This window comes from Leucoraja erinacea, chromosome 3, assembly GCF_028641065.1.
Source record: "Leucoraja erinacea ecotype New England chromosome 3, Leri_hhj_1, whole genome shotgun sequence".
NCBI lineage: Eukaryota > Metazoa > Chordata > Chondrichthyes > Rajiformes > Rajidae > Leucoraja > Leucoraja erinaceus.
Window position 1 is genome coordinate 96,514,613 of NC_073379.1, and position 288,358 is coordinate 96,802,970.

Below are 288,358 nucleotides of genomic sequence, written 5' to 3' on the forward strand. Positions count from 1 at the left end.
GAGCGCAGTGACCCGTCGAATCGATGCGGGAACCCTTGAGTGTGGCTTCTTTTCGTTTGAAATAGTCCACGCCCTTCCCCGACAGGTCGCTGTGACAAGACTCTGAATGGATCTTCAGTTTGCTGGTCTTCATGTTCTTGTGGCTCAAAACCTTGGCACAGATAACACATTGCGGCTTGACCATGGATTTTTGAACCGTGTTTGTGAAGCCGAACTTGATAAATGCTTCACTATACGTGCACTTCTTAGCAGACATTCAATTCAATTCAATTCAAGGAATGTGTCTTGGTTCGCTCTCAGATGGATACAATACAGTACAATACAACCACCACATACACCACAATAAATAATACAGACAATACCGTACGAGGGACAATATATTCAGGAAGGACAGTACCCAGCAGCGTCATATTAAGCGTAAGTGCAAGTGCAAAAGAAAGTGCAAAGTGATTAGTGCAAATTCAAATATCTGATGGCTTGGAGGTAGGTGCTGTCTCTGAAGCGAGATGCTTTACTTTTAATGCTTCTATATCTCCTTCCTGATGGGAGGAGATTAAAGAGGTAATGTGCCGGGTGAAAGTGATCTGCTATGATTTTTTTGGCCTTTCTGGTGAGTCTTGTTGAGTAAAGTGATGTCACTGAGGGAAGTCTGCTGCAACCGATGATCTTAGAAGCTCGGCGCACTATCCTCTCACAGAGCCATGGCTCACAACATCAATGTAGCACACACTCGTGGCCTCAAAACAACCGTGATTTGTGAGAATTACACAAATTTGTTCTATGTGACCTGAACTAAAGTGCCATTATGAAATTATAGTGAAAATGGGTAAATGTAAGGCCTACTCACAGTTTGACCATGCATGAACGCTAACACACGGCTGATATCAAGCATGAAACTCGATCGCACATGATCCAGGCCACACACAGTTTGTGTGTGTGTATATGTATGCGCATACGCGAACAAAATACTGTGAGTGGTATGTATCTTTGTTAGGTTCCTAAAAATGGGCTCAACATTGATATGTTATTTATGACCCCTTCATGACCCCGGTAAAAACCCCAAAAGACCCTCATGGGGGTCAGGACCCCCAGGTTAAGAACCGTTGGCTTAGATGATAGTGTCACTTATAAAATGCCTGAACCTGATTAATGTTAATTCCTACTTTTCGGCAATATCGTAAAAAGTAGCAATATTGATTCATCCACATATTAAACATTGCTCTCAATTGACATGAACATTGGGAAAGATGTGTAATGGACGTCTGAAGTGATATCACCCATTTTACATTACCCCTTGGAATCAATACATCCTCGCTGTTCTTTAGGTTGAGACTGAGAGTGAACACCAGCTGAACAATGTTAATGAACATGAATCAGAAGAAGGCAGACAACTGCATCACAAATTGTAATTCCACAGAAGCAGCAAGTGATCCATTTACATGAGAAAAAAAGATGGCAACAGATGAAGACACTGCGAAAGAAATCATCACAGGAATTAGTAAAGCTGAACATTTAATAACCAGGCTGATGAACATTTAGATGAAGGAGCAAAACGAAAAAATTCAAAGTTGATGATCAACAGCTGCTTCGCCTTCCCTGGATTGCAAGAACATAACATAACTCAAGCTAAAACCTTCCAAAACAAGAACTTGGGCCAGTGAAATTTTCCAACAATGTGGAAACAGGTCCATACCGGCCATCGATCACCCGTTCACACTAGATCTATATTATTCCACTTGCTACACATTAGTGCCAAGTCACAGCAGCCGGTGTAAATCCACACGTCTTTGCGAAGTGGGCGGAACCCGGAGCACCTGAAGAAAACCCATGTGGTCGCAGGGAAAATGTGCATATTCCACACAAACTGCACCCGAGGTCAGGATCAAATCGGGGTCTCTGGCGCTGAGAGACAGCCGCTTTGCCAGCTGTGCCACAGTGTCCCCCTCTCAAATCAAAAAAGTTAATTGAGATGATAAATACAAAACCTATTATCCTACTGTGAGATGGCTTGAATACATGTGTTAAATGGGATCTGATGCACTGCTCAGTACATCCCTTGTTGACATCAGATGGAAAGCATAAAAAAGCTTCAGAGGGCGTGTCAAAAACAAAATGGAGATGATGGCTTGCAGCACGATGAAGGATACACCTTCATTACACTGGACTGCAAGCAACGGAATTATATCCCTTGTCAGGCTGCAAATAGTGGTGCATTCTCACACATACATTCCAGTTCCTTTCAGACATGATGAGCATGATATCAATAATGGCACAGAGACGCAATCAAGTGGCACAACTTTATTATGCTGTAGTGGAATATTTTTAAAATATAAAATCACTATGCACATTCAATCACTTGATGCTGTGGATCTCTCTTCTGGATTTTGATCCAGCCTCCGTGTATGATGTGTATGCACGCTCAGAGCAACAACTGGGTATGTGCACTGAGCCTCTTGGCACATGTACTGTGACAGCTGGGTATGCACAGAAACACTTAGCCAAGTGCACCGAGTCCTTGGACATTTACATTAAGCTGTACAAAACATTTTTTAGACCACAGCCAGGTACTGCACCAGTCTGGTCCCCAGGCCACAGGAAGGATGTGTTGGCACTGGATAGGGAAGAGAAGAGACTTATAAGGCTATTGCCAGGATTTGAGAATGTTATAAAGATGGACTAATATGGGGCTGTTTTATTCGGAATAAAAGTCAAATGAGTTTTGAAGGTTCATAAAATTGAGAGCCCTCATCAGGATGAACTGGAAGAAATTGTTTCACTTAACAGAGAGAATAATAAAAAAGAGGCATGGATTTAAAATAGTTGGTAAACTGACTATACGGTTTAGATTTTCTTTTAGCGAATGGGTAGTCCGTTCTGCAATCACTACCTGAAAGGATAATGGAAGTGGAAACTCTCACCATGTATATATATATTGTACCTGGACAACAATTTGGAGAGCCAATACCTTTATAGGGCTATAGTCCAAGACCTGGAGTGAGACCAACTTAAAATCCACTTATGGTTGTTGCGACAAAATTAATCAAATAGCTTCCTTTACTGTAATTTTTCATGATTTATGATTTTCATACTGAAATTTAACATTTGGCTTGAAATTCTTGAAAGGTTTCATTTTCTCTAGTACATCGTGAATTCAGGCCAGTAATCTGAAGCTTCTGATATTTTCATGTTGTTGCTAAATATCAGGAATTATTATAAAAAATATTTTTTAGATATATTTTAAATACTTAAAATTCTATCTGTTCCTAAGGCTTATAGCACTAACTCGGGAATACACCTTTACCCACACATGCAACCATCTGAGGAGGGAAAACAATGGTGTATAAAATCACGAGAGGATTAGATCAGGTGAATGCACAGAATCTCTTGCCCAAAGTAGGGGAATCGAGGACCAGAAGGCATAGGTTCAAGGCGAAGGGGAAAATATTTAATAGGAATCTGAAGGGATAGCTTTTTCACACAAAGGGTGGTGGGTGCATGGAACAAGCTGCCAGAGGAGGTAGTTGAGGCTGGGACTATCCCAACGTTTAAGAAATAGTTAGACAGGTGCACGGATAGGACAAGTTGAAGGATATGGACCAAGTGCAGGCAGGTGGGACTCGTGTAGCTGGGACATGTTGGCCGGTGTGGGCAAGTTGGGCCAAAGGGCCTGTTTCCATACTGTATCACTCTATGTCTGTATGACTTTATGACTCTAAACAATTGTGAAGGATATGCCCACCTATACTGCAGTCTTCTTTCCAGCACAGCCCACCAGAGGACCGAGATACATACCCACCGCAAATATGTGCAACACACTCTTACTTCTTTGGGAAGAGCTGAAGCTTAATGCAGAACAGTGATGAGAATGCAACGTATTTATAAATATTTGATATAATAAAAGTTCATAAGTCATAGGAGCTGAATTAGGCCATTTAGCCCATTGAGTCTCATACTCCACCATTCAATCATGGCTGATCTATCTTTCCCTCTCAATTCTCCTACTTTCTCCCCATAACCCTTGACACCGCTATTCATTATTCGGGGATTATTAATTAATAAAATAATTATTCACTAACAACCAAAAGATCATCTATACGAATAAAAAAAAATCAGGAAATGCACACATCACTTATTTTAAGAACCAATCTTAAATGATCTAATTGCTTGAAAGTGAAATATAGTCTGGAAATTTTCCACTGGGGAAATCTTGGCCACTCAATACATCCCTACTTAATGAAACCAGCACTCAATCACTGTAACCCAACAAAGAATTACTGCAAGTGATAAGGTGGGTTCACAATGTCCCATTATTTATCAGGTTGCTGATAAGCTAAAGCAATGATTCAGATTGCTGGATCACAGAGTCCTGCAAGTTCTCATTAATTGTAACTGTGTGCTGTTTGCCAATGCTTAGTGCATGCTCAGAAATTTACAAGTTTTGAGCATGAAAGCAACATAGAGGCAGCAAGGAAGTGCTGGTATTGGGAGGACATGAAGTAATAACCAGTGCAGAAGGCTGTTGAGCACCTCTGGGATGAAATTCCTCCATCTTCCCAGAGCACTGTCTCCACCAGAAAAACTCCTTTGGCTAAACCACATTTCCACATACAACAATGATGTCTGAATAATTGAGACTCTTAATTATTCAAAGTAATTGCAGCAACATTACCAGAGTTGCTGTCTTCCTTCCTGATGACAAAAATAAAGATAGTTGCCTGAAATGATCAATGATATAAAATGTATTTTCAAAAATTAATTAGGAGGAATGATAATTTGATAGGCCATGTGAATAGGAACTTATCAACTTGATGGGTATGTAAACTTAAATGCAATATGATGACATTTTGTGCTCTTGCAGCTGTTGTAGTGTCTAGGGAAGAATAAATTAACTCAATCTTATATAATGAAAGGAGGCTCCTATATCACACGCAAAGGCCTGAGCTCCGAGAACACCTATATACAAGAATTGTAAGGGTGGGGGGGATTGAGTCTTTCTTTTGTTAAAGACACATAGCTGTCCCCTCTGTAGACCTTTCTGGACAAGGAAAGGTTATGGAAATGGTTCCAGACTTTCTGAAGACTTGCATGTAGATTCTGTGACTTTGAGACATGTTTTTAATAATAATAATAATAATAATAATAATAATAATAATAATACATTTTATTGTCACTGCACGTCAGTGCAACGAGATTTAGCATGCAGCTCCAACCGATGTAAAAGAAGAGTAAAATAAATAAATAAGCTGTGTGACGTGACCATCTGAGGGAGACAGTCCAGGGGGGATGGGGGGCACTCAGCAGGGCCGGTTCAGAGCCGCTAAAGCTCTGGGAATAAAGCTGTTTCTGAGTCTGGAGGTTCGGGCGTAGAAGGCCTTGTAACGTCTGCCGGAGGGAAGTAGTTTGAACAGTCCGTTACAAGGGTGTGAGGAGTCTTTATGGATGCTGACAGCCTTCCTGAGGCACCATGTGTGGTAGATGCCCTCCAAGGCTGGTAGCTCTGTGGACGACGCGCTGAAGAGCTCTCCTCTCCGCCTCCGTGCAGCTGAGATACCACACAGAGATGCCATACGTTAATATGCTCTCTGTGGTGCAGTGGTAGAATGTTGTCAGCAGCTGTTGGGGCAGACCAGTCTTTTTTAATGTCCTCACGAAGAACAGTCGTTGCTGTGCCTTCTTGACCAGCGCAGCGGTGTTGGTGGACCATGTGAGGTCCTCAGAAATGTGAGTGCCCAGAAACATAAAGCTGGACACTCTCTCCACACTTTCCCATTAAATGGAGATTGGGGCATATTCTCTATTATGGGACCTCCTGAAGTCAATAATCAGCTCCTTGGTCTTGGAGGTGTTTAGTGACAAGTGTTACGTGTGCACCAGTCCGCCAGGTTCTGCACCTCCACTCTGTATTTTGTTTCATCAATTTAGGTTAATTGGTAAAATATTTAGATGCATTCCAAAGAAAACTTCATTCAGGGTAATGGGGCCTAGAGGCAAGATGGAGGCAGAAATTCTCATCATAGTTATAAAGTATATAGGAGAGGTGATGTGCTGTAATCTCCACAAAGGGGTAATAAGCCAAATCATTCCTTGTTGGTCTGTATGCCCATGATGGACAGAATGGCCTCCTTTCCTCCTTACAGGGAGTAAAATACTGCGATTCCAATTACGCTATCAATTAAAAGATACAGCATAGAAACAGACCATTTTTCCCCATCAAGTCTACGCCAACCATCGATCACCTGTTCACAATAGTTCTATGTTATCCTACTTTTGCATGCACTCCCTGCACACAATGGTAATTTACAATCAACCTACAAACCCACCCATCTTTGGGATGTGGGAAGAAACCGGAGGAATTCCATGTGGTCACAGGGAGGCTGTTCATAATTCCACACAGCGAGCACACAAAGTTAGGATCAAAGCCGGGTCTCTGGCGCTGTGAGGCAGCAGTACTGCCAGCTTCGCTACTGTGCGACACCTCCACACCCTGTGCCATACGCCTCAGAGAAGGCTGCATATGAACATGTGCATTATGATCATGAACCATCGTAAACATGGACTCATCAGCTCTCAGAATGAGATTATCCAGCCCATGGCATTTTTACTGTAGGTTCTAGTATAGGAGTATAGGAGCGGGGAGGTTCTACTGCAGTTGTACAGGGTCTTGGTGAGACCACACCTGGGGTATTGCGTACAGTTTTGGTCTCCTAATCTGAGGAAAGACATTCTTGCCATAGAGGGGGTAAAAAAGTTCACCAGACTGATTCCTGGGATGTCAGGACTTTCATATGACGAAAGATTGGATAGACTCGGCTTGTACTCGCTAGAATTTAGAAGATTGAGGGGGGATCTTATAGAAACTTACAACATTCTTAAGGGGTTGGACGGGCTAGATGCAGGAAGATTGTTCCCAATGTTGGGGAAGTCCAGGACAAGGGGTCACAGTTTAAGGATAAGGGGGAAATCTTTTAGGACCGAGATGAGAAAAACATTTCTTCACACAGAGAGTGGTGAATCTCTGGAATTCTCTGCCACAGAAGGTAGTTGAGGCCAGTTCATTGGCTATATTTAAGAGGGAGTTAGATGTGGCCCTTGTGGTTAAAGGTGTCAGGGGGGTATGGAGAGAAGGCAGGTACAGGATACTGAGTTGGATGATCAGCCATGATCATATTGAATTGCGGTGCAGGCTCGAAGGGCAGAATGGCCTACTCCTGCACCTATTTTCTATGTTTCTATGTTTCTTGAAGAAGGGGAGCATGTGAAACATCGCAGACTGGTTTGTTGGCTACTTGGGCAGCCCATTCAAGCACTTAGTTAAACTGATGTACATTCCAGGTTTTGGAATGTGGATCTGTCCAAGAACATCTGCTGGTGCAGACTAAGGCCTGAAAATTCTTTGCAGCTGTTGCCGTTCTACACAGCAAAGAAAGATTCCCAAAGGACACCATTAACAGAGCTACATAGTCAGATGTGCATTATAGTTCCAGCACATGGGCTGTTAAGGCTACAGCTGCACTGGTATTTGTATGTAGCAGACTTCATTCAGAAGTGCGACATATCTATGTCACAAATCATCCTTGTGGCCTTGCATCAAACAGTCACCAATACATTATAGGTCAGGTCAGTAATTTCTTTAATTTTTCAGTAGGAAAGCAAGATGAAAATTGTCTTCATATACCAGGCAGTCAGCTTTCCATTGTTGCAGATCATAATTGATTCGTTATATGGCCACCACATTCAATGCTGCTACATTCGTGAAAGGAAAGAGTATCCCCTGAATGTGCAGGTGGTCCTCAGCTATTCTAATCAAAGCTCACTTCTCTGACAGGTCTGCTAATCCATTTTTCTTGTGTGCTGGAATTATAGAAGGACCAGGACAACCAGGTTTCCCCTGCAGCCATGAATCATGCCTTCACTTCATCACTCAAGGTCAAGAGCTAAACAGTAGTACAATATGGTCAACAGTTAAAGACACAATCGGAGCCTTGCAGCAGCAGTACAATGGCTTGGAAGGTGGGGTGGGGTGATACAATGCAATCTAGGGAGGTTCCTTACGATTGTGGTTACCCCTCATAGAAACATAGAAACATAGAAAATAGGTGCAGGAGTAGGCCATTCGGCCCTTCGAGCCAGCACTGCCATTCAATATGATCATGGCTGATCATCCAAAATCTGGACCCCTTTTCCTGCTTTCTCCCCCATATCCCTTGATTCCGTTTGTCCCAAGAGCTATATCTAACTCTATAGCATGTCCTTCATCACGGCTTGCAGAGAGAACTAATCGGGATAAAAACCCAGCAAAGACAAGGACACTACAGAGAGAGTAGATGCCAAGGCTGGCCGCAAGACAAAGTAACTAGATTCACAAGAAGCTGTTTACAATCTTATTTTTCAATTCTAATGTCTTTCCTTCTTCCTCGTTAATATTGCATATTTTAAAATTATTACTTTATCACAATATTTGAAGAGAATGCAATATATTCCAATGTCACCATTCTCAGTACAAGCCATGTCATTCCATATGCAGTCTGTCAGCATGGGTATCATTTTTTCTCCACGTACATTCCTTGGGCAAACAGTCGGAGGGATTTACTTTACATGGGCCTGCTTGTTCCCAAGCCCCGAGGAAATTTGAGCCCACTGCAGAATGATGAATCGCTGTTCCTTCAATGTTGCCGGACACTTTCAAATAGTCGAAGATAAATAAGAACAGAGACTAACTTTAGAAATGTTTAAAAGTGGCAGGATCTAAAGCCGAAGCCAAAAGCCCATGTCTTTCAAAATTAATACCGAGTAAGACAATGCAACCACAGTACATTTCTATACAGTAGATATAACAAATTAACAAACATCTGTCATCCTTTTCCACCCTTTGACAATTAAAGTAAGTTTCAGCAGTGTGTGGGAGATTTGCAGCTTAAACTGAAAATGCCATTGATACATGAATCTGTATTAAACATTCAATCCTTCTTAGTTGCCACTAATTCTCCCCATAATTGTTCGGCTTTGGTGTTTGTCCATTTCCTCTGCTGAAGATGGACAAGAGCACAAGATTAAAACAAACGACAAATAGATGTAGCATACGTCTGTTTGACATGGTCACATACAATCAAAAATCCTGTCACTGTCCCTCAAGATCATTTTTATACAATTGGAAAGCATTTCATACATTTTTTGGGCAACCTATGGCATCTGTACTGGTTAATATAATTGTATTTCCATGCGTTACATGTCACAGTTTGACAAGCCCTTTTATTATTTTTGCCTGCATCTTTATTTTCAGTGAAAATCGACCATACAACATCAAAATTATTTTAAATTGATTTTTAAACAGGGATGCTGTAACCTTCTATGGGCCATTGATATTGCAGCTAATCATATCTATATTATGCAAATGACTGTACTCTCTTGATAGCTGTTTCCAAATTTAGCAATGCTGTTCCCAGATGAGAAAGACTTCAATGAAACGTGTCCTGAGAATTAAGTTCATAATCATTGCCACAAAGACTAGTGTGTAGACTAGTGTGTAGACTAGTGTGTAGACTAGTGTGTAGACTAGTGTGTAGTACAAATGACAAACAATTTAGGGACTCCAGTCAAATGGTAACCTATGAGAAATAAAGGTTGACGAGCCAATTAGCGATACCTCGAGGATTGTCAATGGTACAGCATCGCCCCTAAAATCATGAAGAAAAACTCGTGTAGATGCACAGAATCTCTTGCCCAGAATGGGGGAATCGAAGACCAGAGGACATAGGTTCAAAGTGATGGGGAAAATATTTAATTGGTATCTGAGGGGTACCTTTTTCACACAAAGGGTGGTGGGTGTATGGAACAAGCTGCCAGAGGAGGTAGTTGAGGCTGGGACTATCCCAATGTTTAGGAAACTGTTAGACACATACATGGATAGGACAAGTTTGGAGGGAGATGGAACAAACACAGGCAGTGGGACTAGTGTAGCTGGGACATGTTGGCCGGTGTGGGCAAGTTGGGCCGAAGGGCCTGTTTCCACACTCTATCACTTTCTCTATGACTTGTGGAGGTTTTGGGGCACCGAGCCAATTACATGCCCAAGGCAAATTCATTGATGTTAGTTAGTGATGTGAGGAGGATATCCAATCCTAGCTTCTGCCCCACAACTCAAATGCCACCCAGAGACATTTCAGTCCTTTACATATTGGGGTCATATTCTCCATAATATGATCAGGATGAGCAGTGAAGTTTGGCAGTGACTCTATGATAAGAGATTCAGCACATCATTCCTTCATTCTCTACATTAAGAGTCAAGTCCAACATCTCTGCCAAGTATTAGCAGTAACAAGAGATGGTACAAACTTGGATTGTTTTCACTGGAGTGTTGGAGGCTTAGGGTCGACCTGATGGAAAAAATATAAACTAACGTGGGTTTTGGGTGAGACAAGGAAAGATTAAAGGAGAGTCTGCAGCATATGTTTTGTACAGAGAGTGATAGATCCCTTCAATATGCAGGGGAGATGGTAGGAACAAATATGATAGTAACATTGAAGCATTCAGACAAATGAACAGGCAGGGAATAGAGGGGGATGTGGACAATGTGTAAACTGATGGGATTAGACAGACATCATGGTTAGCACGGGCATGGTGGGCTGAAGGACCAGTTCATGTGCTGTACAGTTTTATATGCAGCTATGCAGATGCTGAAGATGTGCTCTCAGTATGGCCTTGATTATGACATAAAGTATAACGCTAAGAAAAGCCGCATAATGGTGGTTAGAAGTGCTGAGGACAGGGAATCAACTTTTCCGACCTTTTATTTGTCAGACAGTCCTCTTGCAGTGTGTGAGGAAATTAAATACTTAGGTCATGTCATATCTGATGACTGGAAGGATGACAAAGACCTCTACCGACAGCGCTGTAAAATTTATCTTCAAGCCACCATGCTTATAAGGAAGTTTTATATGTGCTCTGACCATGTGAAGTGTTCCCTGTTCAGAACCTACATCACACCGTTATATACTGCTCAATTGTGGTCTGTATAAGAAAAAGAGTATGCAGAGGCTTAAGGTAGCATACAATGATGCAATGAGGTTGCTACTTCGTGTCCCTAGGTGGCATAGTGCCAGTCAATTGTTTGTGTCCACTAGAGTGCCAACCTGTGAGGCACTCTTAAGACAGCTGATGTTTAGTTTTATGTGTCGCCTGGACAAGTCAGAGAACCACATAATTGAAGCCTTAGTCAGCCCTCTGAAAAGCTGCTATAGATTCACTTCTAGGCTAAGATGGCATTGGTGCAATAGCTTATATATATTTTAGGCTAATATGCAATTTCTTAATGTATCTTTGTAATTCTTTGTAATGTTTGATGTGTATATGGACCTGTGTCTGAAATAAAGCTTTAATAATAATAATAATAATAATAATAATAATAATAATAATATTTTAATCTTTCTTACAACCACTGAACTCCAACCCAAAACCACACTCATTATAGGGAGTTTTAATCCCCAATTGAATCATCCACCACTATCAAGTTGCACCAAATCTCTCGACTACCAAACACTTCTTTCCTCAACCATCCACCAGCTCTGGACCCCAATCCATCATCCTTACACCTGTCGACCACCATCATACCCCAGCCTCTCTCCCCCTTACTAGAACCATATTCTGATCCTAATCTCCCTCCCCCTTACTATCACCATATGCTGATGTACAGCATCCACCACAGATTTCCTCCTTTGTCGGAACCAGATACATGGCGACTCTTGTGTACTGCCTAGGTGAGGTGTGTTGTATGATTTTACCAGGTTGTATGCAAAACAAAACACGTTGTTATTCTTGGGTACATGTATCAATAAAGCATCATTGAATTAAAGTATCATTATCTTTGTTTGTGCATGAGCACCTCTAAATTACCATCAGAAAATCTGGGAGATCATCAGACATTACTTGCCAGCTAATTTTAATAGATGAAAACTGCATGTTGCTTCTAAATTCTAAGTTACCTGAAAATAATTGCAGGCCCAGTAGACTTCTTGCCCTTGCCAGTCAGCAAGGTGTTACAGGGAGGATGGCGAGCATTGGCAGTTTGCTGCTTGTAGCAAAGTCATGAACATGAACCTGGCAGGATTCCCACTCTTGTCATCGCTGCATGCTTTAACTGTGCAATAGATGAAAGCAAAACTTGCAGACTTTGCAATGAGGGAACATCGAAAAGCACTAAGGCACGGGCATGCTTTGTAAGTTGATCCTCCTTGCAGAGACGCCTTGGAATCTAATTATACTGGCCCACCGGTGTCTTACGAGAGATCTGCTGCATTCAGCAAGGACCTCAGAGCAGACCTTGCAGATTTATGAAGCCAGGTAGAACACGTAAAACAAATCCAGCTCCTTTTCTAAATTTCCACTCGTTCAAAGCATGAACGGTTCATTATTTTCTTGTGCAGCTTATTTATTCACATTAATTTAGACTTCATTGGCATAATCAAAAACTGTTTCCCAAATGAAAACAAATTGTTAAACTGTTCCACTCCAAGTCACACACCGCCATGACTCAGAAAAACATTGCCGTTCCCTCATCACTGGGTCAAAAACGTGGACCTCCTTCCCCAGCAGTACCGTGGGAGTACCTTTAACAGAAGGGTAGCAGCATTTCAAGAATGTAGCTCCCCACCTCCTTCACAATAAATACTGGTTTTACCGACAATGCCGCATGTTGAAAAAGCAAATAAAACATAAAGTTGTGTATATTACAGTGGTTTTCATTATCCAATACTGAATCAATTTGCGCTCAATCATGTTAAGGAGAACATGTAAATATCACCAGGATGGATTATTGCATTGCTTCTGGTTGTTCATTTTCTTCACAGTTGTGTTTTACAAATCATTTCAATTATATTCGCATTTAATCTTGTTCAACTTATTTTTGAAATAATTAGGATGTCATCATATGTGCAGTAAGCTCTACATGTCATGCCTCTTGCTCAATCCATATTAAACGCAGATAATGGATTGCAGCTTTCCAGATCAACAGTTTCTTAACCAACCAGATTTTGGACATGCTATAACTGTAGAAACAAAGAACTGCTGATGTTGTTTATACGAAGGACAGACACAAAGTCTATGGAGTATGGAGTAACTCAGTGGGTCAGGCAGCATCTCTGGAGATAAAGGATAGATGGCATATCTGGTTGGGAACCTTATTCAGACTGGTGTGGGTTTGGGGGGCATGAGGGGGGGGGGGGGGGGGGGGGGGTTCCCAGCCCAATTCAATCTGAAGAGGGTCCTGACCTGAAACGTCACTTATCCTTTTTCTCCAGAGATGCTGCCTGACCAGCTGAGTTACTTCAGAACTTTGTGTCTAGCTCTGGACATGGTATACTTGGCACCGATGGCAGCAAGCAATCGACCAGACATGGCATCTTGCCTATCTTCCAGCTTACTGCCAAACGATCAAAGCCACGACTCCTCATTTTGTAAACCTCCATTGAATCCATCCTGAGAGGAAGCTGTTCTAATGGGACCTAGCTACAGTGTCAGAGCCACACGATGAGGTGTGCATCCCTTGCATGCGGAAGAGAGATGAAATCTGATACACCCCTGGATGAATCACTCAGAAGGAGGTTCAGGGAACACGATTCTCTAACAATGAACATATATTCAAAATGTTTATTCCCCATACTATCTGTTCAATAAATCGGATTCAGCCATTCATTTAAAGTTTCTGTGAAAACTGACACCATGTCAATATACCAAGCAAAAAACAACTTTTTATACCGAGTATGTAGGGACGTATGTACTTACAGTGCATGTTGCACGCATTTTCAATATTTGGTATCTATTTGCAATCGCGTATCAAATACATGTAGCAAATACTTAAATATATAAAATTGCAGTTTTAGTTTTTGAATTTTAATTAATCAAAGAGCATAACTGGAAAATAGCAAGGCAACCTCACTGGCAATGCATAGGTGATGTGGGTCAGCTTTTCCTGGAGGTATTCGGAAGGTCTTGCTGATGCTAAGGCCCCTTTCCCTCCTCCAAAGAGAGACTGGCCTTTAACACTGATGTTATTACCCATTGCGTTCTGATGGGTAAATCAACGAGTTACAGGCAGGGCAGGTGCATGACTGGGTTCATTGGAAGCTGTTCATGTTGCAGCAAGAAAAAGTCAATTTACTCAGAAAATAGTGTCTACTAAGATTGTATTACAGCCAGCAATCCACGGAGTATAGCTGAAAAGGTTCTCAACAGAATCAGGTTACCAAATCTTTCATCTGATGAGAACAGAGTAATTTTGTCACAGAATATGAATGTGAAGGATAGCTATGCACATTATAACTGCATAAATCAATCTCCACTCTTGACTAACGGGAGACTTAGCCCATCGCTATATATTGCATATAACCTGGCCAATATTGAGGTTATATGCAGCTCAAAATCAAAGCCATGAAAGACAGTGGGCAGAAGCTATAACATCTCCATTGAGTGTTTGCATTCTCTTAGTAGTCAGAGGGTCTGTGGTGGAGGCACTCTACCAAGGAAAAGGTTCCCTCAACAGATTACCCACTCATTGGCCTTTTTAATGGGAAGAGCAGCTGTTAGGTTGCAGTGATGCAAGTTTAGATTTGTTTTGTTCAGTGATATAGTGTGGAAACAGGCCCTTCGGCCCACCAAGTCCACACTGACCAGCAATTCCCTCACATTAACACAAGCCTACACACACTAGGGATAATTTACACTTATACCAAATATACAAACCCAAGCCAATTAACCTACAAACCTGTATGTCTTTGTAGTGGTGGAATATAATCCCATGCAAAGATTTAGTTAAAAAAAAAAAAACTTTTTATAATGAGGATGAGAAATAAATGCTGCATGCAGCATAAACTGCAGATCAGGTTTCCCCAAGATCCAAGAAATTGTCTGAATTTGCAGTTAAAAATAGTGACAATGGTTTTAATGCTGAATCATGGATAAAATCTTAATCCGTACATTTCTGGCAGCAGATGTCTCAAAAACCGCTGCTGCCATGTCAGTGGTGTTATGAGTGAGTCAGACTTATTTTTTATGCTCTCTGTGTGGTAGCTGCAGAAAGAACGCCCATGGATGTGAGAGAGCATGTGGGGGAGGATGTGACCATGACTTCAATATGTAGAAAACAACTGCCGATGCTGGTTTATACCAAAGATAGACAAAGTGCTGGAGTAACTCAGTGTGTCAGGCAACAACTCTGGAGAAAAGGACGGGTGACGTCTCAGGTCGGGACCCATCGTCAGACACGTGGGCTACTCCCTCACTTTGTGTCTGACTTCATGCTTTTAATGTGTCTGACTATCCCCCATCTCATGTGTGCTTGATGACTGATATAAAATGGCTGACCCAAAAAAAACATTTCTGTGCAAAGCACAAAATGTCAGAGGAACTCAACGGGTCCGGCAGCATCTGGGGAAGTAAGGGACATGTGACATTTTGGGTTGAGAGCCTTCTTCAGCCTTTTTCACTATCATACGACTCTACAACCTGCCTACCCCAACATGTTCATCCCCACAGATATGCCCCTGTTTAGCATGTGCTGACAAGGTTCACCACACATCACTGTTGTGTATTATGTAGATTGGCTGCAACTTATAATGAAACCCTAGCAATACCATTTGAAATACACTGATGAATAACATCATACCTTGCCAACCTGCTGGGGATAAATTTGCTCCATGTTATATTGTGTACTTTGAATACATTCTTGAGAACTAATTTCTAATGACAACCATGCAAGTAACCATTGTACAGCAGATAGCACAATTAGATGATTGCCTGACACCAAAACAAGCATTATTTCACCCAAGGTAAATCTTACCCTCAAGTGCCTGGGCCAGTTTCATGATGGTCACTAATTTAATCAGAAAATTATCAGTACTTTGATCAGATATGTACGAAAAATACAAATAATATATGTGCAACTTTAATGCTCCCTTTTCCACAAAGCTTCAGAGCAAGAATTTTTGAAAGATTATTATTGAATATAGTGGCAAACTCTGAGTCGGGCAGCACTGTGGTGCAGTGGTAGAGCTGCTGCCACACAGCGAGAGAGACCCAAGTCCAATACTAACTACGGGTACTGTCTGTGTGGAGTTTGAACATTCTCCCTGTGACCGCATGGGTTTTCTCCAGGTCCTCTGGTCTCCTCCCATATTCAGTGGCGGACTGGCCAGGGTGTCAGCTTGCCCGATGGCAAGTGAGCCTCTGATAGCAAGTGATGGCAAGTGGGCCCCTGTTAAATGATAGCATTGGAGTTGTGGGTGGGCCCCCTTTGTCTCCTGGCAACCAATATTTTTAGACCCAGTCCGCCACTGCCCATATTCTAAAGAAGTTGGTTAATTGGCTTCTATAAATTGTCCCTAGTGTGCAGGATACGAAAGTAGTTTAACATAAAACTGGTGTACTGGGTAATCAATATTCGACGTGGACTGGGTAGGGCGAAGTGCCTGTTTCTACGCTGTATCTCTCAACTAAACTAAACTTATAGCACTTACTTATAGCACTTACTTGCACAACAAGACTAGCATGGTTTTCTTTGAAAACCTCAGAGGTAGAGTGAGATTCACCAACCAAGTATAAGTACAGGCTCCTGGCCTACAAACATGCAAAAACTAGATTTTCAGAATATTTTGAGATCAGCTCTAGAGTTCAGGCATCCCTGGAAAAGTCGACTATTAGCAGAACTGGGGGAAAAAGTGGATTGATCTTTCAAAATTGTGAGAATTTATATATTTTTGATAATTCCATCTTCAATCATGGTGAACTTCCCCCTGCAGCTCCCAGGTAGCAATAGGTCAAATTAAAAAAAATACAGAGATGAGAAAAACATTTTCTGCCATGACACTGGAGGAAGAGTATTATCTGAGAGGCTCTTTCTTGCTGTCTCCTGGACCACTGGTTATTCTGATTGCCTTTGTAGAGGCTGCCCACCTAATTAAGTGAACTCTACCATTTGTTTGAGTTACACTTCCCTAATAAGCACTTTTCACAGATGGTCTGCCTCCTTAGATTGATGACTAAGCTCTCCTCTGTTGCTGTACAAAAGTGCAGAATCTGTGGAGGTGCACTTTGCCAGCACCTCCGAGGCCTGTTATTTATGTGTTACAAACAGCCAAAAAGAGCCTCACTGCAATATCCAAAAAACCTGACACAGATCACATGCTCATATTTTCGTTCATTTATTTAAAAAACAGGAAAATCAAAGCAAAAATCTGCAAGACAACTTCAATATCTGCTAAATGCACCGGAGATATCTCCTTCAAAGATTCATCTAATAAAGAAAAATGAATACATTCTCTCCTTTGATAAATATTTAAACATAACCATGGAACACATTGACACTACACGTAATTAGAGGTGAATTTAATCATCAGTGGGAAACAGATCTATACAGGAGACAACCAACCCTGATTCTAATTCCAATCGAGCAGATAGGGAAGATGTCAACCTATTGTCATTTATGTACCCTGCTCCTTTCCCTTCCTTCATACACTTATCTTTCAACCCCAAATATCTCCTCTTCTATCCCCTTCCACCTCCCCCCCTCGGGCATTTCATTTCACTCCTCTTCATTCCTCATCTAATGTCACTTTGTCTTGTCTTAACCTCCGAGCTTTGTCACTTACTCCATCCATCAGTCGATCACACTGTCCTCACCTGTATCCACCTATATCACTTGCTAGGCTTTGTCCCACCCCACATTTTTTCCAGCTCCCCCTCCCCCGACAACAATCAGTCTGAAGGGTCCTGAACAAAATGCCATCCGTCCATTCATTCCACAGACGCTGCATGGCCCATTGAATTCCTCCAACACTTTTTATTTTGTTTAGTATATGCATGTTGGCCCCAATGACACAATTGTGACATGACCATAAATTTAATTTGCAGACCGAAGTGGGTAACAAACTGGAGATTTACATCTACTAGATCACCTGTAGGCATACAAAAACAGAGAAACTTTACATTTTTTGTGAGGTTAGGAAAAACAGATATATTTCTCTAGGACTCATGAAGGACTAGATCTCTCTGGTCAATGGTTCTTGCCCATACCCTCCTCTCCAGCAGGATCCTCTTCATCCACTCTTGTTCCAAATCTGAGGAAGGATATTATTGCCATAGAGGGAGTGCAGAGAAGGTTCACCAGACTGATTCCTGGGATGTCAGAACTGTCTTATGAAGAAAGACTGGATAGACTTGGTTTATACTCTCTAGAATTTAGGAGATTGAGAGGGGATCTTATAGAAACTTACAAAATTCTTAAGGGGTTGGACAGGCTAGATGCAGGAAGATTGCTCCCGATGTTGGGAAAGTCCAGGACAAGGGGTCACAGCTTAAGGATAAGGGGGAAATCCTTTAAAACCGAGATGAGGAGAACTTTTTTCACACACAGAGTGGGGAATCTCTGGAACTCTCTGCCACAGAGGGTAATTGAGGCCAGTTCATTGGCTATATTTAAGAGGGAGTTAGATGTGGCCCTTGTGGCTAAGGGGATCAGGGGGTATGGAGAGAAGGCAGGTACGGGATACTGAGTTGGATGATCAGCCATGATTATATTGAATGGGGGTGCAGGCTCGAAGGGCCGAATGGCCTACTCCTGCACCTAATTTCTATGTTTTCTATGTTTCTATGTTTCCAACTTTACACCCATAATCTGACAGACAATCCTACTGCTAATGGTTTCAGCAGGTAGGTTCTGCCCTGAAACCTTTAACAAATTTTGCCAGTCGCCAAGAGCAGGTGGCAATGTAACTGGTAGAGACAGAGTGAAGTTCAAATGAACCTCTTGGACCTCCTTTGCACTGTAGCATGTGATTTCCAATTCACACCACAATTCATCAACTGAAAAAGAACTCAAGATTAACATTAGGCTGCCAGTATTGAACTGATCATGTACGGGCTTACAATTGTTCTTTTCTTTTTCAGTGTGCACCAGTGCTTCATTCGATGGGGATGATTGAGTATTTTTACATTCACATGATTTATCCTCTTTATTACCATAGAGACATTGGGTCAAACAGCATGGGAATAGGCTTTTTGGCTCAATACTTCCATATCAACCAAGTTGCCCTAGCAAAGTTCGTCACATTTACCCACATTTAGTCCATGATCGCCCAAGATCTTTCCTATCCATGTACCTGTCCAAATATCTTCAATGTTATTAGTAGTAGGCCCCGCTCGGTCATGACTGACCATGGACATGCATCATGGTCGAATGTAAGCCTGGGCGATGTCATATGGAGGACAGGCTGTTGCCCATGCAGCACGTCCCCCCTCTCCACGTCGCTGATCGATCCAAAGGAACAGCAGGACCGTTACAGTCTGGCACCAACGCCGTCGCCAGAGCAAGGTTGTAGACAACGACCTTAGGGGCTCCGACTCCGGATTTCCTTGAGGTTTACCTCTGGAGCCTTTTCCATGACTGGATATGGCCACAATGCAGTGGAGGTTTTAAATCAGAGTTTTCCCTCTCCTAGATGGACTGCCTTCCCAGGCTGATGAGCCCCATCTGCCCAAGACTCATGGGGGCGGGAGCGTCTACCTTCCCGTGCAGGTCTATATCACCTGCCCATTGCCCAGATGTTATTATGCCTGCTTCAACTACTTCCTCTGGCAGCTCAATCTATATACCCATCACCCTCTGAGTGCCCCCAAGTTCCCTATTATATCTTTTTCTCCCCACTTTAAACCTATGGACTCTAGTTATTGGTTCCCTTTCCCTGGGAAAAAGATGATGTGCTTTTACCTTATCCATGTCCCTTGTCCATGTCCATCTTATGCACCTTTATAAGATCACCCCCTCTGCCTCCTGCATTCCAAAGAATAAAGTCCTAACCTGCCCAACGTCATGAGGCACCTCGTGTCCTGGCAACATCCTCGTAAACCTTCTCTGCACCCTTTCCAGCTTAATGACATCCTTCCTACAGCAGAGCGGCCAAAACTGAACACTGCAAGTGCAGCCTCATCAACATCATGGATAGCTGTAACATAACATTCCAAATGGCGTACTCAATTCTCTGACTGAAGGCGGCCATAGTGCCAAAAGCATTCTTTGCTTTTAACTGTGTATCTACAGTATCTGTGACGCCAATTAATAAAATAAATGCTCAACTACAAGCAACCTTCTTCATTTCAGGTATTAGTCTCAGACATTTCACTTTCCATCATTAGCTCCTGATGAACCCAGTTTCACAATTTACTGCCGGTGGGAATAACAGATGAAGGACACTCACTGTGTGCGTTCAACATGGCCATCTCCCAAAACTATATTATGAAATGTCAAACATTTATATTAGCCCAACCTAGGAAAGTAAACTTTACATCCAAGTAGCTACATCTTCAAATTTAAAATTTTCCTAAGTATTCCTGAAACAAGGGTTTTTTTTTAAATTGTATTACATGCTGAAAAAGAAGTGAGATGAAATGCAACAGTATAATATGACATTTCTTTGAGAAGGCGTTGCATATCTTCAGTCAGCCCATGAAACAAAAGCCTCTGCCACAACAGTGACTACTGTGACAGGCTGCAGCTCTCTGCTCTCTGCCATTACTGCCTGAGAATGTCTGTGAAGATTCTGAACAGCCAGTGAGGTAATTCTGTTTGAACAATGTTCGGGTCAGGGATTGGTCTGCAACACAATGGTCCTAATTCCCCAGGCCATGCTCCCGGTGAGTATTGTTCCCTTCTGATGGAAGGAGATCAAAGAATTAATCTTGTTAACTATATTTTCAGCTCGAGGGCTTGTAGGCCTCACACGTTGGTCCAATGGACTGGAAAATGTGTAGCTGTACAGTGATCAATGTGAATTACAAAGAAACACACTAATTGGCCTGCTGGGTGCAAGACATTTGGCCTTCCAAAAGAGGATCAATGAAAGAATAAAAGTAGAGCAGAGGGGCTTGTGCATCATTAGCTTCATAGGCAACCAAGAGGGTAACAGTAACACCAGCCCACTATAGGGTTTGAGATTCGAGCCACATTGCCTCCAACAACCTCAACAGTTCAGAAAATATTTTTGTCCCAATATGAAAGTGGCTGCATTACTGCATAGTATTTGACTCAGATGTGAGGGAACTGTGGAAGTACAAGCTTATTTTTAAATTAATGTTGTTTTTCTGGCAGCTTGATACCAGCTGAATCAGGGGGACTGGCACAGGTTTAGATATTGAAAAGATGAGAGAAATTCCTAGTCTGAAGAAAGGTCCCGACTCAAAACTCAAAACGTCACCCAACCATGTTCTCCAGTGATGCTGCTTGACCCACAGAGTCCTTACAGCACTGTGCTTTTCTTTACATTTAGGTATGGTGTCAGCAGAGGCCGCCAGGGGAATGCTTTCTGGTATTTACGCAGGGATGTTTAGTTTCTACCTCACTCCACAGAGTTACACTTGTTTTCTTTATAGATCTATATTCAGATTAGTTTTGAAGTGGTAGTTACAATAATGTTATCTGTAGAAACAAGGAATTGCTGATGCTAGTTTACCAAAAAAGACAAACTGCTGGAGTAACTCAGTGGGTCAGGCAGCATCTCGTAAGAACCATGGATAGATGATGTTTCGGGTCGGGTCTCTTCTTCAGACTGAATGTTATTTGTTTATTGCCCATTGAATTAAATATATAAATGAGGAGCAAAAGAAAAAGTGCTGGAGGAACTCAGCAGATCAACCAGCATCTGTAGAGGGAATAGGCGGATGACGTTTTGGGTCAGGACCCTCCTTCAGACTGATGGGGTAGTGCGGAGAAAACTGAAAAGGAGGTTTGAGTGGGCAAAAGCCTGGTGAGTGATAGGTGGGTACAGGAAAGGGGTGGGGGGGGGGAGGGGTGTGATTAGCAGATGCATGGAATATGTGACAAAGGCTAGAGGTGAAAATGAAACAAAAGGATGTTGGATAAGGAAGGGAGTGAAATGTAAAGCTAGAGGGATATGGATGGGGAGGAGGGGAAAGAAGGGAGAATAAAAGGGAAATGAGACTCTAGGATGGGAGATAAGCAAGTGGAAGAGGTAAAAGGAGAAGGGTGACTCGGGTGGTAGGAAACAGTTGGAAAAATGTAACCATGCTTATTTCTCCTCTGCATGCTCCTCTCCGAATATCTGCAGTTTCTTTTGATAGACACTAAAAGCTGGAGTAACTCAGCGTGTCAGTCTGCATCTCTGGGGAATAGGGCAAAGGACAAAGGACATTTATTGTCGCATACACCAATTGGTGCGGTGAAATTTGAGTTACCATGCAGCACACAAATAAGATAAACACAACACTATAGAATTTAACATTAAACATAAAAACAAAAAACATCCCATCACAGAGGAATCAATGTTTCCCACTGTGAGGGAAGGCAACACAGTTCAATCCTCTTCCTCTATGTTCACCCATGGTCAGGGCCTGTTGAGGCCTCCGCAGTCGCTGCAACGGCCTGATGTTTCAGGCCCTCTCGCCGGATGATGGAACTCTGGCGTCGGAAGAACACTCTCAGCGGCTTGGAGTTCCGAATCAGCCGCTTCCTACGGAGACCGTGACTCACGAAGTCCACAGGCCGAGCTGGACGGAGCTCCAACACTGGTGACCTCAGCGAAAGATCCCAGGGCTCCGCGATGTTAGAGTCAGCGCCGCCCGCAGCTGGAAGCTCCGCAGACCACAGCTCCACACAATAGGTGATGTTTTGGGTTGAGAACCTTCTTCCTTTTCTCCAGGGATGCTGCCTGACCCACTGAGTTACTCCTGCTTTTTGTATCTGTAGTGTATTTTCGGTACTTGGAGCTGACTTAAAAGAACTCTCAGATACAGGAGTAAACTAACAAGCTTCTTTATTGCAGGACGCCACCATGAGTCTCATCTAGCACATGCGTCCCCTCGACAAGACATAACATATGCTAATTATATTATATACATTACACTGCTCCCCCTTTAGTTTGGAAACGAATAACACCATTTACATTATATACATTACACTGTTCCCCCTTCAGTTTGGAGGCGAATAACACCATTTCTAGTACGTTAAATATAATTGATTAACACACTGTTGCCCAATTATATTATTACAGTCATCTTACATTACATCATAACTGTAATAATTGTACTAAAACATAGCACTTATAATGGTTCATTCCACTCATCGTTCTAATCACTCTAGCTCTACCTGTATCTCTGCCTCTTCCCTTTTTAAATATCCTAATCTAATTTGCAGATTTCTTCCTGTTCTTAATATTCTGCTAAAGTTACCATTTCCTCTGTTTCTGTTCCTTATTTGTAGCTGGGATCTGACACATGACTGCAGGTTTTCGTTTTTCAGTCGCTCTCTGTCACTCAATTTCCTGGCGCTATGTATTTATCTGCTCTTGTTGTATAATGACATTCTGCAATGCATAAACATTTGTCCATTACTCAGTGAAGTGAGCTCAATGCTGGACTATACTGAAGTGTCCTAATCACAATCGGTCCTGCATACTTTTGTCTCGACCGACAAGCCTCTCTTCTTTAGACTTTTCTGTTAACAGCTTTTTGCTCATCGTCACACATTTATTTAACCATTCTTTGCAACGTTTAAGCCTTTTTTGCTGTTCGTCTATTTGTCTTCTTAAATCACGTTTCTGGTTATTCATCAAGAAGTAGGATCTATATTGTCCTTGCAATACAGCAGTGGCTTTGATTTGCGCTCTGTATATTGCTCTTACTACATAAGCATAGTAGTGATACTGCACTACAACTGCTGTATAAATCGGTTTGAGGAAGTCTTTCCTATATCGTTTAAGCCTTTTGTATCGTTTCAGCCTTTTCTGTCGTGCAACTGTTTGTCTCCTTAGGTCTTTCCTATACCAACTCATATGGAGTGCTGACTGCACTTTTACAGTAACTCTCTTTTGCTTAACTACCATACTCTTGTAGGCAGTTTGAATGGTAATAGTTGCATCCCTCATTGACTGATATTGCACAAACTGGGAATGCCCTATTTTGCATGCTTTGTACCATCTCTGAATCGAAATGACTGCTTGTCGCATTGCTCTGTACCGTACCCTTAATCAGTAACCACGGTATGCAGCTTGCAGTGACTACAGCCACCTTTTGCATCAAGAAATGCTTTCTAGTAATGCTCATTCTTATGAATGATTTAATACGGCGTGCTGCCTTGATTTTCTCTACCAATACTCTGGCTTTGATCCCGCGGTATGAGGCCTGAATACAAACCACTGCTTCTCTCAAACTCTTATACTGTCTCACTTGGACATCTCTTATCTGGCATGCTCTGTATCGTTGCTGTACCGCAATGGCAGACCAGCGTAGATTCTTAAAATACTGACGCTGTTTATACATCTGATAATAAGTCAGTATGACCTTGACAGATTTATGCATGCCCCGCAGTTGCCTTCGAACAAGCACTCCACGGTAGGCTGCCTGAAGCAGTACAACGCTTCTGCGTACCTTCATGTAAGTTTTGCGATCACTTTCCATTTGAAGGTGTGCCCTATAATGGGTTTGTACTATTATAGCTGCCAATCTCATTGCCTTGTATTGACGGTATACTCTGTGCCTTCTAAATGCTGCTTGTATTACCATTGCTGCCTTCTGTTTGTTCCGGATCTCTCTCGGTAAATTCATACCCCTGACTGCAGCTTGAATAGCTAGGGTTGCCCTTTGGATGGCAATTTCCCTTTGCCTTTGACTTCTGCCACTTTGCATTTGCCCTTTGTCCCTTAGCACTTGACCGTTGTCCTTTTGCACTTGACTTGTGTCCTTTTGCACTTGACTTGTGTCCCTTTGCACTTGACCTTTGTCCTTTTGCACTTGACCTTTGTCCTTTTGCATTTGACCTTTGTCCTTTTGCACTTGACCTTAGTCCTTTTGCATTTGACTTTGGTCCTTTAAGAGACTCTCTGCCCTCTTTAGTTCAGGCTCCTTGCCTCTGGATACCCTTGGAGGTTTTGGCGATAAATGAGCCATTAAAGCCTCCTTACACTCCTCATACATTTTATCTGTGGGCTTTGCTGGCAGCAGTAACATACGTATGGTTTGATAACCCTCTCTTCCTAAGCCTAATATGAACCATGCCCTCTTCTTCCCCTCTGCAGCAATATCATTGGAAATGAAACAAGCCTCCAAGACTTTGGTCCATTTCTCAAAATTACACCCAGAATCTAACTGGGGCACGTTTCTTATAATTTGAAAAGCCATGCTACCTGTTGCTATTCAGGTGCACTATCTTCTTTTCTCTCACTGTGTATTCTGCACTAAGACTTAATCCTTCTACACACTAAGAAGTGATCCAGCCCACTGACTATTACTAATTCTTATAATAATAGATTAATACTATTAACCAACATTTCATGTTAATAGACATTTAGAACATTTTAACCATATTACTGCTATGCACACAGATTTACTATTAATAACAGTGACCAATGCATTACATTCTACAGTCCTGCTTTTACTTTGAAGGAAAAGTGACCAACGCATTACATTGAACAGTCCTGCTTTTACTTTGAAGAATTTCACCGGCCTAGCTTGTCGGCCTATGGACACCGGTGCCCTCTCGACCTCTCGAGCTGTCCCCACCGGTACTTTTGCTGCTGGCCTCGCCAGACCTCCACTTTTGCTGCTTTTGCTGGCTCCTCCGGGCTTCACCGTTACGTTTGCTGCCGCTGGCTCGCTGCCAAGTCGACTACTGCTGCTCTGCTGACTTGCCTGCCCGCTGGTTCCACAGCCCTCATGACCGGGCTGACTCTACTGCCGACCGGGCTGAAGTGCTTGAGTGCTGTCCTGCTTCTCTCGTGCGGACCCACTCTTTGCTCGGGGCTGGACTTCCTCTCACATCCGGGCTTTCCCCCTCGGCCAGACGCTTCTCTTGCACGGCCAGACCCTCTCTTCTGCTCACGGTCGGGCTGACTCTACTCCCGACCAGGCTTTCTTTCACGACCGGTCCGCTTCGCTTCTCTCGCGGCCTTCTCACGCGTGGCCGGTTTTCTTTTACTCTTGCTGGTCCGCTTCTCACGCGGCCGACTTTCTCCCTCGACCGGGCTGACTCTTCTCCCAGCCGGGCTGACTCAGTTTTGTTGTTGGCTTCACCAGACCTGTCCGTGACCTACCCGGTACTAGGCCCTCACTCGATGTCGTTGGCGGCTCCTTGGCCTGTCTGTGGGCTACACAGCCCTGGAAAACGTCCAAAGTCGGTGGCAGCTGCTGGGTCTCTTCTGCCCCTTTGCCTTGGCTGCACTGCCCTGGAAAATGTTCCAGGTAAGTTGACACCGTCACTGTCCTGCTGGTTAGGCTTCCAGCTTTCAGCTGAATTCTTCGGTGACATTTACTTACTGCCCCACTTGTGCTCCTTGCTTCCTGTTCCGACCTTTCTTTTCTTTGGCGCCAATTCAAAACCATTTGGCGCCAAATCTTTTGGCTTGGTGCCGTTCCACTTTGTTTCCAAACACAACCTTATTTTTTTTCTGATAGTCCTTCTTCTTTCCTTTTCTGTTCTTTTATCCTCTTCGTGCTGTTGTTGTGTGTTTTGGTGTAACAATTCACCTAAAACTTATACAAAGACTATTCAGCTTGAGGAATTTGACAAAAGGAAAACTCAGTTTAAAATGAGTAACAATCCGAAGGACGACATCTTGCCACGTAGACACAACATAGAGATAGCCTGACAAAACTCGCCGACTTGTACAGCTGATGTTTTAAATGCAGTCCCCGGCATAGAGGGATCTGCAGGCCTCTCTTGTCCAGCTCACAAACAACTGCGACACAACTCCGTATCTACAGTTTAAACTGTAAACAATCCTGCGTGTTGCAAAACAGTCCTGTGGGTGAGTTCACAGACTCTATCCCATCCTCTTCGCCAATTGTAGTGTATTTTGGGTACTTGGAACTGACTTAAAGGAACTCTCAGATACAGGAGTAAACTAGCAAGCTTCTTTATTGCAGGACGCCACCATGAGTCTCCTCCAGTGAATGTGTCCCCTCACACAAGACATAACATATGCTAATTATATTATATGCATTGCAGTATCTATCTTTGATTTAAACCAGCATCTGCAGTTCCTTCAGTCACATGCAGTATTTTTGTCTCCATAGAAGTTGGCAGGTTATTCTTCAGTTATATATGGCATTTGTGAGACTACATCTAGAATTCAAATTACAATACCCGTCTCCTTATGCCCCTGTCCCACTTAGGAAACCTGAACGGAAACCTCTGGAGACTTTGCACCCCACCCAAGGTTTCCGTGCGGTTCCCGGAGGTTGCAGGCGGTTGCCGGAGGTTGCAGGTAGTGGAAGAAGCAGGTAGGGAGACTGACAAAAAGCTCCGGGAATCGCACGGAAACCTTGGGTGGGGCGCAAAGTCTCCAGAGGTTTCCGTTCAGGTTTCCTAAGTGGGACGGGGGATTACTTCCTTATTTAAGGAAGGATGTCAGTGCTTTTGAAGCAGTTCAAAGAAGATTTACTCGGCTAATAAAATAATGTGTAGGGTGCCTAATGGAATGGTTAGAGGATCACGCTGGAGTTTAGAAGAATTCAATGTGTCATGATTAAAACAAGACTGAGGGGGAAGGTGAATGAGAAGGGAACATTTCCATTCTAATTTTAGGAGTCACTGTTTAATAATAAGACAGATATGGGTTTTTACTCAATCTGAGGATTGAATGTCTTTGAAACTCTTCCACATTGGATAGTGAAGATAGAGTTTCTTAAATGTATTTTAGGGCAGTGATGGATAAGCAAGGGGATGAAAGGTTACTATGGGTGGACAGAAATGTAGAGTTGAAGTGACAAACAGATCAGTCTTAACTTTATTACATGGTGAGCAGGCTTGAGGGACTGATTGACCTTCTCTGCATATGTACATATGTGCCAGTCTGGTGTTCATGTCCAAATTATTTCATCAGCACTGAGACAGCGTAGTTATTGCAGAATCAGAAAATCAGGAAAGTGAATTTGTGGCTGATCTTGGTGGATTTCCCCAAATAACATGGAGATTAGCTGAAAAAATATCACATGAACGTTGTATTTTATTATTGAAGTTTACTTTTTTGGGACTGATGAAACAGTTATCGCTCAGAACTTTCAGCTAATATAATTCTATGGGACATTTAAACTACAGTCTCTTGCACCATCTCATTGAACATACCTTGCATCTGCACACCCACAACTTTTTTTTTGTCGTGACAGCTGTAAATAGGCTGATCTTCCACTGCTTCTATAGTGCATGCAACATCTCTTTAACACTGTTTCATTGAGAACCACCTTGGTTCCTATGTGCTTCTCTGGCTGTCACTCCTCTATTTTTCTCATGGTCTCTCAAGCCAAAATGTTACAAGAATGATTTCCTTTTTCAAGTCACGGACTGCTCTAAATTTCTGGAAAAGTACAAGACCTTAGTGTTACTTGATTGAATAATAGTTTATCCGCTGGTGCGGAAGCACTTCCAGGTTGACTGACCCACATGTGGTAATTGTTTGCATATTCCAAACAAAGTCTTCCTGGATTAATTAACACTATAATACTGTAAACCACAGAGAAAAGGCATTTCCTGGAAGGCAGACATGCTGAAACCACATGACTATTTCAGAGCTTTCTAAGGCTTGGCTTCATGTTCCCTCAGTACAAAACCATACCTGCAGAGTTTGCATGGAGAATCAATGGATAATGTCAACACAGGTTACAATTTCACCAGTGGAGTTAACGACAGAATGGTGTCTTCTCCCAAAATATAACATTCAGCTAATCTCCACAATAGGAAGGAAAGAGCCACCATCTATCAAAGTCACCAATGCCCGAACATTTTTTGTTGCTGTCTCAATTCAAAGCAAAGCAATAACAATGTCAGTTAGAGTCACCTATCCATCCAGCGAGGAGCTGATGCCACAAAAAGCAATTTCACAATTTTTCCCCATGGGCAGCTGAGGTCAGAGCAACAGCATTGCAATTGTATTTGCATGACTGAATTCCCCAAAGTATAGGGTGCTGAGGATGGCATCCATTTAGTCCTGCAGAGCCCTATATGTTATTTTGCCCTTCACAATTCAGTGTCAAGTTCACACCATTAGTCTGTGGTTTTAAGGTATGCAGCCTCGGCAAGGAGGTTAAGTTAGAAATAAGCATGATGTGAACATATAACATACGATAGCAACATTTAAGAGACTCGTGGATAGCCAAATGGATATGTCGGGGATGGAGGGATATGGATTGTGTGAAGGAGGATACGCGTTGGTCTAAGGATCATGTTCGGCACAGTTATTTTGGACATAACGTCTGTGCTGTCCTGTTCTAACTTCTATCTTCATGCAAACTCAGGATCAGGGTTGAACACTGCAGATGACACTTGGAAGCAAGCTTACTTCCCCCATTACTTATTACAGTGAAAAGCCAGTTAGCTTTCATGCGGCAATATTCCTGATTTATCCCTCTGGCTGTTTCTCACCACCATGATTTTAATAGCTGCCCTTTGTGCGCAAATGTTGGGAATTTTTTTTAATTATTTCCTCCATCTTTTCATGCTTGTTAAAAAGCTAAAGGGTGATGCCTCATTGTCCATTGTGGTCTCTTCACCCAGCCACAAGACGCAGGCTATTTAAATAACAGCTGCAGCCATTATTTCACTTCCCAGATTGACAGCAAGCTCCCAGAGCCAGGCCAAAGGCAGCCGTAAGGTTGCTATAAATAGTTAATGCGGCTGACCTTGGAAAATTCCACAAGATTGTCCAGTGAGCTACCAGTGAGAGCTAATTAGCCACCAACTTGAAAGTTTATTGAAAAGTTTACCTTTCATTTCATTCGCATCTGTGATTTCATTGTATGCACTTAATTAATGTATTCAGTATTTGTTAAACCACAAGCAGTGGAACTGGTCAGAAATCTTTGAATATTCACAATAAAAATTTCCACTTACAGTTTTTCAGATGGGTCCATTCAGTTAAATTCCTTATTACAAAAAAATCCTCTATTTATTTTAATGCAATCTTCAGGTTTTGTTCGAAATGGTATAGTCCAGAAAATATTCATGTAACTGATGATGTTAGCTGTTGTTACCATTTAAGCTTCACAAGTTATTACTTAGCATTCTTAAAACTCTGCACAGTTCCACTTATTTACTTTTTTTTCTTTTTAATGTTAATTAACTGTATCACTCACTTGTGTTTTTATAAGAATATAAAAACAAGAACTATTTATTTTCGTTAGCTTTCTTCACGCTGCTTGCAGTCACAAACCTTGCTGCAGACAGGAACAAAGCAATGGCCTTTTTAACTTTCCAAAAAAAATGACACTCAATCAACTGACGACAGAAATCATACATTCAATCCTCATGATCCTTTCTTCCCTGAAACTACTTATGTCTCATCATCCTGCTCTTCCAATTGCTTTAGTCCCCCATCTTGTTTTGCCAATATTTCCTCTACCAGATCCTGACTCTTCCTTTGTTCCTGTTCATTTTGGCAACTCCTTCCCACAGGTTTATTTGACAATCCACATTCGATTCTTTCTCGTTCCCGATGTGGTTCAAAAATTATATTCCTTCAAGTGATATTACACCATATTCTTCTGAATTCTGCCATTTTCCATTACTGAGATTTTATCTTGAATCTTCCTCTCATCTGCCAACTCACCCACCAGCTTCCATCTCCTGTAACACATGCCCTGCCCTTCCTCCATGCATGCCACCTTGTATTTTACTAGTTTTGTCCTTTTCCCTCCTTAATAGTAAAACAAAAATCAAAAAGTGCCAGAAACCTTCATCAAATAAAAGCACGGAGCAGACAAGCCAATATTTCAGAATATTTCTGGTTTTGATTCGTTATCACAACCAGATTAAGGATAACATCGGATACACCAACTCATCTGTAGATCCCAGGTTCCACAAGCTCCTTCCTCCGCTTGTACGGAGTCATTACTACATGGCAGGCTATAAATTATCTGTTTGAATACGAATAAAAATCACCAACCAACCAAAGCAAAATAGATTACATGGCAGATTGTTCAGTAATTCATTCCTAGGTTGAAAGTATATGGAATATGTTACTGTCAAGTGTATTGAGCAACTGAAAAACTTTGGTTTGCCTGCTATCCAGGTAAAATAAAAGCATCCATGTTTGATTATAATTTAAAAAACCATACGCAAGTTTAACATGTAGTGCAAAGAGAAAATAAAGAGAGTGCAGAATATAGTATTACAACTAAATACATATAAATTCTAAATCCACTAGAGTAACAATATGAATAGGGATATATTTGGATGAATTTCTAGATCATGAATATAGAGCCTATTACAAGAAACTGTTCTTTACACTTTATGAAGCTGGATTTTCAAGCCACAATAATAGGTCTTTGCTGCCCCCCTTAGACCAACATGTAAATGCAGTGACAAGGGTTTAATCGCAACCTTGCAAATGAAACCAGATTCCTGTAAGAATTTTCAGGACTACCTTAATGTTTAAACAATGACCTGTTCACTTATTGTATTTATTAGCGAGTTGCGGAAATTTAAACTGTTTAAAATCTTGGGTTTCCGAGTTCCAGGCAGTGATGTGATTTAAGTCAGAGCTGAGAAATCGATGCAGTACTATGACAAGTAGTTGATGCGTAGAAGGATAATCTGATATTTCTTTCAGAACGTAGAATTGGGAGAAGAGAGGGAAAAGTTGCTGGTGTTACAAGTTTCTGTTCAACTGTTGCTTTCTGCATATGATGGTAAATTTTCTTTTACAAAATTTAATTTATTCAGCTTTTTACTTAAGTATTTTCTCAAACTATAACACACCCACCACCATAATTAAATAGGGATGGATAGGGATAAGAATATAATCCCTTCTTGTGTCTGGCCATTTTTTAAATATTACGGTACAGTGGCATAACAGTAGAGGTTGCTGCCTTACATTGCCAGAGACCCAGATTCAATCCTGCATAGGGGTGCTGTCTGTACAGAGTTTGCACGTTCTCCCTGTGATTGCGTGGGTTTTCTCTAGGTGCTCTGGCTTCCTCCCACACTCCAAAGATGTACAGGATTGTAGGTTAATTGGCTTTGTTCAAACTATAACTTTTCCCCAGTGTCTAGGATAGTGTTAATGTATGCAGTGCTCATTGATCAGCACAGAATCAGGAGTTCGAAGCGCCTTATTCCACATGTATCTCAAGTCTAAATTCATAACACCAGACTGCCAAATAATCCTCATAATTCAATAGCAAATGACTATATTATAATCACAGTCCAGGATCCAGTCAATTCCCCACAGCACCCAGTGGACCCAGAAACCCCCCTGTGAATAACAAAATCAAGTATATTTGTCTATATACAAAAATATTTGCAAATTGAAAAAAACAATTTTTTTTAATCACCCACCACCATTACACCAGCCTGTCAAATATCTTAATTAAAACATCAAACTACTAAATTACCATCCTGATCCAGGATACAGTCAATTCCCCATGGCACCTAGTGGCCTTGGAACTCCTCAATGGCACCAGTGGACACAGTGTGTTCTTTTTCCAAGGGTCACCTAGGTACAAACACAACACGGAAAAAGGAGCAGGCAGTCAGCTCAGGCAGAGCCATTATCCACCTGGCGTCATGACCTGTAAACGGCCAACAAACCCACCGATCTAGCACTCCCTTCTGCACTGGGTACCCAAAGATTAGGATGGTGGATCTGTAGTGGCTGCGACTCTCACACTGCATGTATATGTGGAACACAGACTCTTGAAGCATGCAGCGGAGGTGGCTAGCCAGTCTGTGATAGTCTGTGAATTGGCTCAGGAATTTGTCACAGGATCCACACGGTGTAACATCCTCCATTCCCCTGGCAGCACAGAGGCATAGCAGTAGAGTTGCTGCCTTACAGCGCCCGAGACCCGGGATCAATCCTCACTATGGATGCTGTCTGTACAGTGTGTGTACGTTCTCCCTGTGACCACGTGGGATTTCTCCGGTTTCCTCCCACATCAAAGACGTACAGGTTAATAGGTTTATCAGCTTTGGTAAAACATTGGATATTTTCCCCTGTGTGTAAGATGGTGTTGGTGTACTGGGGTTTGCTGGTCAGCACGGATGCAGTGAAGGGCCTGTTTCTGTGCCTCATCACGAATGCCTAAATGAAAATGCCTAATCCCAGACCCCAACATAGAGGGACCTCCACTTCAGACTCCACTCACCACTGGATGTTAAAAATGGAGCTCTATGGCACAGCAGTCGGCAGACAAGGGTGAGGTAGTGTAGGGTGTGAAGGAGAAGTCTGTGCAAAGAACACAGCCCAGCATGATGGCAATGTTCGACAGCGCTGAACAGCCTCTCCTCTGCAAGATTGGAGCAACTTTTGGTCCCTTTGATCAATAATGTTTAACATAAATGTTTAAGATATTTGTATCCAGGCCAGATAAGCACATTATCTATCGAATCCAATCATTTTTGTAGTCGATCTCTGTGGTTATCCATCCACGTAATCTTCCAATTTGTTTCTTGTGAACTATTTCAATATAAAAATGTCTACTTTATTTATACAATAGCACAAACATATCATTACAAAAATCAAAATCAAAACCTCATATCAGATAATAAGCTCAGTCCCTGTGCTTGAAGCCAGAGAGCAAGGCGTTCTACCTTGGCAGAACCTCATATACAAGAGACGACTCATTGGGATACTCCAGGTATTTTGACTGCAATTATTTATTTTAATTTTTTCATTACTCTTATTTGTTTTCTTTCAGGACAAGAGTTTTAGAGATTATGGTGATAACTTGCGTGGATGGGGTATGATCAGTTGAGAAAAGATGTGCCAATTACCAATCATACGGTAATTACAATAATTATAGGCAGCATGAAGTAAATGAGGTGCTTGAGGAGTATAAGGAATGTAAAAGGAATCTTAAGAAAGAAATTAGAAAAGCTAAAAGAAGATATGAGGTTGCTTTGGCAAGTAAGGTGAAAGTCAATCCAAAGGGCTTCTACAGCTATATTAATAGCAAAAGGATAACGAGGGATAAAATTGGTCCATTGGAGAGACAGAGTGGACAGCTATCTGCAGAGCCAAAAGAGATGGGGGAGATATTGAACAATTTTTTTTCTTCGGTATTCACCAAGGAGAAGGATATTGAATTATGTGAGGTAAGGGAAACTAGTAGAGTAGCTATGGATACTATGAGGTTCAAAGTAAAAGAAGTACTGACACTTTTGAAAAATATAAAAGTGGATAAGTCTCCAGGTCCTGACAGGATATTCCCTAGGACATTGAGGGAAGTTAGTGTAGAAATAGCCGGGGCTATGACAGAAATATTTCAAATGTCATTAGAAACGGGAATAGTCCCCGAGGATTGGCGTACTGCGCATGTTGTTCCATTGTTTAAAAGGGTTCTAAGAGTAAACCTAGCAATTATAGACCTGTTAGTTTGACTTCAGTGGTGGGCAAATTAATGGAAAAGATACTTAGAGACAATATATATAAGCATCTAGATAAACAGGGTCTGATTAGGAACAGTCAACATGGATTTGTGCCTGGAAGGTCATGTTTGACTAATCTTCTTGAATTTTTTGAAGAGGTTACTAAGGAAATTGACGAGGGTAAAGCAGTGGATGTTGTCTATATGGACTTTAGTAAGGCCTTTGACAAGGTTCCTCATGGAAGGTTGGTTAAGAAGGTTCAACTGTTGGGTATAAATGCAGGAATAGCAAGATGGATTCAACAGTGGCTGAATGGGAGAAGCCAGAGGGTAATGGTGGATGGCTGTTTATCGGGTTGGAGGCAGGTGACTAGTGGGGGTGCCTCAGGGATCTGTGTTGGGTCCTTTGTTGTTTGTCATGTACATCAATGATCTGGATGAAGGTGTGGTAAATTGGATTAGTAAGTATGCAGATGATACTAAGATAGGGGGTGTTGTGGATAATGAAGAGGATTTCCAAAGTCTACAGAGTGATTTAGGCCATTTGGAAAAATGGGCTGAAAGATGGCAGATGGAGTTTAATGCTGATAAATGTGAGGTGCTACACCTTGGCAGGACAAATCAAAATAGGACGTACATGGTAAATGGTAGGGAATTGAAGAATACAGTTGAACAGAGGGATCTGGGTATAACCGTGCATAGTTCCTTGAAGGTGGAATCTCATATAGATAGGGTGGTAAAGAAAGCTTTTGGTATGCTAGCCTTTATAAATCAGAGCATTGAGTATAGAAGCTGGGATGTAATGTTAAAATTGTACAAGGCATTGGTGAGACCAAATCTGGAGTATGGGTACAATTTTGGTCGCCAAATTATAGGAAGGATGTCAACAAAATAGAGAGAGTACAGAGGAGATTTACTAAAATGTTGCCTGGGTTTCAACAACTAAGTTACAGAGATAGGTTGAATAAGTTAGGTCTTTATTCTCTGGAGCGCAGAAGGTTAAGGGGGGACCTGATAGAGGTCTTTAAAATGATGAGAGGGATAGACAGAGTTGATGTGGACAAGCTTTTCCCTTTGAGAATAGGGAAGATTCAAACAAGGGGAGATGACTTCAGAATTAAGGGACAGAAGTTTAGGGGTAATATGAGGGGGAACTTCTTTACGCAGAGAGTGGTGGCGGTGTGGAATGAGCTCCCAGTGGAAGTGGTGGAGGCAGGTTCATTGGTATCATTTAAAAATAAATTGGATAGGCATATGGATGAGAAGGGAATGGAGGGTTATGGTACGAGTGCAGGCAGGTGGGACTAATGGGGAAAAAAATTGTTCGGCATGGACTTGTAGGGCCGAGATGGCCTGTTTCCGTGCTGTAATTGTTATATGGTTATATGGTTATACCTTTTCCATTTCCCAAAACCGTTGACAAAAATCATCAGTGTTCACTTCCTGTGAGGGGGCACATGGTTAAAAAGTTGGAGAGGTGCCACTGAACCATTGAACGGGGGGTTTTTTAGGGAAACATATTTGTGCACAATCCAAGATAGAGAAATTACAAGGCTTCATTTCTTTCTTTTTTTTAGTAACAGTAACAGTTTATGCATTTTGAAAATGTAGGAAGTACTAGCAATACTTTCAAACAGAGAGCAATGTCAAGAACATAGTTAGAAGCCAGTGTCACTTATTAAAATTCTATGCACCCTTGATCACTTTTTTTATTTTCCCTGATGTAGATTTCTTTCCATCAGTGTGATAAGATTACAAATACCACAGATATAATAGAGTGCTTTACTGTGCAATCAGAGATAATTATCTCAATGGCACCTCAATAACGTATTGCATATGCACACTGCAAAGACCCTGGATACAAAGCCAAATATGAGGCAACTGATATTATGTATTGCATGTGGCATAAATTCAAATAGGGGAGCAATTACAGATTGTATTCAAATCTGATTTCATGCGTAAAACTAGTGGAAAATGCAGCACCATATGCTGCAATGAAAATATTAGGAACTCTGCATTCATTGGACTTCCTGCTAAATTCCTGTTGAAGTGCTGCAATGATCGCAGTACAAAAATGTTAACTCCATATGGTTATTGTAAAAATACATGGCAAGGCTAGGTAAGAGAAGGTCATTGGAGGATCTTTTGTTTTTATCCAAACTACCTATAAATTGCCTGACCATGATTCCAAAATTAGTAGTCTGTCAACCTATCCCCAAACAGGAGCTGATAGAAAGTTATAGTCCAAACCTGCTGTTTTGAATAGAACCAAGGAAAGACTAGACTAAGTGGGACCCCATTCTCACACTGGAGGCCTGGTCCCTCAACGCAATATTCCACTACTCACGCAGGCTGAAGGGTTCCCGTTGTGATGGCCCTGATCCTCCCTACTCCGCTCACCCCCCCCAACTCCGCCCCTTCCCCATCCACTCTTTGCGGCTCTCCGGCACAGCCATTCCCGCCCATTGGGTTCCCATTGTGACGTGGAACACGCAAGTATTACTGCGCAGGGGTAGCTGACAGGTACAACAAGTGGTAATGCTTAAAATATGAATAACTCTTAAAATATGGCCTACCCCTACCCCTGCCACTGCCTACCCCTGCCTGCCACTGTCCGCCGCTGTCTGCTTCAGCCGCTGCCTACCGCTTCAGCTGGCATAGCCTATCAATGTGTGGCGGGGTGGGTTTGTGGCAGGGGGGTGTGGGGGACGGGGGGTGGTACGGGGACAGGGGGGTGTGGATGGAGGGAGGTGGAGGGGGAGGAGGGGGAGGGGGGTGGAGGGTGTGGGGGAGGGGGGTGTGTGGTAGGGGGGTGTGTGGTGGGGGAGGGGGAGTGTGTGGGAGTGTGGGGATGGAGGTGTGGGGGGAGGGGGGGGGGTTGGGTGTGTGGGGGGAGGGGGGATTGTAGGGGTAGGTGGGGTGTATGTGGGAGGGGACAGGGTGTGTGTGTGGGACAGGGGGGGGAGGGTGGTAAGGGGGAGGGGAGGTGTGGGATGGGGGAGGTGAGTGTGTGGGCTCAGCGGCTCCCAGCTCTGACCGCACTCACCAGCGCCAGGACCTGGCTCCGGACTCACTCAGCGGCTCCCATCCCCGGCTCCTGTCGCTCTCAGCAGCTCCCGGCCCCGTGCTGTTGCCTCCAGCCTAGCTCCCGGCCCCACCCACTGGTGGTTGCCTCCACCGCCAACATAGCCACAGCCCCACCCACCGGGAACACAACCCCCTGCCCGCCAACACAGCCCCCGCCCGCCCGCACACAACCCCACTGCCCGCAAACACACCCCCCACCCGCCCACAAACACATGTCCCGCCCGCCCGTGAACACAGCCCCTGCTCGCACTCTGCTCACTCCGCTCCTTCAACTTTATTCTCGCGTGATTGACCGCGGGTGTCGGAAGGGGCGTCGCTGTCTCAGCGAATGACAGGAGAGAAGACCAATAACTTTTGTAATATTTCATCTATCGGAACAAAACGATGCACTTGCAGCACAGGAGAATGGCGGGTAAGGTGGCAAAAAGTCGTAGCGCCATCGGATACCGTTTTTGTGCAAATTTACAAACAACACAAACCGGAAGAGGGCAAGATGTAAGTTTTATAAGTATATAGATGTTACGTCAGTGGAAATCATTAGGAATATTTGTCTATGTCTTGCACACCTCTGGGATCCCTAACCTGAAAATAGATTTAACATTAGCAAAAGGTAAGAGAAGACCTGATATTTTTTTTCTTTTCTTAAGGTTATTACAAATGAACTCAGGATTTATCAGTATTGCAAGCTGACAAATTAAACAAAGGTTTTATACGAGGTCATATCCGACTTTTATGAAAAGGAGGATTTTGTTGTTTATCGTAGCAGTAAAAGAACAAATAACATAAAGGGGAATTTTATGTCTGCAATATTGGCTGGTACATACCTATAGAACAGAAAAGAGATGGAGTGTTTCTCCAGGAGATTTAAATGCATACGGGAGGCACAATAGCACTGAGGGACAATGCAGAAGAATTTAAAAAAGCCATGGAGCCTTTGACTGTGGCATGATACGATCATCTGCCACACGTTGCCAGTGGTAGTAAAATTCACCAATGGGCAATTTGTTTATGATTTGGCCAGTGTTCAATATCTTCCTAATCCCTTCCAATTTTTACAACACTGCAACATTTATATTTCTCAGAAAATTAAAATATTTCAATTGTTAGAATTCTGAAATACAAGTAGAAATTGCAGAAAATAACAAGCAGGTCATGTAGAATCTGTGGAGACTGAAAAAAAAGATATTCTTAATGAAAGCACATTGATCTAAACCATTAATTCTGTGTCTCTCTTGACAGCTGCTGCTTAACCAGCTGAGTACTTCCAATATTTTGTGTTGATATTTCAGATATCAGATATTCAAATATCAGAGAAGGCAATTTACGTAACACCCTCCCTTTGCCCCATTTTGAGAACTGTGCATTTAACTTGCTGAGGCCCACACTCTTCAATTTAAATGCAGAATCCCACTCTGCAATGTAACACCATGCTCTCTCTAGATCTTGGTCTTCCATTGAGACTTGATTAAACCCTATGTCCTTTGATCAAATGTTTGTCCACCACTCTCCAGCTATTTCTTTCTTTGACTTGGCTTTAAACCCAGGAACATTTCTCAGGCATGTCATGTCAACTACCTTAGAATGTTTTCCTATTGAGCAGTGGAAGGGGGGATGAAGAACAAACCACAGATCAATTATTAAAAAGTCAATTTCCTTAGGAAGCTTTCTTAAGCGTATGGTGCGCATATTGGTTCTGTTTTGATGTCACGGCGGTTTCTGTACCATGAATCATTTTTATTGCCATCGAGAAGCAGCGCTAAGCCACTTTCTTTAACCACTGCAATCCTTCTGGACTGAACTTCCCTCCCCATACTGTTATTGGGGAGGGAAATTCAGGATTTAGACACAGTAATGATGAAGGAAAGGCAGTATATTTCCAAATTAGGTTTGGGTGTAACTTGGAAAAGAACGTGAAACTCAAGTACTCTCCTATTCTGTGGCAGAGTTTGGGGGTTTTGAGAAGTGCTGCCAAAATATGCTAACCTAGTACCCAACTGGCCAATACGGGTACATTTATTTGGAGAGCGACGCCCTTTGCTCGTCTCCTGTCCTGCCATTGATGGAACTTGGACTTGGATCTGGGCAAACTGCAATAAATGGCATTTTGTGGTAGTGAGAGAGGACATAGGATGTGCATGTTGGGCAAGCATCCTATGTCTAGAATGATGGATTAGACAAGCAAGCTGCTTTCTTCTGCACGATACTGAACTGATCTGATGTCAAGCTTGTCAAGTGTTATTGGAGCTGCACTTATCCAGGCATGTGGATGATATTACATTGCAATTATGACATGAGCTTTGTAGGTGGAAAAGCTGCGGGTTGAAAAGATATGAATCATTCACCAGTGGACTCTTGGGCTCGGACCTGCTCTTGCAGCCACAGTATTTATGTAGCTGATCTCAGTTGGGTTTCCAGTCAATGTTACAGAGATAGGTTGAATAAGTTAGGTCTTTATTCTCTGGAGCGCAGAAGGTTAAGGGGGGACCTGATAGAGGTTTTTAAAATGATGAGAGGGATAGACAGAGTTGATGTGGATCAGCTTTTCCCTTTGAGAATAGGGAAGATTCAAACAAGAGGACATGACTTCAGAATTAAGGGACAGAAGTTTAGGGGTAACATGAGGGGGAACTTCTTTACTCAGAGTGTGGTAGCGGTGTGGAATGAGATTCCAGTGGAAGCGGTGGAGGCAGGTTCATTGGTATCATTTAAAAATAAATTGGATAGGCATGTGGATGAGAAGGGAATGGAGGGTTATGGTATGAGTGCAGGCAGGTGGGACTAAGGGGAAAAAAAAATTGTTCAGCACGGACTTGTAGGGCCGAGATGGCCTGTTTCCGTGCTGTAATTGTTATATGGTTATATGGTTATAATGTTAATCCCCAGGATGTAGATCGTTGAGGACTGTGAAAGTAATCTCAGTGACATCAAGGGTAGATGCTTTGACTATTTTATTACATTGGAGATGATCATTGTATGGAATTAAGTACACAGAAGTTATTTGTAGGAAAGATCTGTTCCATTTTTGGAGTTTCGTTTTCACTTTCATACCCACTGACTTCAGATTTACCAGGGCTGCTAATGATCCCATAGAAACAAGGAACTGGAGATGCTGGTTTACAAAAGTAGACACAAAGTAATGGAGTAACTTGGCAGGTCAGGCAGCATCTTTGGAATACATGAACAGGTGACGTTTTGGGACAATTCGGGTCTGATGAAGGGTCCCAACCCAAAACCCGACCCTGGGATGGCAGGACTTTCATATGAAGAAAGACTGGATAGACTCGGCTTGTACACGCGTGAATTTAGAAGATTGAGGGGGGATCTTATAGAAACGTACAAAATTCTTAAGGGGTTGGACGGGCTAGATGCAGGAAGATTATTCCCGATGTTGGGGAAGTCCAGAACAAGGGGTCACAGTTTAAGGATAAGAGGGAAGTCTTTTAGGACCGAGATGAAAAAATCATTTTTTACACAGAGAGTGGTGAATCTGTGGAATTCTCTGCCACAGAAGGTAGTTGAGGCCAGTTCATTGGCTATATTTAAGAGTTAGATGTGGCCCTTGTGGCTAAAGGGATCAGGGGGTACGGAGAGAAGGCAGGGATGGGATACTGAGTTGGATGATCAGCCATGATCATATCGAATGGCAGTGCAGACTTGAAGGGCCGAATGGCCTACTCCTGCACTTATTTTCTATGTTTCTATGTTTCTATGAACATAGAATTACCTATCCATGCTCTCCAGAGATGTTGCCTGACCTGATGAGTTACTCCAGCACTTTGTCTTTTTCTGCTTAATATCACACTAAGTTAAATGTTTCTTTGGCGTTGCAGGAAGTCATTCTAACGTCTCTGGTCTTCAGGTCTCCGGTGCACATTTGGACATCTCTGGAGAAAGTGTCCATTAAATTAATGAATCGTTACGACATAATGCCAGAAGCACATGCATCACGAATACTAATTCAATAATTCCATGGATGGCAATTTCTCAATATACACAATAAAATTCAAAGACAAAACTATGCATATTTATTGATCCTTTAAATACTTTTGTCATGATTGTCTGTAATTCTTATGAACTTAAAATAATGTTATCATCTGACAGATGATAGATGCACCGGACTTGTAGGGCCGAGATGGCCTGTTTCCGTGCTGTAATTGTTATATGGTTATATGGTTATATGTTGCACAAGGGTGCTGTTATCTTAACAGAATTTAAGCTCATGCATATCTTGGGGCCTATTGTCTAAAGTCTCATTTCACCAAATAGAGCATATTGAAAATCTCTATTGTATATATAAAAATAATAGATTAAAAATATTTTCTTTGCACATTTTACAGGTGTAAACACTGGTCAATTAATCCTCATTGCATAAAACTGTTGCCATCATTAAATGAAAAATGATAACATTATTTTGTTCGCTTCCAAGGCCATTCTTCAACACATAATATGCCATATGCAACATGGTGTTGTGATCCAAAAGGACACAGAGGAATTAGCTCACTAAGAAATCTATTCCCCAAGGGTCTACATCTTTATAAGTAAAGCTTTAAATTTTGTGCTCATTCACCATATATCGCTGAACCCACCAACCTATATTCTCAAACTACTTACATCTGCCTCATTGAATTTAAGTAGATTGTGCTCTGATAATGGAGAATCTAGGTTTTTGATTCTTCATACTTTCTGTGTTGCTGTGGAAGAAGCTTTCTCCAGGGGCTCTCAATCCCCTGAATTAAATTCAGTGTAAAATTAACACAAAACCAACATAATGCATCCAATGCATTTGTTGCTGTTTGCCCAGATCCAGGTCCAAGTTCCATCAATGGCAGGACAGGAGATGAACAAAGGACATCACTCCCCAAAGAAATGTACCCGTATTGTCAAATTACCCACCGTAAATTGAAAGTTCACACTTGTTTTTGTCCATACAATTTAAAAGCAGAGCTGTTAATGCAGAATGCATCATTAATATTGTAATTCTGTGAACTTGTTGAAACTATACAGCTCCAATGTCTTCTGTTCTTCTGAATGAGACATTAACCAAGATACTGAGTTGGATGATCAGCCATGATCATATTAAATGTCAGTGCAGGCTCGAAGGGCCGAATGGCCCACTCCTGCACCTATTTTCGATGTTTCTATGTTTCTATGTTACCCCCTACCAGCTGAGATAGATGGAAAATGTGAGCAAGGATGGTGGCTTCCAGTCCAATATTTATCTCTCAACTGCATATCACCAAAACGGATTAGCTAACTAAATAATCACACAATTGTGCATTCAAGAGGCTTTTAGGTAGGCACATGCACATGGAATGGAGAGATATGGATCACATGCAGGCTGAGATGATTTGTTTAACTTGGCATCATGTCAGGCTTGGACATTGTGGGCCACAGGTCCTGTACCTTCACTATATTGGCCCATGTTCTATTTATTTCTTTGTTTGTTGACGTTTTGTGTGCAGAAATAGCTGCCATGTTCTCTGACCTTGCAATGGTTGTTTTATCTTTAAAAGTACTTCATTGCCTGCAGGGTGTGTAGTGATGTTGTGAGCTTATGAAATATGCCTCATGTGCACAAATAATTTGTTTTTGCGATATTAAGAATGTGAGTAGCAGTGGTTGTAACCAAATACAATTGGTGAATCCTTTATTACAAATGCCCTAGCAAGATATCCCTATGAGATATGCAAGATATACAGTCTCAGCCCATAATTTGCTAGCTACTAAACCTAATGGCCTGAAACTCATGTGGGGAATGTACAATTTCCTGATATTGAGCTGCCAGTGGGCACTGTTCAGCACCAGAAGACTTGAAGCCTGAATAATAGTGTATTACATAAATAATAATTAAAACTGTATTCATCCTCAGGAAGTAGATGTCACTTGCAAAGGCAGCTTTTATTGCCCATTCCAAATTACCACTGAAATGAGGAGACAGTTATGAGTCAGCTAAAAAGGTGGGCCTGGACTTGCATTTAAGTCAAAAGCAGAAGGATATCATTCCACTCAATCAGCGAGTCTATTAAAAAATTAAATATATCCCAATTCATTTCATGCATTCTAATGTTGGAAGAAAATCTAAACATGAATTATGGGATACGTGACCAGAGTTGTACTCGGTAACATTTCATATATCACAGTTTAAAAGCAAAGAATTGTTGGTTTCCAGGAAATACAACTTTTTTTAAAAATCATTAAAGGCTCTCACTCAAAGAATCTCTGCAAGAGCATCTTAATAAAGCTTTGGATTTTTCTGTATAAAAATTAATGTAATAGGATGGTGAATGTAGTTCCAGTTCTAGTGAAATCACTGTTTGCAATACTCATATTATTCAAATCCATCTTATGAGATCATATGGGATCCAGAAAGAGCTAGCTAACTGGATACAGAATAGACTCCATGCAAGAAAACAGAGGATGGTGGTGGAAGGGTGCCTTGTGGACTGGAGACCTGTGACGAGTGATGTGCCTCAGGGATCAGAGCTGGGCCCCATTGTTGTTTGTGGCTTATATCAATAAAGTGCACGAGAAAGTATACTGTCTGATGACTAAGTTTGCAGATGTTACTAAAGTAGGACATTGAAGATGGTTATCAAAAATTAAAGCAAACTCTTGATCAGCTGAATAAGTGGGCTGATTAATGTTGATAAGGGCGAGTGTTGCATTTTGGAAAGTCCAACCAGGGTAGGGACCTTCACAGTGAATGGAATGGTCTGGAGAGCAAGTGATCCAAGAGCACTGGGATATCATTTTCTGAAAGTGACATCACAGGTAGATAGGATGATAAAAGAGACTTTTGGTACTTTGGCCATCCGTCAGGGTATTGAATATAGAAGTCGGGTCATTATTTTACAGTTGTAAAAGATGTTGATAAGGCCAGTTTTGGTCACACTCCTATATGAAGGATATTATTAGATTGGAAAGAGTGTCGAGAAGCTTTAGGAAGATGAGACCATGACTTGAAAGCCTGAGCTTTATAGAGAGATTGGGCAGGCTAGGACTTGGATTGCAGGAGGCTGAGGGGTGATCTTATAGACATGTATAAAATCATGCGGGGAATAGATAGGGTGAATGCACAGTATTTTACCCAGACTAGGACATAGGTTTAAGGTGAGAGGGGAAAGATTTAATAGGAACCTGAAGGGCAATGTCTTCAGAAGGTAGTTGAGGCCAGTTCATTGGTTATATTTAAGAGGGAGTTAGATGTGGCCCTTGTGGCTAAAGGGATCAGGGGGTATGGAGAGAAGGCAGGTACAGGATACTGAATTGGATGATCAGCCATGATCATATTGAATGGCGGTGCAGGCTCGAAGGGCCGAATGGCCTACTCCTGCACCTATTTTCTATGTTTCTATATTGAGTATGTGGAATGTGCTGCTAGAAGAGATAGTTGAGTCAGGTGTTATATCACTAGTTAAAAGACACCTAGATAGTTACACGGATAGAAAGGGTGTAGAAGCAAATGGAACTGGCTTAGATGGCGCAACTTGGTCAGTGTAGATAAGTTGGGCAGAAGAGGCTGTTTTCAAACTATGTCTATCTTTGGCATGTGGTGTTCAAGCCAAAATAGAGGAATCCTAGAAAGGAGGGTTAATACTGCACGGAAAAGTTAATCAAATTGGATAGGCATATGGATGAGAAGGGAATGGAGGGTTATGGTACGAGTGCAGGCAGGTGGGACTAAGGGGAAAAAAATTTGTTCGGCATGGACTTGTAGGGCCGAGATGGCCTGTTTCCGTGCTGTAATTGTTATATGGTTATATGGTTATAAGGTTGTGGCACAAGACTTAGATGTATGTCATTTCAATTGCCCTTCCCATTCCCACTACATCTGTCTGGCCTTAGCTTTGTCCGGAGCCACAGTGAGGCCACATGCAAACTACAAGAACACCACCTCATATTCCACCAGAGTCACTAACAACCCAATAGTAGGAATATTGCTTTTTCCAATTTAAGGTAATCTACACCATGTCCTCCTTTCCCACTTCCACCAGTGTTCTCTTGTTCATCCTCTCCATTCCACATAAAAGATCCATCTGTCCATCACCCCACCCCCTTTCATATGGTTCCACCAATTGCCTACCGGATCCTATCCAATCCCTCTCCCGCGCTTTCATATACTGTCGTCATTCCTCTCTGGCTCAGGGGTTATGGGGAGAAGGTACGAGAATGGGGTTAGCAGGTAGAGATAGATGAGGATGATTGAATGGCGGAGGAGACTTGATGGGCCGAATGGCCTAATTCTACTCCCACTTATGATCTCTCTTTCTCCCCTCCCCAACAGGTCCTGATGCAGAGACTCGATCTAATACATCCCTTTTACCTCCACAGATGTTGCTCAACATGCCAACTCCTTCCAGCAGTTTATTTCTTTAATCAATCAAATAAGTTTGATTGTTCCTCAAATTGATTCCACCTCTGATGCAAATATAGAGCTGGATATGAAAAAAAACGTGAAGTGGCCGTTTGGCGAAAAATTGATTGACAATTAGAACTGTGTTTTATGCCTCGATACAAGTGGTAATAACAAGTGAAAAATCTAATTGTTAAACTGTGATACAAAAATTAGGGTTATAATGACAGTTAGGGTGCACGTGAAAAAAAATATTACTTTCATCATCCGACCTTTCAAAGTTATTATATTTGTAATGTTGTATCATTATATATAATTATATTTGTAAAGTTGTATCATTATATATTGTTATATTTGTAACGTTGCCAATTAAACCATTTGCAGTGAGTGTGTCAGCCACTTTCTTACCGGAATGACCCTGGCTTCTTTACAGCTCTTCCCACTAGATAATGCGAGGCCAGGAACCTTCTTGTGCATTTATCGCTCAAGGAGAGATGAAGAGAGGTATCTTTGGCTGGCAACAATATAATGGCACATGCTGCAAGTTCAAGTGTCAAGGCAGGTTCAGAAGAAGCCTCTGCCAACCCAATCTTCATCTCTGCTACCAGTCCACATCACACTGCGAACACACATGTGCCCTAGGTCTGTATGTGACATATTGCAGTTAATTAATTTGTAACAGATACAATATCTTGTGTGCAAATAAAACAATGGCAAATAAAGATACATGCTTTAAACGGCCACAAGCTAACAGCAGACTCAGCTGCGTTACGAAAGAGTTGCTCAAAGACTCCAGCTGCCTCACAGTATTAGGTGTCAGTGTCTTTAATGAACTAGAACATATAATTCAACTTGGCATAACAGAAGGATGTACAGATGCTGTAGTTGAAGAAGTGTGTATATTTTTCTCAAAAACAGTAGTCTTCTGTTTTATGTGTGAGCAGTGATGCAAGGATTGTGCATTTGTTTTGTACCAATTCATGAAATTATTTGTGACCGTTGTGGAGTGCACTCTAAGATGAAAGATTCATTTAATTTAGGAAATTAAATTGATAAAAGAAACATGGAAGAAACAGTGTCTGCACAACATTATTTCAGTGTTTCTTAAAACTTGGAGTAAAATAGATTATGCATATTTTGGTGACTGTTTGAAGAAAAATTCTCACTTTCCAATAAACACAGAAAATTCATCGAGCCTTTAGTAATTTAATGTAAGAGCCGACAGAACTAATAAGTAAAAGCTCCAAAACTCCAAAACTGAAATAAGCAAAAATGCACAAAACGCAGCTTCCAGATACAAAAAAGATTAATTTAACGTTTCAGTCACACAATCTTCATCAGAACTTTGAAACTATTTTTTATTAAATACGAGGTGCAGATAACCATATGGTAGGGGAGCATTCACATTCTCAGCTTATTCTATGATTGAAGATCCTCTGAAAGGTTCCAATGGTATCAACAGCATTTGGTCCTAAGCAGATGGAGACAATAAATATCACCTTAAACCTATCCCTCTAGTTTTCGACATCTCCATTTTAGGGAAATATTTCTCACAGTCCATCTCATCTATAGTATGAGCACAGATAGAGTTAGATCAAAATCAACCCAGTTATACCTTGAGATGATACTCCACATTTACCCCAGAGTCAAACCAACCTTTAGTGGCTAATGCCCTTGTCCCACTTAGGAAACCTGAACGGAAACCTCTGGAGACTTTGCGCCCCACCCAAGGTTTCCGTGCGGTTCCAGGAGGTTCCCAGAGGTTTTTGTCAGTCTCCCTACCTGCTTCCACTACCTGCAACCTCCGGCAACCACCTGCAACCTCCGGGAACCGCACGGAAACGCAAAGCCTCCAGAGGTTTCTGTTCAGGTTTCCTAAGTGGGACAGGGGCATTAGCATTTCCTCAGGTCCTGCCAGTCTCACAGCTTCATTTGTTCCATGAAATGGAGCAGGCCATGAGAAATAACTGGACCACAGAAATAACGGGCCTGTTCCAGACCATGGACCAGAGATATTGAAGAGAATTAAATTAAAAACAACAAAAATATGAGTACAACATTTTAAAATAATCCATTGATTTAAAAAATACACAAGGAAATGTCAATTAATTAAAATATGAATATGCAACAAAAAGTATAAACACCAACATTTCCTCAACCTCCCTTTTAAATGACAGGTGATGATCCTAGTTAGATGACTGCAACTGAGATAGATGTGTCAGCACATATTAAGCCCAGGGGCTAGACGTAAAGCATTGCAATGCACAGGCTGGGAAATCCATAATACACTCGTTCTCTATGGAATATTATGCACATTCCACTTCAGTGTTTTTGTATGTGTTGCACACCATCATATTGCTAGCATTGCTTCCTACATAATAGCTGACATGCTGAAATCAATGCCAATGAAATGCATCTATTATGCAGTTGTTGTGTAGGAAGGAATTGAGTTTGTACGTTTGCATCGTGACGTGCGTGGGTTTTCTCTGGGTGCTCTGGTTTCCTCCCACACTCCCAAGACACACAGGTTTGCAGGCTAATTGGCTTGATAACATTGTAAATTGTTCCTTGTGTGTGTAGGACAGTGTTACTGTGCGGGGATCGCTGGTCGGTGCGGTCTCTGTGGGCCAAAAGGCCTGTCTGTATCTCCAAACTAAAACAAACTACTTCTTAAAGGAATCCTTGAGCGCATCCTTAAATCTTTTCCTCTATCTAATGATAACCTCTTTCCATGGCGGAGTTAAGAATAAGCCCCCTATTTCAGAAATCTGGTGCTGGGTGAACCTCATGGTCTGGTCAATGTAGGCACTGGAGCCTCACCAATGGGGCAGTAAGTCATTGTAATTTCCCCACACAGAATGGAATTCAAATTACATATAGGTACTTCCATCTGACACCCAATTGCCATTGATATCAAAACACCATTGGAAATCTAACTATCAGCAGAAACCAAAGGAACATCACATACCACTGTCCAACCTCCTCCTACCATAAAAGACAGCCAACCATCGATTTGGAACTGTGTATATGCAAGAAGCATTAATAAGATTAATGAACAGAAAGAAACAATTATCTATGTGATTATGATGCGGTGGTATGCATAGACATCTTGTTAAAATAAAAAGGCCAGGAATGTGTTCTCAACATTCCAGGAAAAATATGTTCAAAAATGATTAAAAGGCTAAGAAAGGGAGTGCGTTATTGATTGAGGAGAACATTGCAAAGTTGAAGAGAGAGGATGTCCTAGACTGATACTAACAAACAATCTATATGATTAGAATTAAGAAGCATGATTTGCAATTACACCACTGAGAATATTCTACACGTTGTTGACCAGGGGAAAGAATATTGCAGAAAAAAAACAGGGAGTTTTGCAGAAGAGGAGAGAAGGAGTGCGAAAGTTTCCCAGCCAACAAGGAAGGTGGCATTGCTGAACTTGGGTTTTGGCATATGAGCCTGACCAAGCAGAGGGAAATATCAGCAGGGAAACATCCAGAAAATTGCAATCATAATATCATAAGGTTAGAATCGCTGTGGGAAAGGATGTAAAGCACACTAAGATAAAAATGGCTTGCGGGAGAAGAGCCAATTTTAATGGGATGAGAGCAAATCTGGCTCGAATAAATTGGAATCAAAGCTCAGAGGCTAAAAATGTGATCGAGTAATACAAATTTGATAGTGGAGATGGTTTAACTACCGTCTTGGTATATTTCAAGACCATGCAGGTACAGGCTGTAAGAACAGAATGAAAGTGCAAGATGGAAAGGGTGCACAATGGAGAGAAAGATTTGCCAATTTAACCATGCTATTCATTCTCTGACCTCTGCTCTTTCTGGCTTCCATATTCATAATGCTATCATAAAGTGGAATTTTGTCTCAGAATCTGCAGAAATGCAAATCGTCAAAAATGACGGAGCCAGTTATAAACCCTTCATATGTTTGCTGAAGGGCTTGTTTAAAACATGACATTTCTTGTCAATATGTGGTGTGCAAGTTTCATTGATCAGACAGCTGGTATTGGGAAGTTTTAATTTGTATTGCTTCCCACCTGGCATGCAACCCCATTGTGAAAGTGCAATTCCTTTGAAACTCTTTTCCAGCTTGTGACCCTCTTGATGTGAAGTGACCTCATGTAACTGCTGAAATTGTGTTGGACCACCTGAATGGAATTACATTGTGGCTTGAAACTTTGCTATGATTGAATCCAATAGCTGACACAGATGCCTGGCGGGAGAAGGGAAATAAAGCTAGGCATTGTCTGCTTGGGTAAACCAGGTTGGGGTAGAGTGAATCAGTATTAAATCAAGGTGTAGTCACAATTACTTTCCTTTCTAGACAACAGAGTTTTACCTTAAAAATAGGATCGCTTAGCCACAAAGATGGAACAGTCATGGGAATGAGAGGTCTACTGCTGATGGAACTTTATCAACTCAGTGAAAAACCTTTTGTCTTGCAGTCTAAAGAGTCGTTCACAAGCAAACTTACAGCGCCAGAGACCCAGGTTCATTTCTGACTATGGTGCTGTCTGTACGGAGTTTCTATGTTCTCCCCGTGGCCTGTGTGGGTTTTCTCCAGGAGCTCCAGTTTCATCCCGCATTCCAAAGACGTATAGGTTTTGTAGGTTAATTGGCTATGGTAAAATTGGCCCCAGCGTGTAAGATAGTCCCAGTGTATTAGGATTGCTGAATGGCATGGACTCGATGGGCCAAAGGGACTATTTCTACACTGTATCTGTAAACAAATGCTGCCAAAGGGCACACAAAGTGCAGCAGAAGTACATGCTGAGGAGTGCACAGTAGATTGGTGTAGCTACAGTATAGTGTTCATGTGGAAGGACTGTAGTGTAGGGAACAGCTGCCACCTCTGCACACTGAATGATTGAGCTCTGTTTAACATCCTTCAAATGTTTCTCAGGTACATCGTTTAATGAGAAACCACAAGAGGCTCCGAAACATTGTAAGGGAATGTGGTGAATTGATGTTACAATGTGTGTAGAGAAAGATGTATATTGATTTTATTCACTGCTTACATTATGAATAAAGTATAGTTTTAAAATAAAAATAATACAATTATATCTGATTGAACCATGAGCAAATTGACTTTCAGGACAATTACAAGTAAATACAGAGTTCAGCTTGTAGCACTGAAGGGTTGAGAGAAAGGAAATGTTAACCTAACATCTTATAGTTTGTATTGACTCATTGAAACATATAGCCTTCTTGCATACTGTGATTATTCTGAGATTCCCTGACAGTCAAGAGCCATTTCACTTACAGGGCCTGGCCCACGTGCATGCGATTGCGTGCGTTTGGCGCGACCGACCGGAAGCGGAGTTCACGCGTAGTTCGCGCTAAGTTCGCGCTAAGTTTGCGTTAAGTTTGCGTTAAGTTCGTGTGTGATGTCATTTACGTCATGCTTACCAATCAGCTGGGCAGGAGGCGGGCAGACTGAATTTGGGCATCGGGCGGTGACATCAACACACAACGTCACGCCGGGCGGTGACGTCATCATGCAACATCACGCGCTAGGCATATGCCATCAAGACGCTGCGTAAGACGTCAAGACGCTGCGTACGACCGCATTGTGCCTGCGTGCTGACAGGCCATTGGCGCGCGAAGATTTTGGTCACTGTCAGAATTTTGGAACCCCGCGCGATGTCGGGACCAGCCCCGCACAACTCCGTGCTTCTAAGGGGGACCGGCCCCGCGCGGCCATATGGTGCCCATACGCCTCAAGCGACCACGAGTTTGCGTAATTTGCGAGCCAAGGTCGCGTAAGTGGGACAGGCCCTTACCTTACTACCATTGAACATTCAACCATGGATGCCTAGAACCCACAAGATGCCACATTAGCATTTGAAATTGTTGCACACCAAACCACCGATAGATGTCCAACAAGTTTTGGATCACTGATGATCACTCGAGCTTAAACACAATGTCCAACTATCATTAGACATCTAATCACTAACAACTCTTCACTTGCCAACAGATGACCAATTCACTGATTAAATATGAACATATATCCAAACCCCACATGAACCATAAGAAAGGTACCAGCACCTGCGGCACTTAATACTGGGACCCCACTTACCACAACATGCCCAAGCATTATTTAAAGATCATCGGTCACTTATTCGTCATTAAAGACCTTTGAACTATCTTCAATCAGACTTTATCTTGCACTAAATGATATACCCTTTACCCTGTATCTGTACCCTGGGGATAGCTTGATTGTAATCATATATAATCTTTTCATTGACTGGTTAGCAGGAAACAAAAAAATATTTTCACTATATCTTGGTACACGTGACAATAATAAACTACAAAAGGTTAAATGCCCAACCACTGTTAGACTTGATGCCTCATCTCCAGATTCAGATTCAGATTCAGATTCAAGTTTAATTGTCATTGTCAGTGTACAGTACAGAGACAACGAAATGCATTTAGCATCTCATTAGATGCAAAACCACAATTGCATGCCTAACCCCTACTTGATAGCAAATTACCATTGGATGCTGAACAGCATCAGATGTCCAATCATGATTGACAGCCTGACCACCAGTGGACGATCATTCATCATCGGTAGCTGAACCAACATCTGTCATCCATTGGATACCTTAGCACCACCAGAAATGTAACAACCACGAGATCCAAACCTTCATTCAATACCTGACCATCATCAGACATCCAACCATCAGCTGGTTCCCTCACACCCAACTGGGTGGCACGGTGGCACAGCGGTAGAGTTGCTGCCTTACAGCGAATGCGGCGCCGGAGACCCAGGTTCGATCCTGACTACGGGTGCTGTCTGTACAGAGTTTGTACGTTCTCCCCGAGACCTGCGTGGGTTTTCTCCGAGATCTTCAGTTTCCTCCCACACCCCAAAGACTTGGTAAATGTAAAAATTGTCCCTAATAGGTATAGGATAGTGTTAATGTGTGGGGGTCGCTGGTCGGCGCGGATCCGGTGGGCCGAAAGGGCCTTTTTCCGCCATGTATCTCTAAACTAAAACTAAAACTAAACTACCATTTCACATCCCAAACATAATCTACGTTTAAATCCTCAAGTGTCCAGAATAATTGGGCCTCCTGGATGCAATGCACTGAAGATGTGAGTGCAAATAGAACATTGAAAATGACATTGGAGAGGAAACTGTAATGTCTTAAGACAATGGAAATAAACTGTCATAGAGTCATAAAGTCGTACATCATTGAAACAGGCCCTTTGGCCCAACTTGCCCACACCGGCCAACATGACCCAGCTACACACGTCCCACCTGCCTGCGTTTGGCTCATATCCCTCCAAACCTGTCCTATCCAAGCACCTGTCTGACAGTTTATAAACATTGGGATAGTCCGAGCCTCAATCACCTCCGCTCGCAGCTCGTTCCATACACCCACCAACCTTTGTGTGAAAAAGTTACCCCCTCAGATTCCAATTAAATCTTTTCCCCTTTACCTTAAACCCATGTCCTCTGGTCCTCAATTCCCCAACTCTGGGCAAGAGACTATGCACTTACCCGATCTATTCTTCTCATGATGTTATACACCTCTAAAAGGTCACCCCTCATCCTCCTGCACTCCCAGCCTTCTCAACCACTCCCTATAGCTCAGACCCTCAAGTCCTGGCAACATCTTCGTAAAGAAGGAAGAGATGGCAAAAAAGCAACAGCAGAATTAATGGGCTATAAAAAAAGTAGGAGAGGCAAAGAAAGAGCAGCAATCCATACTTACAATTATACATTACTATCCTTGTTTGTACAAAAGAAAAATCGTGCAGCTCTGCATGCTGGAATGCCATTAATATAGCACAAGTGACATGCAAAGCAGAATGGATTCAGGAGACGAGTGGATTCAATTATTTTACATATGAATGCAATGCGATTTATAGTTTGTAGAGTGTGACTGCTATTGATCACGCAAATCACAAAGGTCCTGTGCATGTGATGGCACTGTTAAATAGAAAGGAGAAAGGAAGCAGAGAGCAGAATAGCAGAGGCAAAGGTACAGCGACAGCCAGCATGCAACACAGAATAATATGGAGAAACTAGTCGATGTAAAGCTGCACAATCATGTCACTTGTCAGCCTTTGTCAATTATCTACCACCTCTCGACTCTGATGAGATATTGTTTTACAATCTCAGTGCATACAATTTTCCTATTTATGAGTTTCAATATTTTTGATGAATTATTTAAAGCAGGCACACCCATGTTGTGACTTTGATTTTCTACATGGAAGATGCAACACTTTGTGAAATAGTGGATTAAAATCCTCCTTCATATGACTGCTAGAAAAATCTACATTACAAGGTTTCCTTTATCCTGAGTGGACCAGACTGATGCTTTACCTGATGGAGGTCCACAACTATAAGGTCCATTTAGCTGGACTATACTCTTCTTGTTAGCTGGTTACTGAAATGAATGGAGTTTAGGAGGGCCCAGCAGCGAAGTTGCTGCGTTTGAGCACTAGAGACCCGGGTTTGATCCCGACTATGGGTACTGTCTGTAAGGAGTTTGTACGTTCTCCATGTGACCGCGTGGGTTTTCCCCAGGTGTGCCCATTGCCTCACATTCCAAAGACACGCAGGTTAGTAGATTAATTGGCTTCTGTAAATTGTCCCTAGTTTGTACGATAGAACTGGTCAAGTCAAGTCAAGTCAAGTCAAGTCAAGTTTATTTGTCACACACACATACGAGATGTGCAGTGAAATGAAAGTGGCAATGCTCGTGGACTTTTGTGCAAAAAGACAAACAACAAAACAACCAAACAAATTATAAACACAATCATAACACACATATTCTTTTACATAATAAATAAAGGAAGGAAAAACGTTCAGTAGAGTTAGTCCCTGGTGAGATAGGCGTTTACAGTCCGAATTGCCTCTGGGAAGAAACTCCTTCTCAACCTCTCCGTTCTCACCGCATGGCAACGGAGGCGTTTGCCTGACCGTAGCAGCTGGAACAGTCCGTTGCAGGGGTGGAAGGGGTCTCCCATGATTTTATTTGCTCTGGAGTTGCACCTCCTATTGTATAGTTCCTGCAGGGGGGCGAGTGAAGTTCCCATAGTGCGTTCGGCCGAACGCACTACTCTCTGCAGAGCCTTCTTGTCCTTGGCAGAGCAATTCCCAAACCAGATGGTAATGTTCCCGGACAAGATGCTTTCCACCGCCGCTGCGTAGAAGCACTGGAGGATCCTCGGAGACACTCTGAATTTCCTCAATTGCCTGCGGTGGTAAAGGCGCTGCCTTGCCTTACTCACGAGTGCTGAGGCGTGTGATGCCCATGTCATATCCTCGGAGATGTGGACTCCCAGATATTTAAAACAGTTCACCCTATCAACAGGATCCCCATTTATCCTCAATGGAGTGTACGTCCTCGGATGATGTGCTCTCCTAAAGTCCACTGGTGTACAGGGATTTGCTGGTCAGCATGGTATTGGTGGGCCGAAGGGACTGTATCCAAGCTGTGGTGATATTTTAGAGGTGTATAACATCATGAGAAGAATAGATCTCAAAATACTAAATCAAACCTGCACTGAACTGGAAGTGATCTCAATCGTAGTCTGGCCTCCCCTCAAAAATATAAGCATAACTGTGCTATGTTGTTGATTAGAGCCAAACATCAGGGCAGCACAGGACAACCCCTATTACAACATTAATAGAACATCTCTCCATGGAAATAATATCATTTATTTCCATAATGAAATGACCAGTCAAAATTTGTATTTTTCAAACTGCTGGAAAACATCAGTGAATAATTCATGTAGAAAAAATGAGCTGCAGGTGCCGGTTTACAAAAAATAAAATGAATGCTGGAATAACTCAGTGGGTCAGGCAGCATCTCCAGAGAATATCGATAGGTGACTTCTTGGTCAGGACTCTACTTCAAACATGAAGTCTCAAGAAGAGTCCTAACCCAAAACATCACCTATCCATAGTATCCAGAGATGCTTCCTGACCAGTTGAGTTACACCAGAACTTGGTGAATAATTTATAACTAGTATGTAATATTGAGATTAACAATGACTTGCTTCCATTCTAAGGGAGCTAATGAATGAACTATAGAGACTTCTACGGAAAAGGTGAGGGTGCTTCACAGAGTAGGCAGTTAAGAAACAGTTAGGCAGGTAGATGGATAGGGTAGTTTGTGCATTCTTTCTTTCTTTTAACATCTTTGTATTGGTTTTATTTCCAAAAAAAGCAAAAATAAAACTTAAAAAACAGAACAAAAAGAATAATGATAAACATAACAATGGTATTGATACATAGGGATCAGGATTACATTAATAATAGGTATAACCTAATATGAGACAAGTGTCAAAATACACAATGAATATAGACCTCTGTGTAAATATAGTTAAATCTTTAAAAGGAAACTTATAAATGTAAAAAAAACCCACAAAGATAAAAAGACAAAAAGAAAAAGAAAAAAGTTTGTGCATTCTTTCTGCTGATTATGCAGAACTTTTATGTTAGCCTTATGGATGATCTCAAAGTTTTCAATATCATCCCAAATGATCCTGCTCCACTTTGAACAGTCTTGGATTTGGAGATACCCAGTGACTGGGTGGCACAGTGGCAAAGTCCCTACCTTACAGCACCATAGGCACTGGTTCGATCCTGACTATGAGTGATCTCGCTTAATAATGTATTGTCTGAATAGCACGCAACAAAAGCTTTACACTGTAGCTCGGTACACATGATGATAAAATAAACTGAAACTGTCCAAATGGAGTTTGTACATTCTCCCTATGACCGGCGTGGGTTATTGTTGGGTTCTCTGGTTTCCTCCCACATTCCAAAGACATACAGGTTTGTAGGCTAATTGGCTTGGTAAAATTGTAAAGTGTCCCTTGTGCATGTAGGATAGTGTTAATGTGCAGAGATCGTTGGTCGGTGTGGACTCTGTGGGCGGAGGGGCCTGTTTTTGTGCTGTATCTCTAAACTAAATTAAACTAAATTCAAGGAAAATAAACTCTTCAAGGAACCTTTCAAGTTTAAGTTCAAGTTCGTGTTTATTGTCACATGCACCAATTAAGGTACAGTGAAAATTTGAGTTACCATACAGAAAAGAAACAATAAACACAGCCACATAAAATAAAATGTAACATAAACATCCACCACAGCGGAATCCACATCCTCACTATGATGGAAGGCAATAAATTTCAGTCATCTCCCTCCTTTGTACACCCGTGATCGGGGCTGAAACCTCCGCAGTTCGCTGCTGCCGACAGTCTGATATTCAAGCCCTCGCATCGGGATGATCGAAACTCTGGCATCGGGCCGGATTGGAACACTCGGAACATGGAGCTCACGAGTAGACCTCATCTTACCAGAGACCCCGGCTTCATGGTGATAAAGTCCACAGGTTGGAGCCCTCTCGCTGGCGTTTCTCGGCAAAGGATCGCAGGCTCCGCGATGGTAAGTCCGCGCCTTGCCCGCGGCTTGAAGCTCCAGCCCGGTCTTCAGGAAAGGCCACACCACTGCACATTGTTAGGGCGCACATGGAGAAAAATCGCATCTCCGTCGAGGTAAGTGACTGAAAAAGTTTCCCCCCCCCCAATTCCCCCCCCCCCCCCATATAAAACAAGCCAAGAAACACTAAATCATACTTTTAAAACATACTCAAACTAATAACAGAGAGGGGTCTGACACAGCGAGGCAGCCATCGCGGCTGTGATGTGATCTTTGAACACATCATTGAATCTTTTCCTCTATCAAATGATAACCACTATCATTGCCGAGTTAAGTATAAGCTGCCTATTTCAGGAATCTGGTGCTTGGAGTACCTCATGGCCTGGCCAACATTCACACTGGAGCCTCAACAATGGGGATAAAGTCCTAGTCATTTCCCCACACAGAACAGAGTTAATATTACACACAAGTACTAATGATGCCATCAGTTATTGATATGCATTTACCAATACATTGCATATATATCATATGCCAATAGCAGTTTAAAATGATGGATAGTAGACAGCTGATGAAAGGTAGACCAAATCACCCTGATAAATCAGCCCACAAGATGCTATACACAAGTAAAGATACTGCTAGTTTTTTTCCTATTGTCTAGAACCACTGAAGTTTATCAACCAAGATGCAACTAATGGAGTTTGTACATTTGTCAGCAGATCTATATCGGTGAGACCAAGCGGAGGTTGGGCGATCGTTTCGCCGAACACCTCCGCTCGGTCCGCAATAACCAAGCTGACCTCCCGGTGGCTCAGTACTTCAACTCCCCCTCCCACTCCGTCTCCGACCTCTCTGTCCTGGGTCTCCTCCATGGCCACAGCGAGCAGCACCGGAAATTGGAGGAACAGCACCTCATATTCCGTTTGGGGAGTATGCATCCTGGGGGCATGAACATCAAATTCTCCCAATTTTGTTAGTCTTTGCTGTCTCCTCCCCTTCCTCAGTTCCCCTGCTGTTTCCTCCCATCCGCCAGCCTTTGGGCTCCTCTTCCTTTTTCCTTTTTTGTCCCCGCCCACCCGCCCCTGATCAGTCTGAAGAAGGGTTTCGGCCCGAAACGTTGCCTATTTCCTTCACTCCATAGATGCTGCTGCACCCGCTGAGTTTCTCCAGCTTTTTTGTGTACCTGCAACTAATTATGGTTCCACAGCACATAATCAATGAAACACTCAAAATTAAAACAGGAATTGATTGTAGTAATCACAGAGATTTTGCTGATCGATAACTATATTCATATATTATTTAAAAATGTCTTTTCATCATAAAACCACTTCCAAAAATGATGTGCCTTGATTATACTCTCCAACTCCTTTGATAATCTGATACAGAGATGCCTGGTCTGGGGATCGAGCATAGAGATTCATCTCAGTCATAGATTCATCTCAATCAGGTCTGAACAAGGGCAACTACAACTGCTCCCAATGCCCCACAGGCATGCAGAGCGTGGAATAATGTAGAGACATTTATTGATGTATAGCAACCTCTTGTTTTTGGATTTGGACAACTCACTGAGCGATTTTCTGAATCAATTTCCTGTAGTTGTCAGTAAAAGGTTAGCATAATTATTAACAATGGAGGATTCAGCCTGTGGTGTAGATCACCCTCAAAGCTCCAGGTTATTCTTAGTCAGCTTTCAATATTTGAAAAGTTTTTGTAAATAAAAATTCACTGCTGAAATAAAACAAGAAAAATTATGCTGCTTTTTAAAAAATATGTTACATAGAAACATAGAAAATAGGTGCAGGAGTAGGCCATTCGGCCCTTCGAGCCTGCACCACCATTCAATATGATCATGGCTGATCATCCAACTCAGTATCCTGTTCCTGCCTTCTCTCCATACCCCCTGATCCCTTTAGCCACAAGGGCCATATCTAACTCCCTCTTAAATATAGCCAATGAACTGGCCTCAACTACCTTCTGTGGCAGATAATTCCAGAGATTCACCACTCTCTGTGTGAAAAAGGTTTTCCTCATCTCGGTCCTAAAAGATTTCCCCTTTATCCTTAAACTGTGACCCCTCGTTCTGGACTTCCCCAACATCGGGAACAATCTTCCTGCATCTAGCCTGTCCAACCTCTTAAGAATTTTGTAAGTTTCTATAAGATCCCCCCTCAACCTTCTAAAATCTAGCGAGTACAAACCGAGTCTATCCAGTCTTTCTTCATATGAAAGTCCTGACATCCCAGGAATCAGTCTGGTTCTTTTGTACTCGCCTCCATTTGGAAAATAAAACTTCTCTTTTCAGATTTTCAGTTTTGCTTCAATAGTAGAGTTAATGAGGAAATGGCTGCAACTGCAAAAGAACAGAAAAATATCAAGTGCCTGTTTTAAAACTTACTTCAGTTATGGCATTAGATAAACGATGACAAAGATTAGATAATGGAGGAATGTCTGGTGCCTTGGTGTTAATTGTGCCCACTAATATGTTACAGGAGAAAGGTTTGGCTAATGTGGTCCAATAGTTGTTATTGGGGAGTATGTTTCCCATTGCTATCACCCATAGAAGTTTGCATAAAGAAAAAACAAATCTGGAAATGGAATAAATACTCAGAATGGTAGCATAAACTTTGTAACAATAAGGTAACAAATAGACTCATTAGAACTTGGCTCACATTCAGTGTATTGAGTGCATGTCTGGTTGCCCCAATCACAGGAAGGACATGGAAGTTGTCGGGGTTTGCAGAAGAGGTTTGCCAGAATTATGCCTGGATTCCAAGGAATTAGCTATGAGGAGAAGTTGGATAAATTTGGATCATTTTTCCCGGAACATCAGGGGTTAAGGAGAGGTCGTAAAAGTATTTAAAATTAAGAGAATCATAGAAAGGGTAGATAATCACAATCTTCTTCCTTAGGGTTGTAAATGTCAAAAACAAGAGGGCATAACTTTACAGTTAAAGGAGCAAAGTTTAAAGGAGATATGTGGGTTAACTACTTTTTACAGAGTGGTAGGTGCCTGGAGTACACTTCCAGGGATGGTGATGGATGCAGTTAAAAAGCTGGCATTCAAGAGGCTTTTTTGGATAGGTCCTATCAGGAATCTGAGAGGTAACCTTTTCACACCAAGGGTGGCTGGCATATGGAACAAGCTGCCAGAGGAGATAGTTGAGACAGGAACTATCCCAATCTTTAAGAAACAGTTAGTCAGGTACATGGATAGGACAGGTTTGAAGGGATATGGACCAAAAGCGGGCAGGTGGGACTAGTGTAGCTGGGACATGTTGGCCGGTGTGAGCAAGTTGGGCCAAAGGGCCTATTCCACACTGTATGACTATGACACTGAGATATGTAGGGAATTAAGGACTGTAAATAATGTGCAGGTTGAGGAGATTAGATTAACTTGGCATCATTTTTGGCACGGAAATTATGAGCTGAAGGTACTGTTGTGATACTGTATTATTCTATCTTCTAACTAACATTCTGCCAAAATTTGAATACCAAGTGTAAAATGTTCAATATTAGTGCAGTTAATGATTCTTCATGTTGGGTGCTGCTATTTTTCAGTGCACTGTAATAAATCTTACATTATACCTCTTGCCGAACTTGGATTTATTATACTTTCTGGATCAGTAAGTTTGCAGTAAGAAAAAGATTAAGAGGCAACTCCGCACAGAACATTCATAACCATGTGCACTGACTACTTTGTCTACAAGTGGGTGCTCAACCCAATAGAAAGCTATCAGCTGCTAATGGAGACCAGTAGAGAATAAGGTTGAGGCTATCCATCTATATGTTCATTGATCGGATGAACTAACTCCATCAATTAACTGGCTCAAGAAGGAATTAATTGTTTCTGCTTGGGTGGTATACTCCAAAAGTTAGATGTTTATACATAAAACTATTTTTAAGCTTTTAGTGTCCAGGTGGCATCCCTTCAGTTTAGGAACATGCCTCTCAATGCCTGGTCCACTGAGAGTAGCCAAGGTTCATAACCCTACACCAACCTATCATTGCCTAGACCGTCAATCTCAGAGTGATGTTGATATCTGTGCACAAACTGTAAACCAAAACTTAACTGGAATACAATGAGGCACATGCTTGAACCATTATGATTAAGCAAGTTTGGCGCATTTGAAAAAGAGGCTGGTGCATATATTATGAACTTGTGGTATTGGAGGAAGTATGTTACCATGGAGAAGGAAGAGTTAGAGTAAGTAGGTATTTTTCTGGTTAGACGGATATAACTCATGGAGCACCCCACAGATGAGTTCTTGACTGTCAGCTATTTATAGTGGTCAATGGTGCTTTATTGTCACATGTGCAAAGTGCAAACGCACAGTTAAATTATTTTGCAACAAACACTCCAATAGAGTATTGCCATGCCATCCCCAATCAGCAAATTACAGAAATAGTCTACTGAGCCCACACGCAAGAGGTGCCATGTTTTGACCAATTTTGAAGTCCAGTCAACGCTCTGATTGTTTGAAATGGCCTTTCATGTCATTAGTCTCACAGGCAAATGAGACTGATACCATCCAGTGAATCCCATCTGTTCTAGCCTGACCTACCTGGCAGCTGGCCTAATGGACAACTTGGTTGACGTGAGGGTGGGCCAGTTGAAGGGAAATCCCTGATGGGAAAGGAGTGAGGTTGAAGGTGAAGCCCAGTGTCTTCCCAGGCAAGCCCGCCTGAACCTACCTGATCTCCCGGTTGCTGGACACTTTAATTCTCCTTCCCATTCCCACAGAGGCCTTTCTGTCCTAGGTCTCCTCCATCATCAGAGTGAGGCTAAACACAAATTCGAGGAACAGCATCTCATATTTTGCTTGGGCAGCTTGTGGTATGGGTTTTGACATCTCACTTCAGGTAGCCCCGGCATTCCCTCTCTCTCTATTCCTACCCCACCCAAGTCACACTAGCTTCTCGTTTTCACGCTATAAACCACTAACAGCCTGTTTCCTTTATCGTCATTACTTTTTTGCACCATTGTATAATTTTAGATGCCGAATGTTTTATCCTGGTACAATTGCTTCTAATAAAAATAATTAAAAATAAAAACTTTTTTGCATATCTTTCATTCATTGTTCTTTATCTCTCCACATCTCCGTCTATATCTCTTGTTTCCCTTATCCCTAACCAGTCTGAAGAAGGGTCTCAACCCAAAACATCTCCCATTCCTTATCTCCAGAGATGCTGCCTGTCCCGCTGAGTTACTACAGCTTATTGTGTCTATCTTCGGTTTAAATCAGCATCTACAGCTCCTTCTTACACATGACTATTTGGCAGCAGGTCAAAAGACAGTACACAAACCTTCGGCTCCCAATAGAGAAAGGCCCACTGTAGCACAGGAGTGGCAAGAAGGTCCAGAGGCTCATTATCCCTGAAGTATTGCCTGGAGATATTTAGGAACACATTTCTTCTTCTTCTTGCGTATGGCGTGCACAGACTAAAGTTGTAGGACAGCTTGTTCTATTTGATCTTATTTGATTGTGCATGCCAGGTTGATTGCATTCATTGAACAAGGGCGGACCACGTGAAGATTGCAATCTCCAACCACAGGAATACATTTGATTACGTTATACAAGAAAAAAAACATTCCCACATCTATTAAAGAAATATAACATTCACTCTTGCCACAAAAAAATAATTAAAAATTCTCAAAATAAAAATAGATCTGCACAGGAAAAACAGTGATCTTCACATCTTCTTTATAATTGTATAACTTCATAATAAATTGAGTGAAAATCAAAGCAAAGATTCAAAAATTAGAGACCCCTAATTATATCACTAATATTTTCAATGTGTGACATTTTATATGGATTTGGTTCCCGAACACTTAATATCCCGTCTTTTAGATTAACTTTCAGCACAGCTGATTCATGGAAGAAATTAATCCCCGGATGGGACATTCTTATCAAGATTGATTGTGAGCAAAACGGTTCAGCAACAAGGATGATAATCACCTGCAGTGTGCTCCTTATCTAAATCATGCTAGATTAGGATTGAGTAAAAGAAAGCACATCAGAATTAAATATTAAAAAAATGCATTGAGACTATTGATTGATTAGTTGGTATTGGCAAGTAATGCGCGATCCCTTGTCAACTAAACCGGCTGGTGAAGGCTCCAAAACAAATTTATAAAATCTAACAAGTTCTATCATTCAGGATTTGTGGGTGACAGAGGTTTTCTATCAGGTCTACTAGGCCTCTGTGTCACTTTTATTAAACTGTCATTTTACAAACTGGCTTCACTTCTGTGCCTTTTCTGCTTTGTTAGGTTTAATGCTTTTCTCCATCTCTTTGATGACAACACTGGCACTTTTTTTTAATGGATGAGGTACTTGCATTGACAAGTGATTACCATGGCCATTTTACACCGAATAACTGTATTTTCCCACACAAAAAATTGATCTGACTTACCACCAAAATGTTACAATAAATAACCAAGCTAAAAGAAAAACGGTGTATGGAAGAAGTTTAACAAGGCACTCTGCAATCCATTCCACTTAACAACCGATTATTTCAGTGAATCTAATGTATAATATTATTTATGTTTAGGGCTCAATATCAATTTATTGCCACATTTAAAGCTCTCACACGTCATTCACAAGTCACGAGAAACGTAACATTCTTAATTGATGAGAGGGGATTTCAGTATGAGAAAGAATCAATCTACTTTTTGATAACATGCAGCACATTAAACCACAAGATTAAGTTATGTGATACCTTGTGTGTTAGATTTAGAGTTTAATTGGAGCTTATTAATATTAATGATAGAATTTTAATGTTAGTTCCATATAAATAGCTTGTAAGCATAAACTATTTGATCTGTAAGAGAAAGCAAATTTGTTATTTATTCGCTGACTAATGATCTGCTAATTTTTGAGCCAGATTTCAGAGTGGATCTAAATTCGAAACTGCAGTGCGTATCCCACCTGCTTTTCCCTTTGATCTGGCCTGTAAGGTAGTAATTTACTATATACACACATCTGTAATTGCCTTACTATTTCACTTCTATGTTTGTCCCTGTAGTAGACCAAAGGAACAGGGAAATAGGCAGGATCAATAATTTTTGACAATGATTCTGTCACTCCCATTTACGGCTTCGTTACTTATTCCATTACCATCATTTTCACTTTATCCAGTCATCCTTTGTCATTTACATCACACTATCTCAGACCTTCCCTGTGTTCTTTCATATTTCCCACCCTGGCCCCATCCTCTGCAGGTTAAGATCATAAGGTGCAGAATTAGGCCATTCGGCCCATCAAGTCTACTCTGCCATTCAATCATGGCTGATCTATCTCTCTCTCCGAACCCCATTCTCCTGCCTTCTCCCCTTAACCCCTGACACCCGTAGTAATCAAGAATCTATCTATTTCTGCCTTAAAAATATTGACTGACGGCCTCCACAGCCTTCTGTGGCAAAGAATTCCACAGATTCACACTCTCTGACTAAAGAAATTCCTCCTCATCTCCTTCCTAAAGAACCAACCGTTTAGGTTAAGAGGTTCCCAGTTGGGAGGTATTTTACCGGTAGTTTTCCCCATTTCCGATGGAAGCTCCTTGACGTGGTGCAACAATCTTCACAAATGCTGCCGCTTCTTCAGACAATTTGTGATGTTATGTTAGGCTTGCAGAAGCTTGGTATTTTGCTATTATATAATTATGCAAACGACTTGTAATTATATCCCATTGACGAAGACACATAAAGCAAGTCACAGGAATAAATATCTAGGTTAAAAAATACGATAAATAACGTTCAAGAGTATGGATTTGTAAAATGAGAGAAATTGGTAGCAAATTCATGTAAAGTACAATATTTAATCAATGGAGGCAAAACATTTCACTCAGGAGATTCCCTTTTCAATCTTCAGAAGCAATTCGATTTTGCTTCCCGAGTTGGTTAATGAGTGATAAGAATGCTTAAGGTACAGGAGACAACAGCCCACTGATTCTGTGTTTGTAGATTTATAAAACCGATGGCTGTGCATCAAAAGCATGTCTCTACACTAGCATTACGTTGCCTGGAGACAAGAGGCCAAGATCAATAGTGCACTCTGCTGTCATTGCCTGCTCATGTAATGATGCTCTTGTTATACACTGAACCTTTGCAATGCTGATATAAAATCTATGTCTATGAAACGAGATATTTTGCACTACTTTCAATCCCGGCTGAAGTGTTTGCAGTACAGACTTGCAGGCATCTTTAAATGGCATGGGTATCACTGGTGGTAAATCCATCTTTTTTTAAATCTCTCTATAACTTACAGATCTATTTGTCTCACACAAAAACTGAAATCATATTTCACAGATTTTCTTTACTTCAATTCAGCCATAGCACCTCCTACTATATATATATATTTGAAATAATTTACTTTTAAAAACAGGAATGGAAGAAACAAAGCTACTGACTCATCTGACTAAGGTACACAAAATTGCTGGAGAAACTCAGCGGGTGCAGCAGCATCCATGGAGCGAAGAAAATAGGCGACGTTTCGGGCCGAAACCCTCCTTCAGAGTCTGAAGAAGGGTTTTGGCCCGAAACATCGCCTATTTTCTTCGCTCCATGGATGCTGCTGCACCCGCTGAGTTTCTCCAGCAATTTTGTGTACCTTCGACCTTCCAGCATCTGCAGTTCCTTCTTGAACACGACTCATCTGACTACTCTGGCTAAAGAAAATAGCTTCAGTATCATGTGCATCAGGTCATTAACTCTTTGGCTAATTAGAGAATACAGCCTATTGTACTTGACACTAATAGGGAACAACCTTCTAAGAAATGATGGATACTGTTTTAATGCAAGTCCAAATTGATGTAAATTCCACATCATAATCACAATTGTGGTGAAAGACTAATTTGGCAGAAGTAATATAAAATCAAACGTAGGAAATGCTGGAAATCGGAAATAAAAATAGAAAATGCTGGACATGCTCAGCAAGACGGGCAGTGGCTGTTGACAACAAAACAGTTTTAACCATTCAGATCAATACCCTGTCATCAACATCAAAGAATCTGCATGAGAAATATGGAACAATATTTGTTTCAATCCACCACAGGCCCCATCCCTCATTTAATTTGCCAGATTATTGAAGATTATTTGTGCTGTTTCCTACTCTTATGCATAAGTTTCATCATCTTTGTCACAAACTCCCTCCCTGCTCTTACTTTAATGGTTCATCTGTGACTCTTCCCTTCCCTTTCTTAACTTCTTCATGTCCATCTCAGTGGATAAATTAATGACTGATATCCAACACAAACTCACAACATCCCACACCAGTCACCTTCATGTCCTCCAACCCTTTTTCTTGCATAGACTATGTTCTGTTCTCTTAGTTTCTTTGGTTCTGTTGATGACACCATCAACAACAATGTTTCCAAAATAGACACAGAATGCAAGAGTAACTCAGCATCTCTGGATAGAAGGAATAGGTGACGTTTCGGGTTGAGAAGGGTCTGATCTGAAACGCCATCCATTCCTTCTCTCCATAAATGCTGCCCGGCCCGCTGATAACTCCAGCGTTTTGTGTCTATCTTCGGTGTAAACCAGCATCTGCAGTCCCTTCCTACACATTCTTCCAAGGTATCTTCCATTTTCCTTAACCATGGCTCAATCATATCATTTCTATTTCCCTCACTTTTGGTATGAACCACTTCCTTCCCTCCCGGAGGAAAACCAATGAATCCCTTTGTGGATATGGACTGCTGTTTCACAGAATGGCCAATATGGCATTAACTGAATTCCTGGTGATTCTTTATGAAAGGGGAGGCTGATGTCATTGATATCCCACCCCCGCTCCCCAATCTTCCAAAGCACATTGGAATTGTGGAAGGTGGCCAATTGGCCATCGTTGGTCAGTAGTAAGTAATATGCAGAACCAGAAATTAAAGCAAGATTATTTTATTATGGAATTAAGTGCATCGCTGTGAGTAAATGAAACCAATCACATCAGCTCAACATACGGAGGCTAAATAATGAGGACAAATACAACCTACAGGGTAAATAGAATTGATCTGAGAGATATCCAACATCAAAGAGAACCTGATGGCAGGAGTCATTCAGAATTCAGTTGAGGAACATATTAGTAAAAAACAAACAAATCCAGACACTCTGCAGGGAAGCAACAGAGATAGAGCAACTTCTGAATATTTAAGGAGCCAGATGCAAATGATCAAATTGCCGTATGAATATGCAGACTTATGGAACAAAAATAACTTTAAAAAGGTATCTTCAGTGCCTTGGAGTCACTCCAGATTGAACACCATTTTCCTAGCAATACTTCAAAATTACAGGAGGCTATAGACTCTTACACTGAAGCATACAAGGGAATTACCATTATACTTAGCATTCATAAGAAAGAGGTCAGTTCCAAAGTTTTCCTGCATTGCCTTTTTTTTCTTAGGCAGTCCCTTGCGATCAAGCTTGACTCACTTCTATTTCAGATTTGTAGGTTCTGAATTGGCTAATAATGTCAATGTGGGACCTGTACAATCAGTCACAGGTGGGAGGCGCTCGGCTAGCTAGTTTGGGAGATAGTGCACTTCATCCTCCATTTATGCTGAGCTTCTTTATTCTTCATGAATATGCTCATGAAAGGCTCTCAAATGCCATGCAAAATACTCTGTTGCTGCTTGAGAAGTTATGGGCATGGATTTCGCTGAGCCACTGGTGATGTTATTGATAGGGGACGATCACAACCATGATCACAATGAATGGCGGTGCAGGCTCGAAGGGCCGAATGGCCTCCTCCTGCACCTATTTTCTATGTTTCTATGTTTCTATGTTTCTATGTATCTATGTTTCTATGTATCTATGTTTCTATGTTTCTATGTATCTATGTTTCTATGTTTCTATGTATCTATGTTTCTATGTATCTATGTTTCTATGTACCTATGTATCTATGTTTCTATGTTTCTATGTATCTATGTTTCTATGTTTCTATGTATCTATGTTTCTATGTTTCTATGTATCTATGTTTCTATGTTTCTATGTATCTATGTTTCTATGTTTCTATGTATCTATGTTTCTATGTATCTATGTTTCTATGTACCTATGTATCTATGTTTCTATGTTTCTATGTATCTATGTTTCTATGTTTCTATGTATCTATGTTTCTATGTTTCTATGTTTCTATGTATCTATGTTTCTATGTTTCTATGTATCTATGTATCTATGTTTCTATGTATCTATTGTCGAGTTATGCTTGTAATAAGGCTCGTACCACGACGTAAACAGAGTATACCTTTAATCTGTACAATAACAACAGCAACTGCAACAGCCTCGTGTAAGCCCAGGCCTCTCTCTCCAACTGCCGACACCCTGAGTTCCAGACATAACCGGTCACTGGAGCCTGGCTTCTGGCAGGGTCCTAGTGCCCCTCTGCTCAGCCTTACTCTATTACTGCATAATACCACATCTCCCTTTCTTTGAGAACAAAGGGTGGACTACCTTTGTCTCTGCAGGTCTTAAGGGGTTTATTCTGCCCTTTTGCTGGAAGACCTGTCCCTGATCTAAGCATGCAAAATAGAAATAAAATAACTTACACGTTACCATACTGTGAACTATTCTTTCAGGTTTCAGGTAAATGTAACAGGTTTACAGAACATTTTCACATCACATTTCACTCTCTCTTTTTCTTTATTGTAGAAAACAGATCAATAAATCACAAATCAAGTCTCTTCGGCTTTCTAACCTCTCTCCCACACCTTGTCCGCACAGTCTCTGTGGTGGGGCCCTCTCCGCTGGGTGATGCTGTCACTGGTGGAGCTGGGTCTGGTGGAGCTGGCTCTGGTGGAGCTGGCTCTTCTCCCACCGGTGGCTCATCAGCGTCGACTACCTCACTGTTGGTCTGCAGCGACACCAAGTGCTGCCGGTTCCTCCTCAGTGTGCCCTGAGGCACCTGGACGATATAAGAGCGAGGTGCATTGTGTGTAGATAGCACTTTGCCCTGGACTCGTGCATCGGTGATCCACACATCCTCCCCAGGTATTAGTGGCTCCAGATTTCTCGCTCCGTGCCTCTTGTCAAAGGATCTTGCGTCGTTCCACCTCTTCTCCCTTTCTTTGGCCCCCAGCGCGTTGTAGTCAGGCAAAACTGGATTCAGCAGGGTTGGAAGGGCAGGAACTGTAGTGCGGAGGCGGCGCCCCATCAACAGCTCGGCCGGGCTATAGCCGTTCTGTAGAGGGGTTGCTCTGTAGGCCAGCAATGCAAGATATGGGTCTGACGCCTTTGTTAGCAGGTTTTTCACGGTTTGTACAGCGCGTTCCGCCTCCCCATTGCTCTGAGGAAACCTGGGGCTGCTCGTGATGTGCATAAAGCCATACTCTGCTGCAAAGGATCTAAAGTGGCTACCTGAGAACTGGGGCCCATTGTCACTTTTAAGAAATTCACAAATTCCATGACGAGCAAATATGGATTTCAGGTGCACCACCACATCTGTGGACCTTGTGGGTGATAGTAGCGCAACTTCCACATATCTTGAGAAATAATCTACGACTAATAGATAAGTCTTGTTTTTCAGCGTGAATAGGTCAGCTCCCAAGGTTTGCCAAGGCCTGTCTGGCATCTCCGTTGGCATCAGCGGCTCTTTGACGTTCCTTCGCTCTTGGATGCAGGTTCTACATTTCAGCACCATGTCATTCAGCTGGCTGCTGAGTCCTGGCCACCATACCGTCTGTTTGGCCCGGCCCCTGCACTTTGTCACCCCCAGGTGTCCTTCGTGTAGTCTCTGCAGCACATCACCTTGTAAGGCTGATGGGATGACGAGCCTCGTGCCCCGCAGCAGCAGCCCATCGTGCACAGTCAGCACTGCTCTATCAGCCCAGTAATGTCTCAGCACTCCCTGCAGTTGGCTTTTGTCGGGCCAGCCGTCTGTGCAGTACTCCATCAGTGCAGAGCATGTGCTGTCTGCCTGTAGGTGCTCCCGTAGGCTGCTCAGATAATCTCCACTGACAGGAATGTTGCTGATGACAGAGTCTACATAGATGTTGGTGTCCTCTAGTAGGCTTGTGTCTGTGTGTGTTCTTGCGGCTCTCAGAGGAGCACGAGATAAGGTGTCGGCTGTCCACAGGCTTTTGCCAGGGACATGATCTACTGTATAGCTGTACCTCATGAGTCTCATCCTAAATCTTTGGATTCTTGGTGGGAGGTCATCCAAAGCTTTCCCTCCCAGCAGACTCACCAACGGCTTGTGGTCAGTTTCCAGCTCGAATGTTCTTCCCAGGATGAAACAGCTGAACCTTTCACATGCCCACGTCGCAGCCAATGCCTCCTTTTCTACTTGAGCATAGCGCTGCTCTGTTGGTGTCATTGCCCTGGACGCATATGCCACAGGTGACCACATGGCATCGCTCTTCTGCAGCAGGACTGCCCCCAGGCCAAAGGAAGAGGCATCAGCAGAGATCTTTAGAGCACTGTTTGGGTTATATAATGTGAGCACTGGTGTGGATGACAGCTCTGTTTTTAACTGATCAAAGGCGGCCTGCTGCTCTGTCCCCCAGTACCAGTGGTTCTTCTTGGACAGCAGGTCTCGTAGCACTTTGTCTTTTTCAGCCAGGTTAGGCAAGAAGCGGCCCAGCTGATTGACCATGCCCAGAAAACTCCTGAGTTCGCTGACATTTTTGGGTGCATCCAACTCTTGTACTGCTCTCGTCTTCTCTGGATCTGGCTTCACTCCATCTGCTGAAATTACATGACCCAGGAATCTGACTGTGTGGCGTGTGAGCTCACATTTGTCCATGTTGAGCGTAATGCCGGCCTTTTGTGCCTTCTCTAGCACCGCATGTAGCCGCACATCATGCTCCTCCTGCGTCTGTCCCCAGACCAGGATGTCATCCATATGACACAGTACCCCCTCCAGGCCACCGGTCACTTCTGTCATCATCATCCTTTGAAAGTGCTCGGGGGCTGATGCTATGCCAAAGGGTAGACGGTTAAAATAGTAGCGCCCAAAAGGCGTGATGAAGGTGGTGTATTTGGCAGACTCTTTTGACAATGGTACTTGCCAAAAGCCCATGTTGGCATCTAATTTGCTGAATACTGTTGCCCCAGCTAGCATGCCCAGAGTGTGCTCTACAGAAGGTAGGATAAACTTTTCTCTGCATACTGATCCATTCATCATTGTGAAGTCCACACAAATGCGAACATCACCTGTTTTTTTCGGCACCACCACCATCCCGGCACACCAATCAGTCGGCTCCTCAATCTTGGTGATTACGCCCATCTTCTCCATACGGTCTATCTCCTCCTTCACTTTTCCCATAAGCGGCAGAGGGACTCGGCGTGGCGTGTGGAGAGAGAAGGGCACAGCCTCTGGCTTCAATTTAATTGAGTATGGCCTCCGAACAAGACCCAAGCCGCTACACAGCTTCGGATATTGTTGTCTCACAGATTCCAAGGTGATGCCGTCAACCCTGCACACAAGCTGAAGCCTTTCTATGGCAGGTCTTCCCAACAGTGCAGTGTGGAGGTCTTTTACTACATAAATGTCCTCTATGGCTGTCTTGTTGCCTCTGCGCAGTGTTTCTCTGGCTACGCCCAGGACAGAGAGTGCATTGCCCCCTGGCCCAAACAATGGGCGTGTCGACACTGCCAGGCACTTCACATCATGCCCCCCTGTAATGTCATGGTACACCTCCGCTGGCATGGCGGTGACATCAGCACCAGTGTCTATTTTAAAGCACACTTTTTTTTGTCTCACTTGTAGCTGCACCGTCCACGGGTCTTTTCCAGCATCCACGGATCCCAGGAAAAAGCTCTCTTCTTCCTCTGTAGTGACAGCATTGAGAGATTTTGCACTGTTTCTGCACACTTTGCCATAATGTCCCTTTTTGCCACAGTTGTGACACGCAGCATCTTTAGCAGGGCATTCCATTTTTCCATGCGAGGGCATTTTTCCACATCTATAGCAGGCCTTTGAACCTGGCTGTGGCTGTGTATTAAATTTATTTTTGCCTGGTGTTTGTGCTTGTGGCTGAGGCTTTGAGGGAAATTTGGGTTTTCTGTAGCTTTTAGCATGCACAGCATCAACATTTGAGCACTTGCTAGCACCGCTATTTTCTCCTCTTAAGTCAAACCGCTGTCGTCTAACTTCTTCAGACTGCCTTGTCTTTGTTAGAGCAGTTTCAAGGGTTAGGTCTCTGTCTAGCTGTAGCTTTTCGGACAATGAGACGTTTCTCAGCCCAACCACTAACCTGTCGCGGATCAGCTCGTTCTGTAACTGTCCATAGTTGCAGTGTTCGGCTAATCCGTATAGAGCAGTGATGAAGGAATCCACCATTTCTCCTGGCAGTTGCACACGCTGATTGAACTTGGCTCTTTCATAGATAACATTCTTTTTAGGCACAAAAAATGCATCAAAGCCCGCCTTGACATCCGTGTACATCCTCCTCTCATCTGCAGTTAGCGTTAGCCCCTTTAGCACATCATCTGCTTCATCGCCCATGCAATACACTAGCGTGTTCACCTGGTTTTCTGCCGACGTCGCGTTTAAATTGCTTGCAAGCCTGAAGCGGTCGAATCTCCTGATCCAACGCTCCCATTCTTGAGGCTTGGTAAAATCGAATGGCTCTGGAGGTTGTATTGTGAACGTAGCAGTTGGTGTAGGTTGCGCCATATCTGCCAGCTCGTCTCCTATTTCCCGCCAAAACGATACACCGTCCTCTTCTTCTTTAATTATTTTCTTGCTTACAAGTCTCCCAGTTCTGGCACCATGTCGAGTTATGCTTGTAATAAGGCTCGTACCACGACGTAAACAGAGTATACCTTTAATCTGTACAATAACAACAGCAACTGCAACAGCCTCGTGTAAGCCAAGGCCTCTCTCTCCAACTGCCGACACCCTGAGTTCCAGACATAACCGGTCACTGGAGCCTGGCTTCTGGCAGGGTCCTAGTGCCCCTCTGCTCAGCCTTACTCTATTACTGCATAATACCACATCTATGTTTCTATGTTTCTATGTTTCTATGTTTCTATGTATCTATGTTTCTATGTATCTATGTTTCTATGTTTCTATGTATCTATGTTTCTATGTATCTATGTTTCTATGTTTCTATGTTTCTATGTATCTATGTTTCTATGTTTCTATGTATCTATGTTTCTATGTATCTATGTTTCTATGTTTCTATGTATCTATGTTTCTATGTATCTATGTTTCTATGTATCTATGTTGACCTTTGCAGGGAAACTTGGAAACCATCCTCAAATATATGCCTCTGTTCACCTGCCATGTTAGAACTCAGGAGTCTGGTATGATGTCATGCATGTGACCATGAACAACATGGTCTACCCAATATGTACACACAAAGTTGGAGTAACTCAACAGGACAGGCAACATCTCTGGAGAGTAGGAATGGGTGAAGTCTCAGGTCGAGTCTCGCTGAGTTACTCCAGCTTTTTGTGTCAATCTTCGGTTTCAACCAGTATCTGCAGTTCCTTCCTACTTACATAGAAACATAGAAATTAGGTGCAGGAGTAGGCCATTCGGCCCTTCGAGCCTGCACCGCCATTCAATATGATCATGGCTGATCATCCAACTCAGTATCCCGTACCTGCCTTCTCTCCATACCCCCTGATCCCCTTAGCCACAAGGGCCACATCTAACTCCCTCTTAAATAGAGCCAATGAACTGACCTCAACTACCCTCTGTGGCAGAGAGTTCCAGAGATTCACCACTCTCTGTGTGAAAAAAGTTCTTCTCATCTCGGTTTTAAAGGATTTCCCCCTTATCCTTAAGCTGTGACCCCTTGTCCTGGACTTCCCTAACATCGGGAACAATCTTCCTGCATCTAGCCTGTTCAACCCCTTAAGAATTTTGTAAGTTTCTATAAAATCCCCTCTCAATCTCCTAAATTCTAGAGAGTATAAACCAAGTCTATCCAGTCTTTCTTCATAAGACAGTACTGACATCCCAGGAATCAGTCTGGTGAACCGTCTCTGCACTCCCTCTATGGCAATAATGTCCTTCCTCAGATTTGGAGACCAAAACTGCACGCAATACTCCAGGTGTGGTCTCATTTTGTCTACCCATTGCTTGGACTGTTGGCTTGGGAGAGGGTACGTACATTGGCTTACTTATCCGCCAGTGGATTAGGAGGATTTTGTGGACATAGCTTCCTTTCTTCTCTCCAGTGTTTTAAGGTGTCTGCCACAGGTAGTCCTTATCCAACAATGAACCAGAGGGTAGAGATCACTACTGCTGCAAGAACACTGGCTTTGTGCCAGGTGTGAGGTCTTGATCTTCAAACACTCTTTCTCAGACAATCATAGGCAATGGATGAATGTTATCATCAACATCTCTGTTGAGGACCGTCTGACAATAATCGTCCACAATGAAGTTTGATAAACATGGGGCAATTACCAAATTACCCTAGCCATATGAAATAAGGTCATGATGCTCAAAGTACAGACAACTCTAAAGGAATTAAAGTGATTTGGAACATCATGAATTTTAAATGTTGCAATTTACAATGATAATGCTGAATAAACTCCAATACCGCACAATAACTCGAATAAATGACCCATCTGTTGCTGTAAAAAAGTGTTTAAACTTACAGTTTGCAAGAGTTTTAATATTTTCTATCAGATCTAACATTCCTACTTTAGACTTTACTTTAGGATTAAGAGATGCAGTGTGGAAACATGTCCTTTGGACCACCGAGTCCACGCTGACTAGCAACCTCCCCGTTCGATCCTGACTACGGCTGGTGCCTGTACAGAGTGTGGGAGGAAACCAGAGTACCTGGAGGAAACCCATGGGGTTATAGGGAGCACATTCAAACTCTGTACAGGCACCACCCATAGTCAGGATCGAACCTGGGTCTCTGGCGCTGTTAGGTAGTAATTACATAGAAACATAGAAATTAGGTGCAGGAGTAGGCCATTCGGCCCTTCGAGCCTGCACAGCCATTCAATATGATCATGGCTGATCATCCAACTCAGTATCCCGTACCTGCCTTATCTCCATACCCCCTGATTCCCTTAACCACAAGGGCCACATCTAACTCCCTCTTAAATATAGCCAATGAACTGGCCTCAACTACCCTCTGTGGCAGAGAGTTCCAGAGATTCACCACACTCTGTGTGAAAAAAGTTCTTCTCATCTCGGTTTTAAAGGATTTCCCCCTTATCCTTAAGCTGTGACCCCTTGGCCTGGACTTCCCTAACATCGGGAACAATCTTCCTGCATCTAGCCTGTCCAACCCCTTAAGAATTTTGTAAGTTTCTATAAGATCCCCTCTCAATCTCCTAAATTCTAGAGAGTATAAACAAAGTCTATCCAGTCTTTCTTCATAAGACAGTCCTGACATCCCAGGAATCAGTCTGGTGAACCGTCTCTGCACTCCCTCTATGGCAATAATGTCCTTCCTCAGATTTGGAGACCAAAACTGTACGCAATACTCCAGGTGTGGTCTCACCAAGACCCTGTACAACTGCAGTAGAACCTCCCTGCTCCTATACTCAAATTCTACTGCTACGCTACTACCCTGCCCCAATTGTGAGCATAAGCATATCGAAATAAAAACATGAGGAGACCAACTTAAACCTGTTCCCCCATTCAATTAGATTATTACCGATCTTTTACCGAGGAGCTACTTTCCTGCAATAACCCATACTACATTATTGGCCAAGGTCTTTAGTGCGGGCAGGGGCATTATCTTGCTGTCATCATTATAAATGTACTGGAATTTTTTGAACCATTTACTCAGTGGTGGATAAATATTATATTTAGAGTTTGTGATCAGGTTTGAAGAAATTCCATTTGTTAATCATTGCTACACAAATTCGAGGATCATGATCATGGCTAATTAACAAACTGAAGATAGTTTATTTCATTTTTTCCTCTCTGGACCTTTTTAGGGAAGCGTCATTAAATGGATAACAACTCATCATCGATTTAATTTGTTTGAAAAGGTGAAGGGTAAACCAGTTCCTGGTTTGTTATGGAGTAACTCAGCGGGTTTGGCAGCATTTCTGGAGGTGACTCTTTGGGTCGGGATATTGACTTTTTGTCTCGACCCGAAACATCACCCATTCCTTCTCTCCAGAGATGCTTCCTGTCCCGCTGAGTTACTCCAGCTTTTTGTGTCTATCTTCTGAATTCGACCCACTGAATTACTCCAACACGTTGTGTGCTCTGCAAGATTCCAGCACCTGCAGTTCCATGTGTCTGCTGGTTTGTTATCTTGCTTTTTGTCTTCCTGCCAACAGCAAATTTCACTATCAGTACCCCACACTGCATTACAATCCCCCTGTCACTGAAACCCTTGATGCATCTTTGAACTATTATTTTCCAGATATAAACGGAGCCTACCAAAGTATTCAATCATAGCAGACACGTCAGCCGAGTACAATCCTGGCTTTTCCAGCCCGAGGCAAAATGACAACATTTCTGTGTATTTCATGTAAAATTTCATGTAATATCTTAAATTAGTTTGGATTAAAGTGTTTAAATTTCAAAACTGAGGCTACTTTCTCAGTGGCACTTATCAGGCGTTCATCTGAATGAGAGCCTCATTCGTGGAGAGCCAGTGTATTATCCTACAATTTACAGGGAGCATGCAGGGATGTGATCAGGAAGCACAGCTTCATATTAAGGGTAGTGGAAATCAGGGATGCTCACCAACGTCGGCAGAAGGCAGCCACTAAACCTACCTGCTGTGATGTAATTAAAAGAGGAATACAGGTCAAGGAGCCACAGCGTCTCTTTTTAAAAGAAATGAGACCAAAAAAAATCAAAATCAATAAAACAAAAAAAATGTTTTAAAGGCACTAACAATATTTAAACAATATTTGAATGGGAACAGGGATAGGAAAGGTTTAGAGGAATAAGGGGTAAACATGGGCAGGTGGACATAGTGTAGGTGGGGTATTTTGTTCGGCGTCGGCATGTGCAAATTGGGCCAAAGGGTCTGTTTCTGTATTACATGATTCTTCCATGCTTCAGCGATTCGTCATCGGCAAGTCATGACATATCTCCTGCCATCTTGTATTATTCCAGCGAAAATTAATTCTGCAAACTAGTTTTAGCTGTGCACAGTATCTTGATGGTGTGGCATTTTAATACATGTCCACAAATGCAGGTACCACACCATGAAGAACACACTTGCTTTGTTTCTTGCATCAGAATAGGAGTAATCATTATCATTATCATTATCAGCCTTGTATTGTCATCTTGCAAAGCAACAGTTGTACAGTGCAAAATGAGAAGACGTTTCCCAGGGAATACCGGAGCATCGCACATAAAAACTTAAACATTTCACGCATAAATAAAAACGATTTAAAAAAAACAATCCAGTTCCTGATAAAAACAGTACGAATAGTTTAAAAAAGTGCAGGTAAAAAAAAGCAACATTAACATACAAGTAAAAAAAAAAAACAGTCCTAAAATGTCCAGGGCAGCTGATTTAAGTGGCCTGAGCCAGTGCCAGAGTTATTACTCAGTACCAGTTATTAAATTGTCAGTGCAAAAGCAGCAGAATCAGGTGGAGTGACTGTTTAGCAGCCTCACAGCCTGTGGAAGGAAGCTGTTTAGCAGTCTGGTTGTCCGGGCTTTGATGCTATGGTATCTCTTTCCTGATGGCATGAGATCCAGATGTGCTGGTAGTGGGTGCAGTCTGTCCTCTGCTATGCTCAGTGCTTTTTTCAGGCAGCGGCTCTGGAACAGTTCTTGTACCGAGGGTAAGCTGTCAGAATGTCATAAGGTCGGCTTGTTTAATGTTCCTCTGATGTTGAGCAACCGCTTAAAATATATCAGTGAGTGGATTGCAAAATTGACAGTCAGTTGAGAGTACTGGAGTTTACAGACCAGATGGGCTTGAAGGAAAATTGAAGTCTTAATTAGAAAGGAAAGGGGTTGCAAAGTTATCTCCAGTCGTGGCATTTGAGAAACTCATAATTGTGAGTGCTCTCTCATTAGCATCTACTTTACACAATGAGGCTGGAGCACTGCCAAGGTTCAGTTGTATTATTGGGAAGACTCTTAATTATTTTGTTTCCCCATCGGCTTAATGAGAACTTAAATACAATTTACGTGCAAGGTCTTGGTGCCCTTTCTGCTACTGTGCCTGACTGAGACTATCAGGCACTTAAGCACATTATAGGACTCAGGCTTCATGCCCAATGATGGGTAAGACAAGCACCTGCTGTGCTTCAGTGGAGTGAATACTCATTACCCATATGATCTCCAGCTGTTGATATAGTGATTACACAGTATTTGTTCATCCCATTCACTGCAAATACAAAGCATAGACATTAGTAGATAGCCTATGTGTTTTTATGCTTGTTTGTTTTTTAACATGAGCAGAGTATTGTGATAAAGCCCAAAGTATAACATCAGCTTCAAATGATCATCAATGGATAGCAAGTGTAAGGCATAACACTAGCATACTCTAGTGTTACTCGATAGTTACCATAACTCGTGTTACTGAGGCCAGCTGTGGAAACTCTGTTTCACCTAAGATGAAATTCATTGGTTTAGTTCAAGATGAAAATGGATATGGGAACCGTTTAGTCTTCATTGTTCAATATCACATTTGTCAAACATTCTGAATCTGCACAGTCAAGTGTTCTGCTCTCTGGTTGTCTCCAGATTGTGCTATATGGAGAAAGTATCCCAGAACATTATAGCACAAATGAAGGATAATTCAGCTCATACTATCTATGCCCTTAAAGAAAGTCACCCACAGCAACCTCACCTTGCAGCAGTAGATCTATAGCCCTGTGAGTCACAGCTCTAATGGATGATTCTTCCTTGCTTCAGCGATTTGGGAAGTCTAATGTAGGCAGAACCTACACAGTGAATGGTAGGGTTGTGGGGAGGGTTATAAAGCAGAGGTATCGAGGCATGCAGGTACATAGTTCTTGAAGGTGGAGTCGCAGGTAGATAGGGTGGTCAAAAAGGCTTTTGCCACATTGGCCAGGTTTGGAGGGATATGGACCAAATGTGACCAGGTGGGACTAGTATAGCTGGGACATGTTGGCCGGTGTGGGTAAGTTGGGCCGAAGGGCCTGTTTTCACACTGTACCACACTAAGACTCTATGCTTCTAAATACTCTTTACATCTAACAAAGAGTCAGCTTCAGACAATGAGTTCCTAAACCTATTGTATCTCCAATAAAGGAATTTTGCTCCTCCTGTTACCAATTACTAAATGTTTTAGCCTCACAGCCAAAGATCCTATAGCGAGCAAGATAGTCCACTCAACGAAAAAGGCATAGTACGGTCATGGGCAGAGTCATGGGTAATCATCGGCCCCATTTCCGTAACCGGCTTCCGTTTCCACACCAAAGATCCCACGGCAGAGCAAAGATACTAGTGCGGAGACGGAAGCCGGTTACAGAAACATCCTCGTAAAAATCAAAGATCATTTGTAAAAATCTTCTCCTCGTTTTCTTTCTGCCTCTCTGCCTCACAATAAAAAGCAAAAAGATGCCTATGTTCCTTCCACAGCGTGTGGGAAGTCTGGCCCGGATCAGTACGGCTGGGACGCCAGGGTAAAGTTGCGGGGAGGTTTGCAATGTATTTTTATGTAATGTTATCCCTAGTCTGGGCCTTGAGTCCGAATTAAAGTTATCATTATATATAAAAATCTGGAGAAATATATATGTGTGTGTTATATGATTATATACATCTATATCACATTCATATATGTGTGTATGTGTGTTCTTTCCCACACAATCTAATCAGTTGTATGGTCGCTGAATAAATCATCCTTAAGTTATACATCATTTGTTAATCTTGCTCAAAACAAATTTTATTTTGTTAAATACTTCATTTAGATAACCCCACCATTACAGACAGATCTCATCCACTCTCTGGCTATTGGGAAGACCAGGCCCATGTTATTTTATTGTTGCATAGCAATTCCATAGACACAAAAAAAACATTAAGGAACATTCCAAGAGCAACTGGAATCTTCACATTGCTATTAATTTACCAAATACCGTAGTTGTGAACAGTGTGATTAAATGAATTACAGAGTGCAAGTTTAATACAAATATCAACTCAAACACAGCACAGCAAATGATTTAAAAAAAAGAAAATTAACAGAATTATAATTTATTAACACAAATTGTTCCCCCGCAACGTTGATTACACTGCGAGAAGATTAACCAAAGTCAGGTCGGGATTACTGAAATGGCCGAAGAAATGACCCACGTTCCGCTTCGTTGCGTACTGCACGTCAGCCCGTTGGATTTAGCAGGAGTGGACTATCTTGCTCGCTATAGGATCTTTGCTCACAGCTAAGGCAACTTGGTCCTTATTCTGTCATCTATACATCTCATTAATCCACTCTCAGCTAGAGTAAACAACACTGGCTTCTCTCTTCACTACAATATCCCAGCACCAGCAACATCCTGAAAAATTTCCTCTCATTGGCTGCTGGCTATCAATTCTTGACTGCCTTAACTGTAATTTTGAAATATCAAAATAATGCATTGGATTTGATGTCAGTAAATATTTTGGGGGACTAAAAGTTGTGAAGGTGAATCTTTGAAGAACTTGTAAAATTGCAAAATTACCATGTCTAATAAAATGTACTTTGAGTATTTTTATTTATATTAGTTTGAGTATATTTATTTTACAACTTCATTGTTGATACTAGCAGTTACTGACAACATAGTCCAGGTTCTATTTGTTGAAGTCAATGGGACTGAATTCTAGAGGCAGTGAATAAATCATTGTTGTGACTGCATAACATGTTTCCAACTGGGCATCAGGGCGATTGTGTTGAGGAGAAAAGGGAATGAAAAATAACTTAAAAAAAAAAAACACCTAGGAATTAAAAAATAAGTTTATTACAGTGTTGCATGTTTTCCACAAATGGAGAGCTTCCAGTGGTATTGTGCTGACTGAATATATTTCTGTCAAGAAGTCATGAGATATTTCCCCACAGGAAACAGGGTGAAAATGAGAAAGTTACACACTTCCCAGTCAACACCTGAGGTGTGACAATGGCAGAGGTCAGGGAGCAGGCTGCCTTCCTGTCCTCTCAGCTGGTAAATAAGGAAAAGCACATTAAACGACTCACAGCAACAAACTGATTAAGTGTTGACAGTAAGTCGTGAACATTTAAGGTCCAAAACTACATATATGTGTGGTTTACTGAATACCAGTTCCCTCATGGGTGTTACAGAGCATTGATCGGTGGCAAGGGTGGCCAAGACGACTCAAAACTAGTCTCTGCTGCACGAGTCTAATGCTCAAACATCACCAGTCAGGGGATTGAGCATAGAATTGAGTATAGGGTTGATTCTTCAGTAAGTGTCTACTTTGGTGCCCTGCTACTTTGATACTGTATATAAGGAAAATCCATAATTCTATCCCATTTCTTCTTTTTCTGTTAATAAACATAATCCTCATAAATAATGATTAAATCCTAAATGAATAAAGTGTTATTTTTTTAACATTTTTCGCGATGTTCGATGCCCCCCCCCAACCCCTGCCCCCGGAAACCGTATTAAGGTTTAATAATACGAAAGGTATTAATAATTAAAATATTTATCACCCTTAAAAATATTCCTGTATTCGTGATAAAATTTAAAATCTTACCGTTTTTTTCAAAAATTCCTTGTCCCGACGATCGGAGTCATTTACCATCACACGCCTTTGTTGAGCAATCCCACATGGCTATAAATAGTATAGACACGAACTTCCGACCTCAAAAGATCGCAGGCTTCGATAGTTACCTACCTTGTGCATTTCTCCTGATTCGCGGCACGAGAAACATGTGAAAACTCTGCTTTTTGTTGCATAACGAGGTAATTACCTCCAATCACCGCCAACTCTGAACGGTGTTGCAGTCATAGAAACAAAATAAAATTGTTTCTTTATTTGATTTGAACTTGAAAATGCGTTCCTGCCATGCCATTCGTCCAAGCAATATGGTCAGGCATGGCCTTCCGGCGAGGCCATGCTGAGCTAAAGGCTTGGGCTATCATTCCCATCACGCCACCTCCGTAGCGTGACCCCCGATCTCCATCTAGCTCTATCCCCAGGTTATCTTTTCTTCCTTAATGCTAACGCTAGCCCTAATGCTGACGCCAATCCTAGCTCCAACGCTAGCCCCAACGCTAGCCCCAATGCTAACTCGAGCCCCCAGGCCCCAGGCCCCCCAGCCCCCCGACCCCCAGCTCCCAGCTCCCAGCCCACAGTTGCCCAGCCCCAGCCCCAGCCCCATATCCCCATATCCCCAGATCCCCAGATCCCCCAGATCCCCAGCCCCAGATCCCCAGATCCCCAGCCCCAGATCCCCAGATCCCCAGCTCCAGCCCCAGTTCTACATTCCCATCCTTCAGCCCGCAGCCTCCAGCCCCCAGCTCCCAGCCCCCAGCCCCCAGCCCCCAGCTCCCAGCTCCCAGCTCCCAGCCCCCAGCTCCCAGCTCCCAGATCCCAGATCCACAGCCCCAGCCCCTGATCCAGATCCCCCCGCCCCAGATCCACATCCTCAGCCCCAGCCCAGATCCACAGATACAGATCCCCACCCCCAGATCCAGCCCCAGATGCTGAGCACCAGCCCCAGATCCAGATCACCAGCCCCAGTAACTGCCTTGTATTTTCACATGAAAAAATTGATACAAATGAATGAAACACCAGTATTAAGGAAACACTAATCCCTGTTCATTACGTTGCTTCCTGTTCTCAACCTTTAGCAAGGTTGGAGCCTTAAGATAGTTTTAGGCATCTCCGTGACACGATGGACATGACTCAGCTCGATGGAGATGCCTTGATTGATCATCGCCATGAGGCTACATCATATCCATCACATGAGCAAAAATGCTCATAATGTGTAAAATAATACAACAATGACCATAATTATCAATTGTAATTGGTGAATGGACAGTATGTTTCTGCCTATTCATCTGAAGTTAATATTATTTTAGAGGAAGTTGGTGAAGAGTTATGTGTCCGTTACCATTCTTGCTAAAAATCACCACTTTTTTCAGCTATAAACTGTTACGAAGGTTTAAAATCAATGCGTTAGATATTTTTTTGATTTTTTTGATGGTTTATTTGAGGAAGATACTCCATAATTTGAATGCGACAAAAATTTGATTTTATATTCTTAAATCAGTTATACTTTACAGTGTTGTTCACCGTAAAAAATGCGACGGATATAACTAAATGCAATGGGCAACCTGGAAAAAGTAGAGGTAAAAAATGAATTAAATTCTCTAAAAGATTGTGCCAAACATATTTTTCCCATAGTAGAGATGTTCATCTATGTGAAACAACATTCAAAGTTGTAGAAATTTAAGTTTCATAATCGGGTTTCCAGAAACTTCAACGTAGACACTTACTGAAGAATCAATCACCCATAGAAGCCGGGACGTTATATTACAAGTGTACAAAGGCACTCTTGGAGTATTGTGTGCCGTTATGGTCACCCCGCTACCAGAAAGATGCCATTCTGCTGAAAAGCGTGCAGAGAATATTTGAGCATTGCTGGAATTCAAGGCCCTGAGCTATGGAAAATGTTGGGCAGGCTAGGGCAATGTTCCTTATAGCACAGCGGGCTGAGGGCTGGTCTTATTGAGATGTATAAAATCATGAGAAGGATAGATAGTGTAAATACACTATTTTTTCCCAGGGGAGGGTAATCAAGAACTATTGGGAATTGTAAGATGAGAGGGGACATATTTAATGGGGGGGCAACCTTTGCACATACAGAGTGGTGGGTGCATGGCATGAACTGAGAGAGGAATTAGTTGAGACAGGTACAATAAGAACTTCAGAAAACATTTGGACAGGTACATGGATAGGAAAGATTTATACATGGGCAAATGGGACAAACTTGGATGGGGCATCATGATCATCATGGATGAGTTAGGCCGAAGGACATTTTTCCATTCTGCATGACTATGACTCTATGATTCTATAATTCTATCTTTCCTGGAACTGGACACAACGCTCCTACTGTTATGATTAACAAGTTTTCATAAATATTCACCATAACTTTCTTGCCTTTGTACTCTCTGCCTCTATTTATAAAACCCAGTATCTCGCCTGCTCTTTTTAACCAGTTCCTCAAACTGTCTTGTCACTTTCAATGATCAATGCACTTAGTTCTCTATCCTAGATAGCAATGTTTTGTTTCATTTTTTTTAAATGTGCTTTCTAGTTTAGATTGCCTCTTTTCAGTTTCCCTACCAATATGTAACATTTCCCATTTCCTACCATTAAATTTCATCTGCCATCTGTGTGACCACTTCACCCATTTATCTATATCTCCTTGAAGTGGTACATAGTCTTCACAGTTAGTTGACTGCTCACAGTTCACCAAAGCTGACTTATTTTGTCATCACAAAATGTAATGCTGATTATAAGAAACACATAAGCTGTGCCTGGCATTTATTTCTCTGGCAAGTCCTATTCGGATGGCTATCCCATCATTTACTTTGCCTCATTAATTTCACATGCATGCTTATTTTTCAGGACAAGGCAACCACTGTTATAACTTCACTGCTCTGTTAAGTAATATTTTGTTGTGTTCAGTTCTAACCGGTTAAAATAAATAACATCAATTCATATTTTTGTAACTTCTGTAAGTGAAGACAAATACTCTGTAGAAGATTGGGATTGAGATTTAGTGGATATCGACGCAAAAGTACATCAATGTCAGTTCTACGAAATGGTTTTGATGAGTCATTCTGCCCTTTCCAACTCGTATGAAAGTATTTGATTTTCAAATAGAAGTGAAAGTTTTATTTAAACATCATCAACTATGATTATAAGAAATTTGGAATGTGCTCTATATAATGATTTATATAGTTGAAAATATGTCAAATCGAAAATTCCATCAGTGGACATTACAAAATTAATTTTCATGACTCTTATTCCACTCTGCCACTGTGACTTTGATGGAAACATAGATTTTGTTGAAGAAAATTCTGTTTCTGTTGAGACAGTTTGATAGGGCAACCGCAGTGGCACAGCGATAGAGTTGCTGCCTTACAGCGCTTGCAGCACCAGAGACCCGGGTTCGATCCTGTCTGTACGGAGTTTGTTCGTTCTCCCCATGACTGCGTGGGTTTTCTCGAGATCTTCGGTTTCGTCCTACACTCCAAACACTTACAGGTGTGTAGGATAGTGTTAATGTGCAGGGATCGCTGGCCGGTACGGACTCGGTGGGCCGAAGGGCCTGTTTCCGCTCTGTATCACTAAAACTAAAAAACTAAAACTAAAGTCATTATCAAAGCAGAGGCTTAGCTCAACTATGAATCCGAAGAAGTGAGAGTGGGTGAGCAAGGGGAGGGGAGTAAGCTGCGGTCGAGGACTGCTGTGACGAAGCCCAGAATTGTGTTCTCACACACCTGTGTGAACAAGTGTACACATGTTAGGTGGTACCTACAAGCTTGCCCATCAATATATGACCATTAATACCCACACAGCAGGTCTTGGGCTCCAATTGTCTTGATCTGTAGCTATACAACGGCACATTACAACGGCACATTAAATAAATTAGCACAGTCAAATTATTTCAATAATAGTTTATTTCTCACATATGGAACTGCGCAGCGAAATTCAATTTGCTTATACTACACATGCGGGCCCCGTCATTATTAGCGCCATTATCTGCACCATAACATAAAGTACAGGACCAACAATATCAACATTTATATGGACATTTCCAACATCCACAAACCTGAATCACCCTCTGTTGCTCTCCTCAGGAAGTTAGATGCTTTGATATTGATATTACTGCTCTTGGCAGGTGTACTAATAGCCACCAAGAAACACAGTTCTTGGTATTATAATTCTGTACTTCAAAGCAATATCAAGTTTGAGCTCACATTTTTTACATCCTCGTATATAGTGTAATGCTACAGTGACTGCATTTACACAGGAAGATAATGATGGACGGGAATGGAATAGACAGTTTGTTGAGCCCATATGTTTGAAAAATGCGAGGGAAAATATTTCCAGGAAACTAAACTCACATAATGTATTAATTTTCTCCTTCGGAAAAGAAATTAAGTAATCAATACCCAAAACATTAATTTTGGTTTTATTTATATCCTTATCTTCTGGGCAATAACCTATTAAAGAAGGGGAGTCAGCTGCTGCAGACACTGGCTTATTCCCATCCTGCTGACATCAATGAAATGGAGATAGGACAGGTTCTATAATGGGTAGATGATCGGCTTCCCCAGCGATGCAGAACAATGAAGATTTACCTCTCTGCCTTTGAATAGTTCAGAGCAATTGGTGTAATGGAGACAGTTTAACAAAATAAATCAATAAATTGAAGTGGAGTTGGAAGGATCATGCTCATCCCGAGCATCTCTTCATTACCTTTAGATGAAGAGTTAATTCTGCATAATGGCCTGACATATTTTACTGTGGGATGTCTCAAGTGACATTTAGGGATTAGTTTATTGTTCTTTCTAACATGCATCAAAGCTGCTTCAGTCTCTTCAATTTGATTTGGAGATATGGTGGGAGGAATTTCCTCAGGCCAATAGAGGTACTCAGATTGTAATTGTACACCTCGAACAAACAGACCAAATCTTCACACACGTCCGCATGACTACACAAAATGGATTGGGATAGAGTCACAGAAATGGACCCTTCGGCCCATCATGTCAATGCTGACCTCAACTAACCCCATTTCCCCACATTAGGCTTATTTTCTTCCAGGCATTGCCTCTTCAAGTGCTCAGTAATATGTCTCTTAACTTCAGTTTAGTTTAAAGATACAGCACGTAAATAGGCCCTTCAGCCCACCAAGTCTGCGCAGACCGCCAATCTCCGTACACTCGCATATCCTACACATTAGGGTCAATTTACAATCTTTACCAAAGCCAATTAAACCACAAACCTGTATGTCTTTGGAGTGTGGGAGGAAACCGGAGCACCTGGGGAAAACCCACATGGTCACGGGGCGAACATACTAACTACGAACAGACAGCACGCGGATTGAACGCGGCGAGTCTCTAGCACTGTAAGGCAGCAGCTCCACCACTGCACCACCGTGCCGAGCCAACTGTAATGATTGCAAATGATTTTACCACTTTCCCTGGCGATGAGTTCCAGATATCAATCAATTTCTCTGCAAAAAAAACTTACCCCTCAAATCCCCTTTAAAACTTCTTTCTGTCATCTCAAACTTCTTGCCCTTTTAATTTTGAAACACTACCATGGGAAAATAATTTTGACTGTCTACACTATCTAGAACATTTATTTAATTTACCGCTATCAGATCATCCCTCAAACCCTTCCGCGATTACGGACTTCATGCTACCTCGGCAAGGCCACCAGAATAATCAATGACGAGTCTCAACCCCAGACACTATCTCTTCTCCCCTCTCCCATCAGGCAAAAAGGTACAGAAGTGTGAAAATGCACACCTCCTGATTCAGGGCCAATTTCATCCCAGTTGTCATCAGGCAACTGAACCATCCTATCACCAACTAGAGGGCTGTCCTGAGCTACCATATACCTCATTGGAGACCCTCGGACTATCTCTAATAGAATTTTACTGAACTTGATCTTGCACTAAATGTTATTCCCTTTGTCCTGTATCTGTATCCTATGGATGTCTTGAATATATTCATGTGTAGGAAGGAACTGCAGATGCTGGTTTAAACCGAAGATAGACACAAAATGCTAGAGTAAATGAGTGGGACAGGCACCATCACTGGAGAAAGGAGTGGGTGATGTTTCAGGTCGAGACACTTCTTCAGACTGAGATTCAGGGGAGGGGGAGATACGGAGATAAGGAAGTGTAAGGTGTGATAACGAGAGATCAAAGGGGTTGGAGATCAAGGAAAATGTAGTATAGATCATTGTTAGCTAGGAGAAGGTAACAACAAAGCAAACAAGAGATAACATGTGATCAGTGACAGTCAGACTGGTCAGAGTACTGGGAAGGGGGAGGGCTGGAGGGAGAGGGAAAGCAAGGGTAACAAAGTTAGAGAAGTCAATATTGTAAACTACCCAAGCGAAATATGAGGTGCTGTTCCTCCAATTTGTGCTGGACCTCACTCTGACAATGGAGGAGGCCCAGGACAGAAAGGTCAGTGTGGGAATGGAAGGGGGAGTTAGTGTTTAGCAACTGGGAGATCAGGTAGGTTTAGGTGGACTGAGCGGAGGTATTCAGCAAAATGATCACCAAGCCTGCACATGGTCTCTTCGATATATAGAAGTTCACACCTGGAACAGTGGATACAGTAGATGAAGTTGGAGGAGATGCAAGTGAACCTCTGCCTCACCTGAAAGGACTGTTGGGATCCCTGGACAGAGTCGAGGGGGGAGATGTAGGGACAGGTGTTGCATCTCCTGTGCATGGGGTGGATTTGGTGGGAAGGGATGAGTTAACCAGGGAGTTGCGGAGGGAACAGTCTCTGCAGGAAGCAGAAAGAGGTAGAGATGGGAAGATGTGGCTAGTGGTGGGATCCCATTGAAGGTGGTGAAAATGGAAGATTATGTGCTGTATATGATGCTGTATATGCATGTATATGATGGAATCTGAATCTGAATGGTTGATGGGGTGAAAGGTGAGGACTAGTGGGAACTCTGTCCCTGTTGCGACTGGATATCAAGGAGACCCTAGTGATGGAAAAGGGCAACCCCAGTTCCATAAAGAATTAAGATATCTCAAATGTCCTGGTATGGAACACCTCATCTTGGGTGCAGATGTGGCATAGACAGAGGAATTGGGAGTAGGGGATAGAATCGTTGCATGAGGCAGGGCAGGAAGAAGTGTAGTTTAGATAGCTGTGGGAGTCAGTAGGTTTATAATAAATGTCAGTCGATAGTCTATCTCCTATGATCAAGAAAAAGTAGTGTGATGTCGAAGATGGAACAAGTGAATTTGAGTGCAGGATGGAAATTAGTAGTAAAGTTAATGAAGTCCGTGAATTGAGAATTCCGGAGATAGAGTTCAGGGATAGGGCCAGTGTAGGCCTGTTCGACGTACCCTACAAAAAGGCAGGCACCCATACAAGTGCCCTTGGCGACGTCTTGGATTTGGAGAAAGTGGGAGCAGTCGACGGAGAAGTTGGTAAGTGTAAGGACCAGCTCTGCTAGGCGGAGGTGGGTTGATAAAGGGAAATTGGGTGGTTCTCAAGTCGAGGAAGGAACAGACGGCTTTAAGACCTTCTTTCTGGGGGATGATGGTGGAGAGTGACTGAATATCCATAGTAAAGATGAGGGAATGGGGGCCTGAAAAAGAGAAGTCATTGAAGATACTAAGGGTGCGTGAGATTGTATTAGTGTCTTTCCGTTGACAGAATAGACAATTAGGCCATTCAGCCCCTCGAGCCAGCATCGCCATACACTGTGATCATGGCTGATCATCCACAATCTGTACCCCGTTCCTGCCTTCTGCCCATATCTCCTGACTCTGCTATCTTTAAGAGATCCATCTAACTCTCTCTTGAAAGCATCCAGAGAATTGGCCTCCACTGCCTTCTAAGGCAGAGAATTCCACAGATTCACATGTGAATTTTTTTTCCTCATATCCGTTCTAAATGACTTACCCCTTAATCTTAAACTGTGGCCCCTGGTTCTGGACTCCCCCAACATCAGGAACATGGTTCCTGCCTCTAGCTTGTCCAAACCCTTAATAATCTTATATGTTTCAATAAGATCCCCTCATCCAATAGCATGCAACCAAAAAGCTTTCCACGGTACCTTAGCACACATGACAATAAACTAAACTAACTAATTAGCGATGTGGTGGCTTTGGAGGACGTGAAGATGATAGTTACCAAAATGATTCCGGGAAGCTCCAAAGTCGCAGGAGGTTCGACCAGCCCCAACCCGGGGTCTGATTGCCCAGCGCGGGGGAACTGACCAAGGCCCCTGACTGCGGGAGAGCAAAGAAAGGACGAGATTGAACTTTTTTTTCACCTTCCATCACAGTGAGGAATGTGGAGGAGTCACTGTGGTGGATGTTTATGTTAAAATGTAGTTTGTGTGTCTTGTTGCTTTTTATTGGTATGACTGTATGGCAAATCAAATTCCTCGTATTTGCAAAACATACTTGGCTAATAAAGTATGATTATGATTATCATTATTATGAGTGGGGGACTTTATTTTAGTAGATACGTTGGTAAATTGTGTTTGTTTTTGGAACAGAGGAGGTTTAAAAAAAAATTATTGATTACAATATTTAAAGTCATATATGGGTTAAATAGAGCCAGTACAGTGAAGCTGCTGCTAATGTTGAAGGATCTAGAACACGGGCACATGGAATGAAAGTAGCTTGCAGAAGATCTGTACAGGAAAAGTATTTTTACACACAACTATTACTAATGTCCAAAGATATACACAAAGGGCTGGAGCAACTTGGCGGGTGGAATGAGCTTCCAGTGGAAGTGGTGGAGGCAGGTTCATTGGTATAATTTAAAAATAAATTGGATAGGCATATGGATGAGAAGGGAATGGAGGGTTATGGTATGAGTGCAGGCAGGTGGGACTAAGGGGAAAAAAAAAATTTGTTCGGCACGGACTTGTAGGGCCGAGATGGCCTGTTTCCGTGCTGTAATTGTTATATGGTTATATGGTGAGGTTGCATTCCCAGAGAAAAATAACAGGCGACGTTTCGGGTTACAACCCTTCTTCAGGCGGTGAATTTGCTTTTTTCTTTGGAAAGTTTTCCTTCCCAAAAAAATCTGTAATTGACATGTTTCCAAATTCTTTCTACTTGACATTTTGAAGACACTAGACCAAAGTCGGACCCGTCGGGTCCCATCCCCTCAGGGGGGGGGGGGGGGGGGGGGGGAGGTGGCCTGCAGAGTCACACAGGCACACTAACCAGCCCCCACACGTGCACACAAACCCCCCATGATATTATTTTAATATTTTTCATTCGCTCCTTTTCCCCCATCCCCCACCCTATCCACTCACGCATAGCCCCCAACTGCGCAGGCACGGCAGGAGAGGGAGAGGGTAGGGGGGTAGGGAGGTAGGTAGAGAGGGAGAAGGTGAGGGGGGGGGTATAGAGGGAGGGTAGAGAGGGGGGAGGGGGTAAAGATGGAGAGGGAGGGGGGGGTACAGATTGAGGGGCATGGGGATCGCGTGGCGTCACTGGGGAGGGCTAGTCACCGAAGGCAATACTCCACCACTCACCCATAGGTCCCAATACTAACCACTCCCTACGGAGGGAGGGGGTTAGAGAGGGAGTGGTGGTAGAGAGGGAGGGGGGTAGAGAGGGTGGGGTGCAGAGAGGAAGGGGCGGAGAAGGAGGGGGGGGGGGCAGAGAGTGATGGTAATAAAGTAATTCAGATGCAATTTCATGAACTTGAAACATTCATCATGGATGCTGCCAGATCAGCTGAATGTTTCCAGCATTTCCTGTCTATATTACGATTGTTGCATTCAAATCCACATTTCCATCCTCTTCAGAATTCTTTCGTCAACATGATTTTGGCTATCATAGCTAATTTCTAGAGAGAAAAAGGGTCCTGACCTGAAATGTCACATCTCCATGTTCTCCAGAGATACCTCCTGATCTGTTAAGTTACTCCAGCACTTTGTGTCTTCATAGCTAATTTCCATTTAGTTTTACCTCCAAGTGTGCAGTTAACCAAACCAAAGAACAAACACTTTGAGGAAGGCAAAAGGCTACAGAGTGGTGGAGTCCTCCATTGAAAACATCTACGTGAGTTGCTGCATCAAGAAGGAGGCATCTATCATCAAGCATTCACGCTATCCTGGCAAGGCAGAAGAGCCCTCGACGCATGCTGCAAAACCGGGAATCTGCCTGGCATGAGAAGTTGCCGAGCCTGGCTCCTACCTCCGCAAGAACCGGGAACCGGAGAGGAGGCTGGAAGGAGATGGCAGTGACGCCGGTTGCTAGTATAAAGGGCCGGGAAGAAGAACTGGGCTCTTGCCTTCCTTGCCCTTAGGGTTGACTGTGGGAGGTGCCCCTGGAGTCTGAAGGTGGCCAGGCGAGGAGAGAGATGCCGGTCCACAGGACTATCCAGATAGAGGTGACAACTGCACAGGGCCATTACAGCCAGCAGCAGCTGGGACCTTGGAAATGGCACCAAAACTGGTGACTCTTGCATATGGCTGATTCTATGCATTCCGTACTTAATCGGGGATTGCACGTACCAACGCCAATAACCTTACTGCTCTGTATGTAAAAATGAATTTCACTGTACCTTGATACATGTGATAATAAAGGTCCATTGAACCATTTTAGGCTTTAACACTGCTATCGTCGGGTAGGAGGTATATATGTCTGAAGTCCCATACCACTAGGTTCAGGAACAGCTACTTTTCTGTAACTATCTGGTTCTTGAATCAATCTGCCCAACCCTAATACGATGGACTTCCATTTGCATTACTGTGAGTTTGGTTTTCTAACTGTGTATTTTTGCACTTATGGTTTTATTTTTTGACAGCTTTTTTTATTTTCAATGTCTTGAAGAATTCACCTGTAATTGACATACAATTTAGGTTTTGTATGTTGTCTGAGTGAATGTGCTTCTGCTGCTGCTACTAGTAAGATTATTATTGTACCTGTATGCCACCGTTATGGTGCATATTACTATATACTCAACTGTGGATAAATGTGAGGTTATCCATTTTGGTGGCAAAAACAAGAAAGCAGACTATTATCTAAATGGTGGCCGACTAGGAAAAGGGGAGATGCAGCGAGACCTGGGTGTCATGGTACACCAGTCATTGAAAGTAGGCATGCAGGTGCAGCAGGCAGTGAAGAAAGCGAATGGTATGTTAGCTTTCATAGCAAAAGGATTTGAGTATAGGAGCAGGAAGGGTCTACTGCAGTTGTACAGGGTCTTGGTGAGACCACACCTGGAGTATTGCGTACAGTTTTGGTCTCCAAATCTGAGGAAGGACATTATTGCCATAGAGGGAGTGCAGAGAAGGTTCACAAGACTGATTCCTGGGATGTCAGGACTGTCTTATGAAGAAAGACGGGATAGACTTGGTTTATACTCTCTAGAATTTAGGAGATTGAGAGGGGATCTTATAGAAACTTACAAAATTCTTAAGGGGTTGGACAGGCTAGATGCAGGAAGATTGTTCCCGATGTTGGGGAAGTCCAGGACAAGGGGTCACAGCTTAAGGATAAGGGGGGAATCCTTTAAAACTGAGATGAGAAGAACTTTTTTCACACAGAGAGTGGTGAATCTCTGGAACTCTCTGCCACAGAGGGTAGTTGAGGCCAGTTCATTGGCTATATTTAAGAGGGAGTTAGATGTGGCCCTTGTGGCTAAAGGGATCAGAGGGTATGGAGAGAAGGCAGGTACGGGATACTGAGTTAGATGATCAGCCATGATCATATTGAATGGCGGTGCAGGCTCGAAGGGCCGAATGGCCTACTCCTGCACCTAATTTCTATGTTTTTATGTTTCTATGATGTGACTTGATTGTGTTTCTGTGCTTGAATCATGGTTACATTGGTGATGATATGGCGAGGAGGGGTTGGTGGTAGATTTCTGTAATTATATGAGAAATCTCTGCTTATGAGAAATCTATTTTTCACAATAATGTCATCCATTGTTGGCCAGGCGTATTTGCAATGTGATTACGGGACATCATGATTAGTTCAAATTGTTTTACCTTCTCTCCAGAGACGTAGGTTGAACAGCTGTTTATTAGGGGTTCAGTCAACTTTTCACTGAGATGACAGCAGAAGTTGAAACAATCTAAGACAAACATTTCAGATAGCCAAGTTTTTCTTGGCTGTGGTTATATACACAATCTGTATGTTGAGTCTAATTCGTTGAAAGCTCCAGTCATTCATTTTAGTGGAGAATATTATGCTTCAAATTTTAAATACATTTTAAATCAGTTTCTATCATGTAACCTCACGTCTCACTATTCTTAAATCACAAATTTTGCACAGGACATTTGATTGAAATTATTAGGGAGACGACATGACATAATCAGCTTTTGTCTTTGGGTTGTAGACATTTGCCATATAAGTAACATCTTAATCACACAGGCTGTATCTATCAACAGCCTGTGTCATACCAATCAGATTCAAGCTCAATCATTCGATTTATATCTCCAGGAAAGAGTGTAATATATGTAAATAATTTCAAGTGAATGCAATAAGAATTTACTGCCAGTATCACACATCATTACATCATATGGTTCCCTTAAATTACAGCTCCAGCTTCTCTTCCACCCTATTTCATTGGCTATATTTAAGAGGGAGTTAGATGTGGCCCTTGTGGCTAAAGGGATCAGGGGGTATGGAGAGAAGGCAGGTACGGGATACTGAGTTGGATGATCAGCCATGATCATATTGAATGGCGGTGCAGGCTCGAAGGGCCGAATGGCCTACTCCTGCACCTATTTTCTATGTCTATGTTTCTATGTTTCTATGTTTCTATTGTCAATGCACTCCCTCTGTTCTTCTGCTCCATGTAGATTGGAAAAACACCTTTACTCTGTAGCAATATGGAACTGCAGGTGCTGGAATGCTGAGCAAAACACAAAGTGCTGGAGTAACTCATGGGGTCAGACAGCGTCAGCAGAGGGAATGGACAGGCGATGATTTGGGTCAAGACCTTTCTTCAGACTATGTTTCAGTTTGGATGCTATTGATAGGTTTATAGATAGGTTTATTAAAGCTTTCTGTACTTCTCAAGGAAAGCTATTATCGTAGGCTTGGCGATCACTTCGCCAAACACCTCCACTCGGTTCACAATAACTAACCTGATCTCCTGGTGGCTCAGCACTTCAACTCCCCCTCCCATTCCGTATCCGACCTTTCTGTCTTGGGCCTGCTCCATGGTCAGAGTGAATACCACTGGAAATTGGAGGAGCAGCACCTCATATTTCTCTTGGACAGTTTGTACCCCAGCGGTATGAACATTGACTTATCTAATTTCAGGTAGTCCTTACTGTCTCCTCCCCTTCTCAGCTCTCCCTCTAGTCCTCTGGCTCCTCCTCCTCCTTTCTTCTTCCTTCCCCCCTCCACCCCCCCTCCACCCCACATCAGTCTGAAGAAGGGTTTCGGCCTGAAACGTTGCCTATTTTCTTCGCTCCATAGATGCTGCCTCACTGGTGAGTTTCTCCAGCATTTTCGTCTACCTTCGATTTTCCAGCATCTGCTGTTCCTTCTTAAACTATTTTCCCTCAGCTTTTTTTTCTTCTGTTACAGTCAGGTTCAATCCTGACTACGAACGCTGTCTGTACGGAGTTTGTACGTTCTCCCCGTGGTCTGCGTGGGTTTTCTCCGAGATTTTCGGTTGCCTCCCACACTCCAAAGACGTACAGGTTTGTTGGTTTGATAAATGTAAAAAAATTGTCCCAAGTGGGTGTAGGATAGTGTTAATGTGCGGGGATCGCTGGTCGGCGCTGACCCGGTGGGCCGAAGGGCCTGTTTCCGCTCTGTATCTCTAAACTAAACTAACCTAAACTTAAAATATCTTGCAACATCTGGATCTACTGCCGTGTAATTTTTTTTTCTGGAAAGATGAAGTACAATCCTCACAAGGAGAAAACAAAACTATAAAAGATAAATTACCATTAGAAGTTTGTCCTTTTATTAAATGCACATTTCAATAGATCTAGGTATGGCTGGGGTTTGGCTTGCTGTATAAAATGCAATTTTACATTCTCAGTATAAACTATTGTCTCTCTAATATAAACATTGTAGAATCAAAGAGTCAAATGTAATTCTGTTGATGTTACACCTCACAATACAGATAGGAGGATTAGTAAAACATCATTAACATTCCAAACACTTGTTTATTGGACTGCAGAATGGAGATTAAGTTCAAGTACAAAAGCTGGTCATTAACGGTTATGGTTGCTTGTGTAAATTGTGTATCTAATTTCATCGTGGGAATTTGATAACAGCAAATGACAGTGCCGGTATTTATCAAAATACGAGGATGTTAAACTCGCAGTAGAAAGCACGAGGACAAAGGGAAAGGAATGCATTTGGCTTGAATACGGAAAACCTTTTGGGAAAACACGAATTATATTTATATTTAGAATTATATTTTATTTATTTACACTCGCATACAATTCATGCAAATTTCTATTAAATCTTTTATCTCTCAGCTCTATCTCCAGATTACCTCATACATTTGCCATCACATCTTCTCTTCAAGCAAGAACTCTAGAGTAATGGAATTTCTTCAGGATTTTCATCAGCATAACTATAATCTCTTGACCTTAAGCAAGCCTGCTTTGTTCCATGGTAAAAAAGGAACAAATCACTCGCAGCATGAAGAGTGCCTTGTTAAAATTCAATTTTATCTCAATCCATTTAATATACTTAGTAATTTTCACTGATATATAATTCCTGATATATTTCCAGTATATTTGCAGACTGGTTAAGTTGTGGGAATGTGAAGTAGTTTTCTTTTCTGCAAAACTTAATCTAAATGTATATTATTTCCAATTAAATGGCCTAAACCCACAAGTATTATAAGTGCAGTCATGGGAGAAAATTCAAGGATGTTGTGACTGACACAAACCATCCATTGTGCCTCCATGTCAGGGGAAATGTAAGGCCTGGATCTTTTTCAGCACACATAATAAAACTAAGTAAAACTTGTACATTCAGACATCTGCTTTCAGTACTGAACTTTGACAGTTTAGTTATGACCTAATGATGGTATAGATCTTGCCTACAGGGAGGCTCACATAGCACACCTTATGCAAAATAAATCTTCCATTATGTCCACCTTTAATCTTATGGGTACCGTGAAACACATAATGTGGTGAACCTCACAGGGGAATAACGTTGCAAATGAATTATAAAAGCTCAAAAAAAATTTGGAAAGAAAGTTGAATATTAAAAAAAAATAGCGGTGTTGTGCTTGGTAGAATGGGTCACTCATTTATGTTCAACATTGATCTGAGGAGCCATACCCCTCCGAAACCAATGAACAGATGTCACTGGAAGGTGAAAGAACCAAGTTAATTTGCAGAAGAACTGTCAACAGTTCAATGCAGGATATTGCTCAGAATGTACAAGAATGAAAAGAAAGGATATGCCAAATTATGATGGATGAAATTACGTGGGAAGGAAATGAAAGCCCAGAAAATGAGTTAGGTTTTCGCAAAGCTTTTGGTAGGAGTGAGAGAATTGATTGATTGCTGGCGTTATCTGATCAGCTGAAAGATGTCCGGGTGTTTTCTCACTCTATCTTAATGATAGAATCTAACAATTTCCCAGCTATTTGCTTTTAAGATAACTGGTCTATAATTTCCTGGTTTCATCTCTATCCCATTCTGAAATGGTGTGGAGACATGAGCTATTTTCCTACCTTTAAAAGTTGTTGTTAGGACTCTTTTTAATTTTGTAATAGACTATCATATCTTATTCTTTATTTAAAATGGCTATGCCTTATTCACACTCTTTGTTACATTGCACAACCCATTCTCGACGTCCTATAAAATGCTAATCAGTTTTTCCATTGATGATTGAGGAGGTTTGACAGAGGAGAACTTCTTCAAAGACTGAAGAAGGGTCTTGACCGGAAACATCACCCATTCCTTCTCTCCAGAGATGCTGCCTGAACCACTGAGTTACTCCAGCATGTTGTATCTATCTTCCACTGACGGTTTGCAGTTTCTGTTTCCTCCCTTGTGTAAATCGTAAAGCTGCATGCCATGATTTGTTGCAAATGTTGTCAACATATACAAGACCTGATCATTAAGTGGGCCTTTCACAATAGCATTGAACCATCCATAAACACTGCGTCTTTCACAGTTGTATTCACAAAGTTTTGAAGAGTTATACCAGTCATATATAGCTCATTAATTGCTTTAGAAACATTAAAGGATCTTTATCACGGGTACCAAGCATGAAAGGATCATTGTTCAATTTTCATTGCTTTAGAACACAAATTTCAAAGGATCTTTATCACGGGTACTTTAAGCATGAAAGGGGGCATCATTGTGAAGTTTAGGGGTCAAGGGGGAACTTTTTACATTGTGGCTAATAAGACCACATTTTCAGGAAGAGCAATTTCAAAAATTCAAGTTCCCATGATACTATTATCCGGTTATAAATTGCTTTAAGAGAGTAAGTATTTGATTTTTTTCAACAAAAGAGGAAAGCTAACACCATTGTTTATCAAAATAGAATTGTGTGTTAATGCTCCATGCTGCAGTGACCTCAGTTAATAATAAAAATAACAATAATAATATATTTTATTGTCATTGCACATATGTGCAACGAGATTTGGTATGCGGCTTCCATCCGATGTCATAACTTAAACAACTAATAAAATTTAGATTTAGATGCCCCGAGAAACATGATTTATAAAAAGAACAGTAAAACAGTCAAAACAGTCTAAAGTGCAAATGTATCCGTGTCGGGTCGATGTGTGACGTGACCATCCGAGGGAGACAGTCCAGGGGGGGATGGGGGCCACTCAGCAGGGCCGGTTCAGAGCAGCTATAGCTCTGGGGATGAAGCTGTTCCTGAGTCTGGAGGTTCGGGCGTAGAAGGCCTTGTAACGTCTGCCGGAAGGTAGTAGTTCGAACAGTCCATTACAGGGGTGTGAGGAGTCTTTGTGGATGCTGACGGCCTTCCTGAGGCACCGTGTGTGGTAGATGCCCTCCAAGGCTGGTAGCTCTGTCCCAATAATCCACTGCGCTCTGTGGATCACGCGCTGAAGAGCTCTCCTCTCCGCCTCCGTGTAGCTGAGATACCACACAGAGATGCCATACGTTAATATGCTCTCTGTGGTGCAGCGGTAGAAGGTTGTCAGCAGCTGTTGGGGCAGACCAGTCTTTTTCAATGGTCTCAGGAAGAACAGTCGTTGCTGTGCCTTCTTGACCAGCGCAGCGGTGTTGGTGGACCATGTGAGGTCCTCAGAAATGTGAGTGCCCAGAAACTTAAAGCTGGACACTCTCTCCACACTGGCCCCGTAAATGGAGATTGGGGCATATTCTCCATTGTGGGACCTCCTGAAGTCAATAATCAGCTCCTTGGTCTTGGAGGTGTTTAGTGACAAGTTGTTACGTGTGCACCAGTCCGCCTGGTTCTGCACCTCCGCTCTGTATTTTGTTTCATCACCGTTGGTGATCAGCCCAATCACCGTTGTGTCGTCTGCAAACTTCACGATGGTGTTGGTGTCGAATGCAGGAACACAGTCACGAGTGAAGAGGGAGTAGAGCATGGGGCTCAGTACACAGCCCTGTGGTGTGCCGGTGCTCAGGGTGATAGTGGAGGACAGGTGCGGTTCCAGTCTCACTGCCTACAGTCGCTCCGTCAGAAAATTCAGGGTCCAGTCACATATCGGCAAACTGAGGCCTAGCTGGTGGAGTATGGTGGTGAGCTTGGTGGGGATGACCGTGTTGAAGGCAGAGCTATAGTCTATGAAGAGCATCCTCACGTACGTGCCCTGTCTGTCCAGGTGAGTCGGGCCAGTGTAAAGAGCCAGAGAGATGGCATCCTCTGTGGATCTATTTGCCCTGTATGCAAATTGATGAGAGTCCAGTGAGGCAGGGATGCTGGATTTGATGTGGGAGTTTTACACTTTATTTCTAAACCAGCAAAAGGTAAGCAAATAAAGACAAATGTTTTTTTACCCATCACATGAAAGTTCTCAGTTTTTTTTGAAAAATAAACTTATTTGAAAGGAAACGCACTTGTCTTGAATCATAACTAAATGCTGCATGTAGTCAAGGATTTTGTTGTCAGTGGCATATTTCTGAGCTGAATGATTTATACGCATACAAGCTCAAAATGTTTCTGTTATATCACTTACAAATCCCAAATGGTTTAGTGTGCTTGTTACTCTAAAGGGCCTGTCCCACCAGCATGCGATAGCATGCGTCCAGCACGACCAAACGTGGTCGCTTGAGGCGTACTGCCTCGCGGGGCCGGTCCCACTCGATCGGAGGAGGCGTATGTAGTTGTGCGGGGCTGGTCCCGACATCGCGCGGGGCTCCAAAAATCTTGCACTGTCTGAAAATCCCGTGCACCAACGGCCTGTCGTCCCGCAGCTGCATTGAGGCCGTACACAGCGTCTCGACGGGCATGTGCAGCGTCTTGACGTCGTACGCAGCATCTTGACATCGTATGCAGTGTCTTGACGGTGTATGCCTAGTGCGTGGAGTTGCGCGATGACGTCACCGCCCGGTGTGCCGTTGCGTGATGACGTCACCGCCTGACGCTGTGCGACGTCCAAATTCATTCGGCCCGCCTCCTGTCCAGCTGATTGGTGAGTATAATGTCGGGACCAGCCCCGCATAATTCCATACGTCTCCGCAGTTCGAATTGGGACCAGCCCCGCGAGGCTGTATGCCTCAAGTGACCACGTTTGGTTGCGCTAGACGCATGCAATCGCATGCTGGTGGGACAGCCCCTTAACTCTGCTATGGCACTTGCAGGCAATCTAAGGAAATTACTGGTGTGCAGCACATAACTTTCAGCTTAGAACTGACAGGACATCATGTGTACATGTACACAATTTCTCAAATGAAACTCGCGCTGGATTTTGCAGTTTCTGGTGAAGACCAGTGCTTTATTTTCAGCCATGGTGACAGATGCCCAAAGATTTTTAGATTCCTTGCATTTCTGAGCAGATTTGCTGGATTGCGCTCTACAACATTTTGTCGACCTAAATCAGTTGCTATTCAGCTAGTCAGGCTGAAGAATACCCATACCCACGCAGATTATTAATTAGGCAGCGTAAACTAGATATTAGAGATTAGTTATGCTAAAGCAAAATAAAGAGATGGAATAAATGATTGAAAGAGGAGGAAAGATAACAGAGACAGACAGAACAAAACTAATTTTATTCTGAAGGAGTAGAACTCCACTATTACATATTTAACATTAGTGCCAGAAACTTGGTCGAAATTATGAATTCATAATTCATTAAAAATTCAGCTACATCAAATACAATTTTTATACTTGCCTGTTGAATAAGCAAAGCAACTCCAGGACTATTCCTTGAATTCCAATGCTCTTACCTTCCTGTCATTCATGAACTTTGAAGAAAACCTGTCAATTGCTCTCTACATAGAACAATCCCTTTAAATTGTCATCCAACATTGTCCTTCACTTGTTTCTCAATGATAGTGTATTTTCTTAGTGTGCGTAAAGTTCAGGCCTGAATACTACATTTAGTAATGTGCAATTTCCAGAAAATGTGGCTTCAAGTTAGTAAACATTAAATCTATATTACTAAAAGTCTGATCTTGACCACTTCCTGTTGTTCTGTATATTGATTTTAGAAAAAACGCTTCCACTGACGGCTGTGATTTTTGGCCATTTTACTCAGAGTCCCCCTTCACTGTGCAGGACAAGAGGATTTTTCCCATCGATGAAAAATAAAAGCTATTAGTGTTTAAAAAATGATGAGATTCACTCTCCTGAAGGCCATGTCCCTTACGGAGGGACTATAAAACCTGGAAGTGTTGAGTGCCTCAATCAGTCTCTGCAAGATGGGGGAAGTGAGAGGGTCACGTCTCTCAGTCTGAGCTGTGAATAACACTGAACACATGTCTACTAAATTGTGAGTGTGGATTTACTGACCTTGAGTACCCTTAATGTGGTTTGAAAATGAAAATGGTGGTTGGTTTGAAATAAAGCACAGCAAAAGGTTGTTAATGGTGGTTGGTTTTAAATCTCCTGTCAATCATGCCATGAAAGCCATGCCCCTTCCAGTGGGAGGGGGGATTATAAAAACCAGAAATGTGGGTGTGGCTCAGTCTCTGCAAGATAGAGGAGGGAGAGGTCATGACTCTGTTTGAGCTGTGAATCAACTAAACACACTGAATGTCTACTGAACTGTGAGTGTGGAGTTTATGTGGTATTCTGTGTGGTTTTATGGTGGTTTCACCCTGCTTGAAATTGTATGAAGCTGCATTTGAATGTGGTGGCCTTGCGCCCAGCATGAAATGGTATGAAACTGCACTTGAATTTGGTGGCCTTGCACCCTGCTTGAAGTGGCATAGAAACATAGAAATTAGGTGCAGGAGTAGGCCATTCGGCCCTTCGAGCCTGCACCGCCATTCAATATGATCATGGCTGATCATCCAACTCAGTATCCCGTACCTGCCTTCTCTCCATACCCCCTGATCCCCTTAGCCACAAGGGCCATATCTAACTCCCTCTTAAATATAGCCAATGAACTGGCTTCAACTACCCTCTGTGGCAGAGAGTTCCAGAGATTCACCACTCTCTGCGTGAAAAAAGTTCTTCTCATCTCGGTTTTAAAGGATTTCCCCCTTATCCTTAAGCTGTGACCCTTGTCCTGGACTTCCCTAACATCGGGAACAATCTTCCTGCATCTAGCCTGTCCAACCCCTTAAGAATTTTGTAAGTTTCTATAAGATCCCCTCTCAATCTTCTAAATTCTAGAGAGTATAAACCAAGTCTATCCAGTCTTTCTTCATAAGACAGTCCTGACATCCCAGGAATCAGTCTGGTGAACCGTCTCTGCACTCCCTCTATGGCAATAATGTCCTTCCTCAGATTTGGAGACCAAAACTGTACGCAATACTCCAGTTGTGGTCTCACCAAGACCCTGTACAACTGCAGTAGAACCTCTCTGCTCCTATACTCAAATCCTTTTGCAATGAAAGCTAACATAACATGAAACTGCACTTGAATTCGGTGGCCTTGCACCCTGCTTGAAGTGGTAGGAAACTGCAGTTGAATTTGGTGGCCTTGCACCCTGCTTGAAGTGGTAAGTAACTGCACTTGATTTTGGTGGCTTTGCACCCTGCTTGAAATTGAATTTCACGGAATAGCCGTGAGTCAACTGCCAGCGCACCAGCCATGAGTGAGCTGCCAACACATCAAGCTTGAATGACTGAGCTGCCACCCCAAGAATCCATTTGACCCACATTGTCCATACTAGCCCTCTGGAAACCAGTCCCTTCAGCCCACAACACCCATACTAGCGCTCCAGAAAGCTCCTCCCCCCCCCACCCCCCCACTGGCCACCAATATTGGAATTGGTGGAGAGGCGGAATATTGCGTTGGAGGACCAGCCCTCCCACGTGAACATGTGACCCAACGTGTCCCACGTAGTTTAGTAACAATTAAAAATCAAATTAAAACATACAGGAGATATAAGGAGCTGCAGTTGCTGGTTTACAAAACAAAAGATTCAAAGTGCTGGAGTAGCTCAGCGGGTCGGGCAGTATCTCTGGAGAATATGGGCAGGTGACGTTTCGAGTCAGGACCCTTCTTCAGACTGATTGTCATGTGGGTGGGATAAAGCTGGAAGAGAAGAGGAATGGGACAAAGTCTGGTGGTTCATAAGTGGATACAGGTGGGGGTGGGGGGGAGTTGGGCAGGAGATGAAAAGACAAAGAGTGTGAGATAAGGATAGACAGTTGAATTATGAAGCCAGAGGAAGGAATATAAGGGGAAGGGGACAAATTAATGCGCGTCCAGGTGGGGCACAGAGAAGACGAGGGAGGAGGGGGGGGGGGGGGGGGGGGGGGGGGGGGGGGGGGAGAATGGTTTGTTTGTAGATTAGTTACCTATAATTGGAGAATTTAACGTTGATAACACACAGCATTGAAATTTCACAATCAGAAAACAAACTGTGATGTTATTTCAATAATATTGTTAACACATTTACTGGAATAAGAAATTTGCATGAACATATTGATCAATAACCCAGTATAGAGCTGAAATTTATGATGCATATTTGCTCAGTTAAATATTGTTTTGGATGTTTGTTTATGAACACAAAATGGTTTAACATTTTTTCTTCATCTACGCTGCTTCATTCAAGATATATTTTTTTAATTTGTTTTTATTGTCTATTGATAATTTATTTAAAAAGTTAATAAATTCAAAAATGCATTATGGTAATTCTGGCAATTATGTATGCACTGTTCAGGTTTAGACACTTTGGACATAATATTCAAAGGACTAATTTGTTTATTAATTCTCGAGAGCTCATTGAGACAATATCCAGGGTTAGTTTATTGAAAACTCCAGACAACTTTCAGAGAAAAGGAATTGGATACAGTTTGAGTCTGTCCTTGAACTCAATTCCCAGAGGAAAGGACAGAACCAGAACAGGGAGATGGTGTTTTCCTACACAATACACTACTCTGTTTCTAAGATCTCCCAGAAAGGCTATAGTCAATGATTTATTAAGTTTTATGTTGGAAAGAACTATTGAGAACCAATTAAAAATTGGGCTGAGTTGAATGCCATTCAACATAAACCATTCTGCATCATTCACTCTGCAGCCGTTCAGAAACTTCCGTTTTTGTCATGTTATGTTGTTTTAGTTAGCATTTTGTGTTGCTTTAAAATTTGACCTAAGCACATTTTTTGTTAAATCTTGCTTATTTAATATATGTCCCTGGGATGTTGCTGTCTGCTCTGTAATGCTGAGGATGTGATTAAGCTGGAAAGGGTGCAGACAAGTGACTATGACATTACTGGGACTGGAGGTCTTGAGTTATAAGGAGAGGCTGGATAGACTTGGACTTTTTTTCTGAAGTGTAGAAAGTTGAGGACTGACATAGAGGTTGATAAAATCATGAGAGGTGTAATTAAGGTGCATGGTTAAACCCCTGTCCCACGGTACGAGTTCATTCCAAGAATTCTCCCGACTTTGACCTGATTCGAACTCGGAGATTTACGGTAATGGCCACTCGTCGGTACTCGGGGCTCTCGTGGACATTTTTCATGAATTTTTGATGGAAAATCTTCACGAGTCTTCCTGTGCTTACCTGCCATTATCGAGTCTTCCCGAGTAACTGCCGTTAGCGCTAAGAGACGTCCCCGAGCTCCGACGTACCCGCTACGTTCATTCTCCGTGCTTACCACAAGTTTGATTTTTTTTAAACGCGGGAGAGCTCTTGGAATGAACTCGTACCGTGGGACAGGGCTTTCACAGAATTTTTCCCATGGTAGGGGAGTTCATGGCCTGAGGCATAGACTTAAAACAAGAGGAATAGATTAAATATGATCCTGAGGGGCAAGTTGTTTTCCACACTGAATGGTGGATATGTGGAAGGAGCTGCCAGTGGAAGATGTAGAGGCAGATACAATTACTAGGTTCAAAAGACATTTGGATCAATACTTGGATAGAAAAGGTTTAGAGAGATATGGGCGAAATGCAGGCAGATGAGACAAGCTCAGATAGACATCTTGGTTGGCATGGATGTATTGCCGAAGGCTGTTCAGATCTATGACTAACATTTACCACTTTCCAAAAGCATGTGACTATGCTTTTTCTTCTTATTCTTTGAAATCCATTGATATTATGTGAGCTGTATGATCTGGAACACAGTTCAATGATCAAAAACCTTGCATTGATCTGAATTGTAATGCTTGTCTCATTCGGCATTTTCAAACTGTCTTGTGTCTTTTATTCTGCAAATGTATGGCAGCTGGAACATTCATTTTTAGATTTGCACAAGTTGCCTGAGGGTAACAAAGAGAGAAAGCAATTCAAATGCACGTCTTTGTTAAATAGCGTGCAAAAATAAATGTATGGCATAAACATTTGAATCGGTATTGGTTTATTATTATTACATGTACTGAAATACAGTGAAAAGCTTTGTTTTGTGTAAAGTCCTGGCAAATCATACCATACAGGCTAGATGCAGGACGATTGTTCCCGATGTTGGGGAAGTCCAGAACAAGGGGTCACAGTTTAAGGATAAAGGGGAAATCTTTTAGGACTGAGGTGAGAAAAACATTTTTCACACAGAGAGCGGTAAATCTCTGGAACTCTCTGCCACGGAAGGTAGTTGAGGCCAGTTCATTGGCTATATTTAAGAGGGAGTTAGATGTGGCCCTTGTAGCTAAAGGTATCAGGGTGTATGGAGAGAAGGCAGGTACAGGATACTGAGTTGGATGATCAGCCATGATCATATTGAATGGCGGTACAGGCTCGAAGGGCCGAATGGCCTACTCCTGCACCTATTTTCTATGTTTTTATGTTTCTATGAATGGAAAGATGACATTTTGGGTTGTGACCTTTCTTCAGTGTGAAGAAGGGTCTTGATGTGAAACGTGTCTCCACAGTGCCTAACCCGCTAAGTTCCTCCAGCAATTTGTGCTTTAATTAAATGTTAGCTCCTGCGCTGGATGAGGATGGCAGATTGCCTTCTCTGAAGAACATTGGTGAGCCAGATGTTTTTTTTATAACAATCTAGTTGTTTCATAGTTTCTACCTGTGTGCAGCAAGATAACGCAAAAGCAAAAAAGATGTAGTGTAGAAACTAGTGATACAGATGCAGAGAAAATGCAATTTTAAAAAATTGCATGGGCCACGATAATGGAGATTGAGAATACTGTTCAATATTGTTCATAGAGTCACAGAGTCATTTCACTTCACAGGACTTGATCCTTTTTCCTACTTATGTCATTAATGCCAGCATGCATAACGACTTTGTGCTGCTCACCCTCTCCCTTGAGAATGTCATGCAGCCGCTCAGTGACATCCTGGACCCTGGCACCAGGGAGTGAACTCACCATCCTGGAGCCTCAATTGCTGCCACAGAATCTACTGTGTGTCCCTCTAACTAACATGTCTTCCACTACTATGGCTCTTTACCCTACCCCATTGTAACTCATTGCCAGGTCTGGTGCCACAGACCTGACCATGGCTGCTGCTCCCTCCCCTGATCGGTCATCCCCCTCAACAATATCCAAACGTGTGTACCAGCTTTGAAGGGGAATGGCCACAGGGGTCTCGCACACTCTCTACTTACTCTCTTTCCTCATGGGCACTCATCTATTTTTCCCCTGTGCCTTAGATGTGAACACCTGACTATAACTACTACCTACTACTAAGCTGTCAATCTCCCACACAATCCTGAAGCTCCACTTCTTAACTGCAGTCTGTAGGAGCTGCACCAGGGACTTTTCCCACAAGTGTAGTCGTCTGGGCTGCCAGCAGATTCCATGACTTTCCACATCCTGCAGGATGGAGCATTCCACCTCTCTACCCGACCCGACCCCGACCTACCGGGCATCGCCGCGGGACCGGGGCTTTCCCAGCATGGCCGCTGCATCGCACCCCGCCCATCTCGTCGCCTTCCCGGGCTGGCCGAGCCGAGCCGCCCCGCCGACCATCCGCCCACCGGGACCTCCCACACATCGCCCGCGGACCCCGACTCAACCGCCCATCGACTCCGAACATCGGGTCCGCTGACCCTTGACCCTCGCCACTCCATCTCCCTCCAGCAACCCACAGCCGTCGCCTCACCTGGAGCCTGGACTCTCCACTGGGCCTGAAGCCTTCACGCTGCTTACTCCCACTCTCCTGGGGTTGACTCCACTGGGTCCTAGTGCCAGTCGACCCAGCCTGGTCTACCTCAGTGGCAGTTCGACTGAGTCTCCTCCCCAACCCCCTCTAACTATGTGGCCCTTCCCCACCCACACCACTGCTCTTCCCCACCCACACCACAGCCCTCTCACCCCCCCACCCCCTGACCACCCACCACCTCCCCACCACACATCGCCTCGTCCCCACCCACCTGCCTTCCTCCGGCCCCAACCCCCATCCCTGCCGGGTGTTCACCATCCCCCCCGACCTCCCCCTCTCCAACACCGAACGGTCTGTCCTCAACAGAGGTCTTACCTTTGTCCCCCTCCGTCCCCACCTCAATGAATTCCGTGCCCACCACAACTTGGAGCGCTTCTACCGTCGCCTCCGCCTCACAGCGTACTTCCATGGGAAGGAGTCCTCGCCCATCACTGATGACCCCTTTTCCCGTCTCCAACGCACCCCCTCCTCGTGGAACCCCCCTCGTGGCCAATTTCCGGCTTTAGAACTTTTTATCAATAACTGCCGTCGCGACATCAACCGCCTCAACTTCTCCACTCCCCTGTCTCACTCCAATCTCTCACCACATGAACGTTCTGCCATCGACTCACTCCGCAACAACCCAGATTTGGTTATCAAACCCGCTGACAAGGGAGGTGCCGTGGTAGTCTGGCGCGCCGATCTCTACAAAGCTGAGGCCACGTGCCAACTATCGGACACCTCCTCCTACTTACCCCTGGACCATGACCCCACTGACGAGCACCAGGCCACCATCTCCAGCACCATCACCTACTTCATCCACTCCAATGCCCAACCCGACCGAGCCTCCAACCTCATCGTTCCCCAGCCCCGCACAGCCCGATTTTACATTCTCCCTAAAATCCACAAACCTGACTGTCCCGGAAGACCCATTGTCTCCGCCTGTTCGTGCCCCACCGAACTCATTTCCAAATACCTTGACTCCATCCTATCACCCTTGGTTAAATCCCTCCCTACCTATGTTCAAGACACCTCAGACACTCTCCGTCGCATCCGCGCATTCAATTCTCTAGGCCCTCACCCCCTCATCTTCACCATGGACGTCCAATCACTCTACACCTCCATCCCCCACCACGATGGTCTCATAGCCCTCCGGTTCTTCCTCGACCAGAGAAGCAACCTATACCCAGCCACTGACACTCTCCTCCGCCTAGCGGAGCTGGTCCTTACCCTCAATAACTTCACGTTCGACTCCTCCCATTTCCTCCAAATACAAGGCGTAGCTATGGGCACACGCATGGGCCCCAGCTATGCCTGCCTATTTGTAGGTTACGTCGAGCAATCCTTGTTCAATACATACCAGGGCCCCATCCCCGACCTCTACCTCCGCTACATCGACGACTGCTTTGGTGCCACCTCCTGCACCCGCACACAACTGACTGACTTCATCCACTTCACCACTAACTTCCATCCAGCACTCAAATACACCTGGACCATTTCCGACACTTCCCTACCATTCCTTGACCTCACTATCTCCATTGCAGGTGATAGACTTCTGACCGACATACACTATAAACCCACTGACTCCCATGGCTATCTGGACTACACTTCTTCCCACCCTGCTTCCTGTAAGGACTCCATCCCCTACTCCCAATTCCTCCGTCTACGCCGCATCTGCTCCACGGATGAGGCGTTCCACACCAGGACATCTGAAATGTCCTCACTATTCAGGGAACGGGGGTTCCCCTCCTCCACCATAAATGAGGCTCGCACCAGGGTCTCTTCCATACCCCGCAACACTGCTCTCTCTCCCCATCCCCGCACTCGCAACAAGGGCCGAGTCCCCCTAGTCCTCACCTTTCACCCCACCAGCCGTCACATACAAAAAGTAATCCTCCGTCAGTTTCGCCACCTCCAACGTGACCCCACCACTCGCCACATCTTCCCATCTCCCCCCATATCTGCCTTCCGCAAAGACCGCTCCCTCCATAACTCCCTTGTCAATTCTTCCCCTCCCTCTCGGTCCACCCCCTCCCTGGGCACTTTCCCTTGCAACCGCAAGAGATGCAACACTTGTCCCTTTACCTCCCCCCTCGACTCCGTTCAAGGACCCATGCAATCGTTCCAGGTGCGACAGAGGTTTACCTGCATCTCTTCCAACCTCTTCCAACCTCATCTATTGCGTCCGCTGCTCTAGTTGTCAGCAGATCTATATCGGTGAGACCAAGCGGAGGTTGGGCGATCGTTTCGCCGAACACCTCCGCTCGGTCCGCAATAACCAAGCTGACCTCACGGTGGCTCAGCACTTCAACTCCCCCTCCCACTCCGTCTCCGACCTCTCTGTCCTGGGTCTCCTCCATGGCCACAGCGAGCAGCACCGGAAATTGGAGGAACAGCACCTCATATTCCGTTTGGGGAGTCTGCATCCCGGAGGCATGAACATCGAATTCTCCCAATTTTGTTAGTCCTTGCTGTCTCCTCCCCTTCCTCAGCCCCCCTGCTGTCTCCTCCCATCCCCTAGCCTTCGGGCTCCTCCTCCTTTTCCCTTTCTTGTCCCCACCCACCCCCGCCCCCGATCAGTCTGAAGAAGGGTTTCGGCCCAAAACGTTGCCTATTTCCTTCGCTCCATAGATGCTGCTGCACCCGCTGAGTTTCTCCAGCTTTTTTGTGTAACCCACCACCTCTCTACCTGCCTGGGTCAGATAACAGTGGTGAAGAAGCGGTTCTTGAAGTGGTGGTATGTACTTTCAGGCTTCTGTATATCCCGCCCAACAGGAGAAGTGAGGAGAGAAAATGTGTGAATGATCCTGGATTATGTTGACTGCTTTCCTGAGGCAGCGTGAAGTGCAAATTGAGTTGTTGGGGGAGGGAGGCTGATTTACATATTGATAGATACAAGTGTACTGGGCCATGTCCACAACTTTTACATTTCTTGCAATCTTGGCCAAACCAGTTGTCAAACCAAGCTGTGACAAATCCAGATGGGATGCCTTCGATAATGCCTGCAGATATCGATAATAGACATTGGAGACAAATTTCCTTCTGAGGAAGTAGAGGTATTGATGTGCGTTATTGGCCAATGCATCTATATGGCTGGTCTAAAATAAACTGTTGGTGATATTTACACTTAGGAACTCGAAGCTCTCGACCATCTTCATTTCAGCATCATTAGAAGATTGAGAGGGAATCTTATAGAAACTTACAAAATTCTTAAGGGGTTGGACAGGCTAGATGCAGGAAGATTGTTCCCGATGTTGGGGAAGTCCAGGACAAGGGGTCACAGTTTAAGGATAAAGGGGAAATCTTTTAGGACCGAGATGAGAAAAAAATTTTTCACACAGAGAGTGGTGAATCTCTGGAACTCTCTGCCACAGAAGGTAGTCGAGGCTAGTTCATTGGCTATATTTAAGAGGGAGTTAGATGTGGCCCTTGTGACTAAAGGGATCGGGGGCTATGGAGAGAAGGCAGGTACAGGATACTGAGTTGGATGATCAGCCATGATCATATTGAATGGTGGTGCAGGCTCGAAGGGCCGAATGGCCTACTCCTGTACCTATTTTCTATGTTTCCATGTTTCTATGGATACAGACTGGGGCATGTACTCCACCTCACTTCCTGAAGTTCACGATCAGCACTTTTATTTTGCTGACATTGAGGGAGAGGTTACCACGTAATGAAGCTCTCTGTCACCTTCTTGTACTCCGTCTCATCTTTGTTTGAGATCCGGGCCATTACTGAAATGTCATCTGCAAACATGTAAATGGAGTTAGAGCAGAATTAGGCTGAACTGCAAGGTTCTAATTTCCATAAAAATAATAACTCGCAGTAAAAAAATCATTTCTGAAATATATTAGGTGCTGCTTCATGAAAGACTAATTAAAAGATCACTGAGGAAAAACAGTATAAAATGAATATATATTTAATAACACAAACCCCTACAGCTAGGAGAGGTACATCAGAAGAAAATGGACTAGAAAGTTATGCTGACATTGTTAGATGAAGCAGAGTTAAAGAAGCCTAATGTGGAACAAATATTGGCAGCCAGTTCCCAAACAATAGCTGAAAACACTATTTAATAGACTATTGCCAATATTGTTAATTTGATTTGATACATGCATTACAAGGGGAATAGAAGAATAAGCAAACTCTTCTCCCTCTATATGAATTCATGTAAACACAACTATAAAAAAATAATTAATCCTCAACCAAACTCTAAATGTTTGTAAATCAGTACATAGTCCAGTGTATAACAAGAGGTGGAGCTGGAGTCAACATCATCAAGGTTTATGAGCCTACTGACAAGACATGATCTGCAAAATCTGGAATGAAAAAAAAATTGCTTTTTAATATGTCACATGGATCATGGTTAACTTTTGCACAGCCAAAATGAAATGATTTGAGTATTGTATCCACTGAAATCTTTTAGACTGCCGATGGCCTAGCCAAAGAAAGAAATCTTCACATCTGGGCTGTGAATTATTGAAGGAAGCCCACACGATGACAAAAGCTTCCCAACTGTAAGTTCCATCAGAATCGCTCAGAACAAAATTGAGGCAGTTTCTATGATGTACTGGTGATTCACCCCATCTATTTAGCACCTGAGCAATGAAGATGGAAACGATCACTCACTCAATCAGTGAGGGCTACATTAATTCAGTCCAATCAGTTCAATCTGTTAGCATCAGTGTTTCCCCTTCGCTTTAAAATACAGAGCATTTACACTGTTAAACCAACAGTTATTAAAATACATGGATGGGTAAAGTATTTATTTTCACATTTATAGCACGCAACAAAAGCTTTTCACTGTACCTCGGTACATATGACAATAAACTAAACTGAACTAGTGGGCAATTTTCTTTTAATTTTCCCTCATCTTAATTGATGTCCTGCCTCCCATCCACTGGAGACCATTCAACTATCTTTAATTGGACTTTACTGGACTTTATCTTGCACTAAACATTACACCCTTTATCCTGCATCTGTACACTGTGGATGGCTTGATTGTTATCATGTATAGTCTGTTTCTCTGATTGGGTAGCACAAAACAAAAAGGTTTTCACTGTAACTTGGTCCGCATGACAATAATAAACAAAACAATTTTTTTAGAAATCCACAGGTCTTGAAATTGTAACCTGCCAGGAATACAGGTCAGACACAGAGCTAGAACATTCTATGGGGAATTAGGTCTTACTCGGAACAATCACACAACATCTTCTATTCACAATCTCCTGCTATTAAGGATAATAGCGATTGTGGACAAAATTTAATGCTGACATGTATTGCGAGTGGAAAGGACTGTCTGACTGTGAGAAAGAGAAACGCAGAGTAGATGAGTGGCTGGGAAGCAGTTTGGAGAGAGGTCTAAGAACAGCAGTAACGTGGGGTGGATCAATCTCAAATAAAGAACACTTAAAGTGATGAGTATCTTGGTTGGCTTTCCTGGTATAATGTGAGGTGAGACTTCTTTTAAAAAACAGCAAAGGAGAATTCAACCCTTCAATTACACCATCTGTGGGACTGGTCTCCACAATTTTATGCATTTTATGCCAAAATAAGCGTGCACACCTTTTAACATCACTTCACAAGCCTAGCACCCTCCACTCTATCTCTGTCATATGCACAGAAGCCCCATGTTAGTGGAACATTATTTTCCTTTTGATATTCAGTAGGCTACAATATCTGCTCTTACTTTTCCTTCTGGTAAGCACAAATTCACTTGTTAAAACATTTCACTGTCAGGAAGGTAACCAGAGACTGCGAGAGAGCTGAAAATTGCCTTCTGAGGTTGATCCAGTTCATTTATCAGTGAGAATGGGAAGGAGGAAGATGAATTCTATTTCTGCCCACTGCACTGCTGATGGTTTTTTATTCACCGAACATGCATGAGTTAGTTCCGACACATTTACTCAAATTACTTTATTGCAAAGTAGTGTGGAATTCTGCAAGTATACTGTTTTATATGAATGACACGTTCGGTCTAGTTGGCTGGAATATAGAAGGGAAGAAGCTGTATATTGCAGATGAATGGAGGCTTGGTCAAACCCGAAGTAAAACACTGCTTTCAGTTCTGGGGACGGCATTAGAAGGGAGAATACTTGAGAGATAGCAGAGTGTTAATTTACCAGGTATTGGCATTTAAAGGATTAAATTATGAGGATGTGTGGAATCAAGTGAAATTTGTTAATTCACCTAAATGCAATACACACTATCACCTGCATATTTCCGTCTGCTTCTCTTCACAATTCTATTTATTAAAAGCGAAAGAACACCACTTAGGAGTTAAGGTGAAGTCAGGGCTGGTTACAGAGCAAAGCCCTTGTCTTCCAGAGCCTTTGAGTTCATGTGTAGTTGAAAGATAGAGAGAGGCACAGCTAACTGTCACAACATAATTAAACTCAACTGCTCCCTAAGCAGATAGCATTGACCATCATAACTATCCATCAATAGTTGTAGACTGGCTAGATATTTTTGAAATTAAATATTTTGTCACCCTGAAAATTCTTAATGGAAATAGTTATGCTGCTAATGCCCCTGTCCCACTTAGGAAACCTGAACGGAAACCTCTGGAGACTTTGCGTCCCACCTAAGGTTTCCGTGCAGTTCCCGGAGGTTGCAGGTGGTTGCCGGAGGTTGCAGGTAGTGGAAGCAGGTAGGGAGACTGACAAAGACCTCCGGGAACCTCCGGGAACCGCACGGAAACCTTGGGTGGGGCACAAAGTCTCCAGAAGTTTCCGTTCAGGTTTCCTAAGTGGGACAGGGGGCATTAATGAAGATATAATTAATAAAGCAAAGATGGAATTCAATTATATTTTATGAACTGAATATTTGAATAACTTACCAATGGGACAGCACAATCTGGTCTTTATAATTGGAACATGCCAGGAGAGAGCTGCACAGATACGTTTAATAAATACTGGGACTGGTCACATCATATTGTAAAGAAGTTCTAACTGAGCCTGAAGAAGGAGCAATGGAGAAAAAGAAAAGGACTTAAAGATTGTATAACAAATATATGCATGATGACTTTTGGAACGATTTGATATGTTTTCGCGTGTTTTTTGCGTGTGTTTTTTCCTTGTACGATATATCCCTGTTGAATCAGCTGCATCCTCTCCCCTCCGGCATTCACAAAGTGGCATTGATACGGCCAATGGATCACTGCTGTCAGACAATTGTGCAAACTGGCTGCTGCAATCTTCTGAGGGAGGAGGGCATGAACTAGCCTTTCCTCCAGTATAAAACCTCTGTGCTGTTTTTAACAATGAAGCCATAAAGCGTTCCTAATGGCCCAGCAACAGCCTGGAAAAAAACTGGAGACCATTTACACTGCCACTGGTAACATGATTCCGCCAATGATCTGCCCCAACAGCCATGACTGAAGAAGTCTTTTGACACATTGCTCCTCATTGATGTCTTGCCTTCCTGTTTCCCCTTCTCTTGACAGGCAACCTTGCTTCACTCATCACTCTCTCTGTCATGCTTGTAGGCAGAGAAGAATGAGCAGCATAGATACACATTTGGAAGGAACAGGTTTTGGCTAAAGCAATCTAGGCAGCCATATTATCCAGAAGAATAAAAACGGTTGGCGAGGTGGTGTGGCAGCATAGTTGCTGCTTTACACCACCATGGACCCGGGTTCGATCCGTATGGGTAATTTGTCCCCGTGACCTGCGTGGGTTTTCCTCAGGGGCTCTAGTTTCCTTCCACACTCCAAAGACGTACTGGTTTGTGGGTTAATTGGCTTTGCTAAAGATTGTAAACAGACCCTAGGATGCAGGGTAGTGTATGGGGATCGCTGGTCGGCACAGACTTGGTGGGCTGTAGGGCCTGGTTCTGCGTTCAGAGACTGTTGAGTCTTTCCTGCTGCTAAATGTTGTATTATCTTTGCAGTTCAAAATACATCATGTTGCCTGAATTGTCAAAATCCAGTTTGGTATCACTGCTGACAGATCATTTTGCGTTAGGATTGATATTACAATATGTCTGCTCTGCATGCTTTCAGTAGTAGATCATTGATGCTGGTTGGGGCACGTACTCCTCCACACTCCCCGAAGTCTATAACTAGTTCCTTCATCTTGTTGATATCACGGAAGAGGTTGTTGTCCTTGCATTGTGTTGCTAAGTTGTCTATCTCTTTCCTGTACTCTGTCTCATCGGAGCTCACCACGGAAGTTCCATCTGCAAACCTGTGGATAGAATTGGAGCCAAATTTGGCTGCCCAATCATCAGTGTTTAGGGAGTATAGTAGGAGACTGAGAATGCATCCTTGCAGGGCTTCAGAGTTGCGATTTAATGTGGAAGTGGTGGTGCCACTTATCCACACTGTTTGTACTCAGTGGGTCTGAAAGTTGAGGAACCAGTGGCAGAGGAGACTGCAGATTCCTAGGTCCAGGAGTTTGTAGATGAGTTTGAATGGATGTGGACTTGTTACGATGGTAAACAAATTGCATTGGATAAGGGTTGGTTGGTAGACCGGTGTTAATCTGCACCATCATCAGTCTCTTGAAACACTTCATGATGGTGGACTGTAAACTCCTATCTCACCAGTTTACAATCTTTAGCAAAGCCAATTAACCCACAAACCAGTACGTCTTTGGAGTGTGGAAGAGTGTCACCAGCATACAAACTATATCTCACACCAGGGACTAACTTTACTATACCATTCTATTGTTTTTTAAAAATTGCTGTTTTTTTTCCTTTTTCCTTCCTCCCACAATATGTAATATGTAAAAGAATATGTGATTATGTTCCATTCTGTTTGTAGTTTGTTTGTTTGTTTGTTTGTCTTTTTGCACAAAGTCCGCGAGCATTGCCACTTTTCATTTCACTGCACATCTCGTATGTGTATTGGATGAATAAACTTGACGTGGCTTGACTTGGACGTCAGTGCCACTGCATGGTAGTCATTAAGGCAAGCTACATTACCTTTTCTATAGCTACTGGATGACAGTGGTCTTCTGGAAGCAAGTGGGGATCTCAAAGTGGTTAAAGATGTCTGTGAATACTTCTGCCAGCTGATTTGCATAGTATGCAGCCAGGAATTCAGTCTCAGGAAGGCTGATCGTACGTCTTCCACTGTTATCTTTGGTATGGTCACACCCGAGACTAGGGACAGGTGGCAATCTTTCACCGACTTTTTGTTCAAGGAGGGCTTAGAATGCATTGAGCTCTTTGGGGAGAGACACGTTGCTGCCATCGATATTGCCTGCCTTCACTTTGTAGCCCATTACAGTTAAACGTGTAAGCCTTGCCACAATCTATGGTTTTCCGTGTCATTGCCTTGAGACTCCAGTGGTGTATTCATAAAGATTAGAGTCATAAACATACAGAAATAGGACATTTGGCCCAACTAGTCCATGTGATTTAAGATTTACCATCTAAGCTAGTCCCATGTTTGGTCCATATGGCTTTGGTCCATATCATCTTCGGCATACAGAAGACATTTTGGACTGAAGGATCTGTTCCTATGCTGTACTTATACTATGTAAATGTAATTTTTTGCTCATGCCTCTTTTTATTGATTCGTGATGTTTGGTGTTTATTGCCACAGCTTAGAAAGGACCTGGGTAGTTTTGTAATGTGATGTCAACTTTTATCTTCTCTATCTCAGACCGTTGGAAAAGATTATTGATATTAATCATACATGTTACTTTTCTTTTTTACGTGAAGAATTAACAAAACCTACCAGCTCCGTTAATTCTATTTGCTACTAATTGCTAATTTTCACCTCCATGATGCTCTCGGATATAATTTGCTCAATTGTCAGTAGTGAGATATTTTCTCATTAGTATGAAGTGTTATGAGCTGTACACATTTCACACATAAGCAAATTTGGCTTGAATGCGCATTTGGGGATCAGAGCATGTCCATAACTTTTCAAATTAATATTTAGCATATTTAATACAGAAAACCTTTGCTTCTTCAGACAAATTTAATTTTCAGCTGTTTCCCTTTGAAGAGTAATGCATAGAATTAACAATGGAGAGATCACAAAATACAATGGAGAGATCTAAAAAAAAATGAAGAACTACTCTCTTGTTTAATGCAAAAAATATATTTATTTTATATAAACTATTGATCTACAAAGATAATTTGATATGCACCATGCCATTTTTTTTACTATTACCTAATAATATCATATGGCTTCAAAACAATTTCAAAGGAATAGGTATACTGGGAATAGACAGAAATGTAGACATGAAAAGCAAAACAAAGGTAGATGCTGGAAATCTAAAATAAAAGCAGAAAATACTGGAAATACTCAGTATGTCAGGTCACAACTGTGGTGAGAAAAACAGAATTCACATTTCAGATCGAAGACTCTTTGTCAAAACTGAGAAGGAGACAAAAGAAGATGGTTAAACTGGAGGGTGGGAGAGAGGACGAAGGAGATGCTTCTGACAGGGTAAAACCGGGTTTACTATGGGGATATGATATAAACAAGGCTGTCTGGTCAGTAAGTGAATAGGAACGGTTAGAGAGTGAGAACATAAACATAAGCATAGACAGCACACAACTACAGAGCTGATGTTTTGTATTCCCATTCTTGTTGCTAGACCTGAGTAAAAAAGATTTATGTTGGAAATAAGAAGCTTATAGCATAGGAAGAAACTATAGAGAGCATGAAACTCAGAAGGAACCAAAGAAAAATGTTGGGTGTAGGGTTAAATTAATGAAAGTTAAGGAAAAATAAATCTTTCAGTAGAAATAGACTCAATACTAAATGAAAAAAATTAATAAAAAGGACCAAATTATTCTAGAATTGATATTTGAAAATGTGAGAGACAGAACAACAGGTAGATTTGATATTAGTGGAAAATATTATGAGAGGGCTGCAATGAAAAAATTGATAAATCCAAGGATGTCACAAAATAAGTCAAGGAATTCTAATCAAGCTTGGAGAGCAAAAGCGAAATAGAAAATAAGTTGAAGGTTGCAGGGCAAACCCAGACACAACATGACCTTTTGAATTATTTGTCGAATAATTGTTCCTTGTTTAATCCTCTTTTCATCCACTAATTTCAACATATCTACAGCAAATAAAAATAAGTCAGACTGAGCCAGAAGAGCACTTGGAAACGCAGAGTTTCAAAAAAATAAATGCTGCCATTTGTTTGTGTAGCTCAAATCACGGCTCATGGCAGACTTGGACCAATAAGGAAAATAAATATTCATCGATCTCCCTTCATATATAGACATTGCTTAATGGTATTTATTGCACACCTAAAAAAAGGATTGTATGTATAACACCACCTTTTTTGTTGAGAAAGCAGCTATCAATATATGAATCAACACAGTAAAAAGTCAGTCTGTGGTAGGCCAAAAACAAAAGTGAAAGTAACTCCACCATTTTCCACCAAGAAAGAGCAACGAGGTCTTGAGCACAAATGCAGGAAAGGTCCTCCAGATTATCAGGGAAATAAATTGTTGGGTTGAGATAGAGAAGGATAGCTCCCACTAGTAACGGGTTATGAGCCTGCACTTGGAATCAAATCCTTTCAATTGAAAGACTGTACTTTTTTTGGAATCATTATGTTGGCCAATAGCAAGATTCAAAAACTCAGGTCAGCTTCAGTTGAGTTAACTTTAGTCCGGTGGGCTTGAGAGGAACCAGAGGGCCCCCAATCAGCAAATCCTGGCAGGTAGAGATTACTACCTCAGTTTACGTTAGCTAGCAAAATAAAACAGTGACTAATATTTATCTACCTGGGAGAGTGAGCAAAAGTATAACATGGGATGAAAGTGCAGTGCGTATAATGGCAGCACTATCCATGAGATCAGGTATGGAAACCCTAATATCAACACTAATGGAATTGCCAATAATATATGCAATGGAGATTTAAAAACTCGGACCTTCGTAGTTGGAGGTAAAACATTACAGAGTAATAGGGCTGTTGACCCTATTACCTCCATAAGGTATCAACTGAAGTGTCGAACAAAAGACTCTAAACCAAGGTTTAGTACAACTTAATCTTTATTAACACTTGAGTAACTTAAACATGCATGCAAAACTATTGACTTCTAATAACTTATCATTTACTTTACTATTTAAACTTATCACTTGTTAAACTAAACCACAAAACTCATGACTTGGAGCAGTACGAACGAATTGACCTGATCACTCCGTTGGTAGGGGGTAGTCTTCTCTGAGCTTCGAACTCGTCCCATCTTCTTGTCATCGTTGTTCCCTCATTGTCATCCCCGAAATCTCAGACCGCCCTTCTTTGATACCAATTTTCACTTCAAACTCCTAAAGGACGCCTTTGTTCTAACCCAAGGCTCTCACAATTCTGGTCAATAATTTCAAGTTATCACTCATCCAAGTGCTGAATCAACAAACACATCTTTGTTCCTTATCAGGCTAGAGCAGGGGTCAGCAATATATGGCCCCCGGTCCAAATGCAGCCCGTAACCCAAAATCATCTGGCCCGCAGGCGTATTTTTTTCCCATAATTATCCGGCCCGCAGACTTCCGTTATCTCCGGTACCACCTGGGCCCGAGGCCACGGCACTCGGGCACGGTGATACAAGGACGCAAGGAGGCCTATGCTGGTGGCCACAATGGCAGAGCTGCCGAGCAGTGCCGAGCAGCGCTGAGCAGCGCCAAGCTCCAAGCCCCGAGCTCTGGCTGTACCTCATCCTGGTCACTGTTGGGATCAGGGTTGTCAACAGGCCGGGGCGAGTGAGTATCAGTATTTGAGCCACCACATTCAGGACAGAGCCAAGGCAATGGTCCGTAGGTATGTTCATGAGCGCCAGTAACTAGGGTCCAGTGCTCCGGGTGGTGTCCTCGAAGGGGCGGGATCTATGTGAACACATGATTTGATGCCTGACATCCGGGACGGGATCCATGTGTACACATGAGAGATGTGACCCGCCATCCGCTCATAGACATATGTGTCCTGGCCCCTATGCAGAACAAGGTTGATGACCCCTGGGCTAGAGAGTTCTTAATTATGTTGCCTGCTCATATTTTCATTCTCATCATACAGTTCCATTGCAAAATGGCCATTCCCAGACACCTTATCTTCTCAAGGCCACACTATATAGCCATGAAGTTACCTTTAGCTATACTCTCACCTAATGTCCATCATGTGACCATTTACACAGTGCTTCTTTGTTCTCCTGGTCCCAGTGTTTCTCTAGCTAGTAGCATACTTCCAAAGCTTGACAGGATAATTGACATCAAGTCTCCGGCTACATATCCCCCCTTTGATCGATTGAGCATTTAGCGAATTGGATCACACTGAACCTTGGACATATTTCATCTCATACATGTAAATATCTGGGTCTTTGCCATATTACAATTTTCTACGAAAGATAGTCAAGCAAATAGTATTTAAAACTATTACGCTACTCTTAAAGCATAATTTCCCTCATCTTTTACCTTATCCATACATGTGTCTCTCTGCTTGTTATCCCAATAATTTATCTGTTCTTTGTTGTTCTCTAACATTTGACCTTTTTGATCTTGGATTATGCTTTTGCATGTACAGTTTGATGTGAAGCTTTCTCACCATTCCCACTTTCCAATGTTTCAACACCATTAATACGTACATTTGATATATTAAAATCAAAACCATCACAATGATTGCAATGTGGGAGGCAATCCTTACCCACGGGTGAATTTGTACATTTGTATCCCAGTTCCAAATATCATCCCACCAGCTGGTTTCCTTAATTTCTTTGTTTAAGAAGGAACTGCAGATGCCGGAAAATCGAAGGTACACAAAAATGCTGGAGAAACTCAGCGGGTGCAGCAACATCTATGGAGCGAAGGAAATAGGCAACGTTTCGGGCTGAAGGGTTTCGGCTGAGTTTCTCCAGCATTTTTGTGTACCTTCCTTAATATCTTTAATGTTCATCTTAATCTCTCCAGTGTGCTGGAGGACCTTAATGAATGTACTGGGGCCATTAATTAGCTGTTTTTTTTAATCCATTGTAAATTGTCAGGCAGGAGCCCAACTTTAGTCAATCTGAAGAAGGGTTTCGGCCCGAAACGTCGCCTATTTCCTTCGCTCCATAGATGCTGCTGCACCCGCTGAGTTTCTCCAGCAATTTTGTGTACCTCCCAACTTTAGTAATATACTTTTGGAAATATTTGCTTGAATCTTCCTTTATTCACTCAGTAACTTCCATTGTGATTTCATTCTGTTCATGTATATCAATCCACTCGAATACTGGCGGGTATTTGTGGATAAATACATTAGGTTGTATTGTTAATAGGACATGCCTGAACATCATATTGATATTCATGTAATGAAGTTGTAATACAGTATTTCCAATTTCCTTTGCATGCAACCTTGGTGATTTCGACGTTGAGTACCCTAGCTTCCATTGTACAATGTAATTGTAAATCTCTTTTTGTCTCAAATCCCCACTGAGGTTGTTCATTAGTGTATATAGGGTATGGACAGACAACAATCCCATGAGTATGTTGCCATTTAGTCAGGGGTGTATCTACCAATCCTTTGTCTTTTCTATGGAATAAGGCAGAATGTTTTTCATGTCCTAGCCATATCCCTTCTCTAATAAAGCTTATATTATCTACTTGGTAAATTTCCAGCCCAGGTTTATCCTGTGGGATTATTAGAAGTCCCAGTATAATTCCCAAAGCTTTACTAGTAGCTCCCCACAACCTTCCATGAACCAGACTTTAATTAATCGATGGAATTGACTCCCTGGTAACCTTGGGTATATTTCTTTGTTGGTTAAATTCCCTAATTGTTCATCACTAATACAAGAGGGAGATATTTTCCTTGGCTGACCCACTCAAGATTTTCTCTCAGTTGTTCTCGCATCCAATTCCCATAGATACTACACAGGTAGATAAAAATGCTGGAGAAACTCAGCGGGCGATGCAGCATCTATGGAGTGAATTAATAGGCAACGTTATGGGTGGAAACCCTTCTTCAGACAGAAGAAGGGTTTCGACCCGAAACGTTGCCTATTTCCTTCACTCCATAGATGTTGCATCACCCGCTGAGTTTCTCCAGCATTTTTGTCTACCTTTGATTTTCCAGCATCTGCAGTTCCTTCTTAAGCACGATACTTCACAGGGTCTTGTTTTGTGGGAGCTGGACTTATCTTTGGTCTTTTCTTTTATGATCTGATTTATTGTTTTTACATGGCTTTCCAGAACCTTAACCACTTGTTCTAGCGTATTTTACCACAATATGCTAGAATGGTCCTACCTCTGAGACACAATGCCTCAGTAAGGTTATAAATCAGCCCGACATCTTGAGCTGTTCCAACACTGATCGGTATCACCTCCGTTGTCACAGTAATCAATTACTTCACTTTGCAGAATATCAATTATCTGTAAAGCACAAGTAATATCTGCTCTTATTTACAGTTCTTGGTGCAGGCTAATAAGCCAGTATTTTAATACTTCTTTGCTTTATTTTATTGCTTGCGATAGACAGGAGTTGGAGACAATGTCTCACATACATCCACCAGAATGTGGCAATGGTGGTTATTCTGTTGACTTGATTGACATGATACCATCCCTTTCACATGGAATCGTTCAGTTTTCTGAATCATGGTTTCAGGCTTCTATTTGTTTTATCAATTATACCACTCAACTGCAGCTGGTATGTTATGTGGAGTTTCCAATAAGAACATTACATTCTGCATGACCTGGGCCGTAAAATGGATGCCTTGGTCTGATTCAATGCAGCATGGAAATCCGCATTTGGTAAATACCTGCCATACTTATATATCAGCCGTGTCATTCCTGATAGGAAAAGCTATAACCAATGTGTCAATGATTACCAAGATATACTGTATCCCCCCCTTGCATGGTGGCAGAGGGCCAATGTAATCTATCTGTAAGTTTGTGCAGGGTCTGTTCGCTGGTCTGGTATGCCCAAGTTCTACTTTATTAGCATGATGACTTGATTATTCTGGACACACACCAAACAGTTATCCACACAGTCCTTTAGAAACATAGAAACATAGAAAATATGTGCAGGAGGAGGCCGTTCGGCCCTTCGAGCCCGCACCGCCATTCATTGTGATCATGGCTGATCATCCCCTATCAATAACCCATGCCTGCCTTCTCCCCATATCCCTTGACTCCACTAGCCCCTAGAGCTCCATCCAACTCTCTCTTAAATTATTTATGTCATTATCCATACTTGGGCACCAGCACAAGATTTTAATTCACCCAGTGCTTGCTTCAACCTCCTTGGTGTCTCTGAACATTCTGGCATTATCAAATAATTATTTAATTACCATCTTGGTTGGGTACCACAGACCATTCATTTTTAATGACAAGTCAGTCCTCCACTTGTATCTTAGTTGTCATATGAAACTGGGTAAGTTTCATCTCGGATTTGTTTCAGTTCGTTGTTTGTGGTTTGAGTCTGTATCAGATCTACAATCTTACTTTGTTGATTGTGACTACATCCAACTGTTCACCTATTGGTGGTTGCTATGCCTCTACTTGGGCACCTAACTTTGCCAATTCATCTGCTCGTATGTTCGTTGCTGGGGAAAATTTATGGTGTACTTTTATTTTAATTATACCATATTCTCCTCATAAGCTTCCTGAATTATGTATTTGAAGAAAGAGACGCAAATGGTAAAGGTTTACCGTCCACTGACACAAAACCCCTAGCTTCCCATAGTGGCAAAAAATTAGTTAAGGGCCTGTCCCACCAGCATGTGACTGCATGCGTCTAGCGCGACCAAACGTGGTGGCTTGAGGCGTACGGCCTCGCGCGGCCGGTCCCACTTCCAACCGCGGAGCCGTCTGGAGCTGGTCCCGACATCATACTCACCAATCAGCTGGGCAGGAGGCGGGCCGAATGAATTTGGATGTCGCACGGCGTCAGGCGGTTACGTCATCATGCAACGCCACACGCTAGGCTACCCAGTCCAGATGCTGCTTACGGCGTCAAGACGCTGCGTACGCCCGTCGAGGCGCTGTGTACGGCCTCAATGTGGCTGCGGGCCGGCAGGCCGTTGCCGCACGGGATTTTTGGACGGTGTCAGTTTTTCAGAGCCCCGCGCGATGTCCGGACCAGCCCCGCACAACTCCATACGGCTCCGGCGATCGAAGTGGGACCGGCCCCGCGAGGTCGTACGGCTCAAACGACCACGTTTGGTCGCGCTCGCCGCATGCAGTCAGTCGCATGCTGGTGGGACAGGCCCTTTAGGCTGTTACATACATACATGTACATGTTGTCTGAGTATATGTTGACTGTGGGAGAAACTTGTCAGGGTGGCTGACCACATAGGCCACTGCTGCTAGCTCAGCACTCTGAGTACTCATTCTAGCTGTTAGTTTTAAAGCTATTTCTGCTAGCGGTATGCCTTGGCCGTTTTCTCTGTACATGCCACATGCTGTCTTCCTGATTCCATCGACTTATCTAGAAAATCCATTATCAGAAATATTTAAAGTAATATCTGTGGTTTCATTTGCATCAGCAGTTTGTCTACGTTCCTCACTATTCCCTGTATCACATAATGCTTTGCCCTACAGCCTCCTCCCATTTTGTTTTGGCACAATTGGATCCTTGGGACCATTTACTGTCCACACTTGACAATATTGTTGTTCTCCAGTGTAATTAGTTTAATTTAGTTTATTGTCACGTATACCGAGGTACAGTGAAAAGCTTTTAGAACATCTGCAAACAAAATATGATTATGTCAATACTATTTTCGAAAGAAACACCAAAACTCAATATCAGCATGTCAAAATATTACACAAAATCTTTTAAGCTTCTGGAAAATCAACATTCTTGTTGGTAAAAACAACTTTTAAAATGTTTCTCAAAATACCAATTTCAAATTCCCAATTTAAATGTACTCTAATAACCAATATCCCCAAATGCCAATTTGTTTATGAATTGACGGCATCTCATATCCGGAATAGAGACACTCAACTTTCCAGCACGTTAACCTGGATTCCACATGACCAGTGTGGATTCCTGGTTTCTCTCAAATTAATTTCAAAAGAAAGAAACTACATGAAATAAAAAGGACAAAGCAAAACTCCATGTTTGCATCTCATTTTAGAATCTTCATAATAACTAGAAACTTAGAATAAAGTTCCCGTACTAGACCTCTGTTCAGGCTTTTAATATGATTCATTCTTCCCTCCTTGATAATTTTAAACTTTGCAGCTTCTCTAACCTCCTTTTCCCAAGCCTGTACCAAATGTCTCAATACCCATGGTTCTGCATGCGTTGGGTCACGGCTCAAAGCTTTTGTATGTTTGTCTACTATCGTGTCTGGAGTGTGTTACCAGGGTCCTGGGCCTTCTATTATCATTAGGTGCCTGTAAGTATTGCCGGTCCAGACCTGGTCCATATACTTCATTAAAATGTATCCATTTGGCATGAGCTGGAGGGCGTTCCCCTTCTTCCTGTCTACACTTATTTAAAACCTCCACTGGGTCTGTTCTATGACTTCCCATCACCATCAGTATGGCTTCTTTCATGGCCTGCAGGCTGCCTCCCCTAGTGTTCTGAGGCTCAGGTAATGCTGAATGCATGATGGAGCTGAGACATGCAAGCAGGAACGTTTTCTCTTCCTGAACTGTACGCAATACTCCAGGTGTGGTCTCACCAAGACCCTGTACAACTGCAGTAGAACCTCCCTGCACCTATACGAAAATCCTTTTGCTATGAATGCTAACATACCATTCGCTTTCTTCACTGCCTGCTGCACCTGCATGCCCATTTTCAATGACTGGTGTACCATGACACCCAGGTCTCGTTGCATCTCCCCTTTTCCTAATTGGCCACCATTCAGATAATAATGTATGTGCTGTGCTATATGTTTTTTTCCTGTGACCTGCCTGTCCGACGGGCGGTAAATGGATTCATATGGATGGGTTCAATGGATGGTGGCATGCCCCGACCTTCATCACAGGGGGGATGAGGTCTCAAGTCCCACCCCGGGTCTCCAAATCCCTCTCCATATCTCTGGGCTATCTCATCCAACTCTCCTTTGCAAAATGGCCGTTCCCAGACACGTTATCTTCTCAAGGCCACACTACATAGCCATGAAGTTACCTGCAGCTCTACTCTCACCTGGTGTCAATCACGTGATCATTTTCACAGCGCTTCTTTGTTCTCCTGGTCCCAGCGTTTTTCTAGCTAGTAACATACTCCCTAAGCTTGTTGGGATACTTGACATCAAGTCTCCGGCTACAGGGCACAGGCCCTTCGGCCCAACCTGCCCATACCGATGAAGATGCCCCATCTACCCTATTCTCACCTGCCACCATTTGGCCCACACCCCTCTAAACCTTCCCTATCCATGTATCCATCCAAATGAAAGGTATATGGTTGTAAGTGAGAAAATGATGTCGCCAAATGTGGAACTGTAGTAAGAATGGATAATATTAACAATAGCTATTCCTTCAGAAAAACAAAGAGCACTCAATAAAAATTGACTATGTGTATATTTTGCTGGTAGTCAAGAAATGAAGTTTGGATTGTATCCTGATTAAAGCAAATCAAGGGGCAATAGGTATTAAGAACAAGTGTGCCTGCAATGACTATAGTGAGGTTGAAACTCAGAAATGGAGAGCAAACTTACAAGTTGGTCAGATGATTGAACAACTGTGAGGTGTCCCTGACAAAAAAGATAAACTGAATGCAAGGCCAATAAATGATAGTCCTTAGTGATTTTCCCATATCAAAGGCAAAACTTCAGCAGTACAATACTATACAAGAACAATGAGATCACACTCAAACCATGATGGCAGGTTATTGAGAGAAAGAGTATATAAGCTGTTTGCAAACATGAAATACACTGTTTTCTGCAGGATTAGACAAACAGTTGTGTGAATACAGATGCCCCTAACAAAACAACAGCAACACAAAATATATACGCATTCTGGATACTAGTTTTTGGGGTCTGGGATAAAATCTAATAAATGCTTCTTTCTTCATATAATTTAATAAAGATAAAATAATAATATTATACTTTGACAATAGACAATAGACAGTAGGTGCAGGAGCAGGCCATTTGGCCCTTCAAGCCAGCACCGCCATTCAATGTGATCATGGCTGATCATCCCCAATCAGTAACTTGTTCCTGCCTTCTCCCCATTTCTCCTGACTCCGCTATTTTTAAGAGCCCTATCTAGCTCTCTCTTGAAAGCATCCAGCGAACCTGCCTCCACCGCCCTCTGAGGCAGAGAATTCCACTTTGTTAGATTCTCACCTGGATCCGAATATAATAAACATACTTCGAGGGCATTGAACATAAACGCTTTGTTTTATTCGTCCTCCTTTCCTTTACATCCCAGCAACATGTGGCCTCTGACCTTTCTGCCATAGCAACAGGTAATACATTAAAATATGACGCCAGTTACCATGATTTCATTCCAACACGCCGCTATTCAGATATGGGTGTTGTGAGTCTTTGATGATATTAGCTGCCTTTTTAAGACAATGCATTCAGTAGATTCCTTCAAAGTTGGGAGGCCAGTTCCCATGATGGACCAGGCTACCACTTTTTACATTTGAAGCTAACTGATATTAACTGGATCTTTTGGTGCAGTTAAATTTCATTGTCCCCTCTATTGGAGATGTTCATAAGGTTATAAGGTCATAAGGAATAGGAGTAGAATTAGGCCATTCAGCCCATCAATTCTTCTCCGCCATTCAATCATGGCTGATCTATCTCTCCCTCTTAACCCCATTCTCCTGCCTCCCCATAACCATTGACACCTGTACTAATCAAGAATCCTTCTAATTCTGCCTTAAAAATATCCACTGACAACCTCCACAGCCTTCTGTGGCAAAGAATTCCACAGATTCACCACCCTTGTTATTGATTAAATATGTTTAGGTTAAGAATCCCAGGGGGGCTACAGAAAGTTAGCCTCAACACTCAATGCAGTCATAGTGGTGACCCATTGACTTGTATTGTACCTCTAAGAAAGCCTCACTGAGCACCAGTATCCAAACTGCTTCATTAACAGGGGAGAGGGAGAAAGGTTCAATGGTTCAACATCACTCAGCTGTAAGCCTGAAATTAGAAATAATGTAGCTCCCTCCTGCCAGTTCCACACATTCAAAATAGTCCCATTTTCAGAGCAGAGACAAACAATGAAATAGCTCAGTAAAACCAGTAAAAGGATATCTGGAACTGCTCTAATGAACATATTTGAATCAGTACGATGCTTAATTAATATCAAGTCACTCGAGGGCTTTTGTTCCATTAGGGAAGAACTGTTTGGGAATTTGAAGGATGCACTGTGGAATATCAGATCTCACAACTACATTTAAATATAATTATAAATAATTTCTATTAAAGTGTATGCTGTAAAACTACTGAAGAACGCAGGGTTATCTGGAATGCTGACCTTGTTCATCCTTTGTAAACCAGTACAGATCAAATAAGTTAGACATATGAAACTGAAAACCAGTGAATTTTGTGTTTGGCATAAAGATACGATTTCTGGCATTGTTAGATCAGGCATTGCAGGATTGCACAGTGCCGACTGACAAAATGAACAAAATTTATGCAAAATATTTAATCAGCTTGACATGATGCATGAGGGAGTGTTACCCTCTTATATAGAAAGGATATGCGAGACAGTTTCATTCAGTGCACAATCCTGAGGTACAACTAGTGAATGGTCTTCACATGTTCATTAGTTATAGGAGTAGAAATAGATCATTTGGCCCATCGAGTCTACTCCGCCAATCAATCATAGCTGATCTCTGCCTGATAATTTGGCTGTTACCAGGAAGCCCCCATCCTTCTAGGTTTGTGTCCTCTTTCAATTTCCTTTGTTAGATTCACTCTAACCACTTGACTTCTCCCCATATTACCTACACCTTGCATACACAGCCAACTTCATCCCCAACCCTTGGCCAATTGCCTGCCCCAGTGATGTTACTGACCATCTAGCCGTGTTTAAGAAAGAATTGCAGATGCAGGTAAAATTGAAGGTAGACAAAAATGCTGGAGAAACTCAACGGGTGAGGCAGCATCTATGGAGAGAAGGAATAGGCAATGTTTCGGGTTGAGACCCTTCTTCAGACTGATGGGGGATGGGGGGGGTGGTGAAAGGTAGAGGTGGAGACTGTAGGCTTGTGGGAGAGCTGGGAAGGGGAGGGGAAGGAGGGAGAAAGCAAGGACAACCTGAAATTGTAGAAATCAATGTTCATACCGCTGGGTTGGAAACTACCCAAGCGAAATATGAGGTGTTGTTCCTCCAACATGGGCAGAAAGGTTGGATTCGGAATGGGAAGGGGAGTTGAAGTGCTGAGCCACTGGGACACCGCAGAACCAACCAATCCCCGTCTACTCTCCTCCTCCTGGAGGAGCTAGTGCTTACCCTCAATAACTTTTCCTTTGACTCCTCCCATTTCCTACAAATCCAACATGCAGGTAGACTGGGAAAATCAGGTTGGTACTGGACCCCAAGAAAGGAAGTTTGTGGAGTGCCTCCGTGATGGATTCTTAGATCAGCTTGTACTGGAGCCTACCAGGCAGAAGGCAATTCTGGATTTAGTGTTGTTAACGAACTGGTTTGATAAAGGAACTGGAGTTTAAGGAGCCATTATGGTGACCATAATATGGTAAGTTTTAATCTACAATTTGAGAGGGAGAAAGGTAAATCGGAGGTGTCCATGTTACAGTTGAACAAGAGGGACTATGGAGCCATGAGGGAGGAGCTGGCCAAAATTGACAGGAAAGATAACCCAGCAGGGATGACAATGGAACAACAATGGCAGGTATTTCTAGGAATAATACAGAAGGTGCAGGATCAGTTCATTCCAAAGAGGAAGAAAGATTCCAAGGGGAGTAAAGGGCGACCGTGGCTGACAAGGGAAGTCAGGGATAGTATAAAAATAAGAGAAGAAGTACAACGTAACAAAGATGAGCGGGAATTAAGAGGATTGGGTAATGTTTAAAGAGCACCAGAAGATAACTAAAAAGGCAATACAGGGAAAAAAGATGAGGTACAAAGAATATAAAGGAGGATTGTAAAAGCTTCTTTAGGAATGTGAAGAGGAAAAAATTAGTTGACCAAAGCTGGACCCTTGAAGATATAAAAAGGTGAATTATTATGGGGAACAAGTAAATGACAGATGAGTTGAGCAGGGATTTTGGATCCGTTTTCACTAAGTAGGACACAAGCAATCCTCCTGATGTACTAGTGATGTACTAGTGGCCAGAGGATCTGTGGTGACGGAGAAACTGAAGGAAATCCACATTAGGCAGGAAATGGGTAATGGGAAATGGGTAGACTGATGGGACTGATGATAAATAGACTGATGATAAATCCCTAGGGCCTGATGGTCTATATCCCAGGTACTTAAGGAAGTTGCTCTAGAAATCGTGGACGCATTGGTGATCATTTTCCAATGTTATATAGGTTCAGGATCAGTTCCTGTAGATTGGAGGGTAGCTAATGTTATCCCACTTTTTAAGCAGGGTGGGAGAGAGAAAATAGGGAATTTTACACCAGTTAGCCTGACATCGGTGGTGGGGAAGATGCTGGAGTCAATCATGAAAGATGAAATAGCAGCACATTTGGATAGCAGTAACAGGATCGGTCCGAGTCAGCATGGATTTACAAAGGGGATATTATGTTTGACTAATCTTCTGGAATTTTTTTGAGGATGTAACTAGGAAAATGGACAAGGGAGAACCAGTGGATGTAGTACTAAGACTTTCAGAAAGCATTTGATAAGGTCCCACACTGGAGATTAATGGGCAAAATTAGGGCACATGGTATTGGGGGTAGAGTGCTGACATGGATAGAGAAGTGGTTGGTAGACTGGAAACAAAGAGTCGGGATTAATGGGTCCCTTTCAGAATGGCAGGCAGTGACTAGTGGGGTACCGCAAGGCTCGGTGCTGGGACCACAGCTATTTACATCAATGATTTAGATGAAGGGATTCAAAGTAACATTAGCAAATTTGCAGATAACAAAAAGCTGGGTGGCAGGTTGAACTGTGAAGAGGATGCTATGAGAATGCAGGGTGACTTGGGACTGGTTGGGTGAGTGGGCAGATGCATGGCAGATGCAGTTTAATGTGGATAAATGTGAGGTTATCCACTTAGGTAGCAAAAACAGGAAGGCAGATTATTATCTAAATGGTGTCAAATTGGGAAAAGGGGAAGTACAACGGGATCTGTGGGTCCTTCTTCATCAGTCAATGAAAGTAAGCATGCAGGTACAGCAGGCAGTGAAGAAAGTAAATGGCATGTTGGCCTTCATAACAAAAGGAGTTGAGAAAAGGAGCAAAGAGGTCCTTCTGCAGTTGTACAGGTCTCTAGTGAGACCACACCTGGAGTATTGTGTGCAGCTTTGGTCCCCTAATTTGAGGAAGGACATTCTTACTAATGAGGGAGTACAACATAGGTTTACAAGGTTAATTCCCGGGATGGCGGGACTGTCATATGCTGATAGAATGGAGCAGCTGGGCTTGCGTAATCTGGAATTTAGGATGAGAGGATATCTTATTGAAACATATAAGAGTATTAAGGGTTTGGACATGCTAGAGGCAGGTAACATGTTCCCGATGTTGGGGGAGTCCAGAACCAGGGGCCACAGTTTAAGAATAAGGGATAAGCCATTTAGAACGGAGATGAGGAAACACTTTTTCACACAGAAAGTCTGTGGAATTCACTGCTTCAGAGGGCTTTGATGGCCGGTTCTCTGGATACTTTCAAGAGAGAGCTAGATAGGGCTCTTAAAGACAGTGGAGTCAGGGGATATTGGGAGAAGGCAGGAACGGGGTACTGATTGGTGATAATCAGCCATGATCACATTGAATGGCAGTGCTGGCTCGAAGGGCCGAATGGCCTACTCCCGCATCTATTGTCTATTGTCAATCAATAACCAGCTAATCTCAGTTTTAGAAATATGCAAAGACGGCTTCCACACGGCTAATAATTCGACACATTCATCACCCTCTGTCTAAATAAATTCCACATCATTTTCTTTCTCAAGGTTCATCCTTTTATTTTGTGGCTGTGCCCTCCGACCCTAGGCTCTCCCACTAATGGAAACATCCTCTCCACATTCACACTATACAGGCCTTGCATTATTTGGCAAATTTCAATGAGGCTGCCCTTCATCCTTCTAAACTCCAGCAACTACATGCCCAGTGCCATCAAACACTCATCATACGTTAACCCAAGCATCTCTGTAATTTGGGCATCAAGGGCAAGTATTTATGTCCGCCCTTGGTGCTTCTGGCTGGCCTTCTTGAACCAGACTTTTCTTATGGTGAAAATACTCCCAGAGTGCTGCAAGGTATGGAGTTCTAGGATTTACAATTTGAATCATTAACAAGCCTGTTAATTTATTCTGCTGCTGTCAAAGATTTGTTCCCAAGTGCACTTACATTTTTTTCCTGTTACACCCCTATTAAAATTCTACTGTGAATATCATAGTTCCTGTTTTGTTTCCCTTGCATGTTTGTAAAACAGACTGGCCTGTTCCACTATAGTGCCCAAGGAAAGTTGAATCCAAAACCTCCATAATATCTACTCTTGATTCCTTCAATAATCTAGGGTACATCCCATCTGAACCAAGCCTAGTCTACTTTACGTACTGTCAGCCTTCCCAGTTTATTTTATGTCATTCTGAATCTTGATCGATTCTGTATTTTACTGTAGATTGGCAGTTTAATTCATTGCTTAGAAAATAAATATGATTACAAAATGGTTATCTTTCATATCATGTACAAGAAAATATATCAAATGTTTTAACAAATGTGTACAAACACAGCACCCAATGAGGTAAATATAAAGACAGGGTTAGTAAAGGTAATTAAAGTTCATTACCACTGTTTGGCTTTTAACAAAGGCAAGTGATGATAACCAGCAATAAACTGAGTATAACATTTCAATCCTTTTTCTATTTAATCTATAGTGTTAGTGATTGTCTTTACATTACAGACTGTGACCTGATACTAATAATGCTAATATCTAAATAGTCAGCAGACTCAAACATTGGATCCATGATGCTAATGATGCATTTAGAACTCGATGGAATTCAATGCTAATGTGACTGAAGAATAGCTATAATCATTAATGTAACAGGAATTTCTCATGCAGAAAATCCTCTGCAATATTATTTGCCCAAAACATCAATTTACATGGCATTTTCTAATGTTTGCAAAATAGAATGAATGTTCTTTTAAATACGCATTAGTAAAATCGTATATAAGCTGACGGCTCCAAACACAGCAGTAACATTGATTCATGATTATTGGCCAAATGGTTTTAACTGTATGCCTTTCCTACTTCCGAACATTCTTTATAAAATTCTCCACTGGTTTGTATTTTCTGGATTATGATTTTTCAGTATGTTTTAGGATACTAAATGAAATTAATAGGGTGAAAAGGGAAGCAAAGCAAACTCCTTTCCTAGAGTGGTACGATGCAAAATTAGTTCTTATATGATGCCCAGTGTATTTGTGGTATGATCTGAGCTGGTCATAAGGATATGTGAAAGGAGCAGATTAGGCCATTCGGCCCATCAAGTCTACTCCACCGTCTGATCTATCTCTCCCTCCTAACCCCATTCTCCTGCCTTCTCCCCATAACCTCTGACATTTGTACTAATCAAAAATCTATCTATCTCTGCTGTAAAAATATCCACTGCCTTCTATGGCAAATAATTTCACAGATTCACAACTCTCTGACTAAAGAGATTCCTCTTAATCTCCTTCCAAAAAGAACAGCCTTTTATTCTGAGGTCATGACTGGTCCTAGAGTCTCCCATTAGTGGAAACATCCTCCCCACATCCACTCTATCCAAGCCTTTCACTATTCTACTGGGCACCATGTGGGTGAGGGCATTAACAATTGCACAGTCTCTGACCAGTGGAAATGTATAGCATCGATGGTGCTGATGTAAAGCCAATGCTGCAGCTAATATGCTATCTTAAGCTCACACACTTGATTAAGCAACAGCAGAAAAGACGTCTCACTAACATTACTTAAAGGGATCATGCATTACTCAGTTACTTCCCACTGAAAATTGTGATGCGTTCACTAGCCTAATTTCGTTTTTTAGCTTAGTTTAGAGATGCAGCATGGAAACGTGCCTTTCGGCCCATCAATTCCATGCTGACCATCGATCATCCATTCAAACTAGTTCAATGTAACCCCACTTTCTTATCCACACCCTACACCTTAGGGCAATTTTATAGAGGCCAATTAATCCACAAAGTCGCACATCTTGGGGACGTGGCAGGAAACCGAAGCACCCGAAGGAAACCTATACGGTCACATGGAGAACGTGCAACTCCAAAGAGGTAGCACCCAAGGCCAGGATTGAACCTGGGTCACATGCGCTGTGAGGCAGCAGCTCAACTAGATGTTCTTTGAAGAACATAGATAGGTGATATTTTGGGTCTGCACCCTTCTTCAGACTGATTATGGTGGGGGGGGGGGAAGAGAAAGATGGAAGAGAGGAGGGGCAGGATAAAATCTGACAAGTGATAGGTGGATACCAGGGTTATATACCCAGATGATTTGACAAAGAACAGAAATGTAAAGGACAGAGATGTAAAGATTAAAGGAATGAGATAAGGATAGAAGAGGTGCACATGAAGTCATGGGATGAAATATAGATGTAAAGAGATGGGGGAGAACAAGATGTTCCAGCATCTTATATTCTGCTTGGGGTAGCTCACAACCTAACGGTATGAACAATGAATTCTCCAATTCTCCAATTCTCCCTTTCCTCCTTCTATCCTCTCCTCTTATTTCTCTCCCCCCCCCCCCCCCCCCCCCCCCCCCCCACCCAATCCTTTGGTGCCATTGACTGTGCTTACTTTCCCCATACCTTAAATGCCCTTCTCTCCCTCTCCCTTCTCTGTATTGCATCTGGATTCTCACCCATCCTGTATCCACCATGAAAGAGATAATAAATTAATGCTGTAAAGAGACAGTATTCCTCACCTCAGTGATCCAAGTTATCTTTTGGGGATGGATAGATGAAAAGCACCAAGACCTTTTCAAATTGACATTCAAAGTCTTGATGGTCGCTGTTTAATCTGGCATGACTGAGGTCTTCGTTCCCACTGTGGCATTTAGATGTTATGTGAAGACTCGTGGTAGTGGAGAAGACCACTACTAGAAGCTGCAGCCTGGTTGGGTCAACAAATTGTTTCTAAATTTTCCAAACTAGAAAGCATGAGCTCCAAGCAGTGTGGAAACAGGCAACTAGGTTGGTCTGGACCAGAATACACACCTTGACATAGCACAATGGTTGTCAAACTGACCTGCAATTGCACCCAGTATTTTATGGTGCAGTCCTGTAGCTTTCCACAGCTGGCTGGCCCATCAATGTCCTCTTCTAGTTTCTCTGTGATGGAAGTCGTATATGACCTCACCCTGCTTGGTGTTAGCAGCTGTAATTTCCTTCCCCCTTCCACTGACGGCAGCCCATTTGACCCTAAGGTTTACCACATGCAGATCCTTCCTTCATGCTGACCTTTAAATTATTGTGTGTATATGTGCGTGTGCATCTGTGCCAAAATGTGTGCCTATACATGTATATGTGTGAGTGTGTGCTAATGCATGCATGCATGTGAGCGTGTGTTGCCATCTGACTGATCTCAGTGCTGGAGTTGAAGGCTTCACTCCAAATACTTCCAAAGTTTAGAGCCATCATATTCACAGATCTGGTCACTGGAACTTTTTGCAGCATTGCACCGTAATGCAGGGGTGAATCACGTCTGGAGGATAACTGCCAGCCTCTCTTCATTGTGGCCCTGGGAGCCCTTCTTCCATTTCACTGCAAAAGCCTCCTGCTCTCCACCTCTTCCATTGGCATATGGGGGTTAGGGGCCTGAAGCAATAGTGAAGGTTCATTCCTTTTCTGAGCCCTTCTCTCTACATTTTCTGCAGCAACTTAATGGACTTAACAGTTATACTGGTGCTCAGTTGGGAGAGTTTTGTTTCAGATTCCAGCATCTTTAACTTTATTATTTGTCTTTATTTTCTCCAAGAGAAGAATGCCTGTAAAATGACTTACTGCACACACAAGTCTTTTACTGTAACTATTTATTTAGGTAACTGTTTATCACTATGCTGTAGCTGTCCGTGGTCATCACTGGAGCTATAGAGCGAGCTAGAGGTGGGGACACTACAATTATACTGGAGACAATGGGGAGTGGTTAGTAATACGGGAGGTCACTATGGTTAAAGGAACATGCACTGATCTACATCCTTCCTCTTGGAAACAAAAGCATGGCAGGTACTATACAGAGTGACCACGGCTCATACGCTACGAACACCAACCGCACCGGCAACAGTACAATACTATGCGAGTTCCCCGTAGCGGACAGGCGGCCTGACCAGCCGGCCAGAGCGGGTGCGTAAACCGCCCTCCTCCTCATCGTCGGGAACAGAAGGGATGGCAGCCGGGGGATGGGCAGGGGAGGCGGGCGGAGGAGAATGCGGGGCTGCGGGCGGAGAAACAGGCTTGGCAGGCGAGGTAGGTTTTGCGGGCGATGCTGGCTTGACAGGCGAGGCAGGGGAACGGGCGGACAGTTGTGAGGGTAGGGTGCGCGGCATGCGAGGTGTAGACGGGGCGTGAGGGGCAACAGGAGGTCGAGAAGAAATGGGGGGGTGAGAAGGATCCGCGGGAGGCGGAGCGGGCTCATTCACAAGGAGTAAGTGCTGGCGGGAGCGACGGTAGATAGCCCCCTCGTAGTCGACGAAGTAGGAGCGCGGAGAACCGGCGTCGGCGACTACGACGGCCAGGCGGTAATGGCCAGAGGGGGACCGCATCCGGACAACCTGCCCCGGGAGCAGACGTGGAAGGAGCCGGGCAGATTTGTCGAAGGAGCGCTTCTGGGTGTCCTGTTTTTTGGCAATGCGCTCAGTGACAGTGGCAGGATTTTGTACTGAGGGCTTGAGGGACTGCTGGGAGACCGGCAGGGGAGGTCTGGTGGTGCGAGACATGAGGCGTTGGGCAGGGGAACCGAGCGCAGGGTCGCGGGAAATGTTGTGGAGGTTGAGCAGGGCAAGGTGGAAATCGGCACGGAACAGGCGGCAGTGTTCCAGCAGCTCCTTGGCGCTACGTACGGCCCGCTCAGCAAGTCCGTTGCTTTGAGGAAACTCGGGGCTGCTGGTGATGTGGTGAAAGTTCCAACGGGCAGCAAAGGTCTTGAACTCGTCGCTGGAGAATTGGCTGCCGTTGTCGGACCGGAGGGTCACCGGGGAGCCGAAGGTGGAGAAGTGGCGGCGAAGTTTCCCGATGACGGTGGCAGAGGTGATGGAGGTCAGTTGGTCGACCTCGAACCAGCTGGAATAGGAGTCCACGAGGACCAGGAAGTGCTTTCCGCGCCACTCAAAGAGGTCGGTGGCAACGGCCATCCATGGGAGCTCTGGAGCTGGCGGCTGCAGGAGAGGCTGGCGCTGCTGATGGGGGTGCAGGGTGTTGCAGGCAGCGCAGGCGGAGACCCTGTCACGGATGTCCTGAGCCATGCCAGGCCAGTAGAATTGGCTTTGGGCATGGGATAGAGTAGCTTCCACCCCAGGGTGGCCGCTGTGAGCAGTCTGGAAATAATGATCCCGGAGTGCGGCAGGCACCACGACTTTGTGACCCTTTACCACCACGCCGGCGTGAAGCACCAGTTCGTCGCGAACGAGGAAATATGGTGCAGCGCCAGCAGGCAGTTCGGAGCGACGGTCAGGCCAACCACGGCGGATAACGTCCGCAAGTTGTTGCAGGGCAGGATCATCAGCAGTGTGTTGGACCAGGGACTGCATTTGCTGTGAAGGAACAATGTTGACGTTTAGTACCAGAAGGTCGGAGGATTCGTACGGGTGGCGGACAACGGAAGGCAGCGGAGCACGAGAAAGAGTGTCAGCTACAAACATGTCTTTGCCCTTACGGTAGACGATCTGGAACGTGAAACGTTGGAGCTGCAGCATCATGCGCTGCAACCGGGAAGAAGCAACATGGATAGGTTTATTCAGGATTGTCACCAACGGCTGGTGGTCAGTCTCGATGGTGAAAGAGTTGCCGAGGATGTAGTCTTTAAACTTGGAGCAAGCGAAGACCACGGCAAGCAGCTCTTTTTCAATCTGGGCATAGCGCTGCTCGGCAGGGGTCATGGTGCGAGAAGCGTAGGAGACGGGCAGCTGAAGGTTGTCATAAAGCTGCAGACAAGCGGCACCGAGACCAAACTTGGAGGCATCGCAAGTGAGGATAATGGGTCGGTGCAGGTCGAAAAAGTTTAAAGTCGGGGTAGCGGCAAGCTTTAACTTCAGAGTCACGAAAGCCGACTGGTGGTGCGGGAGCCAGACCCACGCGGAGTCCTTTTTGATTAGTTCCCGCAGGGGGGCACTCAGTTCACTGAGGTCGGGTATGAACTTACCCAGGTAATTGACCATGCCCAGGAAGCGCTGCAGGCCAGGGACGTCGGTAGGAGCGGGCATGTCAGTGACCGCTGACGTTTTCTGGGGGTCGGGCTTGAGACCCCCTGCCGTGAAGACATGGCCAACGTAAGTGACTTCTGGGACCCGGAATCGGCATTTCTTCAGGTTCAGCTTGAGGTTTATCACCCGCGCCCTGTCCAGGACTTTGCGGAGGTTCAGGTCGTGCTTAGCGACGTCCCTCCCGTACACCAGAATGTCATCCACGATGATGGCGCACGGTAAGCCGGCAAACAGTTGCTCCATGGTGCGCTGGAAAACCTCGCTGGCAGAGTTGATTCCAAACGGCATGCGGAGGAAACGGAACCGGCCGAAGGGAGTGCTGAAAGTGGTGAGGAATGAGGAGCGTTCGTCCAGAGGGATTTGCCAGAAGGAGCTCTTGGCGTCTAGGACTGAAAAGACAGTAGCTGGGCCAACCTGTGCAGCAACGTCCTCTAACGTCCGCATGGGGTAGTGGGGGCGCTTGATGGCAAGGTTGAGGTCCTTGGGGTTTAATGCAGAGCCGGATCCCACTTCTGACACCATGTAAAATGACTTACTGCACACACAAGTCTTTTACTGTAACTATTTATTTAGGTAACTGTTTATCACTATGCTGTAGCTGTCCGTGGTCATCACTGGAGCTAGAGAGCGAGCTAGAGGTGGGGACACTACAATTATACTGGAGACAATGGGGAGTGGTTAGTAATACGGGGAGGTCACTATGGTTAAAGGAACATGCACTGATCTACAATGCCCTTTAAATGTTTAACCTCTGATGTATTTTGGTACTGTATTCTAACACTGGGAACTATTGAAACCTAATTCAGTGCCTTTTTGTCAGGATTTGGCTAGCCTTACATACCAGGCAGGAAAATTCACCTGAACATTTACACCAGGATAGTCATCTAGCATTGCATTCAAACGGCATTAGATTAACTTTGTACTGGTGAACCATGAAGAGTGCATTAAACCTGAAATTATTGAATTTTCAGACATATTTTTAATCTAGATTTCAGATATCTCTGATACATCAAGGGTGTCAAAGTTATTCTGTGAAATTGATAGCATAATTTATTGAAAACTTTTTCCAGAATTACATTTTCACATTGATTTAAAAACTCAACTGCAAGAACTTTCTAGAATTGAAATAAAATATTGTAAAAGAGCAAAAAATAACATGGGGATTTCTCAAGGGGAATTCAGTTTTAACCAAATTACCATAAAATTAATAAATGCCCTTTGCTGCTCATCTGATGGACGTTTCATTCTCCTTTCCACAGAATTTATCTTGTGGGTAATAAGTAGATTTACCAGTCTGCTCTTCCGAGTTAAATTGATTTGACAAACTGCAGGAGACTGCTTTTACGTAGCTTTCACACTAAAAAATCCAGGCATAAAAACCTAGACAGATACTTCATTGCAGTATATAAGGAATGCAAACTGTAAGTGATGTCATCATTCAGATGAAATATTAAACCAAAGAACTACCTTCTCTTTCAGATAGATGTAAAAGATACGCTGCCTCAAAGAAAAGCTGGCAAAATCTTGTATTCTTGCCAATATTTATCCCTAAATCAAATATTCTGGACATAATAGCATTGCATTGGGTGTGAGATTACTGTGTTTAAATTGCCTGCTATGTTTCTAAATTACCACGCAAAAGTTCCTTGTTGTTGTGTTGAAACCTTTGGGATGGGCTGTAAATTACCGTACTATATCAATGCAAGATTTCTCAAAATTCCTTTGTGCATGCTTTTAGTACAGTCATTTTTAGTCCATTTAAAACATAAAACTTGCAAATATAACAATGTTATGAAAACAACCAGTACACAGCCGGAAAAAAATGGGATTCCTACTATTCTATTTAGTAAGTATTCATGTATCAATTAAAAAATATATATATATTTTTTATTAGAAGCATTTGTACAAATAATAGTAAGTGACAATTTAATTACAGATTTCTTACATAGCTTCAGTTTAAAAAAAAAATGTTTTAAAGAATAAAGATAAAGAGAGAAAAAGGTGAGAGATAGTAATAGAGAGAAAAAGGAGACCCAAAAGGAATCTGCCAATAACAAGATTGTGGTGATAGATCCAGGAAATGTTGAGTGTAACTATTCATCCAATCCCAAACTCAGGTTTCAACCCTGATCTTGTGTTAAACACTTTTTCAAAAATTCAACAAATGGAGACCATATTCTAACAAATAATTCTGGTTTGCCAATTAAGACAAATCTTATTTATTCCAAATGCAAGGTCTCAGTCATTTCTGTAATCCACATTTTAATTGTGGGGGCTGCTGGTTTTTTCCAAAATGTTAGTATTAATTTTTTCGCAGTTATTAGACTGTAATCAAGAAATTGACAGTCAATTTTTTTTTAAATTGTAAACACATTCTCATTGGATAAATACTGCACACATAATACGTCTTAAATGAGGGAAATCGCTTTCAGCCAGAGAGTTGTGAACTGTGGAATTCTCCGCCACAGAAGACAGTGGAGGCCAATTCACTAGATATATTCAAGAGAAAGTTAGATATAGCTCTTACGGCTAATGGAATCAAGGGATATGGGGAAAAAGCAGGAACAGGGTACAGATTCTGGATGATCAGCCATGATCATATTGAATGGCAGTGTTGTCTCGAAGGGCCTATGTGTCTAAAGTAACCGCTACCGTTCAGATTCTAGGTCAAAAATTAAGTGTTTACCACTTGGTTCCTGCCTGGCAGGATCGACAACCCAAGATAGACACAAAACCTCAGCAGGTCTGGCAACATCTCTGGTTAAAGGAATAGGTGAATAGTCGGGTTGGAATCCTTATTCGGACAACTGCCCTGTTTCGGAGGAAGGACTGCAAATATATATATATGTGTGATTCTGAGTAGAGTTCCCAAGTACCTATCCACTTCCAATTTCAGAATTCTCTCCCCATATAGAAAATAACCTATGCCTTTATTCCTGCATTTATTTACCGTCTCTGATTATAAACTGGTCTATTCAGACTGAAGAAGGCTCCCAACTCAAAAAGTAATCTATCCACACTTCCAAAGATGCGGCCTGACCCGATGAGTTACTCCAGCACTTTGTGGCTTTTTTGTAACCATACATCTGCAGTTTTTGTGTCTACTATCCAGACTGTACAATAGCTGATGGTATTCTGCTATTTTTTTTAACTGATTTAAGGAGTTTTAAAAAGAGGCTAATCTCAAATACAGCTGCCTAAACATAGGATTATGTAGCATCATGTTTTTGTGTACTATAGAATTTAATTGCAATAAAATATAATTCATAAAGGAAATTGGTGGCATACCGTGCATTCACGAGGTCCACAATCAACCATCTTTTTGCATCTGATGGGATTTTCATGTATGCACAGGAGCCATCAGTGCACTAGTGTGATATGCTTTAGTGCTTGCTTAAGGGGACTGACTTGAGCAGATCCAAAACCATGATGCTGGGAACCTGCCTTTGACAGTTCTCCTATTAGAATGTAATTAGCTATGATCAGGTCTTAGGGCACGAACCAACAAAATTATAACTCACCAGATGAACGGCAGCTTTGACAGATGGACCCCCACCCACCCACAGCAATCCTCAGCAGCTAACCTTCAGCATAATCGCCTTCTTGCCACCATTGCCCAAACACTACAAATCTCCAACCACAAACCCCCTCACCAATCCTTAGCCACTGTCTTATCAAGTCGTGATCCTTCCTCTCTTCCCCACCCCCTGCCCCCATCCCCTCCCCTGCCCGCCCGATGACCTGGATTTATGCAATTAATTACTACAAGGACAAAGGACAAAGGACAAGGACAAAGGGCGTTTATTGTCACATACACCAATTGGTGTAGTGAAATTTGAGTTGCGATTGCAGCACACCAATAAAATAAACATAACATTATAGAATCTAACAGTAAACATAAAAACATCCCCCCACAGCGGGATCAACGTTTCCCACTGTTTTGACAATTTGGCAAGACAAATTTCACTACACCAATTGGTGTACGTGACAAATAAATGTCCTTTGTCCTTTGTGAGGGAAGGCAGCAAAGTTCAGTCCACTTCCTCTATGTTCACCTGTGGTCGGGGCCTATTAAGGTCTCTGCAGTCGCAGCTACAGTAACCCGATGTTTCAGGCCCTCTCATCGGAAGAACGCTCTCAGCGGCTTGGAGTTCCGAAACGGCCGCTTGCTACCGGAGACAGCGGCTCCCGAAGTCCACAGGCCACACTGATCGGAGCTTCAACATTGGCGATTTCGGCGAAAGATCCCAGGCACCGCGGTGTTTAAAGTCAACGCCGCTGCGGTTGGAACCTCCGCAGACCACAGTCTTCTCCAGCGAGAAAGGATGTAAAGAAATGACTTTTGTTTACAGGCTGTACAGGCTGTTTAGCAGCACACAACACCTTGGCATTGTATGTCAAGCTATTTTACCATAAAAGTCTCTGGAGCAATGTTGTTAGTGCATCGCTCACTGTCCAATTAATGTGCATTTAACATTGCTATTCAATTTCAAAACCATCTTTAGTTTGCAATGTGATTCAATGTTTTTCTGCAAATTTGATTTTCATTGGATTTCAATTCAAAATGCTTCGCAGTTGCATATTTACAATGGAACCTAAGAAACAGGAAGGGCGAAAAACACTTTGATCAAATATGTGTTCTTTAAGGAGAATTTTTGCAGCAACAGACAACACAAATGAATATGTATAAAGGGAGTGAAATGTGCTTTTAGGAGAAAAAAACAACAGAAAACAAGAACATTTCATTTGTTTCATAATTTTCTTCATTTTGGACACAATTTGCATGATCATGAGGTTCAGGCCAATCTCTTAGGATACAAAACAATCGCAGAAACTTTGAACCTTTCCTTGCCTTCTAAATAAAATACCTTTAAAAGGCCTGTGGTGCTATCCGCATTTCAAATAGAGAGTAGCACATGGCTGCTTTATAGTAAGAATATCTGCCAAGAATCTAAACATTTATTTGAGCAATGTCTTACTAACAGTGGCATGAATTTTTCACAACTATACAATGGTTCATCATTCATAACTGAATTACAGTAAAGAATGTAGTACGTTCTGTGCTGAATCTGCTAGATATTAGCTGCCAAATTCATTATGCAATCTACTTTATATACTGTTGATGGTAATGTGCCTTCATTGGTCATTCAGTTTGCACATGAGATAGTTAAAGTAAGGCTGTATGCCTCTATAATGTCTTACATAATTACTTTAATCTTCTCCAATAAGAAAGCATGTGAAGAAATGGTGTTTGCCTGTAAAAAGACCATTCCTGTACAAAGGTCTTTGACTGTACAAAGTCTTGTACAGAGCTCAGCTTATCAACTGTAATTATGATTTTTGGATATGTTATAACAATCCCAGAGCATTCTTAAATCGCCCAAAGAATGTCAGCTAAACAGTATCCAGGAAATTGACAACAACGTGAAAACCAGCAGGTGTTCGAAATCTGAAATAAAAATGAAAAAGACTGAAAAATCTCGACTGTTCGTTCTGCTGGATATTTTCAGCAGTGCCTCCTTTAAATGGAGAATGACATTTTTCGGATAGTTTAAACGCTGAAAATTGAAATCAAAGCCTGAAAGCAAAAATAATTCAATCTTTTTCTCTCTGTAGATAAACCAGTAACAGTCAAACATCACCACAATGATATTTATCTTCTAATTCAATATATTGAATGCTGATGCAGAGTGTTACTGAAGTATGTTATTTTTATTCAGGAGCGCTTGTTAATTAGAGAATAAAAATGTAGACCTTTGTCCAGCCGAGATGCTTAAAAGCAGACAACATGATGTCTGAAGGGAGAGCAAATCTTGTCATACTGTTAACCTCTTTCCTGAATGCCTTCAGGCCTCCAGCCACATGAACACAACACTTGCCAAAACCTTGAATAATTTCCTATAACAGATTTATTCTGGCAATGATAATGATAATGGAAATATTAGGACTGCACTCTCTCTGAGACCATGTGCAACAAAAGAAAAATAACAGATAAGTGCATACAAGACATACTGCCCGAAAGCTGTTCCTGAAGTTTATCTTTCTTTTTGGGCTCCCATGGGCTCTTTACAATTGTTAGATGGATGGTGTTCATCATTAATACTTGCAGGGTTACTTTGCCATCACCACTGGGCAATGATCAGGAGACATGCAATGATTTCCTTTCCTCTGACATTAATGACAAATGAGTTGACCTACTCATCTGGAAATGTTGCTTACTTAATGGAGTTGAAAATGGCCCCGCTGAGTGATTCATTCATGAGCACGTGACAAAACGATGGTTTAGTTTAAAGTCACAACATAAAAACGGGCTCTTCAGCCCACAGAGTCCATGCGAACATAGATCACCCATTTGCACTAATTCTATGTTAACCCACTTCCTCATCCACTCACCAATACAGTAGGGGTAATTTACCGAGACCAATTAATCTACAAAACCGTACGTCTTTGGAATGCGGGAGGAAATCGGAGCACCCGAGAAAACCAACGTGCAAACTCCACACAGACAGCAACTGAGGTGAGGATCAAATCCAGGTCTCTGGCACTGTGAGGCAACAGTTCTTCCAGCCTGAGCCAAGTTTACCCATGCACTAGCTTATCCTACAAGTGAAAATCAATTGGATAAGGGCAGAAACTATTGGGAAGTTCCGCAGTGTGTGGGCAATCATTCTTCAAGTTGACCACCCAGGTGGTGACACTAAATTTATCTCAGTCTCTTCATATAGATTTTCTTCATGTCAAAAACCCATTTCAAAAAAATCTTCCCTTAGTTTTTGGAGTTATTTTAAAAAGCATGTGAGTAAATAATAATGGACAATGGGAAACATTTCCCAGCCAACTTTTTTGACGTCAGATTTCTTGCTAGATTTGTGTGAAAATGATTTCCTTTGAGTAATCCAGCAATAAACAAGTGCTGGTGCCTCTGGGAAAGGGGAACGTGGAAGCTTCCTTCTCGTGTAACAAGCTGCAACTCATGCCTGTTGCTTCCTCTGCCGACATCACGGCACGCTGTTTATTTTCACATGTGGCGTCTGAGACTTTTATTTCAGGAGTTAAAACACATCTGAGTAATGCAGCTATGCTCATAAGACCCACTGGTGTTGTTTTGCCCCAGTGTGTGTTTCCTTCAAGATCAGTAACATTGCTGCAAAACTAAAAGTGTGCCAATACCCAGGACCAGTGTGACTGAATGTTAGACCATGTGCTTATCTTTCTAAGTAGGCTCCATTTCAATTTAGTTAATCGTGTGAACATTTGGACTAGTTTTTGTGATGTCAATATAATTTAATCTAAAAAGTTACTGTTGCAGTATGTGTGATAAGCATTTTCCCACACAATTCCAAAGTTTATTATAGTCTTTGCTTCAATAACTTTAAACAACCCACCAACAGATTAGTTTAACCCTCTAAATGCTTGGCACAATTGTTAGTGTATTAAAGTAAGACCAAAGAGTTCAATTAAATCCGTTGTAATTCAGAGCCAAACAGCCTGGCAAGGTTCAAGTTTGGTTCATGATCCAGATAAACCTTCAAATCACAGCAAGACAAGAAAGCTGTAAATGATTTCAGTGTTCGCTACTGACATCTTGAGACTAGTACCATAGCATAGTTAGTAACAGCTGTCCCCAGTTTTGAGCTGCGAATCCTACTCGACCTGCCAAGAGATGGTCTGTAGAGACGCAACAGACCTCAGATGCTGGAATCTGGAGCAACAAACAATCTGTTGGAGGAACTCAGGGGGTTGATGAGCATCTGTAGGGGTTGATGTTTCAGGTAGAAACATTGCAACAGGACAGAAATAATCTAGGGTTGCACACCCAGTCCTCGCCTGCAGCCAGATTCTTATTTTAAACTTAGGAGAGAAATAGAAACACAGAGACAAAGAAAACCAGTTGCAGGAGTAGGCCATTCAGCCCCTCGAGCCAGCACCGCCATTCAACATGATCATGGCTGAGCATCTAAAATCAGTACTCCGTTCCTGCTTTTTCCCCATATCCCTTGATTCCGTTAGCCCTAAGAGCCTAATCTATTTCCCTCTGGAAAATATCCAGTGAATTGACCTCCACTGCCTTCTGTGGCAGAGAATTCCACAGATTCACAACTCTCTGGGTGAAAAGGTTTTTCCTCATCTCAGTCCTAAATGGCCTAGTCCTTATTCTTAAACTGTGACCCCCTGCTTCTGGATTCCCCCAACATCAGGAACAATTTTCCTGCATCTAGCCTGTCCAATCATTTAATAATTTTATATGTTTCGATAAAATTCCCTCTCATCCTAAATTCCAGTGAATACAAGCCCAGTCGACCCTTTCTTTCATCATATGTCAGTCCCGCTATCCCGGGAATTAACCTGGTAAACCTACGCTGCACACTCTCCATAGCAATAATGTCCTCTTCAAATTAGGAACCAAAATTGCATACTATACTCCAGGTGTAGTCTCACTAGGGCCCTGTACAACTGCAGTAGGACCTCCTTGCTCCTAAACTCAAATCCTCTCACAATGAAGACCAACAGACCAACATCTTCACTACCTGCTGTACCTGCATGCTTACTTTCAGTGACTGTACAAGCACAGGTCTCATTGCACCTCCCCTTTTCCTAATCCGACACAATTCAGATAATAATCGGCCATCTTGTTCTTGCCACCAAAGTGACTAACCTCACATTTATCCACATTTTATTTCGAAGTCTCGTGACAAGACCACGTGAAGAACCCGCCAGCCCCCATGCGCATCAATACGTCGTCGCATGGCGCGAGATACGGATGCATTCAGAAATGCTCCGTCCGAGCTTTAACGGTGAAGGTAAGGTTTTTCGCAGGAACGCTGCTTCTTGTTTCAACGCGGTTTTGATTTACAAAAATGGACAAACCAAGAAACGGGAAGAAATTGGCCGCTGAAAATTCAGCGGGCAATGATGGCAACGAGCGAGGTTGGTGGCCGTTGCTATTGAGTTCAGAGACGCTAACAGCGAGTTTGGAGATACTGACAGGCGCGACCTGCACAACAACCACCGCTAAAGATCCAAAAGGGAGCAGGTGGCCCACCCCGGTCTCGGAGTAGCTGGCAGACGAGATCCTCACAGCAACCTCCGCTAATGGTCCGTCAGGGTGCAGCTTGTCAAGCCGGGCTCAGAGACATAAACAGGCGTGGTACGCACAGTAACCTCCCCTAAAGCTCCAAAAGTGAGCAGAATGTCTGCACAACAACCTCCACGAAAGCTCCGCAAATGAACAGCTTGTCGACCCCGGGTTCGGGGAAGACCAGATCGGAACTAGCTGTCCAAAAGGATAATACTGACCAAGGAGGCACAGCCTCAACATCTAAGGTTGTGGTTATCAGTCAACTCACAACAGTGGGGATAACTGAGTGAGAGGCCGGTGATGGGAAAGTGCCTTTGCACTGATACAGGCAGTTTATTTCAGATATCTGAGGATATCTCTCACTGAGAGGCTTGGGGATTGAGGATACCTTTACCTTTCAGCTCACGACTAAAAAAGAGTTGCCAGCACTCTGGAACAAAATTTGCCATTCTTTTGGGGACAGGTGAACCGGTAGAGGTAGGACTGGCAAGTAGCATTATATAGTTGACTTAACACCAGCTGAATGAGGAGAACATGCGGGACAATGTTGAAAAGTATGTTAATCCTGATAACTGACAGACTCGTGATGTACCGAAGGTTAACATTACCATCTGGGACATTCTGATTGGCTAAACAAAGTATTTTGATTTAAAACTCCTGCGAGGGCGGTGAGCTCTCACAAGAGGGATTTTGGCGTTTGCGAGATCGGTGGATGGAACGTAACGTTCTGAAATGCAGCACGGCTGTGTAAGGATATCATCCCTACCAAGTTAGTGGATGAAACCACTACACTGAGGCTGTTTGGATCACCAGGCCTACACAACTAAGACCGAGCCAGAGGCCTTTATTAGGTGCAGGTTCACAGCACTCCTGGACACGGAGCGTGCCACACACACATTCAACCCCAGCAGGCCATGATGTCAGAGGGAAGGGACCAAACAAAAATTAGCGTCAGCAGATGCTATAATTCAACCACCTAATCCCGTTGATGTAGGTGAGTATTATTCCTTCAGCTGCATGAAATGTACGGAGGATGTTCAAGTCGGAGGTATGTTGTACCTGTTCAAAAGTAAGTGGGAACTGGCCCTTTCATTTTACTAGCCATCAATGACTAAATCTGACGTTGTGTCTGACCGGTTTCCTCCACGGCAAGAAAAGCCCAAATTCCCGTGCAAACGGTCTAAAGAGGAATATATAGCTATCTGAGTAAAGGTAATGAAATTACACAATAGGATATGATTGAGGAGATTGTCCATGAACAAGATGAATATATTTCCAATATCTTCACAAGGTCTAAGGAAGATGGAGTATACCGAATCATTCTTGATTTGGCTAGTGTGAACAAGTGCTTGGAATATAACCATTTTAGAATGGATTTTCATTCAGCAAAACTTGATTATTGAGGATGGCTTTGTGGCCTCAATCGATCTCAAAGATGCATTCTTTCCGGTACCAATACATGAGAGTCACAGGAAATAGTTGAAACGCTCATCGTAGGAAAGATGATATATGACACAGAGGTAGCTGTTTTAGCAACCTGGACACTCCTAGAAGATCTAGGATTTGTTATTCATCCAGGAAAGTCCAGGCTTGAGCCGACAAAAACTATTGCATATCTAAGCTTTGTCAGGAACTCTTCAGATAAGTCTGTGACCCTACCTAAAGATAAGAAACAGAATTTTGGAGATGCATGCACAAGCTTACTTAAGAATGAGGTCTACTCTATGACAGGTTGCGATGGTGATAGGCAAGCTGGTACCTGCCTTCCAAGCAATGGGGCCATGCATTATAACAACCTGAATCATGAGAAGGTTCTTGCCCTAAAATTGAATATGAGACATTTTGATAGATGTATGAGGCTGATGACAGTCGATATCCGAATTCCAGTGGGGGATTGAGCACACACGAGGGTGCAGGGTTCATTGTACCTAGTAAGCCCGCAATAACACTACAAAGTGATGTTAATGGACAGGGCTGGGGTGTAACTGACACCTAAACTAGTTGGTGGTGGTAGGTGGAATGAGGTTGAGTTGAGACAAGGACATAAAATATGGCATCAACTATTTGGAAATGTTGGCAGCATTCCAGGCATTGAGAACGCATTGTAGGAATGACCATGATATGCAAATTAGGCTACATAGGGACAATACAACAGCAACAGCGTATGTTAACTATATGGCAGCTGTAAGTCTTGGAGTGACAATAGACAATAGGTGCAGGAGTAGGTCATTTGGCCCTTCGAGCCAGCACCGCAATTCAATGTGATCATGGCTGATCATCCCCAATCAGTAACCCGTTCCTGCCTTCTCCCCATATCCCCTGACTATGCTATCTTTTAGAGCCTTATCTAGCTCGCTCTTGAAAGTATCCAGAGAACCCGCCTCCACCGCCCTCTGAGGCAAAGAATTCCACAGACTTTCAACTCTCTGTGAGACAACAAATGAATAACTCTCATCCACTGGTGACAATGTTTATGGAAGGTGGCTTTAATATGAAGCCTCTAAAGCCTAGATACAAAACCGTGTGGAATGTGAAATCAGTATTATATTTTTAAGGCAAATTGGCACCAGCAGCATCCCTAACTTTGGAGCAGCTGCTCATAGAAACATAGAAAATAGGTGCAGGAGGAGTTCATTCGGCCCTTCAAGCCAGCACCGCCATTCGTTGTGATCATGGCTGATCATCCCCTATCAATAACCCGTGCCTGCCTTCTCCCCATATCCCTTGACTCCACTAGCCCCTAGAGCTCTATCTAACTCTCTCTTAAATCCATCCAGTGACTTGGCCTCCACTGCCCTTTGTGGCAGGGAATTCCATAAATTCACAACTCTCTGGGTGAAAACGTTTTTTCTCACCTCAGTCTTAAATGACCTCCCCTTTATCCTAAGACTGTGGCCCCTGGTTCTAGACTCACCCAACATTGGGAACATTTTTCCTGCATCTAGCTTGTCCAGTCCTTTTATAATTTTATACGTTTCTATAAGGTTCCCCCTCATCCTTCCAGTGAATACAAGCCTAGTCTTTTGAATCTTTCCTCATATGACAGTCCCACCATCCCAGGGATCAATCTCGTGAACCTACGCTGCACTGCTTCAATCACAAGGATGTCCTTCCTCAAATTAGGAGACCAAAACTGTACACAATACTCCAGATGTGGTCTCACCAGAGCCCTATACAACTGCAGAAGAACCTCTTTACTCCTATACTGAAATCCTCTTGTTATGAAGGCCAACATTCCATTAGCTTTCTTCACTGCCTGCTGTACCTGCACGCCAACTTTCAGTGACCGGTGTACAAGGACACCCAGGTCTCGCTGCATCTCCCCCTTACCTAACCTAACCCCATTGAGATAATAATCTGCCCCCTTGTTTTTGCCTCCAAAGTGGATAACCTCAGATTTATCTATATTATACTGCATCTGCCACGCATCTGCCCACTCACTCAACCTGTCCAGGTCACCCTGCAACCTCCTGAGATCCTCTTCACAGTTCACACTGCCACCCAGCTTTGTGTCATCCGCAAACCTGCTAGTGTTGCTACTAATTCCCTCTTCAAAATCATTAATATATATGGTAAATAGTTGTGGCCCCAACACCGAGCCTTGCGGCACTCCACTCATCACTGCCTGCCATTCTGAAAAGGACCCGTTCACTCCTACTCTTTGCTTCCGGTCTGCCAACCAATTTGCCAACACCCTACCCCCGATACCATGTGCTCTAATTTTAGTCACCAGTCTCACGTGCGGGACCTTACCAAAGGCTTACTGAAAGACTAGATACACTACATCCACTGGCATCCCTTCATCCATTTTACTTAATATTCAGGGTTATACATTCTTTAGAAAGGACAGGCGGGTGGGCAGAGGAGGGGGATAGCTCCCAGGCCCGATCCTCCTGCAGCCACGTCTCAGTAATCCCCACAATGTCATATCTACCAACCTCTAACTGAGCCTCAAGCTCATCTACTTCACTTCTTATGCTTTGCGCATTCATATACAATATTTTTCATTCGTTACGCATCTCACCTTTCACATCGATGTTAAGATGCAATCCGTCCCTTACTTTCAATAAACAATAGATAATAGACAATAGGTGCAGGAATAGGCCATTCAGCCCTTCGAGCCAGCACCGCCATTCATTGTGATCATGGCTGGTCATCCACAATCAGTACCCCGTTCCTGCCTTCTCCCCATATCCTCTGACCCTGCTATCTTTAAGATCTCTATCTAACTCTCTCTTGAAAGCATCCAGCGAATTGGCCTCCACTGAGGCAGGGAATTCCACAGATTCACATCTCTCTGGGTGAAAAAGATTTTCCTCACCTCCATTCTAAATGGCCTACCCCTTATTCTTAAACTGTGGCCCCTGGTTCTGGACTCCCCCAACATCGGGAACATGTTTTCTGCCTCTAGCCTGTCCAATCCCTTAACATTCTTATATGTTTCAATAAGATGCCCTCTCATCCTTCTCAGTTCCAGTGTATACAAGCCCAGTCACTCCATTCTTTCAACATATGACAGTCCCACCATCCCGGCAATTAACCTTGTGAACCTATGCTGCTCTCCCTCAATAGCAAGAATGTCCTTCCTCAAATTTGGAGACCAAAACTGCACATAATACTCCAGGTGTAGTCTCACTCTGGTCCTGTATAACTGCAGAAGGACCTCTTTGCGTAAGTAAGTAAGTAAGTAAGTAAGTAAGTAAGTAAGTAAGTAAGTAAGTAAGTAAGTAAGTAAGTAAGTAAGTAAGTAAGTAAGTAAGTAAGTAAGTAAGTAAGTAAGTAAGTAAGTAAGTAAGTAAGTAAGTAAGTAAGTAAGTAAGTAAGTAAGTAAGTAAGTAAGTAAGTAAGTAAGTAAGTAAGTAAGTAAGTAAGTAAGTAAGTAAGTAAGTAAGTAAGTAAGTAAGTAAGTAAGTAAGTAAGTAAGTAAGTAGTAAGTAAGTAAGTAAGTAAGTAAGTAAGTAAGTAAGTAAGTAAGTAAGTAAGTAAGTAAGTAAGTAAGTAAGTAAGTAAGTAAGTAAGTAAGTAAGTAAGTAAGTAAGTAAGTAAGTAAGTAAGTAAGTAAGTAAGTAAGTAAGTAAGTAAGTAAGTAAGTAAGTAAGTAAGTGGAATTTGCCTTGGTGCTCCGCCCACAAGTAACAACATGACATACGGTGACAGTTACGAATGACTCAGAAAACACTAAACATTAATAATAATAAAACATTCATGATAAAACGCCATGGATCAAGCATGTGGACCAACAAAATACTAGATCAAAGGGAGGCTACAGATTTTTGGTTGTTGAGTAGAGCAACTACTCGTGGATAAAAACTGTTTTTATGTCTGGCTGTGGCAGCTTTGACAATCCGGAGTCGCCTTCCAGAGAGAAGTGATTCAAAGAGTTTGTGGCCAGGGTGAGAGGGGTCAGAGATGATCTTGCCCGCTCACTTCCTGGCCCTTGCAGTGTACAGTTCATTAATGGAGGGAAGGTTGCAGCCAATAACCTTCTCTGCTGATCGGACGATTCGCTGCAGCCTCCAGGTGTCGTGCTTGGTGGCTGAGCCAAACCAGACCATGATGGAGAAGGTGAGAACAGACTCAACGATGGCCGTGTAGAATTGGACCATCATTTCCTGTGGCAGAATGTGCTTCCTCAGCTGCCGCTGGAAGTACGTCCTCTGTTGTGCCTTTTTGACTGTGGAGTCGATGGTAGCCCCCCACTTAAGGTCCTTGGAGATGATGGTTCCCAGGAACTTAAAAGACTCCACAGGTGTGACTGTGGTGTTGTTGATGGTGAGGGGAGGGAGTGCTCTCCTAAAGTCTACAATCAATTCCACTGTCTTAAGAGCATTGAGCTCTAGGTTGTTGCGAAGGCACCAGGACACCAGCTGTGACACTTCCTGTCTGTAGGCCAATATGCCATTACCAACATGTATAAGGACAGATAAGTCCCAATGGTAAGTCCCAATTAATTTTCCAATTGCCCCTTATCCCACCACCTTTCTTTCCCATACTTCACCATCCCAAAGCATACATATTTCTCCCACCATCTCCCAGCACTCTAGTCACTCTGCTCGTTCCCTCTCTGCTGTTCGCTCATCTCCCAAACCTAAGTCCCATATTTCCCTCCTTTTTTCTCTGCCCTCTGTCTCCTACCGTCCATTCCCCTCCCCCGGCTTTGCGTTGCACCTTTCCCCATCTGACACCCGTTTGTCTTCTTTTCACCTCACACCTTTGTACTTACTCCAACCATTCGATTATTTAAATTTATTTTTCCTGGGCTAAAGAAGGCTGAGGGGTGACCTGATTTTTGGTAAATAATAGCATGAGAGGTTTAGATAGATTGATAGTAACTTGTTTCTCCTAATAGAGACAAGTGGACATAAAACTAACGTGAGAGGTAGGAATTTTAAAGGGGATTTTGGGGGGAAAGCCTTCTACACAGAGAGCGGGTGATATCTGGAGCTGCTGCCAGAGGAGATTCAGTTCAGAATCAACATGTTTATGTTCAGAACTGGCATGTTCCAGTAAGGAGGAGGGGTAAGGATGGCTACAGTTTCCTGCCATCTTCCAAGGACTTGCAGATTTGTGGGTTAATTAGCTTCTGTAAATGGCCCAAGTGTTTCGCCATCTGGTGGCATAGTTTCAGAATAGTACACCCCTTTACATAGAAACATAGAAACATAGAAATTAGGAAGTCTGAGGAGTAGGCCATTCGGCCCTTTCGAGCCTGCACCGCCATTCAATATGATCATGGCTGTTCATCCAACTCAGTATCCCGTACCTGCCTTCTCTCCATACCCTCTGATCCCCTTAGCCACAAGGGCCACATCTAACTCAATCTTAAATATAGCCAATGAACTGGCCTCGACTACCCTCTGCGGCAGAGAGTTCCAGAGATTCACCACTCTCTGTGAAAAAGGTTCTTCTCATCTCGGTTTTAAAGGAATTCCCCCTTATCCTTAAGCTGTGACCCCTTGTCCTGGACTTCCCCAACATCGGGTACAATCTTCCTGCATCTAGCCTGTCCAACCCCTTAAGAATTTTGTAAGTTTCTATAAGATCCCCTCTCAATCTCCTAAATTCTAGAGAGTATAAACCAAGTCTATCCAGTCTTTCTTCATAAGACAGTCCTGACATCCCAGGAATCAGTCTGGTGAACCTTCTCTGCACTCCCTCTATAGCAATAATGTCCTTCCTCAGATTTGGAGACCAAAACTGTACGCAATACTCCAGGTGTGGTCTCACCAAGACCCTGTACAGCTGCAGTAGAACCTCCCTGCTCCTATACTCAAATCCTTTCGCTATAAAAGCTAACATACCATTCGCTTTAAAATGCAAATGAATTCAGTGAGTTGTGTATGTTTGTAATTCCTGACTCTCGAGATCTCTGGAGACTGAAGCTGAATACGTTTAAACCTGAGATAAACTACTTCTATTTCATCTCCTGGGGAGTCAAGAGTTATGCCATGAAAATGGAGAGGAGCCCATGGTGAAAACAAACACAAATTTACTGAATGGAGAAGGCTTAAGCGGCTTTCTGGCCTATTCCTGCTCGTCTTTGAATATTGTTGTACAAATTGTGTCGCCATGAGTAGCGAGAAATTTGTTTAATTAACATACAGCACTTCTAACAGTGCAGCGACCCCTCAGTGCTAGATCATAGAAACATAGATAGATAGAAAATAGGTGCAGGAGTAGGCCATTCGGCCCTTCGAGCCGGAACCGCCATTCAATATGATCATGTCTTATCATCCAACTCAGTATCCTGTACCTGCCTTCTCTCCATACCCCCTGATCCCTTTAGCCACAAGGGCCACATCTAACTCCCTCTTAAATATAGCCAATGAACTGGCCTCAACTACCTTCTGTGGCAGAGAATTCCAGAGATTCACCACTCTCTGTGTGAAAAATGTTTTTCTCATCTCGGTCCTAAAAGATTTCCCCCTTATCCTTAAACTGTGGCCCCTTGTCCTGGACTTCACCAACATCAGGAACAATCTTCCTGCATCTAGCCTGTCCAACCCCTTAAGAATTGTGTACGTTTCTATAAGATCCCCCCTCAATCTTCTAAATTCTAGCGTGTACAAGCCGAGTCTATCCAGTCTTTCTTCATATGAAAGTCCTGACATCCCAGGAATCAGTCTGGTGAACCTTCTCTGTACTCCCTCTATGTCAAGAATGTCTTTCCTCAGATTAGGAGACCAAAACTGTACGCAATACTCCAGGTGTGGTCTCACCAAGACCCTGTACAACTGCAATAGAACCTCCTTGCTCCTATACTCAAATCATTTTGCTATGAAGTGGCAGGCTACATCATCTGTTCACGTCTGTTCAATAGGGCTGGAACCCATGATGTTCAGAGTCAGTACGTTGTTGTTGAATCATGAGTAATACCCAGGATATCACAAGCAGAAGGCATGAAAGGGATTAAATAAAGCAAGAAAATAATGAATGTAATCTCAATAAACAGCTCTAAGAATGGCTTTTAGCATTGAACCTATTCAACTGTAAAGCCAAAATTGTTTTGGAGCTTGGAGGATTCTGAACGCCTTTGTCATGTTTCATTCAAGGGTGCAATAATTATTCAGTTCAAATGATGGAAAGTGAATAACAGAAGTTAATTACAATTCTGCATTTTCGTCAACTAACAAATTGTTACCTTATTTATTTTTCCTCTAAGAAACATGCAGCCAAGCATGACAAAGTTGATATAGTCTTACACACAGCGATGGCAGCCTTTGATAACTTGAAGTTTCTTTATGCAGTGAAAATGAATCAGTACAGATAAAGATAAACAAGATCAGCCTGAAAAGCAAAATGATTGTGAAATATGTAAGATATAGAAATAAGATGGAATATTGATTAGAATTGCTTTTTACAGAGCTCATGTTACAAGGGTTTTTGAGGCACGTCAGCAGGTGTAAATAAGATCCATAGGAATGAAAGCAAAACTGAAGTACATAGAACAATACATCACAGAAGCAGGACCTTTGGCCCACAATGTCAAACATGATGCCAGGTTAAACTAATCTTCTCTCTGCACATGATCCATATCCCTCCATTTCCAATGGGGGACATCAACAACATCGTCTGACTGACCAACCTCTGCAACTCCAACGCAGTGCCTCAGCGACGATAATGGGCCTTTATGGCCAAATTAAGACATGGGAAAAAAACATGGAAATTCTTGTTTACTGCCTCAGTGTAATGTACTATTCTTACACTCTTGCACTTAAGCATGATTGTGTTTATATATCATGTTTACTGAAATGTACGCAAAATAATAATTTCACTGTACCGAGGTACATGTGACAATAAAGCACCATTGAACTTTTGAGGCTAAGGGGTGACCAATTAATTGTCTGTAAAATGATCAAACATTTGAATATTTCTGTCTAAAGAGAAGTAGCAAAAAATGGAAAATGGTATTAAAAAAAAGGACGAGAGATGGAAAGCAGGCAACTGAAAAACCACAGAGTGGTGAATCTCTGGAATTCTCTGCCACAGAAGGTAGTTGAGGCCAGTTCATTGGCTATATTTAAGAGGGAGTTAGATGTGGAAAGGGATCAGGTGGTATGGAGAGAAGGCAGGTACAGGATACTGAGTTAGATGATCATATTGAACGGCGGTGTAGGCTCGAAGGGCCGAATGGCCTACTCCTGCACCTATTTTCTATGTTTCTATAAGATACTGTTAGCATGCTGGAATTGTGCTTCAGTTAAATGGGTAATGGTACACTACAAATCCCTCAAGCTGCAACACTTTACACACACGGAACTTTAGGGAATTGACACCATAAGTTAAATATTATAAATATATGAAAATCTCAAAGAAAGAGAGGAAATAAAACGCAGAAAGTCATTTTACATTCACAAAAACATTCAACTAATTTGGAGGGAACCATGACTTCTATACGCCCAAAACAAAGGAATTGGTGCCCGACAAATAACCCAGTAAGTAAACAGTAAAGTTCTTGCATTTAGCCTGCACTTTCAATATCATAACATTATGTCAAGTTTATCTGTAAAAGAGGATGTATTAAATATCTATTAATTTCTGAATCATAAATGGAGCTCATTAAGTAATCGGGCTACATTTTAATCTGATGCAATTAGAAATGGGTAATTTAACAGAAATTTTGCTAAGCTAAATAAAATGATACTCCAGTAAATTATCATTACATCAAGGATACCGGTAACTACATTTAAGTTAATATCTGGCAGTTATTGAGATGCAGTTGATCTTTCCCTTTTGGCATATCAGAGGCGTTTGTATTTTACTGCTCACCCCATTGCATTCAGAACAGCATTCAATTAATTTGGGCTGTTTGTGGGATGGGAGCTTGGCAAAAATTGTGAAGTTGATTGATTTAAGAAGTCAGCTCAAGTTAATTCTTATTATTTCGTAGTATTGAATGATGTGTGTTTAACATATTACCCTTGAACAATTGCTCGAAACGTTTAAACCAGATGTCATAATGGAGAATAAGGATAATTGTGTCAAAATGCTGTTGTCAAGTTTGGAGACTGCTCTTTTTTTAATTTGCTCTGCATCTTTCATGTTTCATTAAACAAACCCTTCAGAATCATTTTAAACTGATCGCTTGTTGAAGCCATTGTTTAAATAAATTAAGTTCAATAAAGATATATAAATATTCATTTCAATGTGGTATCAATTCCAATTAATCTATTTTGTACTATTTGAACTTTACAAACCCAGATTTATTTTAAGTATTGAAGTGGTTGAACATTACCAAGAACAAAGCAGTTGCTTGCTTTACTCACTCCCTGGAGTTATTTCCAATAAGAGCTGCAGGTGCAGAATGCTGTTTAGACTATCGCCCAAAAGTGCTCTGATGTTGCAACTGAATTATACTGGTGTAAACTATTTCCATTCAAACATTGACTAACAGGTTAGGTTTAGTTTGTCACATGTACTGAGGTACATTGGAAAGATTTGTTTTGCATGCTATACAATCAGATCAGATAATGTTATATATAAATTCAATCAAGTCAAATTCAAGTTTTCTGTAATAGGTAGAGCAAAGGGGAAGATACAGAGTGCAGAATATAGTTGTCAGCATTGTAGCACCTGAGTTCCATAGATAAAGACCAATGCCTGCCAGGGGATGGAGGTGAATCAAACAGTAGTCTAGTTCATGGAAGGACCATTCAGAAGTGTGATAACAGAGGGCAAGAAACTGTTACTGAGTCTGGTGGTGCACGCTTTCACACTTCTGTACTTTTTTCCAGATTGGAGCAGGGAGAAGAGGGAATGACCGGAGTGGGACAAATCTTTGATTATGTTGGTTGTTTTTCCAAGGCAGCATGAAGTGTAGATGGAATCTCTGGTGGGAAGTCTGATATGTGTGAGAGGCTGAGTTACATCTACAACTCTCTGCAATGTCTTGCAGTCTTGGGCAGAGCTGTTCCCAAACCAAGCTGTGATGTAACCCTACAGTATACTTTCTATGATGCATCGGTAGAGGTTTGTAAGAGTCATTTGGGACACACCATATGTCCTCAGTCACCACAGGAAGAAGATGCATAGGTGTGCCTTCTTGACTATTGCAGTGTGGTTGCTTCCAAAATGATTATTGGTAATATTAATACCAGAAACATAAAGCTCTCAACCATTTTCACTTTGGCACCATTAATGCTGATGCTAATAGGGGCACGTACTCCAAGGCTCCATGGCTGCTGTTTCATCCTGCAGTTCTCCAATAACCAGATGCCTCCACCTTGTGAACAAGAAGATTCAAGAAACATTGGAGAGGTTAAAATATTGGAATCAGAAGTGATGCATTTTGCATGATATGTGATTATAATCTCTGCATTTTTGTTTTACTTCTGGAGAAATAGAAGGAAGCACAGGCAGTGAAAAACAAATTACGGGAGAATATATTCGATTTACACTAGCAATGATTTGCTTGCAAAATTGGAAGCAAATAAACAGGCTTGGCTACATCTGGGTGGTATCTGCACAGTATCACCACAAAATACATTTGTATTGTTCATTTATTGGCAATGCTGACATTTAATTAGACTACTTGTTAATTTTGAAAGTTAGTATAATTATCTTCACAGAATATGGGTGCCAACAGACTTTAAATCGTCTGCGTGGCAGCATAAAATCAATGGAAATTGGTTTCATTTGTATATATGGCTTGAGCTCACGGCTGATTGCAGTGTGTTTCTGGAGCTGGACTTAATAGGAAGTGTAGAATGAGTAAACAAGAGTTGATTTATATTTTCCTTCCTGAGAAGTTTTCATCTGAAATTTCAGAGTTTATTGCCTCATATATGAAACTGCTTCAATGCTAGCAAGATTAAAATTGCTACAGTGATCAAAATTCAAAGGCAGGGCAGATTGAATGACTGTTCTTATATAAAGGCTTCATCTTATTCTCCATGCATAATGAAATTGAAAACATTCACAAAACAGGTTAAACGACACAATAGACAGTATTTTCTTTTCCAATTCAAGATTAATACAGGCAAAATAATTTGTCTCAATGTTATTGAAAGTTTATTTGATCAGTGTAAATTAAATTTATCTCATTTTTATCATACACATATTTTCTATGTTAGGTTCTCTATCATTTTTCCATATTGTATGTGTCTCATGCCAGCTTCTGACCAACATCCATGCTCTAGGACTCCATGACATCGCTGACCACCGTTTCTCCATTCTTTGCCAAAATTCAGCACAAAATCAAACTGGATTTTGTAAGAAAAGTCTCAGCCACGTGTTGGTCCTATGCATTAGGTGCAAAAACGGGAAAGCAGACTATTATCTAAATGGTGGCCGATTGGGAAAGGGGGAGATGCAGCGAGACCTAGGTGTCATGGTATACCAGTCATTGAAGGTAGGCATGCAGGTGCAGCAGGCAGTAAAGAAAGCGAATGGTATGTTAGCTTTCATTGCAAAAGGATTTGAGTATAGGAGCAGGGAGGTTTTACTGCAGTTGTACAGGGTCTTGGTGAGACCACACCTGGAGTATTGCGTACAGTTTTGGTCTCCAAATCTGAGGAAGGACATTATTGCCATAGAGGGAGTGCAGAGACGGTTCACCAGACTGATTCCTGGGATGTCAGGACTGTCTTATGAAGAAAGACTGGATAGACTTGGTTTATACTCTCTAGAATTTAGGAGATTGAGAGGGGATCTTATAGAAACTTACAAAATTCTTAAGGGGTTGGACAGGCTAGATGCAGGAAGATTGTTCCCGATGTTAGGGAAGTCCAGGACAAGGGGTCACAGCTTAAGGATAAAGGGGAAATCCTTTAAAACCGAGATGAGAAGAACTTTTTTCACACAGAGAGTGGTGAATCTCTGGAACTCTCTGCCAGAGAGGGTAGTTGAGGCCAGTTCATTGGCTATATTTAAGAGGGAGTTAGATGTGGCCCTTGTGGCTAAGGGGATCAGGGGGTATGGAGAGAAGACAGGTATGGGATACTGAGTTGGATGATCAGCCATGATCATATTGAATGGCGGTGCAGGCTCGAAGGGCCGAATGGCCTACTCCTGCACCTAATTTCTATGTTTCTATGTTTCTATTCTGTTTATTTTCATGTCCTTTGGCCTCTCTTTCACCAAACATTATTTCCTAAATTCTAAACTGTTCCTTGCATTATGTATGATAGTGCAATTTCATGCAGCTACAGGCTCTTTGATTAGTTATTGATTTGACTTTTGTCAAAAGCAATTAGTTGCTACATTGAAGACATACTGCGATGTATATTAAGCAGGGGATGAGAAAAAAAAAAAGCCGATTCCTATTTTTTTTAAGGGAATTATACATATGTGCAATGGACTACAATGGATTGATACCATACGATACGATAGAACTTTATTTATCCCAGGAGGGAAATTGATCTGCCAACAGGCATAAAAAGCACAAAATACATGAAACATGAAATTAAAGACGAGTGGAACAGCTTGGGGGATGTGCAAAGATTGAGGAAGTAGGGGAGGGGAGTCAGTCTCAGTCTCAGTTTACCCCACGACAGAAGGGTGAGGAGTTGTAAAGTTTGATAGCCACAGGGAAGAAGGATCTCCTGTGGCGTTCTGTCGTGCATCTTGATGGAACCAGTCTGTTTCCGAAATGGGTGGAGATCATTCAATATTGTTATCCATTATTTTTCCATAGCTCCCTGTGGTTAAGTAAGAAAGCCCTGTGTAAATTCACCTCCAGAATATCTACTGTGCTCCACAGGCTTGTGTTTCCATTCATTGGCAACCATGACTTGCTGCAGCAGACTGATAAGCACTGTTCAAATGTTACACTCTCCTGCATGCTCCCCACATCCACAGACACAATAATCATTTCATCTGGGGTACACAAAATTGCTGGAGAAACTCAGCGGATGCAGCAGCATCTATGGAGCGAAGGAAATAGGAAAGTTTCGTGCCGAAACCCCTCTTCAGACTGATGGGGGGGGGGGGGGGGAAGGGGGGGAAAAAGGGGAGAAGGAGGAGAAAAAGGGGGGGGGGAGGAGGAGACAGGGCGAGGGGAAGGGGAGGAGGCAGCAGGGGCTATCAAAATTGGGAGAATTTAACATTCATGCCATCAGGATGCAAGCTGTCCAGGCGGAATGTGAGGTGCTGTTCCTCCAATTTCCGGTGTTGCTCACTCTGGCAATGGAGGAGACCCAGGACAGAGAGGTCGGATTGGGAATGCGAGGGGGAGTTGAAGTGCTGAGCCACCGGGAGTTCAGGTAGGTTATTGCGGACTGAGCGGAGGTGTTCGGCGAAATGATCGCCCAACCTACGCTTAGTCTCCCCGATGTAAATCAGCTGACATCTAGAGCAGCGGATGCAGTAGATGAGGTTGGAGGAGGTGCAGGTGAACCTTTGTCGCACCTGGAATGACTGCTTGGATCCTTGAATGGAGTCGAGGGGGGAGGTGAAGGGACAGGTGTTGCATTTCTTGCGGTTGCAACGGAAAGTGCCCGGGGGAGGGGGTGGTGCGGGAGGGAAGGGAAGAATTGACAAGGGAGTTGCGGAGGGAGCGGTCTTTGCGGAAGGAAGACATGGGGGGAGATGGGAAGATGTGGCGAATGGTGGGGTCACGTTGGAGGTGGCGGAAATGGCGGAGGATTATGTGTTGTATTAGCCGGCTGGTGGGGTGAAAGCAGAGGACCAGGGGGACTCATTTCATCTGGCCTGAAAGTATGCATAGCCAATGTATCCTGTTGCTGTAGGAAGGGACTGCAGATGCTTCTGTTGCAGACTCAGTCTCAAGAAGAAGGGTCTCGACCCGAAATATCACCCATTCCTTCACTCCAGAGATACTGCCTGTCCTGCTGAGTTACTCCACCATTTTGTGTGTATCCTGTTGCTGTTCAAGTGTAAGTGATTCAGGTTTGGAGACCCGTAATTAATTCACTTCTCTATCATCCAGCCTGCAAATGTTCAGCACAGCTAAAATATCTTGTTGTCTAATGACTTATAAAACCACCTGGTATAATTGAAGTTACATGAGGTAATTCTGGCCTCTGTGTTAATATAATGTATCATTTGAATAATGGTAATAATATGTACTAATGTGGACTTTAATATAACATAAGGCACTGAGTTTGAAGAAGTGACTTGACCGGAAACATCCCTTATCCATGTTCTCTAAAGATGCCGCCTGACCTGCTGTGTTACTCCAGCACTTTGTGTCCTTTTTTTTGTAAATCAGCGTCTGCTGTTACTTATTTCTTATAATAAGGTAGTCCATGGGTGTGTTATCAGACCACATTTCTCATTCAGTCACATAAGTAGATTAGGTAACTGAGCGCTGAGGGAAAAAGATAAAGAAACAATCCAAAAGAATGAGGAAGAAGGAGACCGTGAGCTTTAGAAGTGACGAGACTAGGTGGGACCAATTGGGTCCCTGTCACACAGGAGGCTTGGTCCCCCAATGCAATATTCCACCACTCAACCATAGCCCCCAATTGCACAGGCGCAGCTCATTTCCCCTCATCACTAGCACTCTCTCCCCCACCTCTTCACCCTCCCTCTTCTTTCTCCTCTCCTCCTCCCCTCCCCAATCCCTCCCTCACATCTCTTTCCCTGTCCTTTCCCCTACCCTCAGTCACTCCCTCCCTCCCTCCATAAATCCTCTCCTCTCCTCTCCATACCTCCTTCCTATCTCTCTATCCCAATCCTCACCTCCCCTATCCTCCCCACTATCCCTCCTCACCCCCACTGACCCCCTCTTCCTCTATTCCCCACTCCCTACCTCCCACACTTCCCCCTCTACTACTCCCCCCTCCTCTCCCTCTACCCCCTCCTCTCCCACTCTCCTTCCTCACCACCTTCCTCATCTTTATCCTCTTCTCCTCCCCTCCCACAATCCCTCCCTCACCTCTCCTTTTCCCAACCCTCAGTCACTCCCTCCCTCCATCTCTCCCTTCCCTCCTCTCCCTCTATCCCACACTCCCTCCTCACCTCCCCAGGATCTCGAGGTTGCTGCTCCTCTCCCATCTTTCAGCAGTTGGCGCCCTTAGAGCCTCAGATTCTTGCCCCGGCCCGGAGAGCTCAGAGAAAAGACGGGGAAAGAGACATGGGAGAGGGGGTATCAAGGGTTAGGGTGGCAGGAGCCAGCGAAGGTGAGCAGAGGGGAAGGGGCTGGAGCTGCGGGGCGTTGCATTGGCTGTGCATTTGGGACTCACAGCGGGCTCAGGATGCTCTCCTCCACCGGGATCAGACTCTCTGCTTTCCGTTTGGCGAAATCTCCAACGCCGGGCTGGGCTGGCCTGCTTCCGGTCCCTCCGAAAATCGTGTCCGGTTGGAGACCTCCGCCGGCCATCCTCATCTCCAGTAAAGACGCGATGGGCGCAGGAAGAGGCAGACCATCCCGGGGAGTGACCGGGGAAGAGACCAATCCACGCAAACTGGAAAAGCACAAGATCAGAGTTGGAGTTATGTATAGATTATCAGTCTACAGGCCTAGGCAACTGAAGGCATGGCCTCAAAAAAAATGCAATGAAGGAAATCAATGGTGCACAAAATGCAAGATTTTGTGGAACATAAAGTTATTGAGATAGTCAGAATTTTTAATGCATCTTCTGACATTAACAATGTGACATTAATGACCATGCTATAATCATTGAGTGGTGGTTAATTACCATGAGTATGAGGATGTGGACAAGTAATTGTAAGAGCAACAAGAAAATGCCACTTTGGTCAATAAACCTGCCTTTATTTTGATTGATGTTAATTCCATGCTTGTACACCAAATCCATCAATCACCTCGTTCTACAGAAACATGCCTAGCTGTCGACAGAGTACATTTATCCTGTTTGTTTGAATAGGCTTCCCTACTAATGCATTCCATATGGCTAATATCCTTTAAGTGAAATAGCTTTTCTCTTAACTCTGCATTTTTTCCTAATTTCTTAATTCTCAAATTACATGTTTAAGTCTCAGAAACGTTCTGGCATGGGTTTTTTTAGGATCAGAGGAATGACTGGACTGGACAAACCTCCACCATATTAGTTATCTCTTTGAGTTGGCATAATCCACCTGTATATCACATTAATCCCACCAAACATAATTTTTTTAAACGAGTGAGCATCAACAGGGTATCATCAGAGCTTTGTTCTTCTCTGTATTAAGATTAGTCTAACCACAGCCATGGCAGAGTTTGTGTTATCTGATCAATTTTATATCCCATATCTCCAACATTCTCTATAGTAAACAAAGGAAAAGGTTAGGTGTTTAAGAGGGAACTGCAGATGCTGGAGAATCGAAGGTTACACAGAAAAGCTGGAGAAACTCAGCGGGTGCAGCAGCATCTATGGAGCGAAGGGAATAGGCAACGTTTCGGGCCGAAACCCTTCTTCAGACTGATCGGGGGTGGGGGTGGGTGGGGACAAGAAAGGGAAAAGGAGGAGTAGCCAGAAGGCTGGAGGGTGGGAGGAGACAGCAGGGGAGCTGAGGAAGGGGAGGAGACAGCAAGGACTAACAAAATTGGGAGAATTCGATGTTCATGCCCCCGGGGTGCAGACTCCCCAAACGGAATATGAGGTGCTGGGGAAAAGGTTAGCCCACCTAAAGGTGTGACTCTGATCACAATGGATCTTCTGAACAAGAGATTACTTCAGATACTGAAAATGTACTCCCTAGTTTCTCGTGGGGAAAAGAGTGGTGGTACAGCCCTTGCCACTAACTCATCCCTGATGTTGAGGTGCCTGGTAGGATGTTCAGTTTAGATTATTTTAGCAATACAACACAGAAACCTGCTCTTTGGCCTACCGAGTCTACGCCGATCAGTAACCCCTGCACACAAACACTATCCTACACACACTAGGGACAATTTTTACAATTTTATCAAGCCAATTATCATACAAACCTGTATGTCTTTGGAATGTGGGAGGAAACTGGAGCTCCCGGAGAAAATCCACGTAGGTCATGGGGAGAACGTACAAAGTCTGTACAGGCAGGACCGGTAGTCAGGATCGAACCTGGGTCTCTGGGGCTGTAAACAGCAAGTCTACCACTGCACCAATGTGCCGCCCACCAGGGCAGTAGTTAGAGTCATAGAGTGATACAGTGTGGAAACAGGCCTTTCGATATAACTAACTCACATCGGCAAACATGTCCCAGCTACACGTCCCGCCTGCCTGCGTTTGGACCATATTCTTCCGAACTTATCCTATCCATGTATCTGTCTAACTGCTTCTTAAAAGTTGGGATAGTCCCAGCATCAACTACCTCCTCTGGCAGCTTGTTCCATCCACCTACCACCCTTTGTGTGAAAATGTTACCCCTCAGATTCATAGAAACATAGAAAATAGGTGCAGGAGTAGACCATTCTGCCCTTCGAGCATGCACCACCATTCAATATGATCATGGCTGATCATCCAACTCAGTATCCTGTACCTGCCTTCTCTCCATATCCCCTGATACCTTTAGCCACAAGGTCCACATCTAACTCCCTCTTAAATATAGCCAATGAACTGGCCTCAACTACCTTCTGTGGCAGAGAATTCCACAGATTCTGTGTAGAAAATTATTTTCTCATCTCGGTCCTAAAAACAATCAACAACAACAATCAGTTTTATTCGTCACATTGCACATAAAGTGCAAGTGAAATGAATTTGTCTAAAAGACTTCCCCCTTATCCTTAAACTGTGTCCCCTTGTTCTGGACTTCCCTAACATCAGGAATAATCTTCCTGCATCTAGCCTGTCCAACCCCTTAAGAATTTTGTAAGTTTCTATAAGATCCCCCCTCAATCTTCTAAATTCTAGTGAGTACAAGCCGAGCCTATCCAGTCTTTCTTCATATGAAAGTCCTGTCATCCAAGGAATCAGTCTGGTGAACCTTCTCTGTACTCCCTCTATGGCAAGAATGTCTTTCCTTAGATTAGGAGACCAAAACTGTACGCAATACTCCAGGTGTGGTCTCACCAAGACCCTGTACAACTGCAGTAGAACCTCCCTGCTCTTATACTCAAATCCTTTTGCTATGAATGCTAACATACCATTTTCTTTCTTCACTCCCTGCTGCACCTGCATGCCTACTGTCAATGACTGGTGTACCATGACACCCAGGTCTTGTTACATCTCCCCTTTTCCTAATCGGCCACCATTCAGATAATAGTCTACTTTCCTGTTTTTGCCACCAAAGTGGATAACCTCACATTTATCCACATTATACTGCATCTGCCATGCATTTGCCCCACTCACCCAACCTATCCGTCACCTAACAGCCTCCTAGCATCCTCCTCACAGCTAACACTGACCCCCAGCTTAGTGTCATCCGCAAACTTGGAGATATTGCCTTCAATTCCCTCATCCAGATTATTAATATATATTGTAAATAGCTGTGGTCCCAGCACTGAGCCTTGTGGTACCCCACTAGTCACTGCCTGCCATTGTGAAAAGGACCCGTTTACTCCTACTCTTTGCTTTTAGCTTTTCTAATAGAAAAGCTAAAAGCAAAGAGTAGGAGTATTCATAGAAACATAGAAAATAGGTGCAGGAGTAGGCCATTCTGCCCTTCGAGCATGCACCGCCAATTCAATATGATCATGGCTGATCATCCAACTCAGTATCCTGTACCTATTAGTTTTTCCCCTTCACCTTGAACCTATGTCATCTGGTCCTCGATTCACCTCTTCTGGGCAAGTGGCTCTATGCATCTACCCGATCTATTCCTCTCATGACTTTATGCACCTCTATAAGATCACCCCTCATCCTCCTGCACTCCTGCAATGTATCAAAAGCATTATTGACCACCTTATCTACCTGCGACTCGACCTTCAAGGAACCATGCACCTGCACTCCTAGATCCCACTGCTCTACAACACTCCCCAGAGCCCCACCGTTCACTGTATAGGTCCTGCCCATGTTACACTTCCCAAAATGCAACACCTCACTTTTCTCTGTATTAAATTCCATCCACCATTCCTCAGCCCACCTGGCCAATCGATCAAGATCCCGCTGCAATTTTTCAAAACCTTCTTCACTATCTGCAAAACCACCCACTTTTGTATCATGATAGGAACCTGGGGAGAATAAAACAGGATTAGTTTAGGAATAGTGTAAATACATGCCTGATGATGAGCACAGACAAAATGGGTCAATGGACCTATTTCCATTCTGTGCAACACAATACATCCATGAGCATAGGGGAGATTTATTGCTGCAAAATTCCAATATATTGACAAGCAATAACATGTTCTCAAGATGAGATTATGTAAACAGTATGACTTACAGTTGGAAACTAGAAATCCACTTGAACTATAGACTCTTGTTAATTGTATCATCAATATTATAATCGCAGTTCCCAAGCTTGATATTTAATGTGATCATCTTTGCTAAGATGTAATTAGCCAATAGGAAGTATATGCAATGTAAAGGCTAAACCATCAGATATAAGTACGATAAGCTGCATGGATCTGTCACTTTGATCATCGCCTGCTTTGATCTGTCGTTTACACACCTTACCCCTCCATATCTCTAGTTTCCCTCTCCTCACTCTCAGTCTGAAGAAGGGTCTCGACTCAAAACATCACCAATTCCTTCTCTCCAGAGATGCTGCCTGTCCCGCTGAGTTACTCCAGCATTTTGTGTTTATCTTTGGTGTAAACCAGCATCTGCAGTTCTTCCTACACTCATGTCAGTCTTTCATTACCTGTATGTGTGATATGGAGAGATATCACATACACAGAAACATAGAAACATAGAAAATAGGTGCAGGAGTAGGCCATTCGGCCCTTCAAGCCTGCACCGCCATTCAATATGATCATGGCTGATCATCCAACTCAGTATCCCGTACCTGCCACCTCTCCATACCCCCTGATCCCTTTAGCCACAAGGGCCACATCTAACTCCCTCTTAAATATAGCCAATGAACTGGCCTCAACTGCCTTCTGTGGCAGAGGGTTCCAGAGATTCACCACTCTCTGTGTGAAAAATGTTTTTCACATCTCGGTCCTAAAGGATTTCCCCTCTATCCTTAAGCTGTGACCCCTTGTCCTGGACTTCCCCAACATCGGGAACAATCTTCCTGCATCTAGCCTGTCCAACCCCTTAAGAATTTTGTAGGTTTCTATAAGATCCCCCCTCAATCTCCTAAATTCTAGCGAGAAAAAGCCGAGTCTATCCAGTTTTTCTTCATATGAAAGTCCTGACATCCCAGGAATCAGTCTGGTGAACCTTCTCTGTACTTCCTCTATGGCAATAATGTCCTTCCTCAGATTTGGAGACCAAAACTGTACGCAATATTCCAGGTGTGGTCTTACCAAGAGCCTGTACAACTGCAGTAGAACCTCCCTGTTCCTATACTCAAATCCTTTTGCTATGAATGCTAACATACCATTCGCTTCTTCACTGCCTGCTGCACCTGCATGCCTACTTTCAATGACTGGTGTACCATGACACCCAGGTCTTGTTGCATCTCCCCTTTTCCTAATCGGTCACCATTTAGATAATACAAATGGCTGTATTAGAGATGGCTGTAAATGTCTGTCTAAAGGTCATGAAAGTGGTCCACCGCTGGGCTCAGAACCTGTCATCAGAGGCCCTGTCGTCATTGGCAAATTTCTCCACTTTACAGGGTTGATACAACAGCAAAGGCAAGCATGGAAATCCCGAGTTTGTTGACTGTTCTTTCATTGCGTTTGCCGACTATACTTCAAAGTTGGATTCAACAAAGAGGTCAAGGGCAGATTTACAATGTGTGCAATTCCCCATCACTGTTGTTGAATAATCCACCTATTGAAACTGTGCTGGATTAGACCTGGTGCAGGTTTTGCAAGTCCAGTCATTTCAATGGAGAGGAGCAGCTGTTGAGGTTAAGTGTGCAGTTAATTTACATATTTTTGAATTAAATCAGCCTCTTTAAATGTTTTAGAAAATAGAACATAGAACTGTACAGCAGAAGATCAGCCCCTTTGGCCCACAACGTCTGTGTCAAACACGCAGATTACCCATAGTCCTCCATTCACTATGTATCCAAATGCCAATACAAAAATCTCTTAAATGCCATTATTGTATCCGCCTCTACCTCAGTCTACCTCACGACAGAAGGAGGAGGAGTTGTGCAGTTTGATAGCCACAGGAAAGAAGGATCTCCAGTGGTGGACCCACCCTCTGTGTGAAAAAACTTGCCCCGCACATCTCATTTAATCTTTGCCCCTTTCACCTTAAAGTGGTCATAGGGTTGCTGTTTAGAATGGGGTAGTTGGAGGTGGCAACTTAACATGCCAAACCCAGGAAAGGTAACTTTGCACCTACTACATCGGACAAAAGTAAACATTAGCAACACTGTCACTACTATCAACATTCATTCAACATGTGCTGTACTCAATCTGCTTGAGTCAGCAGGGCCTGGAATTGCACTTATCTGCTATAAATGCATTTTACTGCAATGTACCCTGTAGCGGAATTAGACAGGACATTTTTGTAACAGATATAAATTGCTAATTAGTATTCTGCTATTTGTAGCTGAACAACTATGTTCTGGTGGTTTTGTAGTATGGATTGTACTAGCCCCCTTCGGTCATGACTGACCATGGGTGATGCATCCTAGTTTGCAGGTGATGTGTGGTCAGATGCAAGCCTAGGCGATGTCATATGGAGGACAGGCTGTTGCCCATGCAGCACGTTCCCCCTCTCCACGTCACTGTTCGATCCAAAGGAACAGCAGGGCCGTTACAGTTTGGCACCAGCGCCATCGCAGGAGCTGCCAGAGCGAGGTTGTAGACAACGACGAACTGCCTTAGGGGCTCCGACTCCGGATTTTCTTGAGGTTTACTCCAGGAGCCTTTTCCATGACTGGATATGGCCACAAGGCAGTGGAGGTTTTAAATCAGAGTTTTCCCCCTCCTAGATGGACTGCCTTCCCAGGCTGACGAGCCCCATCTGCCACATGTATGGATTATTTAATGTAAATTACATGGGGTGTTGAAATACTGAAATAATGAACAACGTTTGAACGTGTCTTTTATATTAATTATTTCCTCTTCTTTACCTTCTTTCTCTGCTGAAATTTTTTTTTTTCCCCCTATTGTCGACATAATACGATACTAAAAGGATGTTCCAGTCTGACCGGAGGGACTACAGGGAAAGGTGAATGTTTGCTGATGTGTTCAACTCATAAAGGTACCATAAAGTTATTGAGAGCTAAAAAATATATACTAGAAGGATTATTACCTGAGTCTAACTGAATCTCCATCAAATTTGTTTATTTCATGTTAATGTCCCATGAAATATGCTGAACGTATTATCATTTACTTTTAATTTCAAAAGTCCAGATATTGTAAACAGCAGGAATTAATCGAAATTGCCAAAGATAGATTCAAAATGCCAGAGTAACTCAACGGGTTAGGCAGCATTCTGGAGAAAAGGATTTTATTTAAGGTCGGAACTCACCTTCAGACCCAGGTATAAACCAGCATCTGCAGTTCTCTCTTACACAATGGAAATTGCCTTCTGACTGGAAATTGGATGAATTCTGACAATCTCGGAGTCATTCACTGAAAGTTAGAGGTGACTGACAAATGTGCTACTGAGCACCAATCAAATGCCTGTGGAAATGCAATGAATCTATACAATCAGGCCAGACTTTTATCCAACCCTGCAGTAATGATAAAGTGGAGGGAATCCAGAAGGTTTTGGGTCATGGAATTTATGACTTCCAAATGATATATTCTATCTGCTGATCAGAGAAATGAATGGCTGAACATTTTTTCAAATAAATATTTCAGACACGACACTGGAGCAAATGGATAATTTTCTTGCACACTATTGATGTTGTGAAAAGGTCACAATGTTTCATGTTAAAGGGGTTTCTGGACACTCCTATCAGTATTCGCAACTGCTTGTGCGTTTGTTGAGAATTGTTAAATGAATGGTGGACACTGCGATTCTTATTGTGAGGAAGCAATTTTATTCTTAACAAAATAGTTCCAAATATGCATTGTAATTCTGAGAATTACATCTCCTCTGTCATTGTTTCATGAAAGAACTGGGAGAAAGTTTAGAAATGGCTGCGGTGCGGAAATTGCCTTTTATTGATTGACTTTTAATTGGAATGACCTTGTACAGTATTTGGAATAAACTATTTAAAAGTGACAGGAAAATAAATAAAATTCGAACAGTGTTCTTTCATTTATCAGCATTCATGGATTATTCATGTGATAATTCACCATATTGAATTAATGGTAAATCATTTACTTAAATATAAACAGAAAGTGCTGTATGCAGCGGATTAAGCAGCATCCAAAGAGAGGAAAGCACAGCCAATGGTCATTGATTGCAGTCACCTCTTATTGAGAGATTGTAAAATAGATGGGAGGCTTGTCGCAATGAGGATATTTGAACTCCACAAAGGGATATAGAGAGGTTTAGGGAAAGCTTAATGTTGGAAAGTTCAACTTGGATTACCTTCAATATGTAAGGTTTAAATTTCTGTACAAAGAATCTAAAGGGCAAATTATGATCAAAATGAAGAAATATTGCAGATGTGCTAAGCAGAGTCCTGCAGCTGGTAGAGCTGCTGCCTAACAATGCTAAAGACCAGAGATCGATCCTGACTTTGGGACCTATCTATGTGGAGTTTGCATGTTCTACATTAGACTCCTATTTATCAACTGTAACTGCAACTGCAACTGATTTTTATTGTATGGCTGTATGGAAATTCATTTCACTGTGCCATCAGGCACACGTGACAATTAAATCTATCTTGAATCTCTTGAATCTTGAATCTTGAATTCAATACCATAACTGCTGGACCTAGGAATCAGCACCACCCCCCACCCCACCCCACACCCCACCACCGGATCATTTACTTTCTGACCCATAGACCACAATCAGTGAGGATTGGTGACAACACCTCCTCCACAATAATTCTCAACATCCCAACAAGGATGCGATCTCAGACCCCTACTATACATTCATATGCAAAGGTGTGTTGCATTTACCTACGGTGATCATTTTACACCAGTCCAAGAAGCACTGAGTTCTACTTGGCAATTATCTACAGAAGATAAACCTAATGAATGGAAAATGTGCTTTGAAGAGAGAGCTAGATAGGGCTCTTAAAGATAGCGGAGCCGGGAGATATGGGGAGAAGGCAGGAACGGGGTACTGATTGGGGATGATCAGCCATTATCACATTGAATGGCGGTGCTGGCTCGAAGGGCCAAATGGCTTGCTCCTGCACCTATTGTCTATTTTCTATTGTCCAAAATTTGAGGAATAGAGTACTTTGGAGTACTGGCACAGAGAGGAGATGAGGATCAGCCATGATCACATTGAAATACAGAGCAAGTCTGAAAGGCGAAGTGGCCTACTCCAGCCCCTATCTCCTTGTGTATTCTTATAGCACATCATCAATCCTCCCCCGCACCGAACCAAAGTGAAGTTCTCACATCACCAGAGTGTTAGTACTGGGCCACAGAGGTTCATTGCATTAATTTATTGAATCTTTCGCTATCCTTAATTAAAATCATGGGTGAATAAGTTGATTTTGTTTTGGTGATAGTCTGTATCGCTTCCTCCCAATTAAAGCATTGACCGTTTCAGGCATATTCCCAATATACGTTGGTGTACTGAGTGTAACTGCGAGTTCAAGTTGACTGCAGCTTGTAGTTATAACGAGTCATTAATGCAGAAGGACATCACAGGGCACCTCACTCAGGCACTATCAAACTAAATTTGATATAGAGCCACATGCGCTATTAGGGCAGAAGTGTGAAAGCTTGGTTCAAGAGATACGTGTTAAGACCTTGATATTCCCTCAGTGGTGTCGTGATTAAACGTCAGGATGCACAAAATGCCAAGATTGGGGAAGCACAAATTTTTCAAAGGATTCAGCGGGAATTTACAGAAATAAGAGTAATGAGGTCATGGAGCCTTTGAAAATAAAGGGGAAGAATTTTCTGTGAGACTTTGTGATGGAAGACGACGGATATTAATCCACACTGTGATGTTTGAAACAAGGAGTGCAGTGGATCTGCAATAAAGTTACTGATGGATAAACATTAAATTGTGATCTCGTAAACCACTGCAGGTGGACAAAGGCAGAAATAAATTGCCTTCACACATACGAGAGCTACAGAAATAAATCAGTCCAAGGGCACAGCCTGTAATCACATAAATAAAAAGTTGCACACTCTGTCCTTTTCCCTCACTGCAGGCACCAGGTGCAAAGCTATAACTTATTTCCAAAGAGTCACATAATGTGGTTCAGGCTCTTGGCACTGAAGATAGATATTAAACAGTAATGATTTTTTTTTTTAATTCACTGCTGCAGAAAATGAAATGAACTAATTGTGAATGACAATCTTAATAATGATCATTTGCAATTGCTGCTAACGTGCCATAGTCATTTACAAATACTAATCTATACATTTACTGTATTGTGTAATTGTTTAGTTAACTTGCACACTGGGTTTTGACATGCATCCTGTGAGATGATAGATGATGCGATATATAAAAGGCAATTGAGAGATCTAGAACATGTTCAGAAAGGTGTGTAATTTAAATTGGCATCATGGTTGCAATAGGTATTGTGGGCTGTAGGGTCTACACCCATGCTGTACCTTGAACCCATAAGAATGTAAGACATTTAGTTATGTAGAGATATCACATACATAAAAACATAGAAACATAGAAAATAGGTGCAGGAGTGGGCCATTCGGCCCACTCCAGACTGCACCGCCATTCAATACAGCTCAGTATCCTGTACCTGCCTTCTCTCCATACCCCCTGATCTCTTTGGCCACAAGGGCCACATCTAACTCCCTCTTAAATATAGCAAATTAACTGGCCTCAACTACATTATATGGCAGAGAGTTCCAGAGATTCACCACTCTCTGCGTAAAAAATGTTTTTTTCCTCATCTCAGTCCTAAAAGATTTCCCCTTTATCCTTAAACTGTGACCCCTTGTTCAGGACTTCCCCAACATCGGGAACAATCTTCCTGCATCTAGTTTAGTTTAGTTTAGTTTAGTTTAGAGATTCAGCGCGATAAAAGGCTCTTCAGTCCACCGAGTCCAAGCCGACCATCGATCCCCGCACACTAACACTATCCTACACACACTGGGGACAATTTACAATTTTACCAAGACAATCAGCCTACAAATCTGTATGTCTTTGGAGTGTGGGAGAAAACTGGAGCACCCGGAGGAAACCCACACAGGTGACGGGGAGAACGAACAAATGCAGTACAGACAGCACCTGTAGTCATGATGAAACCCGGGTTCCTGGCACTGTAAGGCAGCTACGCCACCACGCCGCTGTGCATAGGAGCAAAATAAGCCATCGAGTCTACCCTGCCATTCGATCATGGATGATCTATTTTTCCATCTCAGTCCCATTTTCCTGCCTTCTCCCCATAACTTTTGATGCTCTGACTAATCAAGAATCTATCAATCCACCTAAAATTCCCAATGACTGGGCCCCCACAGCTGTCTGAGACAATGAATTCCATAGATTCACCCCCTTATGTTCTATGTTCTAATATCTGTGAAATTAACAGAAATGGAAAAAATAAACAAAGACACAAATTCAGCTGTCACACATGCTCCTAACTAGAAGACACTTTGGAGGCATAGTTAATAGTTCTTTTAGTTTAGTTTAGTTTAGAGTTACAGCATGGAAACAGGCCCTTCGGCCCAGCGAGTCTGTGCCGACCAATGATTCCCGCACATTAACCATATAACCATATAACAATTACCATATAACCATATAACAATTACAGCACGGAAACAGGCCATCTCGACCCTTCTAGTCCGTGCCGAACACATAATCTCCCCTAGTCCCATATACCTGCGCTCAGACCATAACCCTCCATTCCCTTCCCATCCATATAACTATCCAATTTATTTTTAAATGATAAAAACGAACCTGCCTCCACCACCTTCACTGGAAGCTCATTCCACACAGCTACCACTCTCTGAGTAAAGAAGTTCCCCCTCATGTTACCCCTAAACTTCAGTCCCTTAATTCTCATGTCATGTCCCCTTGTTTGAATCTTCCCTACTCTCAGTGGGAAAAGCTTTTCCACGTCAACTCTGTCTATCCCTCTCATCATTTTAAAAAACCTCTATCAAGTCCCCCCTTAACCTTCTGCGCTCCAAAGAATAAAGCCCTAACTTGTTCAACTTTCTCTGTAACTTAGTTGCTGAAACCCAGGCAACATTCTAGTAATTTTACAATTACAGCACGGAAACATGCCATCTTGGCCCTTCTAGTCCGTGCCGAACACTTATTCTCCCCTAGTCCCATCTACCTGCACCCAGACCATAACCCTCCATTCCTTTCCCGTCCATATAACTATCCAATTTATTTTTAAATGATAAAAACGAACCTGCCTCCACCACCTTCACTGGAAGCTCATTCCACACAGCTACCACTCTGAGTAAAGAAGTCCCCCCTCATGTTACCCCTAAACGTTTGTCCCTTAATTTTCAAATCATGTCCTCTTGTTTGAATCTTCCCTGCTCTCAATGGAAAAAGCTTATCCACGTCAACTCTGTCTATCCTACACACACTAGGGGCAATTTTACATTTATACCAAGCCATTAACCTACACACCTGTACATCTTTGTTGTGTGGGAGGAAACCAAAAATCTCAGAGAAAACCCACCCAGGTCACAGGGAGAACGTACAAACTCTGTACAGGCAGCGCCCATAGTCGGGATCGAGCCAGGGTCTCTGGCGCTTCAAGCACTGTAAGGCAGCAACTCTACTGCTGCTGCTCCACCATGCCTTCATCATCACTTCCTTCCTTCAAGCACATCTTCCCAAAACAATGATGGGATTCTCGAATTAATCTTCAAACATGTTTTCAATTTCCATTATAGTGGGTGTATTAGACACATCAGTGTATGACAATTCCTCCTTGTTTTTGGAAATTGGTCTTTTAGAAATAGTTCACGTAGCTATAAAATACTCTTAAGTTTCTTGTATTAACTTTGTTAATATTCTAAAATATAATTAGAGCTTTGAAATATCAATTTCATTAACATCATCGAGGATCGCTGGTCAGCATGGACTTGGTGGGCCGAAGAGCCTGTTTCCGCGCCGTATCTCTCAACTAAACTAAAACTAAATAACATCCTGTACCATGCTTCAAATTTTATTAAAAGCATGGAAATACAGACAGCAGAAAGAAAACTTCTATTTAAGGCAAAACCTTTCCCTTTAATTTTGGCCCCATCCAAAAATGCCCCAAAATTTTACGAATACATTTTTATGGTAATGTAGGTATCCCTGAAAAATGATTTTGCATAACATATGCTATGATAACAACGGTACATGGTAATTATAATAGCGAATATGACAGTGTTTGCAAAATTAAACATTAAAACAGAACAAAATGTGCAGAGAAATCTCTGGAATTCTCTGCCACAGAAGGTAGTTGAGGCCAGTTCATTGGCTATATTTAAGAGGGAGTTAGATGTGGCCCTTGTGGCTAAAGGGATCAGGGGGTATGGAGAGACGGCAGGTACGGGATACTGAGTTGGATGATCAGCCATGATCATATTGAATGGTGGTGCAAGTTCGAAGGGCCGAATGGCCTACTCCTGCACCTATTTTCTATGTTTCCAAAATATTACCAACAATTGGACAATCAACTTTTAAATAAGTACAGGAAACTGCTGCAAATGTATTCTGCATCCAATTACACAATTTGGACTGTATACGGCATTGTCAGAAACCTATTAGTGAGTAGTTAAATATAATCTGGTATAGAATTGTCTTGGGGGCACCAGCGTGCTGTAGCTCAAAATTGTTAAAGAAAATAAGTTTGTATTTTTGATTTTTATAACAGGTAACAGAATAAAAATGAACAAATGGAGAGAGTAAGAAATAGCTAGGAAGTTCTTCAGTTCGACCTGCATAATGTTATGGAAGAACTTTATGAAAATCCCTTTAAAATGCTGTGAGCTTGTTTCATTTATTTCTCTCAACTAACCATATCTATTCTGTTGAAGTTACAGAAGATGATCCAGAGCACCCCAATCAAAATTCAGTCCCTAATTTTACAACTCAAGGCAAGGGAATATGAAAATGTATTATATTTTTGCTGAATCGTGACATGTTTTATGCATGTTAATATATTTAATGGCTAGTTTATCTTTTGCTCTCTTCCCGTGACTTGTTCTATATCATTTCTGATGTCACTAAGCACTCTTGGCCTTGAATATATGAATGTTGCCTGGTCAAAGTCTTTTTTCAGTTCTATTTTGTGACCAATGACTAAGAGATGTATAAAATAGCTCAAGGTTACAGAGCCTCGGTGTTTTCATCTTCTAAGGAAAGAATTAGGCAGGTTGCACTCAGCCTGACTGATTGCAAAGATCATCAGTTTATCAAGATAAGGTCAGTATGCAACATCTATAGTACACCATTATCTAAAACCATTTTCATTGCATAAGAAATTTCAGTCTCATGGAATTTCCTTTATTTAAATGTTAATGTCCCGGTAAATATTATTACATATAATGATTCTGCATTGAAATATGATGAACAAATCACAGATGCTGCCATTCTTTGCTCTTTTCACATATTTTCCTCACATCTGCGTGTCTCCCAAGATTTAAAAAAATGTTGCCCTTCATACATAAGGTCAACCATGTCCCTCAGCTGGACGCTGACCTAAATACATATGCTTCAAAACACTTTTACACATTTTGCACACATGATAGTCACACGCTCACATTTTATAGCTTGTACACACTTTCAAAATGCCCAGTATTTCTGCAACTCAAGAGATCAGGCAGCATGTGTGGAGTGAAATGGAAAATTAATGCTATAAGGCACTGGTCAGACTGAATTTGGAGTATTGTCAGCAATCTTGGGCCCCATATCACAGGAAGGATGTGCTGGCACTGGAGAGAGTCCAGTGGAGGTTTTCGGGAATGATCCCAAGAACGTTAGGTTAACATAAGATGAGTGTTTGACGGCACTGGGCATGTACTCACTGGAGTTTAGAAAGATAAGATGGTCCTCATTGAAACTTACCGTAAAATGAAAGGCCTGGATAGAGCGGATGTGGAGAGGATGTTTCCTCTAGTGGGAAGGTCTAGGAGCAGCAGTATAGCCTCAGCATAAGAGGATGTACTTTTAGGAAGGAAATGAGGAGGAATTTCTTTCATTAGAGGGTGTTGATTCTGTGGAATTCTTTGCCACAGAAGGCTGTGGAGGCCAATGGATATTTTTCAGGCAGAGATTGATCGATTCTTGATTAGTACAGGTGTCAGAGGTTATGGAGAGAAGGCAGGAGAATGGGGTTGAGAGGGAGAGATAGATCAGCAATGGTTGAATGGGCCGAAAGACTTAATTCTGCTCCTGCAATTTATGAATTTATGATAGATTAAATTTGAATGAATGAATGAATACGTTTATTGGCCAAGTATGTACACATACAAGGAATTTGCCTTGTTGCTCTGCTCGCAAGTAACAACACGACATACAGTAAGCCATTAAGAATAAAATGTTCAAACATTAAGAATAAAACATTATAGTTTAAACATGTGAATGAAATAAAATACCAGAGTAAAAGGAGGCTACAGACTTCTTGGCTGTTGAGTAGAGCTACTACTCGTGGAAAAAAGCTGTTTTCATGAATGGCTCTGGCGGCTTTGACAGTCTGGAGTTGTCTTCCAGTGGGAAATGCTTCAAAGAGTTTGTGGCCAGGGTGAGAGGGGTCAGAGATGATCTTGCCCGCTCGCTTCCTGGCTCTTGCAACGTACAGTTCATCAATGGGGGGAAGGTTGCAGCCAATAACCTTCTTAGCTGATCAAACAATTAGCTGCAGCCTCCAGATGTCGTGCTTGGTGGCTGAGCCAAACCAGACCATGATGGAGAAGGTGAGGACAGACTCTACGATGGCCGTGTAGAATTGGACCATCATTGCCTGTGACAGATTGTGTTTCTTCAGCTGCCGCAGGAAGTACATCCTCCGTTGGGCTTTTTGACAGTGGAGTTGATGATGTCCCCCCCCCCTCCCTTGGAGATGATGGTTCCAAGGAACTTAAAGGACTCAACAGATGTGACTGTGCTGTTGTTGATGGTGAGTGGGGAGAGGGGAGAGGGAGCTCTCCTAAAGTCTACTATCAATTCCACCGTCTTAAGTGTATTGAGCTCTAGGTTGTTACGAAGGCACCAGGATGCCAGCTGTGTCACTTCCTGTCTGTAAGCAGATTCCTCCCAATCCTGGATCAGTCCAATCAGGGTTGTGTCATCCGCAAACTTGAGATGATTGACAGAGGAGTCTGTGGAGTTGCAGTCGTTGGTGTAGAGAGAGTAAAGGAGTGGGGAGAGTAAGCAGCCTTGCGGTGCTCCTATGCTGAGGGTCTGTGGGTCCAAGATGTGCTTTCCCAGCTGCTTCCTGTCTGTCAGGAAGTTGGTGATCCACTGACAAAGAGGTTCAGGCACAGTCAACTTGGAAAGTTTGGAGTGTAGCACCTCTGGCTCAATGGTGCTGAATGCAGAGCTACAATCAACAAACAACATCCTTGCATAGATCACCTGGCAGTCTAGGTGTTGGAAAGATGAAGCGCAGGTCTAGGTTGACTGCGTCATTCACTGATCCATTGGCCCGGTATGCAAACTGCAGAGGGTCCAGTGATATTTTTCAGCTGGGCCAGCACAAATCTTTCAAGGGTCTTCATGACTACAGAGGTCAGTGCGTCATGCCTGTAGTTATTAAGGCCTGTAATCCTTGTCTATTTAGGTACTGGGACAATAGTGGAGACTTTGAAGCAGGCAGGGCAGTACAGGTTTGCAGGGACTGGATGAAAATGTCTGTGTAGACCGGTGCCAAATGTTCGGCCCAGAGCTTGAGGGTAGAGGGGTAAACATTGGTGTGACTCCTGGAGATTTCCAGCATCTCTGTCTTCTGAGTAGCCTCACCACCTCCGCAATTTCTATTGTTGCTCCTCTTGTAGCTGGTGATTTCTTGCAAACCCTTCCAAATTGAAGAAGAGTCATTAGCTGAGAATTTGCTCCTCGACTTCTCAGAGTGCCTTTCCTTGGCAGCTCTGAGTCCTCTTCTCAGCTTGTCCTTGGACTGCCTGTAGAGGTCTGCATCCCCTCTCCTATAGGCCTTATCTTTGGACTGGCGGAGCAGTCTGAGTTCTGTAAACCAGGGTTTGTTGTTGTTGAACCAGATCCGGGTCCTGGTGGGAATGCAACTGTCCTCACAAAAGCTGTCATATGATGATGTCACCGTGTCTGTATACTCATCGAGGCTTGTGGTTGTTATCCTGAACACATTCCAATCAGTGCAGTCAAGGCTTTAGGTTTTCAATGCTCTCGCTTATCCACCTTTTCATTGTTCTGACCACAGGCTTAGCAGCTTTTAGTTTCTGCCTGTAGGTCGGAATGAGGTGAACTAAACAATGATCAGTGAGACCCAGACCCGCCCAGGGAACAGAGCGATATGCGTTCTTGATTGAAATGTCGGTGATCGAGTGTTTTCTCCCCTCTGGTGGGGCAGGTAACACGAAGTCTGTACTTTGGAAGCTCTCGGTTGAGGTTAGTCTTGTTAAAGTCCCCCAAAACAATGACCATGGAGTCCGGGATGTCACTCTCTATCCTCATTACCTGGTCACCGAGTTGCATTTGCGCCTCACGTACACAGGGGGGATGTAAACTCCAGCGAGAGAAAGCCAGCCAGTTGCAACGCATTGCCTAGGGTCGACTCACACAGCCAGGTCTCGGTGAAGCACAGGCCAGTGGCTCGAGTGAAATCCATGTTTGGCTGGCGCAGGAGTTGCAGTTCGTCCACTTTGTTGTTGAGAGAATATAGATTTGCAAGGAATATTTTCGGGAGCGGTGTGCGTAATCCTGGTTGCTGGAGTTCTGTGTGCTCCAGAGTGTGTCCCACGGGTCCTCCTCTGGCTCAAGACCTTGAACACAGCCACAGCCCCGCCGACGAGTATGTACAAATAATCCAGCAAGTGAGTGAAATCTAGATCGATATTTGAAGGTACCGTATGTCTGATGTTAATGAGTACCTCTCTCATGAAAGTGATCCTTGTGGGATTTTCATAGACGACACAAACACACACACAACAAAAACAAATACAAAACAGCAAGGAGCCGTACACCATGGCAGCCATCGTCAGCACCAGCTGGACTGTCATTTTGGGTCGGAACTTATTTTCATTCTAGAATCAAAATGTAATCTATCCATTTTCTTGCACAGATGCTTCTTGGTCCACTGTGATCATCCAGCACATTGTTTATTGCTCCAGCCTCCAGCATCTGCTGTGTCTTACGTCTCCCAACCCAGTATTGAACTGGCATGATGGTTTCACCTTACTCTATGCAGGAGAAAATGACCAGCATCACTGGAACAAGTTTTGCTGAGTCTGTGATGAAGCTGAAACATAGAAACATAGAAAATAGGTGCAGGAGTAGGCCATTCGGCCCTTCGAGCACGCACTGCTATTCAATATGATCATGGCTGATCATCCAACTCAGTATCCCATACCTACCTTCTCTTCATACCCCCTGATCCCTTTAGCCACAAGGGCCACATCTAACTCCCTCTTAAATATAGCCAATGAACTGGCCTCAACTACCTTCTGTGGCAGATAATTCCAGAGATTCACCACTCTCTGTGTGAAAAATGTTTTCCTCATTTTGGTCCTGAAAGATTTCCCCCTTATCCTTAAACTGTGACCCCTTGTTCTGGACTTCCCCAACATCGGGAACAATCTTCCTGCATCTAGCCTGTCCAACCATTTAAGAACAAAGAAGGATAATCCTCTTACCTCATCCCCTTTCATTTGTGCACAAACTAAAGTTGGGCACCGGCTACATATTGATTGGTTCAGTAGTAATACATCGAGCATGCATTGTTCATTGGGCCATGAGTGACATTCTGCACCCTGGTCAAGTCTGAGTTCCTTGAAACAACCCATTGTTTGCTCTGCCTCCGCTCTCAGTCTCCGGCAAGGCAGAATGAAATGTCTTCAGAAGGATACCTTTGGTAAGCAAGTGAGGAATTTCACTGATCCTTGTCACATGTATCAATAAAGTATTCCATTCCATTCCGAGGATAAAGGCAAGATCGAGCTGCAACCTGGTAAGAGAAAGCTGTGAAAGGTGAGGGTAAAACGTCCCACCATTGCCCACCATACACTTCACGCTGCCTCACTAAAACAGATAACATAATCAAAGACTTATCTCATCCCCATTCATTCCATAGTACAGAAGCTTGAACGATTACGCAACAAAACTCAGGAACAGCTTCTTCCCCTCTGGTATCAGGCTTCTGAACGGTCCTTCCATCCACCAGGACTCTATGCGATTCACCTCTGTCCCATTACAGACATTGGATTTTGTCTTTGGAACTGTTGCTCTACGATGCTGAGAGTATATTCTGCACTCTGTATGTTCCCCTTTGCTCTATCTCTTGTACTTGGGTTTGACTTGATTGTATTTATGTATAGTATTATCTGACCTGTTTGGATAGCATGCAAAATAAAGCTTTTCACTGTACCTCATCACACCTGGGATCTACTGATTCGGGTAAAGCCTCTTCAAACCCATAGCATTTCAAGAAGAATGCCAACCTCCCCCTTCAATGGCAACTAATAAAAAGGGTACAATCTTGCCAGCATTAGCTACAGTATTTCCTCCAAGTCAATTAAAAAGATTTATAATTGTTATTCTGTATAGAATAAGATTGGAAAACACATGCTAGGTACAATGTAGACTTGCTTGCTATAGGAAGACGGGGATCCAGCATGCTGGGAAAGTAAAGACCAAGCTAGCAGTAAGAAATTGTGAACAAGTGCTTAATAACAATGAAGCATTCAGACGGGATAGGGATCAACAAAATGTTGTCTCCCTCAATAGCGGGTCACTCTACAACATACTGTAAGTGCCTTGTAGGATATTGCCCATGGTTAACTGGAAATTTGTAAGAGATAAAATAATGCCATGTGCTAACATGGTATAAGAATAGAAGCCCCTACATGTATGATTGACCGAGTGAAAGGTACAGCATAAAAACAGACACTTCGGTGCACTGAGTCCATGCCAGCCATTCACACTAATTCTATATAATTCCCCATTTGTATCCACTCTAGGCAACTCACAGAGGCCAATTAATCTTCAAGCCTGCACTTCTTTGGGATGTGGGATGAAACCAGATCTCGCAGACGGAATACGGCAGTGTGAACGGGCAAACCCCATACCAACCATGTAGGCCATGATACCCCATGGGGTCAGAATCAAACTTGAGTCTCTGGCACTGTGTGGCAGCAACTCTACCAGCTGCACCATGGTGCTGTTCTAAATATATAATGAAATAATATCTTCTGCATTTAATTTTTGCATTTATGCACGACTGGTCTGGTTTTGCCAACATCTTGGGTTTCAATAATTCTGATTAAATATCTTGAAGTACCGGTAACAGGTATTGTTTGTCTTTGGTTGCCCAGTTGAGGACACCACTAATCTTGTCAACCTTACATGCCACCATATTTGGTATTGTCCACTCAAAGCGAGTAAGTTTTATCGAGACTCCATTCATCTATAGCTTGCCCAGCTTTTCTTCTTCCTGAAATTGGGGAACTTGATAGGATTTACAATATAGAAGATAGACACAAAATAGGTGACGTTTCAGGTTGAAACCCTTCTTCAGATGGTCTGAAGAAGGGTTTTGATTGGAAACGTCACCTATACCTTTTCTCTAGAGATACAGCCTGACCCGTTGAGTTACTCTAGCATTTTGTATCTATCTTTAGTATAAACCAGCATCCTCAGTTCCTTGCTACACAAAGATTTACAATGTTGATTTAACATTCGGTTTGAAGTTTGTATGTGCCATAGACAATAAAGCCAGTATAAGTACACTCGTGAGTTTCTTCTGTGCAATAGCATCAAACATAAGCCACTTCAAATTTGCAATGTCTGAATCAATCTTTTAATGCCACAATAAGGCCCTCGACTGTTTTTCATGCTAGACCTGTGGCTCTCTTCTATTTCAAACGGCTGTGAATTGAAATAATCCTCCAATTTCTGCATTACCTCTGTGAATGAAACATTATTGGCTTGCTATGTTAATACCAGATTAGTAAATATGTAATAGATTTCAGAGGCAATTTCCGTTAATAGAATATACCTCTTGTGCTTATAGCAGTATTCAGAGCCTGCACATGATTTATGTGATCCGAGCCTTGAATACTATAAGTAATGAAAACCATTTCCATTCTCTCCCATGTACTGTGTGGAGGACTCACATGTTCAATTGTCGAATCCTAGGCTGATTATATTTCCAATCGGGGTTTGACCCTTCATGTTGTTCCATTTCTGCCTGGAACAGTAAAGCTGCTGCACTCTAGGCTTCCCTACACGCAACTTATTCCTCATAGGGTTTAATTTTCTTACTCAAAATATCTCCTTCAAACTATAATTTATCTTTCTGGATCTTTTTTTTTTTTTTTTTTTTTTTTCTTTATGTACAACTACTACGGACTGACGCAAAACTGCATTCCGTTGTACTCATACTTGTATTTGTGCGATGACATTAAAGTTGAATTGAATTGAATTGAATGGAGCTGTTTGCTATCTGACCATCTATTTATTATTATCTCTAGGAGAGCACACTGCAGCTATGAAATTCTAATAAGTAATATCAGAAAATGCCTGTCTACTTCATTGCTGACTGACTACCACGTGTGCTTATATCATGTTGTCACATGCGGGTGGGGCAAATTCCTTGTATGTGAATACTTGGTCAATAAACGTATTCATTTGTTCATTCATCACACGTATGAGGCTTTCATTGCATCACACACAAACATGACGTATATTTTTTAAATTAATATGCCATATTTCGCCTCCTCCTAACTCACAGCGAATGGTCCAAAAAGGACACAGCCATGGGATATGGCTGCTCCCAATTCCTATTAGTTGCTGAGTTTTTAAAGCATCTGGCACGTTGGAGCATCATTGGAATCATTCCAGGAAAGGAGTTTTTGTATAATATCAGCCTAATTCTCCAGAATAGATTTTTTTTTTTTCTTGTTTTTTTTTTAAATATTTTTATTAGAAGCAGTGTACAATAATATAAAACATGAATAGCAAAATACATTTCATGTACAACTTCTTATTTTAAATTTAGTAGTAAGAAAAAAAGTCACAAAAGCAAGAAAAAGAGAGAAAGAGAAGATTTAATAAAGTAATATTAATAGTTCATGAAAAAATAGAGAGAAAGAGCCCATAGAGCTATAAAGCCCGAGAAAGAAAACAAAAGGGAGAGATGAAACAAAAAGAGAAAAGAGAAAAGAGAAAAAGAAATATACCTGCTTTGTGTATTTACACACCCCTCACCCGGTTCTGAAACAGTTAATTTCTATGGTTGTATTGCACCATATGCTTGTAATAAGTCGAGAAAGGGAGACCAAATCTTTAAGAATTTGTCTGATTTGCCTTATAGGACGAATCTCATATCTTCGAGATGTAACATTTCAGCCATAATTGAAATCCACATTTTGAGCGTTGGTGTGTGCGTGCATTTTTCCAGAATTTAGGAATACGTTTTTTTGTCGTTATTATGCCATAATTAAGGAGGCACTTTTGGAACTAAGTCAGCTTACAGCCGTCTTCCATTGATCCGAAAATAATCAGTTCTGTATTGGGGTTCAATTTTATTTTAAATAATTTTCCAAAAATAAGATTCCAAAAATTTAATTTCAAAATTTATGAAGTTTTATGCAAGAGACAAAGGAGTGTACTATAGTAGCTTCTTGAGATAAGTATTTATCACAGATGGGGGAAACATTTGGAAAAAATTTATTCAGTTTAGTTTTCGAGTAATATAATCTATGTAAAATTTTAAATTGGATTAAGTTATGTCTTATATTAATCGAACATTTATGTACATATAGCAAGTATTTTTCCCATCTGTTTTTCAATTTTTTTTATAGATAATTCGAAGTCAGAACAGATTGGTTGAGTGCCCCAAATGTATCGTTTATCAGGCATATATGCAAAGCAATACTGTAAGAATTGAATGTATATAGTTATGGATTATTGCTCCTCAAATCTGCTCTTACCCATTCTGAAGGTGTTAACATTTCATCCAATATCTTTTACATATAAATAGATGCACAAAAATGGCAGACATCTCATTAAATGCCATTTTTATAGAGCTACAAGACCAAGTGCAGACCCATGGGGGATCTGAGAGGCATGGGGGGCAGAGAGGGAGCGGGAGAGGGGCAGAGAGGGAGCGGGAGGGGCAGAGACGCAACGGGAGGGGCAAAGACGGAACGGGAGGGCGGCAGAGAGGGAACGGGAGGGCGGCAGAGAGGGAACGGGAGGGCGGCAGAGAGGGAACGGGAGGGCGGCAGAGAGGGAGCGGGAGGGGGGCAGAGAGGGAACTTAGCTCGTTATTTGCATTATAACAGATAATGGGTTATTAATGTTCAAAGTTTTGTCCGAGCCAAGTTTAATAACCTGATGGCTGTGGGGAAGTAGCTATTCTTGAATCTGGTCGTTGCAGTCTTCAGGCTCCTGTACCTTCTACCTGAAGGTAGCGGGGAGATGAATGTGTGGCCAGGATGGTGTGGGTCCTTGATGATACTGCCAGCCTTTTTGAGGCAGCGACTGCGGTAGATCCCCTCGATGGAAGGAAGGTCAGAGCCAATGATGGACTGGGCAGTGTTTACTACTTTTTGTAGTCTTTTCCTCTCCAGGGCTCTCAAGTTGCCGAACCAAGCCACGATGCAAACGGTCAGCATGCTCTCTACTGTGCACCTGTAGAAGTTAGAGAGAGTCCTCCTTGACAAACCGACTCTCCGTAATCTCAGGAAGTAGAGGCGCTGATGAGCTTTCTTAATAATAGCATCAGTGTTCTCAGACCAGGAAAGATCTTCAGAGATGTGCACGCCCAGGAATTTGAAGCTCTTGACCCTTTCAACCATCGGCCCGTTGATATAAACGGGACTGTGGGTTCCCATCCTACTCCTTCCAAAGTCCACAATCAGTTCCTTGGTTTTGCTGGGGTTGAGGGCCAGGTTATTGCGCTGGCACCATATGGACAGTAGCTCGATCTCTCTTCTGTACTCTGACTCATCCCTTTCAGTGATACGTCCCACAACAGTGGTGTCGTCAGCGAACTTGATGATGGAGTTCGCACTATGACCGGCTACACAGTCATGAGTATAGAGTGAGTACAGCAGGGGGCTGAGCACGCAGCTTTGAGGTGCTCCCGTGCTGATTGTTATTGAGGCTGACACATTTCCACCAATACGAACAGACTGTGGTCTGTGAATGAGGAAGTCGAGGATCCAATTACAGAGGGATGCGCAGAGACCCAGTTCTGCAAGTTTGGTAACCAACTTCGAGGGGATGATTGTGTTAAATGCCGAGCTGTAATCAATGAACATACGAGTTTTTGGTGTCCAAGTGGTTCAGAGCGGAGTGGCGGGCCAGCAAGATCGCATCCACCGTTGATCTGTTGTGGCGGTAAGCGAACTGCAGTGGGTCCGGGTTTTTGTCGAGGTAGGAGTTGATTTGCGCCATGATCAACATCTTAAAGCACTTCATCACCACAGGCGTTGGTGCCACTGGTCGATAGTCATTGAGGCACGTCACCTTACTCTTCTTGGGCACAGGTATAATTGATGTCCTTTTAAAGCAGGTGGAGACCTCAGACCTCAAAAGTGAGAGGTTGAAAATGTCCATAAAAACTCCAGCCAGTTGGTCCGCACAGCTTTTTAGAACACGACCGTGTTCAATACCATCAGGTCCAGGCGCTTTACGAGGGTTCACCTCTCTGAAAGATTTCCTGACGTCGGCCTCTGTGACTGAGACTGAAATAACATCACAGCGGATGGGGGCTCGGGAAGGCACATCAGTGTTCTCCCTATCAAAGCGTGTGTAAAACGCATTGAGCTCATCAGGGTTTCGTCGACATTCGAGCTGCCTCCTAGTTTCGCCTTGTGATGGCATTCAGGCCCCGCCACAGCTGCCGAGCATCTGTCTCATCCTCCAGTTTGGAGCAGAAGTCCCTTTTGGCCTTTTTGATGGCCTTACCAAGGTTGTATCTGGACTTTTTGTAGACCACTGTATCATCAGACATGAATGCCCAGTGCCTGGTCTTCAGAAGAGTGCGGATCTCAAAGTTCATCCAAGGTTTCTGATTGGGAAACACTCGGAAATATTTTATGTGGGGATGCAGTCCTCCACACATTTCTTTATGAAGTCCTTAACGACTGTAGCGTATTCATTCAAGTCCATTGCCGAGCCCTTGAACATTGCCCAGTCTACAGACTCCAAACAGTCCTGGAGTATTTCCTCTGCCCCACCCCGACCATCTCTGTACTGTCCTCACCTCTGGTAGTGTGCTCTTTAATTGCTGCCTGTAGGCAGGAAGAAGCAGCACCGCGGTATGGTCGGATTTACCGAAGTGAGGGCGAGGGATAGAACGATAGGCATTCATGATGGTGGTGTAGCAGTGGTCGAGGGTGTTTGTTCCTTTGGTGTAGCAGGAGACATGTTGGTAGAAGTTAGGGAGTGATTTCTTTAGGTTTGCCTTATTGAAGTTCCCAGCAATGGTGGTAAATGCCTCGGGGTAAGACGTCTGGTGTTTGTTGACCACGGCGTGCAGCTCCTCCAGTGCCAGACAGACGTCTACCTGGGGTGGTATGTAGACCGTGGTGAATTCCCTTGGGAAGTAGAAGGAATGGCACTTCACTGCCAGATGTTCCAGGTGCAGAGAGCAGGAGTTGCCACACCTGAGCACCACGCAGAGTTGACCACGAGGCAGACGCCCCCTCCTCTCCCTTTCCCAGACGCCAGTGTACGGTCCATACGGTGGATGGAGAACCCTTCAGGCTGGACCGCTGAGTCTGGGGAGCTGGGAGTGAGCCATGTCTCTGTAAAACAGAACACAGAGCATTCCCTCAGCTCCCTTTGATAAAGCAGTCTTGCCCTTAAGTCCTCCACTTTGTTTTCAAGGGACTGTACGTTGGCCAGTAGGATAGTAGGGAGAGGGGGCCGAAGTCCCCTGCGCTTCAGTCTGACCTGAAGTCCTGCCCGACGGCCACGTTTCCGGACACAATGGAGGCTTTCCCCTTTGTTTCCAGGTACTGTGTTTACTGTATCTGCTGTTTCTGCAAACCTGTGCTGGAACGGGGATTCCTTCACAGACGGCAGCTCCAGCTCCGTAACGAACGGGGGTTCCCCCAATGTCGGCAGCTCCAGCTTCATTGTTCCTGGGAGATCCAGCCCGTCGGCTCTGGAGATCATCCCGGGGTTTCCACGTACTGTACCTGCTTTTCTCCGTCGGGTCGGGAGTTTTACAGCCAGCGTGGGAAAATTTAAAGTCCGGGGCTGCAATTAATGGAAAATTCCGGGCATTGCAATTTTTTTTAAAGTATGACGTTGTCCCTCAAGTATTCTCAGTCCTTCTTATGATTACGACTAATGATGGATTCATTTTTGATCCTAAATTAGTTTTAAAATACAACAAAAAACCTTGTCAGTGCCTTATCTAGTAATCAGAATTCAATAAAACCTTAGAAAACTAATGTGTTTGTCCATCTATTAAGAATGTTGTTACAAAAAATGGATGCATAGACTAAACTAGCATTGTCACCCCCATACATTGATGCACAGTTACACTAAACCATGTCTTTGAACCAGGCTCTGCTCTTGTCAGAATTAATTAACGTAACGGATTGCTGCTGACATTCGAATGATGTATTGCAAAGTGTGCCCCTTAAAAATACACAACAGATGTGCAACCAACTCCATGCTGGAGATGCAGAAAATGTGTTAATTTGATGGCAACATTATTCAGTTACCTATGTGGAACCTAATTGTGTATGCAGAAATTAACGTTACAGCCACACCTGTCTGATCGTTCAAATAGCTGACAGATTCTTCTCAGCAAAAACTTGTAAAGATCAACTTAGGTCATATTTACTCATAACAATGCATGTTCAATTGTGTTTGTGACCTGACTAATTCTGCACATTAGCATTGTCAAGCTGCTTAAGATGCCCTTACCAGAAAGCTGGAAATCCCCAATATAATATCTCCCTTTCATAGCTGCAAGGATTAGTTTGATCCAAAATTCATGCAGTTTCAAAATTGAAGGAGTCAAAGTCCTGCCTTCAGGAAGTTCATTGACATTTTCACTACAACATTTGAAATTATGAAAACCCTTCACTGATGGAAGGGGGAAATAATGTGAATTCTCAAAATTAATGCAAGAAAAATCCCAGAGGTCAGCAGGAATTAGTTTGTTCAGCAAGTTATCAGAAAGCTCTATTTAGAGAATGCGAAATTGATAGTTAAATTTCTCTAAAGTACGAATAGTGGAATCCGGAAGTGGCGGCGCTGCCCTGGCAGCAGCGGCTCACCTGCAGTCCGTTTGTTTTTTGCTTTTTTGTGTTGTTTTTTTTGTTTTGGTTAGTCTAGTTTTTGGTTTTTAGTTTGTGTTTTGGGGTGGGGGGGTTGAAACGGAGCTTGCTGTCTCTCCCTGCGGGGGGAATGCGACTTTTTGTCGATTTTCCCCTTCTCTGCCTCCGTCTGCACTGAGGCCTAATGGCGGAGCTGGCGACCTCGCGGCACAGGAGGCAGAGCCCGCCAGGACTCGCCCTGAGCTCGCTGACGTGAGGACGGTCCGGCTCGGGGCTGGAACAGGGCTTCCGTGAGGGGCTGTGACGATCCCGTGACGGCGGCTAGCACGAGGGAGGAACGGTGCTCCCGTCGGAGTGGCCGAGCTCATGGAGGTACGGCGCTCCCAGCCCAAGGGAGAAGCGGCGCCCATGTCGGGGCGGCCCAGCCCGAGGGAGAAACGGCGCCCATGTCAGGCGGCCCAGCCCGAGGGAGGAGCGGCGCCCATGTCGGGGCGGCCCAGCCCGAGGGAGGAGCGGCGCCCATGTCGGGGCGGCCTGGCACGAGGCTGAACGGTACTCACGTGAAGGCGATCCGGCTCGGGGCTGAAACGGTGGTCCGGTGGCTGGGACGGCATTCTGGCGGCGGTGACCTGAGTCCGGGGTTCGGCCGCGGGCCAGCGGCTGCGTCAGCAGGACTGGTGGACGGCAGCTTCGACCACCGCGGGCCGCGATGACTGAGCCGCGGGACTGTTTTAACATCGCCCGGTGGGGTATCGCCTCAGCGCAGAGGGAGAAGAGGAGGGAAGAGACTGCAGACCTAAGACTTTTGCCTCCATCACAGTGAGGAGGTGCTGGGTGGACTCACTGTGGTGGATGTTAATATGTGTTTATTGGTGTTTTTTATTGTATTGTATGTATGTATGACTGCAGGCACGAAATTTCGTTCAGACTTCGGTCTGAATGACAATAAAGGAAACCCTGTACCCTGTAGATGGTTTCATTTATTTTTATTTGTTAAAAGGTGAATTAATGAGCAGAAAAGGTGCTGAATGATACAATGAGTTAAGAGACGAAAATGCAGACGCTAAAATCTTGAGCGAAAACAAGGTTCTGACTGAATCGAGCAGGTCGGGCAGCATCTGTTAGGGAAAATGGACAGACATTTCAGGTCAGAACCCTACTTCACACTAAAATGTCATCTATCCATCTCCCTGCACAGATGCTGTCCAACTTATCCAGTTTCTCTAGCACTTTATTTTACAATACAAAGAGTTAGGTTTAAGGGCCTGTCCCACTGTATGAGGTAATGGAAGAGTTCTCCCGAGTTTCCCCTGATTCGAACTCTGAGAATTACGGTAATAGCCGTTCGTAGGTACTCGGGGCTCTCGTTGACATTTTTCACATTGCTGAAAAAACTTCACGAGTTACCATGTTTCCCGAGCGCCCTGGAGAGGAAAAGACTACAAAAAGTAGTAAACACTGCCCAGTCCATCATCGGCTCTGACCTTTCTTCCATTGAGGGGATTTATCGCAGTCGCTGCCTCAAAAAGGCTGGCAGTATCATCAAAGACCCACACCATCCTGGCCACACACCCATCTCCCTGCTACCTTCAGGTAGAAGGTACAGGAGCCTGAAGACTGCAACAACCAGGTTCAGGAATAGCTACTTCCCCACAGCCATCAGGCTATTAAACCTGGCTCGGACAAAACTCTGATTATTAATAACCACTTTCTGTTATTTTCACTTTACCAGTTTATTTATTCATGTGTGTATATATTTATATCATGATATATGGACACATTTATCTGTTTTGTAATAAATGCCTACTATTTTCTGTGTGCTTAAGCAAAGCAAGAATTTCATTGTCCTATACAGGGACACATGACAATAAACTTACTTGAACTTGAACTTGAACATGAAGAATGGCCACTTGGGCAAGTTATGGAGAATGGCTGGAATCCACAAATAAATAAATCAGCATAGTCAAATAGAAATCTGAATTTAACTAAAAACGCAAGTTAACCAATCTTACTTCCTCTGCTACCTTTACTTCTGCAACTGTTCAAATGATTTGCACTAGTTCAATTAAAATGCCATTTAAATCTATCCTGGCTACACTTACTGTGGGTGGTCAGTCTATTTAATCATCAGCATACTCAGTAATTAATTTAAAGTTTCAGATCCTAATTATAATTGAAGAATGCTGGGTAAATCATTGTCCTCCACGTTTGTTTTTCTGACTCTGCTACACATCGAGTAGACGCTTTAAGTAGATTACATCATACATAGACTTCAAAGTGATAATAAATGACAAAAGGACGCAAAGGGTTGGAGTAACTCAACGGGTCAGCCAGCATCTCTGGAGAACATGGATTGGCGACGTTTCGGTTCAAGACCCTTCTTCAGACCAGCATCTGCGGCATAATGTTTCTACACTGATATTAAATGACAGTGGGGCACTGAAGCACAAAGGCAGTGAATAATTAGGAGTTGTACAAATTAACCTACCAGACACACAACAAATAGCCCTCCTGCTCCCAGCCAGTACCTGAATGCTGAGATGAATAATGGGTATGGTTTTTCTTTTGTAACTCTGCAGTGGTTTCCCCTTTTTAGAAGTCGTGAATCTTAGCCTTGTCAGCAGAAGTGTCTATGCACACTGAGGGCAGGCAAAGATTGTCTTATTTTATCCCATAGCACAATGAAAGATTCATTCTACCACTGAGTTTAAAAATGCAAAGGTTCTTACCAAGAGGGAGAAAATTACAGAATTCTTGATCTTGCTCAATTCTGCTGCTATATTTAGTAAATATAGATAGAATTAAAAGCTGATTTCTGTAAATCAGTGACATCTGCAAGTATTAGTATTAAGAATACGGTTTTCTATTTTTTTTAAAGAACGCCATATGGATTAACATAATAAATAACATTTCCTCTGGACTAGTTCGAGTAAGATAGGGGAATTGTTCCAGTGTTAAAGGCAAAAATTAGTTTCTCAACTGAGTTTTTTTTTAAACAGACAACTTTATTCCAAAGATAGACACAAAAAGCTGGAGTAACACAGCGGGACAGGCAGCATCTCTCCAGTGAAGGAATGGGTGACGCTTTAAGGGTCTTGACCCGAAGCGTCACCCATTCCTTCTCTCCAGAGATGCTGCCTGTCCCGCTGAATTACTCCAGCTTGTTGCGTCTATCTTAGCTTTAAACCAGCATCTGCAGTTCCTTCTTACACAAACGTTATTCCAATACTGATTATCATATTTGTATTTACTTATTTCCTTTTCCCTATTTTTTTTTTTTAATGTTGCTAATCAAACATTTGGAGGAACTTCGAGCACTTTGTGGTACAAATTAACTTTGTAATCTGTTTCACTTTCTCACTAATCCTCTCTGAACTCTGAATGTCCTATTTGGCATATTTTTTGCATCAACTTTGGCTATTTGCTTGAATTCTTATTCCTCCTCTGCTGTGTCAAATTCTTTAAAACAAAAGGAACTGGCATCGTTTACTTAAACAGTAAAACACGATTGATTCGCGGTGAGGGATTTTAATCATTTTAATCTGTGGGTTTATTCGCAAATCCAATAATGAAGCCCTGAGATATGACCAGGGCTTTAGGTATCATGTCTGTCTCTCACAACTTCAGCTGTTTCTGCATTTGTGTAACATTACTAAATACAGGGTTCATCACCATTTCAGCAACTGCATTGTTAAGAAGAAGACGAGTGTTGTAAGAAAAATAATTAATGAAGCTGGCGAAAATAATATACAATTAAAGGGAAAAAAAAGAAAAAGAATTTGCAATATGTGAGGTGTTGTATTTTGGGAAGACACACCAGAGTGGAATGTTTGCAGTGAATGGTACAGAGTGATGCAAAGCAGAGGGACATAGGAGTATAAGTATATCATTCCCTGAATGTGGTACTGCAGGTGGATAGTGTGATAAAAAAAGGCTTTGGTATGTTGGTCTTCATCAGTAAGTGCTTTGAGTGTAGAGGTGGGCTGTTACTACAGTTGTGCAAAGCATTGGTGAATTACTAATGGAATATTGAGGTCAGTTTTGGCCATCCTGTTATAGGAAAGATGACATCATGCTGGAAAGAGTGCAGAAAGGTCTGTTTCCGAGCTGTATCTCTATAGAAATATCCTGTCTGTCCCCCTAACTAGTGAGTTTCCTGTCACTATAGCCCAGCCTGACTTCAACCACCCCACTGTGACGCAGAACCAGACCTGGTGCCAAAAACCCGGCCACTGCGGTTGTCTCTTGCAGTCATCCCAACCAACAGTATACAAATGGATGTGTAGGAAGGAACTGCAGATGCTGGTTTACACCAAAGCTAGACACCAAAATGCTGGAGTAAATAAGCGGGACAAGATAGGATGAATGTGTGTCATTCGGAGACCCTTCTTCAGACTGAGAGTCAGGGGAGAGGGGAGAGACGCTCAGTCTGAAGAAGGGTCTCCATCCGAAACCACACCAATTCCTTCTATCCAGAGATGCTGCCTGTCCCGCTGAGTTACCCCAGCATTTGTGTCTATCTACAAATGGATGGATGTGTTTTCAGGGAAATAGCCACAGGAAATTCCTGGACTCCCTGTCTACTCCCTTTACCCTGCCTGGTGGACACACATCTACTTTCTGCCTGCACCTTATACGTGACCACCTCACTACAACTCCTACCAATCATGGTCATGTAAATATGCTCTTCTAAAGCAAACACCCCCCCCCCCCCCCCCCCCCCCCCCCCCCCAGTCTAGTTCAGTAAAAAACACTGACTCAAGCACTGGAACAACTAAACTTTATTTTTAGATTGAACAGCAAATTCCCCTATACGATACCTAAACCACCGCGGGTTCAATCCTTGTCTCTGCCTGGCCAAGCCCTTCAGCCTCGTGCAAGCGGACACACTCCAGAAGGTTACGCAGTCGCAAGCGTTCCTCCAGAAGATCAACATCGATCTAAAATGAGGCTACCGTTTATAGGTCCACGAACTTTGATGGGCCGAGCTACATAGGGGTGGTCTATTTACAGTCCAATCAAACATATTAATTACATCAACACCTTATTGACTTTTCCCCACACCAATTGCAGAGTCTCACATACATTGTTTCTTGGAGAAGCTTCTGGAAGGAAGCGAACTAATTAATAATGCAACATTTACACTGGAACTCGAAACAATCCTGCCAGGGCTTAATACTTTGATTCAGATTCAGATTCAGATTCAGATTCAATTTTAATTGTCATTGTCAGTGTACAGTACAGAGACAACGAAATGCATTTAGCATCTCCCTTGAAGAGCGACATAGCAAACGATTTGAATAAAAAATAAATAATAAGTGTCCGGGGGGGGTGGGGATTGGCAGTCACCGAGGTACGTTGTTTAGTAGAGTGACAGCCGCCGGAAAGAAGCTGTTCCTCGACCTGCTGGTTCGGCAACGGAGAGACCTGTAGCGCCTCCCGGATGGTAGGAGGGTAAACAGTCCATGGTTGGGGTGAGAGCAGTCCTTGGCGATGCTGAGCGCCCTCCGCAGACAGCGCTTGCTTTGGACAGACTCAATGGAGGGGAGCGTGGAACCGGTGATGCGTTGGGCAATTTTCACCACCCTCTGCAGTGCCTTCCGGTCGGAGACAGAGCAGTTGCCATACCATACTGTGATGCAGTTGGTAAGGATGCTCTCGATGGTGCAGCGGTAGAAGTTCCCCAGGATCTGAGGAGACAGATGGACCTTCTTCAGTCTCCTCAGGAAGAAGAGACGCTGATGAGCCTCTCATCATGTTTGGCCAATCAATAAACAGCAGGGTAACTGTCTTGTAACATTATTTACATTATTTACAATTATTTTTGCAGCAATCCAATCAAACTCATGCATTTACAATACTTTGGAGGTCCTCTGCAAGAATCTCATTCATAGTGACAATTGAAGAGATACTTACACATTTCTTATCTGCAACACTGATATGGGACTTCCTGGCACAAGTCAGCAGCTTGTGGCTTTTTATACACAGAAATAAAGAGTTGACCAAAATGTCCTTGCAATGCATGAATCCTCCGCTAAATTTTGGGTTTGTTGGCTCAATTTTAGCCAGGATTTACAGTCACAGCATCCCAGATGATCCTGAGGTTGGCCAGCTGCAGTTCCAGTACCCTCATGGGGTCAGTCAGTAGCTGCAGCTGAATGTACTTCCCACAGGTGTAGTAGACCTCAGGGACACCAGATGTTTCCCCGACTTCCCACATCGTGCAGAAGGAACATATACAGATGGGAAGTACATTAGCTGCCATTCCAACTGCACTGAAGAATAAAGTGGTTTGCCTGCCATCACTTCAAAGTTAAACTGAGTAGCTCAAATATCACCAATGTATCACTCTTCGACGAGTTCAATGCTCACCTCAAAAGGGAGAACAATGATGTGCCTTCACCAGTCTTCATAACCCTCAATGACCCCATGATTGAAGTCTCTGAAGCTGACATCAGTAGAGCTTTCACGAGGGTGAACCCTTGGAAACTAACTGGTCCCGTTGATGCTTCTGGCCGGGTTCACCAAACCTGCACAGACCATCCGGCTGGAGTTTTCACAGGCATCTTAAAATTCTCACTAGATCACCCCAAGGTCCCCACCTGCTTTAAAGGACATCCACAATACCTGGTGCCCAAGTAATGTAAAGAGACATGGCTCAAAGTCTACAAACCAGTGGCACCAGCATCCATTGTGATAAAGTGCTTTGAAAGGTTTAGTATGCTAACATCACTTTGGGTGGTTGTTCAGTACTCTTCCCGACACGAGCACTGTTAAATTCTTCTACGTCCCAATGGCTCTGCCCTTGGGCCGAACATAAGTACTGACGTGATATTTGGGGTTTCGGGCATCACTAGGAAGGCCCCAATTATTAGCTGCTCCTCCAACCCTGGTTGAAGAGGGGAGTAGATCAGGTAGATGCACAGAATATCTTGCCCAGAGTAGGGGAATCGAGAACAGGAGGACATAGGTTCAAGGTAAAGGGGAAAGAATTTAATAGGAATCTGAGGGGTAACTTTTTCACACAAAGGATGGTGGGTGCTTGGAACAAGCTGCCAGAGGTGGTAGTTGAGGCCGGGACCATCCCAACATTTAAGAAACAGTTAGACAGGTACATGGATAGGCAAGTTTGGGGGGATATGGACCAAGCACAGGCAGGTGGGACCAATGTAGCTAGGACATGTTGGCCGAAATGGACAAGTTGGGCTGAAGGGCCTGTTTTCACATTGTATCAATCAATGACTCTGTGGCCCACCGCCCCCCTGCCCCCATCAGTCTGAAGAAAGGTTTTGGCCCGAAATTTTGCCTATTTCCTTCGCTCCATAGATGCTGAGTTTCTCCAGCATTTTTGTGTACCTTCGATTCTCCAGCATCTGCAGTTCTTTCTTAAACACTCTGTGAACCCTGGTGTGCATATGGATAATTATGGTACATAATCATATATGATCTCCACAGTTTGATTATTGTTTTCTGTGAGATGTGGGGAACACTGGAGGATCTCTGTGAGGATCACTGTGTGTGCATGAGTATAATCAAATTTGTGATTTAATACACGTCCGGAAGTGGCGGCGCTGGTGAGCGGCTGCGGCTCGCCTGCAGTCCGTTTGTTTTTACTTTTTGTGGGTTTTTTTCATTTTGTCTAGTTAAGTTTTTGTTTTTTTAGGTTGTGTTTGTGTGGGGGGGGTTGAAACGGGGCTTGCTGTCTCTCCCTTCGGGGGAATGTGGCTTTTTTGTCGTATCTCCCTTCTCTGCCTCCGTCTGCGCTGAGGCCTAATTGCGGAGCTGGCGACCTCGAAGCTCCGGAGGCAGCCCGTCAGGACTCGCCCTGGGCTCGCTCCCGTGAGGGCGGCCCAGCTCGGGGCTGGAACGGCGCTCCCGTGAGGGGCTGTGACACTCCCGTGAGGGCGGCCTGACGAGGGGCTGAGACGCTCCCGTGTGGGCGGCCCAGCCCGAGGGTTAACGGCGCTCCTGTTTGGGCGGCACAGCTCGAGGGTGGAACGGCGCTCCCGGGTGGGCGGCCCAGCCCGAGGGTAACGGCGCTCCCGTGGGGGCGGCCCAGCCCGAGTGGGGAACGGCGCTCCAGTGTGGGCGGCCCAGCCTGGGGGGAACGGCGCTCCCATGAGGGCGGCCCAGCTTGAGGGTAACAGCGCTCCCGTCCGGGTGGCCCAGCTCAAGGGTAATGGCGCTCCCTTGAGGGCGACCCGGCTCGTGGCTGGAACGGTGCTCTGGTGGCTGAGACGGCGTTCTGGCGGTGGCGGCCTGAGTCCGGGGTTCGGCCGCGGGCCAGTAGACGACTTCGTCAACAGCTGCATCCGCTGGACTGCAGGGCAGCAGCTTCGACCACCCCCGGGCCGCGGTGTTTGAACCGGCCCGTTCGCGGAGCTCGGTGAGCCGCGGGACTGATTTACCATCGCCCGGTGGGGTATCGCCTCAACGCAGAGGAGGGAAGAGACTGCAGTCCAAGATTTTTGCCTCCATCACAGTGAGGAGGTGCTTGGTGGACTCACTGTGGTGGATGTTAATTTGTGTTTACTGTCTGTTCTGTTGTCTATTATTGTATTATTGTATGTATGACTGCAGGCACGAAATTTCGTTCAGACTGAAAGGTCTGAATGACAATAAAGGAAATTCAATTCAATTCAATTCAATTCAATCAAGCATGTGTAACATAAATACTTGCGATATAGAAATAAAGCCACCCTCTGCAGGGATCCAGCATTTATATATTTGTGTTGTTCAATATCACAACAATGAGCTAGAGAAAATGGCTCATGTGCCTCAAACAATCACAGTTCTCTTTTACCATCAACATGAAAGAATTACACAAGGTGAAACCAACATGGTGTGAATCAGAACAAAAACACTCAGATCCCCCCCTCACGTGTGTGCACATAAAAGGAGCACGATGTTTTCCCCAGAAGATCAAAACTTGTCACGTTGTTAGAATTTGCACAGCTTGCAAAACCCACTGTCCAAAGATTTAGAATACCTGGGATCATCTGAGAGGATTTCCTCAAATGCATGCAGCTACTCTGAGCCCTAGTGTGCATATTGATGGAAATGGTACAGGATCACACGATTGCTGTAGTTTGTTTAAAGTTCTCTGTGAGACGTGGGAAGCACAGACCTTATGGGTGAGGGCATTGAAACGTCATTTAATAATGCAAGCATGCTTGGCACAATTATTCGCTATGGAAAAAATCACACAATCTTTCAAAGTAAGCTGTATAAAAGTTTTTTTTTTAAAACAAAAAAAATGAATGTCACGAGCTATTATTTCCTAGTATTACCCAGAGAGTGGTAGCGGTGTGGAATGAGCTTCCAGTGGAAGTGGTGGAGGCAGGTTTGTTGGTATCATTTAAAAATAAGTTGGATAGGCATATGGATGAGAAGGGAATGGAGGGTTATGGTATGAGTGCAGGCTAAGGGTGGGACTAAGGTTGGACTAAGGGATAAAAGTTGTTCGGCACGGACTTGTAGGGCCGAGATGGCCTGTTTCCGTGCTGTAATTGTTATATGGTTATATGGTTATTAATTAGACACCCTATCAGTGGAGGTTTGCACGTGGATCTACATTTTAGATGAGCTCAGCAACTCAGCATTATTGAAACCACAGCACAGACAGTATAACTCTTTCATGAAAAGAGTTACTGTCCATGACTTTACACATTGCAATATCTATCAGTTATTAAGTTAAAAATATGTTCAAAGCAGAACCTCCAATCTAACAGCAGTCAGTACAATTACTGGGATCACTGCATCGCCCTCTCAACATTTCTATTTCTTTCTTCATTGACATCCATAATTATTATTATTATTAAAATCATGAAGGTGTTTTGATAGCCTGATTAATAAGTAATGAAATTACAAAATTACAGAGGAAATAGCTCCTATGTATATTTGTACATGACAATTCCAGTCTAAATTCCAAGATTAAATGTCATTGTTTATTTTAAGTCTATAGAATCCCTAATGGACAAAAGTTGTAATTAATTCTGAATAAACTTATTAAAACCCGTGCCATGACTTTTTCTTCTTTAGATGTAGCAATAATGCATGTAACCGAAAGTGACAGAGAAATAGATAATTATGTAGAGATTAAACAATCTGAATTTGTGGGGAATATGACCGTTGATTATTATTTAGTCCACAAAACCAGGCAGTTAATATAGCACTCACAAGTGCTAATATTTTAATAAAACACAACAGTACTGGTATTTAATAGTTTTTATTCCAACATTACCATTTAAAACAGCATGGAAACATGCACTTTGGCCGACCGATCCACACCGACCATCAATCACCGTTCACTTTAGTTGTATGGGGCGCACCTCGAGGCTGTGTGCTGAGCCCACTCCCTTACTCCTTATACACCTATGACTGCTCACCCGCCCATCTGTCTAACACCATTATTAAATTTGCCGTCGGACTCATCTCGGGGGGGGAAACGAGTCAGCGTACAGGGACGAGCCACAGCGACTGTCAGAGCGGTGTTCAGTAAATAACCTGATACTGAACACAACCAAGACAAAGGAGCTAATACTGGACTTCAGGAGGAAACGGGACGCGGACCCCAGCCCCGATCTGCATAAATGGGGCATGTGTGGAAAGGGTGCAGACATTCAAATTCCTTGATGCCCTCATTCCCGAGGACCTCTCCTGGTTGGCCTACACCACTGCAACCGTCAAGAGAACACAACAGAGACTCCACTTCCTGAGGGTGCTCAGGAGGCACATCACCAAGAAGAAGCTGCTGGTGGCCTTTTACCGGATGACCATTGAGAGTCTACTGACATATTGCATGTCAGTGTGGTATGCAGGCTGCTCTGCTGCAGATAAGAAAGTGGTCCAGAGAGTGGTAAAAACAGCAGAGAGAATCACCGGCTGCCCACTGCCCTCTCTGGAGACTATTGACACCTCAAGCTACCTCAGCAGAGCCACTAAAATCATCAAAGACCACACACCCCGGTCACCACCTTTTTGAACTGTTGCCCTCTGGCAGGCATTACAGGTCAGCCAAAACACGCACCGCCAGACTCAGAGACAGTTTCTTCCCCAAAGCAATCTTCACACTCATCATGAAAAAACACTGAGTATTATTCATGCTGCACTCTTCCATGCTGCTACCCACCTTGAACTGTTACTATCACCATGTACAGTACTGATTACTTACTTACTTATTTAATACCTAGTTTTTAACATTGTTTTTAATTTTGTCCTGTGTTTTTATGTTTGTATATTATGCACCAATGGAGTGGCAACAACAATTTAGTTGTATGCAGTGCTTACAATGACAAAAAATGACATGTTATTGTCCACAATACACATTAGGAGCAATTTACAGAGGCCAATTAATCTACAAACCCCGTGTGTCTTTGGGAAGTGGGATGAAACCAAAGCACCAAGAGGAAACCCAAGCAGTCGTGCAAACTCTACACAGACAGCACCCGAGGTCAGGGTCGAACCTGGGTCCCTAAATTTGTAAGGCAGCAGCTATACCAGCTTCGCCACTGTCCCACCTCAATTTGCCTTTGACAAATTGCTCGCATCAGTAAAGGTAGTTAATATAACTATCTATGTTGGCATGAATACAATATAACACCAACATCAGAATTTTAAAAAAAAATACTCATACCATTCATAAAGCTGCTGCTTTACAGCTCCATGGACACAATCCTGACCTCTGATGTATGTAGGAGATTGCATATGCTCTCCCCTTGACTGTGCAAGTTCTCCTCTGTACTCTGTCTTCCTCCCATATCCCAAAGATGTGCTTGTAGGTTAACTGGCTGTTGTAAAGGCATTCTGTTGGAGGCAGATTGAATATAGTTCCCATAACACAAATGGAACTGAAAATAATGCTCACACCAATACTGAATTTAAATATAATATTGGTAGTGAATGGAATGTGCACAGCAACAATGTCATTGCGCATATTGCTAAACCCAGTACTGGAATTAAGCATGATGGTTTGACAGATGCTTGAGTTTAATGGTAAGTATATTTTCCGTATTTTTTACTTATTGGTATTTAATATAAGATTTACACCTGCATTGGCACTTAATATAACAGTATTAGCAGAGAATTGTATATTAATGCACGTTTTGATAGATATTTTAATGATTACACCTGTACTGGATTAAATACAAAGATCATACCAACAATAATTTATTTTTGTCTTGATAATTTCAGACGGTTATTCATCCTCACTTGTTTACACAGCCTGTGGATTAATTGTTGTCATTTAATGATTGTTTATCACTCAGCATTATCATTCACTTTGACAATTGGCTTTCCTGCCCACCATGTCATGGAAGATTCACCCCTGTGATCCGTGCACTATTTCACCTTTCGCTTAAACTTGTTTTCTCTTTACCTTTTCTGATATAAATCGTCAACCAGAAACATTAACTTGGTATCTGTGCAACGGCTGCCAATCTAAGACTATTTGTGGGCAGCACAGTGTCAAAGCAGTAGAGTTGCTGCCTTACTGTGCCAGAGACCCGAGTTCAATCCTGACTACGGGTCCTGTCTGTACGGAGTTTGTATGAATCTCCCCGTGATCGCGTAGATTTTCTCCGGGTGATCCAGTTTCGTCCCACACTCCAAAGACATACAGGTTTGTAGGTTAATTGGCTTCAGTAAGATTGTAAATTGTCCCTAGTGTGTAGGATAGTGCTAGGATAGTGTAGATTATTATCTGAATGGTGACCGTTTAGGATAAGGGGAGTTGCAACAAGACCTGGGTGTCATAGAAACATAGAAACATAGAAAATAGGTGCAGGAGTAGGCCATTCGGCCCTTCGAGCCTGCACCGCCATTCAATATGATCATGGATGATCATCCAACTCAGTATCCCGTACCTGCCTTCTCTCCATACCCCCTGATCCCCTTAGCCACAAGGGCCACATCTAACTCCCTCTTAAGTGTCATGGTACACCAGTCATTGAAAGTAGGAATGCAGGTGCAGCAGGCAGTGAAGAAAGTGAATGGTATGTTGGCATTCATAGCAAAAGAATTTGAGTATAGGAGCAGGGAGATTCTACTGTAGTTGTACAGGGTCTTGGTGAGACCACACCTGGAGTATTGCGTACAGTTTTGGTCTCCTAATTTGAGGAAATACATTCTTGCCATAGAGGGAGTACAGAGAAGGTTCACCCGACTGATTCATGGGATGTCAGGACTTTCATATGAAGAAAGATTGGATAGACTCGGCTTGTACTCGCTAGAATTTAGAAGATTGAGGGGGGATCTTATAGAAACTTACAAAATTCTTAAGGGGTTGGACAGGCTAGATGCGGGAAGATTGTTCCCAATGTTGGGGAAGTCCAGAACAAGGGGTCACAGTTTAAGGATAAGGGGGAAATCTTTTAGGACCGAGATGAGAAAAACATTTTTAACACAGAGAGTGGTGAATCTCTGGAATTCTCTGCCACAGAAGGTAGTTGAGGCCAGTTCATTGGCTATATTTAAGAGGGAGTTAGATGTGGCCCTTGTGGCTAAAGGTATCAGGGGGTATGGAGAGAAGGCAGGTACAGGATACTGAGTTGGATGATCAGCCATGATATTGAATGGCGGTGCAGGCTCGAAGGGCCGAATGGCCCACTCCTGCACCTATTTTCTATGTTTCTATGTTAGTGTATGGAGTGATCACTGGTCGGAGCGAACTCGGTGGGCCAAAGACCCTGTTTCCGTACCGTATGTCTAAAGTCTAAAATCTAGAAAGAATGTTCTGGTTTATTCCAAGTTACATACATCTGCAAGATTCTGCTAGTGGAATATTGAGTGGAGCTTTATTTGTGCAGCTCATGATGGGATATATGTAAATGTTGCAAAATGTCTCTCATTTTATTTGTGCTTTCCAATGCACATATGCATAGAAATTACAATTCAATAGCATTTTTACAACAAAGTAGTGATATTTGTACAATAGATGCCTAAGATATCATGCAGAATTATTCACAGCTCCTGACAGCAATGAAATAACCATGAAATACATGACAAATATTGCACTTGGGAAGATTTATGAAGTGCAAGGATAAAACCTGACAAAACTTGGAAGAGAATTAAAAAAAAATGAGTATCCAGTTAACAAAGATATTGCTCTCAGTAAAATCCTGGCACTTAACCCAAAAATAGTTTTTAAAATTCCTTGAAATGTGATAATCAACATTATACTACGTCTGTTATCAGATCATATTTTATGATTGCACTATATGAGATTCAGTGCCAAATATTTATTCAGCTGCATTATTATAAAAATCGTTCTGACAATAGTAAATACCTGAAAATTCACTTTGACAATGTCGAGGACGTTGAATTGTCCTATGTGATATGTGTTTCCGTAAATAAGGGCACTAACCTGTGGCATGGGTGGCTAAATTTGAAAGTTATTAAATTATAACGAAATACCACAGCATTAAAAATAGGCCTACATATGATCCTTTTGAGCTAATTTGCGATCAGTATTGACCAAAATCTGACCAAAATCTAGTATTTTCAAAACGTGAAAAAAAAGAGAAAAAATATATATTTGTACTTTTTTTTAAAATATACATTAATGAGAAAGAATATAGTAACCTTTCATTGAATTCAATGTTAATTTAATCGAAATTTGCCCGGAACCAAGAACATCTGCGTAGGCGTGAGTGTTTAAGAAAGAACTGCAGATGCTGGAAAAATCAAAGGTAGACAAAATTGCTGAATAGAATAGAATAGAATAGTTTCTTTATTGTCATTGTAACATGGGCCATGTACAACGAAATTTAAAATGTCAGCCAGTCAGTGCAGCATTCAAACATTTCTAAAAGCTAACGAAACATCCACGGTAAAATAATAAAGATAAGCAAATAAATAAATATCACAGACAAAGCACGCATACACACCCAACCCTCCATCCTTCTGTCGATTTCACCGTTACCACAGTCCCTTAGTCTGTATCGCCCCTGCGTTCCTTGGCGGCTACATTTAGTGCTTTTATAGCAGTGGGGTAAAAACTGTTTTTTAGTCTATTTGTCCTTGTCCTTGTGGATCTGTACCGTCTGCCTGACGGCAACAGTTCAAAGAAACTCAGTGGGTGCGGCATCATCTATGGAGAGAAGGAAACGGCGATGTTTTGGGTCTGAAGAAGGGTCTCGACCCGAAACGTCACCTATTCCTTCACTCCATAGATGCTGCCTCACCTGTTGAGTTTCTCCAGCATTTTTGTCTACCTGTGTAGACAGGAGCATACTTTCAACTGGAAGTGAACAGAGGGAGTAGAATTAGTTTTGCAGCTGCAGGTTAGGAGGGAGAAAAGCAACCAAGTCCAGATGCAACAATATTAGTCCCACATTTTGACAACCTGCCCGCACACATAAAGGCTCACACAAGAACAACGATTGGGATCAATGCCACTGGGTGAGATGAGGGGGGAAGTTACAAAACATTTTCACAGGATAAATCAATTAAAGAATAAAATGAAAGTATTCAGATGGAAGGACTTCCTCTCATGAAGATAAGCATGAGCCAGACAATCAGCAACTTGATTATGAAGAAACAAAGAACTGCAGATGCTGGTTTATACCAAAGAAAGGCACAAAGTGCTTGAGTAACTCAACAGGCCAGGCAGCATCTCTGAAGAAAGAAGCTGGGTGAAATTTCGGGCAGGACCCTTCTGTAGACTGATAGCAGGGTGTGGAGGAGTGGTGAAGAGCTGGTAGCGAGAAAAGACCAGATCGATCAGGTCACAAATGACCTCAGGCAGGGAGGGCAGGGCAGTGCCTGGTAAGCCCACTGTTGGCTAGGGAAGGTGTGATCTCACGATTTGATTATGCCTGCCAGAGTCAACAGGGATGTGTTAAGCACAATAATGATTTTAAGTAGAGTGTCTTCTGTAAGACCAAATCTAGATTAATGCTGAATTGCTTTTCTGCACTGAGAAGCTTGATCCTCCATTTCCCTCCTTCACATATACACATAATTACAAAGGTGTTGATTATTTCCTTCCTTCCTCTTCTCCCTCCTGCCAAGACTTTGCAATCTTCGGTTATGACACTGACATTAGTAACCTCAGATTTAATGTTATGTTCCTCCGTTCCGCTAATGGGAAGAATGGCCCAGAAGGAGGAAAAGCAGAGCATTTGAAATGAAGCTTCTTTGTCAGAGCATCAGACGAGGTTGAAGAGCTTTAATTTCCCCCTGGAGGGATGTCTGAACACTGTATCAAGTTTTGATTTGGCCTGCATTTCCAAGCTTTGTTTGAGGGAAGCAAGGAATTTATCTCCAATTTCTCCCACTGATTCCCACTGTCTCAGCCACGTGCCCACCTCAATCTTTAATTATTTTCACAATCTTACTAAGAACTTTTTGATGTGTAATCTTAAATATCATCAAACTATTCAAACAATAAATTATCTTCTCCATTTAAGAGCTAATTCTAAAGGGCCTGTCCCACGAGCATGCGACTGCATGCGGCAAGCGCGACGTAATGTGGTCGCTTGAGCCGTACGGCCTCGCGGGGCCGGTCCCACTTCGATCACCGGAGCCGTATGGAGTTGTGCGGAACTGGTCCCGACATAGCACGGGGCTCCGGAAAACTGACAGTGTTCAACAATTCCGTGCGGCAACGGCCTGCCGGCCCGCAACCGCATTGAGGCTGTACGCACCGTCTTTATGGTGTACGCCTAGCGCGAACTTCCCACGGACTTCGCTCAAACATCACGTCACTCACTCGACCTCTTTGCGGCCCCCGCTTCTGGTTTAGTCGGGCTCGCCGCATGCAGTCGCATGCTGGTCGGACCGGCCTTGTACGGGGATCACTCGACCTCCGTGCGACCCCCGCGTGGCCCCCGCTTCGGATTTGGTCGCGCTTGCCGCATGCAGGTCGCATGCTCGTCGAACAGGCCCTTTACTTTGTTCCTTCTCGATTTTGTTCTCTACGGTCATATCAATAAAGATCAACACATTTTTAACATGAACATCCACCACAGCGACTCCCCCACATTCCACACTGTGATGGAAGGCAAAAAGGTTCAATCTCTTCTCTTTGTTTTCCCGCGGTCGGGGGCCTCAAACCTTCAGTTGACGGGACGATCTTGGCTCCTGTAGCCGGCAGTCGGGCCCTCCGCGTCGGGGCGATCAAGCTCCCACATCGGGGAGATGTCAGCTCCCCAGCGCCGGGCAATCGAACCCCTGGTCAGGGCTAGTCAAACCTTCTGTGACTTTGGAGCTTCCTGACATAAGCCTCTGCTCGAGACTGCGAGCTCCTCGATGGTGAAATCCGCAGGATGCGGTTGGAGTATCGATCCCAGGCAAGGGATCACAGGCTCCAATGGTAGGTTCATGGCCCCGCAGTGGGGCTCAAACCCTGGGAGTCATTCTCGAGCAAGGCCGCCAGCTCCATGATGTTAGGCCGCAGAGCGACCGGAGATACGATCCGCAAACAATCACATCTCCGGCAAGGTAAGAGGTTGAAAAAAATACCCCCACCCCACACCCCCCACATAAAACAAACAAGAGAACATTAACACATACTTTTAAAACACTAAAAATAACAAAAAAGACGATAAGCCAGACGAGGCTGCCATCGCTGGCAGTGCCACCCGGCATTGTATAGAGAACCACGCACTTAAACAGTACTTACTTCTGCAGTTCCCATCAGGATCTGCATGCAAGGCTCACAATTGCTGCATATTTGCTGCATTGATTGCTGGAAAACAAGACTACCATGGAGATGCGGAAAACATCAGGGAAGAGGGGTATGTGGCTCTCCTTTGCATCTGAGTACCCACCTCATGATCATCTAGCTCTATCAATGTCCATGGCACAAGTGGCCACAAGGTACTGTGAGGTGTAGGTTAATCAAGGGGCCAGTGATCGTAGCAGGCAGCTCAGAAATAATCTGCATAAAGAGGCTGCAATCAGCAAATGTTGCTCCACTGAATCAGTTATAAAAATGCTGACTGTTGGAAACTGAGGCTGGCACACACTGTGTGCAAGACATAATTGTCATGGTTTAGACACTTCAATTAGTGTCACATTTCTGATCCATAGTTTATTTGTGAATTACGATCATAGGTTGAAAACAAAAGGTCATAGTTCCCCTGTTAGTAGAAGACATGTGTGCTGAATAACCCATGACATCATTAATGGGTATAGTATAGTATCTGAGTATAGATGTTGGGATGTAATGTTAAATTGTACAAGGCATTGGTGATGCCAATTCTGGAGTATGGTGTACAATTTTGGCCACCTAATTATAGGAAGGATGTCAACAAAATAGAGAGAGTACAGAGGAGATTTACTAGAATGTTGCCTGGGTTTCAGCAACTAAGTTGCAAAGAAAGGTTGAACAACTTAGGGCTTTATTCTTTGGAGCGCAGAAGGTTAAGGGGGGACTTGATAGAGGTATTTAAAATGATGAGAGGGATAGACAGAGTTGACGTGGAAAAGCTTATCCCACTGAGAGTAGGGAAGATTCAAACAAGGGGACATGACTTGAGAATTAATGGACTGAAGTTTAGGGGTAACATGAGGGGGAACTTCTTTACTCAGAGAGTGGTAGCTGTGTGGAATGAGCTTCCAGTGAAGGTGGTGGAGGCAGGTTCGTTTTTATCATTTAAAAATAAATTGGATAGTTATATGGATGGGAAGGGAATGGAGGGTTATGGTCTGAGCGCAGGTATATGGGACTAGGGGAGATTATGTGTTCGGCACGGACTAGAAGGGTCGAGATGGCCTGTTTCCGTGCTGTAATTGTTATATGGTTATATGGTTATATTAAGTTTGTGACTGTCTCTGAGTGAATGTTAACGGTTCCCAGATAAATGAAGCAAAGCAGTTCTTAAACAAATTTCCCAATGGACACAATCTCACTTCACAAGTTCACAGGTTATAGGAGTAGAATTAGGCCATTCGGCCCATCGAGTCAACTCTGCCATTCAATCATGGCTGATCTCTTCCTCCTAATCCCATTTTCCTGCCTTCTCCCCATAACCCTCGGCACTTGTTCTAATCAAGAATTTGTCTATCTCTGCCTTAAAAATATCCACTGACTTGGCCTCCACAACCCTCTGCCTCGGAAGACTTGGAACAGCCTGCAATCTACTACGGGACAAACCTGTTTTTATGTGCCACTTGCAAAAAAAAATGCACACAAATGTATCCATTTTCTAGCTCATAGTTTTCACAAATGAACAACAATTCCCAGAAACAAATCAATTGGAATATAAAGCTATGAGCTCTGGTATCTGGTATATTGCAATATTCTGCATTTACTTCCACCATCACTGTAAGAAATTTCAGATTTTTCCAAAGACCTTCAGACGTTGATCTTTAATTTTTTTTTCGCATTGAGCCTTATATATAGAAACACTTTCAAAATCCTTACGCTTACCGTCAGCTGTCCCCACGATTTGTGGTTGCAATTTAGGCACATCCATTTTTGTGAGCACAAAGTAGATTAACATACTGGAAGGCTATTTTGGGGGGAGCTAATTGCATATATCTGCAGCTGAAATCAACTGGGGACCCTACATCTACACTTGATGAGGGGAGACTTGTAGTTGTTGAGTTGGACAAGGGGGACACCTGGATAAGTTAATTGACAATCTATAAATCCAGGCAGTAGCACATTTCAGCTGACCAGCAAGGAGGAACTGAGAGGAGGTGCAGTAGTGGAGTGATGACATCAGGCCCAGTGTCATGTTGATCTGGTACTTCCTTTTGGAATCAATGAGCCTCTGAGGTTAATCTGCAACTCCTCCATGTCTGGTCAACATCCTTTACAACCTTTTCATTAGTTATGTCTTATTTAACTGACAAATTAGCTGCTGGAGAAATGTAGGTCCCTCTCCATCAATCACGCTGACCATTTATATTTCCAACAAGAAAATAACTGTTAAAACCTAATGAAGATTGAAGTCACAAAACCAAAACAGGAATATATTCCTCTTTGTGGCTTCAATCAATTAAAAATGCTACAATTGCAAGCGTTAAGTGACAAATAAAGGAGTTAGATTTAAGTAATATAAATGAACATTCAAATATTAAGTGGAAGGAATGGAACAATGTAGAATAGAAAAATTAAACGAGAACTTACTGTTTGAAGTTTGATCTTTATTTTATGAGAAGTTGGTGTGAGGGAATACGTGAAGAGCCCGCCATCACGCATGCGCGTCAATCTTCAGAGAAACTGAATGAAACCACAGACCACTTGCATGAACTTAAACTATAGAAAGATTGATAACACTTGACTTACCGAATGATCTTGATGAGATTCAGGGTTGGGAGTGGAGGGTACGTAGTCCCTCACTCCAACTTCTAATAAAATAGAGATCTAACTTCAAGCGGTAAGTTCTCGTTTAATCTTTCTATTTTATATCGAAGTCTCGTGATGAGACTACGTGAAGCCTTCGAAGCTCTGTGGTTTCATGCAGGAAACCAATCTGTGTGTGAAACACTTAAACAGATAAACCATAAATGATAGAAAAGACATGGGCTATCAATAGGTATGTTACAAAACTTACCTTCAGCGGCGCTGCAGTTCTGTCACTGCCCGTTTGCACGACTTTGGTGCTTTTGAGAGGGGGGCAGGTTTAAAATGCATTTTTTTCCCAGCCTGTTGAAATCGATTTTTGTCAGGCTGTTTAGCTGCTGAAGAATAATCGCTCCGACATCGTTTTTTTAAAGTTTTTTTTTAAACTGCACTGGATATTTTAATAGCAAGTAATATAAAAATCAACTTCTAAAGCCGTCAACACCGACAACGGGGATGGATTTCACGTACGGGACAGGTAAAGGAAAGCTGTTTATTTTTACATATAAACGTGCTTCTTAGCATGCCTTTAATCAAAATTTGCTATTGCGAAAAGGTGACTTAGGATCCATACAAACCGGCAGTATTTTTCCTGCTGATATGGGGTTTAAATTCACCGCAACCGCAACGTTCCAATCGATCGCGTTCCACAAAATCCCACTCGCAAGATGATTAAAATGGCCATTAATTTATGGGAATTAAACACTAAATTCCTTCCATTTGGCCTATAAATTCATGACAATGAGATTTAAAAATCATGTTATATTGCAAATTCTTGTCTGAATGTTATTTGGACACTTAGGCGATTTAAAAATGTTAACTTTTCTTAAGAAATTGATAGATGTTTAGATCTAGTAATTGAATTTTGTAATTAGCTACAATTAGGTAACTAACTAATTATATGCTTTAATTTCAGGTCCTCCAAGTAAGATTGTTTCATATTTGTTTCAGAATGCTTCAATCTATAATAACTGAACATTTTTTTCAGTTCTCTTGATTTTTGAGAAAGTTATGGGCTTTTGACTGTCCTTGATCACAGCTATTGAGTTGTCAATGGAAAAGCAATAGGGAACAAGATGCTAATTTCCGAGTATGTAAATGGCCATAACTATTTTAATACTGAAGATATGAAAGTGAATTAAGTGTCAAATTAAACTTCTTTTTGTGCTTTATCTGATGGGATAAATTGCAGGCTTGATTTTTTAAATCTCAAAATTTTGTAACATTGCTACTATTAACAACATGATGCTAAGTTACATACATGTACATTGCCCTTAATCGGACCACTGTCCCAATTGCCTTTGGGTCAGCCAATAGCTCATGCAACACTGTTCAGAATTCTATCTGCAACCATCCAGACATGTTCAACGAAATGTTATAACTTCTGAAAGTGCGCTTATCTGAGCCTCCTGCTGGTGGAAGAAGATGCTCAAAGGGGAAATTCCATTCTATTGGCTGCTAACGAGCCAGCCCCCCTGGTAGAATGAGACTTGAAATTATTTGAATTCACACCCACTTTTAGCAACTTACACTCTATCCATCTTGATATAGTCTCCACCAACAATTTGTTGTGAAATTATTAAATAACTATGAAGAAACTATCCTTCGTTTCATAGGTACTAGTAAGGTCAGTGTACCTTTTTACATAATCTCCGATCTGGTGGATATGCTGGCAACTCCAACTTACCCAACCATACCCGTTTGCTTTATTTTTGATAGATAGATAGATAGATAGATCCTTTATTGTCATTCAGACCTTACGGTCTGAACGAAACTATGTTGCCTGCAGTCATACACAGAATCAATAATAACAAAACATACAATAAACACCAATTAAACATCCACCACAGTGAGTTCACCAAGCACATCCTCACTGTGATGGAGGCAAAGTCTTAGTTTCCATCTCTTCCCTCCTTGTTCTCCCTCTGCGCTGAGGCGGTCGATCCAGGCCGGAGATGCCGCTCTCCAGTCCAGCGCACCTCCGTGGTGATGTCGCCGCTGCCGATAGCCGGAACGCCATCCCCGCTCCGAGACGGCCCGCCACAGTATCAGCTCCGGGCCGCCGCCCCAGCTCCAGGTCGATGCCCCAGCTCCAGGTCGCCGCCCCAGCTCCAGATCCTGCAGTCTCCGCACCGGGCCGCTGCCCCAGCTCCAGGCCGATGCCCCAGCTCCAGGTCGCTGCCCCAGCTCCAGGCCGCCGCGCCAGCTTCTGGTCCCGCAGTCGCTGCTCCAGGTCCCGCCGTCTCCGCTCCGGGCCGCTGCCCCGGCTCCAGATCCTGCAGTCTCCGCTCTGGGCCGCTGCCCCAGCTCCAGGCCGCTGCCCCAGCTCCGGGCCCCGCTGCATCAGCCCCAGGCCGCCGCCGAAAGCCAGAACGCCGCACCAGCAAGTCGGGCCACCGCTGCTCAGCCCCGAAGACGGCCAGCCTCTCGTTGGTAAGTCCTGGCTGGCTCTGCCTCCGGAGCCTCGGGGTCGGTCGCAGGCTGGAGGCCGCCAGCTCCGCCATTAGGCCTCAGCGCAGACGGAGGCAGAGAAGGGGGATACGACATGAAAAAGTCGTATTCCCCCGAAGGAAGAGACAGAGAACATGTTCCACCCCCTCTAACACAACCCAACAAACTAAAACTTAACCAAAACAAGACAAAAAAAACAACAGAAAAAAGTAAAGACAGACGGACTGCAGGCGAGCCGCAGCTGTTAACAGCGCCGCCACTTCCGAACTCACTTTATGAGTTCATTCATAAAAACTATCCTTATGTCAGATATGACCCAGGGATCCAGATGGAGATTGTGTAAAGACTATTCTCTTTGTGCTGAAATCAGTTGTCATAAGCATAATTAACTTAAAAGATACTGCTTCAACATTAGGAATACAGTGGATGAATATCTGCATAATAATTTATACTGATTACACATTCCACACTACTTTGAATCTAGGCTTTAGAGTGTTCATATAAAAGACCTTTCATAACCTTAGTTACCTGGGGGTGAATAACCAATCATTTGTTATCCCACTTATCCAATAGCTCATGCAACACTGTTCAGAATTAGATACAATGACAAAGTAGCAAGATCAGTGTCAATTGCACTCTAACATAATCGCTTCTCTTAAACCCAAACTGAAAGATCCACAAACTTCTGCTACTTTGTTTAAAGTAGCTCACATGTTTCTCTTCACAAACTTTCCATACAACCATGCAATGATAGATGCACGAGAAATAGGCTAAACTAGCCCCTCTCAGGTCTTCGAGCAAATATAGGAGCTTCTTTCGGCAGATTTATCTACAATGGAGGCCCTGGGTGAGTCGGCCAAAATTACACTACTATAATTCATGTCGTCTATAAACTCTGTGACAAAATGCCCTGTAGATCTGAGTAGGGCAGCATTAACTTTAGAATCTTTGTAAATAGCCTAGGGCTGAAGTCAACCCCTTAGGTACAACCTAAAATTTCCAACACAGGCCTTGCCATAAAACACCAGATATATCTGTGCCTCTTGTATATTGATATGGAAAGGTATGCACCTTCAAGATTGAGGCCCTGAATCCTCTGTAATCAGCTAAATTGCTGAATGACAATTATCCATCTTAAACTCGTTAACGCAACCACATGATCAGACTAGCCAAATCCAAGACTGATTTGGCATCCTCTATTTTTCTTCAACCTTGAGCAAATATTATTATATACCCGTCTAGTTCTTGGGCAGACTGCTCTTCCTTTGTGAGATGACTCTGTTTTCATTTGGATAGCCATAGTTTCCTCTTTGAACCATAAGTACGTAAATCTTGGCTTCTCTTGCCGCAGAGGAATTATTTAACCAGAAACTGAATCTCATAACCGTTTATAATTTGTAAAATTGAAAATTCAGAAATTATCTGTCCCTACCTTTTTGTCGAACTGCCTTACCTATCTCCGAGTTGTTTGCATACTCAACAACCTTCACCTCATTGTTGCTTTGCTGTCCATGATGAGACAGATGGTGACTGTAGATGTGATCAAGGCAGTTTCTGAGAAAGCCCTTTCCATAAAACCACCGACTGCTAATAGAATAATAGACAAAAGGTGATATAACCTCCCGCTACGAAGATCCAGAAATCCCTGAGACAGACAACACCAAAAATTTGCCTCAGGTAGAAGACTAATAGTCAACTGATCCTAGATTTTATTCTATCTCCTTGCACAGACATCCTGACCCATTGGGGACAATACTGAGTATGCGGAGAGCGCTGCATCCATGATGATAGCTGAAACCTGCGAATAAAAGCCCTCTAGCTTGGTAAATTGTGTAGTCCTGGTGCTCCAAACCGGCCTCAGTGAAGCGGTATCTGCCACTCACTCAGTAGAAATGATATGTATACATGTAAACGGGAGTCTTACCCTCCAAGGCTGAATTTACCACACCCTCCGCAACCTTGAAATTCGTTTGCATTAAATTAACATAAATTGGATAGACCTCAGGCCCATACCATCCTAACACAATTGAGTTTAGACTGCATATACACAAAAGTGCTAGTCTACTGTAAATCAGACAGCAGAATTGCCTCTACTGACCTTGCAAAGGCCAAATCCTTCCCTAAGAAAACTCACAACTTTCTGGGGTATAAGGCCTTCTGACGTTTCCACTGGTGACATAAACCTACCAAGCTCCAGTGTCTGTCAGAATCATAACATATATCAGATCCTTATGATTAGAGTTGAAGCGTAACATCCACTTGATGTGGGAATACGAGTTTCCTGTCAACTCTTCACCGTCAGAGTCACCACGACTCCTCAACACCCCTCCTCAGAGTGGAAACTATCATAATGCAACCCTGAACCCTGACTGGAACCACCTGTCTCAGTCGCCAGTGTGCGCAACACATTCTCTTCAACCAGCCACTCAATCAGGAATTCTGGTATTGAGAGCCTACAGATTAATTATATATATATATATATATACTATTTACAACAGGAACCTGCAAGTTAGATTAAAAGAATGCTACATGCCAGATCGGCCTTCTGCTGGTAGCTACCTATCCCCGAGAGGATGGCAAATGATGTTCCAGCGAGCTGGCAACTCTACTAGCTGAGCTGAAAGAATTAAGCATGTGTTGAGGGAAATCTCAAACTACCTCACTCTACTGAGCAGTCTGATAAGCTTGATCACAGATGTTGAGGCAGTGCTTCCCTAGCCAATATGTTCCATATGGGCAGCCAGTTTCAAGTTGGTCCACCCTGAACCAGGGTAGCCAAGCTGTTCCTACTTGGAACTTAAGTTACAGAGATTGTAATGCAAGGCACCCTGCCAATGTCTCTGCATCAACATGCTCTTCTCTAGAGACAGTGAAAGGTACTAGACAGACTATGCTGCCAGTGAATCCAAACCCGGGTCGACGGATTGCTCCATTTCAGAGTTTTTATGGAGGCTAGTAAAGAGATCTTACCCGTCAGCATCTCTGAGCCCAGGTCAACCTCCTTGTTGGAGCTTCAGTGAGGTTCCATTGCAGACCATTTCTGACCACATCTTCAGCCCCACGCTTGCCAAACAGCTCCCTTCCAGAGCTCAAAAGCAACATTGCTGTGCAAGACACGCCTGCCGGCATTTCTGAGCCCAATGGGATAGACTGCTTCTTCGGCCTACAGCCTCTTTGGAGCCTTGTTGGAGCTTACTGTGCAGGCCGCGCCAGCCATTACTCCAAACCTGATTCGACAGGCTGCCCCTACAGCCTTCTGCATTTTTTGGAGCCTTGCTGGAGCCAATTGTGCAGATCGCGCTGCCAGTTTCTCCCAGCCTGGATCGATAGGCTGCTCCTTTGGCCAGCTGCTCTTTTGGAGCCTCAGCGGGGCTCACTGGACAGGTCACGCCTGCCAGTACTGCAAGCCTGGTTCAACAGGCTGCTTTTGCAGGGCCAACTAGTGACTACCGACTGCTCCTTTCCGGAGCTTCAACGGTGGTAGCTGTACAGGTCGCGCCCCATCAGCTTCTACATAAACAACTGCCTGCTCCTTTCTGAAGCCTCCACGGAGGTGGCTGTACGGGTCGCGCCAATCAGCCTCTCCGCTGTCAACCGCTTGCTCTCTTCCGGAGCCTACTACAGAGGTAGCTGCACAAGTCATGCCCATCAGCTTCTCCAATTCCTTCCGCCTGCTCCAATTCGGAACCTCACCGGCGGTAGCTGTACGGGCCGAGCCTGTCAGTTTCACCAATACCGGACGCCTGCTCCCACCCGGAAACTTCACGGCGGTAGCTGTATGGATCGCGCTGCCAGCTGCTTGAGTCCAGCCGCCTCCTCCCATTCGGAGCCTCCAATGGCAGTAGCTGCATGGGCCACGCCAAACAGCTATTCCCGGCCCGCTGAACCTATTTTCAGAACCTGAAAAAAAAAATTCTTACCTGCCAGAGCAGTTTCGAACTGCTCCGAATCCCGCACCATGCGTCAACGTATTAACGCACATGCGGGCTGGCGGGTTCTTCATGTAGTCTCATTACGAGACTTTGATATAAAATAGATGTGGAATGGAATAAATTCCAAATTTCAGAAGTGGCTAATACTGACTGGCAATCAATTTTGAGTCAATAGTTCTTTGGTGATTCTTTCCAGTTGATCGAAAAAAATTGTTTTTTTTTATACAAATAAACCTGAAGATAGACCTCAATTAAAAAGTAACAACATTGTTGGGTGTGGGGGATTCATTACTACAATGACTACAGTTAAAAGATTTGATAGAGCCCTGTAGATCCGGGGAAGTTGCTGGAACTATATAAATGCAGGATAGACACAAAAAGCTGGAGTAACTCAGCGAGATGGGAGAGAAGGAATGGGTGACGTTCCGGGTCGAGACCCTGAAGAAGGGTCATCCATTCCTTCCCTCCAGAGATGCTGCCTGTCCCGCTGAGTTACGCCAGCTTTTTGTGTCTATCTTCAGGTTTAAACCAGCATCTGCAGTTCCTTCCTACACATTATGTAAATACAGGGTTTCCCCAAATAAATGATCATATTTAACTTCAAAGAAATCTTGTCATATATTGCTGGATAAGGCTATGCATCCTGTCTCCCCCAAACATTTTTTTTCCCATTCTATCATGTTCAGAGCTGAAATATCCACAAAATTGTCCAAACCTATAGAATTGACCATTGCGTAGAAAAACCTGCAGCAAAGTTTATCTAATTACATTTTAGAAACATAGAAACATAGAAATTAGGTGCAGGAGTAGGCCATTCGGCCCTTCGAGCCTGCACCGCCATTCAATATGATCATGGCTGATCATCCAACTCAGTATCCCGTACCTGCCTTCTCTCCATACCCCCTGATCCCCTTAGCCACAAGGGCCACATCTAACTCCCTCTTAAATATAGCCAATGAAGTGGCCTCAACTACCCTCTGTGGCAGAGAGTTCCAGAGATTCACCACTCTCTGCGTGAAAAAAGTTCTTCTCATCTCGGTTTTAAAGGGTTTCCCCTTTATCCTTAAGCTGTGACCCCTTGTCCTGGACTTCCCTAACATCGGGAACAATCTTCCTGCATCTAGCCTGTCCAACCCCTTAAGAATTTTGTAAGTTTCTATAAGATCCCCCGCTTAATCTTCTAAATTCTAGAGAGTATAAACCAAGTCTATCCAGTCTTTCTTCATAAGACAGTCCTGACATCCCAGGAATCAGTCTGGTGAACCGTCTCTGCACTCCCTCTATGGCAATAATGTCCTTCCTCAGATTTGGAGACCAAAACTGTACGCAATACTCCAGGTGTGGTCTCACCAAGACCCTGTACAACTGCAGTAGAACCTCTCTGCTCCTATACTCAAATCCTTTTGCAATGAAAGCTAACATACCATTCGCTTTCTTTACTGTCTGCTTTTCTCCTTTTCATGCTCTGACCTGCCTTATTATATTGATGATAATGTGATGCCCTTAACTATGTGTCCAATATCATCATAACTTCCTATTGCAGCCAGGTTAATGGTCCATCCTGAAGTCCTTGGATCTAATAGCCTTGCTGGCTGCCTTTAAGTCTCGTAGTATTGTCCTATTTATTGGTTCACTTGAGAAAGAGTATAATCATCCATTTCAAATCTAGAAGATTAAGTATTTTCTATCTAGATCCAATATTATAAGCTAATCATCTTGGTTCAAAATTGCACAAAAGAATAAATGGTGCAGGGAACACATAATATCTATGTTACATGGCAAGAGCAGATTAACGGCCAACAAAATGTTATCGACCTCAGTTATTTACGGTAAATCCTCAATCGAAAGCATAGCTGCAATTGAAATATTTTCAGCCCAGTTTCCCCTAATATCTTTTAGAGTCATAGAGTGATACCGTGTGGAAACAGGCCCTTTGGCCCAACTTGCCCACAATGGCCAACATGTCCCATGTACATGTCCCACCTGCTCATGTTTGGTCCATATCCCTCCAAACCTGTCCTATCCATGTACATGTTTAACTGTCTCTTAAATGTTGGGATACTCCCTGCCTCAATTACCTCCTCTGGCAGCTCGTTCCAAACACCCACAACCCCTTGTGTTTAAAAGATACCCCTCAGATTCCTATTAAATCTTTTCTCTTTCACCATAAACCTATGTCATCTGGTCCTCGATTCACCTTCTCTAGGCAAGAGACTATGCATTTATCTGATCTATCCATAATCATGATTTTATACACTTAAACACCATTTTATCGTATTTTTTATTTTACATTTCCTTATAACAGAAGTTTATGTGGGCACTCACAATAATCTATTATTCCCAAAACTCTGCATTTCCTCTCTACATTTATTCTCTCTGCAGAGGCCCATCAACTCCCCCAACACTCCCATACCATCCTGCTGTACCAGAGGCCATCTTATTGTCACCAATTAAGCTACCAGCCTATCTTTGGAGTAGAGGAGAAAACCAGTGTATCTGGAGGAGACTGGAGGACAGAAATGAACCCAGGCTGCAAGAAACCACAGCACCATGAAAATGAAACTGTATTTTTATACCTATCTTTGTTTATAGTCGGTAAGCTGATCAAATGAGAATCTCCGGACTTGCTTGCAGTTTAAAGGATAACATTTATTAAGCTTCCTTGACAGGAGATCAAGGGTATTTCATGCGAAAAAGGCTAGCTAATTAAATTCCCTCCTTGATAATTGGTGTAATCACTGCTTTCAACGCTTAACGCTAAAGCCCTGCTGATACATATGGAAAATAATAGTAATTAATTTAATTGTTGTATTTCAAGCGAATGGATCCACACGATCTTTGAGATAATTTCAGCTGTAATTTATCTCGACCAGTGTATTTGAAATTATTGATTTATTTGAGGAAGTGATTAACCGCATTGTTCCAAAATATTGGCACACATTGAGTCCCATGTTAGTATTTGTCACATTTATTGTAGCCAATTTTCTGTCACTCCAGCAATCCTGCAGGTAATTTGGCATTTGAAGAATCAGTATGGAGCACCTTTGTGAATTTCTGTTGATAAAAATTAAATAGCAGAGAAAAATACAACTTTAGAGTGCCGTGGATGGTTTTGTTGTATTGATACATACATGAATTACGATAGTAACAATTGAAAAGACTAGAAACAAGGAACTGCAGATGCTGGTTTACAAAAGAAGACTCTTAACCATATAACCATATAACAATTACAGCACGGAAACAGGCCATCTCGGCCCTACAAGTCCATGCCGAACAAATTTTTTTCCCCTTAGTCCCACCTGCCTGCACTCATACCATAACCCTCCATTCCCTTCTCATCCATATGCTTATCCAATTTATTTTTAAATGATACCAATGAACCTGCCTCCACCACTTCCACTGGAAGCTCATTCCACACCGCTACCACTCTGAGTAAAGAAGTTCCCCCTCATGTTACCCCTAAACTTCTGTCCCTTAATTCTGAAGTCATGTCCTCTTGTTTGAATCTTCCCTATTCTCAAAGGGAAAAGCTTGTCCACATCAACTCTGTCTATCCCTCTCATCATTTTAAAGACGTGTATCAAGTCCCCCCTTAACCTTCAGCGCTCCAGAGAATAAAGACCCAACTTATTCAACCTTTCTCTGTAACTTAGTTGTTGAAACCCAGGCAACATTCTAGTAAATCGCCTCTGTACTCTCTCTATTTTGTTGACATCCTTCCTATAATTGGGCGACCAAAATTGTACACCATACTCCAGATTTGGTCTCACCAATACCTTGTACAATTTTAACATTATATCCCAGCTTCTATACTCAATGCTCTGATTTATAAAGGCTAGCATACCAAAAGCTTTCTTTACCACCCTATCTATATGAGATTCCACCTTCAAGGAACTATGCACAGTTATTCCCAGATCCCTATGTTCAACTGTATTCTTCAATTCCCTACCATTTACCATGTACGTCCTATTTTGATTTGTCCTGCCAAGGTGTAGCACCTCACATTTATCAGCATTAAACTCCATCTGCCATCTTTCAGCCCACTCTTCCAACTGGCCTAAATCTCTCTGTAGACTTTGGAAATCCTCTTCATTATCCACAACACCCCCTATCTTGGTATCATCTGCATACTTACTAATCCAATTTACCACACCTTCATCCAGATCATTGATGTACATGACAAACAACAAAGGACCCAACACAGATCCCTGAGGCACCCCACTAGTCACCTGCCTCCAACCCGACAAACAACCATCCACCATTACCCTCTGGCTTCTCCCATTCAGCCACTGTTGAATCCATCTTGCTACTCCTGCATTTATACCCAACAGTTGAACCTTCTTAACCAACCTTCCATGAGGAACCTTGTCAAATGCCTTACTAAAGTCCAAATAGACAACATCCACTGCTTTACCCTCGTCAATTTCCCTAGTAACCTCTTCAAAAAATTCAAGAAGATTAGTCAAACATGACCTTCCAGGCACAAATCCATGCTGACTGTTTCTAATCAGACCCTGTTTATCCAGATGCTTATATATATTATCTCTAAGTATCTTTTCCATTAATTTTCCCACCACTGAAGTCAAACTAACAGGCCTATAATTGCTAGGTTTACTCTTAGAACCCTTTTTAAACAATGGAACAACATGCGCAGTACGCCAATCCTCAGGGACTATTCCCGTTTCTAATGACATTTGAAATATTTCTGTCATAGCCCCGGCTATTTCTACACTAACTTCCCTCAATGTCCTAGGGAATATCCTCTCAGGACCTGGAGACTTATCCACTTTTATATTTTTCAAAAGTGTCAGTACTTCTTTTACTTTGAAACTCATAGTATCCATAGCTGCTCTACTAGTTTCCCTTACCTCACATAATATAGACACAATATCCTTCTCCGAAGAAAAGAAATTGTTCAATATCTCCCCCATCTCTTTTGGCTCTGCAGATAGCTGTCCACTCTGTCTCTCCAATGGACCAATTTTATCCCTCGTTATCCTTTTGCTATTAATATAGCTGTAGAAACTCTTTGGATTTACTTTCACCTTACTTGCCAAAGCAACCTCATGTCTTCTTTTAGCTTTTCTAATTTCTTTCTTAAGATTCTTTTTACATTCCTTATACTCCTCAAGCACCTCATTTACTTCATGCTGCCTATAATTATTGTAGATCTCCCTCTTTTTCCGAACAAGATGTCCAATTTCCCTTGAAAACCAGGGCTCTCCAATTTTTACTGTTTCCTTTCAACCGAACAGGAACATAAAGATTCTGTACTCTTAAAATGTCCCCTTTAAATGTCCTCCATTTCTCTTCTACATCCTTCCCATAAAACAAAATGTCCCAGTTCACTCCTTTTAAATCATTTCGCATCTCATCAAAGTTAGCCTTTCTCCAATCAAAAATCTCAACCCTAGGTCCAGTTCTGACCCTCTCCATAATTATATTGAAACTAATGGTATTGTGATCACTGGACCCGAAGTGCTCCCCAACACATACCTCCGCCACCTGTCCCATCTCATTTCCTAACAGAAGGTCCAACACTGCCCCTCCTCTAGTAGGTACCTCTATGTATTGCTGCAAAAAACTATCCTGCACACATTTTACAAACTCCAAACCATCCAGCCCATTTACCGAATGTGTTTCCCAGTCTATGTGTGGAAAGTTGAAATCTCCCACAATCATTACTTTGTGCTTACTACTAATATCTGCTATCTCTTTACATATTTGCTCTTCCAATTCTCGATCCCCATTTGGCGGTCTATAATACACCCCTATAAGTGTTGCTACCCCTTTCCCACTTCTCAGTTCCACCCAAATAGCCTCCCTAGATGAGCCCTCCAATCTATCCTGCCAAAGCACTGCTGTAATATCTTCCCTGACTTCTAATGCAACACCTCCACCTCTTGCCCCTCCAATTCTATCACACCTGAAGCAACAAAATCCTTGAATATTTAGTTTCCTATCACAGCCCTCCTGCAACCATGTTTCACTGATCGCCACAACATCATACTTCCAGGTGTCAATCCACTTATCCACTTTTCTTACAATGCTCCTAGCATTAAAATATGCACATTTAAGAAACCCCCCGCCTCTTATTCTCTGTTTATTTCCTTTTTTTTTCTTTCTCCTCTTGTGCCCGAGTGCTTCCCTTTTCTGCTTCCTGTCTCCCATTCTGTCTACAAGCTTTCTCTATTTGAGTCCCTCGCCCCAACCATTCTAGTTTAAAGTCTCCGCAGTAGCCTTTGCAAATTTCCCTGCCAGGATATTGGTCCCCCTCCGGTTCAAGTGCAACCCATCCTTTCTGTACAGGTCCCACCTTCCCCAAAAGAAGTCCCAATGATCCAGAAACTTGAATCCCTGCCCTCTGCACCAGTCTTTCAGCCACGCATTTATCCTCCACCTTGCTCCATTCCTACTCTCACTGTCGCGTGGCACAGGCAGTAATCCTGAGATTGTTACCTTTTTGTATCTTTTCCTTAACTCTCCTCCCAACTCCCTAAATCCTCCCTTCAGGACCTCTTCCCTTTTTTTACCTATGTCATTGGTACCAATATGTACCACGACCTCAGGCTCCTCTCCCTCTGATTTCAGGATATCTTGGACGCGTTGAGACACTTCCGAGACCTTGGCACCTTGACTCTTGATGAAGACGGTGATGAAGTGTTTTGAGCGGCTGGTCCTGGCCCACATTAAGTCCTCACACCCATCCACCCAGCATCAGTTTGCATATAGAGCTAATAGGTCAACGGAGGATGCCATCAACATAGCTCTACATTCTGCACTGACACATCTGGAACGCCCTGGCTCATATGTAAGGATGTTATTTGTAGATTTTAGTTCTGCATTTAATACCATCAACCCCAGCAGAATGGTGGACAAACTGTCTGATCTGAGTGTTAATGCAAACACATGCGGATGGATCAAGGACTTTTTAACAGACCGCCACATACTGTCAGGATGGGGTCCAGTTACTCCCCAGTCCTGACGCTTAGCACAGGAGCGCCACAAGGTTGTGTGCGGAGTCCCATCTTGTATACAATATACACTTATGACTGTACACCAACACACAGTACAAACAGGATCATCAAGTTTGCGGACGACACGACTGTGGTGGGACTGATAAACAACAACGACGAGTCTGCCTACAGGGATGAAGTCCAAAAACTGACTGTCTGGTGTACCAAAAACAACCTGGTACTCAACCCATCAAAGACAAAATAACTTGTCATTGACTTCAGGAGGAAAAGGAGAGAGGAACCTGCTCCCTTATACATCAAAGGAGACATGGTGGAGAGAGTCACTGGCTTTAAGTTCCTGGGAATAAACACCTCCCAGGACCTCAAATGGCAAATGAACACCGTCACTCTCGTGAAGAAGTCACATCAGCGGCTGTATTTCCTGAGGTCTCTGCGGAGAGCAAACGTCTCACAGCCGCTGCTGCTGTCCTTCTACCGATGCGCCGTGGAAAGTTTCCTCTCCTATGGAATCCTGGTGTGGTTTGCTAGCTGTACTGTGGCGGAGAGGAGGGCGCTGCAGGGAATTATAAAAACTGCAGAGCATTACAAACGCTCAACTGCCCTCCTTGGATGATATATATACAGGGCCCGATGCTTGCGCTGGGCCACAAACATCAAGCAGGACACATCCCACCCTGCCAACCACCTTTTCACTCTGCTACCCTCTGGGAGGCGATTCAGGTCTCTGAAGGCTCGCACCGGTAGACTAAAAAATAGTTTCTACCAATGTGCGATAAAAGAGCTAAATTCCAACAGAGAACACTGGGGAAGCAAAATGTAATTCCAAGAAATGCAACATTCTTTTAAAATTATTTTTAAATACTTATTTATTATTTTACTAATAAGTGTACATATGTGTCAATGGTTGTCGTGTTTGTATTTTTTTTAGCCGGAGGAGATGTAATGGAATTTCGTTGCACAGTGTTGTGCAATGACAATAAACGTATTCATCATCATTGTGTTAGTGTAACTCAGCGGGTCATGCCACATCTCTGGAGAACCTGGGCAGCCGACGTTTTGAGTCGGGATCATTCCTCCGACTGGTTGCAGGGGAGGCTGGAAGAGAGGAGGGGCAGGATAAAGGCTGGCAGATAATAGGTTAATACAGGTGTGGAGGGTTGTTTGATTATGCAGGTGGTTGGACAAAGGTCAGAGATAAAAAGACAAGAGATGGGAGACAAAATGTTTCCAAATGTCCAAATTGTGAAGCTAGAGAAAGGAATATAGGTGAAAGAAGAGGGGGAGGAAAGAAATGGGTGCAAGTGCAGTTGGGGAACAGTGGGGGGAGAGGGAGGATAGAGGGAGGATAGAGGGAGAGGGAAACTTATGTAGTTACCCAAAATTGGAACAAACAATGTTCATACCTTTGGGTTGTAAGCTACCCAAGCGGAATATGAGGCTCCAGTTTGTGTGTGGCTTCATTCTGGCAATGAGAGGGCCCAGGACAGAAAGGACAGTATGGGAATGAAAAGAGATCCAGTAGGCCTTGCCGGACTGAGCATAAATGTTCAGCAAAACAGTTGCCAAGTCTATGTTCAGGAGACCACATCGGGAACACCAGATACAGTAGATGATGTTAGATGTGGTGAACATGAACCTCTGTTTCACCTGGAAGGACTGCTGGGGTCCCTAGATGGAGATGAGGGAGCAGGTGTAGAGATTGATGTTACATCTCCTGTGGTTGCAGGGTAAAGTACGTGGGGAGGGGGTATCTTGTGTGGGACAGGATGGGTGAACCATGGAGTTGCGTAAACAATGTGACAGGTTGGTCGCTAAACTAGCTAAGTAGATTAATACTCACTGTATATATCAAAACAGAAAACCCCTTATTTTGTGACAAGAATATTCTCCTAACTGTTAATGGGTACCGGCGTTTTGTCATATGCAGATTAAAAAACCCGAAACAAGTAACATTAATACATCAGACTGAAATTTGCTTCTTTGTGACGTATAAAAAAGAATCATTGATGTTTTGTTAGTTGTTAGTATCATGGAAGTGAAAGTGTGTGACTTTGCATGTTCAGGTAAGAAATATGTCTCCATGTAAAGTGGAGGATGTTGCCATGGTGATCTGTCTTGAAAAATATTTTTTGTCACATTTGTACTGAGAAGAGGGACAAAATCTCACCACCTGCAATGTGCTGACAGTGGGTTGCTGATTGCATTTGACACAAAAATGTTTTATTTTTAGAGATTAATAAAACAATATTCTTTTCGGAAAACAATTTTCAAAAAATCAATTTTATTGGAGTTTTACAGTATTCATTTCATCTTCTCAGTAAAGGTTCTTCAAAATATCTTCATGTTTTCTTTCTCTAATTGAAAATTGAAAACAAACACCCAAATTGACATTTCAGGCACTTCATCCTGCAGTATATTTCTTCACTTCTTCAATTTCTTCATGAACATTCATGGAACCAACCAAATTTAGGATTGTGTATATGGGACCATAAGACAAAAAGATCAAGCAGCAGAATTAAGCCATTCAGCCTATCGCATCTACTTCGTCACTTGCTAAATACTAATCTATGTTCCTCTCTCAATGCCATTACCCTGCCTTCTCTCCATAACCTTTGACACCCTTATGGGCCTACCCCACTTAGGCGATTTTTCAGGCGACTGCAGTGACTGTCAAGTTGCCGACAGTCGCCTGAAAAACCGGCAACTGGAACGGCGACTGTCAGAGTGCAACACACACACACACACACACACACACACACACACACACACACACACACACACACACACACACACACACACACACACACACACACACACACACACACACACACACACACACACACACACACACACACAAACACATCGCTTCCTTCACCAGCCCGTTATGCAAGGGGGGGACAGGGCAAGTGGGGGGAGCGCTGTCGGAGTGAAATTCACACGGTGCAAAGCCGATGTGATACAGACATACAGTACGATGAACAGGAAGGTTGGCACTGTAATTAAGAAGCAAAAAAGCACAGGATATGGTAAGTCCTTTAAAAGAGGGGGGGGAGAGAGGGGAGAGAGAGGGGGGAGGGGGGGGGGGGAGATGGGGGTAGGGGGGGAGAAAGAGTGGAGACAACTTTTAAGAAGCCAGAGATATACGGCTGTGAAGCTCGGCGGACATTAACATTACCGGTCGATTATCCTTGGTTCTGAAAACCACAGCTTACGTTTTTATTTCCCAATGAGCCAATGAAATTCACCGGTCAGCACCGGCTACAACCTACGAGAACCTAAGAGAACCTTCAACCTCCTGGCAACCCACTGGGATCTCCTGGCGACCCACCTACGGCACGAGAATTCTCGCTACTATCCATGGCGGTTTCATTCTAGTCTCCTCAAATTTTTCAACATGTTGAAAAATTTGCGGCGACCATAATGAGGCCGCGACTAGTTCCCAAAATGCGTGAACTCATCACAACCATGAAGGCGACTCTCCAGCAACCACCCACGAACATGTGGTGACCATGTGGCGACTGCATTGTCTCCTGCAGTCGCCTAAAAAGTCACCTAAGTGGGACAGCCCCATTATTAATCACAAACTTATCAATCTCCGTTTTTAAAATATCCCTCGACTTGTCCTCTGTGTCCATCTGTGGCAATGAATTCCACAGATTCACTACACTCCAGCGAAAGATATTCCTCCTCATCTCCTTTCCAAAAATACATCCTTTTATGGTGAAGCAATGCCCTTTCATCACAGACACTCCCCACTGGAAACATCCCCCCCCCCCCCCCCCCCACCCTCCTCACCCACCCCCCTCACTTATCCATCTAAACTCCAGCAAGTACAAGCCCAGTTTAGCTTAGTTTCTTGTCATGTGTACCGAGGTACAGTGAGAAGCTTTTTTGATGCATGCCATCCAGTCAGCAGGAGACTATACATGATTACATGACAAGGATAAAGGCAATAATGTTTAGTGCAAATCCAGTAAAATCAGATTAAAGACTTTGGATTTTAATAATAAGCAATTCAAATGCACTATACCCTTGTGTTCTTCAAATGTGCAAACTATCCCTATGAAAAAGTTAAATCTCTTTAAATGTCAGAGTGGCTCAGTGGAAGTGTTGCCTTTGTGCATGTAAACATTCAAACCCCACCCCTAGAGTTATGTAATAACATTCTAGAAAAGAGAACTTTAAAACACACTGGTTGGGTAACCTATAGTTGGGTGGTGGAGATTTTCCATGCTTTAATTGTGCGGGGGAAGAATGAATTGCTGTATACATCTGTCTTTGTAGCTGGGATCACAAATTTGGATCGAATACCCTAATTGGTTTGGGTTGGGTTTGGTGTAGGTCTTGTAGTCTATGTCAAGCTGACCATTTAACATTTTGTACTTTAGCAGTGTTGAAAAGAAATTCAAGTAACAAATCGAGCTGCCTGTCTTTGGACACACTGTCAGAGGCATCACCATTTGGATGGACCATAAACATTTACAGTACCTATTCAGTTTTATGGTCAGAGATTATGTTAATAGTCACCAAACAAGAGAAACATTTGGTTTTATTTTTTGTGTCAACCATTCTTGGTCTTCTCCAAAATATTCCAAAAGTCTGTGGAATTTAAAAAGCTGGAGGTGGTGACCAGGGAGGGCTTAGTAGCCAGAAGTCTACTCCGTCATTCATTGGGGAAGAACTTTTATGTAGAGCTACTTTAAAAATTTAGTTGCATCCAATGATCAGTTGGCAATCAACCTAGGCCTGCATTTCAACTATAAGGATTTTGTTGTGGATGGAGATTATTCCCATGCTTTCTGTTGTGCTTTAAGCGTGGCACCAAGTATTTTGTAAGATGTTTTGCCTGGATTCCTCTTTCTAGTTTCACATTTGGAAGTGTTGAACTGCATGCCCCCATTGCTGTGACCACTCAACCATAGTATAGTATAGAACTGTACACTGCAAGGGCCAGGAAGCAAGTGGGTAAGATCACCTCTGACCCCTCTCACCCTGGCCACAAACTCTTGAATCACTTCCCTCTGGAAGGCGACTCCGGACTGTCAAAGCCGCCACAGCCAGACATAAAAGCAGCTTTCCACAAGCAGTAGCTCTACTAAACAGCCAAAAGTCTGTAGCCTCCTTTAGCTCTGGTATTTTATTTAATACTTCAGATGTTTAAATTATAATGTTTTATTTTTAATTGTCTACTGTATATCATGTGGTTACTTGCGAGCAAAGCACCAAGGCAAATTCCGTGTATGTATACATACTTGGCTAATAAAATTTATTCAATTCAATTCAATTTTAGAATGGCTGTATGGTAATTCGAATTTCACTGGACCTTAATTGGTACATGTGATAATAAACTGACCTTGAAACCTTGAACCTTGAACCATGGCTGATCTATCTCTTCCTCCTAACCCCATGCCTCTGCCTTCTCCCCATAAACTCTGACACCTGTACTAATCTTTTGGGTTTTTCTGACACATATTCCAATGTCAATCAGCACCTGCTCGAAGCTGGTTGAATTAGGAATTAGAGTTTATACTTTCATATTTATATTTATTTCACTTTCATAAAACAGTTAATCATGAAGGAAAATAAGGAATTGTACAAGTAAATCCTGGACACAGACAGAGGCATTCAAGGCAGCCTGTTCCCAAGTGGATGCTATTGCTGGGGCTACAGTAGTATGTTGAGGCCTGCATTGTCCTCAGACGGTGGAGGTCATTCACACAAAAGTATAGCAAGGCAGACCTCCTCACCTCATTATCTGGCTGTGGAAAGAACTAATCTTTTTAATGGATTTAGTTCAACATGCTTACACTTACTTAATTGTTTTTAAATCTCTGTATGGGTATTTTTTAATATTAATTTTATTAATTGCCCCGTAACATTTTTAAAAAATGTTTCAGAACATTGAAAGTCAGTGGCAGGATGTCAACCCAAAACATCACTCATTCCTTCTATCCAGAGATGTTGCCTGTCCTGCTGAGTTACCCCAGCATTCTGTGTCTACTTGCAGCTTCAACAACCTTGGGTGGAATCTCACACACTGACAAAATCATCTAAAATTTCATCCAGCCACTTACACTCAGATGGAAAAAAAAAAAAAAAAAAATCAACTGCAGATTCCGGAAATGGCAACAAAAGCAAAAAGTGCTGGAAACATTCTGCAGGTCAGGCAGCATCTGTGGAAAGAGAAACATAATTAACATCTCAGGTCAGGTTATAGATCTGAAACCGTATCTCTGTTTTTCTTTCCACAGATGCTGTAATGAGTGTTTCTAATATTTACTGACCTTATTACACTTAGAGAGACCTTGCCCTAAACAGTCCCACAGCATCACATTACATTTAGCCCAGACTTTGAATACTGCATACATTTCTGGTCACCACAATAAAATAAAAATGTGAATTCCCTGGAGAACCTACAGAGATAGGACTTGGATAGAGAGGATGTGGAGATGATGTTTCCACTAGTGGGAGAGTCTAGGACTAGAGGTCATAGCCTCAGAATTAAAGGGCATTCTTTTAGGAAGGAGATGAGGAGGAATTCATTTAGTCAGAGGGTAGGAATCTGTGGAATTATTTGCCACAGAAGACTGTGGAGGTCAAGTCAGTAGATATATTTAAGGCAGAGATGCCTGTAGATAGATTCCTGATTAATACAGATGTCATGGGTTATGGGGAGAAGGCAGGAGAATGGGGTTCAGAGGGACGGATAAATCAGCTATGATTGAATGGCAGAGTAGACTCAATGTGCCGAATGGCCAAATTCTGCTCCTATCACATGATCTTATGAATATTATAAAGATGTTCTGGGATTGAAAGCATGGGCTGTGAGAAATTACAGGATAGACAGCAATTATTTTCTTTGGCAAAGCGAGGGGAGACTCCCTATTCCAAATGTATGTGCATTAAAGTACAAGGGCCCAAGATAAAGTAAATGAGTAAATTACCAACAGACTTGGACTTAAGGTAAACAAGCACGGATTTAAACTAATGGGTGATAACAGGTTGGAACTCAGTACCAGAATAGAAGAGGGCAGAAATTAAAACAGTGTTAAAGCGTGCACTCAAAGAACAGTGATCTGCAGGCTATGAATATAATTAATATCATTCTAATGTAGTGAGAATTAATTGTCAAAGATGTAAAAAGAAACTGATTGGAATCATAGGGATAGATAATGAATACAGTAAAATGGAATAAATGGAATATAATATTTACAGTAAAAGGAATATCTATATTTCATTAACTTACGTGAATATTTATAAAACTTGTAAGTAAATCATTCAAGGTAGACACAAAATGGTGTTTATGTCATTTTAAGTCAGAGAGTCTGAAGAAGGGTCTTGACCTGTAACGTCACCCTTTACTTCTCTTCATAGATGCTGCATGTCCCACTGAATTACTCCAGCATTTTGTGTCTACCTTCAATTTAAACCAGCATCTGCAGTTCTTTCCTGCACAAGTACATAATACAGCTGCTTACACTATTTATAAAATAGAATGCATTACTTAAAATACAATATTCTAATATCAGAGCTCCAAGAAAATGTTTCAAATGTTTATAATATGGTTCACAGTTACTTCAAAATGTATAATTTTCATGAATAAGTGTTGCATGCATGTTTGACTTGCATAACATTGCCCACAAGATGCCCTCATACACTTTGCCAATGGACCATATCTGTTTGGTCCGGGTTGTGATTTTCCGTTGTGATTTTTGTTTCAACTGGGTGTCAGAGCCAGTCTGGGAAGTCTGAAACATTCCATCCCTTCCCTTTCTGGGTCAGGCTGCTGAGGCGCCAGTCAGAACTGAACATATCATTATGTAACACTGCTGAATGTTGATCTCACCTCAAGATAATGTCTGACTATTGAACACTTTCCTCCTGTAATAAAGGGTGATACAGTGGTGTAACAGTGGAGTTGCTGCCTTACAGCGCTTGCAATGCCAGAGACCTGGGTTCGATCCCGACTATGGGTGCTGTCTGTACGGAGTTTGTTCATTCTCCCCGTAACCTGCGTGGGTTTTCTCCAAGATCTTCAGTTTCCTCCCACACTCCAAAGACGTACAGGTGACGTACAGGTTTATAGGTTAATTGACTTGGTGTATGTGTATATTGTCCCTAGTGTGTGTAGGGTAGTGTTAATGTGCAGGGATCACTGGTCGGCATGGACTCGGTGGGCCGAAGGGCCTGTTTCCACACTGTATCTCTAAACTAAACTAAACTAAACAAATGCTTGGCCTCTATCCAGGCTATGTTCAAATCCCTATGACCAGCTGCAAGAACAACTCAATATGCGGACATTGGTGTTCTGGGAAAGTTTGTAAAGAGATGATCTTCTCCAATGTAACCACATGAACACCATTAGTATTCTACGTATGAGCAATAAGTCACCATACTGTCTCTGTGTTAAATTATGTACAATCAGCAAAGAATATGAATACATTTATATGCAGTTAATTACGTTTTTACACTTCTTACTATGCTCGATCTAGATTATAATACCATTAGTCATTGTCACATGTAAATGTATCTTGACAGTTGGTTACATTTCTGCTAAGTGATTTTTTAATTTTATTCTTCAATAAATTATTCTCAAAGTGAGCAAATCTTTTTCAAGCAAATACTTTTAGCCAGGCAAATTAATTATCAGGCAGTTAAACAAAAAGTGTCCCAGACTCCGTTAGCGCATGCTTGGAAATGTGCAGTACTCTGCATGAGTCTGGTTCTATTCCAGAGATATTTGTAAACTTGCTGCTCTTAAGCAAGATTACTTGCATTATTGACAAGGAAATGAGAAGATAATACTCTATGGAAAGGAGCTAATAATGAAATGATTGATAGATTTTGAGAAATGAAGTCAATAAATCAATGAAAGGACCAGGTTTCATTGATAATTCCCAAATATAGCAAAACAGTTACACCAAGCATAGTGCAAAACTTCCTTAATTGATCATTTTACATCATTCATTCAAGGGTGCATTTAAATAAATATTTTGCTTGTTTACATCAAATAATTGCTTATTGCTGGAAGTGTTTATTTGGACATCAGGGTTGTGGAAAGTAGCAGAAACAACTTGGGTATACTTGCAGTAATGGACCATTTTATGAAGATGTTATCCAGATTGCTAAGCAGGTGCTATATTCTAGAGGATATGGAATCACTCAATTTGTGTGCAAGAATTTCCAAAACCCTTGCATAAAGAGTGCCAAGTTTAAGCTTGATTCGCGAGCTGTTGGAGACAAATCAAGCATCTTTATTGATGCTCAAACAGGAAATGGAAATGTAGAAACAGCTGCTGGGTGGTGTGATGAAAGTTAGCCTCTTCATTGCAAAGCAAGCACATCAGATATTAAGCATAATTAAGGTACATAGACAAGCTCGACAGTAAGGATACTAAAAACAAAGTTGCACTGGTCTCTCGGGTCCTCATTGCACACAGTTCATGGCTAGTTTATATTTTTGATGGAACCCACTTAGTCAAATAATAAATGACAGTCACATGAAAAGATTATTTTTTCCATCAATAAGGTAAAGATTCGAAGCAAAAGGAATCAAAGAAGACCATGTCGCAAATCAAATCTGTTTGTGTTTAACTTCTTACTTTCTTAAGATATACACAAAATGCCAGAGTAACTCAGTGGGTCAGGCAGCATCTCTGGAGAAAATGGTTAGGTGACGTTTCGGGTCGGGTCTCTTCTTCTGTCTGAAGAAGGTCTTGACTCGAAACATCACCTATCCATTTTTTACAGAGATACTGCCTGGCCCACTGAGTTACTCCATCATTTTGTGTCTATCTTTGTTAAAAACCGCATCTGCAGTTTTTTTAAATTACATTCTAATTGTTTTACCTGCTCTATCCTTATAATTGTTGATAAAAAAATAATCCCAAAAGATTGATTAACATGCTGAATTATGCATTTGTAACCAAATGGGATAAAGAATTCCAAGAACTTGGAGCTGTCACTTAAGAGATTTCGCACCATCTCAAGAAACACTACATGCCCTTAATCTATAATCTTGTTCCAATTCTTCAGCAAACATAAGCAGCCTCTCAGAGGGCTAACAGGGTGCTAAGAATTGTATTTATCTCATTTAAATATTCTCATTCTTTTTGACATCAAAGTGTAGGTACTCATTCTACTGAATCTTTGCTGATGGACACTTCTCAAGCCACAGGAAGTTATCTAGTGCAGAAAGCAGATTTTTTTTTTAAGTTAACTATTAAAAGGGCAGATTGTCAAAGAATTGAAAATATTTATTAAATATTTATTAAAGTGAAACAGAAGTTGCACCAATGAATGACACTGTGTCTTGGGACATAGGGTCAGGTCACCCTTCATAAAATCATTGGTGCAAGCCACATTGAATATCTTCACAAATCTTTGCCTAGAACAACTTCCTTGGCCAAAGTAAGGAAGAGATTTTCTGGATCAAAGAGGAAAGCGTTGTTCAGTTATGCTCTCAAAGTAAATGCGTTTTAAGTTGCACTCATGAACTGTGAATCAAACCTAATGAAATTGCAACTCTTTCTGAAGGAAAGAAAAACTGGTTTAAATGCATCAGTAGAACACCTCAATATTTCAGCAGGTCAGGCAGCATCTCTGGAGGACATGGAGAGATGATGTTTCAGGTCAGAAATGCGTTGCAGGTCAGAAATTGTTAGATGCAGGAAGATTGTTCCTGATGTTGGGGAAGTCCAGAACAAAGGGTCACAGTTTAAGGATAAAGGGGAAATCTTTTAGGACTGAGATGAGAAAAACATATTTTACACAGAGACTGGTGAATCTCTGGAATTCTCTGCCACAGAATGTAATTGAGGCCAGTTCATTGGCTATATTTAAGAGGGAGTTAGATGTGGCCCTTGTGGCTAAAGGGATGAGGGGGTTTGGAGAGAAGGCAGGTACAGGATACTGAGTTGGATGATCAGCCATGATCACATTGAATGGCGGTGCAGGATCGAAGGGCCGAATGGCCTACTCCTGCATATATTTTCTATGTTTCTATGGTTCTAAATCTTCTTAAAACCTGTCCTCCAGAGGTGCTGCCTGACCGGTGGAGTACTCCAGCACTTTGTGTTCCACGCAAGATTCATGTATCTGCAGTTCCTTTTACCTCCATGAAATGCTTCCATGTTTATCGAAAATGTGAACCAATATATATTTGACTAATAAACCTTTGGCATAAACAAAAACACAGATGGGGAATTCAAAGCTTCAATCAATGTCTTTTATGAACTTCCTCCCTGTACTTTTATTAATTCTTTCTCGCCACGCCACCATGGACTTTTGCAAGATATTGCTTAGGGAAGATCATCTATTCTGCTGCTGGTTTTAGCCTTCAACTGAGTTATTCATCAAAATAGGACAGAAAATATTCCAATGTGGATTTTTCAATGACTAAATTATTTAAACATATACAAGTTTCCATTCTTTTCAGAATACATAAATTTAGTCACGATGCTTTTGATTTCCATGTTTCATTATCTAGAATATTATACACATCTTAGGAGAATGGAAAACTCAATCTGGATCACAAGTATTTTTTGTCTCTGATACCAATAACATGGCCTGGTTGTTTCTGCTGAGACTTTTCTCATGAGTGACATGCTGATGTAGAGCACTGAATCTAATTTTTATTGAAAGATTAAAATGAAGAACTGATGGCAGATAGTGTCAAGTATGAAAACAATATGAGTATACACAGCTCCATATCAGCCAATAAAAAGGAGCACAGTGTATGGCCCATCGCTTATAGTCAATGGACAGCAAACACATTGAATTTGCTTAAAATGTTTTCTGCTCACGTCTGTTTAAAGTAAACTACCCATTGCAGCCTAGATCCAAAGCTTCTACAAATTTGTGTCTGCCACCCTATTGAACGGGAATTGCACCTGTACATATTTGAAAATGTGTTTTATAACAGAGCCTGATGCAGGGTGGGAAGGAGGTGTTGATGTGCATAGGGTTAAATGGGTGATGAGAGCACAGCTGTCATGATCCAGGGTAGAGAGAAGGTTGTGGGAGTAGAATATTAGATTTAGCTCTTAGTGCTAAAGGATTCAAGGGATATGGGGAAAAAGCAGAAACGGGGTACTGATTTTATATGATCAGCCCTGATCATGTTGAATGGCGGTGCAGGCTTGAAGAGCCGAATGGCCTACTCCTGCACCTATTTTTCTATGTTTTCTATGTTCTATGTTCTATTCAGGTTGTGCTGTGGTGGCAACAGGAGAGAGGAAAGACTGGAGCTCATGCAGTAATGGGAAGTAGAGAGGATAGAGAAACACTATCAGGATCTGTGGTGGAGTGGAGATGGGAGAGTGGTATAGAAACATAGAAATTAGGTGCAGGAGTAGGACATTCAGCCCTTGGAGCCTGCACCGCCATTCAATATGATCATGGCTGATCATCCAACTCAGTATCCCGTACCTGCCTTCTCTCCATACCCCCTCATCCCTTTAGCCACAAGGGCCACATCTAACTCCCTCTTAAATATAGCCAATGAACTGGCCTCGACTACCCTCTGTGGCAGAGAGTTCCAGAGATTCACGAACTTTCTGTGTGAAAAAAGTTCTTCTCATCTCGGTTTTAAAGGATTTCCCCCTTACCTTAAGCTGTGACCCCTTGTCCTGGACTTCCCCAACATCGGGAACAATCTTCCTGCATCTAGCCTGTCCAACCCCTTAAGAATTTTGTAAGTTTCTATAAGATCCCCTCTCAATCTCCTAAATTCTAGAGAGTATAAACCGAGTCTATCCAGTCTTTCTTTGGCTATATTTAAGAGGGAGTTAGATGTGGCCCTTGTGGCTAAGGGGATCAGGGGGTATGGAGAGAAGGCAGGTACGGGATACTGAGTTGGATGATCAGCCATGATCATATTGAATGGCGGTGCAGGCTCGAAGGGCCGAATGGCCTACTCCTGCACCTAATTTCTATGTTTCTATGTTTCTATGTAGCTCAATTATTTAAGGAGGAGGGAGGCAGAAAACAGGAAACTGCAGTGAACGTAGCATCTGCAATTGGGAGAGTGTTATGAGTATTAAAGATGTGGATAGAAAAATTCTAGGTAATCAAGCAAAGACAACATTGTTTAATGGAAAAGGAATCATGCTCTACCTATTTACAGGAATTCTTTGTTAAAGTAACATGTGCTGTTGACAAAAGAAAACTAGTGGATTTCCAGAAGACAGAAGGTGCATCAAAGGTTCTTATGGAAAATAAAATTACTTGTAGTGTAGGAGAAAATACACTGGCATGGATGGATGATTGGCAAGTTTAATGGGAAAATAAATAAGCAATGATGAGTTCTCATCTGTTTGGCAATTTGGATTAAGTTGTTTGCCACAATTTAAATGGGAAGCAGGTCAAAATAGAGGCAGGTGAATCTAGTATATAAATCCTTCACAGTCAGCAGGGAGCAAAACACAAAATGTTGGAGGAACTCAATGGGTCAGGCAGCATCTGTGGAGGGATGGACAGATGGTGTTAAGGCTCAGGATCCTTCTTCACTCCAAAAAAGAGATGCGACCCAAAACGTTGTTGGTCCATTCCCTCCACAGATGCTCTCCGACCCATTGAGTTCCTCCAGTACTTAGTTTGTGTTCAAGATTCCGGCCACTGTAGCTTCTAGTGTTTATGGTCAACATGGACACGCCCTGTTCTTGCTGTGAATAATTTACACAAAGTAGAGGATCACAGTGGAAATTATGAGTACACTGAATGCTGCTGATCATACGGAAAGCACACAAAGCCTCTTGCATTGATGGGGATTGATCCTAAAGGGCCTGTCTCACGAGCATGCGCCAAGCGCGACCAAACCGGAATCTGGGGTCGCACGGCGGTCGAGTGAGTGACCTGAAGTTCGAGCGAAGTCCGCGGGAAGTTCGCGCGTGATGTACGGCGTCAAGACGCTGCGTACGGCGTCAAGACGCTGCGGACGCCCGTCGAGCAGGCCGTTGCCGCGCGGAATCTTTGAACACAGTCAGTTTTTCGGAGCCCCGCGCAATGTCCGGACCAGCTCAGCACAACTCCATACAGCTCCGACGATCGGTGGGACCGGCCCCGCGAGGCCGTATGGCTCAAGCGACCACGTTAGGTCGCGCTTGCCGCATGGAGTCGCATGCTCGTGGGACAGGCCCTTTAGACTTAGATGGGCATTGATCCTGAGACTTATCACACACTTCGTGATCTGAATTCACAGAAATTGTTTCAATCCAAGTTATGTATGGTGTGAAGAATTAAAGAGCTCAGAAAGTAATTGGAAACAAATTTGTTACATTAAACAAATTACAGTTACAGTTTACAGTTTAGTTTATTGTCACGTGTGCTGAGGTACAGAGAAAAGCTATTGTTATAAAATTACCAAAATTATAAAAACATTGCATTATTGGTGAAATCTGTAACCCACAGGATGGTCATGTGTGGCTTAAATGAAAAATGAATTTAGTTCCAGAACCTTAAGCTACCTTTATTCTGACTTGAAAAATTACAATCTTGGCAGAAATAACAGATAAAATGCTAAGCAATTTTGTCCAGAGCCACTCAGAAACATGGCATTAGCTTATAATCAGAAGCAACTCCAGGCTTGAAACAAAATTAGAAGTAACCACACTGATGTGTTGCAAACTCTTGTTACAGGTCCAAGAATCTTGTTACAAGCATAGGAATCTTGTTACAGATACAAGAATCTCATTACAGATACAAGAATCTCGTTAAAGGTTCAATAATCTTGTTACAGTTATAAGAATCCCGTTACAAGCACAGGAATCTTGTTACAGGTACATGAATCTCGTTACAGATACAAGAATCCTGTTAAAGGTACAAGATACAAGAATCTTGTTACAGCTACAAGAATCTCGTTACAGCTACAAGAATCTTGTTACAGATACAAGAATATCATTACAGATACAATAATTGTGTTACAGCTACAAGAATCTCATTACAGATACAAGAATCTTGTTACAGCTACAAGAATCTTGTTACAGCTACAAGAATCTTGTTACAGCTACAAGAATCTCGTTACAGTTACAAGAATTCCGTTACAGATACAAGAATCTTGTTACATGTGTAAGAATTGTGTTACATGTACAGGAATCTTGTTACAGGTACAACGGCAGCCATTCAGCACAGACCAATTTGTTTAGAACTCTTAGAGTAACAACATTCAAATGCTAACAGAACAACTAACAAGTGCAGTTTTATATGAAATATGAGAAATGCTGTATTTTTATTCATTTTGGGTACTCTGGGCGAGCATTTACTTCCTATCCCTAATTGTCATTGAAAAGGTGGTGGTGAGTCACCTTGGATGGTTTCAAGCTTCTTGAGTGTTATTGGAGCCGTACTTATCCAGGCAAATAGAGAGTATTACATCATATTCCTAACTCGATCTTGCAGATAGCTGTAAGAATTAGGAAAACCAGGAATTGAGTATCTTATCCTTGGAAACCCAGCACCTATAGTCACAACATATGGGTAAATGGTCCATTTGAGTATCTAGTCCAATGGTGACCACCATGATATTGATGGTAGAGGAATTAGCAATGGCAATACTATTGAATGTCAAGGTTAGGAGGTTCAGACACTCTCTTTGTGTAGATAAGCAAAGCGTTTTGTAGCACACTGTTACATATCAATTATCATCCCATGCCTGAATGTTTTCTAGATGTCAGTGCATGTAGCCATGTAATGCTGGATTTGTTGAGGAATAGAATATGGAACTGAATATTGTGCAATCATCATCTAACATGTCCACTTCGGACCTTATGATGGAAAGAAGGGTGTTGATGGAGCAGCTTAAGATAGTTGGTCATTTCCTGGACAACTGTCTCCATGGAGAACAAAGTGCCATTGGTTCACATCTTCCTTCCCACCAGATCATTACAAACAGTCAAACAGATCCCACCTGCAGAGACCAAAGAGGTCACCAACAGTCTGTTTTGCAATGTAATTTCAGTGAAGGAAGAGTAAATTCTTGGGCATCCGGATTTGCCTGGACAATGGTTTCCTAGGGGTGCAGGCTGTATTCATAGCCCAAACTGTTCCACTGGCTTAGTGTACAAGTCATTGTGGATGATCAGATTAATTTCTTCTTGGTCAAACTCATGTTCTTTGGAGGCTCACATGACTCCCCCATCATGAGGGAGCCTGCACTGTTGCATAGTTTCAGCAGCTAGAGGGATGGATGCAGGCTGTTCACTGCATCCATACCTGTTAATACCAGGTCATTACTAATACCTGTTAATACCAGGTCATTACCAGGACTAGTAGGACTGAATGGCTTAATTGCATACTATATGATTCAATGACTATAACATAAACCAGTGCAAAGCTATTCCTGAAGCCCCTTTGAGGAATGTAGATGCGGGTTTAGAAAAATGACACAAAGAGCCGGAGCAACTCAGTGGGTCAGGCGGCATATAAGGAGGAGATGAAAATATGATGTTTCAGGTTGGGAGGTCCAGCACTTAGCAGCATGGTGCGCTGACAACAACCTGGCCCTTAACTCCAAGAAGACCAAGGAGCTCATTGTAGACTTCAGGAAGTCCAGAGGCGGCACGCACACCCCCATCCACATTAATGGGACGGAGGTGGAACGTGTTTCTAGCTTCAGGTTCCTGGGAGTCAACATCTCCGATGACCTCTCTTGGACCCACAACACCTCTACTCTGATCAAGAAGGCTCATCAGCGTCTCTTCTTCCTGAGGAGACTGAAGAAGGTCCATCTGTCTCCTCAGATCCTGGTGAACTTCTACCGCTGCACCATCGAGAGCATCCTTACCAACTGCATCACAGTATGGTATGGCAACTGCTCTGTCTCCGACTGGAAGGCATTGCAGAGGGTGGTGAAAATTGCCCAACGCATCACCGGTTCCACGCTCCCCTCTATTGAGTCTGTCCAAAGCAAGCGCTGTCTGCGGAGGGCGCTCAGCATCGCCAAGGACTGCTCTCACCCCAACCATGGACTGTTTACCCTCCTACCATCCAGGAGGCGCTACAGGTCTCTCCGTTGCCGAACCAGCAGGTTGAGGAACAGCTTCTTCCCGGCGGCTGTCACTCTACTCAACAACGTACCTCGGTGACTGCAATCACCACCCCCCCCCCCCCCCCCAGACTTATTATTAAGCCCCTTCAAATCATTTGCTATGTCGCTCTTCCAGGGAGATGCCAAATGCATTTCGTTGTCTCTGTACTGTACACTGACAATGACAATTAAAATGAAAATATGAATCTGAATCTGGGAGAGTCTGAAGAAGGGTTGTCTGGCCAATTGAGTTACTCCAGCACTCTGTGTCTGCCTCCTGTTGTCATATATTGTGTTTTTGCAGGGGATCCAAAGTAATGCTAGCACTGGATATAACCATGATTTAACAAGCCAAAAGAGGAGTGAAATCCAATATCTAGACATTCATTGTATGTGTGAGTCTGAGAGGATCTTCACTTGCCATCTTCAATGTTGCTTAGTATTCAAGACCAAAAATAGCAGTGAAACATTTGCAACTATTTTCTGTTGGAAGGGTAGTGCATAATGCATCTTAGTCTCCAGGTGACACTCCAACATGCTAGTATTCCACTACTCCAAAACAGCCATTGACAAGTTGTTTCAGCACAGCTTCCCCCTGGATTCTTACAAACAGCAATATGCATACATGATATGATTGGACCCTGACGTTCTCAATAATCCAACCCAGCACTGATCTGGAACAAAGTTTATCAATATTGATTTCCAAAAATAATCTCAAACTACTCAAAATGGATCTCATCTACAAGTTCAAATATAGGCATTCTACTTGCATTGGAAACATTATGTGCTGCTGCATTTCTGCCATGGAATTTGTTTTGGAGATTGGTTTTATCTAACTTTACTTAGTCACGATGCTTAACTCTTGAAGTATGCTTTTGTTGCGACTATTGCAGCTGCTGAAATCAGAATAGGAAGATGGTTTCTCTCTTTGCCCTCTGAAAATCAGAAGGCTTTCCCTTCCCTCTTTCCAACACATATAGTCAATAATTTCAAGGAAATTAATGCATGGGATGTATTGGTCCTTGAAATATGTGGCTGCACATAACTTACTTGGAGAGTTGCTTATTTCCATTGTGTGGCCAGCCCAGCAAACTTTACCAGCTGATTTAAGGGCCTGTCCCATTCAGGCGATTTTTTATGCGACTGTCGGCACACGGTCGCCAGGGTGTTGCCTGTATGATCGTGAGTTGCCTCCCCAGACGCCCAAAGAGTTGTAGCGTTTTTCTGGTCGCCGCTGGGTTTTGAAATGTTCAAAACTTTTCGGCAACAGTTGGCGACCGTGGGCTTGTCGTAGCTTGTCTTCTCCTGACATAGGTGCTGTTGTAGGTTGTCGCCGGGGCTGACTTCGGTGAATTCCATTGGCGACTACCTACATCAATCTACGTCAACCGGCGACAGGTAGCGGCGACTGAATTGTCTTCAGTTGTCGCTGACAGGGTGGTAGCTTGTCGTAGCTTGTCGCGGGTGGGCGGAGGTGGACCGGTTGTCGCCTGTGTGATCGTATGTTGTCGTAGGTGTGATCGTAGGTGGACGTCCTAATGGGTCACCGGTTGTCGGTAGATTGCCGTAGGTTGACGTCGACTAGGTGGTAGGTTGTCGTAGACATTGTCGTAGATATTGTCATAGGGGGAGTCCAGTCGCCGTTTTTTTTGGCGACCTGATACGACTATGACAGTCGCCGGTAGTCACTTAAAAAATCGTCGTGGGACAGGTCCTTAAAAGGGACCAGTGCTCACAATGGTAATGTCGCCTAAGTACGCCATCTCCCTAACCCGATTTGGTTGAATTCTATACTTAGTTAAAATCTAACCAACTTACATTTTTTGATTATAGCTTTTCATGTTGTCTGGTGTTCAAGATTTTCTGATTTATTTAGCTTTCTATTAACATTTTAAGGACTTTTGTCCTCTATGATTTACCTGGGTACAATTCTACAGGTGCCATTAATCTTCAACTAGCACTCGTGGCAAATCCACATGTGTGAAATGAGGCAGTAAAAACTGCCAGGAATATTTAACTATGATCGGAATCAGAGTCAAGTATGCCCCAGACCTCACCTAACTTCACTTGCACATGTTTTCAGCTGTAGTTCCTGAATAACAATGAGAAACAGAGCTCTGGTTAAAAGCTTTTCAATCTCCCTGTTCCAGAGACCATGAAGTCAGTCAGTACCTTTACATCTACCCTCCTGAAATCAACTAACTTAATCCAGACTGGTGATCAAATCTGGGCTCTTCCTGTTCTGTCTGGTTCAGTTACACGCAACACCTTGAACTTTTTATTATGTTAAAGCTACTTCATATTTGTTGTTGCATAATCTTGGGAAAGTGCATTAAGAAGGAGTTTGACTGAAATTTCGCAGACACATGTTACTGATTTAATATCCCCCCCCTTCCAGTAAATTGCCACCCGTTGTCTTTCCCATGCCTCACTTATCACTCAACGTGGAGGGTCTGTTTGGCTGCACTGTCCGAATGGCAGCAGGACATTTCGTGGTGCAGTGAGATAGCCCCACCCTTGAAACATATCTGAACCCATCAGCAGCTAACAAGGCCTCTCCCACAATTTACCAATACTCCCCCCACCTTTCCTCCCCCAATGGGTTCTGTCAGCTGTCAAGGCTGTCAGGGTAATTTAATGGTTCAACATATTTCTGACATTCAGAAAATTTATTGAAAGTTAAGATTTTTTTAATTTCAAACGATTAAAAACATTTTTCAAATTAAAATACAGGACAATAAAAAAACACTGAAGTGAAATAATTAAGAACCTCTTTCCTTCTCATTATGCAGCCCAAGTCCCACTTGAAGCTAATAGTATATTGGATCCGGTTGTTGAACTAGTCTGGTGCTGGGTCTCAGATTCTGGACCCCAGTGGAAACGCTACAGAGTCTCAGCAAGACTAGGTACATCCGTTGGAGTATACGTGGAGCCCAGCAGCAGCAGAAAGACAGATTTGGCATTCCAAATCTGTCAGTGAGTCTAGTGCTTCAGTATTTAACATTGCGTTTGTGGGAGCCCTGGTCTCACAGCTGTCTGATCCCAGACGCCATTGCAAGGATGTTCTGTTGAACTAACCCAAACCTAAATGTTTTGATGGCAAATTAGATTAAGGGATTGGCCAATCAAGATGCCGTAGTAAGCTTCAAGGGAATATTTCAAGATACACAGACAGGATGCATTCTAATGAGCAAGGGAAGGGAACCGCCAGTTAAAGGTAATATCAGGCTTAAAGAAAAGCATATGATTGGAGAAATGTAAATGAAAATACATAAAGTGACTAAAATAATTATCAGTGAGGAAAAATTTGAGTACAGATAAATCTAGCCGAAAACAACAACAGATATTGATATCTCAAATACACATGGTGAGTATTGGACCTAAATAAAATTAGCCTGGGAAAATAATAATGGGAAACAGGGAGATAGCAGATGAATTAAAGAGATATTTTGAAGCAGCCTTCAAGATAGAGAATAAAATTCATATCCTAGAAGTAGGAAGGGTACAGAGAAGATTGATGAGGATGTTGCCAGAAGCCGAGGATCTGAGCTATAGGGAAAGGTTGAGTAGGCTGGAGCGCAAGAAGATGAGGGGTGATCTTATAAAGGTGTATAAAATCATGAGAGAAACACTGTGAATCGCACAGTTTAGATGCACAGTCTTGTGCCCGCAGTTGGGGAATCCAGGAACAGAGGACATAGGTTTAAGGTGAAGGGGAAATGATTTAATAGGAATCTGAGGGGTAACTTTTTCGCACAAAGGGTGGTGGATGTATGGAACATGCTGCCAGAGGAGGTAGTTGAGCCAGGGACTATTGCAATATTTATGAAACAATTAGGCAGGTACATGGATACAGGGGGGGAAATTGCTATCAAAAGATGGGAGGGACACAATTTGGGGGGGACACAATTTCTTGGTGGCCGCCCGCACGCGCATGCGCGCACACACACACGCGAGGTTTTGGAGGCTTCGGCTGTGGACCCTGTGGACGGTAACATCGGGAGCTGACCTGGTTGGTGACCGACTCCGAACTCCAGCAACAACAGCTTCGTCTGCCCTGAATCGTGGGGCTTGAATCAGCCCGTTCGCGGGTCCTTTCATCGCCCGGCGCGGCTTAAAATCGGCCGATGGGAGCTTCAACATCAGGAGCCTTTTTTTTTTTTTTTTTTGTTTATTTTATTAGAAGTTAATACAGCACAAAACAGTACAGTGGCACCTAATTTTAGGTGCCAACTATGTAATACCGTAATCCATTCTATGTACAACCTCTAGTTTTATGTTATAAGAAGGAAGTAAGCAGGACAAGAAAAAGAAAACAATAGAAAGGGGAAAAAGTGGAAAAATAGATGGTAGAGAGTAGAAAAACGTGAAGTGTGTATATAAAAAATAAAAAAAGGAAGAGAGAAAGTGGAAAATAGAAATAGAAGAGAAGGCCCCTTAAAAGAGAATTTTTCAAATCTGTATTCGGAGATGTAGCTCTATCCGCATCATAACATCGGGAGCCTTGATTGCCTCAATACAGCAGTTTGATTTTAAGCCACGCCGGGCGATGAAAGGCCCCACGAACGGGCCGATCAGCCCTTAGAAAGTGTCTGATACCCGCTTGCATCTTTCAAAAGCTACAATGTTATAAATAGCACTTAAAGAAATAAAACTGAAGCAAATAAAGGCAAACAAAAGAACCAACATTAGAGGGGGAGAGAGGGAGAGAGATGGGAGAGAAATACTAAATAATGCGAGTGACCGTGAATGAGGGACTTACCTGCAAGTCAGCCAGGAAACACGTTTAACCGGAGCCCTTAATGACCTGACCCATTTAAATCCAATACCTGTTTAAATCTTTCCCATCCACCAATACATGCAATTAGTAATGTAATTGTACCTGCACCTGCATCAAACAGCTTTAAGAAATTCTCCATGAATACCTTCAGTAATACTTAAAGGTCAAAACACAATTGGTGACACATTGTGATAATACGATGTTAATAGTGACATTTAGCCAGCGCGTAACAGTGACACCCCCCACTGTCTCATGGAGAGTGGAGATTTTAATAAAACATTTTTCACTAAATTTCAAAATCTGGATTACAAAACATGGGGTGGATTGTCCCTCACCTCTCAAAACATGGGAGGGACGTGCCCCCCCACGTCCCATCACCTCCCCCCACCCACCCCCAGGTTTATAGGCTATAGAAATTGTATTGTATTATATTGTATTCAAATTTACTGTCATTGTCTCAATTTGAGACAATGAAATGAATTTCCCTTACAGGCAGTATCATTAAAAAAATCACAAAAAAATAAATAAATAATAAATAAATAATAAAACATATTAAAAATAAAATTGAAATTGAATTTAAAAAAAGCACAAACACAGAAAGTCCACGACACAACATAACATAAATGGCACCAAGGTGAGGATGGCACCATAGTCCAGCCAGCCTCCCCTCCGTGTTCATCCGTGGTCGGGGCCTTCCGAGCACCCGCAGTCGCCGCCCCGGGTGGCCCGATGTTCAGGCCCTCACGCCGGGCTGGTGGAACGCCGACGCCGAACCCCGACGGTGAGCATCCTCCTCCTCAGCGGCCCGGACCTCCTGATCAGCCGCCTCCCGCTGCCGGAGTCTGCAGCTCCTGAGTCCACAGGCCGAGCCGGGCAGAGTCGCAGGACCCCGCGCTGTCCATCAGCGCCGCCCGCGTTGGGAGCTCTGCAAACCGCAGCTCCAGGATGTCGGTGCAGCAGGTCCAGCACTCCGGGCTCCAGACAGCGACCCCCGGTAATAATAATAATAATAATAATTTTATTTATAGAGCACTTTAAAAACAAACATAGGTGCAACAAAGTGCTGTACATCACTAATCATTGACAAAAAAGTAAATACACACCAAAAATAACAATCAAAAGAAATAGTAGGAAAAGACATGTAAAATAAAGAAACATCAAAAACACCACAAACAGAAGGAAAGCCTCAGGCATGGTCAAAAGCCAGGGAGTACAAATGTGTTTTAACACTGGATTTGAAGATGGACAGAGAGGGGGCCTGTCTGATGTGCAACGGCAGGGTGTTCCAGAGTGCCGGAGCAGCAACAGAGAAGGCTCTATCCCCTCTGAGCCTCCGACTAGACCTCGGTACCTCCAGGAGCAGCTGACCAGCTGACCTGAGGGACCGAGCAGGAGCGTATGGGTAGAGCAGCTCAGAGAGGTAAGGCGGGGCGAGCCCATTCAGAGATTTAAAAACAAATAACAGTATCTTAAAATGAACTCGAAAGTGCACCGGGAGCCAGTGGAGGGAGGTCAGAATTGGCGATATGTGCTCCCTCTTTCGAGTCCCTGTTAAAAGGCGAGCAGCAGCATTCTGAACCAACTGGAGACGAGCCAGTGAAGAACGAGCAACACCAAAATAGAGCGCGTTACAGTAATCCAGCCTAGATGTAATAAAGGCATGGATTACTGTCTCAAAATGCTGCCGCTCGAGAATGGGCTTCACCTTCGCCAGCTTCCTTAGGTGAAAGAAGCTGGACTTAACCACCGCGCATATTTGGCGATCTAATTTAAAGTCACTGTCCATCCTAAAACCCAGGTTCACAACTGTTGGCTTCACGTACCTTGACAATGGACCTAAATCAACAAATGGAGGTTCACGGCAGCCATTGGGATCAAATAAAATCACCTCTGTCTTCTTTTCATTAAATCCAAGAAAGTTTAGGGCCAACCAGGACTTAATGTCATCAAGACAAGACAGAAGCGATTTTACAGAAAAGGCGTCTTCCCCCCTCAGCGGCAAATAAAGCTGGGTATCATCTGCATAACAGTGGAAAAAGATGCCATGCTTTCTAAGGATGGAACCAGAGGAAGTATGTACAGCGAGAAAAGCAGGGGCCCCAGAATCGAACCCTGTGGAACCCCATATGACAGGGGAGCGGAAGAGGATTCAAACCCAGCAAGGCTAACACACATGGTTCTGCCCGCCAGATAGGACCTGAACCATCCCAGGGCACTGCCGCAGATGCCCACTAACTGCTGTAGTAAGGTAAGGCATCGCCAGCCCCGCGATGTTTCAGCGCTGTCCTGCCACCACAATAGTCGCGTCCTCACCAGGAAGCGGCTGAAGGACAGTATCCCCTGCACCGTGCCCTCTTCCCCCACATAAAAACACCAAAAAACCACAAAAAAAAAACACACTTTTACATAACTAAATAAACAAAAAAACAAAAAGATACCGGGCTGTAGGTGGAGGCTGCTGGCACCAGCGCCACCGGAAGTACAACACAGTACAAATATGGGCTAACCATAGGCAGGTGAGACTATTGTAGCTGCGACATGTTGGCCAGTGTGGGCAAGTTGGGCCAAAGGGCCTGTTTTCATAATGTATGATTGTAAACCAAGAATCAGAAGAGAGGAGGAAGTTACTATCATGAGGGATGTGATACAAAGCAAATTGTTGGACATGCAGGCTGACAATATTTAGATTCTGGTGGGTTTCATCATTGCGTCTTGAAAGATGAGGTTGGTTAGAAAGTGGATGCATTTGTTTTATTTTTCCAAATTTGTCAGAGGTTTTGGAAAAGTATCAGAATTGAAAGTAGTATCCATAACTCATCAAAAAGCGAGGAAGTATGAAAATAGGAAACTAATGGGCAGTTAGCATGACATTTGTCAGAGAAAAAATTCAAGAGACAAAAGCGTGTTAGATAGGAGAGAAGATCAAGAGGAAAATATGAAACTGTTGCGAGAATCAGTTCAAAATTAGCAAGTGCCTATTTTTCCTCGTGATCGCCTCTACTTATTTATAAGGCACAGGAAGTTTGGCATGTCCCCTACAACTCTCACTAACTTCTACATATGCATCATAGAAAACATTTTATCAGGATGCATCACAGCCTGGTTTGGGAGCAGCTCCATCCAAGACCACAAGAAATTGCAGCGAATTGTGGACACAGCCAGACCATCACACAAACCAACCTCCCTGCCATTGACTCCATTTATACCTCATGCAACCTCGGCAAGGCCAGCAGCATAATCAGAGATGAGTCACATCCTTGCCACTCCCTCTTCTCCCATCTCCCATCAGGAGACAGGTACAGGATACTGAGTTGGATGATCAGCCATGATCATATTGAATGGCGGTGCAGGCTCGAAGGGCCGAATGACCTACTCCTGCACCTATTTTCTATGTTTCTATGTTTCTATCAGGCAAAAGGTATAGAAGTGTGAAAACGCACACCACCAGATTCAGTGGCAGTTTCTTCCCAGCTGTTATCAGGCAACTGAATCATCCTACCGCAACCAGAGAACAGTGCTGAACTGCTATATATGTCTTTGATGACCATCGGACTATCCTTGATCGGACTTTGTTGACTTTACCTTGCACTAAACGTTATTCCATTATCATGTATCTATACACTGCATATGGATCGATTGTAATCATGTGTTGTCTTTCTGCTGACTGATTAGCACGCAACAAAAGCTTTTCACTGTATCTCGGTACATGCGACAATAAAGTAAACTAAACTAAACTTATCCCGTCTCACGCAACCTTAATGGCGGACATTAACAGTGCATCATTAATTTTCTCCTTCCCGTGGCAAAGTCTAGATCACAAATATCTGAGTTGACACTCCAATGCCGTACAGAGGGAAGGCCACACTCCAGTAGAGCTGTGTTTTTTCGGAGGACACATAATCTAAAGCTCCATCTGATCTCTCATGTAGATGCAAGAGATCCCACAACACTATTTTAACAAAGAACCAGGGAAGTAATCCCCACTGCCATAATCAATATTCAATGTCATGCTCAGCATTATCAAAGCAGATTATTTGTTCATAATTATCTTGTGTGGGGGAGCTTGTTGGGTGAAAATTGACTGCTGCATTTCTAAACTTTAACCTTACTTAATCGGTTGTAAAGTGTTATGGGACATCCTAAAGTATATGTGAAAAAGGCTTCAGAAATATGAGTATTTCTTTTTCTGTAGGGAGGCTGACACACAGGAGAATTGATAATGTCACCATTGGGGGCTTTGTTAAGGAAGGAATTAGCCACAAAATTATAATTGCGGACATTTATGGACAAGCACTAATGCATTTGCACCAAATCATTCCATTCTGTATTTTAGTTAAGACAAAAAGATCATACTCCCATGTTGTTACAGCAAACAGTGCCAACGAGAAACCTACTGGGAGCATCAAATGGATTGCACAATAGTCTTCTCTCAGGAAAATTATAGTTTACAAAGCACTGTACTCCACTAAATTCTAATAAATATATAATTGGTATGAATGATAAGAAAGTTATACCATCCAAATAACGCAACACAGGATACAGTCAGTGTACATATCATTTTAAATGATACTTAAACCTAGAGAAAATATTCAGTTCGTTATCATCTCCCAGTTTTGCCTTGTGTTTCTCTGGAGCTAAGTAAAACAAAATCAATGGCAGCGAGGACAGAAGACTGTGCACCTTTTACCTATAAGTAATTACAAAAACATCAAATTAAATAGAAATAGGTCACAGAAATTACTTTGAAGTACTGTATGATAACCTGAAAGTAAATTGTGGGATATGTATATGATGGATCAAGTTAGTAGAACAGCATTATAAAATGGCTGCGGGCATGCATTCCATCTTCTTCCCACAGTGTTACAGGCGAATGTTAATATCCAAATATCACAATTGCCTGCTAGCACTCTGTGTTCAAACACCAGTCGATTGGAGCTTTGTAACTTCTCTCATTGATATTCACAATTTGAATTTTCAAATGAGAAACTGCACCCAGACAAAATTGCAATTGGATTTATTATGTAAAGTTGCTCGGAATTTCTGCACATATTTATTTTTGCTGCATCCAAAATTCTCATCGAAAAAGAGGTCATTCCCATCCAAAGTGAGCCATAGCAGAGAACAGGCCTGATTATAAAGATTGTAGGGCAGCCACTTAAACAAAATGAACAGGCCCATTATTCATGCTGTTTCAAAAAGTACGTGAAATCCCTTTAGTACTGTAAAACAAGCTTCCAATTTTTATTCCAATCTTAACCATGGATAGACTATGGAGAATACATGTGGTTTTATATGTGCCACTTTCCATATGTTGCAGCTTTGTTCAGAGCAGGATAGGGCAACCTACATACTTCCATTTGGCTGAGGGACATCTGCACTGTTGTGAGGCTGTGATTAATCAGTTTTGCTTCAACTGAGATAATGAGCCTCTTGAGTTAAACACAGCAATCAATGCTGAGTTGAAAAAAACAGGTTCTTGGGCAGTAAAACAACCCCAGCGTACTTGGATCTCAGTATGCCAGCGGTAAGTAAAACAAAGCTTTATATTAAAAAATAGACAACACTCAGCAGGCCAGGAAGCATCTGTGGAGAGAGGAACGGTGTTAACAGCTGCAATATTAACCTGCAGTTGCAATGGGAATGGGAGATTCTAATTTGGTAGGAGAGACCTGAATATATATCCAGCTCACCTGTCACCGAGCACATTTGTTGCTGGCTTTTAAAGCCAACACGTCGTTATTATTTTAAATTCAGGTTTCCATACAATCGACAACAGCGGGTGCGATTTCAACACACAGGAAAATGTATATTTTATTGTTTAAAGGGAAACCCAGATGTGAGTTATTTGGAGTCCTGGGAAAGAAAGGAAGGAGAAAGGCTCGATCCCAGGGTAATCAAGACTCCTTGGATCTTCACTTAACCCGACTATTTAAGAAAGAAGGGTTAGAAAAAAAAATCAGTATTCTTGCTAAAATCTATTATGAAGTGGTGGCATGGCACTTCAAAAATAATAATACGAGTGGGCAGAGTTTACATGGATTTATGAAAGGAAAATCATGATTAGCAAGGGGAAGGATGATTTATTTGACGTGACTATTTGGACTTTTAGAAGGGATCTAATAAAGTACCACACTAGAGGTTATTAAACATAATCAGTGCACACAGGATTGAGGTAATACACTGACATGGATTACGGATTGGCCAATGGACAGAAAACAGAGGGTAGGAATAAATATGTCACTTTTGTTTTGGGAGGCAGTAACTAGTATGATGCCACAGTGTTCGGTGCTGGGTCCACAGCTGTACACATTCTATATTAATAATTTGGATGTGCCAAGCAAGTGTAATATATCCACATTGCGGATGATAATAGTGTTAGCCTGGGTTATAAAGAGAATTCAGAGAGGCTTCAGGGGAAGAGAGATAAACTAATGCCCCTGTCCCACTTACGAAACCTGAACGGAAACCTCTGGAGACTTTGCGCCCCACCCAAGTATTCTGTGAGGTTCCCGGAGGTTTTTGTCAGTCTCCCTAATGGTCGAAAGTGGTTTCCGCTTCTTCTATGTTCCGGCGAATATTTTAAAAAATTCAAAACCGGCCGTGACTAAAAATAGGTTTCCGTTTTAAAAATCGGTAATTGTTTAGTCAGAGCTGATTACGATGCTAGTTGAAGGTGGTTGCCGGAGGTTGCAGGTCTTACCTTCCACTACCTGCAACCTCTGGCAACCACCTTCAACTAGCATCGCAACCGGCTTCGACTAAAAAATTACTGATTTTTAAAACGGCAACCTATTTTTAGTCGCGGTCGGTTTTGAATTTTTTTAAATAATGGCCGGAACATAGAAGAAGTGGAAACCACTTTCGACCATTAGGGAGACTGACAAAAACCTCCGGGAACCTCACGGAAACCTTGGGTGGGGCGCAAAGTCTCCAGAGGTTTCCGTTCAGGTTTCCTAAGTGGGACAGGGGCATAAATGTATAGACAATACATTGCAAATTGTATTGAGAAACGTAAAGTCACCGACTTTGGCAAAAAAAATCTAAAAGGAGATTATTTTTTAATTGTGAGATTGAAGGCTATTGGTATTTAGAGTGAACTAGTCACCCTTGTCAACAAACACTGCATGTTAGTGTACAGGTATTGCAAGCAGTGAGGGAAGTAAATGGTCATTGCAAGAGGATTTGGGTTCAAAAGTAAACACATCTTGTTTCAGTTCAGTCTATTGTCACATGTGCCGAGGTACAGTGAAAAGCTTTTGTTGCACACTAACCAGTCAGCAGAGATTACAATCGAGCCATTTACAGTGTATAGATTCATGATAAGGGAATAATGTTTAGTGCAAGATAAAGCCAGTAAAGTCTGATCAAGGATAGTCCGTGTGCCACCAAAGAGGTAGATTATATGTCCGCACCGCTCACTGCATTGTCTGGAGGCCTGAAATAGGCTAATCTGCAATACTAACAGCAGTTTGGTCTCGTACCCAAGGATCAATATATGTATCATGGAGGGTGTGCACCAGATTAATTCTGGAGATGGACGAATTGCTCTCGGAGGGAAGTTTAAAAATACTCCAGAGTTTAGAAGAAGAAAGATGTGATTTCATTGAAACATATTAAATCCCTACACGCTTAAGGTAGATACAAAATTGATGCATCCCCCCCCAACTAAAGCAACTAAAATCAGGGACATAGTTTTAGAACAAGGGATTATCCATCCAGAAATGATAGGAGAAGAAATCTTTTCACCCAGAGGGTAGTGCATCTATAAAATCCAAATGCAAGAGTGCTTTGGAGGCTCATTCACCGGCAGTGATCAATAGACTTTGCATATTGGGAAAATCAATGGATGTGGAGATACTGTAGTAAACAAAGTGTAGTTGAGGTAAAAGAACAGCTGAAAGATCTGCCTCTTAATGAACGGTGAATAAGGCATAAGGGGCTAAATGTTTATGTTCCTTACATTCTCATGCAAGAGTGTATCTGAAACGCCAATGATTTTGTAGAATCAATATTCAACATTATCCCTTATAAAGAGTGCGAGTGCTCCCATCCTAGCTTCATGCCATCATTTTATTTTCAACCTAATATGTACCAGAAAACATCTTCGAATTTGCAGCCCAAAGTTAGGAACCTAGATTTATGCAGAGATCGCCCATTTTATGCAGCTGGAGACAATATCTTAGTTCCTTTTTTAAACCACTGCTTGTCAATTTAATAGTCTTTTCTCAATTATTTTCTATGAACGTATCTTCTTTCACTATCTTTGTTTCAGCCTTGGCAGGTCTGCAATTGCTGCTTCCCCAGTTTACAATTTCACTCAGATTCATAAATACCTCTGTAAATCCATACTTTTCATTCTGTGGCACATTCGCAAAATGTGGCTGATCTATCCTCTTGTCCGCCTCACAACCCCTCTGTAAATCTACTCCTTTTCTTCTCTTGAGCTGACGGAGATAACTTTTGTCTGGCACTGTAATTCAAACAAACCTTCAACTTCATAAAACTATACACATTTTTCACAACACAATCTCCAAGATCCAATATTATATTGAGTTTATATTTCCATATTATATTGAATTATATTTTGTAAGGATCAAAAATGTTTTATTTTTGCTCTGAATGTAAAGCAAATTACAAACCATTTAGCTCAGGAGCCTTTGATTCACTGTGCAAAAACATGGTAAAACAAACTGTAAAATTACTTCATTTATATGACGTCTTAAGATTAAAATAAAAGATGTCCCAGTTCAGGCAGGCGTATTCCTCTGGAGTAGAGCCACATAATCAAAGAGTCATACAGCGCGTAAACAGGCCCTTCGGCCCAATTCATCCTTGCCGACCATAACGCCCCAACTAAGCTACCACCCTGTAGTGGCAGATTATTATATCGTTCAAGGAATTTCTATGTTTAGTCGCTATGAGAAGACAAGGGGGTTAGGAGAAAGCATCGTTTACGCATGGGAGCTCTCCACGAGAGATAAATCTTCAAAACACAGTCTCTTGATTAATAGTTTCTTTATTGTCAAAGTAAAACAGTACGATATTCATCCGGACTTCTTCTTGTTAAGTACATTTTAATCTTACTCGTAGTCAAACTCCAGCATGTGGCTCCGAAACGTTAGAAAGCCCTGACATGTTGGAAAGCTCCGAAAATGTTCGAAACCTATGCCATCCCTCCGTGCTTCTTCCGAATATAAACTAAAAAACTACGAGCTTCTGCGCAAGAATCCAAGCAGCAAACACGCCTACGACTATGTAATAATTCCCACCCACATAATTACGGGCAGACAAAATTTAAAGGTGAATGCCATAATTTATAACATACTACTAAGTAAGTTAAGCCAAATGGCCACTACACACCCATTTACCTAGATTTGGACCATATCACCTGAGACCTTTCCTATCCATGTGCCTGACTAAATGTTATTATACCTCCCTCAGCTACTTCCTCTGGCAACACATTGCATAAAGTGTATTTTCTGTATGAAAAAGTTGCACCTATTAAAACTCTCCCTCACATCTTGAATCTATGCCCTCTAGTCCTTGATTCCACTGCCTGGGGAAAAAGACTGACCATTCACACTATCTATTCCTGATATGATTTTATGCATCTTTGTAAGATCACTCCTGACTCCAATGTTCCAAGGTTTTACTAGAATGTTGCCTGGTTTTCAGCAACTAAGTTACAGAGAAAGGTTGAAACATAGAAACATAGAAATTAGGTGCAGGAGTAGGCCATTCGGCCCTTCGAGCCTGCACCGCCATTTAATATGATCATGGCTGATCATCCAACTCAGTATCCCGTACCTGCCTTCTCTCCATACCCTCTGATCCCCTTGGCCACAAGGGCCACATCTAACTCCCTCTTAAATATAGCCAATGAACTGGCCTCAACTACCCTCTGTGGCAGAGAGTTCCAGAGAATCACCACTCTCTGTGTGAAAAAAAGTTCCACTCCTCATCTCGGTTTTGGAGGATTTCCCCCCTTATCCTTAAGCTGTGACCCCTTGTCCTGGACTTCCCTAACATCGGGAACAATCTTCCTGCATCTAGCCTGTCCAACCCCTTAAGAATTTTGTAATTATCTATAAGATCCCCTCTCAATCTCCTAAATTCTAGAGAGTATAACACCAAGTCTATCCAGTCTTTCTTATGCATAAGACAGTCCAGACTCCATCCCAGGAATCAGTCTGGTGAACCTTCTCTGCAACTCCCTCTATGGGTTAGGGCTTTATTCTTTGGAGCGCAGAAGGTTAAGGGGGGACTTGATAGAGGTCTTTAAAATGATGAGAGGGATAGACAGAGTTGACGTGGATAAGCTTTTCCCACTGAGAGTAGGGAAGATTCAAACAAGGGGACATGACTTAAGAATTAAGGGACAGACGTTTAGGGGTAACATGAGGGGGAACTTCTTTACTCTGAGAGTGGTGGCTGTGTGGAATGAGCTTCCAGTGAAGGTGGTGGAGGCAGGTTCGTTTTTATCATTTAAAAATAAATTGGATAGTTATATGGACGGGAAACGAATGGAGGGTTATGGTCTGAACACAGGTATATGGGACTAGGGGAGAATACATGTTCGGCACGGACTAGAAGGGTCGAGATGGCCTGTTTCCGTGCTGCAATTGTTATATGGTTATATGGTTATTATATGGTTAAAGACCCTGCATAATCCCCCCCCCCCCTATACCTCAGGACTTCGACTCCAGGCAACATTTTTGTAAATGTTCTCTGCAATCTTTCTAGCATCTTTCCTACAGTAGGTTGACCAAAACTGAACACAATACTCCAAGTGTGAGCTCACCAACATTTGTACAACCGTAACATAATGCCCCAACGTCTATATTCATTACCCTGACTAGTGAAGGCCACTGTGCGAAAAGCCTTCTTCACCACCCTGTCTACCTGTGACACTACATTCAGGGAACTATATACTTGTACTGGATCCTTCTGCTCCACAACACTCCCCGGGGTCCTACTATTCATGCTTATTGGTAATAAATTCTATTAGCCATTCCTCGGCTCATTTGCCAGCTCATTAACGTGATCCTACTGTAATTATTGATAACCATTCTCACTGTCCACCACGCTCAGTGCCCCTCTCGCCTGCCTCACCGTGTTTGTGCCCTGGGTCCCCAGTGTCGATCTTTGCAACAGTTATGGCATTATTGACACAAAGTGAAGCTTCAGGCTCGAGGTGTTTGTTAGTGGAATCAACCAGAGAGTGCATGTTATAGAAACATAGAAACATAGAAAATAGGTGCAGGGAGTAGGCCATTCATTCGAGCCTGCGCCATTCCTGGCACCGCCATTCAATATATTGATGGCATGGCTGATGGCATCCAACTAATTTCAGTTTCTATCCTGTACCTGCCTTCTCTCCATACCCCCTGATCCCTTTAGCCACAAGGGCCACATCTAACTCCCTCTTAAATATAGCCAATGAACTGGCCTCAACTACCTTCTGTGGCAGAGAATTCCAGAGATTCACCACTCTCTGTGTGAAAAATGTTTTTCTCATCTCGGTCGTAAAAGATTTCCCCCTTATCCTTAAACTGTGACCCCTTGTTCTGGACTTCCCCAACATCGGAAACAATCTTCCTGCATCTAGCCTGTCCAACCCCTTAAGAATTTTGTAAGTTTCCATAAGATCCCCCCTCAATCTTCTAAATTCTAGCAAGTATTTTATCCTCCGGCATGGAGAGAGTATCTGGAGGAGGTGTTGGTAGCTCCTGGTACTCGTTACCAGAATCGTCATGTTTTAACAGGTGCACAGGCTGCAGTGGAACTGAGCGGTTCCCACCGGTTCGACAGCATTTAATGAAATGATTTCTTCTTCTCCGTAGGGCAGTTGGGATGACTGCCTTGTGACCCTCGATTACAACACCGTCCTGCAGTATGAAATTCAAGGACTTTATTTTTGGGAAGACTGTGGTTGGTGAAACAGACCACCAACTGAACAAATGATTCATTATTCTGAACAAACCCATTCATGCTGCTCTGCTCGCCTGCAGCGCATGATGATGCAGCTACAGAGTTTCGATTTCACGCTAGTCTACAAAAGGGGCAAGGACATGCATCCGGCTGACACGCTATCAAGAGCCCCACGAAAGACCTGCGAACAACAGCCGTCTGAAAATGACCAGTTCGCAGTAATGATGGTGTCGTACATCCCGACAGAATGCCTAAGCGATCTGGCAGAGCAATCGGCTGCAGATAACACTTTACATCTACTGTCTTCAGTCATCAGGCATGTCTGGCCAGATAAACAATATCGTGCATAACTTCCTATTCACCCATTTTGACCCATACCTCGTGTTGCTATGGTCAATTCATTCCGTAAACCGGATCCTCTGGTTTTTGACTCAGACCTCGCTGAACGTTGGTGGATTTTCGAGCGCGACTTTAACTTTTACATTTGTGCTGCTCATCGCCATGTTCCACCAGACCACCATCCTTCTCAATATCGTTGGCCCAGAATCTATCAAACGAGCAGAGTGTTTCGACCTTCTCCTGCAGTCATGGTTCACAACAATCAGATCGTAGTACCTGCTGAAACTTTAGACGATCGCAAAGTCCTGATCCACACATTCAGATAGTTATGTGACCTTCGCACTAACTCAGCACTGGAACGTACTAAATGTTTTGCTCGTAATCAGCTCCAAGGAGAATCTGTGGAGACTTATATCAGCACTCTAAAACATATTGCTGCACACTGCCGTTTTGGGAATCTGTGTGATGAACTAGTCTGCAACAGACTGGTGGATGGGATCCTCAGTGACAAAGTACTGCATGCTTCATACCGTGTTGATGCTACTGACACTTCCTACCGCACCCAATGCTCACAGCCCAATACATCATCTCGACAATCTCGCAGATTTATTGAAAAGTGTTCTAACTGTGGCGGGTCACACCCCGCTGATCGCAAAGTATGCCTTGCCTTTGGTAAATTATGCCACTATTGCAAAAGAAGAAATCATTTCATTTAATGCTGTTGAACCCGTGGAAACCGCTCAGCTCCACGGCAGCCTGTGCACCTGTTAAAACATGAAGATTCTGATAACGAGTACCAGGAGCTACCAGCACCTCCTCCAGAAACTCTCTCCGAGCCTGATGATAACAGACATAACATACTCCCCTGGTTGTGTCTCCAGCTTGCTCACAAACCGGTGCCGTGTTTGTCCCCCGGGTCCCCAGTGCTCCCGCCGCCCGGGACCCCAACATTCTCGCCGATGAAGGGAGGAGATGCGGATCTGGACCGTACGCGCACGGGACGGGTTTGTAGGCCGCCCCTTAGATACAAGGACTTTGTTTGAACCACCTGAATTCCCTTGTATGCGCTATTAGCGTTTTCACATTATTAATCAGTCAGCACCTAGCAACGTGCTAAAACATATCTATCACTTTTTTCTACGTTTCACTTTTTATTCTTACAAGGAAAGGTGGAGATGGTTACATTACTTACTAACCTATGCTTTATTAATATGCTCCGCCTACTACTACACAATTCATATTATCACAACCCGGCATGTGCTGTTAGTTGGTGATGCAGCGCGGTAGAACTGCTGAGTGTTGTATATGTTACTCGATAAATATTGTTGTACCAGATCCATCCGTGAGTATGTGCGACTTACTCAACAGATACCATATGTTTTAGTCTCATCAGCAAACATATTCTTCTTCTTTTCGTGTCCATCTTGTTACAAATGTTGACCTTGCTGTCATCGTCCATCCTGAAAAGGACACAAGCTTCAAGTGACAATCAGTGGAAGCCATCACTTGTCGCAATAGATGATGATGGCAGCAGAGTTAGATCAGGATACTTCCAGTGTCCAGCCCTGCCACATGGACGCTTCTGCTATGGGGCCAGCAAACATATTAATCATGCTTTATACATTCTAGGACATGCCTAGTCACAGTCTATACACACCACTAGTCACAGGTCTCAAATCGAAAAATAATCTTCCACCACCAACCTCTGATTCATACCATGAAGCCAATTCTGTATACAGTTGTATCTGTATCTTCTTGAATCCCATCCGATCTACCAGAGCAGTCTACCGTGCAGAGCTAGACTAAAGGTCTTGCTGAAGTCCACGTAGACTACAGCTATAGCAGTGCCTTAATCAATCCTCTTGGTTACTTCTTCAAAATACCTAATCAAATTCATGAGGCTATCTCCCACCTACAAAACCATGCTGACTATTCCTAATCAACACCTATCTATCCAAATGCATGTATATCTTATCCCTCAGAATCCTCTCCAGTAACTTTCCTACCACAGCAGCCCTTCTTAAATACAAATACATTAGCCACCCTCCAGGCTTCTAGCATCTCACCTATGTCTGAAGATGATTCATATATCTCAACCAAGACATTTTTCTCTAGCTTCCACAGTGGACATATGGACATATCTGATTAGACCCGGGAAACTTATCTACCTTCATACCTCTTAGGTCATCCAGCTGTAATATGGATTTCCCTGAATCTATCTCCATCAATTGTTCCAAGTTGCCTTGTGTACATGTCTTTCTCTGAGATAAGAACAGAGGAGAAATATTCATTTAGGACCATTCCCTTCTCTGTAGCTCCCCACATAAATGACGACTTTGATATATTTGAGGCTTTATTCTCTCTAGTTACCCTTCGTCCCGTAATATACTGATACAATCTATTTGGCATCTTCTTAAACTTATCTGTCAGAGCTATTTCATGCTCTCTTTTCACACTCCTGATCTGCTTCTTAATTATACTCCTCTATCCCATACTCCTCCATGGATAAATGTCATCACAGTTGCTCATACCTGACTCATGCCTCCTTCTACATAGAAACGTAGAAAATAGGTGCAGGAGGAGGTCATTCGGCCCTTCGAGCCAGCACCGTGATGCATTGTGATCATGGCTGACCGTCCCCTATCAATAACCCTGGCCTGCCTTCTCCCCATATCCCTTGACTCCACTAGACTCTAGAGCTCTATCTAACTCTCTCTTAAATCCAACCAGTAACTTGGCCTCCACTGCCCTCTGTGGCAGGGAATTCCATAAATTCACAACTCTCTGGGTGAAAAAGTTTTTTTCTCACCTCAGTCTTAAATGACTTCCCCCATTATTTTAAGACTGTGGCTCCTGGTTCTGGACTTGCCCAACATTGGAAACATTTTTCCTGCATCTAGCTTGTGTAGTCCTTTTATAACTTTATATGTTTCTATAAGATTCCCCCTCATCCTTCTAAACTCCAGTGAATACAAGCCTAGTCTTTTCAATCGTTCCTCATATGACAGTCCCGCCATCCCAGGGATCTCTTTCCTGACCAGAGCCTCCAGGAACATACACGCTTTTACCTCTCACTTTCATCCTTTTAAACTTATTTCTAGATGTTCCAATGTCCCCAAACAACCTATTCCAATCATCCTTTTGCAAGATCCTGTCTAATACCATCAAAGTAGGCTAATTTATAACTTCAACGTGGACCAGCCCTGCCCTTAACTATAACTATTTTAAAGCTAATAGAACTGTGTTCATTGGTCTCATAAGGCTCGTCCACGGACACTTCAATCACTTGCCCTGCACAATCCCCATAAAATAGAAGATACACGCAAAAAGCAGGAGTAAATCAGTGGGACAGGCAGCATTTCTGGAGAAAAGGAATATGTGATGTATCGGGTCGAGACCTTTCTTCGGACTGACAGGGGAGAGGAAACGAGAGATATGAAAAGGTACCTAGAATAAATTAGTGAAAGATATGTAAAAGGACAAATCAAAGCCAGCAACGTTGATCAATGAAAGGTGAAGCCCACAATGGTCCATTGTTGGCCATGCAGAGGGTGATAGCAAGCGATACAAACAGTGAAACTCAGCAGGATGATGGTGAAACTAGTATGACGACTAGGACGGGGGAGGGAGGGAGAGAGAGGGGATGAATAGATGAAGCTTTGCCCTCTCCCTTGTAGGGCCTACCATATCTTGGCACGCGCAAGTGAGGGTATGTCTATATGTAAAAATGTAATACATTTTTGCAAGTGAATTAAAGATGCGATGAGATCTGTGAAAAATCGGGGATAATATTTTTGCATATTTAGAAAGAAGAATTATGTGTCTCTCACTCACTGCTCAATGTGCCAGAATTTACAGGAGGCATCTTTTAGTTAACCTGTTGTCAGACTTTTCCCTAATACTTCAGATAAAAACCTTTGTTGACTGAGAAGAAATAAAGGACTGAAAAGAAGGAAAATATGAAGAAATGAGGGAAAGAAAATTTGATAGAGAGAAAAGATATAAAGAAAGTAGAAAAAGAAATGTTAAATCTCAAGGAACAATACACGATTTGCAGAAGTGAGACGTCATGGTGCCAATTATTCAATAATTGCTTTACTGATCAGAAAGGTAATGTTATGTTACTGTAACATAAATCGCATCGAATTAAAGTACACTTATGTTTTAAAGTGCCAGCTGCAACACACTAAAATGAATGTAATTGGTAATTATTGTGCAAATGCAGCTATTTCTGGAAGCTCCTGGGGAGATTGAGAGCCAGCTCCTGTTTTCAAATGGTTGATGTCAGTGTGGCGCAAATCAATCAGTAATTTGTGGCAACTCGCAATTCAATAGTCTGTCGTCCTCACAAGTTCTCGAATGATTTACACACTAGCAATGGTGCTTGCATTTAAATCGATGTTATTTTGCCAGTGAATTCCAGCCAATGTCAGTTCACTCTTTCAACTGCAGAGATGTTTTAAATGTAATGTGTTTCCGTTCATCTAAATATTATTCCTTGCAGAAAAGAATACTTAGTATATAAAGAAGATGAATGCATGATGCTGAAATCAAGAATCTGTACTTACAGGGAAAGATATTGGGAAGTCATGGATGTACAACTCCTTATTTCCCAAGGTGCTGTCATCCGGGACAGCATTGAAGGCAATCAATACTAATAACCACTCATCGAATGATTATAGTAGTGCTCATGTGAAGGAAGATAGCCTACATCAACTAAAGATATCTCAGATAATTAAGTGGAAACAAGCTGAGGAAACTATTTGCACATTTTAAGAGTGTTGGACTGCATTTTCTGATATCCCTTTACTTCCTGTGGTCACTGATCCTGGTCTGTTCTATGTCTGTCTGTCTCTCTGCAATATAGCTGCTCTTTGGAACATTTCCCTCAGCTGTACTGATCGCTTTCTGTCTCCATGGGCATGAGTCCTTGAGTTGTTGAATTTTATTCCCATTATTCAGCGCAGAAAGATTTTGGTGTGAATACAACTGGGATTCACCAGAAATATATTGGAGCTGAAAAATTATTTATATGGACAGGGCATAGATTAGATTTGTATTCCCTTGAATATTCACAGAGTAAGCAATATCTAATTGAGATGATTACAGCAATTGCTAGGCTAGATATAAAGAAACAATTTCCTCTAGCGGGAGAATTTAGGATCGGGGATTAGGCCATTGTGGATGATAACAGCCAGCAATTCTTCAGACAAAGGAAACAAGAAACCTGGAACTCTCCCAATCCAAACAGTGTCTTAGACTTGGCTTAGAGTGCTGTTTAACAGGGAGAGCAAGGACAGGATGGGATAATACTCCACCCGCAGCCTAACCAATGCTTTATTAATATGTACCATAATCACCCTGCCATTACATTCTTTTCTCTGGCTAATGAAGGCAACTATCCCATATGCCTTCCAAAGCATCACCATCCATCTATCTCCTCCTTAAAACAATCCCTTTTGCCTGTGCCTTTAATCTGGGTTGTGTCAATTGTTTTGCCAGTTGTTCCACTTGATAAAGCACATATCAAAAGCTTGGAGACATTTAATCAGTTAGTACTTTATAAATGCAAGTTATTTGTACATCTTCCCATCCTGCCATTCTGGGAAGAGGTACAGGAGCATCAGCTGCAAAACCAGCAGGATGCTACACAGCTTCTTCCCACAGGCAATAAGACTGGTTAACGGACTCTGTCCCCTCCCCATATATCATACACCAACACATCTAACCTCGCCCATACTTTGGCAGCTAGGCACCTGCCAAAGCAAAGCCACTGTTCGGTCTGAATGTCTGTTTTTATTTCAATTTTTAGGCCTATTTTAGATATGGTAATTTTAATTTTAAAGCTATATGTATTTATTCCGTTTTTATTAACGGCACTGACGGGAACTGGTTGAGAAACAATTTTTCGTTTCTTCTGTTAAAATGACATTAAAGTAAATACTGAATACTGAAGTTGTTGTTGCTGTTACCAATTTTAAACAAATCCAACAAAGACCCTTTGCAATGTTATTGTCCTGTCCTCATCGCATCCTATAATACACCACCAACCCTGGTTTCGGTGGGAACATTTGATATGGTTCTGTCTTGTGTCATCTTAGTCACTTGGAAATATGGTGAACATCAAATGTTCAGGATCTGTACATGGATCCACATACAGATCCTTGAAAGATACTATTTATCCTTTTCTTCCAATTCAAGAACGTACCCATCACCCTCAACATCCCTTTTACCGCCACATAAATGCAGGCAACAAAATCATTGCTTCAATATTATACCACAACGTTTAAATATGGTTTTAGCCTGGGCTTTATTGTAGCTGTTCTCAATCCTATCAGTTTCCATGGTGACTGAAGATTAAAGGGAATAGTCTGGATCTTGCAGGAGTCATCATTCTCCCCAGTACAGATCTTGAATTGTGCATGCTGAAAGAATCATGGCAACTCTCTGGGTACCTGGCAGAGAAGTGGAGAATGCTCATGTTGACAATGCACCACCTGTGCATTGAGCAAAATCTCTTCCCTTTTTTGAGCTCTTCTTGGCATAACAGACCACGTAAAAACACTGATGTGTGATCATTGAAACAGCAGTATTAAAGAAGCTTTTGTGGCCGCCACCTGCAGTTGTTGTAGCTTGCGATTGGAGTAAACGCAACCAGACTTATGCGTCAGCAGAGCCTCAGTGATGTTTTGGGTGCTTCACTGCACCTTGGATCATCTTTCTCCTGTTAGTTCCTCGACCTCTTCCCATGTCAGCAGCTGAAAGCTAGTAAAGCAGCTGAAAGCTAGTTTCAAGCAGGTCTGCATTCACTGTGACCAGAGGTTGAGTCCTCCAGTTCCTCAATCCTGGTCTCCAGATGTTTTTTGTGTGGAGTTTGCACATTCGGCGCGGCATTAACGCCAGCAGTGCAACAGCGGCCAGACGGGAGTCGGGCGCTCCCGCAACTACAACTAGCCTGAAAGAAAGGAACGTTAGGTAAGTACTTACCTTAATCGGTCTTTTCCTTGTGTTTTTTGCTCCAGGGGGAGCAAAGCAGCAGAGGGAAGCGGCCCCCGTTCGACTCCAGCGAAGGAGCCGACAGTGGAGGGGGGAGAGGCGGCAACGGGACCGCACACGCTGCGGTCCACATACACGGGTGCTGCGCTGATGCCCGGTCCGCTAAACAGCTGTTTGACTAACAGCAGCGGTCCGGAGGGAAATTTAAAAACCGGCTGGCACCCCTGCAGACTCCCGACAAGGAGACTCGCCGCCCGAGAACCGCTGATATGCCGCCCAAAAACGGCAGACAGCCTCTAACAACAAGGTAAGACCAAACCTCAGGCTGGAGACAGACACGGAAGATGGGATCAGCACTTCATACAAAAAACAAGTATGTCTGTTTCCCCAAGCCAGAGGAGGTCATGGAGCTAAAAACTCCCGAAAAAACTGCCAAGGGAGCTAACACTCCCACTCCAGTGCTATTGCACTGGCCATCTCCCTTGTCGAGGGATTGATGGGACCAGAGCTGGGCTGGTCAAAGAAGAGGGGTCACTGGCTGAACAACATCGGGAGTATGCTTGAGGTACAGGATCAGGAACAGCTGCTGGGTGTGGCCGCTATGTGGCTTCACCACTAGCGAGATAAATTTCAGTCTCGACTGACAGACCAGCTTACTACCTGTTCTTTTAAAAGAACCTCTCCAAGACAGGTAGTCATGAGGTGTTGGATTCATCACGCCTCCCCTAAATTACATTACTCAAAGTGCCCACCATTATTGGGGGATACATTGAGCATCGCTCTCAAAACACCCAATATTTAAAAATGAATTTGATATGCCTGATGTCGGCTATCATTCACATGCTCTTCCAGAGGTCAGGGTAGTATGGCAAAACACCTGACCCTACTGTTCGCAGTGCCCCGCAACTTCTCAGGAAGTTATAAAACCTGCCTTCAACCAAAATTCACAAGACTGTGAGAACGCCGACACAACAACTTAGCCAGACAGAAGGATCCGTGATCAAGCCAAGTTTTTAAAAAGGTACACAAAAAAATCTGGAGAAACTCAGCGGGTCAGCGGGTGCAGCAGCATCTATGGAGCGAAGGATATAGGCAACGTTTCGGGCCAAAAAACCTTCTTCAAACAAAGATTTACAAAATACGGAAAGATGTGTCAAAAATATCGGGGTAAAGCGGCAGTGTCTGGAATGAGCACCACACGTAAACCAGTCAGCAGTACCTCTAATGCATCCACCAGCTGGGTATACCTTATGGTACTGGTGAAAGCTCGGGGCCTGCATGCCAATCCTGTAAGCCTTTCAGGCCAGGGCCCAGAGCAGGCCCCAGGGAAAACGCGCCACCCCCACCACGTCATACGACGTGTAAGACTCGTTGGACCAGGGAAACAGAAGAATACCCAAACCATGGAGGTAGGTGGGTCTGGTTTCTGCCAGCATATAGAGAACAAGGGTGCTCTACTAACAGGGGGCGAATACACTTGTTTAAAGAAGTATGGGGTAATGTCACGAGTAACTAGTATATACTCAACAACATTAGTGGATACAAAATTCAGTTATATCAGAGATATTATCGCCAGTTCAACATTGGCCCAAAAATGATGGTGGAAGTCGCATCATCATTGACTTAACATCACTAAATAAGTTTGTTGAGTATATATATACATTTCAAGATGGAGACGTTTGTTACTGTCAGACAACTGATCTCCAAAGGATAATTTATAGCAAGCATTGATATTAAAGATGCTTACTATCTAATACCCATACACAAGGATCATTGCAGATACCTAAAATTTAGCTGGTTGGGGCAGCTGTGGTAGTATAGAGATTGCCCAATGGTCTAACTCCAGCCCCTAGACAATTCACCAAAATATTAAAAGTAGCCATGGGAATACTAAGGAAACAAAAGCATATTGTCATAGCATATCTGGATGATATTCTCATAGTAGGGAAACAAAGGAATTGGCTGTGGCAGCAGTATTAGCTACAAAACAGCTCCTTGAAACACTGGGGTTTGTCCTACTCCAGATAAATCTAGGTTGAAGCCATGTACTACCATGGACAAATCGGACCTTTGCACTATCAAAATCTACAAAGAACAAAGGTACATGCACTAAAACGATATTCGGGTCACTATGATCGAATCATGAAATTACCCACTGGAGCTATATCAGAGCTACAGTGGGGGGGGGGGGCAGAGAATGTGTGGCACAGTTTCAGCCCTATCATCACCACTAACCCTACTTTAGTTATTAATCAGATGCCAGTGCTCAAGCCTGGGGGGGGGGGGGGGGGGGGGGGGGGGGGGGGGGGGGGGGGGGGGCTAACTCCATATCCAGCACAGGTGCCAGATGGACTAACCAGAGTCATCATTACCACACACACTGGGCATCAATTTAGAAATGTTGAGTATTATGATTTTAAAAGCATATGCATCTAAAATGCAGCACTTGCATGTGCGGTTACGGATTGATAATACTACGGTGGTGGCTTATATTAACCATATGGGGAGCATAAAATCATTATCGTGCGACAAATTGGTCAATCAGATCTGGCAATGGTGTGTCGAAAGACATATTTTACTATCGGCTGCCTATCTACTAGGTAAGCTAAATACAGTGGCAGACACCAGGTCACGGAAAAATTTAATGATAACATCGAATGGATGTTAAACCCAAAATATTTGCTAAAGTTATTAAGCAATATGGAACGCCAGATATCGATTTGTTTGCAACAAGACGGAATCACCAGTTACCTATGTATGTGACTTGGGAACCAGACCAGAGGCAGCAGCGGTAGATGCCTACACGCTGGATTGGGGGGGAATTTCTGGGTTTTTGCTTTCCCTCCCTTCTGCCTCATCAGTCGGGTACTTCGCAATACAGATGGACTCTGCTTCTGGGATATTGATGGTGCCCGACTGGCCTACACAGCCATGGTTCCCAGTTCATCACGACATGGTGGTCGAGTCACCTATGGATTTCCCTAGTGGACCACGGTTGTTGACTCACCCAGTATCAGGCATAAGCCACCCATGCCATGAAAACATCAAACTCCTGGGTTGTAGGTTTTGAATAGACCTTACCAGGGACTGGGATTATCCGAATGAACTATCACCACCATGTCGGCATCCCTGCGAACATCCACCAGGAGGCAGTATTTAACCTGTATCAAAAATGGGAGAAGTACTGCCAGGAAACAGGGACAACATATGCAACTGCCACAACCACCGACGTGCTGGAGTTCCTGGCCCATCTACACCATGACGAAGGGATCAGTTACAGTGCCATCAATACAGCACAAAGCGGCCTGTCTGCTTACCTAAAACCAGCAGGACAGCAGGCCATGGGATCCCATCCTCTGGTGGTAAAACTCATGAAGGGCAATTTTAATATTAAGCCCCTAAACCCAGGTATACCCATATTTGGGATATCAGTGTGGTATTGACATACCTCAGGGAATGGCCACGAGCTAGATCCCTCAGCCTCGAGATATCTACATTAAAGACGCTCATGTTAATGGCACTCGCAGCCGCTCAGAGGATCCAGTTGCTGCACAAATTAAGACTGGACAACATGGAGGTCGCCCCAGACCAGATTACGTTTATCATTCTAGGTCTGGTGAAACAAAGCAGGCCAGGAACGCCCAATTCACTGGTGGTATTCCGGGCCTACCCACCAGAGCCAAGGTTGTGTGTGGTGACCCATCTACAACAATATATAGACACAACCCACAATCTCAGAGGGAGAGAAAAAGCCCTATGGGTCAGCCACAAGAAACCTCATGGCGGGGTAACGAGCCAAACCACTTCACGGTGGCTCAAACAGGTACTGAAAGCTGCCGGAATAGACACTAATACATTTAAATCCCATTCCACTAGGGCAGCATCGACATCAGTGGCTGAACGAATGGACGTCCCGGTTGACCACATTCTCAATACGGCAGGATGGTCGAGGGAAACGACGTTCAGAATGTTTTTATAATAAACCGTTGATAAAGCCTGACTTATTTGCAGACAGAATATTACAAACTGCAAATATTTAATTTAAGCTCAGGGGAGCTATTTATTTTTGTTATTGTTAATAAATACCTTTCTGTTTCTTGAAAAAACAGATCCATTGGTTACACGGTTTGAAATCACAGACCTTTGAAGTCTTCACGGAATCACTCACGTGACTCCGAAGTAAAATAGTAAGATTAAACGAGAACTTACCAGTTCGAAGTTTGGTCTGTATTTTAAGAGGAGTTACGATGAGGGATTACGTGCCCTCCGCTCCCACCCTCATTATATAGATCAAACTAGTAAACTGATGTCTCCTTAATCTTTACTATGTTTTAGTTCTAGCTTTCCTTTATTACTTGCATCGTTGCTTTAGTTTAGTTAATTTAGATTAGAGATACAGCATGGAAACAGACCTTTCGGCCCACCGAGTCCACGCTGACCAGCGATACCCGCACAGTAACACCATCCCAAAACACACTAGAGACAATTTACAATTTTATTAAGCCAATTAACCTACAAACCTGCACGTCTTTGGAGTGTGAGAAGTCTGGAGAAAACCCACGCAGGTCATAGTGAGAATGTAAAATCTCCACAAAGACAGTACGCATAGTAAGGATCAAACCCAGGTCTCTGGCGCCATAAGGATGTACCACCATGCCACCCACTGTCAAGTCACAAGTTACAGCCAAGACTCTTACAAGTTTTCAATGAAGATTATTTTTCATTCTCCAAAACTCAATCTTTTCCCATAGGATCATTCCATTCATTCTAGCCAAATGTATATTTATTACACTCTCTCTCTCAGATAAGGTCATCAAAACTGTACATCATACTTCTCATGGGGTTCTACCAAGATTCTATTTAATTGTAATAGCCTGAGATGTACTTGGGTTTGGTTTCTAGCAGTTCCACTGGGATATGCCTCATGAAACGGCTCGCCTGTCTTCCACACCTGCTCATTGAAGCGGAACCCAAGGCAGACCACAACAGTGTAGTTTGGTCCCTCCATTTTATGCCAGGGATGGCCAATGAATGGCAATGGTTTGGCTCTTCCACCTATGATTAATTATACCATCTCACCACTCAACACAATGTTTTCTCTCCTTCCACTCTTAAAAATCAAAATAACATTTGCAATTCAGATGAATGGGTCCATTCCAGAATGGAGATAACTCTAGAAAATCAAAACCATGCACCCATTATTTCTAAAACTATCTCTTTAAATTTGTAATGAATAGGTGTAGGAGATCAGTTCCGTTAAATTTCCCAGTACTGTTTTTTCGTACTGTGAAATCTATGGTTATTTTCTATTTATAGTCAATAGAGGCATGGAGTGATACAGAGTGGAAACAGGCCCTTCAGCCCAACTTGCCCACACCGACCAACATGCCCCAAATACACTAGTCCCACCTGCCTGTGTTTGGCCCATATCTCTCTAAACCTGTCCTATCCATGTACCTGTCTAAATGTTTCTTAAACAATTACCTCTTCCAGCAGCTCGTTCCATACACCCATCACACTTTATGTGAAAAAGTTACCCCTCAGGTTCATATTCAATCTTTCCCCCCTCACCATAAATTTATGTCATCTGGTTACCAATTTTTCTACTCTGGGCAAGAAGACTATCTGCATCTACCGGATCTATTTCTCTATTTCTGTAATAGTTTCTGCTATGAAAAAATACTACCTGCCAGTTTCTATTCCCCATTATAATTCCTGCCAACTGCCTGCAAGGGACCAATTTTAATTTTGCAGTTCCCATTTAAGGGTTTTTTGCTTCATTGTCTTTGGATTACACTTACTCTAATTTCCATTCCCGATCAATATATTGATCACCCTTTGGAATTCTAACATACTTTCAATCTTAGCAACCACATTGACCTTTTAAAATTATTAATATATCGTAAGTTTCTCTTATTTTAAATTAATTGCATAATTGTTTTGGCAGTCTTGCAACAAGAAGCAACTATGAACAAAAGGCGAAAAGATCCACAAGCTGAAGCAAGCATGTAATGCATGCAATAGTCAGGAAAGCTTGATCATCTTCATTCAACAAAATGATTAAGGTTTTAATGAAGTGGATGGAGATTAGAAATTTTCACATAGCGTAAAATAGGGCTCATAAATGTAAAATTATTACTATTTAATCTAGTAATCGCTTCAGGAGAAATGTCTGCACTTGTAATGTACAAACAGTGGAACTTGCCACCACAGAGTGATTGAAATGAACAGCACTGACCTTCTTTACTGGGAACACAGAGTGATTCTTTGGGTGGAAAGGAATAAAAGATGGTTGCCTTGAAATCTGACTGTGTAACTTTTTTTTCCATTACATGTAAGAAAATATTCCTTTTCATGGTTAGAACAGGAATGCAATTGTTCAGTGTTGATCCATGCCACTCTATAAACCTGTCATCTTTGTGCATGTACAAATAGTCTGTTTTCTTTGCCAAATCCACTTTAATGACAGCATTTCCCATGCAGTGTTCAGTTAACAGACAGTGCATTATTTCTATGCCAACCATTAAGTACCTGTCTATATTAATCCCAGCACATGAACCATGCTTTATTTTGCCTTGGCAATTCAAACACTCATCCTGGTGCTTCTTAAATTTTATATGAGTCTCTACCTCCACCAACCACTCAGGAGCTTAATTCAGATCACAGCTACCCACTGGGTGAAACTATTCTTCCACCGATCCCTTCCATACCTCTTAATCCTCATTTTAAAGCTGTGATCTTGGATAACTCTGCCTTGGGGAAATGTTTCTTACTATCTATGTATTGCCTCTCATAAATTGGTATGACTCTATTCCCTCCTAAGCCTCTTCTACTCGGTGGAAAACATATCCCACCTACGTAGACTCTCCTGATAAATGAAAAGTTCTATCTCTGGCAACATGTTGTGAGTCTCCTCTGCAGCCACTCCAGCACAATCATGCCCTTCCTATAGCAAACCACCTATACCTGCACACAATATTTCACTGTAGCCCAACCAATATTTAATTAAGTTACACCCGGGCCTCTTTGCTTTTCTATTCTGTGCCCTGGCTAATGAAGGCGAACATTCTGATGTTTGACCTCCTTCAGGGATCTATGAACCAGCCCACCAAGTTTTGTATGTTCCTCAATACTCTCGAAGGAGCAAATCGTATTTTACCTTCCAAAATATGTCACCTTATGTTACTTATCAGGGTTACATTTAATTTGCTATTGCTCCGTCCAACCTACCAGTTGTATGCCCACACCTACTTTCATTATCGCTGTCATTGGGCACATTTAACTAAGTTTTAATCAAAGATAGACACAAAGTGCTGGAGTAATTCAGCGGGTCAGGCAGCGTCTCTGGAGAGAAAGGATAGGTGACGTTTCAGGTCAGGACCCTTCTTAATAGAAACATAGACACATAGAAATTATGTACAGGAGTAGGCCATTCGGCCCTTCGAGCCTGCACCGCCATTCAATATGATCATGGCTGATCATCCAAATCAGTATCCTGTACTGCCTTCTCTCCATACCCCCTGATCCCTTTAGCCACAAGGGCCACATCTAACTCCCTCTTAAATATAGCCAATCAACTGGCCTCAACTACCCTCTGTGGAAGAGAATTCCAGAGATTCACCACTCTCTGTGTGAAAAATGTTTTTCTCATCTCGGTCCTAAAAGATTTCCCCCTTATCCTTAAACTGTGACCCCTTGTTCTGGACTTCCCCAACATCGGGAACAATCTTCCTGCATCTAGCCTGTCCAACCCCTAAGAATTTTGTAAGTTTCTATAAGATCCCAAATCTTCTAAATTCAGGAGTAATAAACCAAGTCTATCCAGTCTTTCTTCATAAGACAGTCCTGACATCCCAGGAATCAGTCTGGTGAACCGTCTCTGCACTCCCTCTATGGCAATAATGTCCTCCTCAGACGGGTCAAACTGCTTTCTCCGCAGCGGAGTGGTATGAGGGTGTGAACAGATCCCAACAAGTCAGGTAAGTTCCCTTCAACTTATATACTTATCACCTCTCCATTAGGTCTCTCACCCATCTCCCTGGCAAAGTATTGATCTACACACCACCTCATGAACATAACTCAACAATCTCAGCTCTCTCAATCCACCACTGACCTCTTAATTCTTAGATTCAATTCTCACAACCCACACACTGATTGCAGCTTCAGCTCATTGTCCAGCCTTCTCCAGAATATGTTTTAGCCTCAGCAATGGCAATCAGCCCATTCAATAATTCACTTCCCGACCACTAACCACCAGCAACTGACCCTTTCCAATCTCATCTACAATCCAGGTGTGAGGTTTTCCTGCCTGCACACACTCTGCACAGGCCAAACACATAGTCGAGGTCTTCCCCTAATGTGAAGGGTGAGTCCATGATCAGAACTGGCAATGATATGAATATTCAGCTACAGGGGAGGTCCACTCACTGTGGTGGATGTTAATTTGTGTTTACTGTCTGTTCTGTTGTTTATTATTGTATGTATGGCTGCAGGCAACTACGACAAAAAAAGGATCTAATTCTAATTCTAATTCTAATTCTAAATTTTGTGGGGCCCAATTTATGGAATAGGGTGAAGATCCTGAATAAGATCACCAAATGTAGCATAGGTTGGTCCCATGTTATACAATTCTATGTATTTATATTAATTCCACATAAGCAGTAGTACAAAATACAAATGTATCCTAGCACTTAATGGACAGAAGTGCCGGCTGAGATTTTAACCATTATGGTGCAACAGTAGATGCATTTCAAGCAGCTGCATGGCTTTAACAGCCAAAACATTTTCCGATTATTATTTTTAGAAGGAGAGGTTGACCATGACAATGTCACACCCCAACTTCCACCCTCTATTTATGTAGAGAACAGTTTCTGCAATAAAATCATTGGACTTTCTATGATCGGACTGTATCTTGCACTAAACATTATTCACCTTATTCCCCTCATCATGTATCTGTACACTGTGGATGGCTCGATTGTAATCATGTATTGTCTTTCCGCTGACAGGTTAGCATGCAACAAAAGCTTTGCACTGTACCTCGGTACGTTTGACAATAAACAAAACTAAACTTAAAAATTAAACTTACAAAAAACGAAAAACTCGGAAACTTTGTTGGAGGTTGGAGGGCTTGATGCAGTTAGTGAACTAACACAACAAACCATCACCTGTCTTCAGTACCTCCACACTGTCCCAATTTTTATGTTGTCCTTAGGGTGTAGTGTCTGGCAGGACCACAAAGAGGCGAAACATTACTCCCAGATGAATTCTCTCATATCCTGTCCTCCTGAAGGCAGCTGTTATTTTCTATTAGACTTCCAAACAAAATATTTCAGAAAAAAAAATGTCACTCCCAGTTTGCAAAATTTTAGCACATCCCTGACCCTGACAATTTTACAACGTGTTACAATATTTATCCATTCCCGAAGAGTTTAATTATTAGGAAATGTTGCAGACAGCATGTGCAGCTGCCTTAAGTCCAGACCTTAGCATGCCCGTACATACTGATGTTGGCTCTTCAATACATGTCAAGTACCAATAACCTCAGTCTGCGTCAACCTACACACCTATAACCTGAATAAAGAGTTTAGATGACGTTAGAAATAACTGGAGTGAATCTCAAGTAGTTTATGTTTTTCAGCCAGATCCCTGTGGTGAGGTTACAACACGAGTGTCCATTCCTAGAGCTATTTCACCAACCTCTATAGGCTCAGCGAGAGTAAAATATCTGTGCTACTGGGAGCTGGAGGCAAGTGTCAGGTCAACACACACCTGACAAGTGAACTGATAGCACAAAAAAACACTTGTTGCAGCACTACTCCTGCAATCATAAGATCATAAGTGATAGGAGTAGAATTAGGCCATTTGGCCCATCAAATCTACTCTGCCATTCAATCAATCATGGCTGATCTATCTCTGTCTCCTAACTCCATTCTCTCGCCTTCTTCCCATAACCTCTGATACCTGTACTAACCAAAAATCTATCAATCTCTGCCTTAAAAATATCCACTGACTTGGCCTCCACGGCCTTCTGTGCCAAAGAATTGCACAGATTCACCACCCTCTGACTAAAGAAATTCCTCCTCATCTCCTTCCTAAAAGGACGTCCTTTAATTCTGAGGCTGTGATCTCTAGTCCTAGACTCTCCCACTAGTGGACACATCCTCTCCTCATCCACTTTATCCAAGCCTTTCGCTATTCTGTACGCTTCAATCAGGTCCCCCCCTCATTCTTCTGAACGCCAGCTAATACGGGCCCAATGCTGACAAACGCTCATCATATGTTAACCTACTAATTCCTGGGATCATCCTTGTAAAACACCTCTGGACCATCTCCAGAGCCTGCACATCATTCATTTTAACAATATTCGATGATGTAAAATCACCTGACATTGTGTTGGTTGCTTAAGAAAAAACTGCTGATGCTGGAAAAATCGAAGGTAGTCAAAAATGCTGGAGAAACTCAGCGGGTGAGGCAGCAACAATGGAGAGAAGGAAAAGGCGACGTTTTGGGTTGAGAGCCTTCTTCAGACTGATGTTGGGGGGGGGGAAGAAGAAAGGAAGAGGCGGAGCCAGTAGGCTTGTTGGAGAGCTGGGAAGGGGAGGGTAAGGATGGAGAAAGCAAGGACTATCTGAAATTGGAGAAGTCAATGTTCATACCGCTGGGGTGTAAACTAAGAAGGGTCTCAACCCGAAACGTCACCTATTTAAGTAGACTATTACCTGAATGGTGGCCGATTAAGAAAAGGGGAGATGCAATGAGACCTGGGTGTCATGGTACACCAGTCATTGAAAGTAGGCATGCAGGTGCAGCAGGCAGTGAAGAAAGCGAATGGTATGTTAGCATTCATAGCAAAAGGATTTGAGTATAGGAGCAGGGAGGTTCTACTGCAGTTGTACAGGGTCTTGGTGAGACCACACCTGGAGTATTGAGTACAGTTTTGGTCTCCTAATCTGAGGAAGGACATTCTTGCCATAGAGGGAGTACAGAGAAGGTTCACCAGACTGATTCCTGGGATGTCAGGACTTTCATATGAAGAAAGACAGGATAGACTCGGCTTGTACTCGCTATAATTTAGAAGATTGAGGGGGGATCTTATAGAAACTTACAAAATTCTTAAGGGGTTGGACAGGATAGATGCAAGAAGATTGTTCCCGATGTTGGGGAAGTCCAGAACAAGGGGTCACAGTTTAAGGATAAGGGGGAAATATTTTAGGACTGAGGTGAGAAAAACATTTTTTACAAGGTTTCACAAAGAGGTCACATGAACATATTCAAGGGGAATTTGGGATAGACAATGAACTTTGAAAACATGAATAAATAAAAAGCTCTATCCTATTTGCTATAATATCTGTTTCCAGAATATTCACCACACTGAGGAATGTACTGATCCTAGAACTTGACATAGCTGCAGAGGATGAGAAAAACAAGGCTAAAATTGATTGCACCTCAATGGACAGGCTAGATGCAGGAAGATTGTTCACAATGTTGGGGAAGTCCAGAACAAGGGGGTCACAGTTTAAGGATACAGGAGAAATCATTTAGGATTGTGATGAGAAAAACATTTTTTACACAGAGAGTGGCGAATCTCTGGAATTCTCTGCCACAGAATGTAGTTGAGGCCAGTTCATTGGCTATATTTAAGAGGGAGTTAGATGTGGCCCTTGTGGTTAAAGGGAGAGAAAGCAGGTACAGGATACTGAGTTGGATGATCAGCCATGATCACATTGAATGGCGGTGCAGGCTCAAAGGGCCGAATGGCCTACTCCTGCACCTATTTTCTATATTTCCATGTTTCTATTCCTTCGCTCCATGGATGCTGCCTCACCCGCTGAGTTTCTCCAGCATTTTTATCTACATCGAAATATGAGGTGCTGTTCCTCCAATTTGTGCTGGGCCTCTCTCTGGCAATGGAGGTAGCCCAGGACAGAAAGGTCAGATTCGGAATGGGAGGGGTAGTTGAAGTGCTGAGCCACAGGGAGATCAGGTTGGTTAATGCGAACTGAGTGGAGGTGTTGGGTGAAGCGATCGCCAAGCCTGCGCTTGGTCTTGCTGATGTAGAGAAGTTAACACCTGGAACAGTGGATGCAGTAGATGAGGTTGGAGGAGGTGCAGGTGAACCTCTTCCTCACCTGGAAAGACTGGTTGGGTCCTTGGATGGAGTCAAGGGGGGAGGTAAAGCGACAAGTGTAGTATTTCCTGCGGTTGCAAGGGAAAGTACCCGGGGAAGGGGTGGTTTGGATTGGAAGAGACAAATTGACCAGGGAGTGACTTCCATCTAGGTGGGATCTTTATTTTCCCACAATAATTTATTCAGCACGGGTGAATTTGTGATGAAATATTTGTTAGCAAAAAATAAGAAAAAAAAGTCAACGCATAACTAATATATTTATTTGAGAAACAGAAATAAATATAAATTTATTATGTATAAATATTAATACTCACAGTGAATTTTCAGGGTTCAATTCATTTCAAGTTTTGCATCAGATATTTCAGGTTGGTTTTTATTCTTTTCCAATGATCATTTTAAATATTGTGCATTGCTGATGGTGAATTTTGGTCAGGGTCCTGAGTTTGGGGAAGTTTAAACATTGAGAGAAGGGGCGAGAAGGGGAGAGAAGGTAGGAGAGAGGGGAGGGAGAAGGAGTGGAGCCACTTTTAAAAGCCAGACAACTTTTAATAAAGTTTAGCAGGCATTTAACATTAACGGTTGGTTTTCCTTGGTTCTGAAAACTCCAATGAGCCAAATAAAATGCCCGGTCAGCAAAGGAGATTGCCTACGGCTACCTCGACTGCCTAGCGACCAAACTCCACTGCACTACGAGTTCAAAAGAACCATGCTGACCAATTTTTACTCGCGGAAAAGTTTCCAGCATGCTGAAAAATTTTCCTCGACCAAACTGAGGCCGAGAGCATGAGGGAACTTCCCTCGAACATGAAGGAGAGTTACAGTGACCTCCTAGGACCTCCTAGGACCACGTGTCGACCATGTTGCTAGTTTGAGTCTAGCGCAAACTCTTCTAAACTCGCAAATTAGGTCGCCGCAGTGGGACAGACCCTTAAAGTTCCATCTGTCCTCTCAATAAATGATGCAATACACAACAGGGAGGTTCCCATAAGAGTATTTCCTGAGAACAGGTTATTTTCTTGTTTATTTCCACTTGGTGGGATTTTGATTTGCTTGTCTTGGTTGTCTTAGTAACCATTTACTAATGAAATTCTTGATTAGAACGGGTGTTAGGGGTTATGGGGAGAAGGCAGGAAAATGGGATTAGGCGACAGAGATCAGCCACGATTGAATGGCAGAGTAGACTCGATGGGCCGAATGGCCCAATTGTACTCCTATAACTTGTGAACATGTGAATGTACAATGCTGCCCACAACTTGAAGGCCCTTTCGAAAGTCTAAAGAATTTGAAGGATGGGAGATCAAATTAAATGTATCTTGGGCAATAGCGTTCAACAGGAAAGCGTGCTTCATACAAACATAAGAATACGAGAAGGAATAGGTGTCTTAGCAATGCAAGATTACACCCGACCTAACTGTAACCTCAATTCCACATTCCTGTCAATCTGTGGTAATTTTCATCTCCTTACTTATTAAGTCTCCATCTACGTGTGCCCTACAAAATATTCAAAGATTTACCTTCCAATGCCTTTTGAGGAATAGAGTTCTAAAGCATGACCCTCAATGAAAAAAAACTAATCTCTGTCTAAAATGGGCAATGCTTAATTTTTAAACAATGATACGAGTTCCAGACCCTCTCACAAGAAGAAACATTGGCTCCACATCCACCCGGTCAAGGTCCCTCCAGCATTTCATTTATTTTAATTAATTTTCCACTCACTCTTATATAACCTTGCCCTGAATAATCTCTTCCCATAAGGTAACCCACTCATTCTGCTATCTGCCTAGACAACCATCTCCGAACTGCTTCTAATGCAGTAATATCCTTCCCTTCATAAGGGGATCAGTACTGTAGATAATACACCAATGTTATTTGTCTGAGGCTCCAGTATGATCCCTGTGGCACGCCACTTATTACATTGAGGGGAAAAAATGATCAATTTCTGCCTATTCTTTGTTTCCTGTGAGCCAACCAATCTTCTCTCCATGCTGATATATTACCCCTTACACTGTGAGATTTCTGTAATAACCTTTGGTCCAACAGCTCATCAAAAGCCTTCTGGAAATCTTAGTACATCCACTAGTTCCTCTTTATCCCCAGTTCCTTCCATTACAACACATGTCATTTCCAATAAATTGGTCAAATATGATTTCTTTTTCAAAACACCACGTTGACTTTGCTTGAATACCTCATTTATTTTCTCAGTTTGCTGCCATGACAGGTTTAATAGCATCTTCCAACATTTTCTCTTTGACGAGTGTAAAGCCTGCTTCCCGTAACCTTTCCTTTTTGAACAAAGACGTTATATTTTGTATTTTCCAGTCTCGGGAACACAGGAAAATCAAAACCAATGCTTGAACTGCCCAATAATTTTAAGACCCTGAGATAAAGCCTGTCACCAGCAAAGGACTTGGCAGCCCACCACTCCAACAGTATGCTCGGTAACATTTTCCTAATGAATCTTATGTCAGCAGCGTGTCCGTTTTTTCTACTTTTTTTGTGTTTTTAGTATGTTTAATGTATGTTTTTAATGTTCCTCTGTGCGTTTTGTGTGGGGGGTGGTGGGGGGGGTGAGGGGGAAACCGCTTTGGTCGCCTCCTCCACGGAGAGGCAACTATTTCCAGGTCGCCTCACCCGTGGCCTAACAACGAGGATCGGCGTGGCCTTTCCCGGAGACGCGCCCAGGGCTTCAGTGACGGGTGCAGCGTGGACGCTCGGCATGTAGCGGGCGAGCACTCGCTGGGGCTCGCCGGAGGGCAGCGCTCCATTTCGCTGGCCCGCAGCAGCCGGCAGCATGAGCTCCAGCTGACGCGGTGTCTGCAGCCCGGGGTCTCACGTTAGTGACCCGGGGAGTAGAAGAAGCTTCTACCGCGGGCGCAGTGGCAACTTACCATCAGGAGCGGGGTCCCTAGCCGGGGACCCCTGGAGGGGAGCTTCATCTGTCGGCCTGCAGTCTGCGGTGCTTCTGGCTGCGGTGCAAACTTTAAATCTTCGACCGCCGGCCTGCGGCCTACACCAGCCTGAAGCCGCAGTCTCCGGTGGGGAAGAGCCGATTCTGGACTTACCTTGACTTTTACCATCTGGACGCCCACAGCGATGGCCGCGGAGGGTTGAGGTCCCAACCATGGGGGGAAATGGAGGAAGACTGGCCAATTTCTGTGCCTTCCACCACAGTGATGAATGCTGTGGTGGATGTTTGTGTTACATTTTTATTGTGTATTGTGTGTTCTTTATCATTGTACCGCTGCTGGCAAATTCATTTCACTTGCACTTTATGTGCAATGTGACGAATAAAACAGTATTGTATTGTATTGTATTGTATTGTTCCTGGGTTCCTCACTCCCTTCCAGTTGCTGACTTGCAGCTACTTCTCGAGCAATACTTGTGTCCCCTATGCTGAACATTGTTTCTTCACCAAGTGCGTGCAGTTTAATGTTCGGGCATCAACATCAAACATGCATTGCACATTGACTGCAATCACCACTGCATGCCCAGCTGTTTCTCTTTGTTAGAGCACGTGGATGCCCATGTTTCCCATTTCACATTGTGAAGTGTGTGCACTTGGGACTCCCAATCACAGTTTGCAATCAATTCTCCAATCATGTAATGCATAAAAACCTGCACCATATGATTGATTTTCTGGTTCAATACGTTTTATTCAATAATATCAGCAAGAAACAGTAATAACATTATATGCAATATAATTATTTCTCAGCTCATACAATGCATTCATTGAGAAGGGACAGGAGGGTCATGACCCACTGCAGATAAAGCTCGGGTTTATAATATTATTGTGTGTAAAAATAAGAATTACTTATGGTCATAAACCACTTTTAGTAGAAAGGAAGGAAGAACTGCATCCCAGAGATAATTCCTTTTGCAAATTCATCACACAGAAATGTTTGGTGATTATGATGTTCAATAATGTATACTTCCTCCCTTTCATAATGATTATATCTTTAATTTCCACACTGCTTCATTAGGCTTCCATTACTCCATGACATCACTGGCTGCACTATTGTTCATGTGAATTCTCAGACAAATAACAGCTTGCTAATTTAAAACTGAAGTTTTGGATGACAACATTTCTTCGGTAAAATATTTTAACTTTACAATCTTACTGATAGGTCAACTTATGTCATTCCTTCAACTAAAATAAGTTTGTAAAACTTTAATATAATCCCATTTGTCATTTGAAAATCGATGAGACCAGAATAGCACTCATTTAAAGGACTTTTTCACCCAGAGAGTTGTGAATCTGTGGAATTCTCTGCCACAGTAGGCAGTGGAGACCAATTCACTGGATGTATTCAAGAGAGTAAAGGGCCTGTCCTACGAGCATGCAACTCCATGTGGCAAGCGCAACCTAACGTGGTCGCTTGAACCGTACAGCCTCGCGGGGCCGGTCCCACTTCAATCGCCGGAGCCATATGGAGTTGTGCGGAGCTGGTCCCGACATCGCGCGGGGCTCCGAAAAACTGACCGTGTTCAAAAATTCCGCGCGGCAACGGCCTGCCGGCCCGCAGCTGCCTCGATGCTGTACGCACCGCCTCGACGGGCGTGCGCAACGTCTTGACGCCGTATTCAGCGTCTTGATGCCGTACTCAGCGTCTTGATGCCGTACGCAGCGTCTTGGTGCTGTAGGTCACGCACAAACTTCCCACGGACTTCGCTCGAACTTCATGCCACTCACTCGACCTCCACGCGGCCCCTGCTTCCGGTTTGGTCGCACTCACCACATGCAGGCGCATGCTGGTGGAACCGGCCCTGTACGGGGATCGCTCGACTCCGCGCAGCCCCCGCTTCCAGTTTGGTCGCGCTTGCCGCATGCAGATCGCATGCTCGTGGGACAGGCCCTTTAGATATTGCTCACAGGGCAAATGGAATCAAGGGATATGGGGAGAAAGCAGGAATGGGGTACTGATTTTGGATGATCGGCAATGATCATATTAGATGGCTGTGCTGGCTCGAAGGGTCGAATGGCCTACTCCTGCACCTATTTTCTATGTTTCTATGTTTCTATGTTTCTATGACTATGGATTTGCGCATTACATACACCATGAGAACATTACAAACCAATGAATGTAATTGCCACAATAACGTTAACATTTGTGAATTAAAATGTTGATTGAAAGAAGAAGTAAACATGACTATGACTATTTGATAAGAATATAACAACATGCAAAACCAAATTACAACTCGTAGATTTAAAAGCTGCAGACCACTGCCAGTATATCTTGATTCAGATCAGCTGAGTCACTTCATAAATAAGTTGATATTACCCTCACTTCAACATGCAGGAAATAGCAGACAAAACACTTGGAAGTTTCTTCATTTCTGGAGACGCCCAAGTCGGGGCGGCCCGGCTAGAGGGAGAAGCGACGCCCAAGTCGGGGCGGCCCGGTCTGGGGGAGGTTCGACGCCCAAGTCGGGGCGGCCCAGCCTGAGGCTGAAGACGGCGCAGTACTCACGTGAGGGTGGCTGGGACGGTGTTCTGGCGGCGGTGGCCTGAGTCCGGGGTTCGGCCGCGGGCCAGCCGCTGCGTCTGCAGGACTGGTGGGTGGCAGCTTCGACCACCCCGGGCCGCGGTGTTTGGAGCCGCGGGACTGATTTATAACATCGCCCGGGGGGGGGGGGGTGGTATCGCCTCAGCGCAGAGGGAGAAGAGGAGGGAAGAGACTGCAGACCTAAGACTTTTGCCTCCATCACAGTGAGGAGATGTTGGGTGGACTCACTGTGGTGGATGTTAATATGTGTTTTTATTGTATTATATGTATGACTGCTGCAATTTCGTTCAGACTTCGGTCTGAATGACAATAAAAGGCTATCTATCTATCTATCTATCTATCTATCTATCTATCTATCTATCTATCTATCTATCTATCTATCTATCTATCTATCTATCTATCTATCTATCTATCTATCTATCTATCTATCTATCTATCTATGTCTTGCATCCATCACAATTTGATCACCTGAGTAAAATATATGTTGTACTTGCAAATAGCTCAAATGTCAAATCAAAATTGGGCAGCTGGGGAACCTATTAAGAAGAAATATCAAGGGGGCATGAAATCTAGGAGCTGCAAATGTTAACTTGAAGCAGGTTTCTCAGGTAACTGCTCTGATCAGTGAGTTAATCGCCACCCACGAGCCTCAGCAGGAGGTTGTTCATGATTTGAACCATAAGGACTCACGCATATGTCCTTGATGCACTTCCAATGCAGAGCAGGCAAACTAAGCACAGTGGCACCACGGTAGAGTTGCTGCCTTACAGCGCAAGAGACCCGGGTTCGATCCTGACTATGGGTGCTTGTTTGTATGGAGTTTGTACATTCTTGCTGCGACCTGCGTGGGTTTTCTCCAGGAGCTCCAGTTTCCTCCCACACTCCAAAGATGTACAGGTTTGTAGGTTTATTGGCTTTGTAAAAAAAATTGTGTGTGTAGAATAGTGTTAATGTGCAGGGATCGCTGGTCATCAGGGACTCGGTGAGCCGAGCGGCTGTGTCTCTAAACTAAACTAAGCCACTGAAGATCATTTTGCAGTTAAGTGACAGGGAGTGAGTTTTGGTGGGGAGAGCATTGGAGCTGGAGTTGCCTCAACTTTCTGCGTCATAGGCCAGCATGCCTGCCCTCCTGGTTCAGGAAGTGAAAAAAAAAGGTTGTCCACCTTCACCTGATTATTGATGACCTCCTGTCATCTGGAAACTTCATTTATAAGGTGGCCAGGATGCTACTGGTATAACGGGACTTCCACGTACCAAGTTAATGAGGGTTACACAGAAAAAGCTGGAGAAACTCAGCGGGTGCAAGCAGCATCTATGGAGTGAGGAAATAGGCAACGTTTCGGGCCGAAACCCTTCTTCAGACAGTTGCCTATTTCCTTCGCTCCATAGCTGCTGCACCCGATGTTTTCTCCAGCTTTTCTGTTAAACCTTCGATTCTCCAGCATCTGCAGTTCCCTCTTAAATACCAAGTTAATGAGGTCCTCAGCCAATTCCAGCAGGCACCCAAGCCTGAATCAGATGTTGTGGGTTAAAGCAAAGGTTCCCAACCTTTTTCGTCCCGTTTACCATTGGCAACTTTAATAGCACATAACAATGTTATTTCACTGATTTATGAACATCTAATGATGAGCAGATACCGGAAATATGCAAGAACCAAACACAGTCAGTCAATGAGAAAAAATATGTACGTATCCAGAATCAACAAATTTACCCCCTGGATAGGCAAAATTAACCCCCTTTGGGTAAATTTACCCCAGGTTGGGAACCCTTGGGATGACAGGTGGTGCAGCTCCCTCACCACCCACACTGCACTTATCACTTATCCCAGTTTTTATTATCCACATCTATTAGTAATAGCTGATATTGCAGCTCAGAGTCATAGTCATGCATCATGGAAACAGGCCCTTTGGCCCAACTTGCCGATGCTGACCAAGTTGCCCCACCTACAGTAGTTCCCACTTGCCTGTGTTTAGCCCATGTTCCTCTCAACCTTTCCTATCCATGTACCTGTCCCAATGTCTTTTAAATGTGGTGGTACCAGCCTCAACTGCGTCCTTTAGCAGCTTGTTCCACTGTGTGAGCTTACAATTAAAAAAAATAGCAAGGCAATCATGCTATTAATTTCAGAAAATCCTCTCTGCCACCACATATTAAAATAAGCCTGTGGCATAATGAAGATACACTAAAGAAAAATCGCACTGAAATCATCAAACCTAACCAAACAGTTGCCTTTTATCTCAAAAGCACATCCCTCTTGTGTCCTGCCCTACTTTCGGGAACCTGGGACTCGGGTTCGTTAAACTTCCCACAGCTATTAACCATCCTGAATGAAGATACTCAACTGGGTAGAAGGTTGGGGCTCTCAGGTATACAGTGTCAGGCTCTGCGAGAACTCTGTGGAGCACAGCTCACACAATGCTGCTGAAGGTTGTCACCGGCATTTTATAAAGTGATTGGAAGTAAGAGGAGCTATTTTCTGAGCATACCAGAGATTGCCGTCTACATCAACGGAGATACAACACCAAAACCAAAAGAGTATTTATCACCACCAGCATGTAATTGCTGCAGTTTTTATGCATCAAAACCAAAAGAATACATTTTGGAACACAAAATTTTAACAATAAGCGACACCACTTCTTCAGAAATGTGCAAGCATTTCCCTGCCAATGATTTCTGCAGATTATTGGACAATTATTAGATTATTTATTATTTATTATTACCCTGCCGTTGCACATCAGACAGGCCCCCTCACTGTCCATCTTCAAATCCAGTGTTAAAACACATTTGTACTCCCTGGCTTTTGACCATGCCTGAGACGTTGCTTCTGTTTGTGGTGTTTTTGATGTTTTTTTATTTTACATGTCTTTTCCTACTATTTCTTTTGATTGTTATTTTTGGTGTGTATTAACTTTTTTGTCAATGATTAGTGATGTACAGCACTTTGTTGCAGCTATGTTTGTTTTTAAAGTGCTCTATAAATAAAATTATTATTATTATTATTATTATTATTATTACAATTATTTAGTAAGTTGCCCAGTCTGAAGAAGGGTTTTGGCCCGAAACGTTGCCTATTTCCTTCGCTCCATAGATGCTGCTGCACCCGCTGAGTTTCTCCAGCATTTTTGTCTACCTTCGTTTTTCCAGCATCTGCAGTTCCTTCTTAAACACATATTTAGTAAGTCTGTTTAGCTGAACATACAGTTGCAGCAGTCACACACATGAATCCTGTACATGGGTAATGTGATGGGTAGCTTTGAAGTAGAGTGCAGCCTTTTTGAATTACATTTCTCACTGAAAACTGCGTTTGGTGTCTGGAGAGAAAGGTAAGAATACGAGCATATACCTGGTTCACTAATTTCACTGTACGGTGGCGCAGCGGTAGAGTTGCTGCCTTACAGCGCTTGCGGCACCGGAGACCCGGGTTTGATCCTGACTAGGGGTGCTGTCTGTACGGAGTTTGTATAATCTCCCCGTGACTGCGTGGGTTTTCCCCGAGATGTTCAGTTTTCTTCCAAAGAACTACATGTTAATTGGCTTGATGTAAATGTTAATTGTCCCCAGTGTGTAGGATAGTGTTCATGTGTGGGGATCACAGGTCGGCGTGGACTCGGTGGGCCGATGGGCCTGTTTCTGTGCGTTATCTCTAAACTAAGCTAAACCTTGAATGCATAGCTGAAATGTGCCTTTTTGTCAAATCTTTCAAGAGTATTTTGAGTGTGACTCAAGAGAATATTTTCACATTTCGCACTTGAACTATTTCATGTCACTTGCTAATCTGTCCTCAATTGCTGTAAATTGAATCAATCTTGATGCCAAGGTTGCCATCCGAGATAGAAGAGCTGTATGAATGTACCCAGTCATAGAGTCATACGGCATGGAAACAGGTCCTATGACCCAACCCATCTATGCTCACCAAGACACCAAGATGCCCCACCTAAGCTAGAATAATTTAAGAATAAGGGGTAGGTCATTTCACACTGATATGAGGAAAAACTTATTCACAAAAAGAGTTGTGAATCTGTGGAATTTTCTGCCACAGAAGGCAGTGGAGGCCAATGTACTGGATGTTTTCAAGAGATAGATAGATAGATAGATAGATAGATAGATAGATAGATAGATAGATAGATAGATAGATAGATAGATAGATAGATAGATAGATAGATAGATAGATAGATAGATAGATAGATAGATAGATAGATAGATAGCCTTTTATTGTCATTCAGACCGAAGTCTGAACGAAATTGCAGCAGTCATACATATAATACAATACAATAAAACAACAATAAACACATATTAACATCCAACAGAGAGAGTTAGATATAGCTCTTAGGGCTAATGGAATCATGGGA